Below are 243,793 nucleotides of genomic sequence, written 5' to 3'. Positions count from 1 at the left end.
TGTAGGTCTAGTTTAAACCTTCCCCCTAGTGTTTGTTCCTTTTATGTTGTATTGTCTTTGTAATTTTTTTGTAAAATGTTGTCTTGCAATAAAAAAAAAATAATAATAAAAAAATTATTCTATAAAATATTAAAGAACAAATAGTGGAAATTAAGCAGTCAGTTAAGTGTACATTATTTAGTAAACTGATTTCTACTTTAAAGACACCATGTGTAAAAAGAAAGACACAGTAGACAGAAGACAGGCAGGGACCCAATATAAAAGGAACAATTATTGACCCCAAATAAAAATGTACAGAAATCCCGAATAAAGTAACAGACATATAGCCTTAAAATACAACAAGGGAAAAGACAAAGGAAAAGGTTTATTGATATGTAATTTATAAACTATGTGTCAATGAAGATTTAAAAACTCGCTGGTGGATAATTTACCAAAGTTTAGTGGTGAGAATGAGGTCAAACGAAGAACAAGATATCGCGAGATTTCGCTTGTCTGATCCTCAGGCAGAGTCCGTGAACGGAGTCAGTCAATGTGGGACGGAGTTTTGCCTGTTTGTTAGTGGAGAAGGAGGGGGAGAGCGGGTCGTTGACTTGACACAGGGCTTGCTTGAAATCAGTTCGGAGAGCAAGAATGGCGTCGGGTGAGACACTGTACATTGAAACCGACGGCTCGGAGATGCCGGCCGAGATCGTCGAGCTGCACGAAATCGAAGTTGAGACCATCGAGACTACTGTGGTCGGCGGAGACGACGATGATGACGACGAGCACCAGCCGATGATCGCTCTGCAGCCTCTGGTTTCAGACGATCCGAACCACGTTAACCATCAGGAGGTGATTTTGGTCCAAACTCGCGAGGAGGTCGTGGGCTGCGATGATTCAGACCTCCACGCAGACGACAGCTTCGAGGACCAGATCCTCATTCCCGTCCCTGTGCCGGTGGCAGAGGAGGAATATATCGAGCAGACTTTAGTGACCGTGTCTGGCAAGAACCCTTCGGGTAGGATGAAGAAAGGTGGAGGCAGCGGGAAAAGAGTGGTCAAAAAGAGCTTCCTCAACTCCGCTGAGGCGAGCGGACGCAAATGGGAGCAGAAACAAGTGCAGATCAAAACACTGGAGGGGGAGTTTTCCGTCACTATGTGGGCATCGGGTAAGTTTTGACATCACATCAAGTGCTTTGTTCTCGCGCAGGCCTCGTGTGGGCCCTCTTCCTGTCGAGCCCGTTATAAAGATTCCAGATAGCCCAGTGCCAGAAACGATTTTCCGACCGAAAAGCCACTTATAAGAATGGCCCCGGTCTAAATGTTTTTGTTTTGATGGGAAGCCATGTTTTAAGTGTGGATGGGCGCCGCCATATTCCTCCAGACCATTATGGCGGCGGCCCCGAAACATGGCGGTTGTGTGAGCGGGGAAAGATGGCGGCGGGAGCGGAGAGAGGCGCTGTGAGTCCGCCGCGCTGCTGCAGGCCGCAATGGCGCAGCTCATTTTGAAGAAGGGGAGGGACCTAGTCACACGATCTGCTGCTTGTCTATGAATTATCCGTCTCACGGCGCTTCGTTCCTTTAATAAACAAATGTTACCGCGTATTTAAATATTCTAACGGATACATTGAGCAGTTTCTTGACCCGCGGGACGTTAATTCTCAGTTTAGTACGATGTGGTTGGCATTTGTACACATTTAACAGACGGATGCGTTTTGCGCATTGATTTTAAAATGCCATAAATACTGCGTATTTATTAATATTAACGTTACGTATTATATATGATGGAGAGCACATTTTGTTGTTGGGAAAATACAGAAGTATTTATTGTAACTTAGATGTTGCGATTTTGAAATCTTGGCGACGATTGTAATTGTGGTTAACGACAGTGTCAACTCAGAAAATATGTAATTTAATCTCTGAATTTGGAAAACGGGTTAGATACTGAAACAATGCAAACGTTTGAACTATTCCATTCCGTTTGGAGCCTAACGTTAGCAGCTCTGCTGGATGTTTATTATATTAGTCATATTCGTTATTGTTGCTGTATTTGTGGGTTTTGTGCATTAGTTTTCCACTTTCGTGCGTCATTTTAAGGGAGTCCGGTATGTAACGACCAACATTTTTTTAGCATTACTTGAATATTAAAATGAAGAACATGATCATGGAGTGGAAGTCGTGTTTATTATGTCCACGAGTGTGCCGTGAACCACCGCAGACTGCGCATGCGCTTCGCGCGTCTGTTTATTTGGAACATTCACATAACGCAAAACTTCACCGGGGGAAAAGACTTGAAACGCGGACTTTGTTGCATTTCCACACTCTCTTAAAATTACCATTTTTGGATGCGGAAGACGTGACTGCAATTTTAAGTGCACCACAATCGCGTCGGCATATTAATTGCTTATGCATTGGTTCCCAGAGACAATGGAGAGAGAATTTGTTTTACCCTGAAGATGAATCACATATGGCTTGGGTGTTGGCTGTCATCAGTGCATTCATTTTTTGTTTGCTATAACGTTTTGCTCATTATTAATACAGGCTGTGTGATATGATTAAGTTCTTTGTTAAGCGTTTCATCTTGTTTTGCACAGATGATAAGAAAGATGTCGATCATGAGACGGTGGTGGAGGAGCAGATCATTGGGGAAAACTCACCTCCTGATTACTCCGAGTATATGACAGGCAAAAAACTGCCCCCTGGTGGCATACCTGGTATAGACCTGTCAGACCCCAAACAGCTGGCAGAGTTTGCAAGGTGTGTATTCAGCCAAAATATTGAAACTTGATATGAAGTTCCAAACGTAGGTTTGGGAGGAGCCTAATCATTGAATCCTGTCCATCGTCATTACAAGGGTATATAAGTAGCATTAATTGCACGATTCCTAAGTTGTACAGTAGGCCCTAAGCATGAGATGATGTATATTTGCTTAGTTTTAGATGTTAAAACAGATTGGTCCAGCAAGTAAATCGGTTTGCATGTTATTGTCACGCCGAATTAGATTTTTATGTAGTATTTTGAAGGGGAAAAAAGCAACTGATTGTTTTAGATAAAAATGATATATTGCGATCACAACTGCCTTTGGTTTTTGTTTTTACTTATGTATTATACAGCACGCACACAAATGTCTAATCCTTAATATTTTTCACAATATAGAATGAAGCCCAGAAAAATAAAAGAAGATGACTCTCCGAGGACGATAGCATGCCCCCACAAAGTGAGTGCCTAGCATTTATGAGAATTGTTACATTTCTGTAGCAGAAGTGCTGAATTAGGATATTGTGCTTCAACATCAATCACTGTTTATTTTTATTGATTGTTTTATTTTTTAGTATTTAATTATCTATCATCATTGTCTTTACCGTCATAGGGTTGCACAAAAATGTTTCGGGACAACTCCGCTATGAGAAAGCACTTGCACACCCATGGGCCACGGGTTCATGTCTGCGCTGAATGTGGGAAGGCGTTTGTGGAAAGTTCCAAGCTAAAACGACACCAGTTGGTTCATACTGGTGAAAAACCTTTCCAGGTAAGATGAGTTTTTGTTAATGCTTCAAAAAAATGGATAATGCTGTTCAGAATATTGTAGAACTAAATTAAATCTAAGTAATAAATGTTTTATCATCTTTTCCTTCACAGTGTACTTTTGAGGGATGTGGAAAGCGCTTTTCATTGGACTTTAACTTGCGCACACATGTGCGGATTCACACTGGAGACAGACCATATGTTTGCCCGTTTGATGGCTGCAACAAGAAATTTGCTCAGTCCACCAACCTGAAGTCTCACATTTTGACACACGCGAAAGCTAAGAACAATCAGTGAGATCGCTCACTGAGGAAAGTTCCCTAAAGACTCTGTCTGACAACAGCTTCCTGCTCCAAAACCCACTTTGTATGTCGTTTCTAGAACCATTCTTTTCTAAGAGAATCTCAGCGCACATTTTGATGGGAAATGAAATGTGAATGAGGACCTGATACCAAACTATCCAGTCAACCGTCTCATGGTATAAACCTGAATTAAATAACTTCCCGGTTATGAGAGTTTCTTCTTTTGAAGATGTGATTGTTTTTGTGGACCCTCATTCACATACAAGATGCTCATTATCCTGAGCCCAAAGAAGCAAATTGTCCATCAAATGTGTCTGTTTCTACCGGTTTGCAAAGACAAGGACTGCTTTTTAGATGTCTTCAAAGTGTGCATATTGTACACTTTTTAGAGCGTAGAGCTGTCATAATATGTGTGTGTGCGTGAGTGTGTGTGTGTTGTCCCTGAGACTTAAAACCTGTGAATGCTTTTCTTCAAGGAGAATGAGTTGGCGTTCAGCTTTTCTTTTTTTTTCAATGTAAATGCAGCTTTTCTTTGTGAGAGGTATCCTGTGCAGGTATCTCGTTTTGTATACCTGACCTGTATAAATGTTTTGAAATCATGTAGATAGAGATGTTGATTAGATTGTGTTTAACCAATTAAAACAGTTTTATCCAGCTTCAGGAAGTACTGCTACATACACATGCCTTCTTTTGTATAACACGATAACAATTTACTCAGTATGTGAAAAGACACTTTTCCATTGAATTCTCTAATTTATTTGATGATATGGAATAAAGCTAAATTCCCCTGTGCAGTTGCCAAGAGCCTGAAGTTCATCATCATGCTGTTGTATGCGAAATGCCCTCAAGTGATTGTTAAAGCTGCACGATTCTTGCTTTTACAAATGTTTTTATTTTATCTCACAAATGACCACCTGATTGTGATTGGGTTTTCATGGTAAAAAGTATTATTGTCTCTAGTAGACAACAGTAACAAGCAACAGTGCACATCAAGTTTGTCAATGTATATCTGTTTTGATCCTAACATATAACTCTGTAACAATAATCATATTTAGTTCCATTTACATAAAAAAAATCACAACACTAACATTGCATACTTCAAGCTAATATTGTTAAAGAGCCCCTGTGGTGAAAATCAAGTTTTAATGCTTATGTGTGGTGTTTTAAATATGCTTTAAAACAAAATCATGTGCACATTCATCAGTCATATATATGAATTATGCATATTACGATTTTATGATTAACTATATGCCTTTCTCCCCCAAGTTTAAAATGTTTCTAAGGATACTGATTTTTAGAAGGCAGACTGAGATGGTGAATGTTGTGTGTAACATTAGCAGCACATTATTAGCCGTTTGATTACGTAGTCAAGCAAAAAGATAATCACATTATTATTGTCGGAATTATGTGTTGGAAGTAGAGAGCGACCCTACGTGTAACCTGGTACATCGACTTGTAGATGACCCTATAATTCCCTATTCCTCTTCTTCTGAATCAGTTTCTGGTTCAAACATGTATGGCTGAATTAAACCAGTATTTCCACTTGCCATTGTGCAGCGTTTAATACATAGACTGTAAAAAAATACAGTAAAGTGGATCAGTGGATCAGGTATTCAGAGCTGGTGCTAGTGGAGACGGGGCTAATTTGCATATTCATTGATCCGCTTATACTACGTTCAAGCTATTTTAAGGCATGAAGAATTTTTTTCACAGGAAAAAAAACAACCTTAAAATATATCTTTTTGGTGATCAAAGATGAGTTTTAAAGGATAGTATTGACTTGAATGGGACTTTAAAACACACCAACTTAGAATATGTACAATAGTCAGTTATAATTGTATGAAGTTACACATTTATGCTTTTTAATATTGATATGCAGTAGTGTGCTATTACCATTGAAGACTGCTTGCTTTTGCCCAAACAACCTGAAGTATCAGTACTTACAGTGCATCACAAAATTGTACTGAACTTAATTAATCAGAGCATTTTTTTATCTCAACATTTAGACTTAAACTTGTGTTTGCATTCATTTAAACTATGTCATAAAAAAATAAATAAATACACTTTTCCATTTGTGAGCTCATCTAAATGACCGGATGCTGTTAAAGGGATAGCTCCATCCAAAAATGAAACAAATAAAATTGTTGAACACAAAATATATTTTAAAGAATGTTGGCAATAAAACAAAAAAATACTATGGAAGTCGATGGCTACCGTACACTGTCTGGTTACCAACATCCTTCAATATATCTTTTGTGTTGAATAGAAGAAAGAAACTCATACAGGTTTGGTTGGAAAAACTTGAGGGTAAGTGACAACAAAATTTTCATTTTAGGGGTGAACCATCCCTTAAAACTCAACTCAAAATACCAACTACAATACAATTCAAGCTATTGCCATTCCTTCTCAAAAATGTATATTATCTTAAATGTTTTAAACAGTATCTAAATCTACTTAAATCCTTTAAGCACACAAAGGTAGCATTTATTTCAAAATAAAACCTTTAATTTGTTTTTTTTCTCAGCAAAGAAATATCATTGTCTTCAAAATATTCATGTACTTTCCAGAGGGAATCCTGGGGGCAATGCATCTTTCAAAAAACAAGTTTGACCAGTCGCTCAAACATTCAGTGCACAAGACATCTAGTAGAAAAAACATTCTCAATCTCTCCAATGACCGATTAGTTCCAGAACAACACATCTATTCAATATTTAATTCCCTGAGGACCTCATTAACAATAAGTGAAATCAACCCATAAAAAAAAAGAACAGGCCATTGGTTTATGCAGCTCTCAAGTATGTTCAATATTTAGGCTGGTTTCATTACATGCTACATTTAAACCTTGATATGATACCTATGATAAAATGATCTGTTTTAATTGCATTTTAAAAGCAAATGGCATTCATAGAGAGGAAATGTATTCTTAGGGGATATTGCACTTCAGAACACGGATCAGTCTCTAGAAATCAAATCCAATCGGTATATGAAGCAGATCAAATTCTGATATTTTTTCTGTTACACTGTTTTGTTTAAAACAAAGAGCTTGTTAAACATTTGGTTGTGGTCTAGCTGGAATCCACAGGCCCTTAATTCATCTGGGACAAATCATCTTCATCTGAAAGGACTGAAGTGATTTGACCTGTTGGACAGGGAGAAGGACTGTGGGTCGGTTAATCAATCAGGCATCAAAGGTTCAGCTTACATTGAAACGACTTTGTTTGGCGAGAATGATTCTTAGATGATTGACAGCTATGAAATCTTGATATGATTATACAATGTATTATCATTTAGATGCTTCAAGAAAATAATAAAAAACTAAAAAGCAGCCGCTCAATCCATGAGAGCTGCAAGAAGAACAGGATAATTGGGTGTTCCCCATCCCGTTACTGGATCCCATGAAGGAGAGGCACAAAAACCTTTCCCTTCAACTTTATCATCCAGACAACTCAGATGACATCCCTCTGTTACCTAAGAGAAGGAGGAGAAGAGATCATTAAATCAAAAGAGGATATAGCTAATAGAGAAGGGGAAGTAAATGTTTTAACTGTCACTCGTTAACACAAGCTCAATTTGACACGTGTTGCATTTCGAAAAGTGTGCCTTTAATGATAATTTCAGTTATTAATGTGGGACAGCGCTAAACTTTAAAACATCACTTCATTGACACTGTAAATATGGATATTGATGGCATAACAGTCCTGGTGTTTTCGGAGTTCAGTTCTGAGAGCCACTAGAAGAAAGAATTCAGCTGAATAAAGAGGGACCGGATTAAAGGGTTCGGGTAATTCTGTCATTAATTACTCGCCCTCATGTCGTACCAAACCCGTAAGACCTTCGTTCATCTTCGGAACACAAATTAAGATATTTTTGATGAAATCTGAGAGGTCTCTGAACCACACATAGGCAGAAACGTCATTGTAACTTTCAAGGCACAGAAAGGTAGAAAAGCCGGCATTCTGACGTAGAAGCACTGCACTGAAGTGTTTACGACCTGAATAGCGTAGAATGCAAGCTTCTTGTATTTCAGTTCACAGGTTTTAATATCTTCAGTTGTGTTCCAAAGATGAAGATGTCTCATGGGTTTGGAACGATATGAGGGTGAGTAATTAATGACAGAATTTTAATTTTTGGGTGAACTAGTCCTTTAAGGGGGACTATTGTCAAATGTAAAAAAAAAAGTTTTTTTAATAAAACTTACATCATAAAGACCTTTGCCTTTCAGTTTGTAAAGGCGAGGGTTGATGAATCCTAAGGGAGGAAGGCCCTTCAGGAAGCGATGGTCATTTATGAGGGAGAGAATGCCACCCACTACTGGAGTTGATGCCTTGGAAAAACATACAGATTACAAAATATCAGGGTACTGTAGAGTAAAATTAAGTTACTTTATATTGTACATTATTTCTGCATTTTCTGCTCTATACTACTGTTCAAAAGTTTGGGGTTGGTAAAAATTTTTTAAAGGTCACACACACGCACACGCACACGCACACGCGCACACGCACACACGCACACGCACACGCACACTTTTAAGTGTCACATCCTTACTTGTCTTAACGGTGAAAATGTGTGCCGTTTAATATTTTTGAAGACACCATTATACTTTTTTTTTTTATGATTCTTTGATGAATAGAAAGTTCACAATAACAGCATTTATTTGAAATAGAAAGCATCTTTTGTTTAATCTAGCTGTAGAGTATAGTCTATTTTTAGTCTAGTATTATACACTGCAATTTCACTGTTCACTTTATTTAAATCATAATTATGAGCAAAACTGTAGTGCACTTGTAAACAGAAACTATATTATTTACTAACCGAAGTTCCAGAAACCCATGGCACAGGCACCCGGTTGGTGACAACCCAGTAGTTGTCAGACAGCGCTGCTAAGTCTGGGTAGGCTCTTCCAGTGGTGTTGAAATAAGTCTGAGGAGGTAGAGGCTGACCACTCTTCAAATACATTCCAACAGCATCAACCTATAGAGAACAACACACAACAGCCCTGTTTGTCAAGACAATTCAGCATTACCCAGAATCCCACAGTGGAAAGACTTTTCCTTTCCAGTGTGAAGTGTGAAAAAGAAGCAGGGATCTCCTTTTCAATTTTTTTATGCCAAACGATAGCATTTTATTGTCCAAAAAGCTATGAACAGCATCTGCCATGGCAAGTCGTTTTGACTTTTATTCATTCCCAGAATATGAATAAAGGAATTTATATTTTTTTACTAGTAAGAATTGTATTCATGATATGTGAAATTGGAATTTCAACTAGTAAGAATTGAATTTAGAATGGCAGCCTATGGTGACATTTAACTACTAAAAATACAATTACAGATGTCAAGAATTCGTATTTCTGCGAGTGATGACATCATTGTTGCTATCAAGAATTACAATTTTTACTAGTGGAAATGTAATCCCTGATATCAAGAATTAGCATTTTAAGTAGTGAAAACTGAATTGTTGATATCACCAATTCATATCATGCGAATGATTCAAAGTCAAAACGGCTTGCCATACATCTACTCTAATTCTTATTTTTATGCTAATTGCCCATCCCAAGGTAACTATAAATTGTACCAGCTCCAGTGTGGATCCAGCTTTTGCAATGATTTCAGTCAACGACTTGAGATGACACCAACTTTGGATCAACAATAAAAACAATCAAATATTATCCTTATATTGCCGTCATTACAAGTTGTAATTGCTGCCCAACACACTCACAATCTCTGCTTAACTGAAAACATTAACCACATAACATTACCTTATAGCTGCTGTATATTACTTCCATATGGAAACTACTTTGATACACTTATCTCTGACTGATAACATAATACTTCCTAAACTGTCACACTGAAACAAGCATTTTCTGTGAAGCTGCTTTGAAACAATATTGTGGAAAGTGCTATACAAATAAACTCTTTGAAAGATGATAACTGCACACCAGTAGCTGACTAAAACATAGGACAAAAACTGTAAAGCCATGTGACAATGATCTCATACAAATGTTTAAAAGAGGAATAGTGCCTATTTCAGCTACTTAAAAAATAGACAGTATACAACAGGGGTGTCCAATCCTGCTCCTGGACGGCCACTGTCCTGCAGAGTTTAGCTCCAACTTGCCTCAACACCTGTCTGGAAGTTTCTAGTATGCCTAATAAGACCATGATTAGGTCTTCAGGTGTGTTTAATTGGGGTTGGAGCTGAACTCTGCAGGACAGTGGCCCTCCAGGAGCAGGATTGGACACCCCTGGTATACAACATATTCTAAGCTGTTTTCATTGAGCCGTTTTCAAGACTATTCGTATTCTATTCAGAACATAGCAAAGGATACAGACTTTTGGATCTTTACCTGATAGTCTGGCATTGCAAACACGTTACTGAAGCCACCTCCACTGATGTAATCTGTGACCTCATAGCTGAGTTTGAAGGGGTTCTTGAAGGAAGTCCCACCCACAGTGGTCACATAGGGACTAGATAGGCAAGAGATTCATTTCACACACCAACTATTTTCAATACAAAAGATATCAGTACTATACGGATTATCTAGAGAGCAAGGTCTACCTGGATGCAGGAAAACTCGGTCTAAAAGTATTTCCTTCCTTGGTCAGGTGTCTACAGCCCGCTCCACTGTCACCTGAATTAAAATAAACACAGATCTCATTTATAAGTGGCTTTCTTTGAGATCTTACACTAATGAGAAAAAAAAATAAAGAAATAGCAGATGATTAACCAACAGTTAATCATATTTCAACTTGACTTTAGTTATCTTACCGGAAGCAAAGAGCATAGATATCCCTCTGAGGCCAGCCTTCATGAACTCATTGTTGATGCGGGTCATATAGGCATCAGAAAGACTGTCTTCATCATCTCCATAGCTGATGGTGTGGACCCAAGGCACCGCAGACATGTTGCTGAGCAACATCATCCACTGAAGGAACGGCTCCTGGGTCTCATGACGACCTGTAACAGAGACCATGATGAAGTTTGTGATTTTTACAATGCATGAAGCCAGAAACAGACCATTTAACATCAAAAGAATTGAGGAGAAAAAAAGCAGACATGATCCTTAAAGTCACAATGAAATGATGATTGATAATTCTTGTCTTTTTTTTTTTTTTAAAAAGAAGCCATTTCATTGGATATACATCACAACTTCCTTTTCATGCTGACTTCAACGAAACAGCAAACTAAACTGAGGCAAATTAGGCAACAAAAAAAAAAGTAGGTCCTGGGCTACTCCGCAGCGGTTGTCGTCCCGCCAGGTCCGAATATAAACACTTATTATAGGCATACCTTAGTGACTCAGAATAAGAAAAAAAAACGTGGTTTGGAAGATGGATTCATGATGTACTCATTCATTATATAATAAAAAAGGTACATACATAGGATACCTTTAACTAAAACCATAAGAAAACATTTTATTATAAAAACTTGACTGAAATAAAGTAAAATATAAAATAAAAAAAAACAATTTCAGCTAGGTGCAAAGACAACATTTCTCATGTCCTAAAGTAACTAAAGGGAAAACTAATAAAAACAACAAAACCAATTACTACAATTTTACGTAAAACTAAAATTAAAACAGAAAACATTAAAAAAAAAAAACTAATTTAAAACTGCAATCCATACCTTTGTGTTCAAAATTTACAAAAATGATATAATGAGCGAGTGGATCATGAATCCATTTTCCAAACCGTGATCGTCTTATCCTGATTCACCTATAGGAAGTGATTATATTCAGACTATTTTAGACCGGTATTAAAAATATTAATACAAATAATAATAGTGTTTCAATAATACTGAAATAAGTCACATACCTGGATTTGTGAAGACCCATGTAGAGATGTTTGCACCACTGCTCATGATGTACTCCACATCCAGACTGGCCTCAATGCCGGCTTTCCCACCTCCCTGAGTGCCAACAACCCGCTCTACAGCTGACATGTGCGTGAATCCTCCAGCAAAAAGACTCATAAACTCAGCCAAGTCAGCGGGGTGGTAGTACTGCTCCAAGAACTAACCAGATTACAGTCGCAAGTTAGTGGAGATATTTGGCATAACCATGAAGGACATTCCAGAATACTATTGACATGACGAAATGAAACATTTAATTGAAATCTCCACATTAAATATGAGAGGTGTACCTGTGCCACTGCCTGACTGTTGTTAGCGGCAGTGCCCACATCTTTTGCTGTAAGGTTGTAACGACTCCTAATGACTGAGGGGGTGACACCCAAGTGATAGCCTAATGCTAATTGCCTTGCTCCTTCCCAGCCTTTACTGATGTCCTTTACTTTTGGTGGAAAGCGGTGAACACCACCCACTAAAAAGATATGATAAATAGGATTAATTTCACAAAATGAAGCTTCTGCTATGGCCGTCCCAGTTCCCTGACACCAGCACCAACATGGAGCTGTGAATCTGAAGGATCTGGAGAGATTCTGTATGAAGGAATGGTCTCTGATCTCTTGTCAGGGGTTCTCCATACTCATCAGGCATTATAGAAGACGACTCAGAGCGGTTATCTTGAGAAAAGGAGGTTGCAATAAATGGTTGCCAATAATTGTGGCCAACGTGAAGTAGAGAAAAAACATTAATTTCATAATGAGTTTCCCCCACTTTCAGTTGTTTTACTTCAATTAAAGGTTTTTGAATGAAAGATCAAAAGGATAAACAATGTAGATTTATTTTCACAGCCTTCTTTGCTCATATTTACCAAGGGTGCCAATATTAGTGGAGGGCACTGTAAATCAAAGACATCTTCCTAACAGTACAGCAGACTACTCACAAAAATGCATATAAATATCAGTTGCCACTCTATATCTCCTAATATTATGTCTTAGTAAGATGATATATTTAAATGCTTAGTTTTATGATCAAAGCTCTGTAGTTTTTTTATTGTGGGGGGCAAAACATAATGCAATGCAATACAAACGATCACAGAGATATACAAATAAAAGTTACTAAAAAAGCCTGTTGTATCATATTTGAAACACATTTTAACATGATTTTTCTAAACAATTATGCATCCATAGATAAAGTAATCCTAAATTGCTTCAGTACCGAAATGTCTGTGTTGAAATATTAAAAACAAAAAAAAGCTGTTCTCAGTATTCTCAGGATTTTGCATCAAAAAGATGAGAACAACCTAGAAATGGACATCTGTACAATTAAACTAAAAGGTCTAAAATAGAAATAATCAGAGGGCAGAAGGCATGCAGTAAGTGTTTTAATAATGTTCAGAATTTAGAGACCTTTGAAATTCATGCATTAAATATTATACAGTAGGAGATGAAGATGGAGATGAATGGTGTCGGCTGCTCACCAAAATCTAGATGCTGATGCAGATCTTGAGGAACTGAGTATAGAGATGGTGACCTCAACAGAGTGTGTGCATCTCTTCTGTAGCGTTGAAATTTTAAGCCGGGGAGTAACGCTTGAGCCACCCTGAGAAGGATAGAAAGAACATGAGAGATCAAAAGTAAATATATGGAAGAACTGGACCCCGAGTCACTATAAAAGCAGAAGAGCAAACTAGATTATTTTGACAATTTCTAAAGAAAAATCAAATAATGCTTACCTAAGAAAGCACAAAAAAAGAGGCTAAGAGGTTTTTTTTTTCTTTTTTCCTATGGATATGGTAAAGTTCACACAAATTGTCCTTACTGTACAGTCATGACACACTGAAGAAAGTCCCGTGTTACAACCGTGTGACAGTTTTTGACCCCATGACCCTGGAGCCAATGCTGCACTACTTTCTCTGTCAGCTGAGAAGGCTGTATGAGAACAGCTACTTCTTCCAAAGTCAGATACTTCCCTAAGATATAAATGAGAAAATGAGAACTGATTTCTTTATTTGACCATTTTTGATTATAACACATGAAAGGCTCAATACCATATTGTTGTGAATCTGGGTCCGACACTCGTTTCAGTAACTCTTCCATCTGGTTAACATTCTGCTGCTTTAGTGCAAACGTAAGTTCCACTTCCTCCAAAGGTCCGACCGATTCATCTTGAATCCAGTCCTCAGGCACACTAAAACATTGGGAATAACATTAGCTATGTTTACATCCAAAGTTGCAAATTTATTTATGTGCAAAATAGGAATATTGCATAAAACATTTGTAAATAAAGCACCGTTTCCAACCCATGTGAAAGAAAGAGAGCAAAATCATCACTTCCTGGGAAAATGCCACAAAAGTTGCTGCAATTGGGGAAGAAATTGTGGCTCTTTTTTCCTACATCATAAATGACTTGCGCCTCAGAACGCGTAGAAACGCAAAAAGCTGTTATGTTATCTTGCATTCGGATGCTGGTGTTTGGGAACACAATCATGTGAGATGTTTCTCAGAGGGAATTAAAACAAATCATTCTGATGACAGACTTTGGCTCAGGCATTTCAGAATGGCCAAACCAATATTTGAGATGATGTGCAATGAAATTGGTCAGCTGGTTAGTTTGGTTATTCAATCACATTCACTGTTGATGCACATGAAGTTTTTGTTCCACATTGATGGATTTTTTTCGGTAAATGTGTTCCCATCATAACACACTTCTAATTGGATAAAAAAAAATTTTAAATTGAGCAGATACGTTTTAAAGCGCATATTTAGAAATCACGCATCTTTGCGTCTCCATCCTCTGTTTTGTATGATATCCCAAAATGCACATAAAATAGGTGGATGGAAACTTAGCTATTGTTAAAGGCTTGTAAATGTTCTAATGTAAAGCAATGTGTGCAAATTGCAATTAAACTGTTCACTTAAAGGGTTAGTTCACCCAAAAATGAAAATTCTGTCATTAATTACTTACCCTCATGTCGTTTGACACCCGTTAGACCTCCGTTAGACCTCCGTTCATCTTCGGAACAGAAATGAAGATATTTTAGTTAAAATCTGATGGCTCTGAAAGGCCTCCATTGGCACAATGCACGGTACACTCTCAAGACCCTTAAAAGGTACTAAAGACATCGTTACAAAGTCCATCTCACTACAGTGGTTCTAAAACTTTATGAATCGGCGACAATAGTTTTTGTGCGCAAAAAAACCCCTAAATAACGACTTATATAGTGATGACGATTTCAAAACACGGCCTCATGAAGCTTCGAAGCGTTATGAATCAGTGAGCCGAATGATGATTCCAAACTGCTGAAATTTGGCGATTCAAACTGCTGATTCGACTCGCTGATTCATAACGCTTCGAAGCTTCATGAGGCCGTGTTTTGAAATCGTCATCACTATTTAAGTCGTTATTTAGGGTTTTTTTGCGCACAAAAACTATTGTCGCCGATTCATAAAGTTATTTTAGAACCACTGTAGTGAGATGGACTTTGTAACGACGTCTTTAGTACCTTTTAAGGGTCTTGAGAGTGTAACGTGCCATCGAGCCAATGGAGGCCTTTCAGAGCCATCAGATTTACACTAAAATATCTTCATTTCTGTTGCGAAGATGAACGGAGGTCTGGGTGTCAAACGACATGAGGGTAAGTAATTAATGACAGAATTTTCATTTTTGGGTGAACTAACCCTTTAAAGTCACATAAAGTGACAAATATTATCCATAGTTTGGACTTACGAAGTATCTTGGTCAGCCTCAAGCAGCTCCCCACTGACCAGCCAAATTAAGCACAGGACAAAAACAGCAATCCTGTAAAAATAGAACACTGTCACTTTAAGAACCGACTCGGATGCACATTCAATTATTTTATGGTCAACGCACAAGCAAGAGGTTACTTTTACTGACTTTGGTATTTTTAACTCCAACAGCCAACTTAATCAATTAACATTTGACAGCAAACCAACAGTACACAAGGGAACACAGGTTTATTGTTTGTCCTGAACATTTGACCTCGTGAGGTGAACCGTAGTCTGTGAGACTAACAAACACTCTCTGCAAATGCGATCAATAAACTATGACTACGTTAAGATAACGTTCGGTAAATTACAAAGTACTCACCGCATTGTTTTCGTGTTCATGCACCTTTGATATCTGATTCTGAAAAACACCATTACACCAATGCTTATGCCCGAATGTACTGATCATGTGATAGTCACGTGACCATCAGCTGATCTTTTATTTTGATTGAGGAAGTTAACGCTCTGTAAGTGTCTGCAGATAAATTATTGTAAGAAAATCAGAGGAAGTCTTAGTTTTCGTAACGAAAACCTTATAATACACTTAACAGTGCATATACGTTTTTTTTCCCGCACATTTCTAAAGGGCATTTTTAAACATTAAGTTATACTTAGACGTTACCTGTACACAAATGACCACAGTAACCACAGTTTTGGCCAAAATACCATAGTTACTTACCACTTGTTATTCTTTTCTTGTCATCAAAATTTAAAAAGAGCAGGCTGATTAATTTGAATAATTGTATGAGTAACACTATGTGTGTGTGTGTGTGTGTGTGTGTGTGTGTGTGTGTGTGTGTGTGTGTGTGTGTGTGTGTGTGTGTGTGTGTGTGTGTATGTGTGTGTGTGTGTGTGTGTGTGTGTGTGTGTGTGGGAAGGCCATAATCTTTCATAAATATATAAAAACTAGGGGTGTAACGATACCTTCATGTCATGATTCGATACATATCACGATACTGAACTCACAATACCATATTATTAAGATACAGTACACCAAGACATGGTAAAAAGGTTAACAAAAATGTACTGTTGATTAAAATGCTATATTTGATATTACATTGGATAAGGAAATGAATAGGCTTGGACTTGGTGATGGTAACACAATGCACAGAATAAAAATAAAAATATTCATGATTCTGAAGCTGAAAATACAGAATTATTTTAGATGAATATGCTTGCAGAATTTAATTTATATTTAAAATAATGTAAGACACTTTTTACTGGTAACATTTGGCAGGACCCACAAATATTCCCCCATTGCAATATTATACATTATATTCAACATTATATAGTAGTTTAATGTAGTCCTGACACTAAAACTCTGTAAACTGGATTTAATTCCTCTTTTTGAGGTGAACTATTCACAATACATATTGCCACTATCCATGATACATATTGTTGCATTTTTGTATTGCGGTATATTTTGACAATATATTGTTACACCCCTAATAAAAATATTTAAAATATATAATCACGACGACATAGATTTAGTTACATGTTTTGAGTTTTACAATTGCACTGTTTATTCGTTGTAGCATGTCCATTCCTTCTTATATAAACATGTTTACACAGAACAATCTTGTCAGCTAGTTGATATAAATAACAAAAGATATGTAACTGGTGTGAAGTCCCTGTGAACTAAGCTAATGCAGAAGAATTGATCACAAGTCAAGAAATGGTTGAGTGTGAAAATACTGTATTGTACATACTATGGATGTTGACATATTTCCATTGTTTTGAGGGGTACGAATAAGGTTTTTTCACCAAGATACTTTCTAGTCCACCTCTTTCTGATAGCATGACTCAACGTGTATGATCAGGCCTTTAATGGAATGACATCTGTTTATCTGATGGCTCTGACTGAGCAGTCATGGGAAGTTAGATTTCAAAGAGTGCAGAATGAATACCATGATATTGCTGTTTCTACCGAACATTAGTTATTAGTATGGCAGACATGGATGAGGTCAGAAAGGAAGCAGGAGAAAAAATCCAGAGTTTAATCTGATACCCCAATATATTATAGCATAGTGTTGGTTATAACAGACAGCAAATCACCACACAATCAGCTGCATGTTGACATGGATGATGTACAGTATTTTAGGCCCAGTACAGCAGTGTAAAGTTATATAAATTAAGTGTTCGGGTAGTACCATTGGAAGCATGCTTTACCTCAACATTGTGATCCAAAGTTGAATCTCAATGGTATGCCACATTTTAGGCTGGACATTTTGAAATACAATTTTTGTCTTAAGAATTTGAGCATATGTTAGCTGTGATGAAATAATAATGGATTGTTATGTTCCCTCTTTGATTCCAGTAAGTGGTAAGTGAAAAGAAGCATGCGCTTGACTGATTATGCATATGATAGTCTTTATTTTTTGGCATAGTTGACAAGGTGTAAATTAGTAGAAAAATGGATAGCTTTAAGAAAGAAACAGATCTAAATCCCTTAATCTACATGAATGCATTCACTAATGGGTTGCACAGCAGAGGGAATATCATATATCATGGTGAATGTCTTCAGCTTTATAGTCGTCTTTTCGTAGGTTGTATTATTGGCCAAAACAATCAGGCCCTATTTGATATGTTTTGTGTTCATATACAGAAGTTCACTTGAGAATTATTCACTGGAGTAAGATGTGAGACAACTAACCAGAGTCTCCCCTGAATATATAAGAGAAAAAGGCAGTACCAAACTGCATGGACTACTATTTCTGCATAGCGAAAATGACTTTTACTGTTAGCATTTTAAAGTACTGTATCCTCCTGGGTGCCACTGTCCTTGTACGAGAGACACCATACATGTCATAGTTTTAAGATAAAATTTGTTTTGAGGTTTCACAACAACTTCTACTTGGTCTTTAAGAATGATTGAATGATTAAATTTAGCACTCTTATGGAAAAAACAAAAACATTTAAATCTGATTAATTTTCAACATCTCAGGAAAATGTTATGGGGTTTCTAATCAAAATATGACCTTCTGTTACAAAACAATAGAGGACACCGGGACTTAAAGCATGTTTATCAGGCATTTTTTTAGAGACACAATTAAATGGAGAAAGAAATTATATATCAATGTTCCTATAAAATATTAGATATTATTATGAAAACTCCCATTATTACACTTATTTTTTCATCCCATGTTGCTCCAAGAACACATTAATATGCAAATTAGATACAATGTACATTGCATTGAATGGGAAAACCCATGTGGCCATTTTACCCATATATTGCTTAAAGTAAAATGGTATATCAATCAATTCTGTTATATCTTTCATAGCATAGTTGCGAATCATCTTTAAACAAAGTTTGGTTTAAAAAAAATCCTGAAACCTAAAAATTGATTGGTGCATGAAAAAAAAAAATCACATTGTTTTTGCCTATACATGTAATACATTTTTTTTAAAAGTCCCGGTGTCTACTTATGAGCAAAACATATGAATAAAATATTTTTCAAAAATAAAAATCCATTTGTTTCTATGCTCTAAACAATGTAATGACTTGAAAAAAACTACATTCAAAAGACTTTGTTTTCCTGGGTCTTAGGAGGGTATTGCAACTTCTCATAAACTTATAGCATTTGGGGTCTTTTCAACTGTAGATGGCAGTGCGCGCGCATGAAATGAGGGACGATTGCGCAAAAGATGGAAAGCAACCATTTCAAATCAAAATAGCCTTATTGCCCTTCAATGTGTGTAATTATTCTTATTTGAAAGAAGAGTATTCTTTGTCAATGTCATAAAAATAATAGACCTATAATGTTTTTTTTAAGAAAATTCCTAGCAAAGCAGAATAAGTTTACACCATGTTTATTATTGATTAAGCTCATTCGGTTTAGCATAATTTATTTATATTACAGTTGCATTCTGGCAATAATAGTACTACTCTTAGTCCAATGCTGTTGTGGATTTGAAACACACGTTACCGCTTCCAAATATGTTTCCAACGGGGGGCGCTCTTTGAATACTAAGCAACAGGCACTCAGTGTTACTCACATTCAAGATATTAACACTATCTAAAGAGCAAAGGGGAGTTTCCAAAGTCATCAAGTCCATCCAACTTTGCCATTTTCGGCCAGAGACCACTGAAAATGACTCCCAAGAAGACTGCCGCTCCCATCCTATGGTTTTCCTTTTGCTTTGGGAATATTATTGAGGCAGTGGTGCTGGGATCGGTGCAGCACCCCTCTGATAACGGGCTTCACTCACATCTGGATGCGCGCGGTCCTGCAGAAGCCAGCACGAGCTCCCGGAACGACTCCACATCTGTTCATGTTCCGTCTTACATGATCTCTCTGTACAGGACACTATCGGAACTGGACCGACGGGGAGGCAACGGCAGCCAGACGCGCTCCAGGAGATATGCCAACACAGTGACCAGCTTCATGGACCTGGGACAAGGTGAGTGAGAGTGATCAGACTGACAGAAAGATAGATGGCTTGTAAGATGATGCACATTCAGGCCATCGGTGCGGATTTCATACCTTCAGATTCAGCCTGATCAGTTTATTTTGATATATTATAGGCTACTTGACACATAAAACTGTAATGAATTGTATAAGGTACACGCTGCAGTAATTCATCACTTTATATCATGCCGTAAATTATAAATGACAGCTGAGAGATGATTGATCTCGGTGTGACTATGACTGAGAGTTTATAGAGATAGGCCTATTTTCCATTGATATATAGCATTGAAATTATCTGATGTTTGAATTATAAATCAAATAATTTGTTGCCGATTAACAATAATAATTATTATCATTACAAAACACAAATTGTACAAAAAATATCATAATTTGGTTTGTGCATAAATTAAAGAAATGCGAATAGCCTGTAATTCTTTTCTCAATTAATTTAGAAAATAACCATAATAATTTCGTCACAGTGATTCCACATTGCTGTACCCCTGCGTGATTCCATGTTTTTGAAGCTCGAGTTTAATTTTTTTAGGATCATCTTCCGTAAATATTTTCGAAATACATGAAATACCAAAAAAGAAATATGAAGTCAAATGTCTCAAATTTCCAACATCTGTGACAAATAAACTTCAGCAGCACCTTGAGCTAAAGTATCTAAACCAGAGCACGCGTTCTCCCCTCCAGGTGTTGCTGATAAAGATAAAGACACATTTTAATATAAAACTTATGTTCAAATAAAGATAGTCACGTAAAATACAGAATTTGGGAAATGCAGCGTGTCAGCTATCCGCCCGACCAAATACATGGAGATATGCGTGGAAACACTTTTTTATTGCATAAAGTTAAAGAGGTTCTTCTGTTCTTGAACGTTCGATGGATTGAAGTGACATTCGTACATTGACAGGCCAGTTATTACATTTGAGGCCACAGCTTTGAATAATAAAAAGCGCCCTATGGCACATTTGTTTAAGGGTATTGAGGGTATAATTAGCATTAGCCTAAATATGAATTCCTAGCATCATATTTCCACCTTATATTTTCCCCACAACGATGGGCGTCATTTTGTTTGAAAGAAAATAGTAGGGCACCGTGGTGGAGATGACGTCACGAAATGGCGAATGAACAGATCATAAATATTAATCGGGCAAAAATTTCACAAAACACAATTTCAATAGCGCCTTTCCGGACATAAAACTAAGTTACACAGTTATATACGAGGCAGCAATTTTTTTGCTGACCAATTCAAGCACTAAAATGAATATTTCAATTTATACCGTCATACACGGCCTAGAATTCTGCTGGTGTGTAGAGTAAGGCATAGACTAGCTCTAATGATCAACCGTGATTTGTTGGTTCAACAGTAATGTGTTTGCTTTGAATATGTGTTTCTGGTTCAAATCTTTGTGAAGATTGTCCCACCTGTTCCAATCATATATTCAAGAAAAAAAAAATGTATTAATGGTAAAACCAAAATATGACTGTGCATTGTCTGAAGCCATAAAAACTTTAAGAGCAAATTCAGACAATATTTGTAGACCCCAAGGTACTGGAACTTGAGTCCCTGACTGCCTCAGCTCATTTTCTAGGTTATGTCATTGTTTAGTCTGGCAAGCGGATATTAGCTTAGAGGAGGATGCTTTACTCTACACCCCTCCCCTCTGTTCACCTTTCATTTTTTATAGCATTCCTTTGTCTCAGAGAGGAGATAAATGTGTAGTGCTTTTCTTTCAAAACACCCCTTTTGCGTGCTCCTTGCACTCGTAGTGCAGGTACATTATTTGTGGCCAGTCCCCAAAAGTCTACTAGCTTTAAACAGTTTGCAATTCCCATTCTGAAGGTCTCTCTCATAGTGTAGCATCAATATGATATGTCCCGATCTGGCCTTGGGTTTTGGTGCAGCCACCTCATAAGAATCCTCTTCATGTTTAACCCATGAAACTGCGGTCTCTGTATCAGGTTGCATGGTACTCTGGGTTCCATTTTTGAACTGTATGTCAAGATGTCAACATCGAAGCTTGTTTTACTCTGAGCGCAAAGTCTGGTCTCTCTTAGCAAAGGGTGGTTCTGCATCATCTCAGTCACGGATGAGACTGAGTATTGGATGTGTTCTTTTAGCCAATTTCTTTCTCCGGACAAAGAAAAAGAGAGGAGGACAACATCTTGCAGACAGAGATTTTTGTTCCCTGTAGCGATTTCAGGTTAGCTGTGCGAATAATGAAAGACCAGTTCCAGTTCATGGTGGCCACAGAAAACTGAAATGTTACCTAACATTTAATTACACCCTTAAGCCACCCACCTTTCAAATTTACTACATCCTCCTGAGGACATATAGGGGAAGGAGGAGAGCTGAGCATTTCCAATGTCCTGCCAAACCTTCTTCTCACTCAATCAGTGTAATTAGCAGATGCTGCCAAAGGCCTTCACAGTCTGACAGGTCAGCCAAATGCTCTCCACCTGGTCTCCGTGAGCTTGCTGCACCTCGTGTTTGGAGAAGTCATTCAGGCCCTTGAATGTTATTCTCATTGAGTAGATGGAATGACAATTTGCGTATGCCATTTTCATGAAAGCCATATGTAAGAGTGTTCGTAGTAAGGTGAGGAAATGCATTAGTGTGCGCTTGCTGCATTAATTCTTAAAATTTCAATGCTAATCCATTCTTTCTCTTATTCCGTCAGACGAGCCTTCCTTAAAGTTCCATCAGAAGTACACATTCGACCTGTCTGGTCTCTCACGACTGGACGAACTGATGGAGGTGGAGCTGCGGGTTCTGAGGCGGCCACCGCCCGACGTCTTAAGTTTACTCTCCCGTGGTGGGAACCTGTACAGACTTCTCCTCCACACCTGCTCCCTCCCGGGATCCTCTCACCAACCTCTGCTGCTCACCTCCAGGACCATTGATCTTCTAGGTACCGCTTCAGCCACATGGGATGTGTTTGACGTCGGTGCAAGCGTGAAGGCCCACTTCAAGTTGCACAGGACCATGGAAGGCAGCAGGCCATTGTGTTTCAGCATATCCGCAGTTTCTGATTCAAATAACGAGGCCGTGCATCCCGGCGTGCTGGGTCTGAGCCACGAGGATCAGCAGACCCACGAAAGAGCCTTACTGGTGGCCTTTTCTCGAGCTCGGAGGAAGGAGAACCTCTTTAGGGAGATCCGTGAGAAGATAAGGGCCATGAAAAGTCGTAAATTTCCTGCACCGGAGCATGATATTAAAAGCCATCCAAGACATCGGCGGAGGCGGCGGACAGCACTAGCAGGCCGTCCTGGCGTAGGACCTGTTACAGGGGGTGGCGGTGGAGGAAAGGGAGGTGGCAGACGGAGAACACGTTGCAGCCGGAAGCCGCTTCACGTGAACTTCAAAGAACTGGGTTGGGACGACTGGATTATTGCACCGCTAGATTACGAAGCTTATCACTGTGAGGGCTTGTGTGACTTCCCGTTGCGCTCACACCTGGAACCGACCAACCATGCCATCATCCAGACTCTCATGAACTCCATGGACCCAGAGTCCACCCCTCCAAGCTGTTGCGTTCCTTCTAAACTCAGTCCCATCAGCATCCTGTACATTGACTCGGGGAATAATGTAGTTTATAAACAGTATGAGGACATGGTGGTGGAGAGCTGTGGGTGCAGGTAGCACTGTGAGCGAGGGGTGAGCTACCCCTGGACCCTATCCGAAAGCTGCCGCTGCCTCATACGCAGAGACCAAGCACCGCATTGTGGGGGCGAGATGAAGCAGTCAGAGCTGGTGAGAGGGACAGTGTGTAAATGTGTGACAACGAGCATGTGTGTATGTTCAGACGGTGACATTGAGTTGTGTTTTAGAAGCGGGCAGAGGACGTGTGTGCCGAACAGCTCCAAATTCCCTTACAACACCAAATAAACAACTCCTCAACAGAAAATGAGTGAAACCCTAGGCTTCCCAGAAATCATTTTACATCCTGTTAATGTAAACGCAATGATAGAGTGTTGAAGTATCTTTGCAGCAGTGGTAGAAATGTTGGCCCCGTTAAGACTCAGAGTCTGAGAATCTGTCAGCGGTAGCACGCAACTATAACGTGTATAACAGTAAAGGTGCTTTGCATGACAGTCAGCTTATATTCAAGATGAAATAGCTCTGAAGAATTCAATAGTGCCTCTGAAAATGTTTCTCTGAGGAGTCCAGTGGCCTTAATCAAATATGGCATTGACTGAGTGAAAGTTAACACTTTTGACTCCATTCGAAATCTAAGGGGTCAAAGCGTGGCTGGTTAACATGGCCTCATTAGCTCCTGCTACACATGTGGCTGCAGAACACCTTTCTGACAGCCATTCAAAAAAGCTGGATATTCTAAAGGAATGCATTTTTTAAAAGCAGATCTTTCATTGTATTCAAGTAGGTGTTTCACCAGTCTTTTGTAGCAGCGCAGGATAGTCACTAGTAATGTGTGATCCCATCAGCAACTCAGCATTGCCATGACATAATTGCCTCTAGCTTTAGAGTGATGGCATTCATGGCTCAAAAATGACAGATTTAAAATGGCTTACTTCTGCGAGTCCTTGTCATACAAACCGACAGCTTTCTCCACTCTAAAAAAAAAAAAGGTTCTATATTGCACCAAAAATGGTTCTTGGCTCGTAATCATAGGGGAACCTTTTTTAGTGCTATATAGCACCAATTTTGGTGCTTCAGCGGTTCTTCAGAGGTTCTTCACCGGTTCTTTGACTAAGGTGCTATATAGCACCTCTGAAGAACCGCTGAAGAACCACTGAAGCACCAAAATTGGTGCTATATAGCACTAAAAAAGGTTCCCCTATGATTACGAGCCTTTTTTTTTAGAGTGTAGACCTTCTCAATCATATATACACTCTAAAAAAAAAGCAATTGGGTTGTTTTAACCCAGCAAATGGGTTGTTTTAACCCTGCGGTTGGGTTAAATGTTTGCTTAAAACAACCCAATTGCTGGGTTTGTCCATTTTCAACCCAACTTGGGTTGTTTTTAACCCAGCATTTTTTAGAGTGTCCACAGTATGGTTTTCCTTTTTGGAACTTTAGATGCTTCTAGAACCAAAAGACACATGTGATAATTGAGCATGCCAGTTCTGAATTTTATACCAAGATAAGCCACCAACATTTGATGTACAAAGGTAGAAATCAGGCTTCTTTTTCTGAACATTGGCCCACATAAAAAAAGGAATAACCCATTGTTTAGCACATTTACATTCTTAACTAAAATTAAGCTGTTTAATGAGAATGAGAAACCAGGTGTTTTATACAATTTCTTTTATGACACCACATTTGGCTTCGGTCGGATGATAGAGCTGCAGGATAGTACATGATGTGTGCAATATGTGCAAGATAAATGACTTCATTGCATTGAGCGACCTCAGACCTTGTTTTGTGAAAGGCGCTGTGGAGCCAAAATCAAAATGATTGTTTTGTTTTATCCTGACACCAGATTTGTGTTCGAGGATCTACTTTCAGTGTTCACCTACATTTACTGAGAGGGTTTGTTTACTTGCACTGGTAATGAGATTAAATTACTTTTATCCATTAATGTCATGCCTTATTATGGATTATCATATAAATCCACAGTATTTTCATAAATGTTTGATCTGAATCATTTATGTATGAATAATAGATAAAAAGTGCCTTGTACCATAAGAATAACAAAAACAAATAGGGACCAAATTTTTTTACTTAAAAGGTTTAAAGGGATATCGTTCACCTAAAAATATAGATTCTATCAGTTTTTTTAAACTCATTTTCTCAGAAATGCGTGATATAAACTCTCAATTCTGACTTTTTTCTCAGAATTGTGTGAAATAACCTCGCAATTTCTAGTTATAAAGTCCGAATTGTGAGATATAAACCCGCAATTGCGAGAAAAAAGTCTGAATTGCAAGTTTATATCTCACAATTCTGACATTATATCAGGCAATTGTGAGATAAAAAGTCGGAATTATCTTTAAAAAATTTTATTCGGTGGTTTAAACCAGCTTACATACACATCGTTCCAAATCTGCATGACTTTCTTTCTTCAGCGGAACCTAAAAGATGTTTTAAAGAATGTTGGATAACCTAACAGTTTTGGTTACCATTGACTTCCATTATTTGGTCAAAAAACACTGAGATATTTCTAAAAATATCTTTTATGTCCCACAGAAGAAAGAAAGTTTGGGTGAACTATCTGTGTAAACTCATTTTAGTTTAGTTTATATGATAGTTTTAGATAGAACCCCCTTTCAATGACATCAAACCATAAGAACAATTTCAAAATAAAGCTTATAGCATTCATTAATCTCAGTGTCAGGGTAGAAATATTCGCCTGCTTACTGTTTATATAACATCAACTGACTCCTCTACGAAGAAACACAAAGCAGATTTTTAATTCATAACAGCAACTGTTTTTCTTTTTTTGACATTTCTCCATGGTAATTCTCCTCAATCAATGTTGGTCTCACTGTATGGGAATGATAATGACCTAAATTGTCCACGGTGGCATTATGAAAGATACATTCCTAAATCAACGGACCACAGAAAAACTAGCCAGAGCATCTGTGCAGTTCAGAACAATATAATGGCATGGAATCTGTGCGGCTCTCAAGAAAGCTTCCTGTGTGGTTTTTACGGTACATTATTGCCGTGACTGTTGGTGTACAAGCTTGTTGTTTCGATTTTTTGGAAGTACTTTGGCAGAAATAAGTTCTTATTTTCTTGTTCAATTAAGTTGAAGACAGTTGCATCCCACGCAATATTTCTTCAGTTCATGCTGGTCCACTTTTGTTCGGCAGGACTGTTTGAAAAGATAAAGCAAAATCTATTTCAAAGCTATAAAAACAAATGAATTTCATTTGGCCAGTCAAGGATAGTTCAAGCAATATCCCTCTTTCGAGGTCTCTACCTCCTCTCCTTGTAAACATTCCCGACCGTGTGTGCTTGCTCCTTAATCTAATTCCTCTCAAGGCAGTTTCTCCAAACAATTTGATTCTTTTTATAAGCAGTCTTTCTTTCACTATTGACACAATCGTGATATCACACCTAGCTGGAAAAGATTAACATTACGGGGCGCCATCTTTGGTTCAAGGAGATAAAGAGGCACGAAGAGTGCCGTTGCCTCTTCTGTTGTTCGGAGGTCTGGAGGTTATCAGCTTAAGCGCTGCATGGGTTACTTCAGCTGTGTCTCGCTATTTTACTAAAGCGAAAAGCCTTAGGAGACATTTAGTAGAGAAGTAGTTTCAATTCAGCATGCCAAGTGCTCTCAGAGAAATGAATGCAAAGCCTGCAGGATTGTCATGGTTCAGTAGAGGGGTTTGGCACTCCTCGAATATACATGCTGATCAGTGCTAAGCAATGTTAACTTACGTTCACCCATATGTGTTTTACTTTACTGTAAAGCTGGTAAAATATATGTTGGTCAAAAAAAACGGAGGGAACAATAAGCCGTGATTGATTTCTTTACTAGAACAAAGGCTTAAAATATGTGTAAATTATTGTACACATGCCAAAAACGCTTTTCTTAATTTAACGCATTTAATGTTATGTATTTAACTGGCTGCAAAAATGACCATTTTAAAGAACAAACCAAGGAACTGTCTTAAAAAGGGAGAATGTCTTTTTTTTTATTGACTTGTTATTGTAAATGCACTGTGTATGTGAGAGTATGTATACTGTTAGATAAGGAATTGTACATAATTCAATTGTAAATTATCTGCAATATATTGGTTTCTTGTGTGTCGTTCCTTTGTTTTTTTTTTGGATATAATGTTTATTAGTATATGTATAAAATATATATAAACAAATTGAAATTTAAAAAGCAAAAAGTAAACACACTTAGCATCTTTTCATACTTCTTTATTGCATTGTCATTTTTGTCCAGTTGATTTTTTAAGTATTGATGGGAGAGAAAAAAAAACACTCCCGCAGCAAATCTTCTTTCCCAGACATCCACATGAAAATGAACCTTCGGTGACTGTCTGACTCACCCACGGTTCCGGAATCATTATTGGGTTTGTATTTTGTCTCATTTTTTTGCCAGCAAGTATTCAGGAAGTTTCCAGGTGATTCTAAATTCCATACAACACAGGGTGAAGAGGGGGATACGGTATTGTCCAGCGCTGGTAGGGGAGGCATTGTGTGCTGAAATCCAGGAAACGCTAATGTGTGGAGGGTCCCTGTGGAGGTTTTTTTTTTTAAATAGATGACTTTGTGCCCTGCCATTGAGCACTTGTCCAGAGAAGGTTATGATGCAAGAGCAACTGGAGGAGACGGATCATCACTCACTTTTATTACAATACCTCCAATATTTAAAAAGGAGTAACAGAGATAACTTATTCGAAGACGTTTATGCCGTCTGTTAATCTGTTTTTGATGGATAGCAAAACTAATCTGAATCAAGGTCACTAATATTTCCTTTGTTGAGTCTACAGATACTGCAATAATACACTATATCAAACAATTATTAGAGACAGAGAAAAGGTGGCCCCTCACCAAGTCCATTTTTTAGGAATGGTTTTAAATGAACACTGACCCCCAAATATTTGAACAACTGCCTGGAGTCCATGACAAGAGGGGATAGTTTTTCTTTATGAGAGGAAAGATCTTTTTAAACACGCTTGTTTCTTTTTTATTGAATCATGTCGCAGAATCACAAGTGAGACCAAAAAAAGCACTGCAGTGCCCAGACTTTGACATCTGTCCAGATGTGTTTTCCTGAGAGCCACTTTGGCCCATATGAAATCTCATTCAGGTCAAAAAGTTTGAGATTGAGGAAATGATGAGACTGACGTCCAAATGTTTTTTGGGACAAATATAGAATCTGTAATTTAGACACTTGACAATAATGCATAAAATTATATTAAAATGATTAAAAAACAACAACAATATAAAATATAGTACATTTATTCATACAATAAATATTATAAATAAAAAATAAATGTATTTTAGTTGGCTAATAGGTGACATTTTATAGAATATTTTGGTAATTTTTTTATTGAAATATACATGTAGCCTATATGAAAATAAAACACATAAAAATGTATATATTTAAACTATATAAAAACTATATAAAATATACCAAATACCGTATAAATATTCAACATTTATTGTCATTTATCCATTACCACAAAAAAATTTGACATTTACTATTTCATAAAGCTTTCCAAGCACGGGCGAACAGCTTGCCAAATTTGTCACACCTGTTTCATATATCCCTTCTGATTATATATAGCATTACACCGAACATAATTATGAAACTGGCACCCACAAAATACTAAAGACTCAAAAAAAGTAGTAACTGTTCTGGTTTCTTGCACATGGTAATCAGCACTTTAAAAGGATAGTTTACTCAAAAATGAAAATTAGTCCATGAATTACTCACCCTCTTCCAAGCTTTATAATGGCAGTGAAAAGCTGTTTCTGTTTTGAAGTCCATAAAAGTGCATCATAAAAGTAATCCACACAGCTCCAGGGGGTTAAAAAAGGCCTTCTGAACCAAAGCGATGTGTTTGTGTAAGAAAAATATCCATATTTAAAACTTTACAAACTGTAATCTCTAACTTCCGCTAACTGTCGTACGTGCGTTCGCAGGAGACTGGCGTTCCAGCGTATGACGTAAGACACTAGTTCTAGCGAGAATCAAATTTGTTTTACACTATCCTTTGCACTTCCGCATTCATCACCGGAACTTGCGCTACACCTGCGTCCTATACACCTAGGGCGGCTCGAGGGTGAGTAAATCACAGGGTCATTTTCATTTTTGGCTGAACTATCGCTTTAATACAGCTGAATGCAAAGGCAGTCCATTGCACCAAACTCCGGGTTGGCTGGCTTGTCTTTTAGTGTGTTTTTCCCATTAAGATTTTCATACATTTCTGCTTATTGTGTTTCACTTCACTTCTACTTAAAAGTACATGATTCCACTATAACACTCTGACGTGAATGTAAATACTGTGCTTAAACTGATCTAATTCCTCTAAACCGAATCAAAAGCAATGACGGGCCACCGTGGGGGACAATTATGGCTCTCTGTAAGTTACACAACCTGAAAAACATTTTCAATACTCCCGTGAGAGCAGCCTTGTGGGATGGGATGCACTGTTTGCTTTTCCTACACTCAGTTTGTGTCATTGAAGGAGAATGTAGGACCTGAATTATATAGGAAATAGCTACAATATCTGTGCTGCTATAATAAGAAAATTCTTTTTTGGAAGACAAATCTCACAACAGTACCAAATACAGTAGGCTTACATTTAGTAGAAAAGATCCATTTCAATTTTAACGCCGGATCAGAGCGTATCAAATGATGTTGAGTTGGTACAAAAACTGGAAGAAAAGGGAACAAAGAGCAACTATTGCGATGTCAAAACAAAACATAACAAAGACCAGGGGAAAAGAAAATGATCTATTGCAGATGATATTTGGCAGGAAAATACCAGAGTATCTTTGGAACGATTCTTCATCACCACAAGAGAACCCAAACCACTCTGGAGACGTAAAACAGTAAAGCTTGTTTGCTTTGCCACAATTCAATCCACCCGGGCAGGATTACTCCATTTCCTTCTATGAACTAGCCCTGCCTCCTGGTTTAAATCAAGGATAAGCAAATTAAGGGGCTTTGTCATTCTTTTTGAGAAGGCTGGAAAGGAAGATTAAAGAGACCTGGGCTTACACGGAGAGTCCCGACTCTCAGAGAGAACGGGAAACAGATCAGCTGGAAAGATTTACTCTCCATTTGCTGAACTGCTCGGCAACAAGATGCGCCAATCACTGCCGGAACGGTCCACCTATGGGACGTCCTGGTACAGAAAAAGACAGATTTCAAATCAACTGAACAAGTGGGCTACTTGTCAGTACTTTGTGAGGGTCTGTGAGTGTGGTGTTGTGCCAAAGCCTATCCAACATTTCTAAAGGAATATCTCACCTAAAAAGAAAAGAAAAATTATATCATTATTTAGTGGCCCTCGAGTGAATTTTGGAAGCCACCTTGCCACTTTTCCCATATAATGAAAGGCCCGTACACACATTTTTGACCATTGCGCCACTACTTTTTCACAGTGTCAAGTTAAAGTCACTATGAAATTTAAATGGTTGATTACATTTTTTTTATGGAATATTGCAGTATTTATAACAAATGCCCAATCTGTGTACATTGTTATTTTTTTTATTTTATTTTTTTTTATTCATGTGCCCTCGTAATCTTTAATCAATCAAAGTAACTTCCCCTCCCTCTCAACATCTCTTCTCTGATGACCGTTACGAGGGCGGGGCAACCTGTCACTCAAATTAGATCGACCAATAGCAAACCACATCCAATAAATTCCCAAAATCAAGGGAAATCATGGACAAAATCAAGTCCCGTCCTACACTTTTTCCTGTTCGAGAAGCAGTTTCTCTCAGATGTATACGTCACAATAAGGAAGAAAAGACTATCACAACTTCCATTTCATGCTAACTTGCTAACTAAAAGAAGACTAACATGCTAACTAAAAGAAGCTCCAATTCAAAGCGAGTCTTGAAACCCTGCCCTCTTTCCATTCATTAGCGGTGCACTTCTGCAGTTGGATATAAAAATGCAATCCCTCTGGTGGGCTGTTAAACATTTTAACAAGATCGAGTTAAACTTGAGAATGCATCTGATTGGCAAACAAATAATTCAGAATCAACTGATTTAATGAATAAATCTGACTCAAAGAATGATTTGTTCAGGAATCTGACAGCAGTGCAGCAAGGAAAACTACAGTGGATCTCACAATTTTCAGTGAATAATGATCAAAATGTTAGTCTGTATTCAGAAGATGTGAAATATAGTACTCAAGTCATTTTAATGATACAGTTATGCTGCTTTTTTATAATTTTGGAGCTTGACAGTCCCAGTTCTCCTTCATCTTCAATGTATGGTAAAATGTGGATTTAAATTAAGAAAAGAAGTCATACAGGTTTGAAACAACATCACTTTGAGCATCAGAGCAAAATGCAAGATCTGATGTTTCATTACATTGACTGAGGTGGTTAGAGGACTGAATAATATTACGGGTCCCTGGGTACACTGTCAAAATATTTCACTTGGTAACCCCCAGGAAACCATGCAAGTGGAGAACAAACCTACAGCCGGGTTTTCTTATAAGGGGTCCCGCTTTGGATCTCCATTCACCATAAAGAAAACTCTTGGGATATGCCAGGAGCCAAGTTGGGGCCTTAAGAATCCAAAGAGATCTCAAGCTAAGAGAATAGCAGCTTTACAGGTAAAACGCTATTCCAGAATCCTGCCGATGCAGTCTGGAGAATAAAAATGATCCAGGGTTAATGCTGAGGTCCATTTATGTGGAGACAGCTCAAATATGCATAATATTTCAGCGTTAAACAAGGGTCAGCCCGAGTTTCATTAAAATTCATAATTTTGTGGTCTGTGCAATACAGGCATTTCCTGCCATATTAATACAATTTCTCTTCAGACAGAAATCAAATTGCATGTAACATGTTCTGAGTGTCAAGAATTGAATAACCAAAAAGAAAAAGGTTCAAGAGATCATACACAAGTGATATACAGTGCTAAAGCAATATTCAGAAAAAGCTTTCCTCCTCAAATACTGAATATTCATAATAACATCTCATTCATGATAATCAACATTATAATTTGTAATTTAACTGCATTAAAATAATATACATAGAACTGTTAAATTCTAATTTTCTATCCAAATGACAAAAATCAACTAAATGCTTAAAATTGGACAAAGTCTCTTTACAAGCTTTTATTGATTAAATCGCAAATGTTTTATTAATTAACAATGTGATATTGTCTGTTAACTATTTTAATTAAACCAAACTTCTGTGTAGTTTGCATTACGTATTGTTTTTTTTAACCCTCTGATGTGATTGTACTTTTTCATATTTTTATATAAAATAACTTTATGTTAAAAAAAATGTATTCCCCATCAAGAAGACAATATCATTATGCCAGGCTGTAGTATTGTTCTCAAGTGACTTGTTTGGTTAAGTAAAGTTTGAAAATTTTAGTGTTCCACTAAAATAAATAAATAATGCAATACACTGCAAAGTTGAAAGACAAGATATGTTTACTTACACTTATTTAAGAATTAAATTATGATATATTTCACAATCTATTAAAATATTTATGAATATGTTGAGGAACGATGAAATATTACCAATACATCAGCCATACAGCTTCATTGTGAAATGACACGTGACATGGATCATGGAATACACACTGCAGCAAAAAGACAATTCATCTGGTTTTGTCGGATTAGTGTGTTACCCCTTTTGGCACTTTTTTTTTTGTTGCTAATTAAACATCTCAAGATTTTTAAGCATCTGTCAGGTCATGGAAAGTCTGACAAGTGACACACTGTAATAATCTTAAGTGCAGTGTGAATTAGCCTTACATTCTAAAATAATGGTCGTATTAAAAAACAACTCACACAGATGGCTCAGTTAGAATATTGGTCTGATAAACATTAAAGTTGAATAAATGTTCATCTGGTAGTCAGAGCGTCCTCAAGTCATCAAAGATCCACTCAGCCGTCATGTTAGCCATTTCCTCCCCTGCATCCAGAACGAATGCATGCCGGATGCCCCTCTCGCACAGACGAATGTCCCCTTCGGGGAAGTCCTTTCTGATATCATGGTAATACTGCACAGGGCACCAGTGGTCTGTGGCTCCATAGTAAAATATAATCTGACAGAGGAGAACAAAATCAACACCCAAAGCCAAAAAAGACATTAAAATGATTTAGGTTTGTTCCCGTAATGTATGTGGGATTCACCACTATGACTATGCATCATAATAAGAGCAGAGCTTCAACAATGAGCACAAGGCTTTTCAGTTTTTCTGACATCAATTTGAGAGAGAGCTAGTTACTCTATGTCACAAAACCCCATATTTCATTTTAAAGTTCACAATCTATGATGTAAGAATAGCAAAAGTAGCAGCCATCCCATTTGATTTACATAGGAACTTAGACCACCACTGGAGTTTGTAGTATGTGCTACTTCATATTCCTTAGCACACCTCAAGATGTCAGAAGCAACAGCAATCAATGAATGACATATCATAAAGCTCTAAAACCTTTTGCTTTGTGAAAAGAATTCAACTAGGGCTGTCAAAGGATTAAAAGATGTAATCAATTTAATTACATTATACACTGATAAGTAATAGCATAAATCAATATTTGTTCATTTATGTTTAATTTAAAGTTTAAATAAATAATTAAACAAAATAAAATAATTTTTGGTGTGTTAGGGGGTGAGGACTATAATGTTATATTAAAAAGTTAATGTTGAACATTTTTAGATGCACTTGGCTATGCGTTTAAGCCGCATATATTCCCATTGAAAATGAACGCATTTTAGGACAATGCAAATACATTAAAGAACCATATGTGTACTACTGAGCATTAATGTGTTTCATGGAGCGGAAGATTTGATGACTTATTGCCTATAAATATTGTAAAGGTGCAAAAAGTCAAAATTCAGAGGCATGTTATCAATAATCATTTTTTGAATGTGTGATTAGTATGGCCAGATTTGGTAGACGATTTCCAGCCCAAAAACCTCACCAAATGTACATTTATATATATATATAAAAAAAAAGAAAAGGTTATTGATAACATGCCTGGTTATTGATAACAATTTTGACTTTTTGCACCTTTACAATACTTATAGTCACTCCAAGAAAAAAGCCCAAAACTTTAACTGACAAAATAATATGATATTATTTTATTGCCATACCAATCAAGGTTGATAAGTAAGTTACCATTTTATCTCCTTAAAACATAACATTGATGATTAAAAAAAAAAAAAAATCCCAGTAAAACGGATCAAATATGACTATATGTCCAGGTAGAAACTGTCAAAACGGCATTTCCTCAGAAAAACACATACATAATTTTCAATGTCAACAGTAAGAAGCCAATTTACGTGCAAAAAGTGCCCAATATAGAGATAAATTTAAAAGAAAAAGCAATGTAATAAACAGGCATTTCACACGTTAATGGATACACCACTGCCAAAATGCGTAATTCATTGATACTGTACAATAATCCGTCAACAAATAAATAACAACAATGTGCTTACCTTTGTGTTGCACTTTGCTTTGACAAAACTACAGTATATCTTTCGTGTACATGTACATGGCACATGCACTTAGCACATTCAAAACGGATTAATCGTTGATTTAAACCTCTTTCAGCATCTGTCGGGGTTGCTAGTTGCAGTCAGATGTCCTAAGTGTGTATATGATGATGGACAGGAGTCACGGTTATATTTATAAAGAGTCTTCGAGTCACAGGTGTAATTCACGTTTGAGAGTTGAGTCACTCTCCCACTCTTTACTGTAGATACAACTTACTGTATATTTATGCCACTGTCATAGCGATCACTGGAATATACAGCTACGAGTCATCGCGCTAAAAACCCGGCTAAAGTCATGAATGAGCACGTCTGCCTGCTGATCGCTGATTGGCTGAAAGTGCGTGCTGGTCGCGAGAACCCGCCCTATCTGGCAACATGGTGTGTGATTTGTGCAGGTGCAGGCGTGATTGATCGCCTACAACCCAATAGGGTGTCGGAATGGTTTGTGTTTATCCTTCTCATCCAACCACAATCAAATTCACTCTGTCCGGATGGCACGATTTATCTGGATAGTTGTTTTTTTATGACAAGCCGTAATGAAAACATGCCGAAATGGAATAGGAGTAACGAGGCTATTTTTAAAATGTAAGGAGTAGAAAGTACAGATAATTGCTTGAAAATGTAAGGAGTAGAAGTAAAAAGTAGGCTGAAAAATAATTACTCCAGTAAAGTATAGATACTCAAAATTTCTACTTAAGTAAGGTAACGAAGTATTTGTACTTCGTTACTTGACACCTCTGGTTCATATTGTCTGCAATGAAATACAAGTCAAAGCAAATTTAGAAATCACTTCTTTTTTTTTTATTTGCGTTTTCCATACTGTCCCAACTTTTTCTAATTTGTGGTTGTATATATATATATATCAGTGCTATCAAAATTAGCGAGTTAATGCATGCAATTCATTTTTTCAGTTTAACATGTTAAAAATATTTAACGCAATTAAAGCAGCATCTGTTTTTTCCTGTTATCCTTGGGCTAGTGTTACATTATATGATTACGCTCTCATTCACGCAAATGCTTTTACACAATAATCGCGCGCACAGACATCGCAATATTAATTCAATTATTCAATTTCTGTATATTTCCTACAGTTAAACAGGTAGGAAGGCCACAGGTAAATATGGCATTTATTCTAATGGGTTTATGTGAAGATTGTTTTAAGTTCACTTAAAGTAAAAGTTGTTTTTTAATAACTGTTGAAACTGATAGCTTTCAATTATATTGTAATACTTAATGTCTATCATTGTCTATCATTAATGTTGAAATGTGTGTCTATCATAAAAAATGTGCGATCAGTAAATTTTCTTTAATTGATTGACAGCACTATAATCGATTGACAGCATATATATATAAATAGCACTATATATTCTAAAGGCTATATATATATTATATAAATAATTGTACTAATTATTAATAGTTAGTAATTGACTTTCAAAAACTTTCATTTTGATTCAAGATATGTTCAGTCAAATATCATTTGGAAGGTAAAACATCAAAGTAGACTATTCATCACGTGCCATAAATCTATAAAGCAGAATGGAGAAAGTATTTAGCAAAGGCGGAGCATGCTGAGAACTTCACAGAGGATCCAAATGGGAAAACAATCAAGATTGCGTTTCAATAAAACAAAATATAAGAAAGATTGACATTAAATCTGCTACGTTCACCACGTCCCCTCAGACACCGGTGTGGACACTTGAAGGGTATTTCCTTCAGTTAGGCTGCCGTAACCTCGGCTGAATGATGCCAATAACATCAATGTGAAAGGAAAAACCACCCGTGCAGATTTCTAAAGGCTATTTATTGGTGAGACCTCGAGAGCCGTACACAATAGAAAGATCAAATTCTCTTGTCAACTGCTTTGCATGATTTCTCTGACAAACTGCATAATGTTTAGCCTTTGCCGACTGTACCAGTTAATCGTGATGGGTTCTACATCTGTCGGCCTGATCGATTTCACCACAGCCCATAAATCTAATAGAGGAGTCAGATGCATGTGGTTTAAGGCTGAGAGGGGTTTAAACATATGACCTCCTGTCTTCACCTTCAGCTTTTTCGGAAGAAAATTATTCTAGCATCGCTATTGGCAAGCGAGACAGAGTGCGAAGCCGATACCAAAGAACGCCACATACTCTTGACACCCTTACGGACAAACAGACAATGTTAGTCAGAGACATGAACAGAAAAGTATAGCTTCCTTCCTCCGTGGAATTATGGGTGGGATGCACAGATCGTACCGGGAAAACCTTAGATCGGTTTCTACACTCAAAGGGAATTTCTGAAGCTTTGACAAGTCAAGGTGCTATGTGTAACATAAAAAGCAGGCATAGAGTATGTGACTCTTAAGAGCAGTGAAGATATCACCTTTTTAACTGATGACAGATACAGACCATCAGCAGCTCCACTGCATGTATTCGCAGTCTCTGCTTTGCATCACACCACAGTACTGAAAGGTACACATGGTTCTTCCGCCCATGCTTCCATTGAGAAAACGGAAGGGTGGGTTAGGGGAACGTGCTTTGAGATCTGATATTGTTTGATTAGTTATCAGCTCTCTGAGGGTTAGTCAGCATGGGTTTCATCTGCGTCTAACATGTTTAGAGGTTTCCAGAATCTCTTTGATCAACGCCCTTAACATGTAGGAAATGAAGGAAAGCTGTGTCATCTGATTGTTTCAGTAAAAACAAATACTCAGCATGGGGAACAAGGCTGTTGGCTACAAATTACACTCATTTACTAGTGATGCATCAACATTTTGGCCACAGACAAAGAAAATTGGCCTGTTTTTATTACTTTAACAAAAACAGAAACTTTTAACAATTACAGTTTTTTACATTTAGATTACTTTGCCATAATGTAACACTCGCTTAATATTTTATGTTGATCTTTAAAAACATAATTAATAACATTGTTAAATGCAATCTTTAGCAAATCTCAAAATAAACATACATTTTCATATTGTGCATTATTATGTGATGCCGTTTTTTTAAATCCTTTTTTTGTCATTTTTTGGGGGGGATATTTATCACTTACAAAATATTAGTACATCACTCTAATCTACTGTTCATTACCTTGCTGAGGTGTTGACGGATGGTTGCGTTGTCTCTTTCTACAACCACTCTCATTTCTTGGCTTCCCATGTACATTCCATTGGCTGTAGTGACAGAGACAACAACAGAGACAGACACGTGGATTAGCATGTTAGAAAATTGCAATAAACGAGGTAGTGCAAACAGAACTTTGTAAACATTTGCATTACACATCGGCCACTGCAAGGTTTACTAAACACGTAGAGTATCAAAATTAAATACACATCCAAAAACGTCTCAATCTCAAAGGCCAGTGCTCGCACAAACATGGAAAAAGCAACCAGATCATGAGGATTACATCTGTTCCCGTTCATATTTACTGGATGTAAACTCCTACTAACAGTTTAATGATGCACAATGATGTCATTGTTTTAGGGTTCAGACTGAAACTGAAATGACGTATGTCGGTTGTGAATATTTTTCATATAATGTGTTCCCGGGTCTTCACGTGCAGGCCTTGCAGAGTGGATAGTTAAAAGAAATGGCATAGGTTTTATATTCCATTATATTCCAGTGTCTGTTTTGTTTTGTTTGTTTGACGAGAAAGAGGGTTTATTACACTATACATAGGCTAAATATATATTTATATGAACAAAGAAGCTGATATACTCTATATCAATCATCATCTTAGTGTGTGTGTGTATATATACACTATATGTACAAGTCACTTATGGTCACCAATGCTGCATTTATTTGATCCAAAGTACAGAAAAAAACTGTAAAATATTATTACAATTTAAAAATTTTAAGTTTTAATACATTTAAAAACATATTTTTTTCCTGTGATAAAGCTGTGATGTCATTACTCCAGTCTTCAGTGTCACATGATCCTTCAGAAATCATTCGGACCCACTTTATATTAGGTGGCCTTAACTACTATGTACTAACATTTTAATTAATCATTTGAGACAATGCACTTATTGTGTACATACATGTTTTTACATTTTAATAATTGTAATTACACAGTTGACACTTCCCTTACACCTAACCCTACCCTTAAACTTACCCATACCACCACACCAGTCCCTAACTCTACCCATATCCCACCTCAATATCAGCAAAGTTGTTTTGTAATACAATTTGAACACAGTAAGTACATTGTACTTATTTTTTTTATGTAAGTACATAGTAGTTAAGGCCACCTAATATAAAGTGGGGCCAATCATTCTAATATGCTGATTTGCTGCTCAAGAAAAAAATATTATGATTTATTATCAATGTTGAAAACTGTTGAAGTTTTTGCTGCTTAACATTTTTGTGGACAAAAATGACACCATTCAAACATTTGTGGTAAGATTAAAAATGAACGACTAAAAATAAAAAAGTACACTTTTATTCATCAAGGATGCATTAAATTGATCAAACGTGACAGTGAAGAAATGTATAATGTTACACAAGATTGCTATTTAATAAATGCTTTAATAAATGTAATAAATTCTGTTCATTGAACTTTCTATTCGTCAAAGAATCCTGAAAAAAAGTATCACAATTTCCACAAAAATGTTAAGCAGCACAGCTGGTTTCAACATTGATGATAATAAATGATTTCTGAAGGATCATGTGACATTGAAGACTGGAGTAATGGCTGCTGAGAATTCAGCTTTGCATCACAGGAATAAATTACATGTTAAAATATATTCAAATATATTTTAGATATTCAAACATTTCTTGTGAATTAATCTGAATTAAACAGACAAAAACAAACAAAAAAATAAAACTAGAATGTTGGGTTTCTATGTTTTATGGGGACATTCCATACACATATGCCTCTATATTCCATTGTGTATTCTAGCCCCTACCTAAACCTACACACACACACACACACACACACAAAATCTTGAGATTCATGAGCAAATTCGAGCTTGTTGACCTTGATGCCCTTGGCAACTATTCAAAGAGACTGATTCTGATCTTGCACGGGCCAAACATTTGGCCAAGAGATGTGTTAATATCCTTTCTCATCAGGACATTCCGTTGATGATTGTTCACCCTCAGACTATGGAGGAAGTGTGTACATGTGTGTGTGGGTGCATGAAGAAAGCAAGTGTGTGTGTGTAAGGGAAAAACTCCTCAAATGACTTGCTTCCACTGAGTGAAGAGGAAGTGAGGGTATGATCACACATCCACAAGCCTCTAACGCTATCATATTAATCATGGCCTGTGCACTATAACATCCAGCACTGTTAACGCATTTCACAAGACAGAGAGCCACATACTAAAAAGGGGGGAAACGGCAAGTAATCAATTGTATCCCTTTCTCAAAGCAGAAAAGCATTGAATTTTTACGAAAATAATAATTTAAAGTTACGCCATGTTTCATTAGTAAGCTCATTCTTAATGTTTCCTCTTTCAGACTGGAGAGTTTAATTCAGCACTATATTTTACAGAGGAAATGGTTTTTGGAAATGGGGAAAACTGAATGAAAGCCTGTGCAAACTAAGGGGTTTTCCATGTTTCATTAGTGGTGGTTGCGAAAAGAATTATTATAGTCCTCCTTGGTATGAATATTTCCCTACTAAATAGTATGCAAAAAAGCAGTACATCAAATGAGTACCATGTCCGAATCCAAAGTATTCATAAAAGAGTGCAAATACCCATGATATACTGCTTCTATCGAGATTCTGCAGTGTGCATCTGATGTTGTAGGTCACATGACAGTGTCAACATGGTGGATGTAGTATATGTCCAGATTGTATTCATACTACACACATGCATATCAATAGAATATCATACAAACTTTGAGGTGAGTTATTTTTATTTGCGCCGGTAAACGACCCCCCAGAACCTTTTTCAAGAGGTTTTTGTTGCTCCTTTAGTAAGACCATGACAACTGATCATTAAAGTGTACAAATCTAGCGTTCGTTCTGATCTGTAACTTCCTTAAATGCACGCCTTCGCACAAAAAAAGAAAACAGAGTGTGCCAGTCATATTTCAAAGAACCGAGCAAGAGGGACTCATGGTAGAAAGTCTCCTTTATTCCCAGCATCAGAGAGGTTTCAGAGTCACTTAAGTGTTTGGGTTGGCTGCTGTTTGCTTCTAAATAAATGTTAAAGTTATATGTAAGCTTTCCTTTGCATTTTGATGTGTACTAAAGGGAGACATAAGTCATTTGAGATGGTGCAAACAAATATTTACCATATAACACAATGAACACATAGAAGACTTACTAAGGCATCTAATTTTGTTACACTAAACACATCACAAACAACATCTCCACCCACTGAGGTAAACTGGATCAGAGGATGTTTAAACTAGAGGGTTTTACAGAAGAGCAAAGTTCACTGCATTTTCAAAAACCTTTACTCTATGATTCAAATACAAGAATCTTTGTAAGCAAATAATTAGCTTGGCCTGTTCCAGTTATTCAAACAAATCATGATTATGTGAGATAACTGCAATCATTTTGCACTTTAAATCTCTATTACATATTATTCAAATCTATATCCAAATATGAACATTTTAAGTGAACATATTTCAGGTACTTTAAGAGTTTTATTCATTATAAATCCATGATGCAGGTTGCTACTTTCTCAATGCGGATGGATTGGGATGGATGGATGGATGGATGGATTGGATTGGATTGGATTGGAATGGATGGATTGGAATGGATGGATGGATGGATGGATGGATGGACCCTAACTCTTATTAATATTCAGGTGGGTGGGTTAAAACAAATCAAGAGTGTGAATGGAGAGTGGGCTTAACTAATTAAAATTATAATATTATAAATGCTAACATTTCTTATTTTTATGTTTTTCAACCCTTTGAAATATCAGTTTAGAACACTCTTTAAAGGGTTAGTTCACCCAAAAATGAAAATAATGTCATTTATTACTCACCCTCATGCCGTTCCACACCTCTAAGACCTGCGTTCATCTTCGAAACAGAAATGAAGATATTTTTGTTGAAATCCGATGGCTCAGTGAGGCCTGCATAGCCAGCAATGACATTTCCTCTCTCAAGATCCATTAATGTACTAAAAACATATTTAAATCAGTTCGTGTGAGTACAGTGGTTCAATATTAATATTATAAAGTGACGAGAATATTTTTGGTGCGCCCAAAACCCCCCGAAATAATTAATTATATAGAAATAACCGATTTCAAAACCCAGCATCATGAAGCTTCCGAGCTCATGATATAGTTTGCAAATAATAGTTTGATGATTTTCCTCACAGTTACTGCACTCCCAATCTCTTTCTTTATTTTGTGAGTAAATTCTGTTGAATAAATTATATGGCGTGTTTTGAAATCGTGTTCCGAAGTGTTTCCGAATCGTGTCATTTGTGTTCCGAAGATGAACGGAGGTCTTACGGGTGTCGAACGACATGAGAGTAAGTAATTAATGACAGAATTTTCATTTTTGGGTGAACTAACCCTTTAATGGATCTTGAGAGAGGAAATGTCATTGCTGGCTATGCAGGCCTCACTGAGCCATCGGATTTCAACAAAAATATCTTCATTTCTGTTCCGAAGATGAACGGAGGTCTTACGGGTGTGGAACGGCATGAGGGTTAGTAATACATGACATTATTTTCATTTTTGGGTGAACTAACCCTTTAAATCAAACATTTTATGTCTCCTAGTAATTTGCATTTTGTTTAATGTAAATAAATGACTTCCCCTTATGTGTATAAACATACTGTAAGTGACATGAAAAAAAATTGAGAATTTTTACCTTATTTGTATGACAATTAATTATCAGAAAGTCTTTCATAATCATAATCATACAGTCCTTTTAATACACCTTGTATATATTTGTATATATTTTTGAAAAGGTGGGATGACAGATAGGAGGAAAAACCCCTAAGGAGAAGGTGGGGGGGGTGGAGAGGTTGAGATCTGTTGAAGAAGATGGGTGTGCCAGTCTTGGGGCAGTGATCTGCGAGACATCCCCTGTTCTATCTCACTTATCTCAAGGGGGGTATCGGGCTGGGGGGTTTGGCAGGGCACAGCATTCCAGTCAATTTTACACATCCTCACACATGCACCTAGTTAACAACTGACTGAAGAGGTACAACCGCGGGATCTGTGCGCAAAAACGCAGACACACAAAGACGCAAACACAAGCGTCCTGGGTGCCTCTATGTGGCAAGGCACAAAATCAAGATGGGCATTTGATACATAACATGTCTACGGACTTTCTTCATTAACATCAATTAATATTAGGTTATGCTTACATTAATTATGAATTGTTCATTTTTGAAAAAGTTGCCGTATAGTAAATGCATATGTTGAAATGGTCCACTTCTCTGAAGTATTTCATGTCAAACTACCCATATGCACAGTGCAAGCTCAAGCTGGGATGAAAATGTATAACTGAGCCAAATGTTCATCAATTAATCAAAGTAATGTCTAATCTTCAAAGATGTATAAAAAAAACACAAAACAATTGCAAAACACTGTAGTGATTCAAGGAGCAAAAGGAGCCTCACAAACAAACAAAAGCTTTTAAATGTTTCATCCTGTTCAGTTCAAGATGCAGATGGGGAACAAAACGTTTTCTTCCACTGTGCCTCTTTACTCTTTGTATTTGCTTCCCAGTTGTCCAGTTGATATTTATTTTACACCACACACTCCTCTATTGGCTCTAAAACCATCTATTTACTTCTTTTCTCCAGTCACTTTGCATTAGTAACACAAACAAGGCAAGTTCATGATCTGAAGTCCACGGACACAGAAAGTACTGCGTATCATCCAGTGTCTCCACCGATGGCACAGACCACAAAGTCACAATGTGCTTCTCTTTATTTTATTTCCCTTTAAAAGAGCTAAGTGAATGTGACAATTATATTCTCCCTTCCAATTCAATAACACGTTGTAATAAAAAGCCACATCAACTGAAATACAATACAGGTTTCTTTTCTCATTACGTTAAAAAGAACACAAGGTGGGTGGCCATGATCCATTGCACCTCAAGTAAAGTCACTTGCCAGTTTGGAGAGCAGTAATTTTGGGGAGTTATTCTAATAAACAAACCTTGCATTATCATGTCATCACTTTTTCATTCATAGCCCTAATGAACAGGATATTCCTATTCAACGCTTTTGAGGTGACTTGTTCTCTTTTTTCATGACAGATCACACCTGATGCCTAGGCCATGAACTATAACTACTGTAGTTATGACTATGTAAACAAGGTTTTAGAGAAATTACAATTTCAGGACATGCATATATACATAAACAACATAATCAAAAGCCACAATGAGAAAATGACTGTTGTTACATACTGGATGAGAATAAAAAACAACAACAAAAAACACATTTTTGAGGGATTTTTACTGCCCCTATAGGCCAACACAAGAGTTGCAGATGTGGTTCTTGGATCTCTAGTAAAATGATAATATAAAAATACTAGCCCATGGACACAATGTCATAAAATGACAAACCTTCAATATCAGGCAGCACAACGCTCTATGAAGTGTGGAAAATCAGGAATCTATGTATTCAGCTTTGACATGTTCAAGTCTCGACACTCAATTGTAATATAAATTGATTTACAGATGGAGTAAATGATGCATATGAAAATCATAATCCTTCAAACCTTCAACAGATAATGAAATCAGTTCTGTGATCATAACAGACAATAAGATTGTCACAATAGATGACATTTAGATCTTTATAAAAAAATCGTAGGATAGTCAAAATCAAATAGATTGCAGTTTAACTCTAACACTGAAAACAGATGTGATAAGTTTACATAAGTGTAAATAAAAATGGACAATCTGAACTTGTTCCAAGAGGTCTCATCACGTTGTGTGAAACGGCTTATTTGAAGCTATAAAATATGATCCGGTTGGTTTTTGCATAACTGTTAAAATGCATCTCAAAGATGCCATTCTTTAGGCACCACATTGAGCACTGCATCTTTTTATTGTGTCCTGCTCCATCTAATGGTGATGTGCAGGCAAATACTAGCATAGCTTCCATGACATGGTGACTAAACTGATTCAAGGATACTTCTTGGTATGGCTGCATCAGTCATTGATAAAGTTGAATGAGAATGTACTACTTTTGTTTGTTCAAGCAAAATGAGAATTTGAGTGATTCTCAAGGTCTTGAAAAATAAGAACATCTGCAAGGAAATAGACTGATCATGCTTAGACATGGTAGATCATTATGGTTAACTATGGTTAACAGTTTTTTGCCCAAAATGTTGCTTTTTATGTAATGAAACTAACCCACATTTAAGTGTTGATAAAAATAATGCATTAAGCTAGATTAAAAGTATTTTTGTTTAAAAGCAGAGGGTCTGTTCTTTCTTTTGACATATTCAGATAATCATACAACCAAATATTCTGGGGGCCATGAACATTTTGTGAAAACGATCAAAAATGCTGGTGGTGGCTGGCAAAAAAAAAAAAAAAAAGACATGGCTTAGACATGGTAGATCATTATGGTTAACTATGGTTAACAAACTGTTACGGTGACCACTGACTTCCATTGAATGGACAAAACATGAAAATGAGTAAATGATTCCTTGCCATTGACGGAAATGTCTGTCATTCATGAAACAATGCTACTCCGCCAGTGATAGAATTTTCCAGCTTTCCGTGTTTCCACTGTTTAACAGTATCTTCTGCAAGAGTACAGAATCTTTGGATGAAAACACAGTCGAAAAATAAGCAGAAAAAAGCAATAGCATAAGCAAAAAAACGTGGTCATCAACATTAAACAGCATTAGGGCTGGACCAGAATATTTGAATATTCGTTCAGTGGGTTGATATTCGATTAAAAATTTTGGGATTTGAATATTTGTTTTCGGGGGTTTTTTCCTCGCAAACCCGGCATCCCCCTCGAAATGGTTCTCATTCTCGCTTGAATATAATTTACACTATAAAATCTGGCAAAATACAATACTCTTTTTTTTACAATTATCTTATATCTTAGCTGTTTTTAATAGGATGGACAGTTGAATAGGAACCCAACCTTTTTATACTTCATAAATATATTTGCTGCTTCTTAGCGTTCCCTGCTTGTGCATTGTACGGCCGTGAATGAATGACAGTGTGGCCGTGCGCATTTTACTTTTGGTTTAGAATTAGCGCCAATTCGGGGGCGGGTTTCTTGAATGGTGGGTTCATTAGCCAATTATTCTTAATGAGAATCACAACAATAAAACAGTACAATGACAAACTCCCTTATATAGGCGTTTTTACATTTCGCGTTGCTGAAATAAAATCTTCTGCGATTGTCTTGTTATTCAGCTCCTCGCTCTTGTGATGAATGAGATCTGACTCCTGCTGCTGGTCTGTGCTGCAACTCTCGTTTGGCTCACGCTGAACGTTCAGTTTTTAATTGTAGTTAATCTGTTCTCTAATCCGGACCAGCCCTAAACAGCATATAAATCAAAACGGCCTAATATTACCAAATTAAATGTCAACCTAGGATGAGGTATAGAGCTGTGCAACCTTAGGGGTGTTGATTGACTCGATCTACTCCATGTTTTGATCCGATCTGGATGTAGTATTTGACAAAAACGTGATTTTCTCCGTTTTTTGCCCAAAATGTTGCTTTTTATGTAATGAAACTAACCCACATTTAAGTGTTGATAAAAATAATGCATTAAGCTAGATTAAAAGTATTTTTTTTGTTTAAAAGCAGAGGGACTGTTCTTTCTTTTGACATATTCAGATATTCATACAACCAAATATTCTGGGGGCCATGAACATTTTGTGAAAACGATCAAAAATGCTGGTGGTGGCTGGCAACTAAAAAAAAAAAAATTATATAAAAAAAAAACCGCTGGCGTGGAAAGAGTTAGGCTGAAGGCTGATTTATACTTCTGTGTCGGACCTGCGACGTAGCCCGGTTTTTATTTGCACTTCTGTGTCATTGTCTACGTCGACGTGCAATTACACATGCAGCGGGAGCATGATGGCAGACCAATCACAGCGCTTGCAGTCCATGTAGAATTGACGCATTGTTTTATTTTTGGAGAGGTGCACATCGCGTGCTACACACAGTGTGTAAACTCGAGCGCAGAAGTATGGGCTTTATTCTGAGGGAATTATATCTTTAAGATTAACAAGAAGAAAAGTCACAGTGATGTACTGCTAGATGTACCCATTGTTTTTCAAATCTATGATGAACAGAAACTGCAGTAAGAAACAATTGATCAACGGCCAAGTAATCTTGTGTTTTGTTCAGTTACAAGTCTACAAATATAAAGGTTTTCCACATATTAGCCTACTTTTCAAGCAGAAACAGGTGGCCGGAGAAGGAAGTGAATATGACTCAAAAGTAAGGTGGCAGATAAGAAGTTCACAAGTTTAGCCTCTAGCTTCCAAAATCAGGTCGATGTTAACTTTGTTCCGCTCTAACAGGAAAGGGAGCTACTTGCCGCTACGCTCTGTTTTCCAGCTTTCCCAGGTGAGTCAAATTATGATCGGAACAGCAAAAGAAACTAAAGACAGAGGAGTTCAAACTGCATCTCCAGAGAGGGTGGGTCAAATCTCCCGCTTCTCATAAATTAGGCCAACAGAAGCCTGGATAGAAAAGTGCAAAAGTGTTCAATCATAAAAACCATGTCATGAGAACTGGCATAAGTGGTTAGGTGAGTGAAAACAGAAGCTGTGTGAAGTGGAGTGTTGAAGACTACTAAAAGGATAAAGCATATTAGAGACCGTTACATAGCCGCTTTCCCTGTGGATCTGCGAGCAGGCATGCCTCATTGACATTTACGCTCCTAGATGCAGAGCCTTGATGTCCGCAAGACAGACATTGTGTGCATGCTCCACATGCAGTTAACATCAAAATATCAACATTCTCAGTTTCAAGGAAAGGGATTTCTGAGCAAATAAATCCTTAAATGTGCCCAGGAAGTTCCAGCTAATAGCAACATGCTTTCTTAATTAAGTCTGTCAACTCGCCATTAATTACGGTAATATAAGACAGAGAGTCAGAGCAGCTTTTCGTATGCAGTCACGGGCCAGCACTCAATGGTACAAAACGCACGCATGCACATGTGTACATACAGGACCACCTGGCCTTTTCAATGAATAACAAGAGATTAAACTTCCTTGCAGCAGTATTCCAACATTTGTTGGTATTTAATAAGGAAAGGGAAAGAAAGTTGCACTTGAACATTTTGTTCAGATGAAAAAAGAGCTAAATCCATTCCAATTGACACTACATGAGAAGTGCTAATTAGATTAGATTAGATTCAACTTTATTGTCATTACACAAGTACAAGTACAAGGCAACGAAATGCAGTTTAGGTCTAACCAGAAGTGCAATAGCAGCAAGTGCAGGATATATACAATGGTTGCGTAAGTGCAGGACATAAAAATGTTCTGAATATATATAAATATGTATAAGTAGAGAGATGGTTATTACTATAAGTAGAACTGAATTTACAGATGAATATATACAGTGAATAAATATACAGATGGCTATTACTATAAACAGAATTTACAGGTGAATATGTACTATGAATAAATATACAGATGGCTATTACTATAAACAGAATTTACAGGTGACTATGTACTATGAATAAATATACAGACGGTTATTACTTGAACAGAATTTACAGTTAGAGGTATACAATAATATGTTAGGCTAATATGAGGAATATAGCAGTGGATTAAGTTAGTACAATAAATTATGGACAGAGCTATCCGAAAGAAAGTGTAAAAGTGCAGTGGAAAGTGGTTGCATATTCCAGTTAGAAGTACGGTGCAAAATGCAAATGTAAACATTGTTACTGTAAATACAGTCGGCAGTGCAGATGAGCATTATCCAGTTACGGTATGGTGGTGCAGAATGCATAAGTAAACAGTTGTTACTGTGATAAACAGTCAGTAGTGCAAATAACAAAGTGAAGGCAGATGTGAGGTAGGAGAGTTATCAGTTTATGAGGGAAGTGGATCAACGGGGGTTTGAGTTCAATAAAGAGACAGCTCTGGGGAAAAAACTGTTCTTTAGTCTGCTGGTCCTGGTCCGGAGGATCCTGAAACGCCTGCCGGAGGGCAGGAGAGAAAACAGTCTGTGTGCTGGGTGAGAGGAGTCCTTGAGGATGCTGCGAGCTCGATGCAGACAGCGTTTCCTCTGGATGTGCTCGATGGCAGGCAGTGGGGTCCCTGTGATGCGCTGGGCAGTTTTCACCACCCGCTGCAGTGCCTTGCGCTCCGCAACAGAGCAGCTCCCATACCACACTGCCACACAGTTGGTCAGGATGCTTTCTATTGCGCAGCGGTAGAAGTTCACCAGGATGGCCGAGGAGAGCTGATTCTTCCTCAGTGTCCTCAGGAAGAAGAGGCGCTGGTGAGCCTTCTTGACCAGGCTGGAGGTGTTGGTCGTCCACGACATGTCCGCCGAGATGTGGATCCCCAGGAACTTGAAACTGGAGACACGCTCAACAGCCATTCCATTGATGTGGATGGTGTCGTGTGTGCCTCTTGACTCCTTCCTGAAGTCCACGATGAGCTCCTTCGTTTTGGTGGTGTTGAGGAGCAGGTTATTATCAGCGCACCATGTGGCCAGGTGCTGGATCTCTTCCCTGTAGGCAGTCTCATCGTTGTTGCTGATGAGACCAATCACCGTAGTGTCGTCCGCAAACTTGACGATGGAATTAGTTCCATACACAGGCTTGCAGTCGGAGGTGAAGAGGGAGTAGAGAAACGGGCTTAGCACACAGCCCTGTGGTACACCAGTGTTGAGTGTGATGGATGTGGAGCAGGTGGATCCTGATCGAACATTCTGGGGTCTGTCAGTTAGGAAGTCCAAAATCCAGTTACACATTGAAGTGTTGATGCCCAGGTCTCCAAGTTTGGCAATTAACTTGGATGGGATGACAGTGTTGAATGCTGAGCTGAAGTCAACAAACAGCATGCGTGCATAAGTGTTTTTACTGTCCAGATGGGTGAGCACAGAGTGCAGTGCCATGGAAACGGCATCCTCTGTGCTCCTATTGCTGCGGTAGGCAAACTGGTGTGAGTCCAATGTGGATGGTATAGAGTCTTTTAGGTGTTCCAGGACCAGCCGCTCAAAGCACTTCATAATGATGGGTGTGAGTGCTACAGGGCGGTAGTCATTAGGGCACCTCGGGCTGGAGTGTTTCGGCACTGGCACAATGGAAGTGCGTTTAAAGCATGATGGTACAGCTGCTTGGGCGAGTGACAGGTTGAAAATGTCTGTAAAAACCCCAGCGAGCTGCTCCGCACATGCCCTGAGCACACGTCCAGGGATGTTGTCTGGTCCAGCAGCCTTGTGCGCGCTGATCCGGCTCAGTGCCTTGCAGACATCTGTGGTGGAGAGTGTGATTGGTGGGTGGTCAGCTGAGGGTTTGAGCTTGGTGGCAGTTTCTCTGTTGTCTCTTTCAAAACGAGCATAAAAGTAATTTAGCTCATTCAGGAAGTTGACATCAGTGGCTGCGGGGGTGGAGTGGGGGGGTTTGTAGTCACTGATGGCCTGGATGCCCTGCCACATGCGTCGAGGGTCAGAGTTGGAAAAGTGACCCTCAATCTTAAGCTTGTAGCAGTGCTTGGCCTTTTTGATGCCCCTCTTCAGGTTTGCCCTGGATGCGCTGTAGGCTTGTGCATCTCCTGATCTGAAGGCAGTATTGCGTGACTTCAGCAGGAGTCGTACTTCCCTGTTCATCCAAGGCTTCTGATTTGGGTATGTGGTGATCTGTTTCTGGGTTGTAACACTGTCGATGGTGGTATTGATATGATCCAATACTGAGGAGGTGTAGGAGTCAATGTCCGTGTGAGCGCCACTGGTGGCTTGAGAAGCAAACATACTCCAGTCTGTGTTTAGAAACCTTTCCTGGAGTGTGGAGTCTGCCCCCGCAGGCCACACCTTGATGGTTTTCATTGATGGCTTCACGCGGTTGATGAGGGGTGAATATTTGGGTCTGAGAAACAAAGAGAGGTGGTCTGACTGTCCCAGGTGGGGGAGGGGTGTCGCAACGTAAGCGCCAGCCATGTTTGTATATACATGGTCTAAGGTTTTGTTTCCTCTGGTGTGGCAGGAAACATGCTGGTGAAACTTGGGTAGCACTGACTTTAAGTTTGAGTGATTAAAGTCACCTGCAACAATAAACGCAGCTTCCGGGTGATCAGTCTGTTGTTTACTGATGGCTGCGTGAAGTTCTTTCATAGCAAGCTTGGCATCAGCATCGGGTGGAATATAAGCTGCTGTGATAATAGTGGAGGTGAACTCCCGCGGTAGATAAAACGGTCTACATCCAACCATGAGAAACTCCAGGTTAGCTGAACAATGACTCCCAACAATAGCAGAGTTTGTGCACCAAGCTTTGTTAATATAAATGCACAATCCACCCCCTCTGCTCTTCCCAGAGCCATCTAATGTTCTATCCGCCCGGAGTGTGTGGCGTCCCGCTAGCTCGATAGCGGTGTCCGGTATTCCGCTGTTTAACCAGGTTTCCGTGAATATTAGGACGTTACAGTTCAAAAGTTTCTTACTGTGTGTGATGCTGAGTCGAATCTCCTCCATTTTGTTCACTAGCGACCGTACATTGGCAAGGAAAATGCTGGGTAAAGAGAGCCGATGAGGAGTAAGCGTTAGCTTAGCACGCGTTCCTCCACGTCTCCCTCGCCTTTGTTTACGATCACGCCGCCGTCTGCGTGCACTTCCGCCCGGCCGGGTAGAGTGCAGAGTCACCGGTGTCTTAGCGATCTCAGGAAGGAGTTGTAGATTGTCCATAAAACTGTCGGAAATTCGCAAACCAATATCCAAAAGCTCAGCGCGGGTGTACGATGTAAAGGCACAACTGTTCTGTGCGAACAGACCCGAGAAGAACAGGAAAAATACCGCAAAATTGCAGAATCTGGAGAGACGCTGAGCCTCGCGATCTACTCGCGCCGCCATCTTGGTCACTATATTGATTAAAAGCATGCTTACGAGCACTGTCAGAAGCAAACCTCCAAATCCCTGCGCAACACAGGGAGAAAGAAACTAAAGGTAGAGCTGTCAGCATAAAAAAAACAGACCAAAAAGGAGAAAAGAAGGGCGAGGGAGAAAACTGGTTCTTCAGAGCGACTAGAGAGTGGAGCTCGCACTAATGCCTCTGGGCTCTACTGAGGCCTCTTTGGCAGAGACTCTCCGGCCATCACAACATCCATCACTCTCCTCCCAGGACAGACAGGGAAAACACTCAGCCTTTCACCTAGAGAGAGACTACGTTAGCGGTCCGTTCGCTCTCCTGCTTGCTGGAGAGGCCTCTTAATTACTTCTACTCACAACACTTCATCTGCACCATTAGTTCATGTACAGAAAGCCCTAGAGATCAAATATGAGTTATGATAAATACAACTTTATTCAAAACATTGTGAGATACTGCTCTCTTGGCTGCCACTCAAATATTATTTGCGTTTTCCCTCTCTTTGGCCTCCACGCTATCTGAACTAAATCGGCAGAATCATCTTTGAAGTGGTGATATACTTCTTATCGTCCGATAAAAAGAGAGAGCAACGCATCTGAACAGTCAAGGTTTGGAGGGATGCCAACATGTGAACTTCTGAAAGGTTTCAGCACCTCATTGAAACAAGGATTAGATCTTTGGAGCAGAGTCCAAGCTGAGAGAGATGGAAATGGAGACCGGAGGGGACATCACTGAGGTGAACAGAAAGGTTGCGTGTCTATTAGTGCTTAGAATATTACAGATGCTGCAAAAACATTATCACATGCTGAGATGCATCCCAACAAGAAAAAAACATGACCAATGCCAGTAGATATTTCTGGGCCAAAAAAAAATTCTGAGGTCATTAAGGGAGGGGGGCGGGGGTAAACTGTTTTTGTGAAATTTATTTCAAATTATGGAATAAACGATAAATTATTAACCAGAGATATGAGTCCTACACTGTTATGTAGGGGTGTGAATCGTCACTGGTCTAACGATTCAATTTGATTACGATTATCATGTCAACGATTCGATTCGGTATCACGATGCATCCTCGATTTTCAAAATTACTGCACATGGCTACATTTTGTCATTGAATACAAGCAGTCAGATATATATCTACAAGAAAGTACACTTCCTGAATGTAGCAAACATAAAACACAACTTAAGTCTGAACACAGAAGAAGACAAGACCATTTAGAAAAAAAAAAATGCTAAAAGCACATGAAACTGTCAAGTAGTGTAGGCCTACTCAAGTTACAATAATGCTCACACACTCGCATGCATGCAGCCTGGCACACACAAGCTCGCACGCACGGACTCGCACGCAGACACTCACAGTTAAAATATGTTTTTTTACAATGTTAAAATAGTGTGTGTATTTTGTATTACTCGCTTTTGTGTTTCGCCTCCCTCCACCATTTTACGCTAGCAGGAAAAGCGCTATATATATATATATATATATACACATATACATATACACACACACATAAATACATAGACACACAATTCATATACAATTATAAATATATATAAATTGGTTGCCTTTCATTTGGCTATTGAAAAACATTGTTTAACTACCCAATACACACTATGGGCCCTATCTTGCACCCAGCGCAATTGACTTTGTACACCGTGTCATTCCAATTTTGCACCCGCGCAAAGCGCGCTTTTCCCTCCACAGAAGCACGTCGCTAAACTAGTGAATGAACTTGCGCTCCCTGGGCGGTTCAGCGCAAAAAAGGAGGCGTGTTCCGGCGCAAACAATCCCTGGTGCTATTTTGCTGTTCCATTAAACAATTGCGCCACTGACCAGAAAAAACCTAGTCTAAAGTCAGTGGCGCGTTGCGCGTTGTTCATTATGCTATTTTAAGGGCGCATGCTTGACCATAATGTATAGCGTGCACAACGCGCATACACTTTGCTCATGTAATCTACACAGATGCAACAGTTATTTTTGCAAATCATAAATTGTTACACTAAAAAAATATTAACACATGAGATGACGGAAATCATTGTGGTGTGCCACGAAGATGTGAAAAAATAGGCATAAATCTAGCTTACAAATGATTCAGGCTAATTGTAATAATTAAGGATAAGACCTGTTTGCCCAATAGTGGCAAGACATATATGTATATAAGGACATCTGACAAATTGGTTTGTCCGTCAAGAACCAGGAAAAAAAATCGACTGAAAAACTGAAAAAACTGAAAGACTGAAAAAAAAAGAAGACTGTGAAATCACCTTTACCATAATGTACAACATTACAACTTCACTTCTCTGTCTTTCACTGCTCTTACAAGAACATCAGTCTCCTCGGCTGTGAACCGCTCCTGGCGTGCGCCTGGTAAATACGCCATAATAATAGCAATCCATAATGGAACTTGCGCACCTGCTTTTAAAGGGAATGTTGGATGACGCTCTGATTGGTTTATTCACGTTACGCCCAAACCACACCAATGAATAATGAAGCTACTTCAGACCAACCCATTTTAGATTTGCGCCGGGCGCAAGAGCCATTTATCCCGCCGGGAAAATAGCAACAGCGCCGAGACCCGCCCACAAAGTTACTTGCGCTTCGCGCTTTGACTCTTGCGTTTCAGATCGTTAAAATAGGGCCCTATATTTCTATAGCTTGTTCTATTAAAACAATACAGTAAAAATTTTACAGTTGAGAACACAAGGAAACTCACCAGCACAGTCGACATTGATCAGGCTGACGGTGGATGGGATGATGGAGGTGTCCAGTGTGTACAAATTCCTCAGGGCCAGATGCACCATGCCGATCTTCAGCCTCTCTGGAAGGAGGGAGAGCAGGAAGATGGGCAAATAGAAGGCGTACCGCAGTCGACAGAGCACAGGGGTCATGACCTTGCCTTGAGGGCTACAGGCCATGCGCTCAATCGTGGGGAAGAGCATCACTGCCTTTACAACCTAAGGATGAGAAGTACATATGGAGGTTTTTGAGATGAACCTGGGCCAGGAAAACTATTTCAATTCCTGCACTTTCCCTAGGCCCATTTACATTTGGTCAAGTTAAGTAATTGACACTTACGAAGAAAAACAAGACCAGCAGAACAAAAATGTTACATACTGAGATGTAACGCATAATATTTATGACAGCATCGCAAGCACTTCACTAATCATAACAAATGACATGTCTTAATTTCAATGCTTAAGAGTTATCAAGCTATGAAAAATGACATGTCTGTGCTCTTGCTATATTATGAAATCGATAGGAGAGACAAGGGAAGGAGGGAACAGAGAGGAGAGAGAGACTTCCAGAAACAGGAAACACCTGCCTCTGTTTGGCCATTGAGTAGAAGGCAGCTAGACTCATTCAGTGAGTAAGACAGAGTGGATGTGCTTCATCTGTCTCTACAATCCTTTGCAGTTGCAGCCAAGTATTTTTCAATGAAACTAAACAGTGCAATATCTTCTATTCTCTTGTGTAAAATATGTGATAGCCAGCACAATTCTTTGTCAGCAGTGCCAAATGCAATCTATTCAGCTTCAAACCACTAAACTTCAAGCTCAGCTAGTTCTGCAATCCTGAAAGAGTGCTGGTTTCATCACGCCCCGGCAACAGGCGAACAGGCAAAGTTCTGCTGCCGCTGAATTTATCATCTGAACGGGCCTTCAGGAACTGAACAATATCTATTCCTGTCAGTGGGAAAGATATCCAAATCCAAATGGATGAGCGATTCACATCCCAGAGTTCCTCTGGCATAACAATTACAATAGAGACCATTTCAGAATGGAGATCAAATTAGTTGCTCTGTTTATGTGTGCAAAGACAAAATCTATACAGTTTACAGAACTATAAACTATTTTCTGGAGTGAATTGTCCTTTTAAAACCTGATTTTTTCCAGCTGATGAACGACAAAAACATTGACAGCCAATCAGAATTCATCATGCTGTAACGAACTCGAGCATTTAAAACGGCAGACAAGCTTAGAATAAACAGAATTATATCATCTGCTGGTGTGGAGGCTAATATATTTATCTTTATAACTGGTGTGAACGGGCCTTAAGCCTCAACTATCCAGTTGGTAAGATGTTCTGAGCAGTTGTTAGCAGATATACAATTGCTAAGATGTTTTGTTGGGTTTCTAGGGTGTTGTGTTGTTTCCAGAACTCTACTATGCAGCTGATAAGGTGTTCTAAGTATGAGTAATAGTACTAGGGATAGTGGCCACTAATACATCTATACAAAATCATCTAGTCCAAATACAGCTACAGGAAGCATACAGCCCTCTCACATAATGCTTTTCATCTGCTATTGCTCATCCTGATGCCCATCATTTGTCAGACAGAGAGAGAGAAGGAAAAGAGGCAGTGAAAGAGAGAGGGAAAGGTGAAGAAGAGGGAGTGTGTGCGGAGCAGGTGATCTTTGATGTGCAAGTAGTGCTTTTGACAAGAAGCAGTTCCTCTTCCTGGAGGTCACAGGAATGTAACAGAGAACACAGAACAATCTGACAGAGTCTCTGGGAGTGGCTCTTTAATCAGAGAGACAGACGGCCAGTCATACACACACACACACACACACACACACTTCTCCTTCTAGAGGGTTTCTTCTCTGGTACTGCTGAGGTCAGGAAGGGGGAAGGAGCACTCTGCATCTGGAGAAGGGGCGAAGAGAGTTTAAACGTCACAATCTGACTTCCACGGATCTGTGATGTGAGGGTGCGATCTGATAGTGGAGGAATGTTAATGATGCACAGATCTACTGGAGCTTCAGACAGTATGATGGATCATACGGCAGTCCAGACCACATCTCTTTCAACTCAACCACTAACAGTGAGTATCTCAATGGTAATGTGATGCAACGACCGCCTTTCCTCACGTCAGCACCACTCCGTCTCTTCGATTGCTGCCTTGCAGCCAGGCTCCCGAATGGATCAGGCATGATAGAGGAGAGGTGTTGAACTCTGTTGGAAGTGTGTGAAAAGGTACACCTGAAGTCAAAAGCACCTTGTCACCGCTTCCCTTAGAATAGATAAAGACTGGTCCCTATTCCGATGGGAAGCAGAAGGGAAATCCCATTATGTTACTAATTTTGATGAATGAATGCCCTAGACCAGGCCATTATGCCCCTCACACTCTGCCAGGCTGAGGGAAACCACTGCCCCTTGCCTGCCAGACCGAACAACAACAAAAAATGATCAACCGTGTGACTCCAATGGGCTGGACAGTCCATGGTCACGTCTGGGAGCTTTCAAATCTGGAGATGTTGCGAGGGTAATCCGAGCCAGGGCAGTGTGCTGTAATGTTTACGCTTGTGTTTGGCTCAAGCTGTGACTGTAACGATGTTTTATTTGAGTAAAGTATGAAATCACACCAATACTTCAGGACTGTCAGTCTGACCTCTGCTCCCCGAACGGAGGCCCACCCTGAACGCTGCGACACACACTCGCCCACAAGATAACCCACACATCCAAGTCCTCACCTCCGGGAAGAGAGAGAGACACACACAGTGTTGTGTCAGGGGAACTTGAGCACGCCATCAGTCCACTTAGGGGGATGACAGGACTAGTCAAGTATTCTTCCTAGTGAGCATCTCCAATCCATCTTCGGCTATCCCACAGAATGCATCTTGTTTAGATGAGCCAGTATTTTGTTTAGCAACTCACTGAATCGACTCACTGAATCGATATATAGATATATATATACCGAACAACAACAAAACAACTAAAGGTCTACATGGTTATAATATATATATATATATTATATATATATATATAATATATATATATATATATATTATATATATATAATATATATAATATATATATATATATATATATATATATATATATATATATTCATATATTATTTCCAACCTGCTTCAGCACACTTGCCTGTGTGATCCTAAAGAGCTTGATTAGATGGTTCAAGTGTGTTTGATCAGGGTTGGGTCCCCAGGAGCAGGGTTGAAGACCTCTGATCAGTATACATTGTACTGCATGTTATCTTGCTTATTTTGCTCAAGAACATGATCTATATAAGTCCAGATGTCAAACTAACAAGAAACCACAGGTCAAGGGCTGTAGGCCAACTACACAACTTTGCAATGCTATGAATGGTCGTTGGAACTATAGTTTGGAAAACACCAAATTGTTGAAACATGTTGGTAACGACAGAACGTGTGACCATAGTTGATGCTTTTGGGACACTCATCCCCCCATGATTTTCTTTCTTCTGTTGCACAAGATAAGATATTATGTTTAAGAATTTTTTAACTTTTTTTTGTTCATATAATGAAAGTCATTGGGATCCAAAACATCTAAAACATTGGACCTCATTGACTTTCATTGTTTTAACAAAATAACTCTCTAAACTTATAAAAATATATTTTTTTTAAAATATATTTTTTGTGTGTTTCACAGAAGAAAGAAGGTCATACAGGATTGGAACAATATGAGGGTGAGTTAAGACATTGAAGAGTTTTTACGGCTTTCCCTGTTTTCACTGTATCTCCAGATCAAAACACAGGAAAAAGAAGCAGAAACGAGCGATCTCATATGTAAGCAGATGCATATGAAAAATATTGCGATCAACAACAATAAACAGCATATAAATCAAAACAGCCTAATGTTACAGAGTGAAATGTTGACCCAGGAAGGGGTTAGGACCGTGCAAGCTTTGGGATGTTGATGGACTCAATATAGCCCATCTGTGTTTTGCTCATTGTACTGAATCTGACACCGATGTAGTCTTTTTTTATCAGCTTTTTGTTCAAATTGTTACTTTTTTTATAAAACTTACCCACATTCAAGTGTTAAAAAAAAAAAAATGAATTGTTGTTTAAAAGCAGATGGTCTGCTCTTTCTTTTGATATTTTGCATGTTCAGATATTCTTACAGCAAAATATTCTGGGGGCCATGACATTTTTGTGAAAATGACCAACAATGCTGGCAGTGGCTGGCTTTAAAAAAATAAATAAAAAAAACACTCTGGCAGGCAAAGAATTAATAAATTTTTTGACTGCAATCAGAGTGTAATTAAAAAATACCATTGTAAGAAACATTATTTATGACACTATTAAAATGTATAGCAACATTTCAGCCAACAGCTAAAACAGTTAAACCAAACTTTATATCTATGCAAACGACAAAGGAAATGACATCAACTTCCCAAGGCAGGAGGAGTCATAAAGCACTTTCCTCGCCTGGTCCCAAGCGCTCTACCTCAGGCTGAGGTGTCGGCTGGAAAAAGGCCTGCAGATTTCCAATCTTTGCTGTGGCATCACATCTAAGCAACAAAACAATTGCTCTCTTTAGACTGTCAATTCTACAACTGGCACATAATACAGTGTCACTGTTACAACAAGTAAGTGCTTCAAAGGAAACAGGAAAGACTTTTGAACTGGACTCATGACAGAGACAAACAAATGAGCACCTCCATGTGCAGTGAATCAAACACTTCCTCTAGTTTTAGGGAGGTTTTCCAACCTACCTCATGCGGCTCCTAGGTCCGAGGCTGAAATTTGCAAAACTTCTCCGCCATAAGTGCACTAAAAAGCCCCTAACATCATTTACACTGACTGGTCTCTTCTACTCCAAAACAAATATCTAGAGCCCATAGTAACAGTTTTCTGATTATCACACATCATATGTTACCAGGAATAATCGCCAGGTTGGCTTCCTGGCAGCCTGCAATCTGGAACGAGAGGAAATCTTTTTCTCCTTTTGTGCATGTTCGCTCTGAACCATATCTGTACATTGTACAGGGGTTTAACTGGACATCGTTTAAAAGGAACATATTCGAATTTTGAAAGAGACTAAAGGTCTACATGGTTGGCAATGTTTTAATGACCTGGAATGAATCATATTTTTCATAGATTATGAAAGGAAAGAGGACCTTCGAATCAAAGAGTGTGATTAGGAGGTTGTGTCACCATTAAAAGGGAAGAAGGGTCCAAACTAAAAGTGGGTTGGATGTGGATCGTCTCCAAAACTATCAGACCATATATTTAATCGCACTGCAAAAAAAGTGGTACATAACTGAACTGGCCCCATTACTGCAGCTAAAATCCATTTCCCTTTGCCAAGAGGAAAACACACCCCTCTAGTGAGGGCAAATACTAAAAAAAGAGGTTAAGAGAGAGGGAGGAAAAGTTTTTTGGGTAGAGAAAATGCTTAAAAATAAAAATGACAAGGAGCACATCTTAAGAGCAGGAAATCCCCAGAGGAAGAAAGAAAATCAAGGTTCTTTTCCATGTTATTTAATCTCCTGACCTTTTACACAGCAAGAAAGGGGAACAGAAGTGTTTTATTATGCTGCTGATTGGCATTGTCTCACTGAGCTGACAATGCCAAGTTGCAAATCACTGAGGTGGTCTGTGGTAGTTCTGCAGACAGCAGTACTATAATGTTTAAAGTGGAGAATCGAACAGAATTAGTAGATAGTCTCTAGACGGGGCACTGAAACAGTGGTCATTATTGAACTTATAGAACCAATACCAAGAGCAATACCCCTTTTTTTGGGGGGGAGGGGGTAAACAGTTTGGGATTTGGAATTTAAACGAAATGGAAAATATTTATGTCATTTTTAGATTAATTTTATGCAAAAATTTAATATATTTAAATAAATGTAAGATTTTAGTGTGTTGAAATTCCTCTATAAATGCGTAAATATTTTCATTCCAAATCAGATAAATGCATTTATTGTGTTACAACATTTAATCTTTATAAATGTATTGATAAAAAATAACAAACCATATCCAGCAACTCATAGGGTAGGGTGTTACATTAGCCACATTTTAGTTCAGTGAATACTTTCTCATCCAGACGCTTATACCTTGAGCTCTGGGTCTCTCTTCATCATCTCCAAGATGATGTAGCAACCGATGGAGTGGCCAATCAGCAGCAGGTTGGTGCCCCGAGGCACATGCTTTCGAAGGAAGGCCAGCTTGTGTTCAATCTGCCCGTCTATCCCAAAAACATCCTCCTTCTCTGTCACAGATGCATCTTTGAAGGAAAAACAGGGAAAAACAGAATAGAAAAAGCTTTCAAACCAAACCCAATGTACATTATCACATGGTGGCCAGGACCCTTGCCAACACTTTCATCATGACCTAGAACTAGTAAATACAGCAAATAATATAATTAGACAAAGCTGCTTAGTTTGATCGATTGTGGAGATCCGATCACAGCTGAATGTGAATTGTAAAAGATCCAGAAGGCACTTTTAAATTGTTAAGCGCTCCATATAAGAGGCTTTCTTTCATCATCTTGATCTTGTTCTTCATTATTTCTTTGGAAAGGAGTAAAATTACGCTCTATTGAACAATCGCAGTAACTGGAGATCCTGATAGTGCTTGGCGGGCTTTGATATTAATATCTTCCTACAGGTGCTGAATTCACCAGTATGAACCTGAGAAAGGGCAAGAATTAGAAAGACAATGGACCGCGCAGAAACAAAAGAATGACAGAAGAAGAGAGAAGAAGCTGGACCGAGGTGGGGTGAGGCTGAGGCATTTATCACTGTGATGAGTTATGGGAGCAGAACTGTTAATGATGAGACAGGGGGAGAGAGGAGTACCAGCGGGGAGAGAGAAATAACTCAAATTAGCTTCAAGACATAAATAGACAAAGTGCTCCTTCATGAGACATCTCACAATATATGGTTTCTGAAGCACACTGCATCTTCTCCTCTTTCTACAATAATAAAGATATTTCAACTGACGTAGTTGCACATGGCTAATTACTTAGACCTGTTTTATGATGAGAAGTGCTGGAATAACAAATCCTAAGGGTCTCGTAGATTACCTCAGATTGGACTCTTGTTGAAAGACAAATTAACATTTTTATAAATCGTTGTACAGAGTGTTAAAAATGTAGAAATTAATTTAATTTTTTTGCAAGAATATCAGATTTTTTAAACATTGCTTTCATGAAGTGTTCAATTGAGTAAAATAGATCTGCTACCTCCACTGACCTTCACATCTTTATGGAAGATAAAAATGGAGTTGGTGGGGGTGCCGGAGGAGCAGGAGGGGGACCACTAAGACCAAAAGGAGTGCATATGACCTTAAGGTACAGAAACATGCAGGAGAGATAAAAAGGAAGCCGGAGAGAGGAGGAACCAATGAAACCCATTCAAAAAGTTCAAAACGTTAAATCATTTTCATTGCATAAAATACCAGTGGATGTACAAGAATGATAAGATAAGACATACACATTAAGAGGGGCCTGAGACAAAATGCAAGACTCAAAATAGTGTGTGTTACATGTGCATTACAGCTTAAAGCTGGGTTTTGGGTTTGGTGGAAAATTGCTAGGCCAAATTCACTGCCAAACATCAACATATCAAAGTTAAATGGCACGTGACTTCATTATCCATTCTGTGGCTATAAACAACCTGTATATCAATAAATATGGATGTTTTTTACATGAGAAAAGTTCACAGAACCAAACAAATCAGTCAATGTATTATGAGTTATAATGATTTCACAAAAAGTCTGAATCTGTTCTATCTAGCAATCTTTCTGACAGATGCTGTTTGGCTTAAAATGTTGATGTTATACTAGGGCTGTACTATTAATCGAAAAATAATCAAAACCGAAATTCAGAACCTCTAACCGATGTATTTTTCCCATGTCGGTTATTTCGGGTTTAGTCACGTGACTCCGCCCATTCAGTCACATCAAGTGCCGTTTGCAGGCACACAGAGAGATGCAGGAGCAGTTATCTGTGTTTATAGATGACCAGAATTACTATAGTAACTGCATGTTTTACACAGTTTATACAGGCAAGTTAATTGCCGTTCTTATAGCCTATGCGCTGCCAAACACACACACACAGAGACGGCACGCGCAAGCCACGGAGCCAGATCGCTTTCACTTTCGTCCTCATAACGTTTGTCAAGTAAATACGTTAAAATTCTTGCCAGTTTGAACATTTAAAGCGATTGTGCACTATTCAAAAACAACAACCTCTTTCAGACCTCTTTCACCTGTGTCCTCACAAAGCTTTGTCATTTGTGTGTGTTTTAAGGCCTGCCAGTTTGAACATTAAAGCGATCTTAGACCATCAGATGTGTATTATGTTGAACTAATGCCTGATATATTGTGACAAACGAACACTCAGACAGAAGCTCGCACATCACGTGAAGATCGCGCGCAGAGAGCAGCGCAGAAACGCAGTGTCAACGCTGTCCTGACTAAAGTAAAGTCACTAATGTAGCTTAGAAACTCAACCGTTATAGGCATATAGTTTAATACCTTTGAAGTAAGTTCAAACCACAGCTTCATAATGAATAGAGACGGTATGACTAATTCACACACACAATCACTCTCTCATTAATGCATTCAAATAAATGTAATGAAGGCCTACTGGGCTAATTTATCTGTATCTGATGTACAACAAGCATAAATCTGCCCCATAGACAATAACTGCTGAAAGCGAAAGCGTTTCTTTCAAGTAGGCTATTTTAAAATCACAAAGAAATGCATTTTTTCATTAGAAAAAAATAAATCCATCTTTAATAGTAGAACTTACATTCAAAACCTTATCAGGAAAAAAATGGAAAGCAAAAAAAGAAAGAAAAAAGAAAAAAAGATCGTAAATTAATCGTAATCGAGGTAAAATGTTCAATTAATCAAGGTTTTTATTTTTGTTTAAATCGTTACAGCCCTATGTTATACACTACCATTCAAAAGTTTGAGGTCAAGAGAAAATAAAAAAAGAATACATTTTAATCATTCTATTCAGCAAGGGCTGAATAAAAGTCACAGTAAAGTCACAGCAAAGACAATTATAATGTTCTTAAAGATTTCCATTTCATGTTTTATGTTCTTTTGAACTTTCTATTTATCAAAGAATCTGAAAAAAGATGCATCACACTTTTCACAAAACCATTAAGCAGCATAACTGTTTTCGGCATTGATAATAATATTAAATGTTTCTTGAGCAGCAAATCAGCATATTAGAATGCTTTATGAAGGATCATATGACGCTAAAGACTGGAGCAATTGCTGCAGAAAATTCAGCTTTGATCACAGGATTTAAAATATATTTAAATAGAAAAACATTATTTTAAATTGTAATAATACTTCACATTATTACTGTTTTTACTTTATTTTTGATCAAATAAATGCAACCTTGATAAACATAAGACACTTCGTTATTATAACTATTTATTGTTATTATGACAGTGTTAGGATACTGAGTAGGACCTTAAAGGGGACCAACTCTACAGCACACACATCATTTTAGGAAAAACTATTTATCCAATAATATTTTTTTAAAGTACTGACAGGCTCTCAATCCAGTGCTATTTTCATTCATGAATATAAGCGAGAGATCAGTGACTGAGCCGTGAAGTCAGTGACCTGTGCATGCACACACATTTAGCTCTCCCCAACCACTTCTTACCCCTCATTTCCCATTTTCCAAATCTGATCTTGATTTTTTCCCGAAGTTTCCCACTGAAGTTTGCCTACAAAGGGGCCCTACATGTTTATCTACCAGCACAGAGGGGCACTATGAGCTCAGAGCCCAAACACCAATGAGACCAGTTCACACAATGAGTGGCCTCTCAGGATTACCTCATGAACATTTAAGACTATCCTACACGTTAAACATACAAAACCTACACCCAGCTACATTGACCTACCTAAATTCACCACCATTAAAGCAATCTTTAACTATTGAAAAGAAGATTACAAAAAGATTCTTCTTCAGTAAATTATATTTATTAAATTATATTATATTTAGTGCTGGGCAATTGATTAATCGTGATTAATCGCATCCAAAATAAAAGTTTGTGTTTACATAATATATGTGTGTGTGCTGTTTATAATTATTATGTACTGTATATATAAATGCACACTCCATGTAAATATGTAAGAAATATTTGCATGTATATATTGTTTGTATATATATATATATATATATATACTGTAATCTCACTGTAATCTTGGAATTAATCTAGATTAAAATGGCTCATTTGAATTCTGCCGAATATGTGTACTCGCAAGTGTTTGTAGTTTGAATAATAAATAACTTCTGTCCCTTTAAGACCTGACGCACGCATGGATCCCAAACACTGTTCCTGTGAGCTGGTTACGACTGTGTTCATGTTAAAACTCACCAAGATGGGCATTGACACAATTTTGAGTGTATTTGACCATTAATAAGATGGAAAAAGGAGCTCATTTTTGCACTTGTAAGTCAAATGCGGCTTTATTACGGTATGTGTGTGCGCTTCAGATGTTAGCGCGAAATCTGCGGGAATTAGTAGAATTAACGCTATGTGCAACCCCGCGTGAAATTCAGACCGGTCACACCAATACTAACACGCTGTCATGAGGGAAAATCGTCCGGTTACGTATGTAACCCTCGTTCCCTGAGGAGGGAACGGAGACGTACGTTAGTGACTAACGAATGGGGGTTTCGCTTAGAAGCCAATCATCTTCATCGTATTCAACAGCGCCCAATGGCAGTGCCAATGCCATGGGCATGCGGAATTTGCATGCGTAACTCCGCCCCACCTCGTGGGTATATAAGGAAGTACGCTGCGAACATCGCATTATGTTACTGCTGCAGGAGCCAAGACTGAACTCCTAGCGTTCCAGGCAGCACAGCTGACGTGGCTAAGGAAACGTACGTCTCCGTTCCCTCCTCAGGGAACGAGGGTTACATACGTAACCGGACGTTCCCTTTCGTTCAGTCACTACGACGTACGTTAGTGACTAACGAATGGGGGAACCTGTAAAACAGCGCCACTCAGCTGTCAACCAGTGCCCTGCGTAAGTGTGAGATCCCGCCACTTAAGGCCCTAGGACTCCCACTTATCACAGGATTACCAAGGTACACTGGGAAGCATATCCCAGTGAGGGAATGCCAAGATGCCTACCGTAGGGAGGACTTAGAGAATACACATATGACCCGCTGAGGGTTGCATATGGAAGATCTCTAGGGTACCAGCCGAAGGTGGATTTTTAACCCTAGGGGTGGCAGGGACTTGCCAAGGGAAAGACACCTGCTCACTGAGGAGGCTTACGGTGGGAATACTCGTGTGGGGGTCGCCAGAGGGGAACCATGCACACGGAGCACCTGGCCGGACATAAGGGTCTGGGCTCGAAAGGGCAGACTGAACTGATGTCGGCGTCGACAGTGCTGGAGGAGCTCAGGGCTCTCGGGGAGCTCACCTGAGGAAAATATCGCACGTATCCAGTCATGGGAGTGGAATGGCGAGCAAGCGAAGACACCTGAGCGTGGTCCATTACCGGCCCCTCGGGGGGGCGAGTACAAAGTCGGACACTGGCTCCACTCGGAGATTGTAGAATCTGGCGAATGTGTTGGGTGTCGCCCAGCCTGCAGCTCTGCAGATGTCTGTTAGCGAGGCGCCATGCGCTAGAGCCCAAGAGGAGGCCACACTCCGGGTGGAGTGTGCCCTCACACCAAGGGGACATGGTCGACCTTGCTGCTGGTAAGCCAAAACAATGGTGTCCACCACCCAGTGAGACAACCTCTGCTTTGAGAGAGCACTTCCCTTCCGCTCTCCACCATAACAGACAAAGAGCTGGTCTGAGGTCCTGAAACACTGCGTCATGTCTACGTAGGCGCGGAGAGCGCGTACTGGACAGAGCAATGCCAAGGCTGGGTCTGCCTCCTCCAAAGGCAGCGCTTGCAGGTTCACCACCTGATCTCGGAACGGAGTGGTAGGAACCTTGGGCACATATCCAGGCCGGGGTCTCAGGATCACGTGAGAGTTAGCCGGCCCGAACTCAAGGCACGCTTCGTCAACCGAAAATGCTTGCAGGTCCCCGACCCTCTTAAGCGAGGCCAATGCGGTCAGCAGAGCCGTCTTCATAGACAAGAACTTAATCTCGGCCGACCGCAAAGGCTCAAAGGGAGGCCTCTGCAGAGCACTTAAGACTACTGAGAGGTCCCAAGAGGGAACGAGAGGAGAGCGAGGAGGATTCAGTCTCCTCGCTCCCCTCAGGAACCTGATGACCAGGTCGTGCTGACTTACCTTTTTGTCTCCCAGGAGATCGTGGTAGGCAGATATTGCGGCCACGTACACTTTCAGGGTGGAGGGAGACAGCCTTCGCTCCACCCCCTCCTGGAGAAACGATAGCACGGACCCGATCGGGCATTTCCAGGGGTCTTCTTGGCGGGAAGAGCACCATGTGACGAAGAGGTTCCACTTCAACGCGTAGAGACGTCGCGTAGACTCAGCTCTAGCGGAAGTGATGGTAGCGACCACCGCAGGTGGAAGGCTACTCAAACCTGCCGTGTCCCGTCCAGAAGCCACACGTGGAGCTTCCAGAACGCTGGACGCGGGTGCCAAAAGGTGCCCCGTCTCTGAGTCAGAAGGTCTGGTCTCAGAGGGATAGGCCAGGGAGGGGCTGTCGCAAGGAGTAAGAGTTCTGGGAACCAGGTCTGGCCGTGCCAAAGCGGGGCGACCAAGACGACCTGCTCCTTGTCCTCCCTGATCTTGCACAGTACCCGTGCAAGAAGGCTCACTGGGGGAAACGCATACTTGCGTAGCCCGGACGGCCAGCTGTGCGCCAGTGCATCCGTGCCGAGGGTGCCCTCGGTCAGGGAATAATACAGGGAGCAATGGGAAGAGTCCTGGGAGGCAAACAGATCTACCTGTGCGTCGCCGAACCGTTCCCATATCAGCTGGATCGTCTGGGGGTGGAGTCTCCACTCTCCGGGGAGAGGCTGAAACCGTGACAGCTCGTCGGCTGCACAGTTCAGGTCTCCAGGGATGTGGACAGCACGAAGGGACCTCAGGCGCTTCTGACTCCACAAAACGAGATGGCGGGCGAGTTGAGACATACGGTGGGAGCGTAGACCGCCCTGGTGGTTGATGTACGCTACTACGGCCGTGTTGTCTGTCCTGACTAGCACATGTTGACCCTTCAGCAACGCTCGGAAGCGGTGCAGGGCGAACCGTACAGCCAGTAACTCGAGGCAATTGACATGCAGAAGGCGCTGGGGTCCTGTCCAGGAGCCCGCGGCTGCTTGTCCATTGCACATGGCACCCCAGCCCGTGGATGATGCATCTGTTGTCACAACAACATGCCTGGAAGCTCGTTCTAAGGACACTCCGGTCCGTAGAAACTTGAGGTTCGACCACGGGGTGAGTGTCTGTAAGCAGGCCCGAGTCACTGGGACCCGGAGCGTGCCAGACCGCCATGCCCATCTCGGGACTCGATCGCGTAGCCAGTGCTGAAGCGGTCTCATATGAAGCAATCCGAGCGGCGTTACCGCGGCTGCAGATGCCATATGCCCCAGGAGCCTCTGAAAATGTTTCAGTGGAACCGCACTCTGGCCCTCGACTTGTCGAAGGGCAGTCAGCAGAGACTGCGCGCGCTCGCTCGAAAGCTGCGCGCACATGGCGACCGAGTCGATATCCATACCGAGAAAAGAGATCCTCTGCGCGGGGCAAAGTTTGCTCTTCTCCCAGTTGACCCGAAGGCCCAGACGGGCTAGGTGATGGAGCACCAGATCTCTGTGTCCGCAAACCTGCTCTCGAGAGGGACCCAGTATGAGCCAGTCGTCGAGGTAGTTCAGGATGCGGACCCCGTGCTGCCGAAGGGGCGCAAGGGCTGCCTCGGCAATCTTCGTAAAGACGCGAGGGGACAGAGATAGCCCGAATGGTAGAACTGCGTACTGATATGCCCGCCCCTCGAAAGCAAACCGTAGGAACGGTCTGTGTCGAGGCAAAATGGAGACATGGAAGTAGGCGTCCTTCAGGTCGATCGCTGCAAACCAATCGTGAGGACGAACGCATTCGAAAAGGCGTTTCGCTGTCAACATCTTGAACGGAAACCGGTGAAGGTAACGGTTCAGGATGCGCAGGTCCAGGATTGGCCGTAGCCCACCGGTCTTTTTGGGTACAATGAAGTACGGGCTGTAAAACCCGCAATTCATCTCGGCTGGAGGGACAGGTTCGATCGCACCCTTCGCCAGTAGGGTGGCAATCTCCGCTCGCATGACGGGGGCGTTGGCCCCGATCATGGTGGAACGGACTCCCTGGAAGCAGGGAGGAACCCGTGCGAACTGAATCGCATAGCCGCGCCTGACGGTCCGCTCGACCCAGCGGGACAGCCCTGGAAGCTGAAGCCAGACATCCAGAAACTGCACCAGCGGGGTCATACGGTGTACAGACGTACCCGGTGTGGGCTTGCAGCGATGCAGCGTCACCGGCCCGGACATGGGAGGCTGTGGGGCGTCCCGGTGCGGGGGCACGGTTGACAGCTGCGTCCTGACAGAGGAGACCAGGGAAGGACCAGCGTTCCACTGGGGTCTGCTCTGCCAGGAGGCTGGCGACAGAGTGGGATGCGAGTGGCGGGACCCGTGGGTGGCGCGCACCGTCATCACCGGACTCTGTGGGCTCAGGGATGGGAGTGTTAATTCTTTCTTTGACCAACATAGGGTGCTGCTGACCCGGGGGCCAGCAGCTGAACAAAGGATTCTCCCCCGGCCCTCCACCGGGGGAAGGAGTGGTCCTGCTACCATCTCCTCGAAAGAATTTCCCATCCCTGAGCCGTCCGTCTCAGGAGCGCCGCTTGGCCTGGCGTTTAGCGGGGCGCGGGGCGGCCTGAGGGGACTTGGACGCCTTCCTACGGCTTCCTCCGCGACCCGGCCCGGGTGAAGGCTGCTGCTTGGACCGGGTGGGAGGGGCGGGAGCCTTAGGAGGGCGTCCTCGGCGTGGAGCAGACTGAGTTGACTGCGCCGGCGGCGGGGTGGAGGCAGCAGCTGGCCGCCGGGGCAGTACGTGCTTAATAGCCTCAGTCTGCTTCTGGGCGATTGAGAACTGTTGGGCGAAGTCCTCAACCGCCCCGCCGAAGAGGCCGGCCTGGGATATGGGGGCATCGAGGAACCGGGTTCGCTCGGTGTCCCGCATATCGGCCAGGTTCAGCCACAGGTGACGCTCCTGGACCACATTTGTGGACATCACTTGACCCAGGGAGCGTGCGGTCACCTTCGTCGCCCGGAGAGCGAGGTCGGTGGCGGCACGCAGCTCATTTAAGAGCCCCGGATCAACTCCACCCTCGTGCATGTCCTTGAGGATCCTGGCCTGGTAGACCTGGAGGATCGCCATGGCATGCAGCGAAGCGGCAGCCTGCCCCGCGGCTCTGTGCGATTTCGCCACCAAGGTTGATGTGAATCGACAGGCTTTGGAGGGGTGCTTAGGATCACCACGCCAGGTTGAAGCGCTCTGAGGACACAGTTGCATCGCAACAGAACGTTCAACTGGAGGGACCCCAGTGTACCCTTTAGCTGCCGCCCCATCGAGGACGGAGAAGGCGGAGGAAGTCAGTGAACGGTCACGGGAAGACAACGGGGACTTCCAGGACCGCGTGAGTTCCTCATGCAGCTCGGGAAAGAAAGGTATTGAGGGCAAGGACTGACGGGTGTCAGCGCGAGCCCCCAAAAACCAATCATCGAGCCTTGAGCGTTCGGGACAGGGTGGAGGGTTCCACTCGATCCCTAAACTCGCGGCTGCCCGAGACAACATGGCTGTCAGCTCTGGATCTGACTCGGGCAATGCTGGCACGCCCGAGGGCGGCAGCACAGCCGAGTCGTCATCTCCAGAGGACTCGAGCCCACCTTGTGATGCGGTGATCGACATCGCATCCTCCTCTGGAGCGCCAAATGAGATGCGCGGGGGGGCCGGAGCCGGCCCCGCGATCTGCATCTGAACACTCGCGGGTTGCAATGTGCAAGACGGGGGTGTGGCCCGAGGCATGAGCGTCGGGGCTTTGTTCCACACCGTAACCGTCAAGTCACCCTGACCACCAGCCGAAGTACTGGGCCTCTGGGACTCAGTAGATCGGGGTGTGGTAGAGGGGACTCTCACTTCAGTACGAAGGTCATGGAGTCTTGACCGCAACATTGCGATGGTCATGTTCCCGCAGTGAGAACATGACTCATCCGCGAACGCTGTCTGAGCATGCTGAAAGCCCAAACATATCAGACAGTGTTCGTGCCCATCAGAAGAGGAAAGCAACCGACCACACCCAGAAGTACACGGACGAGACATCCTGAAAAGGACGCGTCACGTGTAAGCTCTTTTATGAGAGGAAGCTTCGCAGAGAACGCCGAAGCGCCCAGGGACCACACACCAGCTGTCTAGCGGACCACTGCGCAGATCAGCAGGCAGGCAGTATGATGATCACTGGAACGCGCCGTAACACCAACGCCTCTGGAAAGCTGCTCGTCTCGAAAGCTGTCGATGACTCAGATCAGGCTTGTAGGAGTGAAGAGATCCTCTTGGCTCCAAAGCAGAAACATAATGCGATGTTCGCAGCGTACTTCCTTATATACCCACGAGGTGGGGCGGAGTTACGCATGCAAATTCCGCATGCCCATGGCATTGGCACTGCCATTGGGCGCTGTTGAATACGATGAAGATGATTGGCTTCTAAGCGAAACCCCCATTCGTTAGTCACTAACGTACGTCGTAGTGACTGAACGAAAGGGAACCAGCAGAACACCCGTTCGCAATGTTCAGAGGATTAAACTGGACTGAATGAGAGAAGGCGGGTGCGTGTCAACTCGCTGTTGGTCGGAGAGGAGAGGAGAGTGCAGCTGATATCGATAATGTAGAAAATGAGTATCGTATCGTTTCAGATATTTCAGTATCGATACATAGCGAAATATCGATATTTTTGACAACACTAGTAGGCATACACACAGGTTCGAAGACTCGTTCTCTCGCCCCCTACAGTGCAATTCGGCTAGGTATACATCCACGCTAAAATATCAAGGTGAAAGTCATCATAGCTTGCGTAGTATAGACCCAGCTCCCAACCCAATTTTGAGAATAGATTAACGGCGATATTTTTTATCGCCCGATAAGAGTCTCACATTAACGCAGCACGTTAACGCAGATAACGGCCCACCACTAATATATATATATTTATATAGTTTATCTTATATATAAATATACATATTTTATATATAAATTTGACATATTTTATATATACATAATAATTATACACAGAACACACACACATATTATGTAAATACAAACTTTTATTTTGCATGTGATTAATCGCAATTAATCGATTGCCTAGCACTAATTATAAAAACACTATTTTTCTTCTTTTTCATCTTTATATTATTAATAATACTTTTTAGTTAAGAAATAAATCACAAATACAGTATCACTCAGAACACAATTTAATGCAAGTATGAAACAACATATTCCCAAGTGAAAAGGGGATGTAGATGCTAAAGATCCATTTAACCCTCAAAGGATCGCAACACATCCAAATGTTAACGCTTCTTTTTAAATCGATTGATGCATGCTATTACTATCAACATTTATATTATTATATTTCAGAAATGCTGCTTTACAGTATCTACAATAGTAGTATAACAATGACTAAATGTTATAATCTATGTCTAATTGTAACATTTTGATTTTAATTTAGATAATGTGCACTGCTGAATTGTGCATAAGACGACAAATAACGTGCATTGTGAAACTAAAACTGGGTCAATTTGGACTTCATGTTGATTTTAAGACTATAGTCTTAGCCTATATGGTAAGCAATCTAAGGGATATCCTTCTGGATATGGAACGGGAATACAATTAAAGCAGCCTGTAATGCATCCCAAAAAGCATTTATGTAACATATGGCAACACAAATTCTTCAAAAATAAAGATCTGTTGGCAAGAGCAAGCAATGTATAGGGAGCAGGCTGTTAAATGATTAAATCCCCCTCTCAAAAATGTGCAATAAATGTGTGTTGCATGTTTCATCCTGGGATCAGGTTACTGAATATTAATGTCAAAAGGAACCACAACAGAGTTGTCTTACTGATTAAAAATGGGTTGATACAGAGGGGTTGTCCGTTTGCTGTTTTAAGCTTGATCAGAAGTAAAAAAAAGAAAAGAGAACTGTGAGTATTTGAAACACAGGAGAATTGTTTTTTGCAGCATGTATGCTTAAGAACGCAAGATCTAAGGCCAAAGACAACCAAACAACCAAAAACAACCAAGACAACCAAAAAGCAGCTAAATATAAATGACCATGTTTAACATAGAAAATGTGAAACAACTAATGGTTACAACTAACCCTTACAAAGAGGTATTAGATAACTTTTGTTTTAAATGCAATGTTTTGCAATGTTTAAAATATGCTTCCCACCAATGCCTATACCTCCAATCAGCAAGACAAACATGAAACCTAACCTGACTACCACTGGTCACAAAGGGTCACATCAACCAACCCGCTTAGAACAATCAATTTCCCTTTTACTATACCCCAGGCAATCTTACAAGAACGAGGGAAATTCCTATTTTATGCCTACTTTAATAGCCTGAGCATAAATGGAGGGTAATTTAGTCATATCAGAGAAGGGAAAGTAGATTTTGAGTAGTAGCTCTCTTAATACGCTCTGACAAAATGAATGAGATGTGTAGATCTAGAGGACGGCTTGACCCAGGGCAAGATTATTGACATTGGCAGAGTCCAAAATGTTCCCTGTGTTTGCATTAACAGATATTTTTACTGTAATCAAAAGGCATTAATCACGAATCGCCAACCACAGGAACAGTTCCTCCACAGAGATTTGGCATGTTTACCCCACTACCGTTTCCCCCTGCTTTTGTTTATGTTTCCAAGACACAGGGATGTAATATTACTTAATATATGCCATTAAATAAGTCCAGCCCTATAGTGCCAAAGGGACTGAAGTGTTGGCGGTGGGGGTTTAAGATCTCATCAATGAACTCTTAAGTCTCTCTATGACTGTGCTGGACTGGACGAAATGAGGTTTCTGTGGGTTCGAATGGCTGTACCTGCAGCTGACCGCTGGCCGACCAAGTGCTCTTTGAACGGCAGTAAATCAATGGGCAGCATTCACAAGGAAAGCCACCAGTGACTTCTGGACGAGGAAGTTGGATTTGAAAACCTGAAGTTGTTTAAAGGGTCATCTAAAGAAGAAACCGCAAACCAAATCTGACACCCAAGGCAGTGACGCCACGGTGTAACGGAAAACATTAAGTAGAAGACCACCAAATTCTACAATCAGCTAGTTTTTAAAAATATGTAACATTATAATAGCGAATAATACAAATATCACAATGTTTTCAAATGGTTTAAATGGCACATTTCAAAGTATTTAAAAAATGTACATTATTTAAATTTTTTCATTTATTTATATTTTATTTTGTTTCAGATTTATTTGAATTGACAAAATAGTTTTGTGTAAAATATATCAAACTGCATATTAATTAATTAATTAATTAATTAATTAAAATGATTTGCTAGTAGTGTCCATAAACAGAATAGAAAAAATGACGACAGGTCATTTTTCAAACAGGTTTCTTGAACATACCTCTATCTGCCATTGGGTGGAAAAACAGATAGTCCCGCCCTCAACCCATGCCATTGGTTTAGCCAACAAAACTGTAATGACCAAACTATAAATCACTAAAACAGTTCAATCTAGTATAAAGTTCTGCAAGTGACAAAAACTAAAGATTTCTAGGATCTCTTTGGCAGTTTTTAGCTGATTAGAGTCTGACATACTACATCCTCAGCAATGAGGAGCAACACAAGCAGCTATATCCTCAGACAGGGGCATCTGCGGACCAAATGGCAGAACATGATGAGGGATGGATCATTGAGATGAACAAGACAATGTGCCGTGGAAAGAAAAGCCCAGTATATTTGATACCGCCCCCACTTAAGACAGCCATTGATGGTAATCAAGAATGTCACTCAAATAGCGAGATTGGGGAAATGAAATTTAACTTTTAATTGTGTCCCTGCTTTCATCTGCGCTGCCTTGGCAAACGCCTGCCACTTGTCATCTCTTGGCACATTTAAATCCGTTGCTGAGTTTTGACTTTTAATCATCCCGCTCGTGATTGCACGACATGAAATGAACAGCAATGGATGTCATCGTCTTTTGTGTGAGCCAGTGATTAGCTGTCTGTCACTGAGTACTTTAAAGACTATGATTCCGGTGAAAGTATTCCATGTGTTCACAATAAAAATTTCAGATGCTCTTCAGGAAGTTTTGTTCTGGCAGATCTACTTATATAATTGTGGTAATTTCTGCTGGTCAGGTGGTAAACAGAACACAATAAGACATACTAAGAAGTGCAATGTCCCTGAAGCTTGTTTGTCCGGACAGCTAACGTGACCAGTGTTCACCTAGACTTTCCTATCCATCAAGCAAGTCAGTAGAAATGCTGTTTTTGGAGATCCCAACCATCTGCATGTGGTTTATCTTATTACAGGTGAGGGCTTGGTAATGTCTTTCCCACGTAGCAAGCTCAATAAAAACGTCCATGTTGCTTTATGGATGAACATGCCGGACTGTCATATACTGGTTCAGGCAGAGGAGGGAGACACAACTTGGCTCGTTCGTCAGTCCCGAATGCATTCCACCTTACTGTGCGCTCTTTGAAAAGTTACCAGGAACAGCATCCCACACTCTGACAGACATTACAAACCAGCATATCAGTCAGAACAGTCTTTAAGAGTACGGCTGTGCCTGAAACTGTCAGTCAGTGACTTCACAGGCAGTGTTTGGGCATGAAGGTACAGCAAAGTACACTGGTTTCAGAGAGGCTTCCAAGGTTCCGTACATATAAACCAGAAAACATGAATAAAATAAAACATGGAAAGAACTGAAGCATCAATGAAATTTTGTGAGAAAACCACTAGTGCTATTGATAATAACATGCAAAATAGTCTATTGGAATAGGAATAGTCTATTGATTAAAATGATAATAATAATAATAATGATTTATTATTATTAATAATATCTTAAATGGTAAATAAAGGCAAAAACATCTAAAAAAAAAAAAGGATACAGGGTAAGCAAAGAATGATAAATAATTATTCCTCTGAGTAACTGAAGTCACTTAATTATCTGCTGCCATCTACTGACTCATAACAGTGGTGATAATTTCACGCTGAATCAGAGGAGAGTAAACACAGTGGTTTCTACAGATGTTCTATGATGCACTATATTCACTATGACATTTATGAAAGCACAAAAAGTTCATACAGGCTTAAATGTAAGCTCATGAAACATAATTTTGACCATTGGCACACAGATATTTGTAATAGTCCACATTTGAAAAGGCTGGCACTCATCTGAGTCAACCTTTAAAACTACTTTGAAGTTCATGAACAACCCACAGAATTGGAGCAGAAGGTATGTCAACCAATCGCATGACTGTCCTCCTTTTGCCTCAATGTAGGTCACGCGCGATCACTTTTACTCCTTGAGAAGGACTGCGAGTATTTTATGCTCCTGTCAGTAGTGCTATATCTGAAGTAGCCAAGTCTAGATAATTAGAATGTGATGTCACGTACTTTTGGCCATGTAGTGTATGAAAAGAGGGAGATGTCCCACCTTCAATCATATCAAAGGTTTCTGGAGGCATACAGTGTCCAGCATGGCTCACAGCCCACACTGGATATCTCCGGAGGAACGTCTTATATAATGTCCACATGTATGTCTTGTAGAAGCCCACCACACCTGGGTTACCTGTGGAAAGGTAAAAATGTAATTTAGCCAAATATTTATATTTCTCACATTTTTCTTTCTCACACACAATATACGGATGGTAAGACAATGTATTCATTATTGTATTCAAATATAAATATAAATACATTTATTTGTTTCCCTGTTTTCCTAAAAAGGAAAAAAAAACAATGTCCATCAGTCTAAACAACTGAATCAGGTTTTAGAACAGCACTTTTCTTAAATCCTGGTTTAGACAAGAGCAGGGTTCTGTTCCAGGTTTGCTGACGTAGATCTGCTAGTCTTCACAGATGAGGTTAACTGCAAGTGAGAGGAGATAAGGAGATAAATGGCATCTCTGATACCCAGCTGCCTCCAGTGCAGAACAATGGGCACTCTGTGTGGTCACAGGGAATTCGCTCTCTCGCTCAAAAGAGTATCGACGGGCCACAGCCTCACAGGCCGATTCATTTAACATAATGTTTTTTGTGTCTCTGAGGTGAGATACAAAAACACACCACACTAATGTTTGAATAATAATGTTTGAATTTTCACACCAAGTGTTAAATCATTATCCATTATTGGAGATTAACTCATTTTGGGACTATTGTGTGTTGTGTAAATATAGAAAACTTTTCTTTTTTACAGAACAGTGTATTAAACCTTTAGACTATATATAAGGTCTGGCCACGGTGCAGCTTTCATAGGCCAAAAATCACCCAAAACCACTCAGATTTTGTTTTGCATCATGTTTAGGGGTGTGAAATGTAAAGTTGATGTCAGACCGGCATCTTAATAATAAAAACATTGTGCAAGTTTTCTGCAACAATGGCGACGCAAACTTCAGATACTGTACTTTGAAAAATCCAGCGTTTAGCTTGATTTAGATAAGCGCTCATTGTTACAGTTGTAAACACAACAGATTTCTTCTTCCATGGAGGGGTTTCTGTACAATTCAACCAATCAAATGACGACTTCAAAACTCCAGAATTGTTTCCCATTTTGTGTGCCTTATGCATTTGACGTTCAGCCAACAGTCCGTGGGCATGAAGTCTGAAGCTAAGCCTAGGCAAAACATGTAAGGCAATGTTACACAAAGATGATTGAGAGATGTACAAATAAACATTCCTCAAAAGCCTGTTGTATCATATTAGATACTTTTATTTTCACATGATTTGAAACAAAAATTATGTATGGATATTATCTAGTAAACCGAAGTTGTCTCAGACTGCAGTAGTGTTCATCTTGAATGTTCATCTTGAAATTATAATAACAACAATTTAAAAGTTAATTGTTTTATGAAGTATATGTTTACTTTATATAAAATAATGAAATATTTCACAACAAAAATATGTGTACCGCGACCACAAAAAAGGATTTTTACTATCAATCAGAAGGCATGTAGTAGATGCAACTGTAACAGGTTTTTCAGCAAAGTTTTGATCATGTTGATATCTTCGAGGCTTTAGAAATTCATGTATCAAAAATGATACAGTACACTTTATAGTGTTAAAGCAGGGCTGCTGAAGCAAAGCTCACCACCGTCCCAGTCCTCACAGCAGGGGCAGTGTACGCTGAGATACGCTGCACAGATAGGAGCGTTGAGGGCCAACAGCAGCCCTTCCGAGCTCTTTTCAAACTGATTAAATCCATTTGTATGTTTTTATTCATGCTGAGCGTTCCCAAATCTCTTTCAGATGGGACTTGACATGCTCAAAGTTTGAACTGCTTCAAGCCAGTGTTATTAGAAATGGCAGGTTTTTCCCAACCAGTCACCACAATAAAGTCACAGGCTCTCTCGCTCTATAAAGGCAGATGGAATCAAAGAATGCACTGTCACACATGGGCCCACGGATAGATTTCATCTATAGGGGCAGGGGAGTTGGAAGAGGAGACAAGTGCTCTACAGATTTAAACACCGCTCTACCCTTGATCTAGCTGATAATTACACCGTTTTCCAATTTTTCTGTCCATGCTGAAGGTGAAAATGCTGCACAAAACTAGAAACAATAAACCCACAGCCAATCAGAAGATATTTGATGTTGAATTTTCAACGACGCAATTCCGGACCAATGGATCATTCAGCTCAACGTGACAGACAAAGAAACCGAGCAACCAACAAAATGTCTTGTCTCTTGACATGACAGCTGCTAAGGACAGAAACAGAAATCATTTATCCGGCCTCATGTCGATCCAAACCCGGGTGACTTTCTTTCTTCCATACAATGAAAGTGGATGGGGACCAGGAGCTGTAAAGCTCCAAACAACATAATAAAAGCAGTCCATATAACTTTTGTGCCAGAATTCTTCTGAACCAGCTGATATAGTGTGTGTGAGGAACATACAAAAATTTAAATTTAAGTATTTTAATGGTGGTCATCATTCACTTTCATTACGGTTTTAGGCTGATACTGATACTTTCATGTAAAAATACTTAAAACTTAAAATCAAACATTTTAGATGTTACAGTAGATTTAGGCATCACAACATTAGAATGTACAGCATGAAAAATTTAGATTTATTTTGAGATTTGCTCAAGATTATATTTAACAGTGTTATTAAAAATAGCTTTTTTTAAAGATGAACTTGAAAGAATGAGAACAAGGGATATGAGATGCACTATTATAAATCGTCTAATTCCAATAAATCAATTTTTTAAAAACTTCTTCGCTGATTACCAATATATCACTCCTACAAAAAATGGAAAAGTAACAGACCGACATTTTGGTTATTCATAGAAAATCCTGCTTTACAGCCATGGTCACCATTCACTTTCATTATATGGAAAAGAACAGCTTGGAAACTCCACTATAAATAACTCCCTTGTTCCACATGCAGAAGAAAGTCATGGTGAGTAAATGAAGACAGAATATTAATTTTTGGGTGATCCGTGACCTCAAACTAATCTTCTAAAAAATTTTTTGCTGAGCTTACCATTTGCTGACGCGGTTCAGGAAGCGCTGCACTGTTTACACTACGTCAACAGCGTAAGAGTCTGACACAAGCTAGAAGAAATTGTTGAATAAAGTTGTTATTTTTGTTTGTTTTTTGCGCACAAAAAGTATTCTTGTCGCTTCATAACATTAAGGTTGAACCACTGTTGTTTTTAATACCTTTCTGGGCCTTGAAAGTGTTAATTAAATAGCAGTCTATGGAGGGGTCAGACAGCTCTCGGATTTCATCAAAAATATCTTAATTTGTGTTCCGAAGATGAACAAAGGTCTTACGGGTTTGGAACGACATGAGAGTGAGTAATTAATGACAGAATTTTCAATTTTGGGTGAACTAACCCTTTAACTTAATGGTTTCATTTTATGCAACTGGCCCCACGTTAGGACATGGTGTTAGTTGAATACATTCAAATGAGACACTGAACATACCTACTAATAATCTCTTATTTGTGTGTATATTACACCAAGGAAGTAGAAGGTCTCCTCCCATTTGTAACTGTCTGTTCCAAGTGTTAAAACTATGACAGTCTCTCTATATGGACATCACAGAGCTAATAGGGAGGCCAAACTAAAAGCTTTGCCTCTGTTTGGGGAGAAAGAATGCAAAGGAGGCATTCCTACCAGAAAAAGACGACAGAAGCATGAGCTATCCTCTCCTCTCCCACACGTTATCATTTCCCCCTCTCCCTGAGTTCATAAATTCAGGGCTGCTCAACAGGACATTAAACAGATACCCTGCCTGCCGTCTCTGACCCCAAGGCTGCCTGGACTACCACACCACTGACGTAGCCTTGCAGGTGCAGGACACGTTCTCATTGTGTCTCCCCTCAAACACACACACACTGACCATCCTGCTTGCTTACCAACCACACAGGAAAGATGGCAGTCACTAAATCAATGCATAAACACCAGCGGTGATGTACCCTAGTGGATATCAAAAGTTAAATTTGTCACTAAAATAAAGAGTGTCCTTCTGGTTTAGTCTGTGAATGTTCCATTAAACCAGTGTTGTTTTAGTATCATTGAGATACTGCTATTATAGATTTTATTCATTAAATTATAGTTTTAGAATTAATATTTTGATTTTAATCATTTCAATTTGTCTGTTTTTATCTTTTAATTAGTTTTTTTTATGTCTAAATCATTTTTATTTCAGTTTTAGTTCTTCAAGAACATCAAGTTAGATTTTTTTAAATATTTTAGTTTAGTTTAGTTTAGTTAAAGTTTATTTTATTTCAAGTATTTTTTTTATGTTTTAGTTTTAACTATAATAATCCTGAATTAAACTGAACATTTTATCTTAATCTTAGTTTATCAGTTAATCTTTCAAAAAATTTTTCGAATGATAGATATCACCATTTAGCAGCATCAAAGTGCAGACAAAAACAGGAATCAAGTCAAACCGGTTAAAGTGACCTGCCGTAAGGAAGGCATTAGCAAGTGCTGGAATTCGTTCATGCAGACAGTGTGTGAAGTTGTCTTTAACTTATTAGGTCCAACATGCCATAAAGCTGATCCAGGCAGCAGAGGGAGAGGAACAAGTGAAAATGCTTATTGACTCTGGCAAACATGCAGACACAAGGGTGACTATAGCCAGATCTCCTAACAGATTGCCCTCTGAGGGTTGTTTCAATCTATTCAAGAGGTATTGTAATCCAGGATAAAAGGCAGTCGGGGAGTTGTCAACCTCAGGAGGTGGAAAAGCCTAGATGGATGAAGAACAATTTATAAATCAATAGAGAATACTGCAACAGGTATTTTTAATATAACAGTCAGTTGAAACACAATTGGTAAATGCACCTTACTGTATTGTTGTAAGTTACGAACATTATATTATTAAATCAAACAAGCAAAACCTCACTGAAGCTTATGGAAACTAGTAAAAAAACAAAACAAACAATTGTTATTAGCGTACTAATACAGATAATTTACTGGCACTTGTGCAGAGATTGAGAGTCTATTTAGTGCAATAGCTGATGCTACACTTCAAACAAAGCATCTCACATGTGAAAAGTCAGAGGAACTTCTGTTATAACTGGAAAATAAACACTATACGGTTCAACTGTTTGGGGTTCATACTTATATTCACCATGGATGCATTAAATAGATCAAAAAAGTGACAGTAAAGACATACAAAAAAATATATATTTCAAGTCAATGCTGTTCTGTTTACGCAAAAATATGAAGCAGCACAATGTTTTCAAAACTGATGATAAGAACGGTTTCTTGAGCAGCAAATCAGCATATTAAAATGATTTCTGAAGGATCATGTGACACTGAAGACTGGAGTAATAGCTGCTGCAAAATCATCTTTGCCATCACAGGAATAAATTACATTTTAAAATATCTTAAAATAGAAAACAGTTATTTTATATATAATATTTCACAATATCACTGTATTTTTGATTAAATAAATGCAAATCTTGGTGGACTGCATATATTGTATCCAGTAAATAATAATAAGATATTTAAATAAAATCACCGGTCTAATATTGTGGTATCATAGTTTTGTTAAACCAGCCAAAAAGCACATAAAAACTACACAAACTGTTGATCATTTTACATGTCACTCCTACAATCTCATCCTGTCTAAATGGGATGTTCATGCCCACAACAAGCTGCAACGGGCTTTTGCCGTTGAGTTAAAGGACTCTCGAGACCAGGGGGGAGGTAAAAGGTCAGTGCTGGACCGGCAATCAAATACAACCTCCAGGTAACATTCCTAAAAGCATTATGCCTGAAATCCAAGAAATGCATGAAAAAGAGAAAATAATAACCTCTCTTGGCAAGCCCATCGCAACTCCTGATCCACCTGCTCAGCAAATGCTAGCAAGAGAATCATAATTGCAGAACGTTCATATAATTTTATATAGTTGAGAGGTGGTCAGCAGAGTTGGCTGGAGTGGGGTTGTTCCTTGCATGAGCCATGAACTGACATAAATATTAGTTTCCATATCCCAAAAGAGAGGGAAACCCCTTGGAAACATTTGGTGATAAAAAAGACCATATTATTAGGAAAATAAGTTAGAATAAAGTCCACACTAATTAAAGTGAACACAACTTGCTTCAACCTCAAGTGAAAACCAGCGAACTGTCTAAAGATGGTAAAAGAAAGAGGAATCTTTGTAAGATTATTATGAATTATCAAACAATGTGATACTGTGGGCTATTGGATGCAGCTGGTGGGACAAACAGAGTGCTTTGCACAGCAGGTTCCTATAAATCAAAACCATCTGGATAACTATCCCTGACCCACAGAACAGTACTCATCATAAGTCTTTTTTCTTCTTTTTAAACTTTATAAAATATCCTTCCTTGTATTTATACGTCATTACATCTTCATTAAGGTTAAACAAGATCCCCATTAAAGTCTGTTGCCCTTGAGTTGAAAACATGATAATTTTCTATAGATGGTGGAACATTTAGATGAAAACACTTTGATATAAATAAACTGTAGAAAACATTTAAAGATCCTTTAGAAATTGGTCTGAAAGCTCTCTTACAGATTTCAAGTAGACCGTAAACGAAACAAAAAATAATTGCCAAACTAGACTGCTAAACCATTTAACAGGTTAATTGACTATTATCAGTGCTGCACAATACCAAGTTATTCGTTCTTCCATTGTAAAGCTTTCAAAATAGGAAACATCATGAGACACTCCATGCTCAGCGGGGGACATACAAAATCAGCAATAAGACAGCAAACCTGCTGCCATCCAGTGGCTTGGTCAGTTAACACGGTTAGCGTGCTATATGTGAACTGAGGTGATCTGGCATTTATGTCACACACTAATGTCAATGTGCCTGTCTCTAACCGGACTCTGAACTTTTTAGGAGATATCTGCCTCAATAATATGAAAAAGACATGAAACAATTGCTATTTTAAAAATTACAACTGAGAACTATTAAAGACTAAAAATCATTAATAAATCCAGATCTTCTTTAGGAAAGTAAGTTAAGTAAATTGCTTTTTTATACCACGCAATAAAAAGGTTTCATTTTGTATCATCTACACTAAGCTAGTGCAATAAGACTATATAGTGTTAAAAATCTACCTTTGTCAAATAAAATATGTTGTGTTTACATCCTTTAGTTTGCTCAGTTAGTGTGCTTGTCTCAATAATATAACACACTCCTGAGTCCATTAAAACAGTAGCACCTGTGCCGGCCCCGGCAGATATAAGAGCCAAGGGAGCCTCTGGCCAGACTGCAGATTATTGCCGTTATCTCTGGAGAAAAGGGCACAGGTTCTACAATAACAGTGTCGGCGTATGGGCTCCCCGTTTCCCATAAAGAGTCTATTGAGCACAATGCTCAGTGACATTCAGAGCCTGGTGAAAAGCGGCCCTCTTTAAGGTCATCAGCTTGACCGTGCTCTCTCTCTCTCTCTCTCTCTCCAGGACATCTGCAGTTGGGGTCTCTCTTTTTTTTAAATAGTTTACGTCAGGATTTAAAAATTGCTATATGTACACTACCATTTAAAAGTTCAGGGTCAGTATGTTTTGTTTTTTTTTCTTTGAAAGAAAGAAATTCACACTTTTAAGAAAGTTAATTAAGAAAGGACGAATTAAATTGATTAAAAGGGACAGTAAAGAATCAAATAAATTTATATTTATATTTTTCAAAGAATCTCCGCATCACGGTTTCAAATAAAAAATTTTAAGCAGCACTGTCAAGTTTTAAATAGAAAAAATATTGAAACTCTTTGGTCATTTTTGAGCGAAATGCTAACGGATCTATGCTAAGCGATGCTAAAAGTGCTACCGCCAGACCCAGAGATCAGCTGAATGGATTCGAAAACGGTAAAACTCAATTGTTTAACTCTAGGGGAGTTCAAAAATAGTGGCGTGTTCCTTTAAGACCGGAGTAATGATACTGAAAATTCAACTTCACCATTACAGGAATAAATTATACTTTAAAATAAATTAAAATAAAAAATAGGTATTTTAAATTGTAAAAATATTTCACAATATTACCGTTTTTATTGTGTATTTTCATCAAATAAATGCAGCCTGGGTGAGCATAAGACATGGGGACTGGATCATAAAGGTCCATACGACTTTTGCACTTTATTCCAAGACTTCTGAAATTATATGATAGCTTTGTGTGAGGAACAGAACAAAAATTAAGAATGAGAATTCATTAAAATAGGATTGAGTCAGATTAATGAACAAATTGTTCTTTTGAGCTTTGAATTGGTCAATTCGGCACACAAAACTCTCTCATAAATTGGCAAAGAGAGCTAGGACCCTTTTCAGAGAAAAGTGTTCAAAATCAAATTACTATGAAATGGATGCAATGGACTTATAATATTGTAGGAGTCCTGTGGACCACTTTTTTGACGCAATAAAATGCTTTTATTATGCATGAAAGCTCCAGTCTCCATTGAATGGAGAAAAACAGACACATTCTTCAAAATATCCTCGTGTTCTACAGAAGAAAGAACGTCATACTGGTTTGGAACGACATGAGGGAGAGTAAATAATTACAGAATTTACATTGCTGGTGAATGATCTCTATCATTTTCGAAATTCATATAGCTTCAACCAAAGAATATGTAAATCTAGCCAATGAAAGATTAAAATTAAGCAACTATAAAAGTACAAATAAGAAAGTTGCATCTAAAGTGCCAAGTCTAACATAGATCTCTTTCTGACTAGGTGTAATAATCTGAAGCGTATTTTTAATGCTTAACATCTGCTCCTGAGCTACATGGCTTTTCCATGAAGTCAATGCACTAGAAGCTGCTGTCAGGGGAAGAGTGGTGGCCCATACAGCCATTTTCCACTGGGGTTTTCCTCTTGACCCAGGGCCAAGTGTAAAAGAGGTAGATTCCCGACTACACTGAACTTTTCTTCATATCCCCTGCACTGTGTTATGACCAATGCTTCAGATAGCAGTGACGCACTCACCCACCTGTGTGTACCAATCACTTCTACACAAGTTACATTAGTTATGTTTATAAATGTCTTGGCAACCAAAATTGAACACAGCTCGGTCTAAGATATGCATTTTGCCTCAAGACAAGTTTATTTGGTGCTTGGTCTTAATTATGGAAGTGAAGTCATAGGCTTTGAGGTCTTGAAGTCTTAAAATTCATTCAAACATGGCCTGACATTCAAAATGTAACCATCAAAATCAATATATAAAGCAAATGCAAAAGAAACCATAAAACAGGCTGTGTGTACATAGCAATGCCAAAGTGAGATACTCTCAAGTAGAGGTCTTCACATGTCCATGACCCAAGCATGTTTGGGTCCAAAACTTTGACGAGTGCCTCCACAACGGGTCGGTCTGATATTAGTAGCCTCGGCTCACGGGTTATTCAAAATAAAAATGCTTTTACCAAATGGACCGGAGTAGACCCGAATTCTTTATTGGGTATTTTATATTTAAAAATATTTATATATAATATAAATGATATATATACAGATATGTATAAGGTGAAAGTCATCATAGCTTGCGTAGTATAGACCCAGCTCCCAACCCAACTTTGAGAATAGATAAACGGCAATATTTTTTTGATCGCCCGATAAGAGTCTCACGTTAACGCAGCACGTTAACGCCGATAACGGCCCAACACTAATTAAAATACAATTTTGAATATAATATATATTGTAGCTTTATTTTAAAAGACTTATTTGCATATTATATATGGATGTTTCTGCAACTACGGGCACTTTTGACTATCCCAATTTTTAAAAAATCAACCTCTATTTTAACCATCACAGTCTGTAATACATATAAAAATGTGCACAAAATTGAATGTAGTCGTTAAGATTTTAATCTGAAACATGTTTATTTTTTTTATGTTTTTTGGGTCATCTTGTTAAAAAGTGTCCTTATTTCAAAAATGTTCTTAATTAATTTCTATAAAAATGTAATATATTTAAATAGCTTTTTCAAATTTGATGGAGTTTTGTAAATACTGATGTAAAAAAATTATATATAAAATAGGGAATTTCATGTTTTTTTCTATGACATGTAAAAATTTTACAGTAACCTTAGATGTCAATTGTTTTCATACACACAAAATATAACCTTTTTTACAGATGTTGCAATTTCAATGTGTAAATCATCTCATCTTAGGTTTTAAAATAAATGTGAAAAAAAAAAAATAGAAATAGAGCAGTGCTGCGGTAATGACATCTTGTGTCGGTAAGGACACAATGTTAAAGTGCCACAAAATCAAAAACAGGCTACTGTAGAGAACAACATTAAAAGTAAATAAATACTTCAGTACTAATAATATACTGAATATTTGTCATTTAATATACCGTAAACCTTGAATTTGTCTTTACCGCGACACAAGGTCTTTACCGCAACACCTAAATTTGTTGCGGTAAAGAGATGTTTCGGTAATGACATTTTTGCTAATATTTTAGCTAATAGGCAGCTAGCAAGGCCTACTATATTAGTTTTGACTCTTAGCATCTTAATATACATTAATTCAACAGTAATATACATTTATTTTTTAAATGTAGTTCAAAATACAGTTATTAAGCTGAATGGTAATAAATACTAGAGCAGAAAAGATGATGTTTACCTTATTTTTTTGGCATCTTGTTAGTGAGGTATTGTGGTGGCCCAGTCTGTCAGCAATGTGCTCAAGTGATAATTTCTGTTTCCATAGAAACTAGACTTGTTGGTGTTTGATAACATTTCATAATAAAAGCTTTTTTTTTCATTGTTGCGGTAAGAACTCAAAAGTGTGGGACAGGCACATTTAGTTAAAAAAATAATAAAAATGATCAGTAAATAATACAAAGAATTTTAAGATGCTGTAAATGAATCTGTTTATTAAACAATTCCATTTTAAATAATGTCAAATTGTAATTAAATCTGCTTATTTTATGTATCTCAACATTGAGACTACAGGTGTGGGACATTTACACCCATATATGGGTGTTTCTGCAACTACGGGCACTTTTAAGTCCCAGCAGTAAATTTTTAGATTTATGTTAAAATTAGTTGTAAATATATTCACAGTGCCATTACACACCTTGACAAAAAATACAATTACTGATTAATGTGATTTAATATAATATTATGAAGCATCTTTTTACTCAAAACACTATTTTTGTAAATGTCCCACACCTGTGGTCTCAATGTTGAGATACAAAAAATAAGCAAATTTAATTACAATTTGACATTATATTATTTTTAATATACAGATTCATTCACAGCATCTTAAAATTCTTTGTATTATTTAATGATCATTTTTATTATTTTTTTAACTAAATAAATGTTATTTTTTATGATGAAATTTTATTATGAAATTTTATCAAACACCAACAAGTCTAGTTTCTATGGAAACAGAAATTATCACTTGAGCACATTGCTGACAGACTGGGCTACCTCACAACAAGATACCAAAAAAATAAGGCAAACATCATCTTTTCTATTTTGTATATTTCAAAATATATTGTATGTTAAGACTTTTGTCTTTGCCAAGTGGAAACTTGACCCATCCTACCTGGAATGACAAGGATGAGCATTTTAGGAGGGTTTGGGCCTTTGCTGACAGCATGAAGGTCTGTTGGTCCATACTTGAGCAGCTCGGTGATTGCACCTCTACAGTAGACATACTCCACAGAGGGATCCTCTCCAGGCCCCTCGGATCCGGGACTGCACATCACATCAACCGGATCAGCTCCACACAGTTCTGGGCCTAAGTAAAGAAACCAGTGACTTATTCTATGGGCTATATATAGCTTACTACAATACAGCCAAATCACCAATGAGGGAAAAATGTGGAAAAGGAAGGTAACCAGATAAAAGTACTTGATATATAAAATATATAAGATAGATTACGCAAATCATGCAACTACAAATTGCTGACTGAATGTACAGTAAAAGACAGCTGAAAAATATTGAATCAGCCTTTAGTGGTTATGTTTAGTTGACTCAATTCACGTTTTTATCACTTAAAGTGGTCTTTAACACTTGTCCATCATATTAATAAATGCTGTCTTGCTGGAGTAGGACTTCAGCACAAGAGCTGGAGCAAAAATCACTGGCACAGCAGGAATGCAGCAGTTCTGCTGTCTGATGAAAGTCAACCTCTGACATCTAATGACTGAATGACAGCTTGCAACACACTGCACATTGGAGTTTAGAGTCTGTTATCTTGTTTATTCCTCTGGTTGTATCATTCAGTTCAGGCTCAACACATGCATATAGAAACAACAGCAGAATAGGATAGAATAAAATAGAATACAGGTAGCAATTTACAAGTATCTCACTTACAGTTAAAACAAAGCTTGTCAATGAAGAATTTCTTAAATTAACTATATATTAATTGTCTAGTATAATCACTACTAAATATGTAGCTTAATGCTCATTCATTACATTTACCTACGACTTTACACGCAATTTCAACGCTTGTCACATTTGCATTTCATACATTGCATTTCTTACCAAAAGATGATATTCTTGTGAGTGTTTGTGAGCGGAGAATGTTTGTAAGAAGAGATGTATTGAAATTCACCGGTAATCTTCTCAAAGGAGATACCATAAAGCAAAGGAGCGAATCGCTTCTTCTTCTCCTTCTCTTCTCCTTGATGTTTTAAAGTCTGCGAACCAAGGGTGGTTTATCGCCACCTAATGTACTGTATGTACGGATTAATCTACACTACACTTATTTATTAGCTGGTAAAAAGAGGGTTAACTTACATATTTAACCTTCAAAGCAAAGATAGAGTGGTTGAGAATTTTGCTTTTTTGATTTGATTTTATTTTAATTTGGTCACATTGGTTGTTTTTACTCCAAATACATTCATTCATTAGGCTATCTATTTCAGTCATATCCAACTTTTGGTGATTCTATGGGCCATCTCTTGCCATACGTGTGAGACCGTCCATGAATTTTCTTACTGATGATTTTCTCTGGTGTAGGTCGCCAGGTCTTTCATCAACCCTCACTTGCCAATGGCTTGGGTCTTACACGCATTCACACCTACAGACAATTTAGCATCTCAAATTCACCTATACAGCATGTTTTTGGATTGTGCGGGAAACTAAAGCGCCTAGAAGAAACCCACGCAGACACAGGGAGAACATGCAAACTCCACACAGAAAGGGCCTCCTGGCTCCTCCGGGACTCGAACAGGTGACCTCCTTGTGAGGAGACCGTGCAAGCCACTACATGACAGTTACAGTCAACTCCAGATTTATTGGCACCCTTGATAAATATGAGCAAAAAATAATAAATCTACACTGTTTATCCTTTTGATATTTCATTCAATAGGAGTAAAATATCTATAGCAATATTTACATTCTTTTTAGCACACCAGGGTGACTAACATGAAATTGTCCAGCCATGCCTTCCTTTTCCACGGGAGTATAAATATGAGGAAACACAAAGGCCAAATTCCCTTAATCATTCATCACAATGAGTAAAACCAAAGAATATAGTTCTGTGCAGCAAAAAATTGTTGAACTTTGCAATTGCTAAAGCATTGAAAATCCCCATTTCCACCATCAGGGCAATAATTAAGAAGTTCCAGTCAACTAAAGATGTTAAGAATCTGCCTGAAAGAGGATGTGTGTCTATCGTCTGACTCCTAATGCATGGCGAGGAGAAGAGTTTGAGGCCAAATACTCTCCAAGGATCACAGATGGAGAATGGCAGAGATTAGTTGAGTCTTGGGGTCAGAAAGCCTAAAACAAAAGAATTATCGAACAGCACCTACATGGTAAATGGTAAATGGACTGCACTGATATAGTGCTTTCAACAGACCCATGGTCATCCAAAGCACTTTACATATTGCATCATATTCACTCATACACCAACGGCGGTGTCAGCCATGCAAGGCGCCATACAGCTCATCGGGAGCAGCTGGGGTTAGGTGTCTTACTCATGGACACCTCGACACTTGGTCAGGTGGAACTGGGGATTGAACCACCAACCTTACAGTTTGTAGACAACCTACATGAACCACTGAGCCATAAACAACATCACCACAAGTTGTTTGGGAGGGTTACAAGAAAAATCCTCCTCGCAAATCCAAAAACAAACTCCAGCATATTCAGTTGTCAGACACGACTGGAACTTCAAAAGGGACCTGGTTCTGTGGTCAGATGAAACAAGTTTTTGAGTTTTTTGGTAGCAAACCTCAAACAGGCATAAAAAGAACTCCAATTCCACGGTTAAATGCTGGATCTTTAAATGTTGTGGGCCTATTTTTTTTTTTGCTGGAGGTCCTGGACATCTTGTTCAAATACATGGTATTATGGATTCTAGCAAATATCAACAGATAAAAAAATCTAAATCTGACCGTTCTGCTAGAAATCTTAAAATGGGCCGTGGTTGGATCTTCCATCAGGAGGATCCAAAATAAACATCAAAATCAACACAAAAATGTGTCACTGAACACAAAATGTGTGTTCTGCCATGGCCATCCCAGTTCCCTGACCTGAACCCTATTGAAAAAGAGTGGGGTGAACTGAAGAGAAGAAGCACCAACATGGAGCTGGGAATCTGAAGGATCTGGAGAGATTCTGTATGAAGGAATGGTCTCTGATCTCTTCTCATGTGTTCTCCAAACTCATCAGGCATTATAGGAGAAGACTCAGAGCAGTTATCTTGGCAAAAGTACATTGCAATAATTGTGGCCAACTTGAACTATAGAGAAAAACATTTATTTCAAATGTGAGTTGCCCCCAATTGTTTTACTTTAATTTTTTTAACACTATGTATAGTGTGATATTAGAGTTTCATCAATTTTGCCTAAGTGTGATAATGCATTGATTGTTGTTGATAATACAGATTGTGCTATCAGGTCCACATAGCACATTCCAATAGTTTGCATCATCAGCATACAGTAACTATGCTGGAAAGTCCCCTTTGCCTCCATTAGGTCATCCGTGTGTGTGTGTGTGTGTGTGTGTGTGTGTGTGTGTGTGTGTGTGTGTGTGTGTGTGTGTGTGTGTGTGTGTGTGTGTGTGTGTGTGTGTGTGTGTGTGTGTGTGTGTGTGTGTGTGTGTGTGTGTGTGTGTGTGTGTGTGTGGGCATGTTTTTGTGAAATATCAGGACACAAATGTGTATAATGACATGGGTATGACATAGGTATTACAAAAAGAGGGTGAAATATGAGGACGTTCCCCATGTCCTCACTTTTCAAAATGCTTATAAATCATACAGAACAAGTTTTTTTTCACAGAAAGTGAACTGCACAGTCTCCTGTGAGGGCTAGGTTTAGGGGCAGGGGCAGTGTAAGGGGGTAGAAAATACGGTTTGTACGGTATAAAAACCATTACGCCTATGGAATGTCCTCACATTTCACAAAAACAAACGTGTGTGTGTGTGTGTGTGTGTGTGTGTGTGTGTGTGTGTGTGTGTGTGTGTGTGTGTGTGTGTGTGTGTGTGTGTGTGTGTGTGTGTGTGTGTGTGTGTGTGTGTGTGTGTGTGTGTGTGTGTGTGTGTGTGGACTGGTAATCCCTACGTTATGGGGAAAAAATGTCCCCACCAGGGCCGGCCCGTGGCATAGGCGGAATAGGCAAATGCTAGGGGCGCCACTCATCCATAGGGGCGCCAAAATGTATTACTGATACTATTTTATTAATATTAATTTCGAAATATTACCAAGTAAAGCGCAAAAAAACTTAACTAAGTCCCCCGCCTCTTCCCGGTCCGCCTCATCAATCTCCCCCCGCCGATCTACTTGAAGTGCGTCAGAAATACAACGCACGATCAGTTTATCGTTAGGGGAATTTGTTGTGTCGCGTCGCCTCTCGCCGCATCCAACGCAGAAAGGATTGCTTTCATTTTTTAAGGTGCTTGGCCGCTCGCGCCAGGTGTTGACACGGTGTAAGTTGCCTGAATATTTATTACGGATGGCCGAATTGAAGTGTCTAAAAAGACAGAAGCCCTCTGATGCAGGAAAGATAAGGGATACACTGCTCTTCTTACTTAGTATTTGTGTTTTGTTTATCTAAAAATTCTTAAATCAAGGTGCATTTAGGCCTACTAGATGAGTAAAATGACAGAAGATATTTTTCTTGTTTACTTGAAAATAAAATCAAAATGAAGTGAGTTTTTGCTTAAAACAAGCAAAATGATCTGCCAATGGAGTGAGAAAAATAATCTTGTTCCTTATTGAAATCTTGTTTCTGTCCCAAACAGAAATAAGATTATTTTTCTCACCCCATTGGCAGATAATGTAGCTTGTTTTAAGCAAAAACTCACTTCATTTTGATTTTATTTTCAAGTAAACAAGAAAAATGTCTTATGTCATTTTACTTATCTAGTAAATGCACCTTGATTTAAGAATTTTTTGATATTTGGACTGGAAACATGAAAAATATTCTTGTTTAAATAAGAAGAGCATTTTTTTGCAGTGTAAAGACAGAAGTAAAGTGATGTAGGTAAATTAATGAACAGTTTATTTAATTGCATAGTAGTAAAATACTAATGTTTGCTAATTAATTCCAGTTATTTTTACCCAGAGCCATAGAGAGAGAGAGTTGCGACAACTCCATAGACTCCAATGGAACGGTTTTTTTTACAGCAATGGCGGCTCGCGGAGACTCTCAATAGTTCCCGGAAGTAGCAGCCGCGCCATAGAGTTACAGCAGAACAGACCGTTTGTGATGCACTTTTAAAAGGGAAGACGTTTAATCAGTAAGATTTTAAATGATCAGCACATTTTAATCAAAATAACTTGTACATTAAAGCCTGCTTGTGTAGATTATTCATCATTAAAAAAATATATATTTTAAAACAACATCGCTGTAACTACATACTCATGCTACATACACATGTCGATGTGTAATAAAATTATTGAAAATCAATGCATTTATTGACTATTAATTACCAAAAAGCGCAGTTCTGTCACTGTGACTATCAATTTGAATTGCCCGTCAAAGCACTTCCTGGAACTATTCGAGGTCTACATGAATCACGTGACTATCAAGCGTTTTGAACTTCCGTTGTCGCAACTCTCTCTCTCTATGGCTCTGTTTTTACCTTAAACTTTATGCAAGCAGCTGTTCTGGGTTCTCCAGAGGCCACAGCCATTGTGATTTTGTAAAAAAAAAAAATTAATATAAAAATATTAAACGCATGTAATATCACTTTTTTTAATAGCCTAATGTTTTAACTCTGCAGTTGTGCAGTTTTAAGGGGGTGTATATCAATTTTAAAATGTATTTGCCCAAATTAGTAATTATATTTATATACAGGTTTATTTAAAATAGCAACATTTTATGTAAAATTCACATTAAATATCTAAATTTCGGTTTAATTCCTGGTGAAAACATGAATGCTCATAGTTTAGTGGAATATTGCTGCCATCTACTGGAAAACAAATACTTTTGCTAGTTCTCAATAAATAGTTTGTACATGAATGTTAGATGCACTCTTGCTCTTTGTGTTTAGGCTGTAATGTGGCATAGGTGCAATTTTTGTATAGTTTGACTATCATCAGCCTTTAAAAAAAATAAATAAAAAAAATAATATCATGAACATAATGACGGGGTAGAATGGACTGGACTTCATATAAAACAACAACAATAAATATAAAAATAAAACATCAATGCATTACAAAAATACAACAGTACGAGTGTTTCCAAAGACTGATGATAACATGTAGTGCTAAACCTTGACACAAGGGGCACCAAGTAAAATCTTGCCTAGGGCAGCAAATTGGTCAGGGCCGGCCCTGGTCCCCACAAAGATGGCAATATCCGAAATCCTCATCCTTGTGGGGACATTTTTAGGTCCCCATGAGGAAAACATCTTATAAATCAGACTAAGTGATGTTTTTTGCAAATGTAAAAATGCAGAATGTCTCCTGTGATGGGTAGGTTTTGGGGCAGGGGCAGTGTAGGGGGATAGAATATACGGTATGTACGGTATAAAAACCATTACGCCTATGGAAAGTCCCCATAAAATATGAAAACCCAAGTTGTGTGTGTGAGTCTGTCTGTGTGTGTGTGTGTGTGAGTGAGAGAGAGAGAGAGAGAGAGAGAGAGAGAGAAAGAGAGAGAGAGGGAGAGAGAGAGAGAGAGAGAGAGAGAGAGAGAGAGAGAAAGAGAGAGAGATTCAAGCAATGGTGACATTAAGCTACTCTCATGACATTACAAATAGGTACCCACTTTGACCTCCCAAAGCTAATCATCTTCAGCAGATGTTCTGGATCACCCGGGGTGAGGACTCAAACCTGTGGGTCATAATGGCCACATACTGATTTTGTAAATCCGCACCCGCCCGTACCCGCAGTGCTTATAACCGCATCCAACCCGTTTTCCGACAGCAGCACTAATTAAAATCCGCACCTGACCAGCTTAAAATAGAACAGACACCGAACCCGCACCCGAAATAAAATCTGTTTAGCATATCACATTATAGACACACTTACAAAATTATTGTATTGCCAGGTCATACAGAAGTTATTAGGCTTACACGACCATTAACACAGGGACAACTTCAGCTGAAGCTGTCAAAAGACTACATCATGAAATAACATGGTTATGTGTCCATATCATCTCTACGAGGCACCTCCAGTTCTCATTTGAAGAATACTGTTCGATATAACTGCTTGTGCTTGGTTTGTTACCACAGTTATCTGCGTGCTTCCTCAGTGATGAAGGAAGCACCATTGCGGCTATCCAACACGAAAACTTTAAGGCAGGTTTTGCATGCAGCAAAGCCTTTCACAATATTGTTTTCTTCATCTGAGATAACTCCAAATTTCTCCCACACACTGGACTTGATTTTTGATGACGTATTGTCGATGTCACGATCATCTGTCACCTTCAGCACTATCACCCAGAATCCTTCTTGGTCCACCACCTGCACGCATTCGTCAATCACCATTCCGTCACCTCATCACCCCAGCACCAGATATATGTTCTTCTGTTTCATTCTGTGTTTGTCAGGTATCGTCAATGTGTAGTGTGTGTTGCCACTGCCTTATGTACGTATTATGTTATTAAACTTGTTGGAACGATATTCCTCTTCATCGTCTGTTTGCCTGCAACAACCTGTGACAGAATACCCAGCCCAAAAGTGAGTTAGACTGCAGCAAATTTTTGGTTGGTGTTTCCTTTCCTTTTTTGGGGATTTTTTCCCCCCATCACCATGGACTTCCCTGCAGTCCGTTTGATGTACCTCGAGGCAGGAAGGTCGTTCCGTTGAGTAACATTTAAATGAGTTTTTAGAACTTGCCCATCAAACGCACTTCCCAGACAATTGCCTTTGTTCCTTCCTCTACGTGGGCCTTAACACCAGGACAAAGGCCAAATTGTCCGGGACAGGACCTTGATGGAGCTCTGCCGCATATGTGGAGTGGGTGCTGGATTCCTGTGGATCTGCCTTCTGTGTCAGCCCAGCGGCTGATGACACCAGCCCCATTCCCGTCCCAGCATCCAGCCAGAAACCACCCAGCAGCACGGAACGGTTGCCAGTGCCCAACGCAGACAGAGGGCCCAATTCCGCCACGATGAGAGAGCCAGTGTCGGTAAGAGCAACTGAGCAGACCATACCCCCGTAAACTGAGCCTTGCACCTCTGACCCGCAGTGTGAGCCGGCAACACCATCCGTCATCGTGGGAGTGCTCGTGGAGTGCCCCTACTCCATCGGCTCTCTGTCTGTGGTGATGGTCCCACTCCCATCGGCTTCATCGTCTCCACTCGTCACCAAGGTGGCATTGAGACTTTCACCACCTTGGCTCCATCAATGCCGCCATGGGACACCATCCTGGGAGACACTCCTGAGAGGGCACGCGTGCTGCGCGGGCACAATTAAACTGATATGGATTTGAAATTATTTTATCAACTAGAAATACAGGCAAGGCATATATTTGTAGATGTGTTCCTAAAAATATGCATATCGTCGCTGTCCGATGAAAACCACCTATGTCCATTTTGCCGATTTTGAGATTTTTCGACGGATTGAATGTCCAGGTTCATTTCCGTATACAGTATGCTTCACATATCTAAATGGCCAATTAAAAGTTGTGAAATCATGTCATCTGATTTTCACATATATCCATTTGGTGTCAAAGCTGTCCATCACGCCACGTATCTCCCGCCCTGTGGATGCATCTCGCCGGTCTCGTGAAGTTTCATCGAAGCTCAGCACTGGATAGCCGAATAACACTGTGAGGTAAAGTATCAGCAAACGTTTGTTTTTGACTGTTCTCAAGTTTATTATATATTCACAACCATTACCATGTCAGTGTATTGATTCATTGTCCCTTCATAGTTTACAAGAGACATTTAATAAATTTATAATTAATATTAAATAAACTAAGCGTATTTAATAAACTAAAACGTAGGCTATTTAATAAACTGAGTAGCCTGGGAAAACCCAGACAACTTCCGGCAAATTTAGATTTGCTCTGCAAGTAGTCTGGCAAAGAGTCCATTCAAACCCATTTCTAAACCCCAGAAATCGCGGCACCAATCAGAAACGTTGGGGCGGGCTTTACACGATGACGACAGCGCAGCGACGTTGAAGCAGATTTGCAGCTGCTGTGGAGCATCACTCGTTCGAATCAGCTATCGCGTCTGTTTTAAGCGATTTAAACTTCTCCTTTTCGTTAAAACCCGAGCAAAGAACAACACTCGAAGCCTTTATATCTAAAAAAAAGATGTTATCGCTGTTTTACCGACTGGATTCGGCAAAAGTCGTGTGGAAAAACGAATGGGTCTTAGCAAGAGTCCTCTGGTAGTGTTCATGTTTTACAAAATATAGTTTTAAGTCCTTTTCAGGAGTGAATGAAGTTGTTTAAAGCTCAAATCTGTGGTTTATTTATAAAGAGAGCGCCTTTTTTTTAATTTGATCTGCCGTTTTCGGAGTTGTGAGCTCCAGTGGTTCAGCGGTGCTCAAACGATTATTGAGCCCGCCGAGAGGCGCCTTTCCTCGGCCAGTCCTTCTGCCGTCTGCCGCTGGCTCTGATGTCTCTGTAGTGGTTAAACCGTCTCGTCTTGTGTAGATCTAACGGCTGATCTTTGCTCTCATTAATCTATAATTTGTTCCTAGACAGATCGTTTTATCTGAGGGCAAAGTGAAGTTTCATAACTTTATATTTTTAAGATATTAAACTTAACCGTTGTAGTCTCCTGGCGCTGACTTTGACTGAATTGCTTTATTTATTGTATAGCTTCTTATACCTTTTACTTATACTTGTATAATTGCTATTGATGATCACACATAAACTGACATTTAACAAAAAGAGACTGGGTTGTGTTTTGTGTCATATTTAATTTATTACAGTGATAATCATAGCCTATATTATGTGTGTGTGTGTTTTTTTTAATGTAAACGAAAAGAGGCTGGGTTTTTTATATTTCGTTTTGTTATAAACATGCATTGAAGATATGCATTGCGTGCACTACATATACAAATATATACTGAGTGATGCTGTCAAGAGCATAGTAGGCGGACTAGTGTCCTCCCGTCCTCGGGAGTTCGTTCTCCGGAGTCAAACTTGGTAAGTCACGGACGCAAGTCAGAAGTTCGCGTACGAAATATGTCATAAAACACCACTGCCTCATTTCATAAAAAAATAAAAATTAAACATAATAATAATAGCCACACGAATGTGGTTCAGGCAACGCGTAGCTAGGCCTACATTGATTATCTTATATATTTATAATAAAACGAAGTATAAAACACCCTGCCTCTTTTTGTTTACATTTTAAAAATAATATTAAACATTAATATGTGGTTTAGGTTAGGTGACCAGATTTCTGAAATGGAAACCGGGGACATTTCCTATTTGAGAACACAAGTACAGACAAGAACGCATATTGAGAAACGGCCAGATGTTTCTCCGTCGCTCTGCATACGTCATCTCCCTCATCGCTCTGATTGGTTTTAGGTCTATCCAATTGCGCCGAGAGGCATTTGAGCGACGCCCGTTGGTGACGCCCCTTTGGAAATGATTTGTCTATGAAGCTTTGCCAGACCATAACTCAGTTACTACTGAGAATGGTCTGGTTTTAACCAGGCTATAAACTGAGCGTATTCCTCTGTCAATATGAAACGCGACTTGGCCATTCTAATTAATGATCGGAAGAACGCGTATCGACCACCGTTACTGTAAAATATGCACGTATGTCCATTTAAACTCAATTTTGGTCAAATGTGGATTATATCATTACACTGGCAAGAATATGGTTACATGTAAAGATGCCGTACCAAGTATGACAATGCTACATTCAACTGCTTTTGAAATACGGTGTTTTTTTCACTTCCTGAAAAGTAACCGTTTTGGACATACGTGAGTTTCATCGGGCAGCGACAATATATTTTTACGTTTGTACGTGACTGTTATAAACCCATGTTTAGACCCGTGTTTCCCCCTTGTCCGACCCGACCCGCACTCGGATCCGACACAGTTTGGATGTTTTTCACCCGTTTCAGCAAAATATGCGGGTCACCCATCGGGTAGCCTACCCACGGGTACCTGAACCCGTGCAGGACTCTGGGCCACACACAGCAGTGCTCTACAAACACATTTCCTTTGGATAAATAGAAACTTTATCTAGTCACATGCTGTGAGCTTTCATAAAGACAAATGCATAGTAATAAACAAACTACCCTCTGTTGTATAGCTTACATATAAGCTGTCTCAATGGCAACTGTTTTAAATATCTGTTTTAACCGTCATGAGTTCCACAGTAATATCTGGATATAATCCACTCTCGTCCAGAAATATGTTGAATCTGATTTTCTGCAGTGGTTGTAACGGCCAGTAAAATGTCAGCACTAAATCCAAGTAAAGCACAAAAGGCTCCAATACTGGCTCAGGCAGTAATCTCAATATTCTTTCAACACACTATCACAAAATCACGAGTCAATCACTAAAAGAAAATGAACTGATTAGAACTGGTAAAAATAATATATTAAGTGCCAAACGGGTAAAAAGTTCCACACGCATTTTATTAGATCAAGATTAGTTTCAGGAAAGAGTATGCAATCTGACATTATACCATTGCGTGGTACCTGTGTTTTCTCATACTGGACAGACACTGTGACATGGGCATGTGACATAATGCAGTTTTCTTATACAGAATCAGGTGTCTTGTGAGTTTTCACCTGAAAGTAAATCCATATGCAATCAAGAGCCAGATCCATGTTTGATGTATTAGGTCCAAATCCGCAAGTACACATGTAGTAGACTAAGACATTGCCGTCTAGCAACGTAATTTATTCTAGCAACGTAAAAAGTATTCAGAGAATATCTGGAAAGTGTAAGTCATCCTAACTCTAATAAACTGTTACTTTGTTACATTTTGCGACTAAAAAGTCAGTTTTGGCATATTAATTTCTAAAATAATCTTTATCCATGATAAATGTTTGCAGAGAAAATAATAAAAAGACATAGTTTTGCCAATTTAGCTTTTTTGACCTGCTCGATGTGACGTAGGCCAGTGAGAAATCTGTAAATAGTGTGAATATAAATAACTAATTTTTAAATAGGCTACGTGTTTAAAGTTTTTAAATTGACTAACAAGTAAGCCAAAGTCAAACACACTGTTCTTGCATAATTCCATAAATTATTCTATACATGTTCATTTCAATGGATATGAGAAGAAAAGAATTTGAGGAAATGCTATAATATTATTTTATTGTCTATGCGTTTAACCCTGTATAAACCAAGCACATGAAGGGGAACTGGACCTGGATCATGGGGCAGTAGTGGACATGGGCTGTGGAGCAATGGCTGGCCTGGACCATGGAGCAGAGGCGGGCCTTGGCCGTGGAGCGCTGGCGGACCTGGACCGTGGAGCAGTGGAACTCTGCATCCACTAGTGCTTGGTATACTGTACTGTATAGTCCCCCCCAATAAAATCCCCAAGGGAAACTTGATTGGTCATGGTGTGACCTGGCTCTGGTGTGGCGGCCATAACGGCTGAAGATTCTGGCATGGGGGCCAATTCTGGCGTGGCGACCATCTTGGCTGAAGACCCAGGCGTGGCGGCTATCTTGGCTGAAGAACCTAGTGTGGCGGCCATCTGGGCTGAAGAACCTGGTGTGGCGGCCATCTTGGCTGAAGAACCTGGCGTGGCGGCCATCTTGGCTGAAGAACCTGGCGTGGCGGCCATGACGGCTAGAGGCTCTGGCTTGGCAGCCATGATGTGAAGATGTGAAGAGGCTCAGGCTTTGCATCCATGATGTGAAGAGGCTCAGGCTTGGTGGCCATAAAGTGTAGAGGCTCAGGCTTGGTGGCCTTGATGTAAAGAGGTTCAGGCTTGGTGGCCATGACATGAAGAAATGATGGTCGGGACGTGGAAAGACTCTTGACACTAATCAGTAAGGCATGGTCCATGTATTGGGCCAGGGAAATATAGATTTTTTTCCCTCTGTCATTAAAATCCACATGGTTGGAAAGTTCAAGAAACTCAGCAAAAATAGTCCTCAATAGTCCTGTTTCCTTGATGTAGGCGAAAAGACAAACTGCTGGGTTCATGTTTGTCGGTCTAGTATTCTGTAACAAAGTCCACTGAAGGCAAGCTTGACGAACCCATGTACAGTTTTATTTAGAATAATCCACATTGTTCAAAACAAACAAAGACTTGACATGATATGACATGACCCAAAAGCTCTTTACAGAGAACAATACTACACAATATACAATGGGAATATACAGACTTTATATACAGATGGACTAATAACTAAACAAGGGACACCTGTGAACAATCAAACAATTAACCAATGACAAACAGAGCAGAGTAACACATGGCAAGACAAACCAATGAGAACACAACACATGAACCAAGGGAAGCACATGACAAGATCACACGAGGGCAAGGGAACCATGACTGTGACTAAACTTCAAAATAAAAGACATGAAACATGAATATGAAACAAAACCAAAACCAAAACCAACCGCGACACCTCTTCACACAGAATGATTTATAAAGTGAATAGAACTTGCCTAATTAAATATATAGTTGTAGAAACCCTCCCACGTCAATTTTCATTTGAGAGAAAAATCAATATCTCGTAGTGTGAGCGAAGAAGAGACTGCTTTATTTTAATGATCTGAAAGGTCTATTCAAGACAGATGATGATACCATTATTTTCAAAAGTTTGTGCTGTTTTTTGTCTATTCAATGTTGGCACCACAAATATACAAATAAAAACGTTACAGTTGGCATGAAACAAAAGTTGCAATCTCCTTTTCTTCTCTATTGTGACGTATGAAACGGCTTCTCGAATGAGAGAAAAGGTAGGTATCAAGAATTGATTGGATCGCTGAATCATTGGAAGGGAAGAATTATTGTCCCGCCCTCACACCAGTGCAGATGTCATCAGAGAAGAAATGTTGTTGAGGGAGGGGAACTTATTTTGACATAAGGATGAGCATCGATAAATTATTTATAATAATAAGCACTGCAATAGTCTTCAAAATAATACAAAAATGTCAACTTTGATGGTGACCCAGGGTTTACAAATGTAAATAAGTTAGAGTGTGTTTTAAACAGGAAGAAATAAGCTTAACTTACATATTAAAATCGTCAGATCACCCCTGTTCCCCATATATTTGGTCCTGTCCATTTTTAAATGCTTATGGCCTTGATCTAAAGAGCATTGCTCATATACATATGCCTGTGAGTATGCCAAGAATCCCATGCTTGTGACCTGACATTCTCACATCTCAATCAATACAAAATTATATTTTACTGGAAACACATGTAATGTCTAACCACACACACACACACACACACACACACACACACACACACACACACACACACACACACACACACACACACACACACACACACACACACACACACACACACACACACACACACACACACACACACACACTCAAACACAATTTCACCGAGCTGTTTGAGGACAATAGGGAATATTTAGTGCACCTGTGAAAACACAGTATCAAAATATTGGTAGAGAGATCTGTTGTTTCAATATGAAAAAAGAGAGATTATAATGTTAAGTATTTCCTGATTATATCTTGATGCATGGCAATGTGAATATCATTCATTCATTAATAAATATATGCAGTTTCTCAATTTCCCCTCTTTTCAGATGTTCAGATGTTATTACAAGAAATCAGTTATAAGTGGTTTTGATCATTCATAAACAGAAAGAGGGGAAAAAAACTTGCTTTTGAACTTAGAGAGACACAGAAATGTCAGAAATGAATACAGATTTCTAGATCCTATTGTAAACGTTATGTTTATCTAAACAAGCTTTGAATGTGAAGAAGTATCTATTAACAATAACGTATTGATTTGTATCGCAAAATTTTGTTTCTATAAAAAGGAAATATAAAAATAACTTACTAAGGCATTCATTGGAGATTTATGCCTTAAAACATTTTTTTGTGGAGAAACAATTCCCTCATTAAATATTTATACATAAATAAATTAAACTAAAGCACTAATATAAGTCATATCAGTAGCCTAATAAAAGCAGTTTTATTTTACATGGAGCACTTCATAGGGGCCACCATGTTGGGATCCCATGACCGATCAAGTACTAATCAATTTATCTCAGTAACCACCCTGTTATCGAGCAATTTTCTCATGAAATCAATTTATCATGGATCACTGCAAATAGACCATCTGTGACTGAAAACGTTTGCTTTTATACGTTCACCAAGAAATGTTTCAAAATTCCAAGGGCTACACAGAAATGATTCACTCTGCTGTCTTAAGTAGCCCCTATGCCATATCTGCAATATGTTGCGCAGGCAGTGGCCAGCTGTTTTTTTTAATGCTCCAGCTTGGCCGTAAATCATCACAAGATTTAGAGAGACACTTTGAAGCCTGCTGCAGTGATTTACATGTATGACAGACCCAACAGGTTGAGGTACATAATCTGAGCTCTCAAATGGGGGAGACTGCTGTCCATTAGAGACACAACACAACCCACACACACATAATCTGTAGCCAAAATGCTTAGAAACAGATGCATCCAAAGTCTTCAAGTGCCCTGTGCGGTTAAAGTCCATATTAGTGCCTTGCTCCCTGGAGGGGCCTTCAGTGCTTGAGAGCATGTGTTTTTTTGTGTGTGTGTATAAGTGAGAAGGATGTGATTTACACTTGCAGGGGCCAGAAGGAAGAGGGGGTGCCTGGTGTTTGGTATAGCACCTGGCCCGTCATGTCTGATCAAATCAATTTCTTCTTTCTCCCTTTGCTACTCAAAGACATTTATCAAACAAGTTTGTCATCACTACAACCTCTAAATCCTGTCTGAATACATCTAAGGATAAAATATTCCCCATCCAACCATCTGTAGCTACCTCTATTCGGTGAATAATACAGAATGTATTGTTAAGGAAGTGCACCCCAATGCTGACTTGATGCATTTATATTTGCTAATTGTTCTATTATTCCTTTATAATTTAGTTAAAGGCAGCACTTTTCATGTTAATAATTCAAATGTAGGTATTCCCAAAAGTATTACAACCAAATAAGCTAGGACTTTAACTTCAATAATAAAGTAAATTTTAAATCATTCTAAACATCTGGTTCACTGCCCATATACAGTGCCACTCTCTGTACTGGTGTGTGTCTATGATGGGCTGCAATTATGCCATTTCCTGCCTTCATGTTACTTGTGACAAATTCACCCACCATATTTCATTACTGTTGACATTTCAAATAGAAACTTTTGGCAATGCTCTTTGTCTGGCATGGCTTGTCCAGCATCAGGTCTCTGTTATGTGGGGTGTTGGCGAAAACAGGTTTAGGGTCACCCTCTGCTGCCATTAATTAAACACACAGCTGCGAGATGACTGACAGACTGACACTGCCAGCATGCGCCTTCCAACCTTTGTATATCTGAATGTGTTATGTAACTAAATAGAGGTGCCCATTACAATATTCTCTATGCACAGCCAAAACATTGAGGACACATGGGTATTTTCTTTATGTCTAAGGGTTTGAATTTTCAAAGACCTATTACTGTATGTAGGCCTCTTACGCTCTTATTCTTATTCATGCAAATGCTTTCAAACCATTCAAGCACCACAAGACAAAAGAGAATGCGCTGTCTGTGAATGTCATGTCGATGTGACACACACAATGCACAGAAAGACACGTGCACAGACACACACACACAAAAAAAGAACTTTCACTGTTGTTAGTTGCACTCAAATCATCCTTGTTCACATTACTTAAAAAACTCATGTAACTAAATTTACTGAGTATTGTCAGCTTTACTTAATAAGTGTTTGTTCAGTCAACTTAACATTGCTGAGTGAAACGAACAAACTGGGCAGTGGATCTGTAGTTCCCAGCATGCTTTGCAAGGGACTGCATTAGGAGAGTAAATTTATTAAAGTGTTATTTTTTCTTTTTCAGTAAAGGGAAAGATGTTGTTAGTTTATGTTAGTGTTATGTGCAGTTATGTTGGACATTTAGAGGAGTTTATTATGCAGAAGAGTGGTAGGCTGTGGTCACTCATACACTCATTTATTTGATCGACTTCCTTTTCTCAATAAAGTTATTTTTGAATTTTGTTTCTAAAAATATGCTTCTTGTTATATATAATAGTTTTCCACTTAGACTTGTAGAGCAAGTAGTTACTTTAATAAGGTAAATTAAATCAATAAATGTGTTCACCTAACATAATAAACTTTTATAAATTTAACATAACATTATTAAGTAAACTGCATATATAAATATTATGTAGCAGTGACAAATTCAAATGGTTTGTATTTACTTAAATACATTTTGTCAGCTTTACTTGACTTTCCTTTGTTCATATAACTAAATTGTTATTTGTAAAAATGACTAAATATAGTTGTGTGGAACCTCTTGACGCTGCTTTTATAAGTCAATTCTACAAATTATTTTTTGGAGTGCAATGTGCCAAAATCAAGTTCTCTCTCGCACTTGAATGAACAATACCATACACAATTATGCCAATTCTTAAATGAGTCAAATAAAGTCTTAAAAAAACATAAAGAGTTGTGAGAAATGGGGCAGGTGAGATGTGCAGCAGCGGCAGGTCTTAAAGTGAAAGGAGTCACTCTGTCTGTCATTTATGTTAATCAAAGAACAAAGGTAACAGAGAAAATTATACTCACTGCTCTTGACTAAAGAACTTTAATAAGGATTAATCTATATTTAATTTATAATTTATGCAGTGCATCCTGTTTGATTACTTTATTAAATCTGTATATTTCACATGGCACAGGTAAATATGACATTTATTTTGGTTTTATGTGAGGATTGTTTTAAGTTCACTTAAATTAAAAGTTGTTATATTTTATGAAGCCTAATAAATGTTAAAAAATAAGCTATTGATAGCTTTCAACTGTAATGTTGAATGGCTAATAATAATTAATGTTTAAAATTGAGAAAAAAATCTATTTCACAGAGACATCAGTTCACTGTATGCGTTTCATTTCAGCGTCAGTGCTCATAGAAACACCTATATGTGTTTTCAAACTCTGAATTTGAGAGTATTTAAATTTTCATCAGTTGAGCACCGTATAGAGGAAATGTAAAACAGGCTACTTATTTTAGCTTCCAAACGTCTTGGAAATGTCAGTAGATGATCAAGAGCCACATGAAATCATTCTAACGTGTGGAAGGTAATACATCATTTCAGGCCTGTATGCTCTCATAACTCCGATGTATTCAGTTGAATGTTTTTGAATTATTATTATTTTTTTTTACAAATTGATGCAAGTCAAATGTAGACATTCACACAAATCCACACAAAACACAATTGTAGTATTGTGATATTGCAATATACAGTATCATTAAAAACAAATGGAGAGGGCAAATTGTCTCCATTTAAAATAATATGCTACAAAATGTGTTTTTGCACTGGTAGAGAGCATGTGATAAATAGACGAGTAACAGCACAGATGGGGAATTTGAAAACTCAAAAGACTCAACTCCTTTTTTAATTTATGAACAGACAAAACATAGATCATTATAAAAGAGGCTTTTCAACTCTCTGGTGGACTCAAGAAAAGACATGCAAATTGGAAAACACATAAATACAAAATTCTGACCCAGAACTCTTAATTCTAACCGGTGTTTACAGAATTAAAAAGCACTAATGTGTGCTACATTAAGTTTAACTCTTAAAGGGATAGTTCATCCAAAATTGAAAATTCTGTCATCATTTACTAATCCTAAAGTTGTTCTAAACATGTATCAATTTCTTTCTTCTGCTGAACACAAGTGAAGATATTTTGAAAAATGATGGTAACCAAACAGTTGATGGAACCCATTGACTTTTGTACCATTGTATTATTATTTTTTTTTTTCATTCTATGGAAGTAAATGGTGTCCATCAACCTTTTGGTTACCAATATCCTTCAAAATATATATTTTTTTGCGTTCAGCAGAAGAAAGAAATTCATACAGGTTTGGAACAATTTGAGGGTGAGTAAATGATGACAGACTTTTTAATTTTTGAGTGAACTATCCCTTTAAAGTTTTTTTTCAACTATTCCTTTGATTGGTTGGAACAAGAAAGTAGACTGGTTTGGATCTTTCAAAAATGGTAATTCTAGTTTGTAGTCAATCAGATGAAAAGTTCACTGAGGAGTAGAGAAAATGAATGACCTTTTGAATAATATGACGTTGGTGTGAGGAGCTGATGATACCCAAATGCCAGTGACTAGCAGAAAGACAGTCAGCATTTGATCTGTAAGAAGGTCAAGTGAAAAGCAAAACAGCTAAGGAGCATGAAATCATCCGTCCATGTGATTTTTATCAGTTTCCAGCCTTCTTCCAGTTGTAGCAGGTCTGGATGGTGGAGTGGGGTGGAGTGGCGTAGAGCAGCGTGTGTTTTATTGCCTTTTACGCACCCTGTAAATCATTGACATTTTGTTTTCACTTGTTAGCCTTCTCCTCGGTAGAAATTAGATTACTTAGGGCTGGCACTGGACCAGCTCAGGGATATTTGACAATCAGGGATGTTGTTATGAAATATTTCTTGTTAACATCTGCGCTTGAGTTACTGAAGACACAAGACAAATACGCTTCCTTGTTTAGACTTATAACTTTGCTATTTGCTATGTGTTGGATATTAAGACTTGTTATTGCATTTTATCTAAGTTTATTTCTTACTTCATTGTTATTTTTTGTAAACTTGTTGTTGGCAAAATTATATGCCAATAAGGCATTAACATATCTTATTAACATACACGATTTTGCTTTCAAGGTTGTTGTTTTTTTTATGAGAAAATATGAAAAAACATACTATTTTAGATTCGATTACCAATAGATTTTATGCGAGTTGAAAAAAATACATATATTTATCAGAGTAAGTTCAATATTTATTCCTGAATCATCAGTGAAGATAGCAGGTGGCTATTAATGTTTTTTTTTTTTTTTTAAGACCAATGTCCTTTACAATGTTGTGCTCTTTCATGTACATTCTTGTGTAAAAATGTGATTTACCTAAGGGTCAAATTCATGCACGCTTTAAAAAGAATGAATCTTCATTGAACTTTTAACCAACCCCATGTATGAACACTACGTCTTTTAGGAAAAAGCAATATGTTATGTCTGGGTGATCACACACTAAAAAAATGTTGGGGGTCACAACTGGGAGGCTGATTCTCCATATCCTGAAGTTCATCTTCACATGCTGGGGGTCCACAATGATGGACAACCATGAATAAAACTACCAACAAACTACCTTTCATTCACAGCATAAGCCAATATGTCAGTGTATTTATTTCAATACCTTTTCCAATTTGTAGGCAGAAATATTATATATGAATCTTGGGATTGGGAATCCCCAGCAGTAAGGAGAAAAAATGTACAGCGAACTATTTGCTCGCTGCTTCCATTTGGACATCCTTCGGAAAATAGCAAACAGCTACACTGTGCTACTCAGTTACTTGTGAAACATCAACTAAGTTGTTTTGCCAAGTATCCATGGCTAAATAATAACTGGCATACTCTTCGGAGTGTTACATTAAACCTCTGACAAGTGAATGAACGAAAGCCAAAAGAAATGGAAAACGTCTTTCCTAAGAAAGCACTTCATCATGAATATGGTAGCAGGCTACTGCCTTATTCCCTTTATTCCAGGAGCAGATGCAATAATGTTGATGGTACTTTTGACAAGAAAAAAATGACAATTGTCACATCCTAAAGAACTGGATATGGAAATGCTTTCGTTACACATGTACCTAATCTGCAAACTTCAGTTTTCTCATTATTAACGATGAGTGAGAGAAAGGATATTTCTGCATCAGCTATCAATCTGTTAAATGAGATTTACTCACATACAGTGCACTGCAAAGTAGTTATCAAAATATTAACAGGAAGTTCCTAAAGAACACAGGTGAGTGATACGATTGTTTCTGGGTCTCAAAGTCACCATACACTAGTTGTAAGTGATTCTATAGTTTTGAGTGATTCTAAGGATGTGTAAGTTCTGACAGCCAAATTGGAAGAAAACAAACTATGTACTGCATGTAAGTTACATTCATCTAGGTACCAAAAAAGGTGTCAGAAGAGCCAGATGAGGCCTGCATCCTATCCCTTACACCCCCACTCCAGTGCTGATGACCTCTAACCTTGTCTGAAAAGACTGGTGTGGGAAAAGCAGCACGCACTTGAACACAGCACAGGCCCAGATTCCAAACAGGTGGCAGTCTCTCTGCTTAGCAACATTTGTTTTGGGGCTCTTTTGATGAGGTTATATGAAATAACAACAGGAGGGAACTGTTCCCCACCAGGTAACCAGGGGCAGTATATGGTGGGAATGTAACCTACTATATTAGACTGGTGTGGCCATGCACTGAGTGGAGTGAAACGGCACGGCTGGTTAACCATTATGATCTTATGAGGTGCAAGAAGTGAAATCCACAGCCGTGCAGTCGTTTGTTGTCATGAGGACATCGCCCTCTTTTGGCCAAAAGCTGTAAACAATTTATCACAACTTCAATGCAGTATTTTAAGAATGTTGGAGAACTGTAAAGGACATTTCTAAGGATTTGTGGAAAAGCACTTCAAAGTCATCTAATTATGTAAAAATTGTCTACTAATAATCTTTGCACACTTTACTCAAATGTATGTATTGTCTTGCAGCTTTTTTTATTTATATATTTCCTTAAATACAATTTTCCAAAATCATTTTAGCTTAATTACATTCTTAAAACATATACCAAGACAGACATCCCTTACATTAGTATATTATTTTTACTTTAATTTACTACAATTAAATTAAAATATAGAAATTATATACAAACTTCAAAATACAGTGTTTAGAGAAACACAATAACGGACCGAACAAATTGGTAGACAAAAAAAAGTATTTCTGACTTTTTAGTTAAGAGGTTTATGCCATGCTGGGCCATTCACTAAAAGATTTCCAATAGAAAGGTAGAGGAATATCCACATCCGTTTTTTTGTTTGAAACCCGTACATATGGCTCTGTATATGATGACAAGGACTTCATAAACGTAAGATAGCTCTTAAATAGGCTATCGATATACGATTCTACCACCATGAGAAGATCATTCAGATTTGAGTTGAGCTTCTCCATGGATATTTCATTGTACAGCTCCTGGACTTTGCTTTTGGCAAAGTCTCTGAGCTCAGACAAACCTCTTTTAGCTTCCCGCATCCATTCACGAATCTTCTGAGTAACTTGTAAATTCCCTGCCTCTTTGTAAATCCGATTGATGTGTGAGGAAATTTCTTCCAGTTTTTCAGTCCCGAGAGAGTTCATGAACCCTTCTGCCCTCTGGATGTAAACCCTGACTGAGTTTAACAGGTCCTGGAACACCTTCTCCAATTTGAGGTTTTCCCATCCTTCTATCGCCTGCATAATCTGATCCTTTGCTGATTTCATGGCAGACCTTAGATCTTTCAAAATTTTCTTCCCACTAATAACCTTAGTGGTACCAGGAAGAGTAAATTCTACTTTGTTGATGTAACCCGAAAGGGAGTCAGCAATGGCTTCCATGAGACTAAAAAACCTTGTAGTAGCTCTATCAGTTGCCTTTGAAATGAACTGCCTGATCCTATTGTACAACTCTTGCCCGGTAAACTTCTTCTCCAGACCTGGCAGGTGGAATTTTGTGTCCTTCAAGAACTTCATGGCAGCGTCCAAGAGAACCCGCATATTTGAATCATACTTCTGAAGGAATTCATTGACGCTGCTGGAGAACTGTCTGCTCAACTCTTGAAGATCAATCTGGGGAAAGTTCTCCAGTGTTTTCCTCCACATATTTTCACCATGTTGTCTGAGCTGCTCAACTGAGGTCTGCAGAGCATCAATCATGCGCGGGATCTCCTGGTAAGCTCTGTCGATACTGTTGGAGAGTGCGTTCTTCAGCTTTAGGGCAGCACGGTTCAGGTCCATGCCAAGGTGATCAATGTGGTACTGGTTGATAAACTTGTGAAAAGCTGCTATGATAGACGGAAGTCTTTCTTTAAGGCCAGTAATCATGTCTGAGAGTCCATTGAAATGATAGCCAACCTGAACACTCAACTTTTCAGAGTTCTTCAAAGTCACCTTGAAACTCATCAGGTCTGTGTCCTTGCCAGGGGTTGACTGAAAAAATAATGCAGATATTTTGTTAAAATATTTAAGTAAATTTTGTAAATTACTGACAAAAGATTATCACTCTCTTACCAAATATCTGCTGAACACTTTTGCATAAAACTGAGATGGTGATCTCCTAGTGAACTGGAACCCGATGAAGCCAGCTGCTGGTGATGATATCGAGGATGTGATTCCATTGTTGTGCGATGCATAACGAAAGCTCATGTCAGCAAAGGTCTGGCTTGCAACGTCAATGCCCAGTGTGTGACGTGAAGGACTGTGGTGTAAAAACACATTCACAGTAACATTAGTATTGCAATTTTGCAATGCGTAAAGCACAACAAAGCCTATGTAAAACAGAAATTTAAGAAATTACCTGGAAACTGAAGACTCGTCACGTTTCATTCTAGAGAAACAACAAAAATCATTAGGAAATTATGACAGGAGGCTTTATAAATGTGTAGGTTTGAGAAATTGATGTGTTGTTCTTACCTTAGATTCTGGCTGAGATCATGCTTCCAGTTTATATTCACATCACGATGGGTGAAGGTACTTTTTCCATCTAGACCCAGGGCTCCATTCTCAAAAACGATGGTGGTAATCACTAAAAATGGAATGTGAAATAGAATATTAATCAATAATATTAATTGAAAAATATTGTACAATGCTTGACAGATCAATCAATCATATATATATTTATAGTTATAATATTAATATATTAATGTATAATATTTTTATTGGTTTGTTTAGAATTATATAATAGTACATTATGTTTGTTAATTAAATTTATTATAAAGTGCTAATAAATATTCATATGAACTTCCAAGTCTTTTAAACTTACCATCCAAGTTATACTCCAAGAAAACCATGGTGGATGTGCAAGTGGACGTCAATGTGCAAGCAATTCCTGACTCTGTGTTTTCTATATTTCCAGTCCATGTATTGTTGTAAACTGGGGAAGACATTTTGACAGTGGCTGACAGGGCACCAAAGGTTGGAATAAATACACCAGCTGGGAGATGGAGTGATATCTCTGGGACTTCGATTTTTTGTTCAGGGATGATAATAGTTGGCAATTCAAAATGATATAGTGCTTTTGTGATGTCATCCAGACGTATTGGGTACTCGCCAACATCAAATGCTTTGGGAAGGTTAAATGGTGAGATGATGATTTCATACTCTGGCACACTGACAAACAAATGAGCCATTTTGTCTTTCAGATACTTAGTTTTAACATTTATGCTAGGGATTTCCACTTTTGGTAAACCAGGCAAATTAATCTCAAAGTTAGGTGTAGTGATCTCATTGGGGATTTCTAGATTTGTCAAATCAATGACAAAGGTCGGCACATGGAGAGTAGTGAAAGGTACGGTAAACTCTGGAACAGCTATAACTGGTGGTATTGAGATATAATCAGGCAAGTCAGGCTCTTCAAATCGCATATCAACCTCCCTAATCATTTGCGGAATTTCTTTAAACCAATTTGGAATGCTGACTGTTGTTTGCGGGATATTAAACGTCACACCATTTTCAAACAATTTTGTTGGTAGCGCAAACAGTGTTCCTTCCATGCTCTTGGTATATATCAGAACAGTCGAAACATTGAAAAACTGTAATTGGTCAGTACTGGTGACCTCACCAAATTTAAATATGTCCCATAGACTCTTATGGTAGACTGGCAATTTGATGGACTTCAAGAATGCAACATTCCCCTCAATGGATTCAGACATTTCCATGCGGATTTCAGACTGATCGTTTGATAGTGTCAGATCAGAGGAATGGATCAGTGTTGCTAGTTGTTCCTTGCCACTCCAAAGTAATTTTTGCTTGTCTGAAGCGATGGAAAGATCTGCATTCTGCACTATTCCAGCATAACCAAGGTTACTCGGCTGTGATATGTCAATATCAAGATTAGCTGACAAAGTTGCCAATGGAACAAACTCAAGCGTCAACCTCACATTTTGCTTTCCGTTTGTTGAAAACGATGCAATACTAGCTGCATTAGTGCTTGTGTAAGTCATCGTAGCATAAATACGCCGCAGAGAGGCCTCAAGAGCGAGGTTCTTAGTGACATCCATATTCCAGGAACCAGCCTTTTGGTGGTAGATCTTAGCAGTTACATCAGTTTTCAGAGTGGAACGAAGACCATTGGCATTCACATAAATAGTTGCTTCATTGTCCAAAGATCCAGCAAGATTTGCACTTTCCATGATGGCTGCATCTGCTGTTCCTTTCCAAGTGCTCTCCAGAGAGAAATAGGATGACAGTGCCTCAAGAGCAAATTTGTGATCAATGAGTCCAGTGCCTTGTGTCTCGATTATGGGTAAATTATAAGTGTAGCTAACTTTGACATTCGAGGCTATATTTGGTTTAGACTTAGTATTACCACGAACCACTTGATTTAAGTCCATCGTAAAAACGGGAAGCTTAATTTTAGCTATGTTTGTTAAGGAAGCTTCCATATTTCTCTTGGTGAGGCTCACAGTGCTTTCATGACTACATTCAGCACCTATATGTACCAAGGACAGGGTTGTGGCCATCTTCAGACCTCTCTTTTTATTGATGGTGGTACTTCCGTCAAGTTTAGCTTTTAGGACATCGAACACGGATGTTGACGAGACATCAAACTTGATGACAATGTCAGACTGATTATACAGGCCACCATTAGAATTCAGAGACATTACAGGAGATTTGATCGAGAACTCATAGGTCATATTTCCAAATGCAGGTATCATGATGTTATTCTGAATTTCTGGTATTGTAAATGTGGGTAGGGTCAAGTCTCGGAGCGTCTCGGGCACATGCAAGACTGGTAGTTCCAAAGATGGAAGCACAAGTGTGTATGATGGCACTGAAAAACCCATCAAAGGAACTTTAAAGCTTGGTGTGCTTACCTCCTTGGGTATGAAATAACTAAATGCAGGCAATTCGGCTCGGAAGGCTGAAACCTCAATGTTTAGTATGGGTATGGTGTATCCAGGAACAGTAAAATATCTTGGCGGCTGGTTTGATGTCTCAATTTTGTACTTTTCATTCTGAATTCTGGCTTTGTTGTAGGAATTGGTGAGGGCATCAAAAATGTGGTCTCGTCCGAGTTCAAAATGCAGACTCATAATCTTGGCATTTTCATTGAAGGCTTCATAGATTGGCTCAAGGTTTAGATCAAATGTGTGCTTGTCTGGATTTTTCTGATACAAGAGCTTGAAATCAATGTCAAATGATTGCTGAGGAGTGGTCAGAAGATCTTTCAGACCATAATCTTCCCAAAGAGAAAACTCTTTGATTTGGGGTGTTTTCATATCCAGGTATGGGATCTTAATTTCTGGAATACTGAGTGGAACAGTTAAGAAGTCAAGATTGGCTTCACCATCAATAAAAGCATAGATTCCAGCTTCATTTTCACTGTTATCCAAAGTAAAGTTGTGCTTGTATTTGTACTGATTGAAGCGAGCCAGACCTACCCAAAAAGCATGTTGCTTATTGGAGTTCAAGGTAAATCCAAAGTCATCTTGGAGATCAATTTTTCCAGTCAGCTTTAGGGGCAAGATAATTTTAGAGTTACCTTTATTTCTGCAATCAAGTGTGACCTCAAATGGTTGAGCCAAGAACTCACATGCATTGGATATACTTCCACTCACTTTTCCAATGAGCTCAGCGTTGTGTGAAATTCCCATTTCTATTCGGACATCCTCCATTTGAGCCTTACCTTTAAACGTCAAAATACTGCCCTTAATGAAAGGTGCCTCAGTCTCAGCCCTGGCATCAACAGTAATGTGGCTCAGGATAACAGACTCTGCATTAACTGACTGCTTCATCTTAAGGTTTCTGCTGTTTGTTTCTCCATCAAAATTGAGCTTTGCTGTGCCAGCATTGACAGTGAACTCCAAATTGCTCTTGTGTGTAATTTCATCAGAAAAGTCATCAATGGACTTGATGGTCCTTGATGGACTTAATGGAGACCACTTTCCACTTCCCCCTGTTCCAATGGTCACAGATATAATTCCAGACTCAAAGCGAGCCTCTGCTGTTTTGGTTATTATAGCCTGACTGGAAACATCTATGTTGGGTATGTTCAGATTATGTGTGTAAGTTGTGTCCATATTTGCAGATATTCCATTTTTTAAAGCAATGTCTACATTGTTAATCAAATCAGCTGTGTAAATACGAGTGATGACTTTAGCAGCCGTCTTGACTTTTGCTTCTGCTGAAGGACCACTTAAGACAACAGAAGCCTCATGGTCAATTCCAAGGGCCATGTGACTAACTTTCACAGTCTCACTAATAACCATTTTTCTCATTTTTGGAGCCTCAATTTGAAGCATTGCATCCAGAGTATAGTCAAGGAATTCAAGGCTTGACTTTCCCATTGAGTTCAGAGTAGCTTTAAAATGTGGAGATTTGGGTGTTCTTGTTGTGTTCTCGAGAGCTGCTGATGTCATCAATGTATAATGAGGAGAATCTACTTTGAATTCTCCATAAAGTTTGCCGAAAGCTGGTAGACATGGTTCAAATGGGATTGCAGGGATTTTCACTTCGGGTATTGGCAACATTGTAATCTCAAAACTCTCCAGTTTCAGTTTTGGAACAGTGATCACTGGGAATTTGATCTCTGATAGAGTGATCTCTGAGAAAGTAAAATCAGGCAAGTCGGAAAGATAAAGAGCTCGTAAGTCCCCGAAGATGGCTTCAGGGTCCACTTCTGGCATTTCTATCTGGCGAACTTTGTCAATGAAGTTAATAATGCTCTGCTTGATTTTCTCAAAGTCAACTGTGAAGGAAGTAAGACTGATCATGTCCAGAATAGTGAATTCTGGTATTGCTATCATTGCTGGAATTGTAATATCATGTATCCTTGCCAGTTTAATCTTAAAGGCAGGAACCTCAAGAGTTGTGAATGGAAGAATAAAGGTGGGTACGTCAATTTCTGCCGTCTTTAGAGCGTTGAAAACTCCCTCCACAGCTTGAGTGATTTGATTAAGGAGCTCCTTATTTTCAACCATCTTCTTAATTTCATCAATGAGTTTTATGAAATGTGATGAGATGAATTCGAGCACGTTGACGTAAGCACCACTTGCCCTTTCCAAGTAAACCGAGATTTCATCCCTGATGTCCATGTCACTGACTCTCTGCCTCACATCCTCGAGAATGTCTTGGATCTTCAGTTTTATGTCTTTATATGCAGTAGTGTCAATTACATCTATAATATTCCTGCAAACTTCAGCTATCCTTGTATTTTTCATTTTCTCCAAATAATCAATAATCGTCACCTGCATCTCTTTTATAAACTCTCTGGATGCCTCAATTTTTTGAGGGATTTCATAAACTTCATTAATCTGCTTGTTAATATAATTGACTATGTTCTTTACTTTTTCATTTACTTCATCAACAAATGTGTTGTAATCAAAAGTTCTTAATGTCTTTAAAATAAAGAGAATGTACTCATTTAAATAATCTATAATCTTTTTGAAATCCATCAGCTTTAACAGAGAAACAATTCTGTCAAAAACCTCCATAACCTTATCCGAGATGTACTCAAACTGGATAGATTTTAATGTGTCCACTACAGCCTGCACCAGCTCTTGGATTCTGTACTGCTTGACTAATATAATGGCCTGCTCCACAAAAACTTCAATTTTCTTGTCAATTTCATACCTTAAAATAAGCTCTTGTGCATTTAAGTAAACTCTATTGATTTTCTCTGGAATTTCGTACTCATCTATCCAGTTGACAATGACATCCTTTGCAGAATCCAGTACTCTCTCAATGTCTTCATATGGGATTTGATCAGATAGTTTTTCCACATATTCAGTCAAGTCAAATGAGATTATATAGTCTCTCAGACCTTCAAGTAACATCTTGATGTCAAATGTCTCAACAATCTTCCTCAGTTCACTAAGCTTTTCCTGAAGTTTGGTTTTAATTTCATATTTTGCATCCAGTTGTTTCAACCAAGCAGCACTGCTGTCCTGCAACTTTTGTAAATTGATCTGTCTTATTATATCTTCAATACCATCAAAGCCTCTGATGACTGTTTTTGTTATTTCATACTTCTCATCAAAAGCTTTAAGTTCATCTCCAATCTGCGTCAAAATGTCAGAGACAGAATTGGTCCACGATCCACTCTCAATGCCATCTTTGATTTGAATCATCAGATCCCTAATTCTGGTCGCCAAATCAATAATTTTCTTTCTTGAAGCCTCCTTAAATTCCTCAGCATATGCATCAAGATCATCTATTGATACAGTGTAGTCATGTATGAAGGAAATCAGCTGGTTCTTGACATTGTTGACTTTGTTCTCTAGGTCCATGTCCACAATAATGTCATTTACTTTTTGAGGGAGTTCATCCAACATGTTTCTAAAGCGACCTATCAAACCATTGATATCCAAACTTTTGAGGTAGTTTTGGAGGGATTCAAATTTATGAAGAATTTCATTTTTCATCCTTTCAAAGGCAGCAGGGAAGTTCTCGATGAATGGAAAATATATTATGTGACAGTCGCTGTTCTTATCATACTTGACAAACCCAGAAGCACTAAACTTTTGATTGTCTAATGTAATATCACTAGACATTGTTTCAGTGTTCAAAAGATTAGTTTGAAGCACTCCGGAGAACTGGACCCCCATCTCACTTTCTTGGTTATAAATATTGACATCTTGGTTGTATGCATGATTATTTAGCTTTGACTTATACTTCCATACCACAGACTGTTCATTAGGTATCAGAAAGCTGTCAAACTTGTTTTCAATGTGCGTTTCAGCTGACTCTCCATTTGGCAACATGTGTACAGCAGAAACTCTGCATTCATGGGACTTAGCAATGGCCAATGGTTCAGCTTTCAAGAGAAACTTACTGTAGAGCTGACCACTGTGCTTGCCATAAAACTTCACAGTGCCATCGCTGTTCAAAATGGCATCAATTGTAAGGCTAAACGGCATGGCCATTGTGCGAATGTTATTTTCAAGACGTAAAGATTCACAATTTACTTGTGTCTTGCTGTTCATAACAGAGGACAGTCCAGCAAAATCCAAGTCGAAGTTGTTACTTATCCGGGAATCAAAGACTTTTGCTGTTGTATCGCATTTGATGGTGCCAGCCAGATCTGCATAAGTAAATTCACAGCTGTGCTTAACGTTATCCTCTTCCCCATACTTCCCACTGAGGCTTCCAGCTGCGTCCATCTTAAATGGCTCCATCTTAAGGTGCCCATCACCACTGATTCCAAAATCAAAAATCTCAAGTTCATTATTTGCACTTATCGATGTGATAAACGGCTTCATATTAATCTTAATGTCGTGGTTGTAGGACGCTCCATCACAGATGAAATTGTCCGTTTTGGAGCGGAAAGCCAAGGTCCATAAAGTTACAGTCAGGGCATGTGTGCACTCCGATCTCATTTTCTGTAAGGTACCCATCATAGTATTAAGCAGACTCAGTCCTTGCTTATTAATACCAAAGTTCATGGTGTTTCTAGCAGTTCCATCAAAGGCGTTCCCTTTAAAAACACTGGTTAGAAACGCTTCTTTGGGTGAAATCTTACCCTCCGCACTGAGCTCAATTGTATTATCCTGTATTGATCCTTTTGATACAAGAGACATGGAGGCTCCATCGCCATCAATACCACCACTGAAGTTATTTTCAAAAGTCAAAGAGTTTCCCTCAATGGTTGTCATGCAACTGGTGGTCAAGCCATTTGCTCCAAAAGTAAGTGTGCCTTTGTGTATCCCACGTCCATTTTCAAAATTCAGCAAATCTTCTATGTTAATTTCAAGGCCATTACTGTTTAGGGATCCAGTTAGGAGGGAGTATGCACGATTTGTTGCATCATCTGCCTGGGATTCAACTTTCAGTCCGGCTTCCTCACTCGTGACATCAAGTTCAGCTTTACAACGGAGTGCTTTTCCAAGTGTAGTCGTGCTACCATCCGACTTCACAGACAGCTGGCCTTTCTTGTGCTTTAACTCTATCACATGCTTCAGAACATCATTTTGCGCATTTGTTTTGGACAAAAGTGACAGCTCTCCATTGACATAGGATCCTTTGATCACATTCTGACCTTGGATGATTGAGGAGTCAAACTTCAATGTGGACTCTCCTTTTCCTTCTTGTTTGAGCATATTGAAGATATAGGATTGGCTAAGGGTGGAGTTGGCATAGAGAGAGCCTATCCTGATGAATCCATCAAAGTTTCCATCACCAATGACTTCATCACTCGTGGACGTTGAATGAGCCGAATAATATACAGAGGTTTCCAGACCAATTGGACTAGATGCTTCAATTCTGTAGTTGCTCCTACCACTCATTTTATCAGCCATACTCAAAGTTTCAAAGACACTCAGGCTGGCATCAAGTAAACAATGACTGATGGATCCATTTACAAGGTACTTCAGAGTCTCATCGACTGTACTAGTGATCATGCCCATACCTATGTGAAGAGGGAAAAAAATCTACATTTAATAAATAATGAATTATAATAATTAACTAATAATTTAATAAAATGCACATAAAAATGTAAGTGAAGTAAAATAATTTCAAATAAACTGAAGATGCAATTATGACAGTCACCTTTGGGCCAGATTTATTAAACAAGGCAAATTAGCATGCAAGCGCAATCCCATATAAGTGCCAATCTGCACATGAACTACTGACGAAGGTCAAATTAAAGAACACATACACAGTCGGATCATTTCCATAATGACCAACACAGTGTACCAAAAGCAGCGCAAATTAATGTCTGGTTTAAGACTTTTTTTGGACTGTAAATAATGGCACAAATAACAGTAAATTGACTAGCGGAAACCTTAGTAAATCACCTACATGATTCATTGAAATACTCTCCTCCCATAAGTTTTGTGTCTGAAAGAGAAACTCCTACAAATGCATGCAATAAGGTCAGCTGCAAAAATAACTCTGCCCACGCCCTTTCAGCGCTAATTTTTCATTGCATGTCTTTAGTAGAGAGTTTGCGCTGACACAAGCTGTTAGTAAATCTGGCCCTTTGTAATGATTTTTGATGACTTAAATACCTTCAATTTTGTATGACAAGGGTGTCACAGGGCAGCTGGCCATCACTTTGTACTTGGCAACATAACTGGGAACGTCAACAGTGTTGTTTCCCCCTAAGATGGAACCCTCCCAGTCATAAAAGTTGCTGTTCATCTTGACAGACACCTCTGCTACACCTAGCATGGGTAAGGAGAAGTCCAAACTTCTGGGAATTGTGAATGATGGAATCTTATAGTTGTTCTCAGGAATATCCAAGCCAATGAGAGGAATTTGAATCTGGGGGAGTGTGAGGGTGGGAGGGATGTTCAGTTCAGCAGATGACTTTCCTCCCAGGAGAAGAGGAAGTGAAATGGAGATTCTGCCTTTGTTGAACTGGTATCTCATCAGTGCATCACTGAACATAACAAAAAACATGAAGAGAAAAAAAGTTTACGCTCAATATCATATATATAAACACTACAAGTGTTCCACCTAAAACTTGGACACACATTACTGTATTTTCATTTTATTGTATAAAATGTTAATGTAATACATCTTTTGTGACAAAAGGCCCCAATAGTGGTCTATTAATAGATCCCTGGGACAATTTCATCATGTGACAACAAGCCCCGGCCTCCCATATCAGCAGATGATGATGATGAATACTTTATTCATCCCTTTAGGGAAATTCAAAATTCAAGATTGTCACTCACGATTTAAGATATATTTTTTCTGGCAAAGATGGTAAGGTGAGCTCTGGGGTGCTTCTCTTGCTCCTCTGTATGTTCACAAATGAACTGCCTGCCGCTATTTTATCCAGCCAAATATTCACTGCCTAGGGACAAAAGGATTAATTATGAAATGTTCATCTGCAACAAAGCCATTGAAATATTCAAATGGTAAAATACATGCACTTTAGACAAATCTCAAATTTGATTTGATGCACTTACCTCTAACCCCTTTGAAATAATGTGACGAAGTTTCATGTCAGTCTTGGTGACTTTCTGGTCAAGGATATCATCAATACTGGCCTGCAGCTGGCTACGGTACTCCTCCATATTTGGAAAAAGTTTCTCAACTTCAGAGTTTACATCTGACTTCATTTCAAGTTCAACTTTATTATTATCTGCAAAGTCACCAAGAAAATAATTCAAAACTCAATAACAAATTAATTCCAGGAATGTTTGCTTCATTAGCAATGGGTGCTTAATTACCATATCGGAGTATGGCTTTCTGCACAGATGTTGTCTCCGGCATGTTAAAGGCTGTTTCAAGCTGCAGGACGAGCCCATTGTTATTCTTTAAGGTGGCAGTGGCAGAGGTGTCCATCTGTAGTGCTGGCACTGCCAACTGAAGCTCAATCAGACCATCCCTCATAGACTCCAGCCTTCTCAGAAACACATACATATCCAGATTAACATCAAATGACACGGCCCATATAAGTACTGTTAAAATAAGTCTCCTTAAAGCTGATGGGATTGCATTGTTCCTATATTTTTTCCACACTACTGAGTGTTTACTAAATAATATTTTTCAAAAAGAATTGTTTATACTGTACCTGGCATGCCCAATTAGGGAAAGCTGGGGGATGTCTTTGTTAGTTACATCAATTGTAATACCGCGCATCTTTTTTCCTTTAGCACTGCTATCTGTAACTGCCAACCTGATGCCAGCTTCAAGGTCATAATCAGGGATCTGAACGTCGGTGGTGAGGATGTTCTTATTGCGATTGTATTTCACTACTGCTGTGGCTTCGGTTGGTTCAGCACCTTAAAATAAGAGGAACTTATTTTTAGACCACTCAATGCACTCATTGAAATGCAAGCAATCTTGACCAAATTTTTTTAGTTATTAAAATTAAAATTAAGTTATTTTCATAAATTATTGTTATTATTGGTTTTGGAAGCGCATGATTTACTGAGCTGAGATAATGTCCATTAAATAGTAAATAGGTTATATTTACATTACAGCCATAAACCATAATTTGTTACCTGCTAACTTGTGAATGAATTTGACTAGACAAAATATGTGTAGTGCAAGTCATCCGCATCTTTACTCCATTTTCCCAAAAGGTAGAGGTGGTACAATTTTAATACATGTACGCTAAACATACCGTTCAAAGGTTTTTGAAAGAAGTCTGCATTTATTTGATCAAAAATACAGTAAAAACAGTTATATTGTGAAATATTATTACAATGGTAACTCTTTTGCAATAAGGTTCATTAGTTAACATTAGTTAACCACATTAGTTAAAATGAACTAATAATGAACTGCACTTATAAAGCATTTATTTATCTTTGTTAATGTTCATTTCAACATTTACTAATGCATTATTAAGATCTTGTTAACATTAGTTAATGCACTGCGAACTAACATGAACAGCTGTATTTTTATTAACTAACGTTAACATAGATTAACTAATGCTGAACAGAGGTGTTGTTCATGGTTAGTTCATGTTAACTAATGCATTTACTAATGTTAACTAATACAACCTTATTGTAAAGTGTTACCATTACAATAAAATATATTATATTTTTATTATCAATAGTAATAGTAGCTGTAGTAGTAAAATATTATTAAATATTATTAAATACAATTTAAAATAACTATTGTCTATTTTAATATATTTTATAAAGTAATGTATTCCTGTGATGGCAATGCTGAATTAGCCATTACTCCAGTCTTCAGTGTCACATGATCCTTCAGAAATCATTTTAATCTGCTGATTTAGTGCTCAACAATTTTTTCTTATTATTAATAGTGGTGAAACCAGTTGTGCTGGAGGTTTTGTAGAAACTGTGATAAAAAATGTTTTCCGGGATTCTATGATAAATAAAAACAGGATTTATTTCAAATAGAAATCTTTTGTAACATTATAAATGTCATTTCTGATCAATGTAATGCGTTTTTACTGAATATATGTATTAATTTATTTCAAGAAAAATCTTACTGACCCAAATCTTTTGAACGGTAGTGTATTTGTCAAAAAATACTTTTGACAATATTTAACACAAGCATATACTGTAGATGACCTCAAAGCAAACACATAAAAGCCACAAAAATGTCTTTGCAAGCACTGATAAATGTATTCATGCCATTGTTAGAAATAAAATAAGAAAGAAGAGATATTATTAAAATTGTTTGAAAACTTACTCTCAGCCTTGAGAACAATTTTCACAGAGTCGACTTTATGCCGCCCCTCTTTTCCCTCCCTCAGCAATGCATAGGCAATGGTTGCTGTGTACTCAGGCACTTCTCCTGTAGGTTGAAGTTCCAGAGCAAGCCTGGAAAGAAATTATTTATTCCTATTATTGCTTTATATGCATACACCATGGAAGTAATTAAGTTATTTGCATACTGTACATCCACCTGTTTCTCACCTTGTCTCTCCTGTGAGAGGATAGTATGGGGCATTATTGGTTAAACTAGCATTTGAATAGCGTAAAATGGTGCAGTAATTCATCCCAGGAAAGATGGGATTACACTCCGTTGAGTCAGTCCTGTCCTCTACCATGGAGGGGACAATCTTAGTCTGAGTGGAGGTCACTGAAAGCAACTTGTTACTGTTGTGGAAGAGAAAGAAGAAACATTTTTCTTTATGTTCCATTCAAATCGTTAATCTTATTCAGTAGTACAGAAAAAAAGTGACCTTTGAGTATGAGTATGAGTATGAGTATGAGTATGAGTATGTACAAGCATAAACGCACAGTAAAAAAGCATCTGATAAGAAACAACAAAGATATTGAGCTTAGTTGGCCTACCTGATGCTGAAGAGCTGGATGTTTCCTTGTGGTGCAGGGATGGAGAGCTTGACCTGACTGTCACTTACAGTGACCTTGGCATTAACAGCGCTTTCATGGTACATGTTTGTGTGTGTCTCAATTCCAGCTACCACAAATTCTGGGATATAAACACCCATTTGGGTAACAAACTCCACTCCCACAGATGGCATGAATGAAAGCTGTTGCTGTGAATAAAAACAGAAAACATTAACAATTTTCTATTTAATAGTGGCATGGCAAAATGTACACTAGTGAGAAGGATTACCATCATGCGGTCAATGGTCATGCCTCCTTTGGCTCCAGGGGCCAGAACTCCAGATAAGGAAAACTTCAGTGGAAAACCAGCACTTGTAGGTAGTGTAAAGGCCTTGTCCAAGAACATATAGTGAACAAAGACCTCATTCTCTAAGCTAGATATCATCTTTCCCATTAACTGCAAAGGCAAGAGAATATCACACTTAAATTTACATTTCAGTTACTGTTACATTTAGTTGATGAAGATTTTTATGGTAATGCAGTTAGCATACCATACTTTCAAAGTCTATGAATAAAACTTACATTCACAGACATCGTCTTAAATGTTTCTGTGTATACTTTAATGTACTGAATGATGAGATTGAGCTCATTGGTCTTCAAGTATCCCAGTTCTGTTCCCATAAACCGCAGGTAGGCCAAGCCTTTAGGAGCATCTTCAATCTGTTCAAGGCGTTTTTTGAACTCTGAGAGGTATTCTTCCATATTCCTCATGATGTCCTGAGGGACCTTATGAAGGAAGATATTTTTAAGCATTATTTAATTATTTGAATTATACACTTAAAAGATTTAAGATAAAATAGATAGAATATTTACCTGTCTTTTCATCCTTTCACCTCTTAGCGGGGAAATCCACTTATCTAAAACCCGTTTGATGGGATGTGGGATCTTGTCATTGGCCCAGTACATAGCTTTTGAGATCGTATCAGGGAAGAAACCATTTTCACCAAAGAGAACTTCAATGGCCGGCTCGAAGCCTTCACCTTCAAGACCAATCTGAGAAAGAAGTGATCACATGCATTCATAAAAATTGAAAATAGAGACACAAAATTATGATCTTTTTTTAAATTTTTATTTTATGATAAACTTATACAGTACCTCCAGTATTTCTGCATTAAAATTGTCAAGTGTGGTGGCTAACATGACTTCTCTGGGCATATAATTGGCAGAGTCAAAAATCATGTTGCTTTCTATGGAGCCAACCAGAGGGACTTCAATTTTGTAGTTGCGTGAAAACTTTGTGAAGTCCATAGGGTTAAAGCTTGCATCCCCTTGTAGAGCTTTAAGAATGTAGTCCTTTGCTCTAAACATAGACAAAAATAAACAAATAAATAAATTATGCACTATATATCAGTACCATATTGGTCATACACCGATATTAGAGGGGTTTTTTTAAGTTATAAGTATCAGATGATATAATAACAGATAATACAGGATATCAATTGTGGATACATTTGCCTTAATCTAACACTCACTTCAAGTTTATTTTTATAAACACTAATGATTTAATAATATTAATAATTAAAATATTATGATGAAATTCACTCATAGCATTTTAAACAACTGACTTTAGTTTAGAGTGTTTTATGATTCATTTATTAAGATAAAATAACAAAGAAGTTATTAGTTATCGGAAACATGAAAATAATAATTATAAAGCATTTTAATATTGGTGCATTCCTAAACATGATTAAAGGTATGACGACTTCTTATCTTGACAACATAAAAAGTATTTATTTTCTCTGAGGAAAGAATTGAGAATTTGTCCTCGAGATAAGACCTTTAATCTTAATACAACATGGCCAAAACTTCAAACACTTTTGAACATTCATTGTACAACATCCTGAGCACACTTTCTGCTTCTGCTTCCAACGAAAACATCAAGACAAATCATTTTGAACTAGTAGGCCATAATAATATTTGAAATATTAGTGTACATACGTGCTCAGGTTCGGATCTTCTGATTCCAATATGTTGGCGATATGGGAGGAGACAAAGCTCTTAACCTGCTCATTTTGCTCACTCTTTAGGGTCCTCAGCACCTTGTTTGCTACCTCAGGGTTCCTCATGAGCATCAGATATGCTGCGATGCGTTTTTGTGCAGATGCCTCTGTATTCTCATACTGTTGTATCAGGGCACTTCTCACCTAGTAACAACAAATCAAAATATCAAATTGAATCAAGATCATTCTGTCTTTCGCTTTAGATGAAAGTTTTCAAGTACTAAACTGATTTTATTTGAGTAACTAATGCATCATATAAGAACTGGAATAAGGATCATGTAAATGCTGTAAATCTTAACAAAGGTTGATTTACATCTGAATTCATTTCCATGAGTCTGAAAGCCTGGATAGCTGCTTTTTGTACTGGCAGAGAAGCGTACGTCTGGCCCACGCAATTTAGGAGAGAAGACTTCAGAGATGGGAATCTCTCCATGTACTTTCCCATGACACCAATAACCTGTGCAATAAATACTTTGGTTAATATTGAATCATTTATGCTTATTATAATATTCATCAGATGGATGGATTGAAAGTCTTGTTAGAGGTGACAAGTACCCTTAAAGTAAGGAAAGTGCTGTCTTCATCTCCAGAGCAATCACCTAACATGAACTCCATGAATTCAGCTACATCCTTCACTTCAGCTGTTGACGTTGCTTGGTCTTGAGGAAGCCTGGTGCAAAATATACATTAGAATTCCACTTCAAAACAGAAAAGCTTGACCTATGCTAACTGAGAAGCTGACTGAGTAAACATCACTGGCACTTACCGTTTCACAGTGTTGGCAAGAGCGTACATGATGGCTTTGCTTGGCTTGTTTTGGGCCATGCTCAGCATATCTCTAACCCTCTGAGAGCTGGCCTGGGGTAAGAGACTCAAAGCATAAACTATAGCATCCACCTCTCTGGCTGACTTATCAGAAGTCCTGAGGATTTGCATGATGGCACTGGTACATTCATTGGTTCCACACTGGAAGAGTGTCTGCCATGTAAGCCACTCTGAGATCTTCATCATCTCATCAGCAGCTCCAGAAAGCGTTTCATTTTTCAAGCCACGGATTTCAGACACCAACCTGTGGAAGAGGCTGGCTCTCTGTTGACTCTTTCCTGAGCCGCTAAGCGTATCCAGCTCTCTCAATGTGGCAAGCACATCATCCTTTGACTGAACAGGATGTTTGTCCTCCACCTCCTCTAAAAAGAGCTTCTTCTCAAGAGTGTCTGTTCAGAAGAAAAAGAAATTTGAAAATTTGTCTGCTTATTAATTTTTATCATACCTCAGTCCTAATCTCTTGTAAAATACAAAGTAAAACAAACTATTTTACATTCTTACAGCTTAAGGCTACCCACCATCTTTGCTGAAATATCTGCTGTTTATTTTCACTGAATCCTGTAGAGTTAGACTCTGTTTTACTTCTGAGGAGATACCATACTGCCCCCTGTAGGAGAAATTAGAACATTCCTATTCGTTAAACATTATATAAGTTATGCCAGGTCAATTATTATGTCATCGCAATGTTTTTGTCACATAACTAATCACAAAGCAGGAACTTTAAATATGTGCATATTCAAATTGCATACGTGAGTTTACAGAGCTAACGACTTGTGAAATGTACTTTCATAAGGCTATAATATAATAATAATAATGATATTATATAACACAGTACAATACAGTAATATTAGACTATATTTATAGTACTTTTGTGTAATTTTTGGAGCTTGACAGTTCTGGTCATTATTCACCCAGCTAAAAGGGAACGTTCTCAACACTTTTGCTAAAGTTCTGGCATGGTTGATTCTCAAAGTTATGAGCAAACATTCTTCCAGAAACATTAATATAGCTATCTGGTCTTTAGTAATATTCTCAAAATGTTAGCACAAAATGTGTTATTTATACATAATTCATCATTCATGTTTTAGTTGGACAGTCATCTAGTGTTTTTTTTATTTTTTATTATGTTTTCAAAGTTTTCAAAGAACATTCAAAAGAAGCATTCCCATAATGTTTGCAAAATGATTGAATGGAATGTTCCAGTAATGTAGGTACGTTTGAAAAAACTTGAAAAAGTTCAGAGAACTTTCAGAAATGTTTTTATAACTTATTGGGAACGTTCGCAAAATGTTCTTAGAACATATTTGTTAGTTGGGGAATTTTATTTTGTGGAAAAGAACAGTCTACAGTACCTAACATCACCTTTTGTGCTAAAAGAAATCATAAAGGTAACACTTTAATAGGGGGGTAACATGTTCACTACTAACTACAACTTTTGCCTCAATAAACCCCTAGTTTACTGCTTATTAATATTTAGTAAGGTAGTTTTTGTAGCGTTTAAGTTTAGGTATTGGGTAGGATTAGGGGATGTAGAATATGGTCATGTAGAATAAGGTATTAATATGTGCTTTATAAGTACTAATAAACAGGCAATATCTTAGTAATATGCACTAGTTAATAGCGAGAATTGAACCCTAAAATAAAGTGTTACCATCATAACAACATTTGGAACGACACAAGGATGAGTAATTAACAATAGAATTTTCAATTTTTGGGTGAAGTATCCATTTCTGATCAGGTCAGTAACCACAAAGCCTTTATGGGAAGAGATTACGTACTCATGTGAGAACGGGATGAAGAGATGCCTCTCTGTACACTGAGCTTCAGTCATGTGCTTTCTCCTGTTGTCAAATTGATAGTTGCAAGTCTGAGTACTGCTGATTAGTTTGGAAATAAGACCATTCTGCAAAAGTACATATCAGTTAAGTTGTATGAGTAGCCTTTTTGACTGAGATGGATATGAAAGAATGGATATTGAAAGAAATAAGCTATGTGTGTCCTACCAGGCCAGGCAAGAGAGACAGGGGGCTGGTGGGGAGACTGTGAGGTGAGAAATGGCTGCAGTCCGACAGATCTCTGACTACAGTGACATCTGTGTCAATGTCCTTCCGTGAGTTGACTGTGACATCAGTCTTGCATTTGCCATGGATTGTACTCTTAAAATGTAAGAACAGAGAAGAAATTAGGGAAAATCTATAGAGGTGTACAGTGGGATCCAAAGTCAGTCTCACTTTATTTTAATGGTCCCCTTAACTCATCCTGTTGACTATAAATAACATTGCACTAACTCTCATTAGAGTGTTAGTCGAGTATTAGTAGACTGGTAGGGTTAGAGTTAGAATAAATTGGCAAAGATACTTATAGTCAGTAGAATGTCTGTTGGAGGAGCATCACAATAAAGAGTTAGCAGAGTTAAGAGTTGGGCAGACAGTCTAATACTCTATTGAGAGTTAGTTGACATGTTGACAGTTGCAAAGTTACTTATAGCCAACAGAATGTTCAAAAGGGACCATCAAAATAGTATTACCCCAAAGTCTGAAACCACATTTAAACATTTTCATTTAAACCTGTAAATAAACAAAGTTTTAGGATTATGGGTTAAAATACAAATGAAAATCAATAAAATATTAAAGATCCAGCACATTTTCTGGGTCACTAATCAAATGCAAAAACTCATTTGTTAACTCAAAATAACACAAAGCAAATGCATTTTCACTAGTGGTCTCGGACATCTGGACCCCACTGTACATAAAAGAAGTGTATTTTACATATGACAGAAATACAACGCATGAAAAATGAATTGTGTAGACTGCATTTGTGTGTCTTTTAATCTCACCATTTTGTTATTGTGTTCTTCCTCCAGGACTGGCACGAGAAGAGCAGAGATTATTCCTCTTTTGATGTTCAAAATGTTTTCTGGCTCGTCCTTCTCTGGATAGATGGAAACACTGGTTACTTGCTCCACCACAAAATTCAGAGGGTTCCTGGAAAGGGGTATCAAAATATGATACTGTATTAACAATTCTAAAGAAACTGGAGGTATTTCCTCTATTTAAGGGGAGGAATATCCCAAATATTACGGGCTGTTTCACATACTTCTCCATGGCAACCTGGAAGGCCTCAGCTCCGGGAGCCTGTCTGTAAACAGGTTGACCCTGTGCGTCGATGACTGACACCTCGCTCAGGATGCATTCTCTTGTGTGAAGGACAAAGCTGCATGTCTGTGGGACCTCAAGTTCAACCTGATGGCGGACAGAGAAAATATATACATACAGTATTCTCATATATAAACACTACCTTTTAAAAGTATGGGGTCAGTAAGATCATTTATTTTTTATTTATTAATTATTCAGCAAGGATGCATTTAATTGATCAAAAGTACTATTTTATTATATTACAAAAGATTTCTATGTCAAATAAATGCTGTTAATTTTAAATTTCTCTCTCTATATATAAATATAAATACAGTCAAACCAAAATGTATTCAGACACCTTCAACATTTTCCTACATAATCACAGTTTATGCGCTATAGTTTAGAAAATGGTAATAAAATAAGACACAAACTCAGAGTTAAACTGTGTCAGAAGAAATTCATCTTGATAATGTCAGATAACTTTGACAGAAAGGTATGTAATGGATTACAATCAACCAATCAGCTGTTAAATTTAAGTACACAATTAGATGATACCAATTCCGGTCAACCAATTACCAAGCAATGCTTCATTTTGTCCAGTCTGTGGTGTAAAAGGTCGCATTAGCAATTAAAGAAAAAGCACTTAAGCAAAACATGGTCAGGACAAAGTGTCTGAATAATTTTGGTCCCAAATTTGTATCCATTTATTTTACTGGTAGTCCACTGTATGAAGAATTTTTAGGTATAATATGTCACAGTTTACTTTATTTTGCTATACTCACTTGCATAAATGAACTATAGTGTCCTGCACACACTAGTAAAAATATATCTGGTGTCTGAATAATTTTTGTTTTGACTGTTTATTGTCATTTCAATTGTAATAATAATTCTATATATTACTGTTTTTACTGTATTTAAAATAAAATAAAAAGTGACCCCAAAAGTTGAACGGTAGTGTATGCTTATATAAAAAGAGGTAAGGCCATTTTAAAGATTTTTTTTTTTGTACCTGACAGGAGATCTTTGGCCCGTTCCTGAGGTTAGCTGTACCTGTCACCCCATTTTTGCTCTCGGCTGTATACTGATAAACATATTTTCTGAGGTTCTTGAACCTTGCAGACACTTGAAAAGAAAAAAGCAATCAATAATTGTCATTATAATGTCAGTGATAAAAAAATAACAACTTTGTTATTTATTTCACAATTGCCTGGTTTCGCATGCCTAGTGTTAATGATGACTTCTGCAGTATTTCAGAGTCAGTTCTATGTAATCAGATGAACTGAAAACCTTTGGACCATTTGTTGACAGAGTGGCACTTCTCTGATTCAATATTCTTGAATCATACACATGTTCCACGTACCAGGGGTCAGTGTTGCTATCTTCTGCAGTCGATAGTAACACAGTAGGCCAGACTAAAGAAACTCATCCTGATTGGTTGCAGATAGAGTAATATGTCACAACTAACCAACCTAAGGTTAGTAAGAAGATAATCATGTTGTGTATTGATTTCTTACATGGGCATATGGATTGCTGTCCTTCTCCACTGTCTTCCTCACCTACCTCAGCATATGCTTCTACAGAGACAGAGAAAAAGTAGTAGCTAAATAAATAAAATCAACTTTATATTCAGGAAAACGCAGCAAATCTCAGTAAATGATAACAGTTCTTCTAAGAAAGGACAAAAAAAACCCAGATACAACTTAAGTGTAAAAACAGCTAACAATCTCAACACTTCAATTCAAGCACTGCAATATATTAAACTTTATATAATCTGTAAATACTAGAAGCTTTCAAAAGAAAAGGCATTTGAGTAACACAAAGACCTAAAAATAAGAATAGCAATAGGATGAAAAATCTGAAAAATAGGTGAATCAGGCAAATAGGAGTAGGAATAGTAAAATAGGAGTAAAATAGGGGAAGATGTAGATAGCACTAATATAGAGTACAAAAGTATAGTACAAACGTTAAAAAAACAACCGTATTTAATATATACGTTATATAGTATATAATCTTACCTGTAAATAAATGTGCACTGAGGAGGAGTAACAGACACAACTTAGTGTCCATCTTTATGGGCACTAAAAACTCCTTCTTTCTGTTTTTTCCACTAACTTCTCTTAGGATTCCCACCCAGCAGAACCTTTATAGCATGACCCCCACCCCACCTCCAACTGAAACCTCCTCCAATCAGTCAAAAGACCACAAAATGACAACTCTGACTTGTCAAAGTTCATGAACATATTCTATTTGAGAACACAGAGAGAACACAAGAAAACATGATTTATAAATATGGTAATATATGCAGTAGGCTAAATGCAGGGCACCTATTTTTCATCAATACAACATAAAACACAAGTGTGTACACACAATTATATATTAATATTTAATCAATTATATACTTGCAAAATGAAAATGTTACAGGTTTTAGTAGCTGATGTTTCATGGCCAAGTACATTTTAATTGAGAATATCTGGGGACTTCACCCCCTTCACTGTTCACTTTCTGACTGTATCCTGTATTTACCCACTGTCCTATTTTAAAGGGTAGTATGTCGTAATGCCTGATTCACAGATCTAATCAATAGGTTAATTAAGGCACAATGTATAGGAGTCCAAGCTGATATTTTGGCACGTAAAGTAACTACTACATAAGAGGGTTGCATAATAGGCCTATTCACAATCATCTTGAAGGAGTAGAAAATTGTCTTTTTTTAAGTTACAAAACAAAACAAAAACTCTTTTTGAAGTTAAAAAAGACTAATCGAATTAGCAACTTTTTGTCACATTGTACATGATAATATGTGCATTTGCACGTAGTAGTTGGCATGCATGAAAAATATGTCTGGTGGTCAAAGTCTATTTGATAAAGCTTTGCTATGATGCTTGCCATAAAAGATAAATAAATAAATGTATATACAATTTACACTGTGACTTCAATACAGGCAATATTTGTTCATAATGCAACAAAATGTACCTACATATTTTCATGTCAAAACCTAAAATGAAATAACCTAACTTGGCATGTTTATTGTATATTCTTTCATGGTGGTATGGAGCATATATCCTTTCTCAAACTGCAAGTGGCATACCTGTAAACTCCATAAATCAATAGGTGCTCACAATGTCCAAGGCATGGATCAGGCAGAGATGTGCATGAAGGCATAACTGGGAAAGTTTGTGTTCTTCTTAAAAAATAAAAATAAAAAAAAAGTAATTTTTCAGTGCATGATAGGTCTATAAAAAGAAAAGCAAACAATTAACTCCCTCTCACACATAAACCACATCTCGAGCTGAACTTTAAGTGTTTAGTCACCAAATGTTGTAATTATATTTCATGTTACAGAATAAGACTCGTCTCTAGAATAGTGTAGGCTATATAACACCAACTTAAACAAGAAAAGTGATACTCAAACCAGTTTTGTCACTGATTTGCCTCGCTGAACTGCGCATGCGCTGAACTTTTCCGGTCGAAGTTCTGTGAACTTCGCACCTGACACATTTGATTCCGATGGACACTGTATTTTTCATGTGAAGAAAATGTATCGAAAACGTGTCAGATACAAGCGAAAATCAAAATATAGAAAGGAGGACAAATCTAAAATTGTTCCTATTAACGACGCGCAATCAGCTAAGGAAGGAATCAAGGCTCAGGACTCAACGAAGCGCGTGAGCAAGAAAGAAAAGTCCGCCAAACAAGTGCACATCGCTTATTTACCGGAGAAATACCAACCGTTGGTTGAGGATGATATTGCTGAACAACCACGAGATGACAATATCAAGAAAAAACAAGACAAATATAAAAAGTTAAGAAAAGTACGTGGTTAAATGTCAAAGTTCGTTGTTTGTCTGATCATGATTGTTTATGACGGTATGCTATAGCCTATTCACACAAGTCTGCGTGGCGCAGAAACAATGATTTACAATAAGACAGAAACATAAAAAAATGAAATTACTAAAACAAAAAATAATAAAAAACATGATATTGCATGAAAAAAGTGTTTAGGGTATAGGCTATGATGTAGCAAGCAATCTAAAATAATTCATTAAAATGCTAAAACTTGAGTATGCTGAAATGTAAGCAGATTTTTCTTATTTTAATTTGTCCTCTCAACAACAGTTTTTTATTGAAAAACAATTATTTAAACGTCAATAATGTGGTTATTTATTTTAATCTATGGACAATAGTTTATCTTAATAAAAAAGTTTGACTAGCTACTTTATCATCATTACAATAATGAGTAGCCTAGATAAAGTAGCCTATACATGTGGGACTTTGAATATTGTTTTGTTTTATTCATCTTTGTTCATCCCCTCTTTTTTGCAGAATGTGGGAAAAGCTCTTCGTTACAGCTGGAAGTGTCTAGTGGTTGGACTGCAGAATTTGAGCACAGCCTATTCTATGCCACTGGGTGTCGCTGCCACAATAGTGCCAGACATCCACAGAGCCAGATCTCACGTCTAACACATGACTCAAAATCAGCCGGTTACATTAGGAGTAAGTGATCAATGTTGGATCCCCATTTTTACTCCAGCCAATTCCACATCAGTGAGGTCGAACTATGATCTATAAGTGTAAAAAGGTGTATTTTTATATATGTGCCGCTGTCATCAAAAAATTATTTGGCATGGAAGAGACTATGTGAGACAATTTGCTGTGATGGACTATGAATAATTAACGCACATATTTTTCATATAATGCACAACTGATTAAAGCATTTAACTTTACAGGATTAGGCCAAACAGAGAAGTTCTTGATTTTGATCTTTGATATGAGGGATCAAGTATAGAATAATGGTATTGTGGATGTTAAGCCAGTGGAGTGGATGTGGGCTGAACAGTCGGAATGTAATTTGATAAGTTTGTTATCAGAAGTTGAATTGTTTCTCAAGATTTTATTATTCTTAATTGTCCTGAATGTTTTGTATAAGCATAAATGTGATTCAACAGCACAGTTTGTTCTGCACTGTAATGTGAAGAAATTGTTAGTTTTTTTAAACAGGATTTATACTTTGAATTGAACAAAAATATTGATATTAAATTACGGTACTGTATTCACAATTTTGTATTTCTTACAAATTAATTTATAATAAATTGGATTTGAAATGCTTGCTAATATTGCTAAAACTATTTTAAGCCCGAAATTAACTTCCAATTGTTCACCAATAGGTGACAGCATTGTGTAGGACAACAGAAATGAAGATTGATACAGATAGACATACAGATAGAATATTATCTATGTACACTCAGAAGAAAAGGGTCTATATAGCAGGGTCGACTCGTAACCACCATAAACATTGAGGGGGCAATAATTATAAATGGACATATGAATGCTGCTCTGCTGCACTTCATTACGCACCGCTCTGTTTGTTAGGATGACAAATTGTTTTAAAAGTTATATTTTTAGGCTGGTCTAAACCTGCAGTCTTACAGTGCTCGTCAGTGTCTCAATGATTGAGATGGCCATGCAATCAAATCAAAGAAGTCAGTCTTACTGTTTGTTCACAGAAGACAAGTGCGAAGGCTTTAGTTTTATTGTGAAAGAGTGCGTCATAGGTAGCCAAAAACATTTAATATTTGACAACTGTTGATAGAAATGTTTAACGACCGACAGTTATATCCAGTGATGCAAACTGCTCAAGTGTTTTATCAAAATTCGCACTTTTAAATTTAAAACATGATGGAAAAACTTGACGAAGTTTATGTTATCGAGATATTCGACACACGAATAAGTAGTGTACATCTTAAAATACAATATTATAAGCTCAAACGTGCTGCTGCGTAACACGAGAATGAACCTTACTGGTTTTCGCACGTCAAGCAAACTTGAGCTTCTGTATACTATATCTGATGTGTGCATTGATGAATGTTTATATGTGAATAAAAGCCTAAATTAAATCAGTTCATCATATAAAGTCATCAGGTCTTTTCGGGAAATTTGAACTAAATCGCTCTATTCATATGGATTAGTTTTACGATCTCTTTGGAGGGACAGAAACCTCTCAGATTTCATTAAAATATTTTAATTTGTGTTTCTAAGATGAAAGAAAGACTTGCGGGTCTGGAACAACATGAGGGTGAGCAAATGACAGAATTTCCATTTTTGGGTGAACTAACCCTGTCAAATCACATCCAGGGCCGAGAAAACACATCAGACCCCAGAGGGTTAAACTTTTAATCCTTATTTAATTCCTTTAAATAAAAAGACCAAAAGACTCCCGTTTTATGAATTAAACAACTCAAACATACTTTATCACTATTTAATAACCAGTCAAAAATGAAAGTATTATAGCGTTCTTTAAAATTGAGTCAAGAACCCATATAGAACCCCATTGAAATTTGTTTCTAAGAGTGTATTATAATAAATTAATTAATTAACATTACTGATTTGAAGTGGGCTTTGGGTAGCAAGTTTAAACTAAATATCCAGATACCAAACTAAACCTCCACCAAAATCAAAATAAGGATGCGGAGTACTTTTCTTGTAACTTAGTTTCCCACACACAATACTCTTCTGTTTGATGTTTTCTGGGTTGTCCCGTTTTTACTAATTCATTAATTTAATCCACATCACCATGCCGAGGATTTCCCCACAGGTTCATTTCCAGTCATTTCATCATTACACTTACACAACACACCTCATTGCTTTTATGTTTCAGGTCTACACACATACTGTAGTTAACAGGCACAGTAATGGAATGGAATGAGCGTGTATATAACTACATTCACAGCAACATACCGTAGTACTCTAGTGTAAGTCATGGAAAGCCACCAGATAAGTTTGAGTCATTTGTAAAGTGAATTTTGTTGTTGTTTAACAAAGGGAGGGACATTAAAAGTCAGCCAACAAGATGGCCATCAGCAAGGAGGGGAGCAGCTGTTACAAAGATAGGAATGTTTGAGACTTAAAATGCACTTGTTTTATTTATCAGAGGGCGTTGGACAGGGTTGCATGGCTGAAATGTGATCTATAGACCAAAGGAGATTAAGGGTTCATGGGTGTATTCAGCTGGCACCCTCCTCCTTACAGGTGCTGTGGTAGAACTTGACTTAGGTGGGCTGTGATCACTCAGTTACGAGATAAGAACACTCTTTTTAAGAGGTGCCAGGTCATTCTGAAGTACATGAAGCAAATTAAATGAAAGCATTTTACGTTATTATCTACAGACTTAGCAATAATACACTCATCACTTAATAATCTAAAAGTCATAATGAAGAACCACAAAAAAAGTTTGAGGAAGAAAAAAACATAACATAACTATATATATATATATATATAGTTATATATAGTCCCCAAGGAGGACTCTTCTCATCTACTCTACTCCTATTTTAAGTTAAGGCATTTTAGACAACCACTGGCTACCAAGAATATGTATCCGCAGTAATTTGTGCTAAATATTAAATGCATACTTTAATATCATAAAGGAAAAGGTTCTATATAGAACCTTAAAGTGTTCTATAAGGCACTTCATATATAGAACATTTAAGGGGCTCCCATCATGAGATCATTTTATATATTAATTCAAATTAATTTTAATTAATTAAACAGCTCATAAACATACGTTATCATTATAAAAAATCAAATAACCCGTTAAACATGATTTAAGACCCTTATGGCATAAAGAGTTCAAAACTGAGTCAAGAACCCATACTATTCTATATTGAACCCCATTAAAAGATTTTTTTCTCAGAGTGTTTACTGTATAACCTTGACAGGTAATATATTTAATATTTTATAAGATTTCTGTATTATTCTTTAAATACTCATACTTGTATAATTTATTATTTATACTTTATATTTTATATTATATACTTTTTCATACACAGTTTTACACATTGTAGACAATAAGTTTTATCATTTGTAAGCACAACAAAAACACAAATGATAAGTTTGTACTGAATGCTTATTTCTAATAAGAAACTATTTTCTGATTATAATAATATCTTATCAAGTTCCTCTTTTAACATTAAATGTCAAAGTAATTCAAGTCAAAGACTTTTTAAAAGTCAGTGCCAATATTACTCACAGTGTTCTGTTGTCCCGCAATTTATTAGACCTCCCAAAAGCTGAATCTAGAAATCTAAATCTAATTAAAAGACATCTTGCCACTGATGTTGTCTGATGAATGTGGTATTTACATCCAGCTCCCTATATTCATTTTCAATTACTGTCAATTTGTATCATTTAATAAATTTAAGCAAGGTGTTTTTGTTTGGGTTTAAACCCAAAGTCTTCTGGTCTATGATGAGCATGCTCTTTGATAAAAAAAAAAGATAGCTGAGAAATTATGAGAAGCAGGAGGCAGCAATTATTAAAATCTGCCATTCAGTCTTCCCAAAGTTCACCCTTCAGCTGGTCAGCTTGGCCTTATGTGGTTTATATCAGTCATTTGCTGCAAGACACATGAGGAAGCCATGACTTCATCATCCAAATAATCTGCCTTTGTCAATAAATACACCGGGTGCAAATTAAAAAACAGAAATCTTCCCAGCACTTAAAGACATTGACAGATTGTGTTTCATTATGTCACAATTAAACACAGACAGACTGACTCCGTTCCAATAGTAACATCTGACCTACAAAGAGGAACAAGAACAAGCGAGCTTTTGGAAGATGCACAGAAGGCCAATGCAAGCATCAGCAGTCATTATGATATTTACATTTTCTGTTGCCTCAAAAAGAAACTTAAAATATTTTCTAAATTATTGAGAGGTCTGAGACAACCTAGTTTGGATAACAGGAAATAACTGGCAAAGTGGAATTTTCACGTTCAAAACACTACCACACATAGCACCCTGGCAATCACATAGCAACACCCTTGCAAATGCCCAGCAACGCCCTAGTAACCACCCAGAACACCTTAGCAACTACCTTGGAACGTCCTAGCAACTACCCATTACACGCTGACAACCACCCTCAACATCCTAGCAGCTGCCTATTAATGACACATAGCACTCTAGCAATCACATACCAACACTCTAGTAGCCACCCAGAACACTCTTAAAGGCCTGTACACACCGGGACGAATATCGCACGCGCTTATCGCCACCGTTTTTCGTGACGTTTTTCGGCGCGTCTTGAGTGTTCACACCCAAGCGATTTCCACTGGCGATGCGCCGAGTGAACGTGCACATTCAGTCGATGCGCTCCCGGTACACAAGGTGGTGCTGCGGCAATTTAAGCCTCTGACACCGTTTTGTGCTCGAGCGCCACCAAGTCGTGTTTTACTGTCACTTCAGCAGCTCCAGGCACGTGAACAAAAGCGCCGATCTCATTGGTCGGACAGTTTTTTACGCGCCGTTTTTTACGCGCCTTAAGGCCTGTTCACACCGGGACGATTTTCGCACGCGTTTAACGCCGACGTTTAACGCCTCGGGACTAAACAATGGGCGCCAATGTGAGTGTTCACACCGACGCGCAAAACGCTAGGCGTAAAAGCGTCATTTAAAAAAAAACGCCTCGGGTTCGTTTTTTTATTTTGACGCGGCGCGTAAAAAACTGTCCGACCAATGAGATCGGCGCTTTTGTTCACGTGCCTGGAGCTGCTGAAGTGACAGTAAAACACGACTTGGTGGCGCTCAAGCACAAAACGGTCTTGCCGAGCACACATTGATACGAAGAAGAAGTAGTAAGTAGACAAAGAAGAAGATTAACTGCTAATGCTGCTTGCCAGTTAGCAAAAAGTGTGTGAATGGTTTTGTCCATATACATAATATGTCTATGGTTTTGGCAAGCACGTAAATACTGTCTCTCTTCTCCTTCTGTGTGACAAGCGAGTGTCAGAGGCTTAAAGTGCCGCAGCACCATCTTGTGTACCGGGAGCGCATCGACTGAATGTGCACGTTCACTCGGCGCAGCGCCAGTGAAAATCGCTTGGGTGTGAACACTCAAGACGCGCCGAAAAACGGCACGAAAAACGCTGGCGATAAGCGCGCGCGATATTCGTCCCGGTGTGTACAGGCCTTTACAGTTGCTTAGCAAACACCCTAGCTACTGCTTAGCAACATCCTAGCAACCACTCAGAACACCATAGCAGTTGCCTATGTAACCAGTTTTATATGACCCGCTCCAAGCGGGATTCAAACCAGCGTCACCGGCATGGGAGGTGGGCGTACCAACAGGGACCACAGCCTCTAGCATCAGACGCCAATGCGCCTTTTGAGGCCAGGGGAGTGAGATTTACACACAGCTCTTACAAGCTTGCCTCTGTTATACTTATAGCAACACCCTAGCAACCACCCATTACACCCTAACAACCATTTAACACTCTACCAACTGCCTAGTAGCAACCATACATAACAACCTAACAATAACATACTATCACCCAGAACACCACAGCAAGTTAGGCCTACTGTACTCTTAATCGTCTCATTCATACTCATTTAGTGCACTATTTCTCATCATACTGGTTTAAACAAACATATTTCTAGTTTGGTGTTGCTGCAGGAATATTGAGCCTTGTGAAGCTACAAAAGACCAAAACAATAAAATAAAATAAAATAATGAAGCACTGGTAATCAAAATCAATTAGCAGGAACGATTACCAATCTAACAGAGAGTGTAGACCTTGAAAACTTGTTTTCAGTTGACTGTTTTGATTATGATACACCTGAAAAGCTCTTATTGATCATGGGCGGATGTGCAGGGGCTCCTATCACGGAGGTCTCTTCTCTGGCTGCATGGCTGAGTCACTGCTTCAGGCACCTTATTAATCAAACTACGCCTACACTATCTCCAGCCCTCTGATACATCACTTTCTAAAACTGACATTTAGCTATCCGACCACCAATCAAGAGGACTGCTCTTTAACCCAGCCCAATTTAACCTCAGAGTTGGGCCTTTGCCTATGATACATTTTGCTGAAGAATGGCAACATAGAAAAACAGCAAGTGCTTTACAAGACACATTAGGATATAATGGTATGATTATGATACTGGGTTTGAAATGTATAAGAAGTTTAAAAAGACAAATGTTTCATCCATGTTCCAACATTCAGTAGCCTTAATAGTTAATACCTTTAATGTTTTGAGTGTCTTAAGCTCACCAAGGCTACATTTATTTGATCAAAAATATAGTAAAACAGTAAAATTGCCAAATAATATTATTACGGTTTAAAATATCTGTTTTCTATTTGAATATATTTTAAAATGTAATTTATTCCTGTCATGGCAAAGCCTAATTTTCAGCAGCCATTACTCCAGTCTTCAGTGTCACATGATCCTTCAGAACTCATTTGGTGCTCAAGATATATTTCTTATTTATATATTGAAATAAAAGTTTACTGAATTAAAGTATTCATTTCTTTTTTTTTTTAAATGACCCCAAACTATTGAATGTGAATATAATATACAGATCATTTTTGTTCACAGGTCATGCGGCTCCATTACAGCTTGAAAGTCAATTACATAAACTGCGTATGAATTCAGGAATGTTAGCCGATGCTCAGCGAACTGTGAGGTATGCCAGCATACAGGTGTGAATTATTGCTTAATGTCTAAAAAAACTGGGATCTGATAAGGATTTAATACAACCTTTAGGACCAAGAAAGTGCATCTGGGTCTAGCTGAAGAATGGTTAGACATTTTTTCAGTGCCATCAAAACGATTGTAAACAGATTCTTCAATCCCAAAAGCGGTAATGATTGTAAAGTGGAAATACTCCCTGTTTTTCCCCCATGTAGAAATATGTGTTGACATTGCATTTAAAGTCCTACTAAAACTTAGCTTTGTGATTGAAGGAACGAGGAAATCCAGTCTTGTAATTGATGAAATAGCTACAAGATCTCTAGATAAGTTTCTCATCTCAGTATTGGTGGCTATTAGTGGATTACCATGGGAAATTCAAGCATGTCTTTGCATCATTACGTCACGTCTGTATACATAAAGAAAGAGTCCAGCTAGTAGTAATGCACGTGAGGAGCATGTATACTGCATGTTCTTCAGCGGATCATTTATAGCCTTTTCTCACAGCAGCTTGAGTAATTAAACTTATTTTGAAGGCGGATTGTAATCCAGAAAGGCCCAAATGACATCATCAGTGACATGTATTAATCGCTTTTTTATTGCCAATGTCTGAAAAACGAGACCTTCCCAGACTGCCTAGGTTGTCTATGAAAACCTGTAGACAGATTTTTATGTGAAGGACTAGAGATGTTTTTTGCTGTGAAAATCAAAAGGATGTGATGTTTAATGCTGAAAGAGTTATTCTGTGATGTAATGTCAGTCACGCAAATAAATAGTTTGCTTTGATTATATCGGGGGCCTTGAATCACGAGCAGTGCCTTGTACAGTACATTACATGTGCATTAGGGATGGGCGATATGGACTTAAAAATGTATCCCGATATTTTCTAGTATTTATTGCGATAACGATATCAATGACGATAAATGTAGTATCATTCCCCATGTTTTATATATATATATATATTTAATTAATAATTTTTTTATAATTTTTTTATGTAAAATTCCACACCAGCCTTTTCAGAAATGGAAAAGTTGCAGATATTATTGTCTTCTGTAAAAGTGCAGGAAATGTTTAAATAGTGCAACTGTGCTAAAAAACGTCACACAATACAAACAAAAATAATTTTTAAATCAATGAAAAGTTTTACATGTAAACCGATTCTGTATTTATTCATACATGGTGCAAACAGTGGTAAAAATAGCAGAAACAGCAAAAGTAATTATCCCAAAAATGTCTTCAGATTACAAAAAAGTTGAAAATAATGATTTAATGATAGAACTTCAGTAATTTGAGTTGATAATATAATAATACCACAAATTATTCTTCTAATAAAAATAAACTGCACTAAGAAATAATGAGCTTCTGGGTTCATGAATATTAATCACGTTGTCAGCGTTCATTCCAACTGATTGGCTGAAATCAATGCCAGCCAATGAGATTCCCGTTTGTGCATTCCTTTCTTCCTGTTCACGAAAGGCTGAATAATTCCAAATAAACGCCATTACTTTACAGGAAAATGCAACAAAGGATATTGTTTAGCACGTCAATTCTGTTTGGTATAAGACTCTCTCGCTCTCTCTTTGAGTGTGTGTGAAACACTGAGCACTCTCAGTCGCGCGCCTCACACTAGTGTTTAATGTGCGTCATATACACTGCGCATTCATTGAAATTAACTGAAATAGTGTGCTTTACCGATCGATTGAGAAAGAGCAAATCTCGCTCAGTCCAAGTGCTCAGCGAGTGAAAATACATCTGTATGGTTCAGATTGCCCTCAGGTAGCCCCTCGTTTAGCTATGAACTCTTCCGCAGCTTCCACCATAGTTGTTTTCGTTCTGCACGTGAGATGCGGATTCAGTGCCGCAGCTCCTATCAAGCACTGCGCGTAGGACACAGAGTGCTGCGGGGGGCACCACAAGAAATTCTCTCTCCAACCCCCGTTCAGCTATACAGAGTGACGAACGCAGCCACCGCAGCCATCATAAAGTAATAACGTTTAGGGCATCAAGAGACGGCCAGCGGTGGCACGGTGCGGATGGGTCGCGCCATCAACTAGGCTTTATCGTTATTATCGCGGGAAGGCAAATTCTTATCGTGGGGAGAATTTTTACCGGTATATCGCAAACGATAAGATATCGCCCATCCCTAATGTGCATGGGGAATAAGTTGCTGACTGCAGTTCACTTAATGGCCACCGGTGTCGCTAAAAACCTAAATGTAGCCCTTAAAGGGTTAGTTCACCCAAAAATGAAGATTCTGCCATTAATTACTCACCCTCGTGTTGTTCTAAACCCGTAAGACCCTCTGACCCCTCCATAGACAGCTATTAAAATAACACTTTCAAGGCCCAGAAAGCTAGTAAAGACATCGTTAAAATAGTCCATGTGACTCCAGTGGTTCAAACTTAACGTTATGAAGCGACGAGAATACTTTTTGTGCACAGAAAACAAACAAAAATAACGACTTTGTTCAACAATCTCTTCTCTTCTGTGTCAGTCTCCTCTAGCACATTGCAGTACATCCGGGTTCTACGTCAGAATGGCGGCTCTGTGTTGGCCGACACTGTTCACATGCGTGTGGTGCTGTTGCAGGAGCTGGCCAATACTGAGCGTAGAGAAATTGACACAGAAGAGAAGAAATTGCTGAATAAAGTCATTATTTTGGGGGGGTTTTGTGCACAAAAAGTATTCTTGTCGCTTCATAACATTAATGCCGAGTTCACACTGCACGATTTTAGGCCCGATTTTCACTGCCAACAATTCCTGAAATGCTCGGAATCGGAGGCAAACCGGTGCTCGTTCACGTGAGTAATAATCACGCAGTGTGAAATATCAAAGATGCGATCCGAGAGATTTGACCTACAGCCAATGAGAGAGCAAGATACAGGGCAGCGGGAAGTTCGGGGAGTAATTATAGGCCAGAATATCAGTATTTTAGTAGATATGGTTACAATTATATCAAACAGAAACAAAGCACAAACATTTGCAGCCGCAGAGTGCAAAATTTCCCTCCAACTTTCTTTGCAGAACACACAATCCTTGCTACCTGCGTCTCCCCAGCCATTTCCTCCTCCATAATCTTTTTTCTCCTTTTCAGTGCACAGTCAATTTGGATCGCAAGCTTCTCGCGGACTATAATTTTTAATAACAATTCCAGTCTTGCGTGAGAACTCCGGTCCCACGCATGCGTGATTTGCGTTATTTCCTTATCACTTCTCGTGTGTGTTTGATTGTGAAACGTGGTTTGCGGACGAGACAGAGTTGTTGGCGATTCTTCTTATTCTAAAGTCATGTAATGTGAAACCCCCTGTCGCCGATCCATCGTGCGGTGTGTACACAGCAGCGACTGAATGCAATACCCCAGATAGTCGTGTAGTGTGAAAAGTCATCCAACGACTTTGAAAATCGTGCAGCGAGAACTCGGCATAAGGTTGAACCACCGTAGTCACAAGGACTATTATAACAATGTCTTCTTTACTACCTTTATGGGCCTTGAAAGTGGTAATAACGTTGCAGTTTATGTGGGGTCAGAAAGCTCTCGGATTTCATCAAAAATATCTTAATTCGTGTTCTGAAGATGAACAAAGGTCTTACGGGTTTGGAATGGCATGCGGGTGAGTAATTAATGATAGAATTTTGAGCCACCTATCAGCTGGCTAGAGTTGAGTTACGAGAAACCAATAATTGCTCAACCAATGAAGGTTTTGAGATCACAGATTCTGTGAATGTTTTATTAGCTCATCCACAAACTCAAGTGGGCATAATATCTTCAGACCTCTGTGGCGGAGGGGGCGTGGTTCTGCGAAGTCTGTAGCGGGAGCGAGGAACTACGGAGACGACCGGTGTAAGTAGGTCAAGTGCAGATCACTAACACCTGTGTCTCATTCCAGTGATTGGCGTGGAGAGACCGTAAAAGCCGCTGCTTGGAGGGAGCGAGTGAGAGAGACTGGGACTGGGACTGGGACTGGGACTGGGACTGGGACTGGGACTGGGACTGGGACTGGGACTGGGACTGGGACTGGGACTGGGACTGGGACTGGGACTGGGACTGCAAACGCCTGCATATCACTGCCAGAGTTCAGAGAAAGATATTGAGTTTGAGAGCAACGTTGTCTGTTGTGATTAAATGTTTTGAGTTTGAACGCCCCCATGCGTGTTACAGTTTGAGGATCGTGAGATCAATAAAGAGTGCAGTCCCAGTTACGCCGACCCCGTCTTCTTCCTTCCCGCATCTACACGAACATACATCACACCCTCATCTCAAAGTGTAAATACCTCTTGTCTCTGAAGGACATTTTGTTGCTCAAAAATTATAACTAAGTATCAAAATTGTTTTAAAATGTTTCTCCTAAAATTTCTAAGGAGAAATTAAGATAATAAGCGATGGGTTGACATGCAGTAAAGCTATAAAATTAACCTAGACTGCATAGCTCTCATAATTTGGTTGTGGAAGAATCTAAAGAAAAATATTTTAGTTCATACGGAAATCTTTGAACTTTTAATCTGCTCTGAAGCACAAAACACATACATTTTAACAATAGCATAAATAAATACTCAACATGACAAATACGCTAGAGTTTTTGTAAGAAGTATTTTATGCTCACCAAGGCTGCGTTTAGTTGATCAGAAATACAGTAAAACTGTAATATTGTAAAATATATAAATAATTTTTTTACATTTTAAAAAATTGTAATTTACTCCTGTAAGGGCACAGCTGAATTTTCAGCAATTTTCAATGTCTTCAGTCTTATTATCTTTGTTGAAACCTGTTTAATATTTCTTTGAAAACTGATAAATTTTTCCTAAAGGATTCTTGATTAATTTAAAGTTCAAAAGAACAGCATTTTTTTAAAATAGAAATCTTCTGTAAATATGTAAAAGTCTTTACTGTCAGTGTTACTTTTGATCAATTGAATGCATCCTTGCTAAATAAAAATATTAAAAATCTTACTGACCTCAAGTTTTTGAACGGCAGTGTATAAGGCACTTGCCATTTGATTATGTGCACTGTGATCACAACACATGCGACAGTACATCCTGCCAGTAATCTCCATTGCCATGTTCAGTTGTTCCTGATGAAGGCATAGATAAGACAGAAGTCAAAAACACAAAATAGGATGGTACATTATTTCACAAGTTCATGGCAGAGCAGTTGCAAACATGTATAAAGTGCCAGCAGTCTACACGCTCAGCTGCTAAAGTAAATATGTAGCATCGGGCTGTTAGAGTTGGAGAGAACACTTGAGAGGGTTAAATAAATACAAATACACACTACACATGAGTCAAAAGCCAGGCTTTGTTTTAGCCTGCCGTCTGTGCAGCTGGTAAGTGATGATATGGGGCAGTAAGTAATACCTGCAGTAGCAGCCAAGATGTGGGTCTGTTTTATAAACTGTATAGACACACTCCCCAAGAAGGGTTCATCAGGCCTGGATGACCAGGTGGAATCCAGAATTGTGCAATTCTGTTCTCAGAGGTTATATTAGGCTACAGAAACACAAACAAAAGCTTGCCAAGATCAATAAACACACGCTAGAGCATAACAACACGACTTCCTACAGACAACAGGGCAATTCAATAACTTCAATTTGAGAAATAAACCATTGGTTTAGATTTACTCAAGCTTTTTCTAAACATTTTCGGGCTGATTTGCTAATGTTTTCCCAAAGGAAAGAAAAACCATTAAGGATCTCTGTTTAATCTCGGTTGTTTCCTGCTTCATTTGCCATATGAAATGCAATCTGCTATTAATAGTCAGAGGATTCACATGCACTCGAAGAGAAGCATCTGAGAAGTTAACAATTAAAAATGTAACTATAAACTCCATCCTCTGAGCAACACTTCTTTTTATGTGAAATTTACAGCATGTCTAATGTTTGTCTTCAGCTTGTTTCTCATGGCACAGAGGCTCAAGAATGAGGAGGACTTAATTCCCTCCCTATTTTTATGTCTTGCAAAATATTTAATATTTATTTGTGAGAGTCAGGTATGGTAAAAAGAAATAAATCAAAATTTCAAAAATTCTTGCAAGATTTCATAACATCAAATGATGAGCCCAAGATAGGTTTGGTCAAGGGACTATTGGCAGCTACATTAGTTAGATAAAACTGAATCCTCATCCATTAACCAAATGACAAGATTTGGTAAGAATTTAAGGTGTGCATTTAAGCAATGACTGTTTATACGCATTTTTTATTATTATTACCAGGAATAGTGCCAGTAAAAAACTTAAAATACAAAAATAATAAAGATTAACAATAACTGTAAAACAGGTGCAATCCATCCATTTGTGATCCTACCTGATCCAAGTGTGCAATTATGTAAAATGTGTAAACTAGGCTATAACATGCAAGTGAAGAAAAAAAAAAACCTTTAACCCTTAAATGCAAACCACAAGTTTGCAATTTTCCTCAAAAGACCTGACTGGCTGAAGTAAACGAAGGGCTTCCCTGCATGTGTGATTTGCCTTGCAGCTTGGTGCTCCTTTGCTTTGATCTCGGAGCAAGAGGGATTCCCTCATGTTCATTCAAAGCTAACTGCAGATTGGGGACAGCTGAGATCTGAGGTATGATTGCGACAAATAAATCCACCTCCGTAACATGTCCCACGGGTGGAGATTTTCAAAAGCAGTTTGACACACAACCCACTCTCTCAACACAACACCGCTCTCAATAAAAGTTCTTTGAATTCTTTATGTAAAGTTGTGAGTTTTACTCTACTGAGTCAACCAAAGATTAACTGCAATTAGGCCTATAGTATGTTTATGTTTTTGTTTTGGCTGCAGGTAAACACAGCCATGCTGATATTCATACAAACAGCATGATTTAGTGTGGCATTTTTTTATACAACAGTTTAATAAACAAGAAGGTAACATTGAGGACAGCCGATGAAAATAATTTCAAACAAAGCCACAGCCAACCATTACGTGTCTCCAAGCTACACAGATCAGTGGTTTTGTTTTTGAATGCTCGAGTTTTTGAACAAATTGCTCGTGTTGATTCAAAGACACATCTCTTGTTCCTGAAACGATCGTGTTTGAGCGAATTGGTTGAGTTTCCTGCCTTCATGTGCTATCAGAAATTCCCACTTCCTACTTCCCACCATTACAAGCAAGTGCTTTGTTGTCAGAAAGAACAGGAATCATGGAAGACACCAGGTGTATTCTTGCCTATTTATTAGGGAAATCTTAAAGCCAAAATGATATTTAGTGTCCCATTAGTTGACAACCACATAAACATTCACCGCACTATCTAGATACTAAGCTTGCTGACAATTCTGGAATTTGGGTCAAATACAGGCTATTTCCACTGTGTACAAAGGCTGAATTAAAGGCACAATATGTAAGATTTTTAGATTAAAATATCCAAAAACCACTAGAACAATGTTATATATGTTGTTGACCTGTGTACTTACATTATCTCAAACGTTTCCTACAATGTTTAAATCAGCTATTTTAACCAGTGTTACGGGCCGTGTTCTTGCGTCACCTGTCAATGACGTCATATCCATGCTACCCTTGATTTCCGTAGAAACCACGGAAACACCAAAGACTCTTTCATACAATATGTATTTTATTAGACAGGCTAGCAACTGTTTGGATATACATTTATCAAAAGAAAACTAATCATTGTTATACAGCCCAACCCGGTTAGCCCGAAGTACTTTGATTGACAGGCGATCTGACCAATCACATTGCCGAATCTGCCGTTTTTGTCCGACAAAGCAGTCAGGAGAGTTAGTAGATTAGCGCTGGCGGACTTGAACTTGGAAAAACGGTGTGTACTGACATCTTTCCGCGGTTGAAATGACCTTTCTTTTAGTGTTCATTCATGTTTATTTCAAGCTTATCAATGAACTAGAAGGAAGAGATAATCGGTTCATGAGCAGCTTTAACTGAGGCGCTACAGCGATCACGACACATTAAAGAGCCACAAAACTGTTTTTATTGTATACATTTCTTTAAAAAATGAAAATGTCAAAACTGAGACTTTGTTTCATATCAAAAGTAACCTGCTCTGTCCTGTCTGTCGGCGTGTTGTCAGTGTCCTCTTTGCTCGGCGATGTATTTTCTCTACGTGTGTGGTGTGAGAGCGCCATGGCTTGTCGGACATAGCAACAGTAACTAAAGGGGGCAGGTCTTTGCGAACGGTCAATTGTTTGTTACCTTGATTCACCACGAGTAACGTTTTTACTATGCCTCAGAGACAACACTATTTTGTCAAGTGGCTAACATAGCACAATCAGAGAGAGCGTTCTTTATCATACAATATTTTTTTTTATTTACCAACAGTCATTAAGTCATCCTGGTTTTATTAATATGATATTCTAATATCAATCTAGATTACTGCAAAGTGCAACAAGTCTCTCATACCAGCCACCGAGCGATCGCACAGAGAAAGTTAGAACATAACTTCAACACGCTCAAATGTATTTAGTATGATTGTATTAACCATGTAAAACAGCGCTGCGTTACCCCACATACGCAACGAAAAGATTCTAACTTGCAGAAAGAATCACAAAAAAAAATCACGCCATGTCGGAATTACCATAATTACAATATTCTGATTTGTAAAATGTGTCGATACGTCCTGGTACAACTTATTACTTACAACTTGTGAATTTGGAATCTTCTGAGAGGTCTGACTTGTCATCGTTATTAGGATAATTCCAACATAAAAGCAAGAGTCTGCCTGGAACATGAAACAGACACAGACAAGTGTAGTGATTTATACAGTGGAAGTCACAGTGCAGCGCGCTTTTGGAACGTGGTAGGAACTAACTTTTGTATAAAGCAATCAATTCTGGTGAGTATTTCATGTCTTCTTTGCTTAATAGAATTATGTGGCCTTATATAAACTTTCAGAACCCCACCACCAGGAGCTGGTTTAAAATCGAATGATTAATTTTCAGCCTGCCTTCAGCTGGAAGGAAACTCTTCCAAGACATAATTTATGGGTGGTATGTAGTATAAATTCAAAGTTAACCTTAAGTCTTATCTTTACAGATACAGTTTCTGGTTTCTTGATAGCTGATCTTATAAAATATATCCCAGTAAAATCTTTAGCTTATATTTTGTGCTGCTTTAACCAATCCCATTTTATGTCCATGAAAGTGGTTTTCCCTGTCATTTTTTGATGTAGGAGCCAGTGCGAGTGCACATATTTCACTTTTGGTAAACCTTCTCTATTTTGATTCTGACTAAGATCACTTACACATAAAATATAACAATGTTCCTGACAGCCTCCATTAACAGCCTTCTCATCCCAGTCCTTTCCTCGCGTCACAATCCATACAAATGCTTTCATGTAAATATTTCTCATTCTAACTGAGCAAAAGATGCTCAGTTGTATAGTCCAAAGATTTGAAGAATGAATCAGCTTTTGGACATCACAGAGGAATTTGCGGCACAGAGTGCATGAGGCTCTTCATCAGGATCGCCTGATGTGTCTTTTCTCTGATGACTTTTAGGGAGTTCTGCACAGATGACCTTAAAGCCTCCAAGAGGGGGGTGTCAAAATTACTCACCTAGAGTGATTTCAGCTTTCACTATTGCAGTCTTTCTTAAAAGATTTAGTTGTAGCATAAGAGACGCATTAGTCTTGCTAAATATCCATGCACATTTTTTGTCTTGTCCTTTGTGGTGTCCGCCTGTCTTTGAGTGCTGCATGCTCCTGATGTCAACTTAAATGATCTAACCATTTTTGTTAACCAGGTGGTAGATTATAGATAGTTTTTTAGTACTTAGCAGACTGTAAAATTAAGTGTAAATCAAGTGTAAATCATTTGATTCATACTATTCCAGTATACTTATTTTATTAAAGGTCAATACATCATTAATCCTTCTTCCAAAATGAGTTTTCCTCTTGCCCTGATTCACTATGGTAAGCATATACAAGTGTTTACATTTTAGATGGGACGGGATGGTTTTTGTGGGAAATTGACCAGAGGAGAGTCTGCTGAAAAAAATAGACAGAGCCCGTGACAGAGCTTGTAATAAAACAAGAATGAACTTTGGGTCTCTTTTTGGAGATAGCGAGAACTGAGGGATTTGAAATGTTGTATAAAGGTTGACGTGGTCGGAGATGGCGTTTTTATTACTCAACAGGTGAGTAAGGTATTTTATTGAACATATAAATTGCCATATGTAGCTCTCTAACAGAGTTCAAGCATTATTGTGAAGGGTCATTTCATTATGGTTGTTTTTTTGTTTTTTCCAGGAAGTACCATGTCTTTTAATGGGTATAGCTACAGTAACGTCTTCAGCTGGTCAGCTTGAGATCCTTTCCATCTAAACTGCTCTTAAAGGGTTAGTTCACCCAAAACTGAAAATTCTTTCATTAATTACTCACCTTCATGTCAGTCTCCTATACGCTGTCCACGTAGTAAACACAGTGCAGTGCTACCAGGTTCTATGTCAGAACGCCAGCTCACTATTGGCCGATGCTGTTCATGTGAGCACAGCAACACATGCACGTGATGCTGACACAGGAGCTAGCCAATCAGTGGCCAATAAAGAGCTGCTGTTCGGAATCACTGCACTGTGTAGGAGACATAGAAGAGAAGAAATTGTTGAAGAAAGTTATTTTTGTTTTGTTTTCTTTGAGCGAAAAAAGTATTGTCGTCGCTTCATAACATTAAGGTTAAACCACTGTAGTCACATGGACTATTTTAACGATGCCTTGAAAGTGGTAATAATGTTGCAGTCTATCTGGTATTTCATCATAAATAATTGAATTTGGGTCTTACGGGTATGGAACAACATGAGGGTGAGTGATAGCCTTGAAATCTAGACGCACCCTAGCGGCAGGAAATATAAATTGCAACCAGGGCGTCTAGCAACTCTCCGTTGGCTTGCGAGCTGGAAAAACCACACTCTAGTCAGGCCAATCACATCGTGTATAAAGTCAGTGGGCGGGCTTAACATAATGACGGCAGAGTTGCGGCGGTTCCGAGTGCTACTTGAAAACAAAGAAGCTGGCCAACAGTGGTCTTTCGAATCGGCTTTGGCTGTGACTGTGGAAGACTTGGAGTTAAGCTTTTCTTTGAGAAAAGAACAAAGAACGGCACTGAAGTCATTCTTAAGAAAGGAAGATGTGTTCAGAGTTTTGCCGACCGGATACCGCGAAAGTTTAATCTGTCAACTAGCTCTGCTTCACCTTCTTCGTTGCTCTGGTTGGTTGTAGCGCTATCCTACTGTGTGCAGAGGGAATCTGATAGACAACCGTTTATCCAGCCCCTCGGATTAAGCTCTGCCAATGGTGTGTTCCCAGACCCAACATCTTGATGTGGGTCTGGCTTGTCCGGCTAGGTGAGTGACAGAATTTTCATTTTTGGGTGAACTAACCCTTTAAGCCGAGTAGTGAATGTTTGTGAGCAGTAGGATAATCTCTCTCTCTTTTTTTAGTTATGAGAAAGAGCAATATTCATCTGCACTGTCATGCAGAGTCGAAGCACAACCAAAACAATGTTCTTCCGCAAAGTGCATGCAGTTTTATTTGTTAGAGGGCCAAAAGTTACAGTGTACCTTTAAAACAGTTTACATGTTTTGAAAATAATTGAAACTGCCAATCGTACATTTTTATTAAAATATAAAATACTGGATTTAAAAGCAAATTCGTAGCAATTCTATATCAAAGTTGTGAACTGTTTTAGTTATATTCGTGAAACAAGACCACTTGAATCATAAAATTTAAAAGCACTAGCAGTACAAAAAAGCATGCAGATACTGTAGCAATAGATTTCTCTCCAGAAACTCTAGTTTCACTCACCCGAGATTGTGTCACATATTTAAGTGCGTTCATCACAGTGTGTTGGCAAACAAAGAAGTGATAATGTGTTATCTCAACAGCAGCGGGGATGGAATTTGGAAATCTGGAAGCTCCAGACACCTGCAATCAAAATATATTGATTTTGGCTCCACATTCTCATGTACGTGTGATTCTTCAAGTAGTGATTTGACATCCGCCAAGTTTCCATTATGGATCTTAAGTAATCTCAGCTCAGAGCTTAAAAAGGTATATGCGTGTCTATTAGTTTAATGTCTATCATTACAACTTTTGGCAAGGCAAAGTGTGTGTAAAGACACTAATGGTCTTTAGCTAATGCCATCGTAAAGCTTTCGAAATCCTTGTAAACTTTCAAAATCCTTAGCAAATATATTATCACTTACTTTTTTTGACCTGCTTGTGGATCATTTAATAGAATAGAATATAATAGAATAGTAATATTTATTTGCAACACAAAGTGAACCAGTTGTTATTTCAATAACAAATAGGAAACAGCTAGTGGACATAATTGACAGAGTATTTCCCAACAGGTCTGATGAAGGTAAGGATTATTATTATTATTGATTGCCAGGTATTTTTTGTGCTGTGGAAAGTATGTTTCTATGCTATTCATTCATTCATTCATTCAATTTCAAATCATAAGGATATACTAACATACTGGAGCTTAGTACACACACTATCATTAATAAATTATCAAAAAGAATTCCCTTTTATTGAGGCCGTCAAACATTAATATCAAAGAGAAATATTAACAGATGACAAAGTATCAGTGTGCTTCGATTGAGCGGAACTGCAAAATTAATCTAAAAATCACATGGTGCTTTTTGAAATTGTGTTATAAATTAAGTAAATCTGCTGAATAAAATAAGACTTTGGGTTATATTTTTAATATTGGCAAAAAGCACACAAAAACAGCTTGCCTAAATTGTATGGAGTCACCATAAATTACCTCTAAATACAAGTATTTGAAAATATATGAATATTGTGGATTCTTGCATTATCAAGATTACTTAATTTATTCATTTATTCATTTTTTTAAGCTGGAATCAATCTGGTTGTAATAATGTAATATAATATAATAACTTTAAGGTTAAAATGTGAAAATTCAGTAAACATTTAAAATAAACTATCAGGGTTGAGTTCTATATGAAAAGCCTCTTATACACTCTAAAAAAATGGTGCTATATGGCACTAAAAGTGATTCTTGGTCGTAATCATAGGGGAACCACTTTTGGTGCTATATGCCATAGAAAGTAATATATAATATATGTATAGAAAGTCCTTTGTGTGGTATAAGCCCTCAAGCTATGGTAAATCCTTTTCCAGTGTGGTATCAAATCAATAGCTAGGGCCGTATAAAGAACCAGTGAAATTACTCTTCAAGTGAAGTCAAGGTTTTCAGTGAGAATTTTTGATCTTCCAAAAAAATTGATTGGAATAAAAATGTATGAATTTCTATATAAACAGTTACATACCACATAGTTTGTGTTCATACCGTTCAATCCTTCCTCTGTCAACTGAGGCTTTCGCTTTGAAGATTGTTCACAAGCCTCAACATAGAAAAGTTTGAATCCATCAACACCACATTGAATCTCTGTCGCTGTAGCTGTTACTAAAGACAAAGCATCAGAGATTGCTAATGATTACAGGGATTTTTCACCATAAAACTACAATTCTGTCATTGTTTACCCATTGTGTCGTTTCAAACCTGTAAGCTGCCTTATTTTATCTGTTATATCTGTGCAAAACAGAGAGGGCATTTTAAAGAATCTCCAAATTTATTTTTGGCTAAACTGTTCTTTTAAGATCTGCTTGCATGCATTCTGCTCCTGAATGAGTCATTTCAGAACTGTCCCTGCTTGCTTGGTCTCTAAGGTTACCGACGACAAACCACATATACACATCCAGAGACAGGATAATAGTTTTGCTGGATACATGAGAAATGTTCACACATCTATTTCCCAACAGTAACACAACAAATGTTCATGTGTTCAGGTTCCTCATACCATGGAATCAAATTGTCTTTCAAAAAACTTTCAGAACTCAAAAGGCCCGTTTACACCACATCTATAAAGATAATGATAAAGATCGTTCTCAATATTAATAGAAGGGTTTACCACTGCTATAACAATAACGGCACAGAGAAACGATATGGTTGGAATCACTTTCAGAACGATTTTTTCCCCCAGCTGATGATCTATAAAAAACACTGACATCGAATCAGAATCCATCCTGCTGTGACAAGCTCGAGCATTAAAGTGACAGAGAAGTGCGCTTAGAATAAACAGAATGACATCGTCTGCTGGTATGGATGCTGCAGTTAATATCTTAATTATATCTTAATAGTTATCGTTCTTGGTGTGAACGGGCCTAAAACCTACGGTGGCCCATAGTGTACAACACACTGCAATATAAAAAGCAAACATAAGTTCACAACACAACGAAAACAAGCCACAACACAAAGAAATCGAGCCACAACACAACGAAAAAGCCACAACCCAAATAAATCAAGCCACAACACAACAAAATCAAGCCACAACACAAATAAATCAAGCCACAACACAACGAAATCAAGCCACAACACAAAGAAATCAAGCCACAACACAAAGAAATCGAGCCACAACACAAAGAAATCGAGCCACAACACAACGAAAAAGCCACAACCCAAATAAATCAAGCCACAACACAACAAAATCAAGCCACAACACAAATAAATCAAGCCACAACACAACGAAATCAAGCCACAACACAAAGAAATCAAGCCACAACACAATGAAATCAAGCCACAACACAACGGAAACAAGCCACAACACAATGGAAACAAGCCACAACACAACAAAAAAGCCACAACACAACGAAATCAAGCCACAACACAATGAAATCAAGCCACAACACAACGGAATCAAGCCACAACACAATGAAATCAAGCCACAACACAATGGAAACAAGCCACAACACAATGGAAACGAGCCACAACACAACAAAAAAGCCACAACACAACGAAAAAGCCACAACACAATGAAATCAAGCCACAACACAACGGAAACAAGCCACAACACAATGGAAACAAGCCACAACTCAACGAAAAAGCCACAACACAACGAAAAAGCCACAACACAACGAAAAAGCCACAACACAACGAAAAAGCCACAACACAACGAAAAAGCCACAACACAACGAAAAAGCCACAACACAACGAAAAAGCCACAACACAACGAAATCAAGCCACAACACAACGGAATCAAACCACAACACAACGGAAACAAGCCACAACACAACAAAAAAGCCACAACACAATGGAATCAAGCCACAACACAACGGAATCAAGCCACAACACAACGAAAAAGCCACAACACAATGAAATCAAGCCACAACACAACGGAATCAAGCCACAACACAACTAAATCAAGCCACAACACAATGGAATCAAGCCACAACACAACTAAATCAAGCCACAACACAACGGAATCAAGCCACAACACAACTAAATCAAGCCACAACACAACGGAATCAAGCCACAACACAACTAAATCAAGCCACAACACAACGGAATCAAGCCACAACACAACTAAATCAAGCCACAACACAACGGAATCAAGCCACAACACAACTAAATCAAGCCACAACACAACGGAATCAAGCCACAACACAACTAAATCAAGCCACAACACAATGGAATCAAGCCACAACACAACTAAATCAAGCCACAACACAACGGAATCAAGCCACAACACAACTAAATCAAGCCACAACACAACGGAATCAAGCCACAACACAACTAAATCAAGCCACAACACAACGGAAACAAGCCACAACACAATGGAAACAAGCCACAACACAACAAAAAAGCCACAACACAACGAAAAAGCCACAACACAACGAAATCAAGCCACAACACAACGGAATCAAGCCACAACACAATGAAATCAAGCCACAACACAACGGAAACAAGCCACAACACAATGGAAACAAGCCACAACACAACAAAAAAGCTACAACACAACGAAAAAGCCACAACACAACGAAATCAAGCCACAACACAAAGGAATCAAGCCACAACACAATGAAATCAAGCCACAACACAACGGAATCAAGCCACAACACAACTAAATCAAGCCACAACACAACGAAATCAAGCCACAACACAACGGAATCAAGCCACAACACAATGAAATCAAGCCACAACACAACGGAAACAAGCCACAACACAATGGAAACAAGCCACAACACAACAAAAAAGCCACAACACAACGAAAAAGCCACAACACAACGAAATCAAGCCACAACACAAAGGAATCAAGCCACAACACAACGGAATCAAGCCACAACTCAACGAAAAAGCCACAACACAACGAAAAAGCCACAACACAACGAAAAAGCCACAACACAACGAAAAAGCCACAACACAACGAAATCAAGCCACAACACAACGGAATCAAACCACAACACAACGGAAACAAGCCACAACACAACAAAAAAGCCACAACACAATGGAATCAAGCCACAACACAACGGAATCAAGCCACAACACAACGAAAAAGCCACAACACAATGAAATCAAGCCACAACACAACGGAATCAAGCCACAACACAACTAAATCAAGCCACAACACAATGGAATCAAGCCACAACACAACTAAATCAAGCCACAACACAACAAAAAAGCCACAACACAACGAAAAAGCCACAACACAACGAAATCAAGCCACAACACAAAGGAATCAAGCCACAACACAACGGAATCAAGCCACAACTCAACGAAAAAGCCACAACACAACGAAAAAGCCACAACACAACGAAAAAGCCACAACACAACGAAAAAGCCACAACACAACGAAATCAAGCCACAACACAACGGAATCAAACCACAACACAACGGAAACAAGCCACAACACAACAAAAAAGCCACAACACAATGGAATCAAGCCACAACACAACGGAATCAAGCCACAACACAACGAAAAAGCCACAACACAATGAAATCAAGCCACAACACAACGGAATCAAGCCACAACACAACTAAATCAAGCCACAACACAATGGAATCAAGCCACAACACAACTAAATCAAGCCACAACACAACGGAATCAAGCCACAACACAACTAAATCAAGCCACAACACAACGGAATCAAGCCACAACACAACTAAATCAAGCCACAACACAACGGAAACAAGCCACAACACAACTAAATCAAGCCACAACACAACGGAATCAAGCCACAACACAACTAAATCAAGCCACAACACAACGGAATCAAGCCACAACACAACTAAATCAAGCCACAACACAATGGAATCAAGCCACAACACAACTAAATCAAGCCACAACACAACGGAATCAAGCCACAATACAACTAAATCAAGCCACAACACAACGGAATCAAGCCACAACACAACTAAATCAAGCCACAACACAACGGAAACAAGCCACAACACAACTAAATCAAGCCACAACACAACGGAATCAAGCCACAACACAACTAAATCAAGCCACAACACAATGGAATCAAGCCACAACACAACTAAATCAAGCCACAACACAACGGAATCAAGCCACAACACAACTAAATCAAGCCACAACACAACGGAATCAAGCCACAACACAACTAAATCAAGCCACAACACAATGGAATCAAGCCACAACACAACTAAATCAAGCCACAACACAACGGAATCAAGCCACAACACAACTAAATCAAGCCACAACACAACGGAATCAAGCCACAACACAACTAAATCAAGCCACAACACAACGGAATCAAGCCACAACACAACTAAATCAAGCCACAACACAACGGAAACAAGACACAACACAACGAAAAAGCCACAACACAACGGAAACAAGCCACAACACAATGAAATCAAACCACAACACAACGGAAACAAGCCACAACACAACAAAATCAAGCCACAACACAACGGAAACAAGCCACAACACAACAAAATCAAGCCACAACACAACGGAATCAAGCCACAACGGAAACAAGCCACAACACAACGAAAAAGCCACAACACAACGATATCAAGCCACAACACAACGATATCAAGCCACAACACAATGGAAATGCTCCCGACCACTCGGGGGTACTCGGAGTGCGGTAAAGTTGCCACTGTTCTATAGAATCGGCAATCTTACAAAGATATTAATACCACAATTAGCGCGTCACTCCCGGATAATAGAAAATGGGCAAAGAGGCAGGAGCTGAGGTGACGCGATGACTAACAGACAGCAGATAAATGGCTATCCACCTGTCATTCAAAGTGGCCACGCACCTTAATTAGGCAGGACTTTAAAGCTTTATATAATGTAAACGAATGAGTTATAAAAATTCACCCCCCTCACAGTTGTCATGAAGGGCAATATTAGATATACAGACCAAAACCACAATTTGTACCAGGCTGTAAACATGTGTTTTTCTGCTGTAAAACATTTTAACATGGAGCTCAATGAGATTATGTCCCTAGCGGCCAGTCGAGGAATTGCAGTTTAAGTCACTTCCGTATTGGCTTCAAGAGAAACTGCGGGAGGTTGCCGCTTGGTTTCAACTTGGTGGAATTGGCAGACGTTCCCTTAGCGCCGTGGCAGCGGGTCAAAGCGTTCTCGAGTATAAATATGCAGCTTTAATGCACGTAGGTGATTTTGAATTGATATTTCATGTCGATATACAATTGCACATTTAAAACTGATCGTAGTGTTTAAATATTTGTAAGACTGGCGAATCTATAGAACAATGCAAGGAGAACTAACTTTACCGCACTCCAAGAGTCCCCTAGTGGTCGGCAGCATTTCCGTTGTGTTTTGGCTTTTTCGTTGTGTTGTGGCTTGATTTCGTTGTGTTGTGGCTTTTTCGTTGTGTTGTGGCTTGATTTCGTTGTGTTGTGGCTTTTTCGTTGTGTTGTGGCTTTTTCGTTTTGTTGTGGCTTTTTCGTTGTGTTGTGGCTTGATTTCGTTGTGTTGTGGATTTATTTCGTTGTGTTGTGAACTTATGTATGCTTTTTAAATTTTGTGCACTACTGGGCCACCGTATAAAACGTACTCCCAAATAAAATAAAGGCCTAATCATCAAAAATAACACCTTTACTAAATTCAATTATAACTATTTATGGCACAAAAAAAAAAAATCTGACCTCGTCAGAAGAAAAGTATGATTTGACCCATATTAATCGGGTCTGCTGGTTTTACATGAAGCACAGAGATTTCAAGAAGACCCCTGCTACTTTTCTAAGCGGGACTCCTCAATGATGGTAACTAATCAGAACATGTGCTATAATGTATTACTGTTGTTTGACTGTGTGCGCATGCTATTTGTGGATGCATGTTAACAGTCCAAAAAAAAAAAAAACCTGACAAATAAACATAGCTCTTCCCTTACAAAAAACGTAGCAGAATCCAGGAACATTAATAAAAAAAATCATACATTTAACTGACAATAAAAGACTTTATAATATAAAAATAACATCAGTCTACATAGGGGAGAGCGGGGCACAACCTAACACTTTTTGACTTTCTCAGTTTGTGTAAATTCACTTGGGGTTCAGAGAATTTATTTTTCCCACATTAATTTCCCACATGACTAGTACAATTATGTGTGGGTTTTTTTTTCATTAATACAGTGTATACTTTTTTCTTGATTACCCTGAAAGAATGGAAGTGAAATGTGACAACATGCCCCAGGTGGGGTACATTGTATCACCTGAGGGGCACATTTTAACATGACCACATGACAGCTTAAAATGTTACCTGATATGGTAACATTTTAACTACAAACACACCTCAACAATATCTTAGGCACCACCACCAGAAATTACAAATATGAATTCATACATGGTTACCAAGTTTTAGTTCTAATTACTAAAGTGCTTGATTATCATAATATAATGCAATGCATGATTGACTGATGTTAAGAGTGTACGTTCAGATATTTAAAAAGCTGAGCCATTTTACAAAGATGATTTGCTGGAATCACACACTCACACACACAGGTTTGTTTTGCTATCTAAGTGAGGACATACCATAGGCGTAATGGTTTTTATACTGTACAAACTGTACATCCTATCCCCCTACACTACCCCTACCCCTAATCACAGGAAACGTTCTGTGTTGTACATTTTTAATAAAACATTGTTTAGTATGTTTTTAAAGCTATTTTAAACATGAGGAAATGTACTTATTTAATGTTTAGGTCGTAATACCCGTGTCATTATACAAATTTGTGTCCTCATAAATCACAAAAACAAACACACACACACCTGGCGCTTCTATTGCCAAGGTGTGCGTAGAGGGTTGTTGATGTGATCTACTCAATCAAGAAGTTTTCTAGAATTCACAGGTGATAGGATGTCTGATGAAAATTGTTTTTGTTCATATTCATATTGTTGTGGGGAAAAGTATCTAAGACTATAAGGAAGTGTTGAGGTAAATAATGCAAGACATGGTCACAAGAGGTCAAGGGTTGTCTGGTGGTTAGCATGGTCCAGTTAGCCCCTGCTCGTAGATGCTGTAACTACAACAAATGTGATCAAAGTTGCAAAGTGACAGTAAAAACATTTATAATGTTACAAAATATTTATATTTAATTTTTCACAATATTACTGTTTTTACTGTATTTTGATTAAATTGAGACTTCTTTTAAAAAACATTCAATCTCACTGACCCCAAACTTTTGAATGGCGGTTTATCTGTCTGACCGATAGTAGAAACAGTTATTTTTTTACAATTCACTTTAGTACTAAAAATTACACACTTCAACTTGAATCTACTACAGACCTGAGTAGACCAGTTATTAGTGACAGTCTCTAAGTATAGCATGGCACTAGAAATACAGCAGTTATCTAACCAAGTTCACTGACTGACTCGGCAGTTTTACACTGTAAAAAAGCTCCCGACAAACTTTCCGGTATAAACAAGTCTCGGAACGCCTGGAAAAACTGGAATCATCAGGTATGGCCGTGTATGGACAGCTGCTTTGGCTTTCAGTCAAAACCAAACATATGGTGCTGACTTGACAACGAACAGACGTAACTAATCATGCAAACATATCAAAACTGCTGTCAAAGTTGTCAATGATATCAGATATGGCAAAGAGGTCAGCAGGGATTAAGGCTGTGGACAGGGAACCTGCATGAGCCAAGATTAATGAGTTAATGACTGAAAGAAGATCAGTGGATTTTAGTATCAGTGGCTGAATGTGTAGGCTGGACTGTGCAGTGCATATTTGGATACGGGTCGACATGGCTGGTGTCATACCAAGCACTGAATTATGACCTATCCGGGGTGCTTATTATGTGATAGTAGATGTAGAGGATCACTGCAGTTAGTTTGAGTCAGAGAAGAATCTATTGACCGTTAAGAAAGAGTCTGATGACAGATTGGTTTGAAGAGAGGCAGGGAGGAGATAAAGGCTACACGTGGGAGGCTTAGTGTCGCTGTTTGTGCTGTGTCAAGCATGTGCTGCATAAAGTAGGCCTACTACTTCATTCTTTTAAAAAAATTTGAATGAAAATGACAATATGTTCAAGCGCGTATGGATAGCAGTTGCAATTCTTATAGTATTGAACTTTTTTGAGTTTAAAGAGTGTGACATTTTCTCTATCAATGTTTCGTCTGGTAGACCCATCCATGTAAGAATTTCGACCTATAGGGGATATGCATACAAGTACTATTTGGCATTTTCTTTATCAATGTACTATATATCTTGTGTTCAAGACCTTAAATTAGAATACATTTTGTGAATTCATCCAAGAAAAAAAAATGAGCTTGAAAGCCTAAATAGTCTATAATATGCAGCGTTTGGGAAAGTTATGTGTATGTAGTAATGCATTATTGAGTTACTCCCTTAAAAAAATTACTAATTGCGTTACTTAGTTACTTTTTATGGAAAGTAATGGGTTAGGTTACTTTTGCGTTACTTTTTCTCATCTGAAATGGGCTTGTTTGTTTGTTTATTTAATTGCAAAAAATGAGTTCTCTATTTGCAAATGTAAAGGCTTTTTTTTCACAGGGTGCAGCTCAAACAAACTTTTCAGCTCTGCTGCTATTCTCAATTGCAAAAGAATAAGATGCAGGGAAAATTCAACTCTCTGGGTGCTTCTCAATATTCAAACTGATGCTTCCTCGTTTCCTCACTCCTCCGTCCTCCAGCCTGTGACCTGGAAACTGATCTAACTCAGCCATCTTGAAGGACATCTCAATTCTCGAATTGCACCATGAGAGGACGAGGAGTGAAGAAGCTTCCTGAGAAGTCATGAGCGAGGATACACAGGTGTATCCTTCCCTCGCATCCTAAGATGGGATGAAAGGAAGCGAGGGAAGGAAACGAGAATGCACAAATTAGAAATGAGAAGCACTCTCTGGCTGACTTCAGAACCGCACACTATTCTTACTACTTCTGCCAGAGATACAAGATAATGTAAAATTAGTAAGAGTAGTATGTAACAAATTTAAAAACAAATTTGTATTTATTAATATGGTATATATGCAAAACTGTACTTATTAATATGGTTTAATTGGATCATTGAAGCTCAGCAGTAAAGACATTATTACTATTGCGTAGTAAAGTGAGAATAAATACATATTTGTGTAATTTAACATTTAATTATTGTAGGTTTGATCATTTTTCATCAGAGCTTGCATGAGCTTTTCACTGTTTTTATTAATCTCGAGAAATATTGAATTGAAGTTAGATGAGTAAATACATGTTCACATTTAGTCCAGAAGTACCTACACAGTGCACACAACGCATCTGCAATTTTAAATTTAAAAGCAATGCAATACTTTACTAGTTACATGATTAAATGCTATGTCTCTGCATTACATATGTAGTCAGTGATCAACACAGAATACTTCACACATGTAGAAACCGTGGGCGACAACTTGCCACTACTTGAGTTGTTATCTTAGTTGTACCCGCTCATGTGGTTTATCATATCAGGTTTATTAAGTAATTTAGATTACTAGGGGCAGCTTTGAAGCTGTTTTAAACACAGATGATAAAATAAGGGATGCAGGAACATTTCATTCACAAGTACAGTATGGATAATTTGTGAAGGGAGAGAGAGAGAGAGAGAGAGAGAGAGAGAGAGAGAGAGAGAGAGAGAGAGAGAGAGAGAGAGAGAGAGAGAGAGAGAGGAGGATGGGGGAAAGAGAAGGTGAAGCAGAAAAACACAGCATGTGTCTCAATCAGCGCCCTAGTTCAGTAGTCAGGGCACTGATCAGGACATAATTTAATGGGCTGACTCCCTTATCAGTGCCCTGACTATTGAACTAGGGAGCTGATTGAGACGCACCCAAAGACTATAGGGCTGAATGAAAGAGAGAGGGGTCTGTGGAACATGGGCAATTAAAAATTGCAACAATAAATTATTTATTTGGCACAAAGACAGGGACACTGATATGAGAGTGAGTACTCTTCTACTCTATAAAATTGTTTTCATCATTATTTTATAGCCTAACTTTAGATATGTTTGTTGTCATTCACTTCGGAACAACTTTGACTACTTAGAACATTTATGAAAGCAATTATATTTACATGTATTCATTTAGCAGGCGCTTTTATCCGACTTATAAATGAGGAACATCATAAGCAATTTATTACAAGATGCAAGCAATAAAGTTATTAAATTTACATTTTTATGTGGGTTTTATTGGGCAAGGAACCTGGTTATATTCCACCTGCTTCATGATTAATTTAGTTTACACAAAAATATTAAATAATAATAATAATTCTGTCATCATTTACTTTATCTATTTCTTTTTTTTATGCTTCATGTTTTTGAGAATAAAGTGAGAGTCAATGGAGTCCAAAACAACACCAAACCAACACTGATAAAACACAGATTATTAATCTTTTTTTTTTTCTTCCACAGAAGATAGAAATTCATACACGTGTCGTGTGGAACGACATGAGGGTGAGTAAATGATGACATAATCTTTAATTGTTAAGTGAACTATCTGTGTATTTTCACCTTGTGCACATTTCATAACACCTATCATTCAAATGAACGCATTCACTGTGTGGCACTGTTGAGCTGTGCCTCAACACCGCATCACGTTATCCCAGATTAATCCGTGCAACATGATTAATAATAGTTCCCAAGGTATATAGCTAATCCTGATTATCATCAGCCATGGACATGGAAGCGCACGGCATGGTGTGCAACTCGTATTTGAACCGTTTGAGAGCCAAAGAGGAGGGGAATGAAATATGAGGTTTTTTTTTTCTATACTCAAAGGGAGTGGTATAATGTCGAGATTGAGAACGAAACCAATATTGGAGAAGGCCTCAGTCTTCTCATAGACGCTGCTGTGGATAGTCTCTAGGAGATTCTGCCTTCCCACTCAAGCTCTTACCATGATGGTTTCTGATGATAATTTGCGCTGAAAATACAAAACCGCAGCATCCTTTTCCGGGAAACTTTAAAGTTAAAGGAGCCGAGAAGCACCGCGCGCACACAGTGTCTCTTAATAAGAAGATACAGAGAGACATTAGGACAGAGAAAGCACTTCTGGTGAGAATCTTTCCACTCGTGCCAAATTGGACCACCGGAAGATGCGCGTTACGAGACGGTGATCCAACAAAATTAAAATGCATTTTTTAAGGAGTGCTCTTAACGCGTTTCTAATTAAAGACATGCCGGGGTAATCCACATGGGACAGCTCCTTACGTCTGCAACTGACAATAAAAAGTGAGGAACCCATGCCGGATGATCTGAAGCAACTTTACGCACCGGAGGGGGGAAATAAATAAATTAAAAGGAGCGGACTTTCGTCAATTTCCACCCACTTCGAGTCAACACGATCAACAGATGACCACGGCTGTCTTTAAACATATAAAAGAGACTCGCTCTCCTTGTGTCATGGTGCGCTAGAACCTGTGGAAGTACCTTTGGAGAGGCGACGCCAGCGGAGTCTATTTGGTGTGCTTTGCGTTAACATTATTAAACACACGGGAAGGTCGTCGAACAAGTGTTAACTAAATCTGCATTGAAGAAAAACAGGTAATTTGTCACTTTACCAAACAAACAAGTGTTCCCGAAGTGCATTTGCGCAAGAGCGTTCGTGCGTAAAAGTGGAGAAAACTCGGGATTCTTGTGTGGATCTGTGATGCTGTGATTGTTAAGAGATATCGAACAATGCCTGAAGCTATACAATAACTTGTTTTTGAGTGAATCGAGAACTTATGTATTGCTTGTTACAACTAAAAGATTATGTTTAGGCTACTTCTTTTAGCTTTATATGATTACATTTGTAGCCTATTTGGGTAGTCGACACACAGATTATTTTGGGATGTTGATGTATCCTGCTATACTTCATCTAAAACTGTTTTAAACTGCTTTTTGGTAATTATTTTATCATTATTATGCATACAATCTCTTATTTTGGTAATTATTTTATCATTATTATGCATACTATCTCATATTAATGAAAAGTTTTTGGAATGCATGTCATTTTAAAAGAATCATTGAAAAGACCATGCATTCATATACTTTTAAACCTAAAATGTTCATGATGATAGAAAAAAGTCTGTGGACAAATTGTGTCAACTAACCATTCAAGTAAGTGCCAGGGAACTGAAACGATCATGGTGTGTTTGCAGGTCTGTAAGACTGGACGCAGGGCAGAGGGGCTCTCTTTGCCCACCTTTCAGCATGAGTGCAGTGCGCACACCTGTCTTCATAGGGCTCCTTTTGCTGATCCTCACCGCCGGCTATTGCAAACCGAGAGACAGGGACGACACAAGTCTGCTGGACCTCCTAATGGACAGAGTGAGACAGGCACAGGAGCAACACAGCGAGGGAAACACACAGCATCCCTCCGAGATCATCGAGCATTCGGTGGAAACAAGAGACGTTAAAAAAGTTACAAAGTCATATCAGCATGAACGCATTCTTGGTAAGCATCATCCCATCCACCGGCTGACTGTGTTTGGAGAATGAGAGCATTGTAGGAATACAATGGTGGTAACCTGATTTCTTATGTGGCATTACATATTCTGTGGCCAATAAATATAAACATTCGCATTTGTGTACAATCATTTCTGACCTGAGGGATTTCTCCGCTTTTAACAGAGGTGTTTCCGAGAGATCTGCGACAGAAGGAGAGATTTTTAAAACATTTAACAGGTGAGCAAATGCCAGTATCTCTGTGTAGCCTACTTTCTTCATTGCCTTTGTGAATTGACAGCCACTTAAAATCAGTCTTTTTGTATTTTTGCAGGGCCGCTTTATTTTAGCCCCAAATGCAGCAAACACTTTTATAAGCTCTATCATAATACCAGGGACTGCACAATACCAGCCTGTAAGTGCCATTTCATTGAATACCATTAGCATGACTTCAGAAGCTATATCTATAACTGTTTTGTCATTTATTCATGCACATTGTTTTATATGGTACTGGTCTTCTATGTCAAATTAAATGTGTCTTAACTGTCTTTTTCTAGATTATAAAAGATGTGCCCGGCTTCTTACAAGACTAGCGGGGAGTCAGCGGTGCACAGAGGGATAGATGTCGCAGGTGAATAGTTAACATAATGTATACACAGATTTAATGGGAAACTTGTTTCCGCTGTTAGTGCTAAAATGTTTGTTATGGGAATATTTACCCAGAACACACACCAAGTGATCAAATGTCTAGTCTTTATTTTCAAGGACATAATAATCCCGACATTCTCGCTACCACATTCTAAGAAAAAAAAAAACTTGATAGACAGTTTCTGGTTACAAACACACAATGTGTAATCTATGTACAGAAGTATACTTAAACATAATTCTACAGGAGAAATATTACACCTAACTATTTTATGACCTTTCTAATATTACGGAGCTCCCAAATTAGCTTTTACGTCACTCGTTTGGAATGAAATGGTTTTCATATTGGAGTTAAAAGGCTGTTCTGGTGGAGTTTCTAGTTCAGAGGTTCTCAGACTGTGGGTTACTGATAGAAATAGACACTGTAGAAAGTAGATTGTATGAATTTGAAATCAATTAACTTCTTACCTTGTGCAAGTACCTGAGTAGTTCATTTCTACATTGTATCTTCTCCCCTGTTTTAAGGTAGTTGGAGGTTTCCCCCATATTTGGATGTTGGGTGGTCTAAATGTTTCGTTTGACGGTTGAAATTGTGTTCCGCAACCTAAAAAAATTTGAATATAGTACTGCTCCTCTAATTGAACATAAGAAAAGAACATGAGTAGGTCAAACTGTGGCACCAGTACGTCAGTCGAAAAAAGTACATGAATATAATCGGAGATTACATTCTCAGTTGACTGTAAAAGGCATGTTAACTATTTTAAGTGTAGAGCCACACTTATGGACAATGGCCTTTTTTCTTCATGCTTTAGTTCTCAGTGTAACATTAAACCTTCGGTCCTTTCATCATCTGTGTTGCACAATTAGCTTTTATGTGTGGCTTTGAATCCACACTGTTAAGGTTTATTTTAGATTTTTTTTTTCATCCTCTGCCTTTTAAAAATGAATTATGGCTTATATTGCAAACAAAATTGTGTTGAATAGAATAATAAAACAAATTTCGTCCCGTCATAAAACAGGGAGATATCTAGATGAATAATAAGAATAAATATATTAGTAATAATAATGATGCTGTTTGAATAATTGCATTACTATTTATTATTATTATTATTATTTGCATACACTATAGTGCAGCTCTTGCATGTATTTCTAGTGTGTGTTTCACTTGTTTGTTAAGCGTTTTGTGCTGAAGTCATTTTTTGTTCATGCCAATCATTGTTTCATTTAACAGATTTCAACAGACCCGAAGAAATAAAGAGAACCAAGAAAAGTGCCTTGGAGAAAAACAGGGAAATCAAATTAATTTAGAACAATTCTATTTATCACATAAACATAGCTATTTTTGCAATGAAATGGAACTCCTCTTTTGACCTTTTCCTTCTCACATACAACTCGTCAGTCTTGTGAGTTGACAAAACTGATGTTTACTGGCAATGGTCATGGTGAAAATGAAGAAGACAATGTTTTATGGGAAAAACACACCAAAAAATGATGTCCTGCTGCCAAACCACAAACTCTGGGTGTCACTTTCGACCTCATATACATTATAAGTTGGATTTGCCTTCACAGGTAGTTTTTGGTTGAAGAATAATGTAGATGTTGTTTTGCAGATGTTCAAAGGTGTTTACTGGCTGAACGAAGCCTTTGGTCCAATATTCCTATCAACCTCAAAGCCACATTCCTCAAAGCCAGAGCTAAATCCTTTGATTGAATTATGATTTGCATGATATTTTTTTTTGCCTTTTTTGTCTTTACAAGACATGTCTTGGCAATGATGAATGCTACTGGTTGCAGTTTATTCTGTGAGAGAAATTAATAGCATTTTGCTAATATTGAATGTCTTATATTATGTATTTATACATTCAAGCTATTAAATATTGCTATTGTCAAATGTATAAACATCTAAGTTAGAGTTCAGTTTGTAAATATTGTAAATATATACAGTATATATGAAACATATGATCTTTAAATAAACATGTTTGTTATATAATGTTTAAAGAGTGACGTATGAGTTTGAAGTTATTTATTCCAAATAAATGCTATCTGCTATTGCTGCTTGTCATAGTTTCCCACTCCATTTTGGCTGTAAATCCATCTTTGAGAGGTATGAGACCCATTTAAGAGTGTGGGAAAGCAGTACCCTGCCCTTAGCTGATGTCATAAAAGCACATTTAAGTGACAGCCGTCTGAAATAATGTTTGCATTGGCATTCTCAAAGAAAAAACATTTCAAATTGTTAAAGAGAAATCAAATTTTATTAGTGTACGTTAAGCAAAGGAAATGCATAATTTCAATCATTACAGCTATTTACAGTTCAATTTAACTTTGTATGTACACATCAACCAGTCCAATATGTGGCAACACACACACACACACACACACACACACACGGAAAGACTAATTTGCTGAGATGAACCAGACATGAAAACAAAGGTCAGGTAACCATGAAGAACATCCTCCTAAAACTCCTCACCTTTAACTCAGATATGGAATGTTCTTCCTTCCCACCAGAACAATATAATCCAATCATTCCATAAAATAAAGGCCGAATCACTAAATTAAAGTAGATTAAAGGAATTCTTGTTTTGCCAAAAGCCCTAGTACATAACCAGCATTCAAGACTAGTTTACTGCATACACTTGCTGCTGTTACAATCAGCCATATTGCATGCAATTTTATCAGTCTGCTGAGGTAATGCCTGTGTATCTTTCTTCTGTCTTGCCGAGGAACTCCCACTAGTTACCTGATGCCAGCACTGTGGTTTAGCTGGTCTGACTATAATTTTGGGCAGCAGCCAAGTAAGAGTATAAGAGTGCTAAGCAGCAAATGGGACAATTACCATTGAGACTACAACTGACCATCAAGAGAAGATGATAAAGATTTTCAAATGTCACTGTAATTTAATGTTGAAAAATTCAATGCGGTTACAGTTGGATTTTGTCATAGCCATATGGTGCCACTGGTAGTAACTTGTAAAGTGACACGGGTCGCCATGGAGCAGTGACTTAAAACCAAAGATCAGGAACAAAACTGGCCAAATCTGACCTAATGATTATAAAGGATCCGTACAAAATCTGGTGACTCATACCTCCACGTCAGCCTTAACCACATGCGACAACAAGCAACTGAGCATCAACAGCACTTCAATTTGTATTTGCTTTATAATCAAGATGTATTACAGCCAATCTAAAATTCTAGAAATTCACCAGACAACACATCCCATATTACAAAAAAATATCATTTTTTTAATCATCGTCAGAAATCATATATATATTTAAATATGAAAAAAAGGCAATAAATGTTAAAATATATTTATATTAATATATTTTCCCCCTAATGGGATTTGACGTCTAAAATCAATCAATTCATTGTCTTGAAATTGCTAAATTAGGCTAATCGTCATGATATCCCCCAAATTAATGTATTCTTTAGGAATTTTGCCTAAAGACATTTTGTGCTTTGTCATTTACAAAGTTGAAGCCAGGACAGGCTCTAACAGAAGCCAAAAACATTACTGAAGGGTTTAATTTCAAGTTGTCTAGATAGGTGTTCCACAAAATACCATTCTAGGCTTAATGCGCCTTCCTTTTCCCCACTCCAGTTGGTAATATGCTGGAAAATGTTCCCGGAAAGTTGACATGAAGCATTCAAAGAACTCCATAAGCTGATTACTAGACCTTTGCTGCATGAGCACATGATCTGAAAATGTTCAAAGTAACAATGCATCCATCAATGAAAGCTCCTCAAGCTTATGTCTATAGAATCAAGGCTGAAGGATCCATATAAGACTAAGATAGGAAAAATATATTTGTCCATCCCTGACTTCATAAACAACACCCTGCAATTAACTCCACCAAACTGCATTGTTAATGACAAACCTTCACAAAATCTTAACTATCGGGAAATATGTGTACGAAAGTTTGTCATTTTTGTGCCACTTAGATTGAAATGATCATGTTAAAATTATAGGACTAAACAAAAAATGGCAACCAATAAGTTAGTACATGTCAGTTTTTTGATAAGCTGAGTTATAAAACAAAGAATTCAGATTTGTGTGTGTTTGGATACTAGTCTGCTCATTTAAGTTATTAACAAATTGTTTGGTTAACCTCTTGAAAGTGTGCTGGCAGTGGCAACCCTTTTAAACTCCCATAACAAATTGGCATATATGAGAAAACATTTTATAGTGTAAGTGAAAAGAATAAAAAAAAGAGAGATGGCCCATTGTATTATGCCTTTTGTACTTTTAATGTTGCTGATAAAACCACCAGGGTTCCCAAAAGCATCATTGGCACCAATGGAGCAACCAATTGACAAACGTAGCCCAGAACTATTAGATTAAAAAATGTTAAGTTATGCTTTATGCTTTAAAAGTTAGAGGTTGGTTAAAGGTCAGCATCATTACTCCAGTCTTCAGAATCACATGATCCATCAGAAATCATTCTAATATAGGGGAGAGCGGGGCACAACCTAACGCGGGGTTAGTTGTAACACGCATGGTTTAAACTTTCCACACGCCAGGATGATGAAACTTAGTGTATTTACTACATGCCATATCAACATTATTTAGAGAAAACATTGTGCCCAAATTAAAAAATCTCTACAAGATATCACTGAACATTTATTTAACCATAGCAAAAGAACATTTCTTACTTAAGTTTATTTTTCATCTCTGTTTTTTGTGTTTATTTCAAATAAGACAAATCGAATATTATTGTAATCTTATATCTGTTATTTAACAGCTGATATAGTTCTTTAATGCTGATCTAACCAGCAGAAGACACGAGCCGGCTTTAAATCCCAGTTGTGCAGGTGGGGTGTGTTGTAACACTGCGTTACAATGAGCCCCTATTAGAACTATTATATTCTATTCTATACTTTAATGAATTCTATTGAGAAACCATAAGAAAAAGGTGAATAATGACAGAGTCAATGTTCAGAAATGCTTTTTTTTTTAATATTTTAACTGTATAACTGTGTAGTATAAGGTGAGGTGTGTTTGTTGTCAAACTCAAAAAAAAAATATGATTAAAAATGCCCATGTTTTTGTGAATAATTGTATTTTATTGACAAAATATTGTAGTTTGTCTTGGATATTTTTTTTATTATATCAGGTAACATTTTAAGCTGTCATTTGGTCATGTTACAATGTGCCCCTCACGTGTTACAACCTATGGGGCATGTTGTCACTTCCATTCTTTCGGGGGAAATCAAGAAAAAAGTATACACTATATCAATGAAACAAAACCACATAATTGTACTAGACGTGTGAAATTAATGTGGGAAAAATTAATTCTCTGAACCCCAAGTGGATTTACACAAACTGAGAAAGTCAAAAAGCGTTGCCCTGCTCTCCCCTACTGATTTGTTGCTCAAAAAACGTTTCTTATTGTAATCAATGTTGAAAACTGATGTGCTGCTCAATTTTTTTTTAGGATTCTTTGATGAAGAGAAAGTTCCAAAGAACTGTAACAATGCTTGTAACAATCTAAAAGTCTTTACCAGCACGTTTGATCAATTTAATGCATTTTAATTGGAAGTCAACGCCAAATGAATTTCACGTAATTAGACCCTCTAAAGCATCATATAATGAAATCGAAGTCTAAAGAGCAAATCCTCTGATAATCTCTTTAATTGGTCAATTTAAGAGACAAAATCAATTTGATTTTCCAAACTTCAGTCTTTAATCCTCTAATTTAGGATTTCTGCAGGGTCAGAGTTCAAACTTTGAGAGATTTACAAAGACTTTTGAAAAAGCTGTTTTGAACATATCAGACCAGCAGCGTTTGCTGTGTTCTGATGTGGAGCAAAACACTGGAGCATGTATCTGCATAAGGTTTGTTTATGTTGTAGCCAGGTGTTTGTTAAATGCCAGAATGCTGTCTGCTATGCAGAGAGGATGAGATACACGTTACATTTCTTACATAATTGGGTGTGGATGACTGACAACCAATGGGGTGGTTTTTAAAAAAGCCCAGATTGGAGCAGCAAGCTGCACGTCTTTCTCTCAGCTTCCAAGTAGGGGAAGGGAGAGGAATGTTTTGCCACTGCGATTTGCAAGTCCTAACTTTGTGGGTGATCTCAGGCAAGAGGTCTTTAAATTCTGACTGACTGCCTGTGTCTATGTGTGCACATTGGATTGTTTGATCATTTCAGATCGTCGGGGCGCACATGACAAGCCAGATCGCCAGCCCACCAGTGAAGATGTGTGAGGATATAGCAAGAAAATACAGCCTGTGTTTTCATAATTTTATGATAAATACTTACAAGTAACTAAGGGATATTAAACTTAATATTTAAGAATTACTTCAAATGCTTTAACTATTGTAGTTATTAAGAAAAACATTTGAAGTGGTATACACAACCATGCAAGCTGCATTTAAATGAGAATAAGAGGATTGAAGGATATTAAATAATGTATTTATATAAATACATAAATATGTTTTGTTTGATGATTTTAAAATATTTTTTTTAGGGAAAAAGCTTCTATTGATACAGTAGTGGCCAAAAGTGATACCCGGAGGGTATATTTGTTTTTAACGACTCAACAAGTTTGATTAAACCATCAAAATATGAGGAAAACAGTTTATATTTTACATGAGGGAAGAACAAGACACTAAACTTGTCAAGGTATTTATCTGACAAAATTATTTGGCAAAAAAGCAAACTAAAGCTTAAGGTTACATTGACTAACATAATCAGTTTATCACTTATATTCTCTATTAATAAATCTCTTTTTTTCACATGTTCATCATTTCTATGTCCACACAATTTGGCATGTTTCATATTATCACAAATAAAATAATTGACTCAATCAACACAACACAATCAACTACACAATATGCTTACATAATCGTGAACACATTTTAACAATAAATGCCGTACATCACTTTTGGCCACTAACTTATGTTGCATTTTTATACTTTTTTGGCATACTGTATAGATCCACATATGAATATTTTTTTGTTTATGTACACTTCTAAGTCACGTTGAGCTTTAGGTTATACTGTAAGGAATACCATAAAAAAGGAATCAGAACTGATTTAACAGTACAATATGCACAAGACTGAACAGAAAAGAAAAGAAAACATTGCATCATTTTAAAATATTAATAAAGAATATTGGTTTTTAAATTAATGTGACAAATGATGTTGTGGATTGCAGTGTAGAAAATCAATAAAAACATAATGCCTGAAAATATATTGTGAAGAAAGCAAACAGCAAGAAACGCATGTCAACCCAAGTTTCTCATTTAAAATGTTTAGTGGTAAATTATTTAGGACAATATAATCTGCAAATTCTCAGAACAAAACCCTTTTAGGCAAAAGAGAATGTGCCAAAGGAAACCAGGCTTTATATCCCTGTTTATATATTGCAGCAACAATAGTGTACGATGAGACATGTTTTAAAAACCTTCTTTGAGTCTAGATTTACCACGCATTTACATTGTGCTCGTAGCAGACGATTCCATATAAGGAGGAATATCACTGATGAAAAGAGCATCTGTTACAGGTTCCAACAGACGAAGATAAATGACCAAAACGTATGAAAGAAAAACTTTACTGAAAGGTTGTTAAAACATATAAATCTCTTTAAGTTACATAAACATTTCGAGCCTAGGTTAAGTTTTTCAATGAAGAGAAACTCTCACCCCTGCTTTAAAAAAAACTGCTATGAACTGTTTTTATCAGCAGGGACGGTTTTATATAGTGATTTTCCCCAATAATACAATTTTATATAAGTATACGTCAATTAAATCAACTCTGACTTGAAATAAATGAGAAATGTCACTCATCACACAACTGCAGACGCGCGACTGTTTGGGTTCACCAGAACGCGCTTCTGTGTACAGCAGAGCGCGCTAGGGGTCCTGATCACGTCAAACGTCATTTTTCCTTGCTGCGTCCCATTGTTGCCTGAATCAAAAATGCTGACTAGAACTTTGATTTCTGTATAGCTTTAAATAATGGTCTATAATTGTACCATTCTACTTTGTTCACGGAATTCCTTAATAATATGCATACGTTTTATTTACCAAGCGAAATTAATTTATGTTTGGTTTGACTTCTTTACGGGTCCTTACTAACCGGTTTGGCAGGTGTATCGGAAGTGTACTGTACAGTATCACTTTTAACTTCTCTTACCTGCACCAGGTGAAACTACATAAAAGTCAACTTAAAACTTCGAGAACTCTGCGGTCCTGGCGAATAAATTCCGTTTTTGATAAAAGTAAGTAAAGAAGGTTTTTCATTTTCCCTGTGAATCGGTAACCCAACGTGTAACGCAATCGAGTCGGTTTATTTCTCTGTGCTGGGCTGAAATATGGAAACGCACAGTGTGATCTACTTATTTAATGAAGTGGCATTTGTTTTGGTTTACTGATTTTAAAAATATGACTGCTAAATAGCGTAGATTAAACATACATAGGTTCAAAACATTCAATATATGTGATATGGGCATATTTTATTTTATGGCCCCTTATAAGAAAACTGACAGAATGTGTTAAATAGATAATCATAATGTTGACAGTATAATAACAAGTTATGTTAGCCTAATAATATTGTGACGTAAAATATTATTACCATGGTCAATCTACCGTCTCCCTTTTTTCCCTCAGATGTGACTTACAAGCTGCATTAGGACTTTATTGAGCGTCACTGCTGCCACACGTGATAATATGGGCTGTCTGCGGTCTTGATTGACAAAAGCAATTAATTTAACCCCTGTGGGAAAGTAGATATCATTTCTCCACCTTGGAGCAGACAGCTTGTCATGATCTGTAGTGTCCCATCGACATTCCAGTAGCTTTGTTATCATGCCTGATGAAAAAGAGGAAGGCATAACATGATTGTGGGAGAATTTGTTTAAAAGCTTTAAAGCTATAATTATAAACAAATTATCATTATAAAGTTGAACTTGAGGGGTTTGTTGGAACCAGATCCATGTGTCCATCATACTTTGGGATATTTATTTTTTATTGTATAACCACATTTCCATCTTTATTGACCTTTGCATCTGATCTGATCCCTTTAGCTAAAAAACACTGATCATTTATTTTGAAGGAAAAAAAGCACTGAATGAAGATTACAAGATTTTTTATGAAATCCAAAAGCTTTCTGATCCCTTTAATTTAATGAACACTTTCAAGATCCAGAAAGGTAGGAAAGACTTTGTTAAAATAGTCCATGTGACTCCAGTGGTTCAACCTTAATTTTATGAAGCGACAAGAATACTTTTTGTGAGCGAAACAAACATACGACTAATAACGACTTTATTCAACAATTTCTTCACATCTGTGTCAGTCTCCTACGCTGTCGACGTAGTAAATACAGTGCAGCGCTTCCGAGTTATGTCAGAGCTACGTGTGCGTGTGATACTGACGCAGGAGCTGACCACGTAGGAGACTGGCACAGACGAGAAAAAAGTTGTGTTTTTTGCGCACAAAAAGTATTCTCGTCGCTTCATAAAATTAATAGTTACATGGACTATTTTACCAATGTTTTTATTACCTTTCTGGACCTTCAAAGTGCTAATTAAATGGATAGTTCACCCAAAAATTAAAATTAGCCCGTAATTTACTCACCCTCAAGTCATTCTAGGTGTATATGACATTCTTCTTTCAAACAAATAAAATCGGAGTTATATTACAAAAGTCCAGGCTAATCCAAGCATTATAATTGCAGTAATAGTTGTTCTGTTTTTGAAGTCCATAAAAAGTGCATCTGCCCATCAAATAAAGTGCTCCACGCGGCTCTGAGGTGTTAATAAAGGCCTTCTGAAGCGAATCAATGCATTTGTGTAAGAAAAATATCCATATTTAAAACTTTATAAAGCAAACTTTCAGCCGACGCCTTCCCTGTTCAATTTATGGAAAAATTGTTGAAAGTTCCCCTGCCGATTGAAAGACTAACGTGACCAGCTACGCTCTTCATGACGTCACGTACGCATCTTGAGTTTCACTTTCAACATTCAACACTTTTCTAGGGAAGGCGGTCGGCCGAAAGTTTACTTGATAAAGTTTTAAATATGGATATTTTTCTTACAAAAACGCATCGATTCGCTTCAGATGGCCTTTATTAACACCCCGGAGCCGCATGAAGCACGTTATTTGACGGAAAGATGCACTATTTATGGACTTCAAAAACAGAGCAACTATTAATCCAGTTCTAATGCTTGGATTAGCCTGGATTTGTGTAATATAACTCCGATTTTATTCGTCTGAAAGAAGAATTTCATCAAAAATATCTTAATTTGTTTTCCGAAGATGAACGAAGGTCTTACGGTTTGAGAACGACATGAGGGTGGGTAATAAATGACAGAATTTTGATTTCTGGGTGAACTAACCCTTTGAAAGACTGGGAAAACTCGTGTTTGATATTGTTTGAAGTGTCTCAGTGCGACTGATACAAAGATTTCATCCAAGATATTTGATATTTGAAATTTAACAAAGACATTTGCTTTACGGTTGTCAAGCCCCATCTTCCTTTATAAGAGGGGCCATTTGGAATTCCTAAAGACAAAGGGACCACACCTTTACAGTGGGGGAAGTTTGGATTTGGTCACATGGTCAGGGAAAAGGATAAAAGAATATTATAACTGTTGCTCTGGCTTTTTTGATTCTCTGGCTTTCTCTTCTTAGGGCCTGCTCTTTGGCTCTTCTCTTCTTCTCTCTCTCTCTCTCTCTCTCTCTCTCTCTCTCTCTCTCTCTCTCTCTCTATCTATCCCTCAGGTAACATTTTATTCATGCTGTGTAATGGTATAAGTTTATCATCTCATACATCCATTTTGAAACTATTAACCATAACCATCTATTCTGACTTACTCTGTAATTATTAACTATCTCTAGTAGATTATGAACGGGTACAATTTCAACAAAGGGTTAAACAGAATAATTAAATGTGTAGTTAACTATTAAATATAAATGACCAAACAACCAATTGGCATTTTAACCTATATTCGAGATTATGATAAATGGAGTCAGATAAAAGATGAATTGGAAATAATCCCTTCTACCCAGCTGAAAAGCCGGAACGCGCAGCGACCTTCGAACCGCGGTCGTTACCTACATTGGAACAAATTCAGCGGCCTTACAGCTAAGCAACCTCCACTGTAAGAGTTAGTGACAGTCAGATGTTTGCGCTCTCTCTCTATGGATCAATGCTGCATCCGTAATTGTTCATTATCTACTCCAACTACAAATTAAGACATAATTGCACTGTCCCAGGTATTTGCATTTTTCATGCTTTATTTTGCTTTGTTAATCTGGCATTGACTAATTATCTGCGTAAGCGGTAATTATTTGTACAGTAGTAATCACAAAAATCATATTCTCATTGTTACGCTTGATATCACAGCTGCATTTATTAGTCCACCCCCTCTGTATGACAGTCACTGCACAGGTTTTACATGCATGAGGAAATGAGTGGAAAACAACACCATCCATTATTACCCGGGGACAGTAATAAACCTTACTAAGATTCCCGAAAAAAGCTTTGTTGCTACCGTTTCTTGTCAGATTTGGGGGACGATTTATACAATGCAAAGTTTACAGTATGCATTATTGTTCTCAAGTCTCTTGAGAAAATATTCATCACGTAAGAGAGAGAGAACTGCATCAGTCCTGCAAATCCCCATCCAGATGTTCTCAGTTCACAAAGTTCAGTGCTGTTTTTGCTTTTGTGACGGCCCCTGTTTGAATTCCCTTTTTTAATAGTGTAATCCTTTTTTTTCTGTCACAGACACATGTATTAAAGCCGTAGGGTTATAGAACAGAAAGAGGGGATTCTTGTATTAAACATAAATCAGAAAAAGACCCAAGGCTCACATTACTCAGTGGCAGCTGACATTAGGGTCGGAAATAGTGCTTCAATTACTCTTTAGCAGTGCTTTTCACAATGATTTTGCTTCAGGACCCTGGTTTTACATTGGGCATCATGCGTTGGTTCAGGACAGTACCAAAAGTGTTTATTGTACAAACTAAAAAAATAAAAAAAAATAAAAACTCAAACAAGGATCAAACAAGGACATTACTTTTACCAAGACTTACATACACCAATATGTAAAGTACTCTTTGGTTTGCAAATGTTCATGTTCTCAGAAACCACAATGTGTTTGTGTGGTTATCAAGCTGTGTTTATCCTCACTCTAAAATGAAATTAAAACTGTATTTAATATATTTGGGTTGCATTTTCTTTCACATTGTGTAGTTTTGTTCATGGTTTTTGAGGATAAAGGCATGTCATGCAATCTTTTCATGTTGGGATCTGCTGATTTTGTCTAGCTAGCTTCTAACTAGTGACATGAATTTGGACCAAAATACTGTACAGATATTCATTTTTGAGTTTCAAATATGCATGATATAATAGGCTATATGGTTATCATATGCATTTGGCATGCCTCAATGGGATGGCCCACTGACCCAGGACCAGTGTGAGAGAATTTTTGGTCCAGTTGACGATATACTTGCCATTTTGGTTGCCCCTTTTTGGCTAGTGCTGTGTTGCTACAAGAAAAAAGTACATTCATTGATCTTATTGATCCATTTTTATGTCTTTATGATGGTTGTTATACCTATATGATGTTATCTTGCTTGCTCAAATCACAAAAATGACTTCTTATAGTCTTGAAAGCATCATATGCATTGTTGTGTATTTCTAATAATATTTCTATTTGCAGATTTTAAGTGCATATTTGTCTTTAAAGAAAAATATATTTTAGTGTACAAACAGAATTTTCAAATTTTCAGAGATTCAGAAGTTTGGGGTCTATATCATTTTAAAAATGTTTTTGAAAACATGCCTCACAAAGGCAGCATTTATTTGATTTAAAAAAAATACAGTAAAAATAGAAATATTTTGAAATAATGTTACAATGTTGTTACTCCAGTCCAGTCTTCTTACAATGTTGTTTACCCAGTCTTCAGTGTTACATGATCCTTCGGAAATCATTCTTATATTCAGATTTGTTGATCAAGAAACATTGCTTATTATTATGTGTAAAATAGTTATGCTGCTTAATATTTTTGTGAAAACCATGATATATTTTTGTTCAAGATCCGTGATGAATAGAACGCTCAAAAGAACAGCATTTATTAGAAATATAAATCTTTACTGTTAATTTTGATTAATTTAATGCACCCACCCACATTGAACATATCTTTATATTTCTTCTTCTGCTTCTTTTTTTTTAAATCGGACCCCAAACTTTTGATCTGTATTGTAAATATTTTTAGAGCATTTGTGCATTGCTAAAATAAAAATGGTTTTGTGTACATACTGGTCAGTGGTAGAAAAACGCTTTGTTGTTGAGCTTGTATAATACCATAATGGATATCGTTAAACAAATTATTTGGTGAAATATAAGATGTCTTACTGACTATAATTCAGCCAAATAAAAATAAATACATTTACATGACATGAAAATAAAATGTCAATGTCTTAGCTTTTTTGGGGGGGTTTTGTAGCCTTGGTAACTCCGTTAATAGTGTGAATTTGTAAGCAATATTGTTCTGTCAGATGAGATAAGACACCTCTAACACTAGTAAAATGTTTTTTGTTTTGTTTTGTTTCTAGCACACCTGATCCCTTAAAGCACCATTACGTTGCTCAGTGCGTACTAATCCACTTTAAAACCACGTCATGAGATCAGGTTGGACTCTATGACTCAGACAGACATTCTTTTGTGAGGTGATTTGGCAGAATATCTGATAGATGAGATGCTATTTGACATGTTACATACGTAGAAGTCTTTAGGTATCTCCCAGTTTGAAAGCACGTGAAGTTTTATGTACGTTGCCGGCAGTTCAGTAGAGAAATATATCTAGCGCATTACATCAAGAGTTTTATGATAAATGAGAGAAGAATTCACAGCACACAGCTGTTTAATGCTAAAGAAACACGGGAGTGAAAGAGAATCATAGAGGTGTTACCAGCCACAGCCTGGCATTTACTGCTACAATGTATACATGTAATGAGAGATTGTTATTACACAACGGCACTTTGTGTAAAATGACCATTTTGATGCAAGTTCCAAACAGGTCTTACAAAGTTCAGTACTCCAGTTCACTTTCAGATATCTTGTATCTTGTGTCCCATTGTGTGCAGTTCTTTTCAAGATAGAGCAGTTTATATGCTCCTTAAAATAAATAATGTTTTGTAGGCACTTTTAAGCGGTACAAAAACAGAACATGACCTTGGTCCTCCTTTTTTACTGTAATAATCTGAAGCAACTTTGAATGACTTCTTTGTTAGTCATCTGCTTTTTCATGTGATGTCCTGATCTTGGGGTAGTTTTTATGTGAAGGCAAGAATCATAATTTTTTTGCTCATTCGTAGGGTTAGTAACTTGAACAAACTGTGTGCATCTCGTCCTGCACGTTCGTGCTTGGTATCTGAATGAGCCATAAATGGATGTGAATAGATTTTTGACCCATGTGAACTCTAGTGACCTTTGTGTGAAAGTAGTATATGGTATGGAAGCTTATTTCCGCCACAGAATTTGAAAAAGAAATTGTATCTCACAATTCTGACATTTTTTTGTCAGAATTGTGAGATATAAACATGCAATTGCGAGTTATAAAGTCAGATTTGTGAGTTTTAAAGTCAGAATTGTCTCAACTGTGAGATATAAACTCGCAATTCTGATTTTTTTTATCGCAATTGCGAGTTACAAAGTCCAATTCTACTGAAGGGGAATTTTTATTTCTGAGATGCAGAAAATGTGGATGAAATTGCAGAATCCATTCCTAAAAATGGAATTTACTGTATAATGCTTAATGTCACAGAATTTGTCAAATTTTGGATGAAAGGGACATAAGGGATAGTTCACCCAAAAAGTTTAATTCTGTTATCATTTACTCACCCTAACCCATAAAACTTTCGTTCATCAAATAAAGGACATTTTTGAAGCATCAAAGTAGTAGTTGCTTAGACTGCCAATAGAGGGACAGAAATCTTTTGTGTTCCGAAGATGAATGAAAGTCAGTAAAAATGAATTTAACCATTAAAGCAGAGTCCAGAAAAAGTTAAAACAGAATAAACTATAAAACTGATTTCATATGGCCCTAAATTTAATTGCAGGCACTGCAAAAAATTATGTTCTTCAATTTCAAATTGAAAACAAATTGAAAACATCCTTAATCTGAGAAATTGAACAAAATTAAGTGAGTTAAAACAAGAACAAATATCTGTCATTGGGTATAATTACTTGCTTTTGAATTAAGTTGATTTCTATAAACCCATTGGTAGATATTTGTTCACTTTCACAAGATCACAAGATTTCCCAAGATTTCTTATCTCACTCAAACTTTATACAATTTTTTTGTAAAATTAGTTAAAAAGTTATGGAGATCAGTTGGACATTGTATTTTCAAACTTTAAAGTGTCACAACTCATTGGGTGCTTAGACATTTACATTTAGAGAACATATTGATGTGTTATGTCCCTAAATTTTCTTTAATTGGTTTTAAAAAGGTCTTAAATTTACCTCCATAAAACCTGCAGAAACCCTGATCTAACAATTGCGTGAGAAAAAAGGTCAGAATTGCGAGATATAAACTCGCAATTGCAACTTTATATCACGCAATTCTGAGAGAAAAAAAAAGTAAGAATTGTGAGAGTCACATTTATCTTTTTGATTTATTTTGTATTCTGTGGCAGAAACAAGCTTCCATAATATAGTGATAGAGGTGAGTTCTTAAAAACAAAAAAAAAACACTTGAGTCATTCATTTTTATTTGTACGTGAATATATCAACATCCCTTTAATATTTCAATGATGCTAAATTACAACAACCCTTGTCAATCTGTTACTTTTTTGTTTACATTTGACAACATTTGTTTATGACATCTGTCACTTTTACATCTTGTCCAGCTTATAAATAAACTCTTTACTGAGATTATTCATCGATTCGAAAGCAGAGAACATTTGTCTTTAAAACAAGGGTAACAGGTCTCTAGAGTGACAAATTCCTCACATAAGAAAGCAAATCAATGCATCTATTGAAATTATATTCAAATTCAACACAAAAAAGGAGGAAGTCACAACCATTACGGGATTATATTCAGTCCATTTGAACCAGTAAACAAATTTATCTCTGAAAGTTCTCACAAATGTAATTTTCTCCATTGTAAATAGGGTAAACGTACATATTAAGCTCACCAAAATCTACATTTAGACATTTTAGTGCACAGGGTATTGGTTTGAGAGTACAAGAAGTTATGTTAAAATAAAAGATTAATCTCTCGCACAATAATATTTTATTTTAAATGACAAAAGCATTTAAATTAAGATATACTTCATTAAATGCAAAAAGTCTGGCTGTGCTTAATGGGTACATGCACACCCGTGTTGCCATTAAGCTCACAACATGTTTTTTTGGGGGGGCAATTCTTGTTTATTTTAAACAACATTTTTAAAGAATAATTTTATAAAGATTAACCTGAAGTGACAACCATCAGTTAATATTTAAAGTCTGTTTATGAAGTATTTACATAGACGTTTAATGTGGATGAGTTTAAAGGGAGCACACTGAGCTTTATTGGAACAGCAAATATAAATATTTTTAAATTAAATTTAAAAGGACAATTTTGCTAAATAAATAATCTAGGTCATGTATTAAGTTCATACATATTTAAATATGAACAGCTATTATTGAAAATATAAATGAAGTTATACTTTTTCTTATTGATATCACACTGAAGCTGTGCTTTTCATTGTAGTGCACCCTTTAAGCTCACCTTACAATAATATGAAGTCTTTAAAGATTACAGCAGTGTAACACCACAGAACATCAATAAACTGTAAATGTATTATATTATGGATTTAAAAGTACAAGCCAGTAATGCCTGTGAAGTAATATATTAGTGTAGCACATAGTCTAATACAGCTAGTAAGCTAACAATGTTCTGTAGCATCTGCGCTATGTTGCTAAAACTATCTTTTGGATCGAACTGTAATTATTTCCCACATCCAGGTTCCAGGTTATAATATGCAAAAGTCTAAACATTAATCTCTTAATTTTGCAGTAAGAAGTTATACTTATTGAAAATAAAGGCTTAGACATCTAAAAAATGCACATTTAAGGGGCTACTCTTTTGGTGAAAGTTTTCAGACCGCTTTCAAAATGGCCACCAGACAGTGTGAATACATGAATACCCATATCTCAGTGTGTAATGGTCTGATTAGCTTGAAATTACAGGAGGTATATAGTAACAAACACATCAATTGGTTGACATCAAGTAGGATGATAAATATTTTTTTCTTTTTATAATCTGAGCTCAAAGATAGTACTTGAGCTTAATAGGTACGTTTACCCTATATATTTTTTTAAAACTTCAATCCTGTATTTGTGGCGGATTAGTTTTACACCAACATCTAGTTATTATAACTTTTTATTTCTGCTCGAAGCAAGAAGTATTCTTTACATTTGCTCGTACTTCCTCAGGAGACCATTGAAACATTGCCAAAATAAAGTAATTACTTATCATTGGTTAGTGGCTTGCCAAAGTCTGTCTCATAAAGAATGTCTTGAGCAACATTAGTTGGACAGGACGGCCTACTTGGTGGCAGTCCTGGTATTACTATTTAAAAATATTTAAGCAGGTGCATACAGGAGAATCGTCTTGTTGATGTGGCTGGTTTTGCAAGAATTCGTCAACTGGAAAGACTGCGTTGAAAGTGACGTTTTTCAAGTACCTCCCTGAGTAAACCACAGAAAGGGTGCACCTGCCAAAAGCAACTCTTATATATGTTGCAAAAGGGTGCTTGATCACCCCAATATATCCAGTGATTCATCCCTCAAAAATCAGTTCATTGAAAGTGAAGCATTATATGTCAAATTGAGGGTGTGGTGGTATTTAAAAGGAATGCTTTTGTAGTATTGGTACAGTTTTTATATAGATTCATATTATTTGAAAATAATTTAAAAAAGTCATACTTGCATACAAGTGACTTTAATACACCCCTTTTAGATACATTTTGATATTTTTGTTGGGGATAAAGTAAAAAAAAAAGTACTGATATTCATGACAAAAGTCATGGTATTTGCAAAAAATAAATTTGACCTAGCAATATATATTAAAACTTCTGAAAATAATGATTAAGAAGATGTGTACACTTTAATGTATTCAAGTTGTAAGGAAAATATGTTATTATTTGTTTTATTTGATACACCACATTACATTTTCTATAAATGTGCATTTTAAATGAGATTTTAAGAGACTTTTCTTTTTCTTGATCTTGGACCCATTTGACTTTGACCTCATCTCTTTCTATATGTTGTAATTGGGAATTCTATTATATGTAGATGTGCATGGAAAAATATGGTATTATGCTGTTAAATATTTGTCATACTGTTGCTGGTCAACAAGCAATTTGAAGCGACCAAGTTCTCACGTAATGCATGGCAAAAAACAGTAACTTTAACAATAAATTTACAGCATTTTTTTACAGTGAGTGTCAGTGTCATCATTGCTTTTAGATAGGCTTGATTAAGATTTAATGAGTAAAAACAGGAAGGAAAGGCGAATCTGACTCAGACATTGAGTCATAAGAGACATTTGTTTTTATTGATCCAAAGTCAGCATGAATATTAACATACCAATCACTGCCTGACTGTATGGCTAATATAATTAGTGCAATTATCTGTGAGATGAGAAAAATAACCTAGTTGGTTATGTTGACATTTGATGTATTAATGAATAATTAACAGTTTGTCATATTAAATTGGAGACTTTAAAATAGAGGAACAGCCAATTGTGGTGATTTCATATCTAGTCTGTCACCAAACAAGTGGTTAAATATTGCCTACAGCCTTTAAATCATTTTGGTATTTGAAACATAGTTCAGGTTCATAGTAACAAATAACATGAGAGAGTCATTTTGCATATAGAATTGAAAGCATCCAGGAAGATGCAAAACATCCCACAAAAATTGGACTACTTGACATTTGACGTTGTTGGAATGTGACGCAGAGCAAGAGAAAAATGATGTATCTTCTGACGTTTATTTTACAGTGAATAACCCTATCCCTGCTAACCTAAAGTCTGAGACCAAGAAAGCTGCCAAGATCCTTAGAGAGTTCACGGAAATATCCAACAGAATGGGGCCTGACAAACTTATTCCAGGTAACTGTTGTTGCTGCTGACAAATTAAATTAATCGAATTCAAATGATTCCTTTTTTGAATCTCTAAAAGTCAGACAACATAGGGATCAGTATGATATTTGTACCATATTTTGAAAACATTTTTGTAAAAGCACTGCAAGATTTATTTAAGAGTCACTTACTGTTTTTATTGATTTATAATTGATGAACGGTAAATGTTCTGTTTAGGACAATTTAATGTATAACTTATTACGTTAATTATTAAAAAAAACAGTTAATGTAATTATTTTTGATTTATTTATTTAATCGTTTGACGGCCCTACCTATTGAATGAATTTCTCAGTACAATAGGCAAATTATGAAATTATGATTTTTTTTTTCTTATTTACACAATACAGTGGCTCCACAAATTATTTGGACCCTTACAGTAAGTAAAACTTAAAATGTCAATGCATTGAATAAGAAAATATCAAACAAAGTGTTGTTTTATAACTTTTTATAACTAAAAACAAAACCACATTCATTTTGCGGGAGAACATTGGGTCTCATTTACCAATAATTGTGTGGATGTTTTCGCAATTGTACGCACAGGAGAACCAAAGCCACTTGAAGGCAAGCCTGCAACCTTAGCCGAAGGAAAAAAAACATACGTAACGCTAGCTAACGCTGTGGTACATAGGGAAGGAGATAAGAGGCTGCTTTTTTTAATGGATATCAATGAAGGAGAGGCTTCACATTGCTAAATAAACTGCTTTTGTGAGCAAGTAGCTTATTTAAAGCTACGCTGTGTAACTTTTTCAGTTTATTCTTAGCTATAAACACTTAGTTCTTTCAAAAATATATGTGCTCATTAATGTATATTTACTTCTTTCAAGTAATAAAGTATTCTCGTAAGTTTATAATATGCCATTGAAAATACATACGGGTAAGGGGTTCGAATGCGGGTCGCCATGTTGCCCCTCCATCTTGAAAGTACATCAGCCAAAGAGGGACATACCCGTAAATTCAAGCTTCGCCTTTCGCGTTTTAACACTCGATGGCACCGTGTCGAATGTGGACGAGGTCGAACTGGAAGCCATATTAATCTTGGACTAAATCGGCCACCGTAGGAGTTAAAACGAAATCGGAATTGAGAGGAAGAGAAACTAATATTCACTGGATGGTCATATACCTTTTAACCGCTAGATGGGGGAAAATATCACACAGTGTAGCTTTAATAAATCGACAGCCCATCAGCTAATCTTCAAAATGTTTGCTCTTCAACATTCATTTTGGATTGATCTATTTTTAGTTTAAACTAGAAAAAAATGCTGTTTATAAAAGAAGTCATGGACAATTGCGCAACAAGTATGATTCAGTTTACGGCACTTCTCATTCATTTCTATGTGATTGACTGTCGCACAACTCCGAATGAAATTCAATGACATCAAGGTTGTAATGTGATTGGTTATCAAGGCCCACACGATCCAAATTAGCCATTATAGACTTTCTCCAGTGCTAGAGCCACGGACCTTTTTATCTCCCAATTGTAAGACCATCTCTGAGGTGAACTTCTCACGAAAAACAACACTTGCGAATTGGTTCTTAATTTCGTTCAAATGTTAAACTGCGTCCAAAATCGAATATTATAAATATAATAAATCGAGTATGTGTAAGACAGTATGCCGAGTAGTATGTCAGAATACATAGGTGAAAAGTCCCTGGATTACCTACTACTTCCGGCGAGATTCTGAAGTGCGCATTCGATTGACACTTGACTTTACTATCCCATGAGGCCACGGGAGAGGATTTATGAATGGAAGTGGACACAACTGATGCTGGTAGGTCACATGATAATGACAATGTGGCGGGTGTAGTATGTCCGGATTATATTCATGCTACACACATTCATACTATATAGAACATACTTTTTTAACGGTCGCAAAGTAAGTTCAAATTCAAATGTAGTACCTACTCAGACTACAGGATTTCGGACACACCGTTAGTGAATCTGGAGTATTTAAAATGAGCGGCCGTGTGCAATGGGGGTTAGTCATTTGCAAAATACATGGCCAAACCATCTCCATATAAGGGCTTTCTGCACATCCTTTCCTGTGTACAGCCTTTCGCCAAACATATGCCACTCTCTGCAGACGTGCAACATTTCGAATCCCTTAGTTTTCGCCATCTCCAACAAGACAAGTAAATGTTGATTCTCGTTTTATGACGAGCTTTGTCGCATTTACTTTTTGCCAGCAGACTCTCCTATGTTCAGCGTTTCTTAGAGATTAGAGGTTACAGAGTTTGCTTGTGTCATGTCAACCATTTTTTGTGACAACTAACCTATGCCACTCCCACACCATATATGCGTCAAAGTAGCCAGAGCAACTTTTCTCTATTTATGGATATGACGAGACGCGCATGGGTGAGTGACGTATATGTACACAATTTCTATAAACACTTAGGCTTACCATAGGGAATCAGGGTAAGACAAAACACGTTTGCAAAACAATTGAAAACAATTTTGAACAAAAAAGTATACATAGTGTACCTAAATAAATGACACTTTGATATATTGATATGTATATGCATTGCCATTCATACATTTTTACTTGTTGAAGCCATGGTTCCTTGTGCTATAGGAGCGTAGACTAATCCCGATGCAGTAATAGCACACATGCCAGACATGTAAGTGCTATTAACTGCTCAAAGTTAGCATTTCTGTTGACTGATGTCATTTGTGTACAAGACTAGCAGTCTTTCTGCCAGTTCATTGCCAAGGATCTGTTCATGCGTGTCTTCAGAAAGTGACATGAATGCAACTCACTCAGTGACTTCACAATATATGTGCAACCTGTGCGAAAACACAATGCACCAATCAACTCTGTCTACCTGTTTCATCTTGCATTTGCAGATTGATTTAGTTTTTTTTATATTTCAGTCTTTGTGTCTACATTCAGAACAGTGTTTGCCTGCACAAGTCCAATTGTAATATCTCATATTCATTTACTTCTATCTTTTCCACAACCTGACACCAGCTCATGTCATTGCCAAGGCTCAGGGACTGGCCATCCTGTCAGTCTTCAAAGCAGGTTTCATGATCACTGCGAGGGGCGGCAGTGGGATAGTGATTGCGAGGCTCGCTGATGGAAGTAAGTGGGTTTTATTGACGTCCTTATTTTGAGTGTCAAATAAATGTACACGCTTATTTCCTTGGTGAGGTCAGGAGATCATATAGGTTTGTGACATACTTTATATGCATTCTTTTTCATTTTTATTTATGTAATCATAACTAAACTATTACAACAAAATAGACCAATTTGAGAAAATAGGGAGGTTTAATGGGTGTAATTAATGTCTGGCAGCTGCCTTAGCAACATTCTACACTGAATAAACAAAACACTCCTTAAGGTCATTTCGAGCTTCATTGATTTTATGTATGTTAGTGTTTCTGTTTTTACGCATTGAATTTTTACATTATTAATTTTTCATTATACATTGTTATTTAAACTTTGGTAATAGCTATTATAATGGACAAATGGTCTAATGTTTGGGCACTGTATATTTTAATCTTGAAAAAAGGCAATTTTGGCTAGACATTTTGGCAAAACATCTAACGATGTTCTAGTATATCCCAAGTGAAGGTTTTTTATTTTCATTTTAATGTTAAATTGTGTAATTGTTTTCTGCTTTCTGTTATGAAGGATGGTCTGCTCCTTCAGCAATAGGAATTGCTGGACTCGGTGGAGGATTTGAAATTGGTCTGGAAGTAAGTTTTTATTTGACTCCTTACTCTCTAAATGAACAACCAATTTATTAATTCAGGTATAAATCGGGTTTTTGGCAAAGTAGTTTTCTTTTAAAAAAAAAACTGAGAATTTTTCATTACTTTAAAATTATTTTGGGTTCTTTAGTAGAATGTCTTTGATTAGAGAGTTTTAAAACTTTTTTTTTAATTAATAAATAATGAATGATCATAAAAACCATCTAAAGTTAGGTGTTGACAGGACTTAACCGTAGGGAACATGGTAAGCACCTTAGTAGTTGATACAAACGTTTCCTGTTCAGGTCTCATGTATTTTGTGCTGAATCAGAGAATCAGAAAAGTGTTCAAGAACAGTTGTGCCACATGTTTATTCATGTATCAGATGAACATCTTGGACTACACTATGCTGTATGCCAATGGATTATGCTCTGTATGCAGACACTATAGGTTCTTCATCAGGGTATAATTTGCAAATGACTTCACATGCAGTGTCATGCAAAAAATATGTTTTCTTTCCATCGAGATTGTCTGAGTCATGCATAGACAAGAACATCAAGACACTAAAATATTTGCCCTGTCTGACTTGGCTGTCTTGTTTTGTATTTATTTTTCTTTCCATCATCTCCTTAATAAAACGTATATGTTATAAGAGCTGTCAATCACTTAGAATATTTAATCGGGAATAATCGTATAGGCTAGTTTAATTATGTAGAAAACCAATTCATTTTCTTAGATTTAAAGAAAACTAATTGATAGACCTTTGTGTGATTATTAATGTTAGCAAAAATAAATAAAACGTAGCAACTGTCCCCCCACTTTATGGACTTAATCTTGTCAAATCTTTTACTTTCGTCAAATAGACCCTATCACCTGGGTTTGATTTATAATTAAATGACCTGTATGGATGGTATTTCACTGTCATTTACTAATAAACAGGTGCTCCCAAAAATAGTTGAATAAGTCACATTAACAGTAAGTTTTCCCTGAATCTTAAAAGCATGACCCATAATCAATTGCTCATTACAACCTTTTCCCTAAACCAGAGGTCAGCCTTTTGTTAGGAGCTATTTATAGCTCAAGTGCTGGCTTCATAATTTTTCAAAGCATAAAGTGGATCCTCATATCTCTGGCACAGGAAATCACTGTGCATGTGCCCAGCGAGGTCATTTGTCAGCATCAGGCAGAAGTTGCACTTTTTTCCCTGACCTTGGATTGCAGTTCGGATGAGTCATTTGTGTACCGAGCGCCTGTGCATCTTGACAGTCTTGATTAATTTCCCGAGTAGCCTTCAGGCGCTGTGGTTAGCACTGCGGTCTCTGTCTCTCAGTATGTAGCAACACACCTGATAAGTAGCAAGGGAGTACAGGAAATATTGATTTTATCTTTAGGCATTAAAACCAGAGCATGTCTGAATCCGGTCCAAATCTTTCGACACCAACCAGCATTTAAAAAGCTTAAAAACTGTTGCTGAATATAGAGCTTTTAATGTTTTGCTGGTGACAGATACACAGTAGTTGGCGGAGTGCTTGTCAGAGTGATGTATAGCTAGATCGTGCATGATGGACACACTTGCCTACTAACATCACATGGCCCGGTGCTTAAAGAAACCTGAGCTGATTTTAATAAATGGAGAGAGAAAATCATGAAAAGAGTGATGTCAGTTCTGGGTATCTGACTGTTTTAGGTCTGGGTAATATGAGATTCTGTAATATCTACAGCACATCTGTGGCACTTCTACAAACCGAAAACACTACAAAGTTGTGATTTATAATGACAGTCATTTAGTTTTTATTTATATTTAGGTAAAGGCACTTTCAGTCTAAGTAAAATTCTTATTGACTTGTCATTCTTATGCTCATTTTTTGGTTTAAAATAAAAAAATGTCTAACGTAAAAAAATAAATAAAAAAAAACATTTAAATTAAATTAAATGTATTTTACTTTAAATGACATCTCCTGGTCACCATTTACTTTCAGTGTAAGGAAAATTCTTCTTTCTGTCTTATTTCCAGTCCAAACATCTAAAAATATATCATATACAACAGAAACGAGATTATTTTTCTTACCCCATTGGCAGATAATCTGGCTTGTTTTAAGCAAAAACTCACTTCATTTTGATTTTATTTTCCAGAAAAAAAATCTTATGTCATTGTATTTATCTAGTAAGTGCATCTTGATTTAAGAATTTTTTAATATTTAGATGAAAACAAGACAGAAATACTAAATAAGAAAAGCATTTTTTGCAGTGTGGGTAAACCATCCCTCTAATGTTTCACATAAAACATGACACATATCCTCTTTTTTCATCTCCAGTCATCAGATTTTGTCATCATCTTGAATCAGAGGAGAGCTGTGGATGCTTTTAGTAAAGGAGGCAATCTTACACTCGGAGGAAACTGCACTGTGGCTGTTGGGCCTCTTGGCAGGTATGTGTGTTGATTTTACAGTGTAGTACCCCATTTTGTTGCCAGGGGTCAGAAAAGAGGGAATAATGTAGAGTGAAGGTTTGGAAGCTTGGACGCTTGCTTTGAGCAAATGTCCATTTTTAAGCATCAGTGTTGTAATTTGAAATGACACTTTCATTATTAAAGTGTTTTATTTATTTTTATCTGGATGCATCTGCGTCACTTGGCTGACTTCTGATTAAAATCAAAGGTTATGGCTTAAGGAAGAAAGGTTTGATTTATGTTAAGCAATTGATATTATGAATTTTTTTTTTTTTTATGTTCATGAAAGTGCTGCCAAAGCGGTGTGGACAGGAATGAGAAAAGGATTGTGCAGTCCTTGAACGTTTTATGAGTTGCATTGTGTTCCATTCGTTTGTACATGTGTAAGTGAAGCCTATTTGTTTGGAGAAAGTTTTTAAAGTGTTTACATAGGCGATGGAGGGCCTTGACAGTATTTCGCTGAAGGTATAATTTAGCTGTCTAACTGTTGATTTGGTGCATTTACGGATAGCAATAAAGGAAAAGCTCTTGCTCTTACTGAAAATTACAAATAAAATCAACAGAATATAAAAGCCATCTATATCTTTATCACTTCACAAGGCACCCATTTTCTCTAATGACATGTTTATACAAAAAATGTATACAGTTGTGAGCTGCCAGCTTAAGCTTTCACCTGCAACACAGCCATTCATAATTTGACAAGCATGAGCCTGTGCGGAAAATACTGTGAGAATTACAGATAATGAAGGGTGTCCATACTGTACATTAGGAGCCATTCAGTAGTGCCAGTTTAAATGACAGCTGCATTGTTCTAAGGTGAATCAGTGAATTTAACTTTATTGACGGATTCTGCTGTGTTTGTGCTTGTTTGGAAAGTCCTTTTTGTTCTCACTGCTTTAATTGTTGTTTATGGATCTCGCCAGAATAGAGCTGCAAGCGATATTGTACCGAATGGTTGTCTGCTGCACTACTGTAGCTTTGAAAACCAGAATTTAAGATTGTACTTAATCTGGATGGTTTGATTTTTTTTTTTTTATTATTATTTTGGTTTGGATTAGATCAGGTTTGGATTTGGTTTGGCAGCAGTGACTGCAGGGTGTATGTGCTCTTTTGAAATGAGTTATTTTTGGAATAGAACCTTCTTACCACCTACTAAGATATATTTTATATAAATGTCACATCTCATTCTTTTAATAAAATCAAGGTTTGCATCAAAATCAAGGTCTCTTTTAAGAACACAGTTCTTTAGTTGGTGGACAGTAAAACATAGATACTTAATAAATATGTACAATGGAGTCATATAAGAAATAAGTTTTTATATATATATATATATATATATATATATATATATATATATATATATATATATATATATATATATATATATATATATATATATATATATATAATAATGTATGTGTGAGGAAAATAAGTATTTGAACACCCTGCTATTTTGCAAGTTCTGCCACTTAGAAATCATGGAGGGGTCTGAAATTGTCATCGTAGGTGCATGTCCACTGTGAGAGACATAATCTAAAAAAAAAATCCAGAAATCTCAATGTATGATTTTTTAGCTATTTATTTGTATGATACAGCTGCAAATAAGTATTTGATTCCTGTCTATCAGCTACAATTCTGACCCTCAAAGACCTGTTAGTCTGCCTTTAAAATGTACACCTCCACTCCATTTATTATCCTAAATTAGATGCACCCGTTTGAGGTTGTTAGCTGCATAAAGACACCTGTCCACCCCATACAATCAGGAAGAATCCAACTACTAACATGGCCAAGACCAAAGAGCTGTCCAAAGACACTAGAGACAAAATTGTACACCTCCACAAGGCTGGAAAGGGCTACGGGGAAATTGCCAAGCAGCTTGGTGAAAAAAGGTCCACTGTTGGAGCAATCATTAGAAAATGGAAGAAGCTAAACATGACTGTCAATCTCCCTCGGACTGGGGCTCCATGCAAGATCTCACCTCGTGGGGTCTCAATGATCCTAAGAAAGGTGAGAAATCAGCCCAGAACTACACGGGAGGAGCTGGTCAATGACCTGAAAAGAGCTGGGACCACCGTTTCCAAGGTTACTGTTGGTAATACACTAAGACGTCATGGTTTGAAATCATGCATGGCACGGAAGGTTTCCCTGCTTAAACCAGCACATGTCCAGGCCCGTCTTAAGTTTGCCAATGACCATTTGGATGATCCAGAGGAGTCATGGGAGAAAGTCATGTGGTCAGATGAGACCAAAATAGAACTTTTTGGTCATAATTCCACTAAACGTGTTTGGAGGAAGAAGAATGATGAGTACCATCCCAAGAACACCATCCCTACTGTGAAGCATGGGGGTGGTAGCATCATGCTTTGGGGGTGTTTTTCTGCACATGGGACAGGGCGACTGCACTGTGTTAAGGAGAGGATGACCGGGGCCATGTATTGCCAGATTTTGGGGAACAACCTCCTTCCCTCAGTTAGAGCATTGAAGATGGGCCGAGGCTGGGTCTTCCAACATGACAATGACCCGAAGCACACAGCCAGGATAACCAAGGAGTGGCTCTGTAGGAAGCATATCAAGGTTCTGGCGTGGCCTAGCCAGTCTCCAGACCTAAACCCAATAGAGAATATTTGGAGGGAGCTCAAACTCCGTGTTTCTCAGCGACAGGCCAGAAACCTGACTGATCTAGAGAAGATCTGTGTGGAAGAGTGGGCCAAAATCCCTCCTGCAGTGCAAACCTGGTGAAAAACTACAGGAAACATTTTACCTCTGTAATTGCAAACAAAGGCTACTGTACCAAATATTAACATTGATTTTCTCAGGTGTTCAAATACTTATTTGCAGCTGTATCATACAAATAAATAGTTAAAAAATCATACATTGTGATTTCTGGATTTTTTTTTTTTAGATTATGTCTCTCACAGTGGACATGCACCTACGATGACAATTTCAGACCCCTCCATGATTTCTAAGTGGGAGAACTTGTAAAATAGCAGGGTGTTCAAATACTTATTTTCCTCACTGTACATATATATAAAAATGTATGTACCATTCAGAACTGAAAATCATCTCTGATCTCTAAGATTAGTTTGTTAAAAGCCATTCCAGCATTTTTCATGTCAAAACCATATAACATTAATACAGTTGAAAGAAAAAGTATGTGAACTGCTTGTAGAATCTGTGAAAATGTGAATAATTTTAACAAAGTAAGAGTGATCATACAAAATGCATGTTATTTTGTATTTTTATTTAGTGCTGTCCTGAATAAGATATTTTACAAAGAGATTTACATATAGTACACAAGACAAAAAAGAGCCAAATTTATTCAAATGACCCTGTTCAAAAGTTTATGAACAACTGATTCTCAATACTGTGTGTTGTTACCTGGATGATCAACGCTTGTTTTTGTTTTGTGATGGTTGTTCATGAGTCTCTTGTTTGTCCTGAGCAGTTAAACTGCCCAATGTTCTTCAGAAAAATCAGTTTTGCAGCATCTTTTACATATTTTAACCCTTTCCAGCAATGACTGTATGGTTTTGAGATCTTTTCACACTGAGGACAGTTGATAGCCTGGATGCCAGCCGAACGTAGCCCCGCCCACAACATTTGAGCTCGGGCAGTTCGGTCTGGACTTGAGCCGTAGAGGAGTAATTATGCCCGAACAGAAACTGTTCGGACCAATGAAATTGTCAGGGCGGGCTTTATACGATGATGGACAGATGATAAACAGTAATGTAATAATTCGTCATCAAAGGCGCTTGAGTTGAATTTGTTCTGATCCTAAACTGAGAACTTGTTCGTATATGCATTCACCTTTACTATTTCTCTCAGAAATGATGATCGTGTTGTAAGTATTCTGTGTATCCTTAAATTCTTTTTTTACAACACCGGCAAAGATCGTTTACACATCTTTTTCTTCTAACGTTACTTATTCCAGTGTGCGTGCAAACAGGGTTGCCAAGTTTTTACAACAAAACCCGCCCAATTGCTACTCAAAACTAGCCAAAAACAAGCCTAATAGCTTTCCGGGGGGGTTCTCCGGAAAAAAAAAAAGGCGTTTGGGGGTAAAATATGTGTTATTTTGCCAGGGCTGCCTGATCAACCAGCAGCCATATCACCCTGCAGCCCAAGACTGGTTTCCCACTGAAGCTAAGCAGGGCTGAGCCTGGTTAGTACCTGGATGGGAGACCAACTGGGAAAACCAGGTAGCTGCTGGTAGAGGTGTTAGTGAGGCCAGCAGGGGGTGCTCACCCTGTGGTCTGTGTGGGTCCTAACACCCCAGTATAGTGATTGGGACACTATACTGTAACAAGCACTGTCCTTCGGATGAGACGTTAAACCGAGGTCCTGACTCTCTGTGGTCATTAAAAATCCCAGGAGGTCCTTCGATAAAAGAGTAGGGGTGTAACCCCGGCATCCTGGCCAAATTTGCCCATTGGCCCCTCTCCATCATGGCCTCCTAATCATCCCCATATACAGATTGGCTTCATCATTCTGTCTCCTCTCCACCAATCAGCTGGTGTGTGGTGGGCGTTCTGGCGCAATATGGCTGCCGTCGCATCATCCAGGTGGATGCTGCACATTGGTGGTGGTTGAGGAGATCCCCCCTTCTATATGTAAAGCGCTTTGAGTGCCTAGAAAAGCGCTATATAAATGTAACAAATTATTATTATTATTATTATTAATTGATATATCACATAATTGGGGCGCTTCAACCCGCGGACTTGGCAACACAGTGCAGTTGAGTTCTGTTGACATTTGACAACTAACGTTATGCGTCGCTCTGTTGCTCTGATGCTCTGATTGGTTGTAGGTCTATCCAATTGAGGTCTTTCCTGGTTCGGTTGAAACACGCGAGAGCTTTTTAAGAGCCGGGGTGAAAACTTTTGAACAGGAGGATTTTAACTCAACAAGGGACAAACAAGGGACTCATGAACAACCATCTCAAAGCAATCAATGGTTCATAAACTTTTGAACAGGGTCATTTTAATAAATTCAGCTATTTTTTGTCTTGTGTACTATAAGTAAACATCTTTGTCAAATATCTTATTTAGGACAGTACTAAATAAAAAATAACATGCATTTTGTATGATCTCACTTATTTTGTTAAAATTATTCACATTTTCACAGATTCTGCAAGCAGTTCACATACTTTTTCTTACAACTGTTTATGACTGTCCAAATGTACACACAGCATCTGCTGTTTTTGACTGTGTAGCGCCTGCAACTCTGCACATCCTTCCAATGTCTCCTAATGTTAGAAATAGGGCTTAGAATCAAAAATCGATTCCAAATCTGGAATTCTCCAATTCCGATTCTCCAATTCCACTTATCGATTCCTGTGTGCGCATTTTAATGTGATTTCAAACCATTTTCAAGCGGAAGTAAACGTGAAAAAGAACTCAATTTGACTCTCATATAGTGCGTGATACTGAATTGAGTTCTTGGACGCGTCTTCTTGTGCTTGAAAGCATAAATACACACAACATTATGTCAAAATATACTCACATTAGACCCCAAAGTATTGAATGGTAGTGGACGCTTAAAAACATAAAATAAAAAAGAAGAACCTATTAAGACATTATCTTATGCCTCAGTCTGCATGTACTCTCAATAAATCCCAGTAACTATTACCCTTAGTGCAGTTTCATCCTCCCATTCAATTCCACTTTGATCTTTGACTGTGTAGGGTTTGTTCCTTGCACATATACAACTCTGACTAATCATATTTGGCAGGAATTTGGAGGCGGATGTGGCGTTTCGCAGTACAGCGGCGGTCTACTCGTACTGCAAATCTCGTGGCCTCTACGCTGGAGTGTCTCTAGTCGGTTCTTACCTCATTGAGCGCAAAGAAACCAACCGAAAGTAAGCACATGTCATAGGTTAAAGAGTTAAAATGTTGCATAAGTCCTCAGGCACTGATGTTGACCTACTTTGTGTTTTCATTGTGTAGTTTCAATATCTTATGTGTGCTTTACTTTCGAATAGGTTCTATGGCCAAGACATTCGTGCTTCTGCCATTCTCAATGGAGATGTGGATCCCCCACCTGAAGCATTTGATTTGTACACCATTTTGCAGGACTACACAGAGAAATACACCACCGACTGGCAGAACAAACACATGCAAGCTTCAAGCAAGGTTACTTTCTGTGCACTACTGCCCCATGTTGGCCCCATGTTGTTGAAACTAAAGCTGCAAGCTACTCATAATTTACAGTAGTTTAAGTACAATCCTGCTACTCTTTTGAAAAGTAGTTAGCTAGACTACAAGCTACTACATACAGGTGACTATAAATGTCTCTGATATATATGTAAATATAAATCTGGTGATTTTTTTTCCAACGCTGTACTTTTCTGACTCTATAAAGACAATGAGAGTTTAGAATGAACAATCAGTGCTATCAGGCTGATAGCATCAAACTTGAACAGATACATTTTTAACAAATACATAATCAACAAAAACAAAAAATTAGTGATGGAGTAGCATTTAACTAAATATATCACTGTCACTAAATATGCAGGACAGGGATTTGAAACTGAATTGGTTGTGAATTTTGTTATTATTTCATTTTATCATTTAAATGAACTGTGTCCAAACAAACTGAATCACTCTAGTCAATCAGACTAGATGAATCACAAGAATGACTTTACAGCTGAAAGAGAAAGGAGAGTTTAGTCACAAATTCCCCATGTCTCATCAAATTTAGAGGAACTGTTGAAATCATATTGAATTCAAATGTTTGTTTCTTTGAAGGATTAGTTCACTTTAAAATGAAAATTACCCCATGATTTACTCACCCTGAAGACTCTTCTTTCTGATGAACTCTATCGGAGTTATATTAATAAATATATACAACTTCAGTGTTTAAATGACGGAAAAAGCGTAACTGACGTGATGTAGCGTAAGCATTTTGAACTGCAAGAGGTGTTACACTTTCTTCGTAACTTTAATACGGACGCGGTCTGGTGGAAGCCTGATATTTTACTTTATAAAGTTTTAAATATGGATATTTTTCTTACACAAACCCATCGATTCGCTTCAGAAGGCCTTTATTAACCCCCTGGAGCCGTGTGGAGTACGTTTATAATGGACGGATGCACTTTTTTGAGCCCCATTCACTACCATTATAAAGTTAGGAAACATTAGGATGTTTATTAATATAACTCTGATTGTGTTCATCTGAAAGAAGAAAGTCATATACACCTAGGATGGCTTGAGGGTGAGTAAATCATGGGGTCATTTTTATTTTAAAGTGAACTAATCCTTTAAGAATTATAGTGTGCAGCAATATAGTAAGGGATTTCATGGAGCAAAAAATTAATAGCACACTGTTTAAATAGTTTTTTACTTCTCATTGTTGTCACCAAATTAGCAACAAAATAAATATTCCTCAGCCATCCAGTTACTCTTTAGCTCTGTTTAAATTGCCCGTGTGATATGTCTTTACATGCTGAAACATCACATTAATTTGACTGACAACATCACTCATTTGAAAGGTTAAGTTAATTTAATCTCTCTTGCTTTATGGGATTTTAAAGTCACACTATTTTCCACTGACTCAAGTTTTTTTTCAGTCAAATGTACTAATTTTGACTAATTTTGTTCATTTGAGTTGTGCACCTCTAGTGGCAAACATTAAAGTACAAAACTTTCTTCAGACGCAAGCAGTAGTTCAATGAGTTTGGAATGAAGAAAATAATAAATTACACCTTTACATAAAGCTTGAGAAACATAATCTGCTGACAGTCTTTCAACACATTAGAAGGTGATTGTGATCTTCATTTGATGGCTCCTATAAAACTTATTTTATAGACTTCTATAAAACACTGACAGTAATATATGGCTTTCCACTTGGCACTTCATATTTCGGGTGGTGTATTTTGGTCAATGGGGTTATGTGAAAAAACAGTGGTCTCATGAAATCAGGTCTAAACAACCCAAGGGATTCCCTGTCGTAGTAACAAGAATGTAATTTTGTTAGTTTTATAAGTTGGAATGAAGGTAAATCAAAAGTTCTGTGAATGGCACAATAGTATTACACTATTAGAAATACAGTGAATATTTAGTTGCTTGTATAGGTTTAATCCAACTAATATTTAAGGTGCAAACTGACCTTACATATTGATTCAAATTCACAAAAAAGTGGTTTAGTTGTCCTTTCAAGGACTAATTGATTTTTTTATGGCTTCAGTGCCAGTCTCTGTTTATCAAGTTCGCTGGGTGAAAGACAAGCCTGTTGATGTATTTTCGGGTGTCTCTGTTTTCACAGACGAGTTCAGCACCATCTAGACCAAGGCCTCCCACACAGAGAGCTGCCTCCTCTTACACACCCAGGACACAAGGTAAGACCCCGACTGACCCCTCAGATCCGCATGCATTTCTTCTTTCAGAGTAGAAATATGGTGACTGACTGAACTGGCACAGGTCTAAAAAACTTTTTACATATTCTTTTCTGGGGCTGTTGTAAAATTGGAGCTATCTCCTTGCCTCTGATTCTGAGTGACCTTTTTTATGGTTATGTTGATTAAAAAGTATATTTATAACTATAATAGAAAATTATATTTTCACAGCTCCCGCATCTGTGAAGCCAGTTCTCTATCCAAGCTTAGACAGCTGGGATACCGAAAGCTCAGGTGAGTGCTGTGTAGAAAATTATTTCATTTTATGAGATGAGGACTATGTTAGTGCCTAAGAAAATATCATTCAAAAATTTCTGTCAAGAACAAAATGTTAGACAGCAGGGATACCGCAAGCTCATGTGAATTATTATTTTATTTATTTCATTTTATGAGATGAGGACTATGTTAGTGCCTAAGAAAATATCATTCAAAAATGTCTGTCAAGAACAAAATGTTAGACAGCTGGGATACCGAAAGCTCAGGTGAATTATTATTATTTTATTTATTTTATGAGATGAGATGAGGACTATGTTAGTGCCTAAGAAAATATTCAGTATGTAAGTTTTTGTCAAGAACAAAATGTTTTGTGTATTTCTGTTAACACAAGCTTCCCACACAGCTAATAAAACCATGAGGAGTATATTTGTCCTTACTTAAGTGGAATTATGCTTCTTGTAAAAAAGAAAAGAAAAACACTTCACACCTGTGACTAGGGTAATAAACTGACAGAAGAGGATTTTACTGTGTGTTTTGTAGGCCACCTGCGCGTTCAAGCATATTATCAAGCAGAATATCCGAACAAAAGGGATTATTCCTTCTGTATATGATGTGGTTAATCAGACACTTTTTAAAACAACAAGAAATACCTTTGAGAATAAAGATGACAATGTGGTCACGCATTTCATTTGACACTGATAAATTATAAAGTGGATTAAAACCGCTACATTAGCAACGGCTAATTAAATGGCAGAAATGCACGAGTAGAAACACCCAGTGCTGTGTGAGATCCTTTCATTAATCAGCTCAGCCTGTGGATGATGATTTGTGTTGTCGTCAATTCAACTCCACTCGTCGTAAATTCAGCTCTCAACATTCTCATTTATTTTCATTAGGTTCCTAAAGGCCCATGTTTAAAGTTGAATTATAGGGATTAGATCAAAAACACGCTACGGAGGGGCTTCGCCTGCCCCGTTTCGAGGAAAGCCACTCCGACTGGCTGGGAAGATTTCGAAAGAAGCCGTGAACTGTAGACTGGCCGTTTTCCCATCTTCCTTTATTCAGGAAGGGCCTCGTGCTCTTTGCCATGTCACAAGTCAACTACGCAGCAAACGCATTCTTTCCCACAGTGAGATGACATTTTCATCCATAAGGGGAGAGATTTTAAAGGCCACTAGCTAATAGATGATGTGTGTGTTTGTGAATGGATTCAGGACTGGTGTGTTTTGTCACATACAGACCCAAACATCAAAACATTTGGCATCCTCCCTGTCCTTTAAATAGGACAAACTTGGAGGAGACATTGTCTTAGATCACCACAAGTCCTTAAGGCTACTTTAACAGTACAGTTTTTTTATTCCCAACTAAACAGCAGATGAGTTCTGGTGCTAATCTTTAGTACGCAAGTATAAATGACAGCAATGATTGATCATGAAAATATTATAAGAATAACATTACACAGTGAGTTTAAGTCCAGGACTGCCAACAACAGCACTCAACACTCAAGGGAGATTATAGTGTGTTCTGCTCATAAAGGACAACTGAAAGGAAGCAAATTTTGCAGTCTTAAGAAAACAGCTAGATGCAACGCACCAGTAACTTGTCTTTTTAAGCTATTCATTAAAGTAACTTGCTCATAACTCCTCTGAAAAAGCATCTTAAACCAGCCTAGGTTGGTTTTGTGGTCTTCGTTCGTCTTCCAGCCTTGTCAGCATGGTCTGTTGGCTGGTTTTAGTGGGGTTTAGGGCACTTTTCAGTTGATCAGGCAAAATAAAACCATCTTAAACAAACATATATAAAGTCGGACACTAGTTTCCGACAGTAAGAGTCGGCAGATTTTGGCCAGTGGGAGTAGGATGAGTAGGATTAGCACAGATGTTTTTTTAAGCTTCAGACTTTGATTTCATCCAGTCAGAGGATATCAAACATGTTTGATATTGTTGAGCTGATTTTAGAGCATTCATATTCCTTGAAGGCTAGAAATAAAGTATACTATTATTTCTGTCCATCGAGTTGTCCAGCAAGTTGGAGAGAAAACTGCTTGTGTACCTGTATGTGTTTGTTACTTTGTCAAATATAATCTAAACTTCTCTTAGAAGTGCATGTTTAGAGGTTGTGTTTGCTCCTGGTGTCCTTAACTTGCGCAACTGCAGTTCATTCAATGTGAGCGAATGACGTTATGAGAGAGAGCGATCAAGCATGTTAAGTCTAATATAAACTAAAGACACATTCTGTGGTCTTGGATAAATGACGTGGGGTTTGTTGTTCCAGGTAAAGTTGTTCTTGAATGCATGGATGCCAACAGTCAAACATATCGCCTTTGCACTAAAAAAGTTGGCTGTACATTTGCATTCCTTCTAATTACATAAATGAGTGATACTTTATTCACTTGCACATTAATTCAGACAATAATTCCTTGTTGACGTGCACACAAGTAGACTCATTAAAAAATGGCTAAAATTAGATTGAAAGAGCTAAATGAATATGTGTATTTGAGTATTATCTCCACTTCTCTCACGCATACATCAGCCTGAGAATGATTAGCTGATATCCCTCATTTCCTGTGTTTATGCTTTAATTAAGTTAGGTGCTATTATGGTGCATTTGTTTGGTTATTTTTAACTCTGTTGATTCAGATGTGTAAATGAAGATAATTGATTGAAATGTGCACATGACTCGGCATGATCCAGACAGTTAGAGACTGCTGTAGACAAGGTTTCATTGTTCACATCTCCTTCAGGTGGGAATAGGAGTCCAATTCCCTGCTCTGATGTTTAATTACCGGATTTTGTCAAATTACATGTTAATATTCTATTCTGGCAACCTAAATGATGAGTCGGGTTGCAATTGTCAACTGCATAAGACACCAAACCATCAGCCAACAGCAATACTTTGGCCAGAGGAGGATCATGTGTAAGAGAGCCAGATGAATCGTACAGGGAATAGATACTGTTAGCCAACTACTTGACATATCTTTCAACAGCCAGTTGTCATTGCATAATTCAGGATAAGTAGACAGGTACGCATGTTGTATGTCAAAGCACGGCATTGGATGACTTCATCAAAATCAGGACAACAGATGTCTCCCATTTATTTAAAAAAAAAATGTCACAGCAAAACAGTACAGAAATTCAAATAGTGATTGTTGACCCCAAAAGTCATTGGGGTGCATTGTTATTTTGGACCCCATTGACTTTCATTGTATAGACTGTGTTCCACAGAAAAAAAATTGTACAGAGTACATCGGGGCTAAAGGCACAGCAGGGGAAAAGGTATGGGATGACAATAGACTCAAAATTATTAATAAATGCGCACACAATTATCCATGAACTTGATAAATGTTGCAGACATGTTTTACTATCCACAAACAAATGCCTTTTAACTTGTGTGTGCAAAATACAGAATTACATGAATGTGCAGCGATTTGTACAAATAGAGATATAGACTTCGATTTTGTATTAATGTAAGTCATAATTTGTGCGTGCAATGAGTAAGATGTGCATTTTTGGATCCAGTGACATTCATTGACTCAATTCATTGACTTTGTGAGTCGATCCTATTTGATTCATTTGGATTTTGAGACTTTCATTTCGCCAGTTTGGCCTTGCACGATCCACACACACAGCTGTCTAAGAAAACCTGCTGCCACTAGATGGCAGTATTCTGCCAAAACAGACACAAATGCACATCTTACTCGTTGCACGCACAAATTCTGACTTACATTAATACAAAATCGAAGTTTTGTATTCACGACTATGTCTCTATTTGTACAAAACTTGCCGTAGCACTTTCCAAAATTGAAAATTGTCTGATCTTTGACACAATGCATGGGCAGGAGCACCAAGTTGATTCTGCGCTAATTTAATTTAATTAGTTTTTTTAAAATGTTGTAGATTTAAGTAGCAAATGAAAATGGATAAAATCAATGTTAATATTTTGAGACGAAGGTCTTCTAAAGGATTTTCAGTTTTGTTCAAGGTAATTAAAGCAACAGTTTTTCAATAATGGACGAATGTGTAAAAGTATGGTATTTGGGGTAAAAGGCGCATTTGCTGTTGGGGCAAAAGGCACAATGATAAACATGATAAATAACTGGCTGACTTTTTCATTTGTTGACATGACATGGTTAGATTCAGATGGCAAATACCATGTATAAAGTTGGGTGTCCACATTAGAGATAATAACCATATTTATAATGAAACAATCATACACTTTATTGCCAAACGTTTTGGTATGTCTACCTTTACATGCATATGAATTTTAATGACATCCCATTCTTAATCTGAGTTGGCCCACCCTGTTTATGGGAAATTTTTGACCATTCTTCTAGAAGCACATTTGTGAAGTCAGGCACTGATGTTGGACAAGAAGGCCTGGCTCGCAGTCTCCGGCCTAATTCATCCCAAGGTGTTTTATCGGGTTGAGGTAAGGACTCTGTGCAGGCCAGTCAAGTTCCTCCACACCAATCTGTTCCCACAAAGTTGGAGCATGAAATTGTCCAAAATGTCTTGGTATGCTGAAGCATTAAGAGTTCCTTTCACTGGAACTAAGGGGCCAAGCCCAAACCCTGAAAAACAACCCCACACCATAACCCCCCCTCCACCAAACTTTACACTTGGCACAATGCAGTCAGGCAAGTGCCATTCTCCTGGCAACCACCAAACCCAGACTCGTCCATCGGATTGCCAGACAGAGAAACGTGATTCATCACTCCAGACAACACGTCTCCACTGCTCTGGAGTCCAGTGGGGCGTGATTCACACAACTGCATTAGACGCTTTTGCATTGCACTTGGTGATGTAAGGCTTGGATGCAGCTGCTCGGCCATGGAAACCCATTCCATGGAGCTCTCTATGCTCTGTTCTTGAGCTAATCTGAAGGCCACACGAAGTTTGGAGGTCTGAAGCCATTGACAGAAAGTTGGCGACTTCTGCGCACTGTGCGCCTCAGCATGCGCTGACCCCGCTCTGTGATTTTACGTGGCCTACCACTTCATGGCTGAGTTGTTGTTGTTCCCAATTGCTTCCACTTTGTTATATACCAATACCACTAACAGTTGACCGTGGAATATTTAGTAGTGAGGAAATGTCACGAATGGACTTATTGCACTGGTGGCAACCTATCACGGTACCACGCTTGAATTCACTGAGCTCCTGAGAGCGACCCATTCTTTCACAAATGTTTGTAGAAGCGTCTGCATGCCTAGGTTCTTGATTTTATACACCTGTGGCCATGGAAGTGATTGGAACACCTGAATTCAATGATTTGGAGGGGTGTCCAAATACTTTTGGCAATATAGTGTATTTAAAAATATATTATTAATCTTCTCATATAATAAAATATATTTTACTGTAAATCTATAATAAATTATTATGGGATATCCTTCCATCCAGAATCTTTACTTTTTAAAATAATTTTGTTTCTGTATTTTTAAAATATATTTTATATTAACATATGTTAATTACATTTTTATTTATCAAAATAAACAGAAAATAGTACAAACTTTGCTAAAGTGATTGTTTTGAACAAGTATTAACTTATTAAAAACATTATTTTAGCTATAAAAGTAAGTATTTGTATACTGTGTCCCGTGTGTGGGGTAAAAGGCCCCCCTCACCGCCTCAAACATTTAAAAGATTTTGAAACAAAATTAACACTTATGATTTACTTTCATAAAATCTGTTGCTCCATCAATGTTCAAATACAAACATATATATTTTTCTGCCATGATTCACTTTGGGAGTAGTGAAAAGCATGTTTTTCTTAAGGTGTGCCTTTAGCCCTGTTGTACCCTACATGTTTCAGACATCCCACCTCTTCCAGGAGTCTCCCTCATATTGATACTCCCACGCTACTTCCCGTAAATGAGTTTTTGGAAGGTTTGGAAAGACATTTGGGGGGGGGGGGGGGGGCACTTTTAATGAAATGATTCAGAGGGAATGACTTTTGATTTGATATGCGTCCTCTCCACTTTCATAGAAGTTGCAGATGTGTTACTAGAAAGACTTCATCATGATATGATAAAACTTACTACAGTCTTTCGAAGATGAGTCAAAGAGATTCTTATCTGTATTGTTACAAGCAGAAAAAAAAGTCCCTGGGTGTGTGTTCACATTGCTTGTTATTTTATCATGATATCATTTGTGAAAAATGAGAACTGGAAAACTCTCACTCCTCACTGTTTCATTAACACTCCTTACCCTCAAGATCATTAAAGCTGTAAATAATAGTCATTTAGATGGATCCCTGGCCTTAGGAAAAGGTGGTTAGAGAGCCACCCTGATTTCTAAAGACTCCTTTGTCTATAAAGGGAAACTGTTTTATGAGGTTTTGATTTGTTGAGTGTAATGACACGTTGAGCAGCTGTTGCACAGGTTTCACTGATAAATCGCACGTTCCCTTTTCCTTTGGAATGAGAAGTGAATCCAGGATGTCAATTGTTAATTGGCTCTTTTGCATTCCACTACAACCAGGTGCCAGCGATTTATCTATGGTTACATCAATTGGATTTGGTCACCTTATACCTGATAGGGCTTAGTCCACGCTCCAGTCTGAGGTTTAGCAGCGGAGGGGAGAAATAGCAGGCCCTCCTCCCTGTCATGAGCTGTCACTTTTTCAGATATTGCGTGTGCAAGTAGAAAACCGCATAGCTCAAATATCACCACTCTGCCAAAATACACAGCCCTTCCAAATCTGAAGAAACTCTCTGGATTGTATTGCTGTCTTGCGCCCGGCTTGTCATGTCTTGCACTTGTGGTAGCAGGAATGAACATTATGTTGAATGGATGCAGTTATTTTAGGATACAAGTCAAAAGCATTTAGAGTGAAAAACGGCTCGACTGAAGCTTTTGGCAACGCCTGAGGTTTATATGGAGTCAGGAGATTTCAGAGCAGGTGCCAACAGTGTGAAACCGCATTCCGCCTCTGTCTGATTCCCTGCTCCTCTCTTATGTCTTCACCCCGAAAACCCCTCGCCAACCATTTCCACCCATTCTCTGGGCTCGTACTCCAGTTCCTTCTGTGGCACTTGATGCATGTTGGATGCCAGTCTGCTTATATTGACATAAATGAAAAAGAGTTTAAAACCACATTGGAAATCTGGAAGTTAAACATTGAAATAAGACAGGAAGTTTTTAGCAAATTCAAAAATGTTAAACAATAAAGAGGTACCTAAAAACACACAAAATTAGAGATACCTTACAGTGAAAATTACTCCAAGTCACCAATTCCAATACGACTTGAGTAAAAGTCTTAAAGTATCTGATTTAAACCGTGCTTGAATATTTTACTCGTACTGAACATAGGCTCAAAGATGCACTACTCCTCAACACCTAAGAGACATGCCAGTGAAACAAAAAACAAACATTTCATTCAACAGTTCATTTGTTAGGGGAGCAATCGTGTGTTTATTTTCTAAAATCAAAATAAAACTGAACACCTCAAAATTGCAAAAAAAATAAATAAAATAATGGTCGACACAACAGCCTCTTAAACGTCTACACTCAAGTCTCAGTTAAGCTCAAGTGCTCAAAAAGGACATTATAGCGGATAAATAAAATAATAAGTAAAATGAATTTCTCTGGACTGGTTTCGGCCTCATCACTGGCTGCAGCCTTGTCCTCATCTCATATGAAACACCTGTGATTCACAACTACCTGCTAATGTACTCGCATTCATGTAAAGTAGCCTTCACTCTCAGAAAAAAGGGGGTACTACAGCTTGTCTCTGGGGCAGTACCCTTAAAAGGACATCTTTGTACCTTTATCACCCTTAAAAGATGCATTTTAGTACCTTAGAGTAGCAATATGTACCTTAATACACCCTTTAGGGGTAAACAAAGGTACAAAGATGTTCTTTTAAGTGTACTGCAGTGACAAGCTGTTGAACCCTAAAGGTACAGTTTTTGCACATTTTTTCTGAGATTGTTGTTGACCAGTTTGGGTGGGTAAGGGCAAAACGCACGAGATATAGTACATTCAATGCCCTGTAGATGGCAATATCACTTTTTTGTACATGGTTGTTTTCTTTAGTATTTTGACGTACATCTATGGAAGCTTGTTTCCGCCACAGAATAACATTTTTTAAAAGATAATTGCGACTTTTCTCGCATCTCGTTTTCTAGCGTCTCGTTTTTCCCCCTCAGAATTGTGAGGAATAAACTCGCAATTCTGACTTTATATCACGCAATTCTGAGTTTAAAATCTCTCAATTTTGTCTTTGCAAGATAAAAAGTCAGAATGGTGAGATGTAAATAGTGATACTTTATAACATGCAATTCTGACTTTATATCACACAATTCTGACTTTATATCATGCAATTCTGACTTTATAACACGCAATTCTGACTTTATATCTTGCAAAGAAGACAAAATCGCAAGATTTTAAAGTCAGAATGGTGAGATATAAACTCTCAATTCTGACTTTTTTCCTTGCAATTGCAAGTTTATATCTTGCAATTCTGACTTTATAACACGCAATTTTGACCTCTTTTTTTCAGAATTGTGAGATTGCAAGTTATAAAGTCCAATTATGGGGGGGGGCTGACTTTTTTCTCAGAAGTGCGAGTTTATATCTCACAATTCTGACTTTATATCTTGCAATTCTGAAAAAAGTCGCAATTACCTTTTTTTATTTTTTTTATTCTTTGATGGAAACAAGCTTCCATATACATCCGAGTGAAACGGATTATTGAAAAGAAAAGAATAGTGGGAGGACTTGGTTCTGTCCTTGGGTTGCTGATTGGATGGAGGCAGATCTGAATGCGAGCTTGCAGCCGATTTGTAAGAAAGAGCCGTGGTTTACTATGGGCATTAGAGAGGGTTGGCATATATCACCAGAGAGAAGTCCTTCGTTTCAATGGAAGATGGAGTTATGACATTTTGATTACAAATGACAAGGTAAATAAATAAATAAACGCGCACGGATGAATTGTTCACAATAACATGCATTTATTAAATAGGGTGAATTTTTAATTTCATGCCAACTTTAAGATTCTGTTATGATTTCTAGGACACTGATTAAAATGTCACTGGTCATCTTTCTTACACATCAAGAGTAGGCTAAAGTGTTCTGCAATTTGGTAAAAAAAAAAATTTTGCAATCTGGTTAAAAAGTTTGTGGTGTTTAAAAGTGTGTGAGAAAAAGAGGGCCAATGAACTGAGCCAGAGTGGGCTAAAATGTTTTAAGAGAACACATACTGCTCTCTAGTGTTGACCAATTGCTATTACAATTTTATAAGCATAGGCACGTTTTTAATATCATACATATTGTATTATATGCTCATGATTATGTTAAAATATAATGTCACTCTAAGCTTGTGCAACATTAATACATTTGCATTTAAGGAAAAGCACATCAAGTGCATCGTACAGTTTAATTCAATTAAGCGTATTGTTCCAAAGCGAAGGACCATTCAGGATCAATTTAAAATAAATTCAAAAGAATTCCAATTCCAAGAGTTACAAATGACAAAAAGAAATATATACAGTTTACATATAATACAAATGTGAGAACACATTCATGTTGATACCAAAGTAGAACTTTTTTTTATTGTGTTTTATTCTTGTTTCATTTTAATCAGTTCATGAACATATTTTACTAAATATTTTATTGTTTTTAATAATGAGGAATTAACATTTGGGAATCGTATATTAGATTTGTAATAGAATTACAATTTAAAAACGCTTTTTAATTTTGTATTTTTTATATATGTATGTATTTGTTCATGAATATGTTTTACTAAATGTTTTGTCTTTAATAATGAGGAATTGCAGTTTGAGAATCATTCTGTATACTATTGTGCTTTAATAAATTACCTTTTATACTGATTTGTAATTTAAAATGAGAATTTTTATAATCCTGAAATAACTCCAATGTGTTTTCAACCAATGGATGACCTTTCCTCTGACTGTGTTCTAGATCAAGCATCAGGCGGCACTCTGGTGGTCACAGCTGTGCATCCGTTCGCCGGCCAGCAGCCCGGGGATCTGAGCTTTACTGCAGGAGATCGCATCACTGTTATCACCAAAACTGATTCCCAGTACGACTGGTGGGAGGGGGAACTAAGAGGGCAGGTTGGGATCTTCCCAGCCAATTTTATATCCTATAGCTGAGGTACTTAAGATGCCCACAAAAAGCTCAATTTGATGACAAATGATGTCTGGCTTTGACGGGTCCTTTTCTTTTGCACAGTTTGAAATGACGTTTATGATGATGATGTATATTTTTAGGAGCACTAGGGGTCAGTGTTCCCCTCAAGGGTTGTATGAAGGGATGAGAGGCGGTGTTTTTCCATGTTCTTGCCATTGGTGATTTATTTATTTTCAATTTGTTCCGTTTGATTATTGGTATGTGGGTTGACTTAAGAGTGCCTTTTTTTATAGATTTATATTTTTAATGATGCTATTATTTAGAAATGCATTGGAATACTGTTATGCTGTTTTATGTTGACAGTAATTATCACTGAAACACATAAAACGTGACATTGTGGTATTTTAAGTGCACTTGCTCCAGGTATTCGAAACATGATAGCACAATGGTTTGTCATCGGCAAATCACAGTAACACACAACTGCATGTGCCATTTTTCTCTCGATAATAACAGTGACAGTTGTTGCAGACTAATGTTACTACAAATGATAAGCTTATAAAGATGCCTTATTTAAAGTGTTATGAACTATCAACTTTTAAACTTCACATCTGACTTGATCTGTTACTTTGAAAAGGAACTTCTTTTTTTAAGGAAGTGTTTGAAGGATTGCTTTCTGTGCTATAATTTAATGTATTGCTCTTTGCACAAATGTTAATCAAACATGAATGATTGTTTTCCTATTGGCTTTAAATGTATATCAGTTCTAATAAAGATTTCCTAAATTTTTAACATATTGAGTTGTCGGTGGTGCTGGTGTTAAACTTAATTTGTCTTATTTAAAGATAAATTAGATATAAATTAGAATATATTAGGCACATATATTATATTGCTCATAATGAATGGTGGTAATACGCCCACAAGATGGCATACAAGCCAAGCATCTTACCCTGAGCAAAGCAATCAAATAGGAAGCCGTTTGTGTTGCTGTTAAAAAATGTTTTTTAAAAAAAATTGTCTACTGTTAAAAATATGCCTATGCACATTATGTTCTGTAATGCAAATTCTTTAAACCTGACGACACCGTTGTCAAAACCATCCCCATTCACACAGATCAGCAAAAACAACTAAAACGCTGTATTCTGCTGCAAGACCATTTGATGGCGATGAAACTGAACATGTAATAGGCATGTGCATAACGTCATTGCTTTCACAGATTTGCGTTTTTGTTTTAAAAAATGTGTAGGCTACTTTGAAACCCATTTTCAAAAGTTTGCATTTTCAGGTCCCCAAAATGCCATTGTCCTGTAAATGAACGGTGGTTGATTTACATGACAGCGGCTTTTGGGGGCCTGAAAACGTACGCTTTTGAAAATGGGGTTCAAAGTGCAAGGTTTTGAAAACGATACCTTTACCATCTCCATGTATAACGGAGGCCAGCTAGTAGTTGCTGTGCGAGTAAACCTCACTCCTCTGATCTCAAGAGATGCTCTAGCGACTGATACTAGACGTTGCAGCCTTTAGTTAGAGCGTCCGATTCTCATGCCGAAAGACCGGAGTTCGAGTCCCACTTGAAGCGGGCGGTTACACATGTAAACAACAAAAACGCGAATCTGTGAGAACTGTGATGTCATACACATGTATTACTACATTTTTGACAAAACAACATCTCCAACTACTGGCCTGACATGCATAATACAGCCTTTTTAGTCATTTTTGCAACGTTGACGTCATGTAAAAATACCCTGAATGTTCAGTTACATGCTATACCTACATGTAATTTTGCCTCAGAGGAACACAGATAGCTCAGTGTATTTACAAATATGCACATGCAGTGAAAAAATATGAATAACATCATTGGTTATTAGTTGTTCCTGTCTAAAGACTTTAGCTGATTGAATGTGTACTTTGGAACCCTTGAGTGAGGTTAATTGGTTTGTGGAAATGTATGCTGTACTGGGATTTTAATAAGTGATCACTTTGTTAAACTTTCATAAAGAAACTGTAAAGATGTCCAAAAATCACAAATGTAATACTGGTGACTCATTTTAAGAAGCAAGAATTGAAAGAATATAATGTTTGTTTTTTTAAAGGAAATAGTAGAAAGTTCATAACATCAAAATGCAGCTTTAGCAACTATTATTCCACTTCAGCAAACAACTGTAGGACGCCCTTGATATCAAGAAAATAAAATTGCACTTTCCATAGCTAGGATGCATGAGCAGTGGCCTTTATTTCTCAAAGAGAAATCAAGCATGTATATTACATTGCAGTACCAATGATTGTCACATACAAACTTAAAAATCAAGATCCCAAAAGGTTTTAACAGCAACACCATTGAAGACACAGTTTGGGGTTCCCCAAAGAACCATTCAGTGAACAGTTTAACAAATTATAAAAAAATTTATTTGATTTCTTTGTGTGAGGATCATTTTAATAATCTAATCAACCCTTTTTCACTATAAAAAACCTTTTGTGCTATGGACAGTTTCCATGGATGTTCAGAACCATATTACTAATAAATATCCTAAAGTTGAAGACTCTCCACACACAAACACGGTCATTCCTGTATTGTTGCATGGTATATATGCAAGCTGTTCAAAACAATGATTTAACCTACTGTCTATATCGTTGTAAGACTTGTGTAAGAATTACTTTGCCCCCAAGGAAAAATGTTAGGAAATCAATTCTGTGAACTTGTCAATAAAGCGTTACAAAACAAAGGTTATATACTCAAAGGAGTAAAGGTATAAAAACGTGTTTATTTTCTGAGCCCGATAAAGACATATTGTGCATTTATCAATAACAGCATTGAATGTATTTCAATATAACATGAGTTTTGGCAGATGTTCCAGTATCATCACCCAGTAGCAAAGTTCATTATTGACATCTCGAAACCCTATTATATAGTAGAATTGCTTTAAAATATACTTTTGATCATAGACCCTCAGTTTTACTTGACTGTTATAAAAAAGACATTAAAAGAAATAAAAAATATAATATGATCAAGTCACTCTCTGCTATGACAGGAAACAGCTTCCACTTGTTGACTATGTTGAGAGGGGACTGCATTCCATTTGGTCCTTTATGTCCGTCTCCTTGGTAAAATCTGCATCTGACTCCTGTTTAGGCTTCACGGGCCAACTGACATTAAAACAAACAAACAAACAATGTTTTATTAATCCATAATGAATTGTATATATTCTTATTAATATATTGACTATTTGGCTGCGGTTAACTAGCATTTTCACCATATATCTTTAAACAGGTTGCTAACTTTTGGTTATATAAAATGATATAGATGGCATGCTGAAAATAAAAAGCTGTCATGGCTTGACATGTTTAACATTGATGCTGTGTCGTGTCACAAACTATTTTACAACACAATTCTGACATACTCTCATACTGACCTCTCTGATCAAAAGTTCAAAATATTCAATATGTGTTCATGTTTGTTTCACCTGATCAGCAGCAGCTTGTGAAACAGAAGCTTTTCAGCTATCAGAATTACTTTATTGGCTTTGTCTGGCTGGTTTAGTATACAATGAAAACATACATACATACACTGACCAAGAATGCTGAATTTTATTTAAGTATATATATGTATACACCGATCAGGCATAACATTATGACCTAATATTGTGTTGGTCCCCCTTTTGCTGCCAAAACAGCCCTGACCCATCGAGGCATGGACTCCACTAGACTCCTGAAGGTGTGCTGTGGTATCTGGCACCAAGATGTTAGCAGCAGATACTTTAAGTCCTGTAAGTTGCGAGGTGGGGCCTCCATGGATCGGACTTGTTTGTTCAGCACATCCCACAGATGCTCGTTTGGATTGAGATCTGGGGAATTTGGAGGCCAAGTCAACACCTCAAACTCTTGTTGTGCTCTTCAAACCATTCCTGAACCATTTTTGCTTTGTGGCAGGGTGTATTATCCTGCTGATAGAGGCCACAGCCACCATGGGAATACTGTTTCCATGAAAGGCTGTACATCAATGCTTAGGTAGGTGGTACATGTCAAAGTAACATCCACATGGATGGCAGCAGAATATTCCTCAAAGCATCACGCTGCCTCCGCCGGCCTGCCTTCTTTCCATAGTGCATCCTGGTGCCATGTGTTTCCCAGGTAAGCGAGGCACACACGTACCCGCCATTCACGTGATGTAAAAGAAAACGTGATTCATCAGACCAGACCACCTTCTTCCATTGCTCCATGATCCAGTTCTGATGCTCACATGCCCACTGTTGGCGCTTTCGGTGATGGACAGGGGTCAGCATGGGCATTCTGACTGATCTGCGGTGAGCAACAATGAGCCTTGGCCGCCCATGACCCTGTCACCGGTTCACCACTGTTTGGCCATGGTCAAACTCGCTCAAATCCTTACGCTTGGCCATTTTTCCTGCTTATAACACATCAACTTTGAGGACAAAATGTTCACTTGCTGCTTAATATATCCCACCCACTAACAGGTGCCGTGATGAAGTTATAATCAGAGTTATTCACTTAACCTGTGTCACCTGGTCATAATGTTATGCCTGATCGGTGTATATTCTTTGTTTAAAGATTGTTTTCTTTTTGTCTTGCACCTGAGCCCAATTAGGATTTTGGATAAGCACACCTTTTTTTGTATTTTTAATTCTTAAAATATATTAAGTCATGTTTTAATTTTTATATTTTTCATATAAATTTAACTTTTTCATGTATCTCACCATGCACAGCATGAGAGCTTCAGTCTGGGCTGTTTCTCACAGTCCTGTACTGTGTCTGGTAAAGGGATGCCACTGGTCTCTGGAAGGAGCAGGCACAGGACTGCACCAATGATCGGCCCACTGCTGTAACAGATCATAGCTGGCAGAGGGATCCCACCCTCAGGGGTCACCACAGCATTTATAATACAGGCCACTCGGTAACAAAGACTAACCAGGCCGACGCACTTCTGCCTGCATGGTGTAAAACACTTTGTTAGTGAGAAAGAGACTTCAATCCAATGTGCATTTCATGAACAATAAAGTACTTGGTTGAAAATAAATTAATTTAATGCAACATTTGCAACTGCTACACTGTCCTCCAAAAGCAAAACTCTACAACACATTTTGAGTTCTGATCTGAAATCTCTTAGGGTATGTTGACATGACAACAATGTACTAAAAACAGTAAAAAAAAAAAAAAAATGTCCTTTGTTTTTTTTGCGAACAGATGACAACATTGTCAGAACCATAGATATACATAATAAAGGCTAAATGTCTTACGGGGGAGTCTCTAACGTCATCACCGGCGGCCATCTTGTCACAGGAGGCAGGGCTCTGTGGTACCTGATGTAAGGCGAGTGATCTGCATGAACACAAATACTCTTATCTCACTGAAATCTTGACGGATTTACAATTGGTTTGGTTTCTTACAAACGTGGCTATAATTCTGGATGCTTGAACAAATTATGAATAATTTTTCATAAGTATGCAGTGTCATATCTACATCTCTGACGTTTATAACAAACCAAACAGTTTGAAAATCGGTAGAAAATTGAGCAAGTTGTGGTTATTTAAAAAGTGCAAGCACCATGAAAACAATGTTACGAGTGAGCGGGCTGCCTGTGACAAGATGGCCGCCAGGTGCGGACGTCGACCTCCATTGGCCAGCAGCGCGGACGAGACATCTAGCCTTTATTATCGATATCTATGGTCGGAACGATCCTGTTCACACAAATCCTAAACACGCTGTATTATGCATGCCAGGCCAGTAGTTGGCGATGTCACATTGTAAAGAAACACTATGGGGGCCTATAGACTGAACAAGTAATACGCATGCATGACATCACTGTTTTCATGATTTTTTTGTAGTTTATATGGAGATGATAACGCTAGCGTTTTCAAAAGTTAGCATTTTTAAATGAACAGCCAAAATGCATAAAGTTAACCATTTTGTATGGGTGAACCTTGTAACCAATCACGTCAACGTGTGGTCGGGCTTTAGCATATAATTATTACAATGCTGCGAAGCAGGGGAATCTCAAGATAACCCAGGTTATCCCGGTATATTTTTCTGTTGTTGATATTAAATATTGTGTATATTTAGCAAAATAGCGGGTGAATTATGTATATGATGTATATTACGACGTTATGAAGCCTTTCTCCACTGACACTCTATGTTGTTCAAATGATTTCTAAGGGAACTGATTTGATACTGATTCTAAGGCAGACGAGATGGCGAGCAGCAACGGGCGGGAACATGGTTTGTGTAACATTATCAACATCAACATAGTAATTACCGTTATGTGTCTTACATTGTAAAGAGCGATACCATTGAGCAATGTTTACTACAGTAAAGTTGACCCGACCGAGTGGATCTCAGAGTTGGTGTGACTCAGTGGAGGCAGAGACGAATTTGCATATTAATGGATCCTCATATACTAAATGAGGCAAGGGTTTACTTTACATTCAAGCTATTTTAAGGCATGAAGACTTTTTTTTCACAGGAAAAACACATTTAAACATGTAATTTTGATGATCAAATCATTTTTAAGGGATACAATTATTGACTACAGGGGGACTTTAAGAAACCATGTTTTTTTTTACATTTCTTTTAAAACGACACGCTTCACCTTGAACAAGCTCCCATCACCTCCAACTACACTCTTAAAAAGTATGGTTCTTTATTGGCACTGATGGCCTAAAAACAAAAAGGTTCTTTAGATTATTAAAATGTTCTTCACACTGAAAAAAAAGGGTTCTTAAGGGAACCCCAAAATGGTTCTCCTATATGGCAGCGCTGCTCTGGCATTGCTGTTCCTTTTGGAACCATTATTTTTAAGAGTGTAATTGTTAACAAATCAAATCCAGTTAAACTCAGTAACACAGCGTTTTTATAAACTCAATCAATCATTGCCTTCTCACTCATTACAGCAGATCTTGTGCAACAAGGTACGTAACAACTTCTTATCTAAACATTTCAGATTAAGTGTGGGAAATGATCTAGCAATTCAATTCACATTTATTTGTATAGCGCTTTTCACAATACATATAGTTTCAATGCTGCTTCACAGAAAATGCATGCGTCTTTACATTACAAGTACTAATCTAGTACTGTGCTGTTTGCTTACATACACACCACAGCCACTTTACACACACAATATTATGCAACTGATGGAAAAGTGTTTTATAATGTCTACCATGAATCAGCAATTTGAAATGTCTAGCGTCTCGCACAGTGGACCAACAATCCAATATCTCTCTAACAGCGCCGGAAATGCCACAGATGTTCTTTTGATTAATACTAAATACTTTCATAGATCAGCAAATACTGCGTTTCTTGTCTTTCCGTACCATTTAGCCTTGTTAATCTCCTTGTTGGTTTCCTTAATCGACTACAACTTGACAAAAAAAAAAAATAGGACAAGGTTGCCTAAATATAATAAAAACTATGTTGACACAGGACAAAGGCTAAGACTAAATTTAAAATGTTAAAGTATTATCCTGTAACTCTCCTGCAATCTCTTGAGTTTTGTGATTAAAGACTGTTTAAATAGAAATTCCTGGTTTTTGCGTGTTGTTTTCAGCAACATGACACACATTTTAAAATGTTTTTTTTTGGAAAGCAAGGAGCTGTAATATAGATACTTTTTGAAATATTAGAATATTAAATGGCTCTAAAGTCCACACTAACAAAAGAAAATTCCATTGCACATTTAATGATCGAGAGATCTGAACATTACCACGGTTGACTCCAAGGTGTGTTTTGAACTTAGAGACGAGTTATCTAATTATCTGACCAATAATGTGTTTTATCAGGTAGGCTTGTTGGGGTTTTGTGTACCTTATTACAGTTGGGAACAGCTCAATCCCATAGAGTAAAGAGACACAGGAGGTAGACTGCATACACAGCTTGCCCATCAGTGCCAGAGTCATAACCAGAGTAGGCATGTCTGTTCAGAAAGAGAGAAAATTGCAAATAACATTTATAAGAGTTATATTCTTACACATATAGCATCTACACTATAAGCACTAAGGCGCAATATCAGATTATGACCATATGACGATTGTATTTCAAAGACTGTGTCCCTCACCGCAGAACTTGGAAACGAGGAGGGACAGCATACAGGAAATGCCACTAAGGAACAGTGAGCCCATGCTGAACGGCCTGCGGCCCCATCGCTTCAACAGAAATGGAAGCAGCAAAGAGGGAGCCTCAGATAGTCCAGAGAAAAACTGCGCCAGATAGATATTTACGCCAAAACTTCCCACACTGAAGCAGATCCCATAATAAGTGAGGGCAGATGCAAAACTGTGTGGATAATAAAAATAATAGATTTAATATAAATATCCATGAATGTGTTCAGATATAGCCAGTAGTTTCAGAGAAAAGTTGTTACAAAGGACTCCAACTTGAGATGACAAACTTGCCAGTGGGGTTTTCATGTTATATCACCTCAACGTTACATCATTCAGGCAAACTATTTACTTTGAGCTTTAAAAAACAATTCAGCAAGACATTCCTCACCTCCCTCTGTACCACATTCTTAAAAATCCTCCAAATTTATGAAAAACACATGTGCTATGTTCAAAATACTTACAGTACTTTCAAAAAGTGAAAATGAAAACGATAACAGAACCCAGCAAACATTGGTCCGGCGGCAAAGTCATGTCCCTGGCCAAAAATAGTCACGGTAGGATGGCATAAAACGGTAAAAATATGTAACACAGAACCTAAAAATGAATTCAGATACGTCCGTTCAACTTTCATTTTGGAACCATTTTTCAACCATGACGGGACGTGTCGGAGGGACGTCTTTTCAACGGTCATTAAACGTCCAAATGTTTGCTGGTAAACGGCATTACCAAAGTTAAACTTCCATACCCAATGTAACTCATGATAAACAGGCGCAGCAGTATAGTATGTGATGTAAAGTTGGCGAAATTAGACTCTGTTTTAGCGGAGGTCTTCTCTGGGAGTGACTTCTGCATCTCTGCGTCCACAGACTCCAAAAGCTGTCAATGAAAGGAATGTACAATTTATGTTTTCATGTTGAAATTGCATGCACTTTCCACAAACATTTGAGCGAGTATGACTTTGTGTCTTACAAGATCCAAGTAGCGCTTGTCCTCAGGACTTCTATTCTGATAGCCCTCTAGTGTTTTCATCCTCTTATTAAGAAGCAGCCATCGAGGAGATTCTGGAAGAAAGCTAATAATTGCAAAAATAAATAAATAATGCAACACACGTGAACATGCATTGAAGATTTTGTTCGTTCTACTAACAAATAAAGAGGTAGAAAGAGGATCTGAGGGATGCCCAGCACCAGATGAAACTGCATCCAGCCGCTGGTCAAGAAAGCTACGGCCGCCAATCCCATCATTCCCAGACTGAAGATGAAAGAAAATATGGTGGGTGGCCAGATACGATTCTTGGGCAGGCTCCATTCAACCCCTGAGAAAACAGATAAGCACTTTTATCAGGTTTCATAAATTAATTAATTATGCCAAGTTAAAGTCTGTACTAAACCTATGTTGTAGGTATATAGCTTAAAGTTTAGATTAGAAACACCCTAGTAAAGTTCTAGTAAAGTAGTTCTGCAGAAGCAAGACTGACCCGCGTTATTCTAGTTCCTTTTAAATTGTTTCTTTGTTGTCCTCCAGTGTTAATACAGAATAAGAAGACACGCACAAGCGTAACTGTAGGCCTACCTAAACTGTAGGTGCAGATGTGAATGGCACAACAGGCTGCACCACAGATGCCGCGTCCAGTCAGGTACACGGGCACATACGGCAGAAATGCCACTATCAGAGTAGCGACTGCATGGACCGCGGAGCAGCAAATGAGGAGTAATTTCTTTCCATACCTGAATGGGGGTAGAAAATACACTTTTTGTAATGAACTCGTAGGCTTTATTCGCAACACAAAGAGGCGAATACCAACCTGTCAGACACAGCGCCAGCGAATAAAGAGCCGACAAGTAAACCCGTCATGTATGTCGCTTGCCCATGAGCAAAATGATTTTCCTCGTGACACGTGAGCTCCTGTGGCAAAACAGATACAGCCTGTGTAACTCACTGAATACACGTGGTAGGCTTTAAATAGCTATGCTATATTGTGCAACAATATCAATTACTCACACTTGTGAGGTCGCTGTGATTGTCCGTCCGACTTGTGATGTTGGAAACATTAATGTCCACAGTGTGGTTCAAAGAGTTTCTCGCTATATTCTCACTGCAAGGCGTAATGTGTAACGTAAACACATCCACGAAAAATGTAAAGGCTGTGAAAAAGATCGGTAAAGTAAGGATCAAATAAGCATGTATTTGAAGTGGACGAACAAACCGACGAAAAGCGCCGTCCGTATTCATTTCGGCAGTGCTCGGAGGTAAAGTTCCCTGATAAAGGAGTTGTCTCCCTGCATACACTTACGGTAAGAACGAGTACTGATCTTTCACTGATAGTCAGCATTTGAAACGTGTGAAAGTTCCTGACATCATGACTGGGATTTCTGAAGACGTCTTCTCCATCTTCTGTATGGAGACGTCTTTCTGATTATGTAGCATTTGTTGGTTTGGACTCCTAGAGTTAGAATCTCTCAGCAGTGACGCGACGGGGTCAATGAGGCAAGAGTAGTAACTCTGTGACACTTCATCTGGTAAAGGATGTTTCCCGGGTGTAAATAATAAACTATAAGTTTGAAACGGTTCTATATCCACAAAAGTGAAATAAAACTACTTAAATAAAACAACATTTGTTTCACATTTTATACACGCAAACGCCAACTAGCCTAGAAGTAGCTTGGAATTATGCCTATTTCCAAATATAGTTATTAAAACAAATATTAACTGTGGGTCTGAAATGGCAACTCATTTTGAAGACATGACTGAAATGAAAGTGTCTGTGAGATCATAGTAAACAGTATATTTGCCACAGTAAATGCCCATTAGTTGTGTAAAATATCTTTCTTTATGTACCGATCTATATTCATGGGAATTGTTGCCAGATTGGGTCGACGATTCCAGCCCAAAAGCTCACCAAAACCCACCCACTCCAAGAAAAATCCGCCCAAAACGTGAACTTAAAATGGTATAGATTGAACTGCCATATCAATCAAGGTTGATAAGCGCCCTTTAATCTCCTTAAAACAAAATTATTGAAAAAATGTTTAATTCCCAGGAAAACAGATCAATGTCAAATGTTCAAAGGTAAGAATAAGTCCATTTAATTGCAAAAAGTGCAAAATATGGCATTCCACGCGTTAATGCACGTCGACAGCCAAAATGTGTCATTCATTCCCACATGAAAAAATACTATAGTATATTATAGTAAAATTACTGTAGTAAATAGGCTACTATAGTGTTTTTGAACCGTACTATAGTAAATATACTACAGTAAATTAACAAAGTGTAGTAAATACTATAATATACTACAATTGACTGTATCTTTACTATAGTATGGTTCAAAAACACTATAGTATTTACTAGAGTAATTTTACTGTAATTTTACTATAATATACTATATTATTTTTTCATGTGGGTTGATACACACGATAATCTGACAACAAAAAATAACATCAACAATGTGCTTACCTTTGTGTTTGCGCTTTAACTTCAGTAGGCTTACGTCTTTTGTGAAGTACATGTAGAACATAACTTAGCACAGTCAAAAATGATTCATTGTTGATTCAAACCTCTTTGCAACTGTCGGGGACAATATACGGTTTAAAAGTTGCAGGTGTCCTGATTGGTGTGCACATGACATGAGTTTTATTTATTAACCAATTACACTATACAATTTAGATGTTTTAAAACCGCCGAGCTGACCCCAAACCAGCCTAAATTTGGTCAAACTCGCCCAAACCCATTTTTTACCCGCGCAATCAAATTTAAAACCGCCCAATCTGGCAACACTGTTCACCACTTCAGCTATGCTCGCCGCCATTTTTGTGTCCGACATGGAGCACAGTAGCCAGATGAGACGATTTGAGAAGGGGAAAAAAAATCGATATTTGGAGAAATGTTTATTTTTTATTGGTTGTGATCCTAGTGATGCAAAGTCCGATTCGTAGGTTCCTGACGTCATTAAGCAATGATGTCACTATGCATTTAATAAATGATTTATTATGCTTTTTTATGCATATAGGCTATCAATGTCAGGGTTCTATCACTTCTGTCTAGTTTATTCTTGGTTTGTGACAGAGCCCTGACACTCCTGTATTGTTTGTCTTGTCTTGTGTGAGCGCGCAGCTTTGAGCATGCTCGAGCTGCGTGCTCTTCTGTCCTTGTGTTTTGTGTGCGGGCGTGGTGTTCGGATCCCAGCACTTCGGTCTAGTTTGGGTTTCAGTTTTGTGTTGGGATTCGGACATTCATGCTCCGCGTGTTTGTTTTGTCATGTGAGCGTGTGCTCTTCTGTCTGTGTTGTGTTCTGTGTAGCACACGGTTCATGTTTACATCGGCCGTGTGCTTTCATGTTTTGTCTTATGTTGTGTAGCACGTGGTTGGTGTTTTTTCACTGGCTACGTGCTACATCATGTCATGTTTTGTGTGAACATGCAGCTGAGTTCTCATTAGCTGCATGTTCATGTCATGTTTGGTTTGAGCACATGTCTTGTTAAGTGTTTCTTTGTGCCATGTGCTCGTGTCCACTGTCTAACCCCGCCCACCTTGTTTCCTGATTATTGGTTCATTTGCCCCACCTGTCTTCTCTCGTTACCCTCTTTTGTTTGTTCCCTATTTAATCTCCTTGTGTTTTCAGTCCAGTGCTGAATTGTCGTCGTATGTACCTCCTGTTTCCCTGCTCCCTTCAAGCCAAGCCAAGCTCGAGTCAAGTCTTGTTTTTCCCCCTCGGGTAGTTTTGTCTTGTTTTTGTTTTATTATATTTAAAAAGCCCATTTATCTGCACCTTTGAGTCCTCGCCTCATCCCTACACCAACCCTGACAATCAAGGAAATATTCAAATAAAGTAATCTAAAGTAGCTAGGCTACTATAGAATGAGTAAACTTATCAACTCCTTGTTTATTGTCCTTATAAACTCCTTATTTTAAAATATAATTCTGCATGCGCAAAACCATAGTAGATGGTTTCTTCATTTTTAATAAAATGAAGGCCTATTTAATAAAACCAGTTCACTTAAAGGGATGGTTCAAGGTATATAAGGTATATGATAAGAAATAATACAATAATAATGTAAACCTCCTGGTGAATGTTGTGTACCGGTTGTCATGACAACATTGCGGAAGTGGCTGCTGACGGCTTGGATGCACTCACGGGAACACGCACAGAGAAACGGCTAAGCTCAGTATTTTGACTGAATAATACGGTTTCTTTCTCACAAAATCTTATAGTATGTCTCCTGAACACTTTTCATATATGGCGCACGTCTCACTGTATCATTGCGTGATACTTTTGTAAAAAAAAATTGTAATATTTTAGCCTGGTCACTATTCACTGCCATTATATGGAGGAGCGCCTGCAAGACTATTTTTAAAATTTCTGCTTTTAAGGTCCGAAAAAGATAGAAGCACATAGGGCATTTGAACAACAGCAGGGTGAGTAAAAGATGGCTTATTTAATTTCAGGGTGAACTATCCCTTTAAGTTACTGGTGTTTGTGGATACAGTTTTATTCGCTGATCCTTTGTGTCGGATTCGACTGACCAATATTGAGGTGCCCACATCTTGGATAAGATTCCTAAATGTTTTGTACATGCAGCACACATTACAGACATGCATAAACACCAATATGTTACATGTCTAAAGTAGCCTATAAAGAAAGAATAAGCCTGTCTTATAAATGTATTTATAACGCTTAACAACTTAAAATATAATCTGTATGCACAAAAATGTATTTAAATCTCTCGACAGAGGTTTTTGCAGGTTTTAATAAAATAGTTATTTATTACAGTCATAATAAACATATTTCCACATTTCCAGGCCTATGTGCCTCAGACTTGCATCGCCAACTCAATTAACAGAATCCTCTGTAATCCTGGGCAAACTTCGACAGATGTTTGAACCGGCTCATTTGGTTCCTTTTGAGTCCTCAGTAATCCTCTGCAAACTTCGACAGATGTTTGAACCGGCTCGTTTGGTTCTTTTTTAGTCAGACTTACTTCTGCTTTTGCTGAACCGGGAACTAAAGTTCGATTAATAAACCGGCTCAACCGGTTACTTGCTGAGAACCGGCTCAAAAGAACGATTCGTTCAAGAACCGAACATCACTATTATTTATTAGCTCCAACTGTGTTTTGTCCCTTAAAATCTGTGAAGCCAATTTACTTTTCCAAAATTAGACCAAAACCACTTTTTGTTCCAGGCTGTAAACATATTTTTTTCTGCTGTAAAGTATGGCATTTTAACATGGGGGAGATACAGATTTGACTCCCTTTTGGAGCCTGTCTCTAGTGGCCAGTCGATGAACTGCAGTTTAAGTCACTTCTTTGTTGGCTTCAATCATAGACGGTAAAAAAATATGGACGACGCGACTTCATTGACTTCCGCTGACCAAAGTTGAAGCTTTCGTATGCCCGCTCACGGCGCTGACATCTTGGGACCGAGTCTGCGCAGTAGCGATCTCGGGACCGGAGTTGCGCAGTAGAGAACAGGAAGTAGAGGCGCGATTATCAAAAGCCCGCCCACACTCTCGCAGATGCAGAACAATTCATTATGTTGGTGTGAAATAAACAGTTATGGAAGTGTAGAAATTAAAGCTAAAGCTCCAATCTCCTCCCAAAAATCCAGAAAAAAGTCCGTTAGTGCCTCAGTGACAACTTCACTCAGAGAAGCCGTCAATCTCAGCTGTCAATCATAACGTCACATCCCCCGTTTTTATAGCATCAAATAACTCACTAAAACTAAACTTATTTAAAAAACGAACACTTGAAATGAAATTATTGTAATAAAAACTGCCTAAAATGACAGAAACCATCTTTAGGAAACAATTATTTGAAGTGTAATTAAATTGTTTAGTGTGTCTCGCGCCCATTCAAATACATGGAGGGGTGGGGTTTAGGAGCCATACTGGGACCGGCCACCGGGGGGCGATCGAGGCGCGGAAGCTTCAATTTCTGACTGGAGCACTACAGGCTTGGCTTCAATAGAGATCGCGGGAGGTTGCTGCTTGGTAGGGAATAGTAAGATGGCCGCTCAAATACTTCCGGTAGCTTCACTCCCTGATGGTAGTGATGGGCAGGTTGAGACTTCGTGAAACACTGAAACAGTTTACAAATGTGCCATATTGTGTCGACGCTTCGAAACAATCTGACACAGGTCTCCGGTCAGCCCCCTGCCAGTCAACAATTAACCGCACGGCGACCCCTGCTGGTCAGAACAGTGTAAATGCAACAAAAACCCAGGCCAAACATGCATAAAACACATTTTACAAATTTATTGCAAATGTTTTATTGAAAGTAATATCTTTCAAATTAAATTAACTAATCATCTAATAATATTAAATATTAAGTGTCTATATGTTCTTTTATCAATTGTCAGGGCTTGTTTTGGTTGTTACATGGATGGCTCAGATAAACAGGCCTAGACTTTTAACTATTATTCATTTTAATTATACTAATGTCTAATTAAAATGTATACAAATGTATAAAACTGATCAGAGATCAGGTAAAACCCACAGACACTTGTTCAATGGTTCTCAGTGATTCCTCATGATCAGGGAACTCAAGGGAACATCACCGCCCCCTAGCGGTGAACCATTGACATTTCGAAGTGTTTCGAACACTGATCTATATAAATGACGGTCTCTAAGGCCGCATTTACACAGCAGGTCTTGATGCACAATTCCGATTTGGTGACTATATCCGTTTTTTTTGACGACCCGCTTACATCATCTTTTAAAAGCGACTCATTTGCATTTACACTATACACTGGTGAAACAGCCCAAGACGTTCTGACCCGGAAAAGGAAGTAAAACGGCGCGATATGCAATGGACGAAATGATTATTCAATGTTTTGCTTTCCGCACTATCTTTAAAGGTCAGTAAAACATTGCCCTCGTAAGGTGGAGAAAAAAGAGGAGAGCCCTTGATCGCAATTCGTGTCCACCTGAGTTGACGTCATTCGCCTCCGTCCCTTTTTCAATGATGTACGACTTGCATTTACTGGGGAATATCTAATTGACCTATCGGTAAGCCTCTCCCCTCGCAGATGAGCCAATAGCAGTTGAGTATCAGTTGTGCCGGGACCAGAACTCGGACATCTTTAGGTGTTTTCCAATGCATAGAGATGCATTGGAAAATCCGAAGCTCTCATCGGTTTGATGGTGTTTATGCTACAAAAATGCTAAACGTCGTGCCTGAGGGACTGTAACACTGATTCCAGGTATCCTTAGAGAATTTTCTGTTTGTCATACTCTCGTTAAGTTACGATTAAAGTCCCTGCTAACATACAAACCGAAATAACTAACTGTTCTCACGTCATGTAACACTGTAGGTCAAAAACACGAAGGTGTACATTTCAGTGCCTCTCCATATTAAACTGGTTATATGTAAATTAATTTAATTTTAGATATGTTTAAGGTCTACATTATCTGTCCTACTAAGGAGGACTCCTATTTTGATGGGTATTATAGTCTAACGTTACGGGCAGTGAAAGGAAGAGCTCGCACTCGCAGTTTATCGGAGTTGTTTTGTAGATCATCCAAAGTTTACCAGTTATTAACTGCACCCTCGAAAAGGCATACGGTCTGTGTATATGTTTGTTTACCGTTAGTTTTATGAGTGTTTTTGTGTAGTTTGCTGTGTATGTTAATGGTAATGCAACGGAGAGAGCAACGGTGAGAGAGAGTTTGTGAATGAGACGTTAGTGCGCACTTCTTATGCTTTGTTTGTTCAGCTTTTACGATGATTTTTTTGGAGTGAAAAATGACATAATAAACTTGATAAACCATCAGAAAAGTTTGGCCATCATTCGGACGGGGTATACGCTACATTCGGTGTCCAAAAACATCTTGGGATAAGGTTTTCACACTGACGGCTGTCATTGTAAGAAATAGCAACTCCGTTTGTTTGTCCGAGTTAGCAACAGTAACTAAGGGGGGTGGGGCTTACTGACAGGTCAATGTGACTGCTTACATGGCAGACACAAATGCACGTATCCGAATCATATCGGATTTATTACCACATATAAGTGAGGCCTGAATCCGATCGGAGGATATCGGAATTCATGCGTTTTTTTCTCCTGCTCACACGTTCACGTCATATCCGATCTGTGCCACATGAGAGGGGAAAATCGGAATTGGGTCACTTGAACCATGCAGTGTAAATGGGGCCTAAATGAAACGTTTCGAAACAGTGAGGACGTAACAAAGCCTCGTTTACTAAAATCACGTGACTTTGCCAGTTTGGTTTCACACTCCGAAACCAAATGATTCAAAACAGAAGATTCGTAAAGCTTCGAAGCTTCATGAAGCAGTGATTTGAAATCGCCATCACTACCTGATGGCAATTTAGAATGCGATGAGCAATCCAGCCATTTATATAGATCAGTGGTTAGGCTATATTATTAGTTAATGTTTTATTAGTTTATTTTTTCCCCTCAACTGTTACAGACCTGTTTTTTTCTTCTTCTCAGAAGCACTTCATAATAATATTGACTATTATTATTATTATTATTATTATTATAAACAAATATTTTATTTACCTGGAAATGATAATTAATAATTCGTTTGGAGTACCGCAAGGGGTGCCTTTGCTGAAAATCCTAGGTCTAGAGGACAACCTGAAAGAGGTAAAATTGCATGCCATATATTTTTCTGATTTGTAGATTGTGTTTTATGCTGCCTTCACGTGCTATCGTAAATACGAGTTTCCAAGGTAAAAATTGCACATGAACGCCCTCTGAGGCCTCCATTGGCATTCAGTACATTTACACTCCCAAGACCCATAAAAGGCACTTAAAACGTCGTTACAAAATCCATCTCACCACAGTGACTCTACAATAATTTTACGATGCGACGACAATAGTTTTTGTGCGAAAAAAAAATCAAAATAACGACTTTATTCAACCTCTTCTTGTCTTCCGTGTGTGCCTCCACGACGCATGCGCGAGAATATGACGTAGCGCCGGGGTTCGGGAATCCATGAAATGCACACTTTAACCCCATTTTGAGAACTACGCTGAGACCTAAAGCACAATCAATGTAGAATTCAACAGCTTCGATACGCGCGTCTTCCTCTGCTTGTAAACAAATCGCTTCTGGGTCATGTGTCCGAACGCCGGATCTGCGTCATATTCTCGCGCATGCGTTGTGGAGGCCTACACGGAAGAGAAGAACAAGTTGGATAAAGGTGTTATTTTGATTTTTTTTTGCGCACAAAAACTATTGTCGTCGCATCATAAAATTATTGTAGAGTCACTGTGGTGAGATGGACTTTGTAACGACGTTTTAAGTGCCTATTTTGGGTCTTGGGAGTGTAAATGTACTGAATGCCAATGGAGGCCTATCTGAAGCCTTTCTCAGCCATCAGCTTTCAACAAAAATATCTTCATTTGTGTTCCGAAGATGAACGGAGGTCTTACGGGTGTCGACTGACATGAGGGTGAGTAATTAATGACATAATTTTCTTTTTTGGGTGAACTAACCCTTTAATGTAATTGGCATCTACTCCAGTAAAATATTTCCGAGGACCCACCCACATTTTTTTTGCTTCCGACGCCCATGGTTTAAGATGTTAATTATTATTAGCATTCAGAGAAATTCACACAACTGTAAGAACTGTAATGAATATAAAACTTGTGCAGATCAAAAGTCAACCGGTTATATAAATATACACACACACAGACTGTGTGACACAGTAATATCACATATAACATTATATTTTATACAAACTAAACACAAAATACACAAGACACAAACAAGTACAACAGATAAATTTCCATGGCACACGTTTTCTTTATTTTCTTTTTTTTTGTAGCTATAAAAGTCACAAGACGTGATTAAAAAATGTGTGAGCCTATCAAAATAATATTTATTTGTTGTGTTTAACAAATGAGCAAGCTCAACAATTCAACACAGTCCTTTAATAAATAAAAATAGAGCAGTTATCCCTTTCCATCAACAATTAGACAGTTTGGGTGCCCAATCCCAATCGAGATCTGCAAAGTTCAGCTTTAGCTCTGATCAAACACAACTGAACTGAGCTAATTGACCTATCGGTAAGCCCCCATTATAATTGGGGGGTACTGCTCCTTCACTTCTTCTATGACCATCATGGTCCACTACCATATCAATCCCCACCGTGATCGCCAAGTGCAACATGTGTTGTGCAACACACATATAAGGTCTAAACATGCGACAAACTGATAATCAGTAGGCTACAGAATATCTCATTGTTAACTGTTTTGATCAACTCAAAAGTTAGAAGTTAAGTGCACTGAAATATCATTACTAGTAAAAGTCATACCTTTACAAGAAGCCTATTGCCTATTTCATGAAATATTGATTTGGTTTATTTTTTGATTTCATAAGACCCGTTTTTAAAGTGTGTTTTTTGAAAATGCTTAGTTTTAGTTTAGTTTTTATTCGTTTTAATGTTAGTTTTAGTCACATCTTCTATACAGAATTCACACCCTATACAAATACCACAGCTGTACAATTTTCACACCCTATACTAAATTTACCCTATACAGTCAATAGCCTACTCGATCTGGATTGAAGCAGCAAACATTCAGTGTAAAAGTAAAAAAAAAATGACATAACATTATTTAATATTTGAATCACAGCTTATATAGTGTTTTGACATCGACAACCACAACCAAAAAGTGCATTTTACCTCAAACTTGCGACTAGTTAACTTTCTAAAGAAGGCTCAATCGCTTCTCGGGTCGACATTAACACACTGACAAAATTATATTCAGAATTTAAAATATTTTTATACCACTTTTTAATGTGTGATTGTGTTCACAAGATACCAACCTTTCGCGAACTTGCTTTCAATGTCGAACGAACACTCGTTCTCATGGAGACGCGGTGTGCACGGAGGGGAGGGGCTGTGTGTGTGTGCGTGCACGCGCGCATGTGAGACGCATGAGTGACAGAGAGACGGAGGGAGAGCAGGGAAAGAGAATGCAGCTGAACGAATACGCTGCGTTTTAAATAGCGTTAAAAAAATGAAAGACCTTGACAGAAAACTAAGGACATTTACTCTATAATTTTATTTTATTTTAGTTAGTTTTGCCAAACACACATTACAATTTTAGTTAGTTATCGTTTTTTTTTTTTAATATATGCCTCGTTTTTATTTTTATTTCAGTTAACGACAATGTTTTTTCCCACCTAGTTTCGTTTTTTCGTTCATTTTCGTTAATGATGGCTTGGATATTTCTGTCCCTGTTATTCAAACTATGCATACAATTAACAGTAAACAAACATATACAGACCGTATGCCTTTTTGGGGGTGTAGTTAATAACTGGTAAACTTTGTAGGCCTATCTGCAAAACAATTCCGATAAACTGCGTGCGAGCTCTCCCTTTCACTACCCGTAGACTATAATACCCATCAAAATAGGAGTCCTCCTTAGACAGATAATGTAGACCTTAAACATATCTAAAATGAAATTAATTTACATATAACCAGTTTAATATGGAGAGGCACTGAAATGTAGACCTTCGTGTTTTTGACCTACAGTGTTACATGACGTGAGAACAGTTAGTTATTTCGGTTTGTATGTTAGCAGGGACTTTAATCGTAACTTAATGAGAGTATGACAAACAGAAAATCCTCTCAAGATACCTGGAATCAGTGTTACAGTCCCTCAGGCACGACATTTTACCATTTTTGTAGCATAAACACCATCAAACCGATGAGAGCTTCGGATTTTCCAATGTTTCTCTATGGCGCTGACACCTAAAGATGTCCGAGTTCTGGTCCCAGCGCAACTGATACTCAACTGCTATTGGCTCATCTGCGTTCGAGGGGAGGGGCTTACCGATAGGTCAATTAACCCTTAATCGTCCCTTGGGGTCCAGCTGACCCCACTGGACTTTTCCTCCATTTTTAAAAAGTGTTCCCTTCATCTCAGGGCCATGAGACTCTGTGACTTTTCCATCTAAACATGCACAGAAAATCTGGGCTTGATTTGGTTGTTTTAAAGGTGTATAACATTTTTTTTACCGTTTAAGTCCCTCTGGGTCAGATTGACCCACATTGAAAATGAATGGGAAAGTGTAAAAAAAATTTTTTTTCACTTTTTTTGTCAATTTTTTTTACTAAATCCAGTATAAATCTGAAAATGTCTACATTTATATCAAGGTCTGGTCCTAGAGCATAAACACAAAGTAGAACGAACTTTCTATCTCATACACACACACACGTACACACACACAAACACAAACATGTGTGTGACTGCAACAGAGAGTATTTTTATAGAAATTGGCAAATAAAATCAACAAAACTGGCATAAATCTGAAAGATTTTCATACATAAATGAAGGACTAATACTAGAGCACAAATGCAATATGGAACAAGCATGTTCACTCACACACACACACACACACACACACACACACACACACACACACACACACACACATGTAGTGTTTTCATCTTTTATGGGGACTTTCCATAGGCGTAATGGTTTTTATACCGTACATACCGTATATTATATCCCCCTACACTGCCCCTGCCCCTAAACCTAACCCTCACAGGAGACATTCTGCAATTTTACATTTTCAAAAAACATCACTTAGTCTGATTTATAAGATGTTTTCCTCATGGGGACCTAAAAATGTCCCCACAAGGATGAGGATTTCGGATATTGCTATCTTTGTGGGGACATTTTGTCCCCATAACGTGATGATTACCAGTCCACACACACACACACACACACACACACACACACACACACACACACACACACACACACACACACACACACACACACACACACACACACACAGGTGTCTGGAGCATTTTTTTGATTTTGGCAATGAATGGGAAAATGTAAAAAATGCTTTTTTTTTCACTTTGTTTGTAAAAAAAAAATCAATTAAATCCAGTATAAATCTGAAAATGTCTACATTTATATCAAGATCTGGTCCTAGAGCATAAACACAATGTGGAACGAACTTTCTGTCATCTACACACACGCGCACACACACACACACACATATACACACACACACACAAACACACACACATGTGTGTGACTGCAACAGAGAGCATTTTTATAGAAACTGGCAAATAAAATCAACAAAACTGAAAAAATTCCATACATAAATGAAGGACAAATACTAGAGCACAAATGCTACATGGAACAATCATGAGAAAGAGAGGGAAAAGGGCAAATAAAAGAAAGATGAAAGGCAGCTAAACTTTTGCATAACTTCCCTATGGACCTCTAGTGGATAATGTGGTCATTGCACTCTTTCTCTTTAACTATAATTCCTAAAGTTTTTCCACAAACCTACAGATGGCGGTATTCTATCCCTAACACATAGAGCAATGTCCAAAAACTATTTATATTTATTTAAGATCATCATTCAAGTGATTTTTTCAGAAAAAAATTTTTTTTAATGAGCCAATTTATGACATAGTTAAGTATTTGTGCAGTAAATAGGTAAAAAACTACCAAATACCCTCAAAAACACAGCATAAATGTATAGTTGAGAAGTAAATAAAAAAAATGATATATAGTTTTCCATGTAAAAAAATTATATTTCCTTATGCAATCGCTCTGTAAAAGTTTGGGATCTATCTGACCCCAAGGGACTCAAATGTAAACCCTACTTGAGGGACGATTAAGGGTTAAGATCTTCAGGAGCAAGACAGGTGTGTTGGCTCAAGGTTCTGAACTCTGCAAGTATAGATCTCCAGGTATGGCAGTCGTTTTTGACTTTTAATCATTCCCAGGATATGAGTTCTCGATTTCAACAATAACATTTTCCCTATAGTTAAAATGCTTATTTTAGATACCAGGAATTATATTTCTAATTGTAACAATGACAATTTTTGATATCAGGAATTAGATTTCTACTAGTATTAGTTCTTGATATCAACAATGTTGTTGTCATATGGCAAGCTGTTTTGACTTTTATTCATTCACAGGATATGAATTCTTAATATCAACAATTCAATTTTAACTAAAAACTTTAAATCTTGATACCAGTAATTGTATTTTCATTAGTGAAATCTCACATAGGCTACCATTCAAATGAAATTTTTGATATCAACAATTCAATTGCCACTATAGTGACAACGTTAATTTCTGATATCATGAATGCGATTGTTACTAGTAAGAAAGCCATTTTAGATATCTGAAATTATATTTATATCAGGAATTGAATTCTTGATATCAACAATTAAATTATTGATATCAGAAATGCTAATTGTTTTTAACTATTGAATTGTTGATATCAAGAATTCATATCCTGTGAATGAATAAAATTCAAAACGGCTTGCCATGGTAGTCATTCATCACTCACAGAAATCAAATTCTTAATATCAATAATTAAATTTCAATAATCGTAATTCTTGATATAATTGTATTTTCACTAGTGAAATTTGCTGACACCAGGTGGAAGGTCCATCTTTAAAACAATTAATTTAAGCAATAATGAGAAAACCATAAAAAAACAACTCTCATAAATAAAGAAAAGAAAGAAAATTTGTCTGAATCTCCCTTGCAATCAGTTACACCTCCGTCATTTACTCAGTGATGCCCTCGTGAGACTCCGTTCATCAGCGACCGTTATGAATTGAAACACAATTCCCGCCAACTGCGCTGTAAAAAGCCCGCGTGAGCTGCCCCTCTGCTTTAGCCCGCTCCAGGTGAAGGGGGCGCGGAGCTGCGTGCGAAATGTTTGGCTCTCTCGGTGGATATTAACGGATGGAAGGTGAGTGGCATTTCTACCAGCAGCATCCGCCGTCGGTTCCCTAAATCTCAGGACTTGGGTTAAAGCTGTCTTCAGTCCTGCGACCGTTTTCGTGTAGGGGAACAACCTTGTGAGAATTTCCATTTATGTTTGTTAGCTTGTCCTACGGAATTAAATTAAATTAGGAAAGTTAGTAAATATTAACAAAACAACAGATGAAACAAACAGTAAAAACGGAACTGAACTTTTAGAGAACCAAAACTACAAAATGTGCCCTAACCTGCTAGGCCTACTACTAATATAAATAGCCTAGGCTCTAGTATGCTATATGGATAAGCTACCATAGTACACTTTTTATTCAGTTGACTGTTTTATTCAAATGCAATTAAACTTTATTTAATAAGGAGATCATTTACAGAGCTGTTCCCTTTGTCAAACGGGAAAAGAAATTAGGCTACGTTTTTTGGGGGGCTTCCTTTGGCATATTAACAGTTTAAGCTTTGTTTAACCCCCATGTATTTAATTTTTTTCTCTCTCTCCTTTTTCATACCAACTATTACATCTCAGTCTGTAAATATTATAATTTCATGTTAGCCTGTTAATGTTCGAATGCAAAAAAAAGAATAAGACATGAATGTAATTTATGGGGAATTTGAACTTGCTAGAACAAGCTTAAGTTATCGAATGAGTAATTATGTATAAATATTTTTTAACAATATATAAATGTTTTGTATGTAAACAAATATTTAATTAGGGCTTTTTTAAAAGTTTCAAATCGAGTAGGTTATAGCTTTGGTCTGTTTAGTAGTCTGACCTTAAATAATTCACTTAATATTAAACAATTCACTTAATAAAAAAAGTACAATTTGATAATTGCACAATTGTAATACTCATTTGTGCTTAATAGGCTAAGCAAGAACAGATTTCATAGAATTTTGCATTTCAAATTAAAAAAGTTATTGATAATACAGTTTACATTCGGTGTTGCAGAAGCTAATGTTAAAGTGCAAGAGATGCGTGTTGGCCATTCGTTAATCTGTTTTCTTTCTTCAGTTCCTGAAATGATACCGAAAATGAATACACTGCATATTTATGCCCACATGTCCATTATAGCTATACTGATAGCCATTGAATTTAGCCATTTAAAACCCAGTATTAATTTACTTCCTCATTTGGATCGCCACATAAGACAATTAAATACTCACAGTTTGTGAAATTAAAGTTAGAGTAACTTACCTTTAAGTATAGGAACCTTGTTGGGTTAGAGACAACAGGCCTTTTTGTAGCGAGTAGAATTGGGTTTTAGAAATGCCAAATCTCCCTGGCTACTAAAGCAGAAAAGTCTTCTTGCTAAAATGTATTAAATGCTCTTGATTCAGTTGCTCCACATCCATCAACATCAGTGACTGCTCTGTCTCAAGACGGGAGTTGCAATTAAACTAAAGGATTTAATTGCGTAAGGGATCACGTCTACATGTCTGCAGTCTATTTGCATCAATGGCCCACAGCCCACATGTCCTGATGTCTGGAGATGTGCTTAAATTCAATTAACCAAATAAATTAATTCAATTATTTAATGGGTAATTCATACTAAAAACTGTTTGATGCTCCTACCATTCATAGGCATTTCACCTTTTTTTATGGTTATACGGTAGGTTTTATGATTAAAAACAGCATCACAACAAATTACTGACATCATTACAGCAGCAATGTGGACATTTCTGTGCTTGAGAAGAATTCCGTAAGTCCTATATTTGGCCAGACAACACTTTGGCCTTGTCTACACTCTGTAAATCTCGGCAAGGATGATAGCAATCAGATGTGATTACCTTTATGACGTCAATGGATCGTGTCACTGCTCTTAATACGAAGCTCTGATACAGTAGATCAGAAATAAATACTGCATATATTTCACAGAAAACAAGTGTTGTTTTGAGATTAATGCCATGTTTTATTTCTTTCACAGAAACCATTGCGTCTGATCTCACATGGCATTTACCCAGGGGCTTTACCATTTCTCTACTACCATTCTGCTGGTGTTCAGTACTATGGGAAGAAGAGCATTCAGGTGCACGTAGTACAGTAAATAGACTAAACAGTACCTCCTTTTGGAAATAAGAGACATGAAAATGTACAAATTGTCATATTGGGCAAATGTGAGAAAGGCAAGGAATTTCTCAGCTTCTGAAGAACCTAATTAGAAATATAACCTAAGTAGAAGCTTTCAGTTTCTATAAATGAAACAGAATGGTTGGTAACTGGCATTTGTGAAGGTTGGGATATTTACATTGATGAAGTATAGAGAACTATTATTATTGTCTAAACAGATAAAATTCTATTTAGTTAGTTAAAAATTGACTTGCATTAACTGATTAACTTTTTTCAGATAAACTTCCATTTCTCTCATTGCTCTAACTTAAGATTGTACGACACAATCAAAAAGAAATGAAGAATGTAAAGGTGCGTAAAATATACATATTTTAAATCAGTCTCTCTAAACACTTCTTAAAAATCTCCATTTTATGTCCACACTCATTCTTTAGCAACTTCACCGTAACCATACAGTCATGTAACCTCCTTCAAAACGTATCATGCTTGATAATGGCAACGCAGTTGACACCACCTCTTCCACAAATGTGATTTGGATGTAGGTTCTGTGCATTCAGTGTTTCAGTGCTCACTTTGGTAAAGTACTTTCCATTGTCACAGATGCAGAAGCACATCAGCATGGACCATTCAACACAAAATCCATCAATGACATTCTGCTTCCGTTCTTTCCTCAACTTGCCACCAAGAAGGAAATGTACATTTCCTTGTTCTCTTAACCTTCATACTGAGAACTAAGAACCTTTGATCAAACCAAACCAGTAACCCTCTGTTAATATAACATTGTTCGAGAACGCTAATTTCTTAAGAAAGACAAAACTCTCAGGAAAAGAGCAAAACTACATTTACAGAATTACAGAAACTTCCCCCGTTCCTTCTTCTCCCTAGTTCCTTGGGGAATGCTATCGGCCAGCGCAAGCATGGCCTTCCAGCCAGAGTTTAGACCTCTATGGTCTTCATATAGATTACTATCTTTTACAAGACATTAGGGTTGATTTGAGAGCCCTAAGTGCTGCCTTGAGCACAGACCGTGCTGCTGGAGGATATAGGCATGGTGAAATGACTCTCAGTGCTAATGCAGCAATCTGTAGACTCGGCCATCTCTCCCTCTCTTTCACAGATGGCAGTCATTGGCCCACTGGAAATGCGGCCGCGGCTGTTGTACCGACTGCTGGCTGCGGTAGGTGGTGTGCTTGACCGTCCATATTTTAGGGTTGTTAGTCCAGCGGTAAGGCGGGGCAAGGCTCCCTCCGTACGTGCCCACTCTTCAGGTGCTCTCCTGCTGCTTGTCGGAGAGGTGCACAGTACGTCAGTTTGTGCATGCTCCGAATTAGCCCTCTGGAAACGGGGGTCTGTGCATTTGAGAATCTCAGTGGCTGACATGCGGAAGCTGGACTCTGAGCGGCTGCCCTTCTTAAGTAGCAGAGCTTTAAAACTATCATTGCTTGTGGTTGAGCGCCGTAGGCTGCGCTGAATGGAGCTGGTCTGACGTGGCAAAGAAGTTAGGCTGGGGCAGGAGCCGGTTGGAGTGACAGGTGGTGAAGGTAGGACGCTACGGCAGCGTTCCTCTTCAGAGTCACCTGCACGGCCCAGGACCTTCCTCTTTGACCTGGGGATTAAAAAGACAGTAGGACATGTTCTTAGGTAAGCCTTTGGCATGGTTACTGCATGTCTTCTTGTTGATGTTGTTGATACCATGATTGGGTAATTTCCATGTGTAGCATTTTTGATCTATGTATAAATCAGTGAACATGAAACTGTCATTTTTCGTAGGACTGAAGACAGGTTCCTCTGTCTAGTGAGATAAAAAAATGTTAGGTTAAATAATTCAGAAGTGATTCAACATAATAATGAATATCTAAATATAAAAAAAACTATTTGCATTGTATTTTCAGCCCTGAAGGTCATCAGATAACATTAAATGCCAAGGATGCCAGGTAGAAGTGTGTAAATTTAGTTTGATGTTATAATACTTTTTCCTAAATCAGTTTAATATCCTTAGAAAGTTAAGTAAGTAAACTAAGTAAGCCATACATAGGTTGACAAATGTGGGTTTGAACAGGTGACAGCATCATTTGCTCAACCAATGGCGCGAGTATGAGAGCGGGACCTTTTGGTTGTCAAACCAATGACAGATTGGGGGAGTGCTTGGGAAACCCATTTAAAGTCATCTGTGAAATTAAGGTGATATAAATTACACATTTCAACTATAAAGATAAACAAGATACTACTCTCTTATTGATTTTAATATTTTATGATAAGGTTATGATAGATATTGTTTTTGATGTTCTGCTATGCACTTAGAAAATAACTCCACATTTGCATTTAAATAATTCCACATCTACCTTCATGTTTCCTTAAAAGTCAGGCCATCACGTTCCCTCAAGGCTGTTTAATAGGAGCACTTGGATGTCAGATCTTTCTAGGCATTAAACTTTGATTCACACAAATTAATAATGACAACCCCTCTAAGAATAACACTGCATCATGTGCTTTTTAGTTCTGCCCTGAAATTCAATGTACCAGAATAATCTTCACAGCTCTGTGTTTTTGCACAGTGAGTTTCAGGTTTCATGTACACTCCATTTAACTTTTAACCTAACACAATGTGTTACACCACAATAAAAACACCACGAAGCAGAGATTGGGGACTAGAGAGGGCAAAAGAAGAGAATAATTAATTATTTTATGGGAGCTACTGGATTATGGGTTTAATCTGACCCTAGACAAACTACAGGTAGACAACACCAGCCAATGACTTTACTTGCCAGTTTACTCCACACCTGTTATTGGATGTTCTGTCTATGTAGACTGCTCCAGACGACATATTTAGACAAATGATTCAACAAAAATGCATGAGCACATGACACAACTCCAATAACATTAAAATTGAATGATTAAAATATCACAGCTTGTCATAAAAGTTGGTATAAAACATGTTGTAGAGACCATTAAAATACCAAGATAAAAACATAAAAGAACAATATTTGAAAAATGTGTTTGCATACATTTATCAGGGTTGTGCTCCAGTCAGAATTTAATAAAATTCCAGTTCAGTAACTTTACATTGAGTTGACTATGAGTATAGTTTTTAATATAAATATATATATATATATATATATATATATATATATATATATATATATATATATATATATATATATATATATATATATATATATATATATATATATATATATATATATATATATATATATAATTTTTTATTTATAATTTTTTTTTAGGATGAATAACAAACATTTTAATCACACACTATGGAATATTTTTATTTTGTGATGCTCTATGGCATGAATTAAAATCAGTTTGATGGTTAAATTTGTAATATGAAAAAATATATATATATATAATTATGAAATTCTGTTTACACTATATTTATATGTATATTTATATTATAAAATCTGGTTTGTCATCCTCTCCCTGCCATTATAATTCAAAATTTCAATTGAACATCTTGTGTAGTTTGGCCAATTCAATTCATATTTCAAAAGGGAGCCAATACTGAAATGTATCTCTATTTATCTCTATAATCTCTATTTATCAGACAAGTACTTTAATTTGTTCTTAATTCCCTTGAAATAACCCTGGACAACACAATGAGGGAGGGTTGAATATTCTGACCGTTCCTGAATAAACTATGGCAAGTGTTTTTACAGCTCAATAGAAATGTAATACAATAATATTTTCGATGCAAATGAATAAAACCTTGATTTATATTGAATAGTGCAAGAGAAATGAACAGTCAAAAGCTAATTTTTTATAATCTATTAATACTTTTTATACAAAGTGAATTATCCATTGTAATGGTACATATAACATTCTATGGTACATATAACATTCTAGTAAACCTTTTAACCTGCCGTACCTTTTCGAGCACAGCCCTCAGTTTGTATGCTCGTGTTTAATGTATTTATACAAATAACATTTTCTTACTTGCATGCCTAATGCAGGCTTTATTGGCTAAATAAAAAAACATCACATTACCTATGAATGACAGCAAAGAGGTCCTCTGTTGTACGAGGGCGAACAGGCGTCACCATCTCCTCCACAGCCTCTCTTATAGTGTTAATGCCAGATGCGCTTTCAGAGCTCGAGTCAAACACGGCACCTGAAGCCCACACACAAAAAAGACTCAGTGGGAAGAAACAATAAAGACTGAGCCTACACTGAGTGAAAAATCTGAGAGGCATAAAACCCGTGCTACAACAGACATTTTCAGCTCTTTAAATTATTTACACACTTTTGGTAGTCCTGCTGTTGTGCAATAACTGCACTTTGGTGAGCACTACAGACGCTTGAGAATATTACAGTCTAAAGCCGCAAACCATCACACACTCAAGGGCGCTCATCCAACTTTCTTAGCTGATTCAAGGGTAACTAGTATTATAACAGATAACACAAAAACAATAATAGAGTTGTAAATATGCGGGTGGTAATGAAGAGCATTCACTGTGCCTTCACTTAAAATGGGGAAGCATGGGAGGGTTAGACAAGTATTAAAAGTGTTGTTATATAAACCTTGTCTGGTTATTCCCAGACCAAGCTCAATTTAAGATTGAACATTGGTCTGGGGAGTCTGCTATGTATTTTTTACTGCACAAAAGGCGTGATAAACGAGCATAAATTAAATAACTCTGTACACAATTGGATAGTCCTTCAACCAATCAGACCACAAGAGGCGTGATGAACGGGCAACGACCCATTGCTTCTCTATCCGTCATAGTGTTAAACCCGCCAATAGCGTGCCAGGTGGATAAGCCAGTCTGTGATTGGTTCCCGCAAAAATGTAACAGAAGCAGTAGAAATGAATGTACAGGTTTCCAGACTGAGTTGCAAGGCGAAATCAAATTGCCGGCAGATCAGGCTGGGTTTACCCAATCTAATATAAACCCAATTTACTTTAACTTTTCAGGAGAGGGAAAGATAGGGTGACCAAACGTCCTGTTTTCCCAGGACATGTCCTGTTTTCAAGTCTGTCCTGGCCCTAATATAACAATTTTCTATCCATACAGAGGGGGCATACTTTAAATGTATTGAAATTAATAAGGAATCTTTGAGTAAACTTCGAGTATCATTTGAGTATCATTGCTGGGCAGAGTGTAAACTTTACACATGTAAAGTTGAATAGTAAATTCTAATGCATGATCTTTTGGCACAATCATTTGTTTGGCTCACTAGAGCGATCCTCAATACACAGAAGCTTAAATTCTTAGCTTTAGGCAAGTAATAAAGTAAGCCCCTACCATTTTCCTCATGTTCGTCCTCTTTAAAGCTTATGGATCCTGAGCTGCTGCTTGAACCATCATCTGATGTGCTTTTATCATCACAGAGCCCAAAGTCTTTATCACTCAGGCTGAGGTCATGCTCATGAAGAATGAGATCAGAGAGTTGCAGGTCTTGGAGACTGCTTGATGACAGTTCACTGCTGAGAAACAGTCTGCTTTTGATCACAGGGGTTGAAGAGTCTGAGTCACTCTCTTCCTCTACCTCAAGGTCTAAAGGAATTGCCTGCAAATTCACTGTGTTTGTCTGGGATGTACTATTCACTTGCCCTGTCTCAAGTCTCTCCTGTGCTTCAAGAACCTGTTGAAGCTCGTGCACATTAGAGACAGGTAAGTGCATAATGGGTGGTATAATAAGGGAAAGGTTGGGCTTCTTAGGTGATATAGGAGGCTTCTGTTTCAGCTGAGAACATTGAGGAGAATCTGAGGAGATTGTGCACTGCAGAAGCTCGTGGGAAGACAAAACTGCACATGTCTTAGAAAGGTGTCCTGGAACATTCTGCCCAGTATTGCTGATATGTTCATCCTGGCCAAGGGGTATAGAACCAGTTGATGTCTCAGGGAAATCTTGTATTAATTTGTTCACTGGATATTCATGTTCAGATATTTCAATGGCATTTTCTGACTGACTAACACAGCTGGCAGTCACAGTTTGCTCTGTAGTCTCACTTTCTGGGGACTTCGTTTCAGAATGGTTATGTACATGGTCATCAAAATTATCAAAATTGACTGCTGTAAATATATGTTCTATTTGCTTGAGCTTGACAGGTCGTAGCTGCACCATCTGAAGAGCTTGGGCAGTGATTATTGGTTTCTGACTCTTCTCTTGCTTTCCAGTGTGATTGATGTTCAGTCTTTTTTCTATTTCTACAGTCTTCGTAGGTCTATGACAATTATCTGTCTTCAAAATGTCTGAAGTTTGAAGATTCATCTCAAGTAATGGTGGAGGAGGTGGTGGAGGAGGAGGAAGACAAGATAAAATGCACAATGAAGGTTTGGAAGAAATAAGTGGAGGAATATTTGTACCTTCTTTGCTTGAACTAGATTCAAAAACCTTTGGTGGGGGAGGGAGGAAATCAAGAGAGTCACATTCTTCAGGTGTTGTGGATGAATCTGAAAGTGAATTATATCTCTCTTTCAAGGCAGAGGATATGTCATGTAGAGGAGGAAGAGGTGGGGTTGGGTCTATCATAGGTGCTGTAGAAGTGGGACTAGGTGACCCACATGATGCAGAAGTCAAGTCAGGTGGAGGA

At 37.9% G+C, this 243,793-nt stretch overlaps 10 protein-coding genes across 23 annotated transcripts in view; 5 read left to right on the top strand and 5 right to left on the bottom strand.

The window, feature by feature from the left end:
- The first annotated feature begins 478 nt into the window (after positions 1 to 478).
- On the top strand, positions 479 to 4,597 carry yy1a (YY1 transcription factor a). The gene is made up of 5 exons (XM_079833241.1): positions 479 to 1,147; positions 2,573 to 2,735; positions 3,135 to 3,195; positions 3,349 to 3,507; positions 3,618 to 4,597. The coding sequence occupies exons 1-5, from the start codon at positions 631 to 633 to the stop codon at positions 3,798 to 3,800; spliced, it is 1,083 nt and encodes a 360-aa protein (XP_079689367.1). The 5' UTR covers positions 479 to 630; the 3' UTR covers positions 3,801 to 4,597.
- An 88-nt stretch (positions 4,598 to 4,685) lies between these two features.
- On the bottom strand, positions 4,686 to 16,238 carry tpp1 (tripeptidyl peptidase I). Of its 2 annotated transcripts, XM_079833240.1 has the most exons (14): positions 16,112 to 16,238; positions 15,755 to 15,793; positions 15,374 to 15,445; positions 13,695 to 13,834; positions 13,466 to 13,616; positions 13,125 to 13,246; positions 11,944 to 12,122; positions 11,617 to 11,815; positions 10,571 to 10,759; positions 10,361 to 10,433; positions 10,149 to 10,269; positions 8,618 to 8,776; positions 8,004 to 8,129; positions 5,345 to 7,273 (listed from the first exon to the last, which is right to left on the bottom strand). In XM_079833240.1, the coding sequence occupies exons 2-14, from the start codon at positions 15,772 to 15,774 to the stop codon at positions 7,136 to 7,138; spliced, it is 1,689 nt and encodes a 562-aa protein (XP_079689366.1). In that variant the 5' UTR covers positions 15,775 to 15,793; positions 16,112 to 16,238; the 3' UTR covers positions 5,345 to 7,135. The 2 variants fall into 2 exon arrangements, with proteins under 2 accessions (XP_079689365.1, XP_079689366.1); XM_079833239.1 differs by lacking the exon at positions 16,112 to 16,238 and having other exon boundaries at positions 4,686 to 7,273; positions 15,755 to 15,861.
- Positions 16,239 to 19,523: 3,285 nt separating this feature from the next.
- gdf7 (growth differentiation factor 7) lies at positions 19,524 to 23,490 on the top strand (the record flags this gene model as incomplete). Its single annotated transcript, XM_079832398.1, has 2 exons — positions 19,524 to 19,833; positions 22,529 to 23,490. The coding sequence occupies 2 exons, from the start codon at positions 19,524 to 19,526 to the stop codon at positions 23,488 to 23,490; spliced, it is 1,272 nt and encodes a 423-aa protein (XP_079688524.1).
- A 7,524-nt stretch (positions 23,491 to 31,014) lies between these two features.
- Positions 31,015 to 88,927, bottom strand: ldah (lipid droplet associated hydrolase). The gene is made up of 7 exons (XM_079832521.1): positions 88,772 to 88,927; positions 87,828 to 88,022; positions 76,290 to 76,424; positions 60,736 to 60,905; positions 54,626 to 54,866; positions 38,052 to 38,134; positions 31,015 to 33,526 (listed from the first exon to the last, which is right to left on the bottom strand). The coding sequence occupies exons 1-7, from the start codon at positions 88,866 to 88,868 to the stop codon at positions 33,335 to 33,337; spliced, it is 1,113 nt and encodes a 370-aa protein (XP_079688647.1). The 5' UTR covers positions 88,869 to 88,927; the 3' UTR covers positions 31,015 to 33,334.
- A 20,414-nt stretch (positions 88,928 to 109,341) lies between these two features.
- On the bottom strand, positions 109,342 to 131,694 carry apoba (apolipoprotein Ba). The gene is made up of 29 exons (XM_079833127.1): positions 131,597 to 131,694; positions 131,096 to 131,155; positions 130,591 to 130,703; positions 129,544 to 129,689; positions 129,284 to 129,431; positions 128,451 to 128,603; positions 128,226 to 128,350; positions 126,966 to 127,054; positions 126,389 to 126,836; positions 126,178 to 126,292; positions 125,936 to 126,079; positions 125,561 to 125,766; positions 124,718 to 124,922; positions 124,436 to 124,615; positions 124,145 to 124,348; positions 123,852 to 124,019; positions 123,566 to 123,771; positions 123,185 to 123,367; positions 122,958 to 123,088; positions 121,363 to 121,573; positions 121,019 to 121,191; positions 120,755 to 120,930; positions 120,518 to 120,639; positions 119,846 to 120,219; positions 111,661 to 119,244; positions 111,312 to 111,423; positions 111,196 to 111,225; positions 110,910 to 111,096; positions 109,342 to 110,828 (listed from the first exon to the last, which is right to left on the bottom strand). The coding sequence occupies exons 1-29, from the start codon at positions 131,646 to 131,648 to the stop codon at positions 109,608 to 109,610; spliced, it is 13,266 nt and encodes a 4,421-aa protein (XP_079689253.1). The 5' UTR covers positions 131,649 to 131,694; the 3' UTR covers positions 109,342 to 109,607.
- A 1,373-nt stretch (positions 131,695 to 133,067) lies between these two features.
- On the top strand, positions 133,068 to 135,475 carry LOC307136272 (required for drug-induced death protein 1). The gene is made up of 2 exons (XM_079833137.1): positions 133,068 to 133,393; positions 133,905 to 135,475. The coding sequence occupies exons 1-2, from the start codon at positions 133,118 to 133,120 to the stop codon at positions 134,040 to 134,042; spliced, it is 414 nt and encodes a 137-aa protein (XP_079689263.1). The 5' UTR covers positions 133,068 to 133,117; the 3' UTR covers positions 134,043 to 135,475.
- Positions 135,476 to 162,028: 26,553 nt separating this feature from the next.
- Positions 162,029 to 169,404, top strand: alkal2b (ALK and LTK ligand 2b). Of its 4 annotated transcripts, XM_079833136.1 has the most exons (7): positions 162,029 to 162,284; positions 164,690 to 164,731; positions 166,420 to 166,715; positions 166,892 to 166,945; positions 167,040 to 167,120; positions 167,263 to 167,336; positions 168,582 to 169,401. In XM_079833136.1, the coding sequence occupies exons 3-6, from the start codon at positions 166,472 to 166,474 to the stop codon at positions 167,325 to 167,327; spliced, it is 444 nt and encodes a 147-aa protein (XP_079689262.1). In that variant the 5' UTR covers positions 162,029 to 162,284; positions 164,690 to 164,731; positions 166,420 to 166,471; the 3' UTR covers positions 167,328 to 167,336; positions 168,582 to 169,401. The 4 variants fall into 4 exon arrangements, with proteins under 4 accessions (XP_079689262.1, XP_079689259.1, XP_079689260.1 ...); XM_079833133.1 differs by lacking the exons at positions 162,029 to 162,284; positions 164,690 to 164,731 and adding an exon at positions 164,937 to 165,032 and having other exon boundaries at positions 168,582 to 169,404; XM_079833134.1 differs by lacking the exons at positions 162,029 to 162,284; positions 164,690 to 164,731 and adding an exon at positions 164,937 to 165,820 and having other exon boundaries at positions 168,582 to 169,402.
- Positions 169,405 to 175,258: 5,854 nt separating this feature from the next.
- sh3yl1 (SH3 and SYLF domain containing 1) lies at positions 175,259 to 212,133 on the top strand. 2 transcript variants are annotated; one of them, XM_079833131.1, is made up of 10 exons: positions 175,259 to 175,579; positions 186,363 to 186,473; positions 189,470 to 189,583; positions 190,136 to 190,200; positions 192,510 to 192,622; positions 198,374 to 198,502; positions 198,626 to 198,776; positions 200,908 to 200,980; positions 201,209 to 201,271; positions 211,171 to 212,133. In XM_079833131.1, the coding sequence occupies exons 1-10, from the start codon at positions 175,402 to 175,404 to the stop codon at positions 211,362 to 211,364; spliced, it is 1,191 nt and encodes a 396-aa protein (XP_079689257.1). In that variant the 5' UTR covers positions 175,259 to 175,401; the 3' UTR covers positions 211,365 to 212,133. The 2 variants fall into 2 exon arrangements, with proteins under 2 accessions (XP_079689257.1, XP_079689258.1); XM_079833132.1 differs by lacking the exon at positions 186,363 to 186,473 and having other exon boundaries at positions 175,453 to 175,579.
- A 1,411-nt stretch (positions 212,134 to 213,544) lies between these two features.
- LOC307136269 (solute carrier family 22 member 13) lies at positions 213,545 to 236,547 on the bottom strand. Of its 3 annotated transcripts, XM_079833129.1 has the most exons (12): positions 236,371 to 236,547; positions 235,065 to 235,297; positions 221,448 to 221,725; positions 221,251 to 221,351; positions 221,019 to 221,173; positions 220,593 to 220,761; positions 220,416 to 220,518; positions 220,192 to 220,322; positions 219,401 to 219,618; positions 219,151 to 219,259; positions 216,051 to 216,281; positions 213,545 to 214,482 (listed from the first exon to the last, which is right to left on the bottom strand). In XM_079833129.1, exons 2-12 carry the CDS (start codon positions 235,276 to 235,278, stop codon positions 214,389 to 214,391), a joined length of 1,803 nt encoding a protein of 600 aa, XP_079689255.1. In that variant the 5' UTR covers positions 235,279 to 235,297; positions 236,371 to 236,547; the 3' UTR covers positions 213,545 to 214,388. The 3 variants fall into 3 exon arrangements, with proteins under 3 accessions (XP_079689255.1, XP_079689256.1, XP_079689254.1); XM_079833130.1 differs by lacking the exons at positions 235,065 to 235,297; positions 236,371 to 236,547 and adding an exon at positions 221,740 to 221,866 and having other exon boundaries at positions 221,448 to 221,590; XM_079833128.1 differs by lacking the exons at positions 235,065 to 235,297; positions 236,371 to 236,547 and having other exon boundaries at positions 221,448 to 222,311.
- A 149-nt stretch (positions 236,548 to 236,696) lies between these two features.
- The window catches only part of nhsl1a (NHS-like 1a), a 60,583-nt gene continuing 53,486 nt past the window's right edge, over positions 236,697 to 243,793 (bottom strand). For 5 of the 7 annotated variants that reach the window (XM_079833119.1, XM_079833120.1, XM_079833121.1 and 2 more), the window contains 3 exons: positions 242,502 to 243,793; positions 241,243 to 241,366; positions 236,697 to 238,849 (listed from right to left, as the gene is read on the bottom strand). The exon at positions 242,502 to 243,793 is cut by the window's right edge and continues 1,876 nt beyond it. In XM_079833119.1, coding sequence (XP_079689245.1) covers positions 238,246 to 238,849; positions 241,243 to 241,366; positions 242,502 to 243,793 — 2,020 coding nt within the window. In that variant the 3' untranslated portion in view covers positions 236,697 to 238,245. Of the gene's footprint in view, positions 238,850 to 240,008; positions 240,052 to 241,242; positions 241,367 to 242,501 lie in introns of all 7 variants that reach the window. The other 2 variants (XM_079833124.1, XM_079833123.1) reach the window with 2 other exon arrangements.

Source organism: Gobio gobio (assembly GCF_949357685.1).
Source record: "Gobio gobio genome assembly, chromosome: 13".
In the NCBI taxonomy this organism is placed as follows: Eukaryota; Metazoa; Chordata; class Actinopteri; order Cypriniformes; family Gobionidae; genus Gobio; species Gobio gobio.
Note: the sequence above shows the minus strand (reverse complement) of the source record. Positions and strands in the feature narration are given on the sequence as shown.

Bases quoted from the DNA above. Each gene is read 5' to 3' on its own strand.
- yy1a (XM_079833241.1), top strand. From the start codon at position 631: ATGGCGTCGGGTGAGACACTGTACATTGAAACCGACGGCTCGGAGATG. The intron at 1,148-2,572 runs GTAAGTTTTGAC...TGTTTTGCACAG, and splicing joins CGTCACTATGTGGGCATCGG to ATGATAAGAAAGATGTCGAT. The intron at 3,508-3,617 runs GTAAGATGAGTT...TTTCCTTCACAG, and splicing joins CTGGTGAAAAACCTTTCCAG to TGTACTTTTGAGGGATGTGG.
- tpp1 (XM_079833239.1), bottom strand. From the start codon at position 15,807: ATGGTGTTTTTCAGAATCAGATATCAAAGGTGCATGAACACGAAAACA. The intron at 10,434-10,570 runs GTAAGATAACTA...ATTTTAATTCAG, and splicing joins ATCTATGCTCTTTGCTTCCG to GTGACAGTGGAGCGGGCTGT. The intron at 7,274-8,003 runs GTAAGTTTTATT...TCCTTCTCTTAG, and splicing joins AAGGCAAAGGTCTTTATGAT to GTAACAGAGGGATGTCATCT.
- ldah (XM_079832521.1), bottom strand. From the start codon at position 88,868: ATGGTATCTCCTTTGAGAAGATTACCGGTGAATTTCAATACATCTCTT. The intron at 76,425-87,827 runs GTAGGATGGGTC...ACCTTTCCACAG, and splicing joins GCTCATCCTTGTCATTCCAG to GTAACCCAGGTGTGGTGGGC. The intron at 38,135-54,625 runs GTGAGTTTCCTT...CTGTCACTACAG, and splicing joins GATCAATGTCGACTGTGCTG to CCAATGGAATGTACATGGGA.
- apoba (XM_079833127.1), bottom strand. From the start codon at position 131,648: ATGGACACTAAGTTGTGTCTGTTACTCCTCCTCAGTGCACATTTATTT. The intron at 126,837-126,965 runs GTGGGTAGCCTT...TCTTCTGAACAG, and splicing joins CAGATATTTCAGCAAAGATG to ACACTCTTGAGAAGAAGCTC. The intron at 124,616-124,717 runs GTACTGTATAAG...CTTCTTTCTCAG, and splicing joins TTAATGCAGAAATACTGGAG to ATTGGTCTTGAAGGTGAAGG.
- LOC307136272 (XM_079833137.1), top strand. From the start codon at position 133,118: ATGTATCGAAAACGTGTCAGATACAAGCGAAAATCAAAATATAGAAAG. The intron at 133,394-133,904 runs GTACGTGGTTAA...TCTTTTTTGCAG, and splicing joins AATATAAAAAGTTAAGAAAA to AATGTGGGAAAAGCTCTTCG.
- alkal2b (XM_079833133.1), top strand. The intron at 166,946-167,039 runs GTGAGCAAATGC...GTATTTTTGCAG, and splicing joins ATTTTTAAAACATTTAACAG to GGCCGCTTTATTTTAGCCCC. The intron at 167,121-167,262 runs GTAAGTGCCATT...GTCTTTTTCTAG, and splicing joins GGACTGCACAATACCAGCCT to ATTATAAAAGATGTGCCCGG.
- sh3yl1 (XM_079833131.1), top strand. From the start codon at position 175,402: ATGTTTGGTTTGACTTCTTTACGGGTCCTTACTAACCGGTTTGGCAGG. The intron at 189,584-190,135 runs GTAAGTGGGTTT...TCTGTTATGAAG, and splicing joins TGCGAGGCTCGCTGATGGAA to GATGGTCTGCTCCTTCAGCA. The intron at 190,201-192,509 runs GTAAGTTTTTAT...TTTCATCTCCAG, and splicing joins GATTTGAAATTGGTCTGGAA to TCATCAGATTTTGTCATCAT.
- LOC307136269 (XM_079833129.1), bottom strand. From the start codon at position 235,278: ATGGAAATTCTCACAAGGTTGTTCCCCTACACGAAAACGGTCGCAGGA. The intron at 221,726-235,064 runs GCTCACGCGGGC...AAGTGTATGCAG, and splicing joins CGGGCTAAAGCAGAGGGGCA to GGAGACAACTCCTTTATCAG. The intron at 221,352-221,447 runs GTGAGTAATTGA...GTTTTGCCACAG, and splicing joins ATCACAGCGACCTCACAAGT to GAGCTCACGTGTCACGAGGA.